Consider the following 288,358-nt stretch of genomic DNA (forward strand, 5'->3'; position numbering starts at 1 on the left):
ACTGTACCCCTCACCCACTGAACCCCTTACCCACTGTACCCCTCACCCATTGTACCCCTTACCCACTGTAACCTCACCCACTGCACCCCTTGCCCTCTGTACCCGTACCCACTTACTCCCTGTACCTCTCAGCCACTGTACCCCTCACCCACTGAACCCCTGACGCACTGTACCCCTCACCCATTGTACCCTTTACCCACTTGCCCCTCACCCACTGAACCCCATACCCACTGTACCTCTCACCCATTGTACCCCTTACCCACTGTACCCCTCACCCACTGTACCCCTTACCCTCTGTACCCTCACCCTCTTACGCCCTGTACCCCTCACCCACTGTACCCCTTACCCACTTATGTCCTGTACCCCTCACCCACTGTAGCCCTTACCCTCTTACCCCTCACCCACTGTACCTCTCACCCACAGAACCCCTCAGCCACAGAACCCCTTACCCACAGAGCCCCTTGCCTACAGAACCCTTTACTCACAGAACCCCTTACCCACAGAGCCCCTTACCCACAGAACGCCTTACCCACAGAGCCCCTTACCCAAAGAGCCCCTTACCCACTGAACCCCTTACCCCTTACCCACAGAACCCATTGCCCACAGAACTCTTTATCCACCTCGATGCAATATCTGGCAGGTACCTGCTGGCATGTGGTAATAGAAACATAGAAAATAGGTGCAGGAGTAGGCCATTCGGCCCTTCGAGCCTGCAGCACCATTCAATAAGATTATGGCTGATCATTCACCTCAGTACCCCTTTCCTGCTTTCCATACCCCTTGATCCATTCAGCCGTAAGGGCCATATCTAACTCCCTCTTGAATATATCCAATGAACTGGCATCAACAACTCTCTGCGGCAGGGAATTTCACAGGTTAACAACTCTCTGAAGAAGTTTCTCCTCATCTCAGTCCTAAATGCCTTACCCCTTATCCTTAGACTGTGTCCCCTGGTTCTGGACTTCCCCGACATCAGGAACATTCTTCCTATATCTAACCTGTCTAGTCCCGTCAGAATTTTATATGTTTCTATGAGATCCCCGCTCATCCTTCTAAACTCCAGTGAATACAGGCCCGGTCGATTCAGTCTCTCCTCATATGTCAGTCCTGCCATCCCGGGAATCCGTCTGGTAAACTTTCGCTGCACTCCCTCAATAACAAGAACGTCCTTCCTCCGATTAGGAGACCAAAATTGAACACAGTATTCCAGGTGACGCCTCACCAAGGCCCTGTACAACTGCAATAAAACCTCCCTGCTCCTATACTCAAATCCGCTAGCTATGAAGGCCAACATACCATTTGCCTTCTTCACCGCCTGCTGTACCTGCATGCCAACTTTCAATGACTGATGTACCATGACACCCAGGTCTCGTTGCACCTCCCCTTTTCCTAATCTGCCGCCATTCAGATAATATTCTGCCTTCCTGTTTTTGCCACCAAAGTGGATAACCTCACATTTATCCACATTATACTGCATCTGCCATGCATTTGCCCACTCACCTAACCTGTCCAAATCACCCTGCAGCCTGTTAGGGTCCTCCTCACAGCTCACACCACCACCCAGTTTAATGTCATCTGCAAACTTGGAGATCGTACACTAAATTCCTTCATCTAAATCATTGATGTGTATTGTAAATAGCTGGGGTCCCAGAACTGAGCCCTGCGGCACCCCACTAGTCACTGCCTGCTATTCTGAAAAGGACCCCTTTATCCCGACTCTCTGCTACCTGTCTGCCAACTAGTTCTCTATCCACGTCAATACAGTACCCCCAATACCATGTGCTTTAATTTTACACACCAATTTCTTGTGTGGGACCTTGTCAAAAGCCTTTTGAAAGTCCAAATACACCACATCCACTGGTTCTCTCTTGTCCACTCTACTAGTTACATCCTCAAAAAATTCTAGAAGATTTGTCAAGCATGATTTCCCTTTCATAAATCCATGCAGACTTGGACCGATCCTGTCACTGCTTTCCAAATGCGCAGCTATTTTATTTTTAATAATTGATTCCAACATTTTCCCCACTACTGATGTCAGGTTAACTGGTCCATAATTACCCGTTTTCTCTCCCTCCTTTTTTAAAAAGTGGTGTCACATTAGCTACCCTCCAGTCCATAGGAACTGATCCAGAGTCGATAGACTGTTGGAAAATGATCACCAATGCATCCACTATTTCTAGGGCCACTTCCTTAAGTACTCTGGGATGCAGACTATCAGGCCCTGGGGATTTATCACCCTTCAATCCCATCAATTTCCCTAACACAATTTTCCACCTAATAAGGATTTCCTTCAGTTCCTCCTTCTCACTAGACCCTCGGTCCCCTAATATTTCCGGAAGATTATTTGTATCTTCCTTCGTGAAGACAGAACCAAAGTATTTGTTCAACTGGTCTGCCATTTCGTTGTTACCCATTATAAATTCACCTGAATCTGACTGCAAGGGACCAATGTTTGTCTTCACTAATCTTTTTCTCTTCACATATCTATAGAAGCTTTTGCAGTCAGTTTTTATGTTCCCGGCAAGCTTCTTCTCGTACTCTATTTTCCCCCTCCTAATTAAAACCTTTGTCCTCCTCTGCTGAATTCTAAATTTCTCCCAGTCCTCATGTTTGCTGCTTTTTCTGGTCAATTTATATGCCTCTTCCTTGGATTTAACACGATCCTTAATTTCCCTTGTTAGCCACGGTTGAGCCACCTTCCCCGTTTTATTTTTACTCCAGACAGGGATATACAATTGTTGAAGTTCATCCATGTGATCTTTAAATGTTTGCCATTGCCTATCCACCAACAACCCTTTAAGTATCATTCGCCAATCTATTCTAGCCAATTCACATCTCATACCATCGAAGTTACCTTTCCTTAAGTTCAGGACCCTAGTCTCTGAATTAACTGTGTCACTCTCCATCTTAATAAAGAATTCTACCATATTATGGTCACTCTTCCCCAAGGGGCCCTGCACAACAAGATTGCTAATTAGTCCTTTCTTATTACACATCACCCAGTCTAGGATAGCCAACCCTCTAGTTGGTTCCTTGACATATTGGTCTAGAAAACCATCCCTAATACACTCCAGGAAATTCTCCTTCACCATATTGCTACCAATTTGGTTAGCCCAATCTGTATGTAGATTAAAGTCACCCATGATAACTGCTGTACCTTTATTGCACGCACCCCTAATTTCTTGTTGATGCTGTCCCAAACCTCACTACTACTGTTTGGTGGTCTGTACACAACTTGCACTAGCGTTTTCTGCCCTTTGGTATTCCGCAGCTCCACCCATACAGATTCCACATCATCCAAGCTAATGTCCTTCCTTTCTATTGCGTTAATTTCCTCTTTAACCAGTAATGTTATTCAATTTCTTTTCCTTTCTGTCTATCCTTGCTGAATGTTGAATATCCCTGGATGTTGAGTTCCCAGCCTTGGTCACCCTGGAGCCATGTCTCCGTGATGCCAATTATACCATATTCGTTAATTGCTGCCTGCGCAGTTAATTTGTCCACCTCATTACGAATTCTCCTCGCATTGAGGCACAGAGCCTTCAGGCTTGTCTTTTTAACACACTTAGCCCCTTTAGAATTTTGCTGTAATGTGGCCCTTTTTGAAATTTTGCCTTGGGTTTCTCTGCCCTCCACTTTTACTTTCCTTCTTTCTATCTTTTGCTTCTGCCCCCATTCTACTTCCCTCTGTCTCCCATCCCCCTGCCATATTAGTTTAACTCCTCCCCAACAGCCATAGCAAACACTCCCCCTAGGACATTGGTTCCGGTCCTGCCCAGGTGCAGACCGTTTGGTTTGTACTGGTCCCACCTCCCCCAGAACCGGTTCCAATGTCCCAGGAATTTGAATCCCTCCCTTCTGCATCACTCCTCAAGCCACGTATTCATCTTAGTTATCCTGCGATTCCTACTCTGACTCGCACGTGGCACTGGTAGCAATCCTGAGGGTACTACCTTTGAGGTCCTACTTTTAATTTAACTCCTAGCTCCCTAACTTCAGCTTGTAGGACCTCATCCCATTTTTTATCTATAAGATTGGTGCCTATATGCACCACGACAACTGGCTGTTCAACCTCCCCTTCCAAAATGTTCTGCAGCCGGTTCGACACATCCTTGACCCTTGCACTAGCAAGGCAACATACCATCCTGGAGTCTCGATTGCAGCCACAAAAACGTCTTATCTATTCCCCTTACAATAGAATCCCCTATCAAGATAGCTCTTCCACTCTTTTTCCTGCCCTCCTGTGCAGCAGAGCCACCCACTTGGCTGCTGCTGCCCTCCCATGATGAGTCAACCCCAACAAGACCCAAAATGGTGTATCTGTTTTGGAGGGGGACCGCAGGGGATCCCTGCACTACCTTCCTTCCACTGCTCTTCCTGCTGGTTACCCATTCCCTATCTGTCTGTTTAACCTTTACCTGCGGTGTGACCAACTCACTAAACGTGCTATTCACGACATCCTCAGCATCGCGGATGCTCCAGAGTGAATCCACCCGCAGCTCCAGTGTCGCAATGCGGTCTGTCAGGAGCTGCAGCAGGACACACTTCCCGCACATGTAATCGTCAGGGACACTGGAAGCATCCCTGAGTTCCCACATAGCACAGGAGGAGCACGACACGTGTCCGAGCTCTCCAGCCATGACTTAACCCCTAGATTAACTTAATTTGGCAACAACAATGATAAAGGTTACCTACTGATAAAGGAAAAGAAAAAAACTACTCACCAATCACCAGCCAATCACTTACCCCCTTGGCTGTGATGTCACCCTTCGATTTCTTTCTACTTCTTTTCTGCCTTCTCTCCCTGCTGCAGCTGCACCAGCTGGCCTCCCGACTGTCGCGCCACTTCCTCGATGTCCCGCTGGCTGCTCCCCGCCTGTTGGGCCTTTAATAGGCCTCCTGACTGCCGCGCCACTTCCTCGATGTCCCGCTGGCTGCTCCCCGCCTGTTGGGCCTTTAATAGGTCTCCTCGACGTCCCGCTGGCTGCTCCCCGCCTGTTGGGCCTTTAATAGGCCTCCTCGACTGTCGCGCCGCTTCCTCGATGTCCCGCTGGCTGCTCCCCGCCTGTTGGGCCTTTAATAGGCCTCCCGACTGCCGCGCCACTTCCTCGATGTCCCACTGACTGCTCCCCTCCTGTTGGGCCTTTAATAGGCCTCCTCGACTGTCGCGCCGCTTCCTCGATGTCCCGCTGGCTGCTCCCCGCCTGTTGGGCCTTTAATAGGTCTCCTCGACGTCCCGCTGGCTGCTCCCCGCCTGTTGGGCCTTTAATAGGTCTCCTCGACGTCCCGCTGGCTGCTCCCCGCCTGTTGGGCCTTTAATAGGTCCCCTCGACGTCCCGCTGGCTGCTCCCCTCCTGTTGGGACTTTAATAGGCCTCCCGACTGCCGCGCCACTTCCTCAACGTCCCGCTGGCTGCTCCCCGCCTTTTGGGACTTTAATAGGCCTCCTCGACTGCTGCACCGCTTCCTCAACGTCCCGCTGGCTGCTCCCCTCCTGTTCAGGAAACAGTTGGACCTTCCTTCATTTGCAAATTTAAGCTATCCATAATGCTAAAGCAACACTTTTGTAATCTGTAATGCAGTATGTGCTAAATAACACAATGCATTTAAATATATTCCTAACTTATCAAACTCTCAATGTTAATACACTTATAAATTCTAGAGTGGCAACTCATCATCCTGCCCATGTAAAGATCTGTGTTTTATTTTGGAACCGACAGTGATCTTACTGTCATTTGTAAGTAAAGCCATCGCCAGTGCAACATTCCCAGGGGCCATGGTTAACAGAATGCTTATCTCGACTTCTCTGCTGTCTTACTGATGTGTTTGTTCCCCCCCTCATCCCTGTTTGCAGCACTTTTTTCGCGACATTCCTGAATCTGCTGGTCAGCACCTTCCTGGTTTTCCTTATCTTCGTAGCAAGCACTCTTGTCACCGTTGGCTTCAACATGTGGTGTGACGCAATCACCGAAAATGGAAGTGTCCCAAACAGGTACGGGATTTTAGGAAATTCTCTTGTTTTATAACCAACTGTTGTGTGCTTTCTAGAATCAACCAGAAGAGACAAGTGCACATAATGAAGTTAAGTGGATACATGAGTTTAATATGAATGGTTATCACTGTTTAATCATAACATCTAATACATTAAATGTTCTTGCCTACAAGAAATAAAATAAATGAAAGACATTTACATCCAAAACAGACTTTCTAACATGTAAATGTTTGCATGACTTTGATTGAGCTTTCTATAATGAAAGGTTTTTGTGTCCGCAGTTGTGAAGAGTTGCAGGATACTGATTTGGAACTGCACTTGGATAATTCTTCTTTTTACGATCAGTTTGCAATTATCCAGGTAAACCTTTGGAAAGTTTAATTGTAGACCTTAGCATCAACGGTACACAGCGCAAAGTATAAATTGTCAAAATTTGATCCCGTAAAATTTAAACTTTGACATGAGTGATTCATTGTCGACATCAACCAATTTGTTGATTTAATTTCTTATTCAGACATTTTACAAGAAATTACGGCTAAGTAAATAGTTCAAAAAAGATTGAGGTGTAAGAGTACGGGTCATTCCAGAATACAAATAGTTTAAAGATGATCAAATTAGCATCCCTGATATTCCCACCCTTGACTACCATAACAATTGCTGGAACACATTCATTTACTCCATTTTTTAAAATCAGAGGCTGAGAACATTAACAACTTGTTCTGATGACAAGCTGTGCATTTCACTATTAGGATAGCATAGAGATACCAGAACATGGTTGGCTACTATCTCTATGCACCTTTCATTAGCTAGAGCCAACAGACTGGATCTGGTGCACTGTGGACCTAGGACTAGATATAATCCATTTATTTTAATGTAGCCTAATGAAGTCTGCACCTTGTTGGGGTGTTAGTCAGGGATATGAACTTTCTACTTGACATATGTCTAAATCTTACACTTGAAATTCTATTCATGTTCCAGTGAAAGGCTACTCAGATATGATCCAAATGATAGATGTGCTAACTTCTGCTTTGCTGAATTTTTTTCAAGTTAACAGGTGAGCTGGTTAATGCCAGATCAACATTTCTAGGTGGAGAGCAAACCAGCTGCATAAAGTTATTAGCAGCTGCAATGGAGAGGCCAGCTTCCCAACTAATCATAGTGCAATTGAAGTTGCGAGTTAGGAGAACAGTAGAGTTATGGGTTCATAATCAAATTATATAGATGGTATATGGCAGGTACATGAAAACAGATTTATCAGCAGATGGCAGATATTAAACTATTGCCAAAAGCACCTCACTCTCCGTGAAGGTTATTTCAGTCTTTGATTCTCCTACTTGATTCTATGTTTTGCTGAGGAAGATTGCCAATTCACGGTTAGATAGTAAGGCAGCCCGACCACCATCTGCCTTGTAGTTCGATTGAAAGGGATTACAGCCATTTATCCATCAGCCCTGTGCTTGCTGACCTACATTGACTCGCAGCCTGGCAGTGCTTCGATTTTAAAATTCTCATCCTTGTTTTCAAATCTCTCCATAGCCTCGCCCCTCCCTGTCCCTGTAACACCCGCCAGCCCTACAGATCTCTGCGCTCCTCCATTCTGGCCTCTCGAGCATTCCCGATTTTCATCGCTCCACCATTGGCTGCCTAAGCTCTGGAATTCCCTCCCAAAACATCTACGCCTCTCTCTCCTTTAATACACTCCTTAAAATCTACTTCTTTGACCAAGTTTTTGGTTACCTTTCCTAATATCTTTTAATGTGGCTCTGTGTCAAATTTTGTTTAGTAATGTTCCTGTGAAGCACCTTGGGACATCTTAGTATGCCAAAGGCGCTACATAAATGCAAGTTGCTGTTTTGATAGTATAGATACAATCTTTTTCAATATTTGGTCTATGAAGAATGATCTGTGGATAGTCAGCCAGTGAGAGATGAAAAGTTAATCTGATGGCCACTTATGTTGGTATCATGTTAATTTTTGAAACAAATACAGAAGCAGCTGGACCCTGTCTGCTGTAAGATCTGCTAACATGGAGGATAGATCATTGAAACCCCTCTTTTGATTTGCAGCAAAGTGCAAAGTTATAATCAGGTCTAGGGAAAGTATGTGGTTCGTGTCTAACGTCATCACATCCACTCTCAAACTAAATTTGCCCCGAGGTGAACAGATTGGTGCCTTTAAGGATGCATGATCTGAAAGGCGATGAGACAGTGATACTGGCTGAGTGATTCATCAAATTCATGTGTTATATGTACTATCCTTTGTCAGTTTACATTCCTAGTACTGTAATATTCTTCTTATTCCATCCCAGCAACCAAATGTATCTCCAGGATGACTCTAGATGCAAAGCAACTAGCTGTTTTTCAATGTATAGTTTCAGATATAATATTTCATAAACTGCATGCAAATAAACACTGGTGTAGTATTATCATAGCAGCACAGTAAATTGCTGTAAATTTAGCTATCATCTCAAATTATCATCTAATCTTGCAATAATTGTTACATGTGGGTAGTCATTTTTGATACACAACAAGCAGGAACTATCCCCTTGAAGGTATACTATGCAATGGTTAGTAACAAGCCAGATGCAATTCTTAGTAATATCACTCAATATGCAATAGGCTAAAAACTGTCAAATGAACCTTCTTACTGGCACTATAGTGCTCCTTCTGTATGTTGTTCAAGGGTGTAGCAACACCAGATGCCCTTTTTTGTGTTTTGTAGTTGGAAATGATATTAGTATAAACAACTTGCATTTATATAGTGCCTTTAACGTAGTAAAATGTCCTAAGGCACTTCACAGGAGCGATATCAGACAAAATTTGACAAGCTCATAAAATGACACAGAAGGCACTATTACACAGTTCTGCATCATTAACATATAATTTATATGCTCATAACATGCACAAAAGGGCCAGAGACTTGGTACCACTTAAAATTTGGTGAATCAAAGCATTTCTGGTCGTAAAAATACAAACTGCACACATTTGCACCACAAAAAATCTGCCCCGTGTTTAGAAAAAATATCCAGTCTACAGTTAGAGTTAGTGAAGACCAGACCTGAGAATAAGTTTGTTTTGTGACTTCCTCTGTGCCTGTGGTGCACTATCCATCCTTGTCCTCACAACCTCACTGCAGCCTTTGACATGGTCAGCCACATCATCCACCTCCAATGTCTCTTTGTTGTCCAATATAGTGGGACTGCCTTCACTTCCGCTCTTACCTATTCAATTCTAACAAAAGTATCTCCAGCAATGGCTTCCCTTCCTCCCTCCACACGGTTACCTCTGGAGTCCCCCAATAATCTATCCTGGGCCCCCTCCCGTTCCTTATCTACATGCTGCCCTTTGGTGATATCATCTGAAAGCACGGGGTCAGGTTCCACATTTATGCTGATGCCATCTAGCTCTACCTCTCTACCACCTCTCTCCACCCCCTCCACCACCTCTGTATTGTCAGACTTCTTCTTCGACATTCAGTCCTGGATGAGCCACAATTAAACATTGGAAACATCGACGCAGTTGACTTTGGCCCCCCGCCATAAAATCCAGACCTTTGCCACTGATTCCATTATCAACTTTAGCATTCTATTTGGCCCTCAAGCTGAGATTCCGACCCCATATGCTCTCCATCGCAAAGACTGCCTATATCCCCCTCCATAACATTGCCTACCTTTGCACCGTCTGCTGCGGAAACCCTCATCTGTGCCATATATCACATCCAGATTCGACTATTCCAAAGCTTTCCTTGTCGGCCACCCCCTTTCATATCCCCCATAAACTTCAACTCATCCAAAACTCTTCTGCCCACAGCCTAACCTGCACAAAGTCCCACTCATGCATCACATGTATTCACTGACCAATATTTGCTCTCAATGCCTCAAATTTAAAATTCTATTCTGTAACCTTTTTTAGCCCTATAACACTCTGAAACTCTGTGTATCTCTAACTCTGATATCTTGTGCATCCTCCACTCACTTCACCCCGCTATTGGCAGTCGTGCCTTCAGTTTTCTAGGCCCCATGCCTGGGAATTCCCTCCCCAAACCTCCGTCTCTCCACCTCCCACTCCTCCTTTAAAACCCTCCTTAAAACCCAACTCTTTGACTAAGCTTTTGATCACCCATCCTAATATCTCCTTCTTTGCCTCAATGTCCATTTTTATCTGATTATGATTCTGTGAAGTGCATTGGGAGGTATTTCTACATTAAAGGCGCTGTATAAATGCAAGTTGCTAATTTCAAAAAATCTTAACACTTTATGGGGTGGAGTTGCATTTCTTTATCAAAAGTATCAAATGGATTTTTATTATTTGTATGTGTAATGTGTGACTGTTTTGTTCCCATTGTGACTCATACAATTGAACTTTATTTGTAAAGAATGCCATCTGAAAATATGATAGAAGCTGTGAGCAAAATAAGTTCTCCAATCATCAGTTGGCTTCCTTTTCAGTGGAAGAATTCATGAGCATGGCAACCATTGCATAGTTAAATGTTATAAATTACAGTTTATAACAATCCTTACAGATGAATACTAAATCAATTTGGAATCTCAGAGCAGACAAGGGTATAAAATCGGTGACGTGATAGACAGCTGGCTGGACAGAAGGACTTGGGCTAGAAAATAGTGTACCAGCCACTGACTGTTTCTTAACTGATGGCTAATATAAAATAAGCCACTATTTAAATGAATAGCCAGGTGGTTGATAACAATATCAGCTTTTACTACTAAAGTACTGTCATTTAGATTTTATGCCCGGTGGGTAATGCAGTAAAATCAAACAGATGCTTAAGGTTCAACTTTTCTTTCACAAGGAAAGACATTATTGCTGATCTGAGTCAAGGTCATACGTTGCTTTATGTCTTCATAAATTTCAAATGCTCATATAAAGTTCAAATGCTGCTTTATGTACATAAAGAGGAAATCCCCCTCTTCCACATTACCAATGATGGAAAATAAATAATGAAGGAGGTGAGATTAAAACATACATTATGTAAGTTGTGAACTATTCTGCCAATTTTTCCCAGGAACTTAAAACCTCGAGTTTTACTGAGTATTTTGAAACTTTGTACAATTCTAGAATATTTTGCAACCAGTTACTGTCGACCTGCAAGTACCGTTAAAGGACTCTATGGTCGGGAAATTTCTCAGAGCTCCTCCCGCTCTGCCAGAGTTACTCGGACATATAAGCTGAGATTCCACCACACTTCCGGTGAAGTAACACCAGAGGAGCGGGACCAGCTCCGAGGACTTTCCTGTCAGACCAAATTATTAAAGCTAAATTTACACCGTGTGGGGGTCATTTTGACTTTGGGTGATAGAGTAAAAAGGGCGATATCGGATCAGTCGCTGGCTCTGCACTGCGCCCAACTTTCAGCTATTGCCTGTTTTATACCATCGCCCATAGTCAGAATTACCTTCCATATTTCTGAACAATTTTTCCCTATAAAAATTGAAAATTCTTCAAAGGTGCACTGTCATAAATTTCTGGTAAACAAACCAAACATTGTTGCATAAGGATAGCAGTCAGATTACCTGGTGACAGAAATATATGTCTCTTATCAGGTATGTTGTTAAAAAGGCATTTCAGCACAATTTCAACAGATGTGATTTTATATGAACAAAGCTTTTGATAATCTGCAGAAATACAGCAGATTTACTCAAAATGACTGTCTCAATTAAATTAGGATAGTGTCAGTCAAATTCTCCATTGCCACCATGTTAACTAAATCCTTATTGATTTGTAGAACTTATGTTGCATTGTACTAAAGAGACATCTTGCAGATTGTATTCAAAAGTAAAAAGGATAGCATGCCCTGAAGTTAGTAATTAGCAAACCTTGTCTAACGTCTGGGAATTTCATTTGCAGTTTGGCCTATGGGCCGGATGGGTTGCTTGGATGGCAATTACCATTCTTGCGTTCCTGAAAGTGTACGACAACTATAGGCAGGAGGATCTCCTCGACAGCCTGGTCCACGAGAAGGAGTTGCTTCTAGCAAGATCATCCAGGAGAGTTTCAGACCAAGTTGAGAAGAATGCCATGATTTAAATCCAACTACAGTGCATACTGTAGAAAGAGATGGTTCCAGCCGACACAACAGAAGAAAGCAATGCTGCATGTTCTTTGTCAACGAGAAGGTACTGAAAAGTTACTGTAAAACAGGATACACACTCTCTAGCCTTATCCTCCATCTTAATGGTAGGTAGCATAATAACAACTGTATCTTTCGATAGATGCTTTCATTTTTCAGTGCCTAATAAACATACGCCTGTAAATGTAATGATTTTCTAAAATGTTACAGCACAAAAGATATTAACTGCTATATTGCCAAGTCAAAATATAATCCTCTGTTGCTAATACTTGTACATCAACACCTTATACTTGTTGATCAGAACAATTTATCCTGTTTTACAATACCAAGCTAAATAGCATGGACCAAATTTCATGTGCCAGAAATTAACTTAGAAATGTATTAAACATTGTGTGTGTCGGTGGGGGGGGGGGGCGCGGGGAGGAATTCCAGTTAGTTATATTCTACACAATTCAACATTACATTACCAATGCTACAAACTATTGTATTGAAAGTAAATGAACAAATTGATAAATTACGTCAACTCTCATAGCAGCTGGCGATGAATTCTTTTCATGCTCAACATGTCAAAGATGCTTGGAGCCAAACCCTCAGTTATACCTGAATATTCTTTCTAGCAACAGAATACAATCCCATCATACTTGAAAACCTCATCTGCAATGCTTAGAAAATGGTAATGATTGTTTCTTCGGAGCAGCTGCTATCTCGCACTACTGAATGTCCAACCTTAAATCAACAGCTCTCTGCAGATAATAAAATGAACAACACCAATTTGAAGCTTAGTAGTATAAAGTGACAGACTTTATTATGCCATATGTTGCTCATAAAAAGCATCTTTGTTATTAATGTCAATTCTTTAACCTTGATTACTGTGTCCTATGCTCAAAACTGTAAAATTAAATTCATTCATATGCTTGTTTACATCTGTGCTGTTGTTTTTTCCCCTTGTGGGAACAAATGCACACTATTATTTCTGGCGCTACTTAATAAAAACTATTTCTCTAACAGTAGCAGTCAGGATATAGCTGGCCACACTCCCTTTATGTTTCCCTTGTGCCTACAAAGTATGAGAGAAATGACACATGCGCCATATGGGAACCACAAGGGTAAACTTGCGAACTATGATTGTCTGGCAGTTACGTGATATGTCAATATGTTATACCACCATACCATGTTATCAGTACTTTCAAGAAAAAGAAATCTACATAATTTCCTTTTAGAAATGTTGTCAGTTCATCGTAGTACTAAATCACAAACAGGTATTCTTCTTGGCCAAGTTGTATTGACCACGCTGGAAGCTGATCATTCAACATTGTTGTCAGTCAACTTTACAAGAAGTCCTGAGTCTGGGCTGTATAGTCTGATAAAGTCAATCAAAAAGCACTTTTTTCCCTTAATAAGAAGCAATCAGGAGTTTAATTTGCTCATTGCATTTGAGCTACTCTATGCACTATTTGTCTGCTTTATATTTGAAAAATTGGTATGTTAGCATTCATCATCATAGACAGTCCCTCAAAATTGAGGCAGACTTGCTTCCACTCTAAAATTGAGTTCTTAGGTGACTGAACAGTCCAATACAGGAACCACAGTCTCTGTCACAGGTGGGACAGACATTCATTGAAGGAAAGGGTGGGTGGGACAGGTTTGCTGCTCCTTCCGCTGCCTGCGGTTGATTTCTGCATGCTTTCGGCGACGAGACTCGAGGTGCTCAGCGCCCTCCCGGATGCTCTTCCTCCACTTAGGGCAGTCTTTGGCCAGGGATTCCCAGCTGTCGGTGGGGATGTTGCATTTTATCAAGGAGGTTTTGAGGGTGTCCTTGAAACGTTTCCTCTGCCCACCTTGGGTTCGCTTGCTGTGTAGGAGTTCTGAGTAGAGCGCTTGCTTTGGGAGTCTTGTGTCAGGCATGCGAACAATGTGGCCCACCCAACGAAGCTGGTCAAGTGTGGTCAGTGCTTCGATGCTGGGGATGTTAGCCTGATCGAGGACGCTAACGTTGGTGCGTCTATCCTCGCAGGGGATGTGCAGTTAACTAAACATTAACACACATTTACTGTCGTTCATAAACTTGCTCTTGGGAGTAACTATTTCTAGCACATATTAGCCATAGATGAGTATTTCTATGGCGTACTGGTGTTAATGCTACATACTTTGTAGGAGGAGGAGCATTAAACCAAGACGTGAGAGGTTCAAGATTATAGGATTTGATGCAGTGTGAGTACTGCTGTTTTGTCCGTTGCCTGGCCTTCGGTGAAGAACAGTAAGCAGGGACAGGAACAGTAACCAAAGCAGATCCCAGACCTGTTGTCAGCTCAGAGACTAGACCTGCAACTATGTAGCAACATCCAGATGGAACTCTTAATGGAAGTGAAATTGACCACCACATTCTCAACCTCTACATTATGAGACGCTTCCAGGCACCAACGGAAGACCTCACTTGGATCAGCCAGTATGCAGTTCTCTGCTATATCACTGAGGTACCACATGTCCCATCTGACATATATCACCTTACAATAAAGCAATAAGTGGTTTAAGTTTATCTTTGTATTCAACAGTATATGCAACACCTACTGGAAAGACAGATTTAATTTTTATCATATGCAAGGCACCATTGATTGCATTCGTTACCGTTCATACACCTGTCAGCAGTGCCCTCTGTTATTAGCAGGAGCGGTTAATGGGCTTAAAGTACTCAAATGGTATGCAACCACCAGCAAAACCTTACGCAAGTTAAAGCTTGTTTTCCAAGGAATACTCAATGCACATATCTTGAAAGAATCTGTCCTTCTCTTTCCCTATAGCCTTGTATCTTCCTCTGTTTCAAATATTTATTCAGTTTTACCTTAAAAGATGCAGTGCCCTCTGCCTAAATCACGTCCTGTGGCACAGCATTCCATGCTCCAGCAACCCTCTGTGTAAAGACATTTTTGCTAACCTCTCTCATTCTTTCGGTAATAATTTTAAATTGATGGACATAGTCTTTCACCATTCACTCCATCAAAACTCTTCATAATTTTAAAAACCTCAATGACATCTCCTTTTTGCCTTCTTTGCTCCAGTAGAGATAGTCCCAGTAGCTCAAGTATCTATCTCCTCTTAACTGTAGTTTCCCTTCCATAGCATCATCTTAGTTGTACACTTTATGGCTTTAATGTTCTTTCTTTAATGGACCACCCAAAATTGCCCGCAGTACTCTAACTGTGGCGTAGCCAGTGATTTATATAAATTCACCATTACTTCTGTACCCTTGTACTTTATGCTTTTATTTGTAAAACGCAAAATTCTATTGCCCTTTGCTATGGCTTTATCAGAAAGTAAGATTGTGCTCGACAAACCTGATCTCTATGAGAAGATGGGACAAATGCAGTGAATGTGATGAACATGGGCTTTCAGAAAGCCTTTGACAAGGTACCACATAGGATTCTATTGGAGAAGATTAAAGGTATATGTGTTATATATGTAAACCTGTAAATACCATGTTTAACCACCAGAGGGCTCATCCCCTGGAGTCCCAAGGGATCCCACAATCCCTTGGGAGCACCTGTACATAAGGAGGCCTCACAGGCTGGAGAGGCACTCTGAGACCTGTAATAAAGGACTACGGTCACACCTTACTTTGAGCTTGCAGTATCTGGTCTGACTCCTTATTCAAGACATAACAACTGGCGACGAGATACAGATGACGAACCCCACCGCAACAATGCAGAGAACCGTGGGCATTCTGAAGACATTTTTGGAAGGAGATGATTGGGAAACCTTCGTGGAGCGACTCGACCAATACTTCGTGGCCAACGAGCTGGAAGGAGAAGCGAACGCTGCCAAATGAAGGGCGATCCTCCTCACCGCTTGCGGGGCACCAACATATGGCCTCATGAAAAATCTGCTCACTCCAGCGAAACCCACAGAGAAGTCATACGATGATTTGTGCACACTGGACCGGGAGCATCTAAACCCGAAGGAAAGTGTTCTGATGACGAGGTATCGGTTCTACATGTACAAGAGGTCTGAAGGCAAGGAAGTGGCGAACTATGTCGCCGAGCTAAGGCGCCTTGCAGGACATTGCGAATTTGAAGGACACTTGGAGCACATGCACAGGGACTTCTTTGTACTTGGCATTGGCCATGAAGTAATACTTCACAAACTTTTGACTGTAGAGACCCCAACCTTGAGTAAAGCCATAGCGATAGCCCAGGCGTTTATCGCCACCAGTGACAATACCAAACAAATCTCTCAGCACACGAGTGCTGCTGCAAGTACTGTGAACAAAGTAATGTTGTTTTCGAATCGTAATGTACAGGGCAGGACTTACATGCCTGCAGCTGCACGCCCGCAGGTGACTCAGAGCCCACCATCAAGGATGGTGAATGCAAGGCCATTAACACCTTGTTGGCGCTGCGGGGATGATCATCGTTTCCATTCATGCCGCTTCAAAGGGACGTTTGCAAGGGTTGTGGAACAATGGGACACGTGCAACGTATGTGCAGGTGAGCTGCAAACCCTGCTAATCCTGCAAACCACCATGTTGCAGAGGAGGACAGATCCACGGTGGATCACGACGAGCCAGAGCCTCAGACTGAGGAGGCAGAGGTATATGGGGTGCTCACATTCACCACAAAGTGTCCCCCGATAATGCTGAAGGTTGAATTAAATGGACTCCCAGTGTCAATGGAGCTGGACACGGGTGTGAGCTAGTCCATAATGAGCAAAAAGACTTTAGATAAATTGTGGTGCAGCAAGGCCTCAAGGCCAGTCCTGACCCCCATTCGTACTAAACTGAAAACATACACAAAGGAACTGATTCCCGTAATTGGCAGTGCTACCGTAAAGGTCTCCTATGATGGAGTGATGCACAATTTACCACTCTGGGTGGTCCGGGCGATGGCCCCACGCTGTTCAGCAGGAGCTGGCTGGGGAAGATATGCTGGAACTGGGACGATGTCTGAGCACTCTCATCCGTCGACAACACTTCATGTGCCAAGGTCCTAAACAAGTTCCCCTCGCTGTTCAAACCAGGCATCGGGAAGTTCCAAGGAGCAAAAGTGCAGATGCACTTGATTCCGGGGGCATGACCCATCCATCACAAGGCGAGAGCGGGATCGTACATGATGAGAGAGAGGCTGGAGATCGAGCTAGACAGGCTGCAACGAGAGGGCATCATTACGTCGATCGAATTCAACAAATGGGCCAGTCCGATTGTTCCAGTCCTCAAAGGAGACGGCACTGTCAGAATTTGTGGTGATTACAAAGTAACTATCAATTGTTTCTCCCTGCAGGATCAATACCCGCTACCAAAGGCAGACTACCTATTTGCGACGCTGGCAGGACAATCGTTCACGAAGCTGGACTTGACCTTGGCCTACATGACGCAGGAGCTGGAGGAATCATCGAAGGGCCTCACCTGCATTAACACGCACAAAGGTCTCTTCATTTACAACAGATGCCCGTTTGGGATTCAATTGGCTGCGGCGATATTCCAGAGGAACATGGAAACCTTGCTGAAGTCGGTCCTGTGCACCGTGGTCTTCCAGGACGACATCTTGTTTATAGGTCAGGACACCGTCGAGCACCTGTAGAACCTGGAGGAGGTTCTTAGTCGGCTTAATCATGTGGGGCTCAGGTTAAAACTCTCGAAGTGTGTTTTCCTGGTGCTTGAAGTGGAGTTCCTGGGGAGAAGAATCGCGGCGGACGGCATCAGACCCACCGATTCGAAGACGGAGGCAATCAAGAACGCACCGAGACCACAGAACGTGACGGAGCTGCGGTCATTTCTAGAACTGATGAACTACTTTGCTAACTTCTTACCAGGTCTTAGCACATTGTTAGAACCACTGCACGCTTTACTGCATAAAGGAGATGAATGGGCATGGGGTAAAAGCCAAGAAAATGCCTTTGAGAAAGCTAAGAAACTGTTATGCTCAAACAAATTGCTTGTGTTGTACGATCCATGGTACTAGCATGTGATGCGTCATCACATGGTGTCGGGTGTGTATTGCAACAAGCTAATGAATTTGGGAAATTGTAACCGGTTGCTTGTGCATCCAGAAGTCTGCCTGAGGCTGAGAGGGCCTACAGCATGATCGAAAAAGAAGCGTTAGTGTGTGTTTATGGGGTAAAGAAAATGCATCAATATCTGTTTGGGCTCAAATTTGAATTGGAAACCGACTATAAGCCACTTATATCCCTCTTTTCTGAAAATAAGGGGATAAACACGAATGCATCGGCCCGCATCCAGAGATGGGCGCTCATGTTGTCCACATACAACTATGCCACCCGCCACAGGCCAGGCACAGAAAACTGTGCTGATGCTCTCAGTAGGCTGCCATTACCCACCACAGGGGTGAAGATGGCACAGCCCGCAGATTTAGTTATGGTAATGGAAGCATTCGAGAGTGAGCAATCACCTGTTACCGACCGACAGATTAGAACCTGAATGAGTCAGGACCCCTTACTGTCTTTAATAAAAAAACTGTGTACTCCACGGGAGTTGGTCTAGTGTCCCGTTAGAGATGCAGGAAGAAATAAAGCCGTACCAGCGGCGCAGAGATGAAATGTCTATACAGGCAGACTGCCTCCTATGGGGCAATCGGGTAGTGGTGCCAAAAAAGGGCAGGGACACTTTCATTAGTGAGCTCCACAGTACCCACCCAGGCATCGTAATGATAAAAGCGATAGCCAGATCCCACGTATGGTGGCCCGGTATCGATGCAGACTTAGAGTCCTGCGTGCACAAATGTAATACATGTTCACAGTTAAGCAATGCACCCAGGGAGGCGCCACTAAGTTTATGGTCTTGGCCCTCCAAACCGTGGTCTAGGGTTCATGTCGACTATGCAGGCCCATTCTTGGGAAAAATGTTCCTAGTGGTGGTAGATGCATACCCTAAATGGATTGAATGTATGATAATGTTGGCAAGCACGTCCGCTGCCACCATTGAAAGCCTGCGAGCCATGTTTGCCACGCACGGCCTGCTTGATGTCCTTGTAAGTGACAATGGGCCGTGCTTTACCAGTGCCGAGTTCAAAGAATTCATGACCCGCAATGGGATCAAACATGTCACATCTGCCCCGTTTAAACCAGCGCCCAACAGTCAGGCAGAGCGAGCAGTGCAAACAATCAAGCAGAGCTTGAAGAAGGTAACTGAAGGCTCACTGCAGACTCGCCAATCCCGAGTCCTACTTAGTTACCGCAAAAGACCCCAGTCACTCACTGGGGTCCCCCCCTGCTGAACTGCTCATGAAAAGGACACTTAAGACAAGGCTCTCGTTAGTCCACTCTGATCTACACAAACATGTAGCGAGCAGGCGGTTTCAACAGAATACATATCATGATAGCGCAAATGTGTCACGCGAAATCGAGATTAATGATCCTGTATTTGTGTTGAACTATGGACAAGGTCCCAAGTGGCTTCCCGGCACTGTCGTGGCCAAAGAGGGGAGTAGGGTGTTTCAGCTCAAACTTTCAAATGGACTCACCTGCGGGAACTTGGACCAAACCAAACTCAGATTTACGGGCTATCCAGAACAACCCACAATAGACTCTACCTTTTTCGACCCTCCAACACATACGCAAGTGGCAACCAACCTAGCGGTTGACCACGAAACAGAACCTATCACCTACAGCAGCCCAGCAGGACTCACCACCCCCAGCAGCCCAGCAAGGCCAGCTGCGCAGCAGCCCAGCGAGGGCCCAACAAACGACTCACCAAAACCAGCATTTGCACCAAGACGATCAACCAGGGAAAGGAAGGCACCAGATCGACTCACATTGTAAATAGTTAACACTATTGACCTTGGGGGGGGGGGGGGTAGTGTTGTTATATATGTAAACCTGTAAATACCATGTTTAACCACCAGGGGTCTCATCCCCTGGAGTCCCAAGGGATCCCACAATCTCTTGAGAGCATCTGTACATAAGGAGGCCTCACAGGCTGGAGAGGTACTCTGAGACTTGTAATAAAGGACTACGGTCACACCTTACTTTAAGCTTGCAGTATCTGGTCTGACTCTTTATTCAAGACATAACAGTATGAAATTAGGGGAGGCTAGCAAATGGGATTAAAAGATAGAAGGGAGGATTCAAAATAAGATTAAGGGCAGTTTCTCCGAGTGGTTGGAATTAGGTAATGGTGTTTCGCCGGCTTCTGTTCTGGGACCACTTCTATTCACTGTGTACATTCGTCGTCTGGATATAGGGTTAGAGGAAGATTGTTTAAATTTGTAGCTAATATTGACATTGGAGTCAGAGTATATAATTATGAGGACCAAAAGATGCTGCAAGGGGATTTGATAAGATGGTGAAATGGGCAAAAGATGGAAGTGGGGCGCACGGCTCAGTAGCGTGACGCACTGGGCCATGTAGCACTGCTGTAAGAGGGGCTCGTAATTAAAGGGAAGAGCCCAAGCTGCATACTCTGTGGGAAAAAATGGGTCCTACCTGGTTCACCCATGAGCGGGGGTGCCGCGCCAACAGTCCGGCACTCAAGCAGAGTGCCGGGCTGACCGATCACGACATGGACCCATGCCAACAGGGCCCACAATAAAATGGGCCATTTTTTTAATGCGCATCAGCACACCTCCCCTTTAACTTTCACCTCGCAGTGGCCGGCTGGCCGGTACGCGTCCCTTGAAGCTGTCGCTGTCATCGCCCGGCGCATCTTCAGGGGCTGAAACCCAATTTAGGGTCTGGAGTGCTAATGGGGCGACGCACACGGCGATGATGTCAGCATCACCGGCGCAGCAGAGCAGGGAGCTACGTGTTACCGCCACCGCTAAACTCCTGCTGAATTTAGCGGGAATCTTTAGCAGCGCTGCGCCCGGTCGCAAAGTCGTTTGCGCCCTGTTAGTGTCCCCGGGGTTGCTAATGGGAGGTGCAAATTACCTGAATTTCTCCCCGTATGTATTAAAAGGAAATGTACCAGCATGGATAGAAAGTTGACTGACAGACAAGGCCAAAAAGTTAGAGTAAATTGGGGATTTCTCAGACTGCGGAAGGGTTAGAAATGGTTTACCCTCGGGGTGAGAGGCTGTGTAATTCAATACCAGTTAGTGTTTGAAGCAGCGACCAAGGGGTTAAAATACTGCAGTGGTTCTCCCAATCATCTGCCATAATTGTGGTTGTGTGTCAGTCAGGGACAGGCTGTACTATTCCTGCAGTGGCGGCCTGCATACTTTGGGATTGTTCTCCTGTCACTTGCACAGAGACAGCTGCTGGCAAGAGATGAGAGTCACATGCTTGTTTCTTTGCTTCAGCATGCGTGCTGCTACTAGAGGCCGAGTCCCAACTGTGACTATTGTTCTCTGTATACAGAAAGTATTACACTGCAGCAAACTCTTGTATTCCCCCCACTCCCTGCCCTCAGCCCCAACAGTAAATAATAACCAATTTAATTAAAATATGTCCAAAAAATGTCGATCAAGGTCATGACACCTGCACAGCCTCAGGTACCATCTGATGCGTATCTTGTCTTTCATGGTATCCCTAATATGTTTCTAAGTGAGACTAAAACACCCTTCGCCCACCAAACGCAGACATGCCTTTAGCTGTTTAGGTCCTCTGCTCTGGAATTTCCTCCCTAAACTTCTCTTCATCTCCCTTTCTTCCTTTAAGACCCTCCTTAAAACCCACCTCTTTGACCAAGCTCTCAGTCACCCCATCTAAGATCTCCTTCTGTAGAGTTGATCCTTGTCTGATTACACTTGTGTGAAGTACCTTGGGATGTTTTTCTACATTAAATGCGCTATATAAATTCAAGTAGTTGTTGTTGTTGTAATAATATATTGGATTTTCTTTCTCAAGTTTAAAAGCTTATGTAAAAAAATTACGAACATATAATCTAAGGCAACCGATATATATACTGCATAAAACTATTTTATTGCAATCTCTTAAAAACCTTTCATACATGTAGTGCACATATATTAACCCAGCAGTTCTGCGCTTTATTGAAATATTCTGTTCATTAGGTGAAGTAAAATATATACAGCCATCATTACAGTGGCTATACATCAACATCTCTAAGTTTCTGTTTTCAATGGGAAAATCCTAATAAAACCACAAAGACGTTTAGGTTGAACAGTCAGTTGTGACTTTGGAATAATGGAGGTCTTTTTAGGATAAAAAATATATTATGTGCAGTTTTGTCAAATGTTACAAATGATACTGCATTAACTCCACAATTATGATGAACTGTCCCCACGGTCAGAAACTCACGACTGTCATTTAAGGTACACAGGACAAGTCCATCAGTCACAAACTAATCAAAAGCTATACAACTAAGAACAGACAAATAGGGCTTCCCATCATTTTCAGAGGATCGATCATTGTACTAAATTCAAAAAGAGAACAATTTATAATCTTTTAAGAAAATTGCACCACACGATAGGGAGGATATGAGACAAGGATCGGTGGCTGGCTCAAAATCGACCAGTGAGAGGTGTCAGGCTAAATAATAGCATTACCTGTGGGTTAGGAAATTTGAGTTGGCAAGAATTAATTTCCTAGTAACCCACAAAATTCAGGTTCAGTGTCCAGCTTACACTATGTGTTAGTAAAGATATATTTTCAACTTTTGGTTAGATTACTGCTCCAGATACCCAGTGGGTGACATGACTTCAGCTTAGTTTCATTTTGATAGCTGTTAAGGTCTAATCAAGGAACATAAATGAGGGACATAAGATATGAGGTGCTCTAGTTCACTGTTAAGGACAAATATATAGAAGCCCATTGACAGTAAATAAACTGGGAACTTTGTATACATCAACTAGTTTTAAGGCTAGATCAGTTTAGCTAGTTTATACTGAGGTCTTGTAAATAAAGCAGCAGAACCTGGGATTTATTTTTCACCAAAAGGTTATGTTCTTTGCAAGCTGCCATGCAGGAAATACGGGGTTTATAAGTAAATAAATAGCTTTTCATATTGATTCTTTAACAAGCTTTCTTTTGGCATATATATAAGAAAAAAGAGATTTAGTGTCAATGTTAATTTGTAATTTCTAAAACCCTCTCACTGACTGATAATTGGAACATTGCTGTGACCAGTGAAAATGTGTGCTATTGGGAGTGCCTAAAGCTTGATATGGTAGCAGTACAGGGACGAAGGGAATCGGTAAGCAGTCAGTTTAACTTTGGATAAAATAGACACACTGCTGCAGGAAATTATAAATCAAGATAAACTGTAAGTGGGAATTCCAAAGATGAAGCAAACAATAATACAAAGGATCATTAGCTGAGTAAAATGTGGTCGCTGCTTTAAAATGCAAGTGTCCACATGGTAAAATTTTATATAGAAGCAGGTCATTGGGTAGCACTGAATATATAGATCTTCTGAAGGAACAAGCTTTGGCAATACATTTTTCCCCAAAAGCCACATTATCTTTAAAGACACCAACATGTTTCAAAATATTGTCCCAGCACTGGTTTGGGATACACATTCTCTTTTCAGGAGACTATTACACTAGAAAAGCTCACATGATTATTGATATTTTATAATTTCATTCACGGACTAACATTTTGGATTGCATATATTATAATTGTCAGCTATCACTGCCAAGGCTGCAACTAACAATCAGAGCCACTGGTTCATTGCAACCAAATAAATCAATATCCGCCTTCATTACATGGGACTTCAGAGTCCCAACTCCTTTTTCTTTTCTCCATTCTTTTCTCCATGAAAACTGCAATTGTCAAAGAGTCACCAAAACAACTGGCAACAATAGAAATTAACCACATTCCTGTAGTTGTTGGCTATCAAAATATAAATGGGATCCTAACATTCAAATATTGAAAGTATGATGGGAAGCAGATGGAGCCTTAAATGATGAACGATGGAACAGAAATGAGGGCAACATCAAAAAGCCACAAAATACACAGTAGCAATTGGATTCCTCTTGTGGCATCTCTGGGTTTCAATCCGTGTTCATGAAACAAGTATCAATCAATACAGTGGTGGTGGGGGGGGAGGGGGGAGGTGAGGTGGATTGTAGGAGACCCTTTTGGCATCAGCTCAGCATCTTGTCACAAAGGCACAGACAAGGGTATGCAGCCATATCCCATATGTCACAGCTACATTTTAAAACAGGTCCTGCATCCAACCTTTCAAGGTGGCATTACTGTGTAGTGATCAGGCATGAGAACCCTGGCTTAACTGTAATGCCCCAACCTCAGTTAACTCAGCACAGACTGGGAATTAAATCTGGGACCTTCTTGGTACGAATGGTTCAGCTACTGACTGTCTTATCCACCTGAACCACTGGGTGGCGCCTGAAGGGCGTTAAACCTAAAAATGCACTCAATATTATTCTTTCATTGGGACAAAACCACTAAAGGTCTACTTAAAGTGGAAAGCACTTAAAATGTTAAGGGAGAGAACATCATATGCATGGGGAAATATGAAAGTGTCCTTAGCGTGTTATGGTAACAGAAAATAGAAACTGTTGCTTGCATCTCATTGGAGTGAGAACTGACCTATACTGCTCCACAGGAATATGTATACAGGAATATGGGTCTCTCTTTATCACTTTATACATTCCTAGTACCTCTCTGGCTGAACACCACAACAGTTCTAAATGAGAAAAATATCACCCTAAAACCAGGACACTCAAAGATCATCCCCTCCTTCAACAGCGCACTTGTAATGTAGAGAAAATTCATAGAACTACAACAGTGATAACACTTCAAAAGTACTTAATTGGTTAAAAAAGCACTTCCGCCATTGTGAAAGGCGCTATATAAATGCAAATTCATTCATTCTTCTTCCCTTCCTGAGAATAGCCTAACATAGAATTTTTCAGTGTAAGGGGTAGAAACATAGAAAATAGGTGCAGGAGTAGGCCATTCGGCCCTTCGAGCCTGCACCACCATTCAATAAGATCATGGCTGATCATTCACCTCAGTACTTCTTTCCTGCTTTCTCTCCATACCCCTTGATTCCTTTAGCCGTAAGGGCCATATCTAACTCCCTCTTGAATATATCCAATGAACTAGCATCAACAGCTCTCTGCGGTAGAGAATTCCACAGGCTAACAACTCTGAGTGAAGAAGTTTCTCCTCATCTCAGTCCTAAATGGCTTACCTCTTATCCTTAGACTGTGTCCCCTGGTTCTGGACTTCCCCAACATCGGGAACATTCTTCCTGCATCTAACCTGTCCAGTCCCATCAGAATTTTATATGTTTCTATGAGATCCCCTCTCATCCTTCTAAACTCCAGTGTCGCAGTTGTGTGAGGTGGACTGGTTGGGCTGGCTGCTCTGCCTTTCCGTCATTGTTCATTGGTTTATATGTGACCTTTAGGGCTGTTGACCAAGGGCTGTGCGGCTCTTTGTCAGCCGACATGGCTGAGATGGGCCGAAATGGCCTTCTTCTGCGCTGTAAATTTTTCTGTTTCTATAGGCTTTGTTACAGTCTTATCCTTCTGATGTGCTGCGTGTGAGTTATAGTGATGGAGGGAAGTGTCGGAACTGGAGCAGGGAATTTCAGATAGTGGAGGCAGCGGGTGGATTGGAGACTCACAATGGGCATGGTGAATCTCAGATACATGGAAAGAACAGGAATTTCAGAGATGTGAGGATGGGGTGAGAAATGTTCAATTGCCATCCACTCCATTGCAATTTAATTAAGTAAAATATTAATTAAAAATGGGTAATATTCTATAATAAACAGTATTTAATAGATGTAATTCTCTAATGGACAGATTGTGAGACAAAAGTGGTGGAGACTGCACCGAGTGAAACTGGAGGAGAGAACAGAGGTGACAAGGAAAATACAGTCTGGGTTGATACGGGGCAGCTGTTTTTATATATTTGACAGGATGTCAAGACCTAGTGTAAAATCCTAATGAGTTAAGTGAGAATAAATCTGCTTCAAAGCTCCTGCTTAAGATTACCAGTTTACAGCCACATGGATAAAATATAACATAAGATCAATAAAATCTATAAATCAAAAATTGAAATGACAAATAAGCAATTATTAAAGGATTAATTTATTCTAGTTGTTTCTGCAGGTGACAAATTTAAAGTTATCTAAAGCTGAGATCCTGGAAATCAAGAGTAACATGGCCTCTTGAGCAGTATAAATTCTCACACAATACTATCTATCTTTCCTCAGTCAGTGTTAAGTGATTTGAACATCTTAAACAGGGTAAAAACATCATCTCCACTCTGGCCAGGATCTGGGAGAACTCATTAAGCTTGTTGGATGCTCTATTCATCTGCAAAGTTTACATGGGCAACATGGAGTGAAAGCTCTGCCAAATTTTGCACTAAGGGGGGGAAATTGCGTAGCGCCGTTTGGGGGCGGTAACAGCCGCAAGATGGGATTTCCTGCGCCAGGCACGGAAGTCCTGCCCCACTCGCGATATTGGGGTTACTGTCCCTAAAAGCAAGAGAAACACAAAATAACGTGCTCCACTTGCTTTGTGGGACGCAAGTGGGGTAGAAGCAAACGGAGAGGGGTGCAGTGCTATGCACTGGGACGCATAGTGCTGCTGCATAGAAGGGGCCCTCTCCTTCATTAAAGGGGAGAGCCAAGCTGCTGACTCTGCGGATCCCTACCTGGACCACCAGGGAGCGGGGTGCTGTGGCATCATCCTGGCATTCAAGTGGAGTGCCGGGCTGCCAGGTCGTGGCACGGCCCCGCGTTCCATAATGCAACCGATTAGTCAGCCGATTTTCTTTTGGCGAGTGCCACCTCCCCTTTAACTTGCACCCCGCAAGTGGCCTACTGCCTGGTATGCGCCTCTCGCCCGGCGCAGCTTCAGGAAGTGCTCCTGAATTTTCACTCAAAGTACAAAGTATTAAGATTTACCCCTCGTTGTGGAGTTAATTTCCTGTCAGCATGATTCTGCATGCGCTTCAAAATAAACTCATGGGCAATGTTGAGCAAATAGCCCTATGTTTCCCTCATGACCAGTAGGTTTAGCACACAGTTGTGATGCATGATTGTACCCACGCATATATAGTTGTTCTGTACACTTGCTCTGTATTTTGAAACACTATTAGCAGTGGTAAATTATATTTATTTATTCATTCATGGGATGTGGGCATCACTGCCAAAGCCAGCATTTATTGCCCATCACTACTTGCCCTTGGCAAGGTAATGGTGAGCCACCTTCTTGACAAGTGTGTGGCTTGTTAGGCCGTTTCAGAGGAAAATTAAGAGTCAGTCACATCGCTGTGGGTTTGGAGTCACGTATAGACCAGACCGGGTAAGAACGTCAGGTTTCCTTCCCTAAAAGAATATTAGTGAACCAGTTGGATTTTTACAACAATTTCATAATGAAATTAAAGGAGGTGGCCCAGAATATAGTTGTCAGCAGCCATTGTTCAGACTGTAAATTCAGTTATGGATTATAGCATTTATAATGCTGGGAACTTCACATTTAGAGAATTCAAATAAATAATAGCTACATTGAAGCTCGATTTAGCTACCTAGAATCTTGATTTCGCTTATACAGAACAGATTAAACTTGTAATAATTATAGTTGCAAATGGGAGCATTTGATCTGTTGTGTTGTGATTTAGTGGCTGTTTGCAACTTGCTGCGACACCTATTTATGCAGAGAAACCACTGGCATTACTCACATTTCAGGTTTTAAGTACTCCTTTTATTGACTTGCTGAAAGTAAACAGGATATCTGATTCTTCAGTTAAAACCCATCAGACTGTAAATGGATTTTACAGCAGTCTAACATAACGTGTTTACATTCACAAAACCACATTTTTCACAATCTTGTCTCCCTCGAGTTTGCTTCATGAGTGAAGAGTTCGAACAGCCATGAACTGCCACCCAATCTACATCAGCTGAGTCATCATCATCATAGGCGATCCCTCAAAATGAGGATGACTTGTTTCCACGCCAAAAAAAGGACGAGTTCACAGGTGTTTCAGTGAAGGACCTGAACTACATCCTGAAGGGTGGAAGATGCCTGTGGTGCATTTTTTTAACATGTGGTGGCTGTTGTACACCAGCCACGGGCTTGACAGAGCTAGGTCTTGGTCTTGTGGCAAGGATTACACAAGACAACTGGAGACCAGCTCTGCTGCACGGACCTAGTGCGCACACATATCGCAGTGTGGGCTGGTCCGTGCTGCCCCTGGGCCCCTGGCCACGAACTCATGCCTCCCCTGGGCCCCGATCATGTCCCTCCAGTCTCTCGCCGCTCCTTCGCCCCGACCTTGTTGCTCCCGCTGTATCTGCCCATGCTCCAATCACCGACCTGGATCTTGATGACATCACTCTTCACAGCTGTCACCCTCCTGTACCAGCTCGCGCTGTACCTTGCAGTGGCACGCCTCCACGCTGCCCATGGCCGCCGCTCACTGCTCCTTTTATAGCCCTGACCTGCCGCTGATGTTCCCTCGCAGGTCGGGGCCTCCACGCTGCCCATGGCCGCCGCTCACTGCTCCTTTTATGGCTGAATAACTATAGAGTAACTATAGATCGTAACCCATAGTACACCACTGTTGAATTTATTCTGGGCATGACTAGATGCTGAGGACTGTCAACCTTTCACTTATCAGCAGCCCTTTCTGTTTTAATGTGTGTTTTAAATGCATACAAACAGATCAACCTTGAGACTTTGGGGTTTCTAACAATGCAACTGCTTTCACACAACCAAAACCCAATGTTTTGCGAGTTGCTCCCATCTCCAAAGTAGAATTTGTGAGCCAAGAGGAAGACAAATAGAAGAAAATTTAAAGTTTTTAAAGTTAACGACAGTTATCACAGATTAGGTAGGGGAAACAAGTTAATGTTCAAAAATGATGAGCAGGAGGTAGCTCTTTATTGCCCGGGCTTTAAGGATTACCTGGGCAAAGGCAGGAGGGATCATACTCCCATAATGCAACATGCCTGATCTTCCTTCAGTTATTTTAATTTAAAAGATCGGGTCAGCTCTGTTATGGGTGTGTGTGTGATCCTCCCTGCACTCCGTTCAGATAATACTTTATGCCCAAGTGGTATATTCAAAAATCTATCCCCATTGTGCTGATGAAAGATCCAGGTCATGAACTTATCTCTTCTCTTTGCAGATGCTGATTGGGCTACTGTATAATTTTAGGAGACAGAGGAAAAAAGGAAGTCAATGCTAGCAGAAATATTTATTTTAAAAATCTAAAACTGTGTTTTCAGTGTTTACTATGTTGGTGATATTTCAGTAGTAAAGCTACTGAACATTTACAATCAGCACACATTTAAATCCCATGCTTAACATTACCGACCCATTACTTCTTGATCTGGACGGTCTTCACAATTACGCGTTTGTACCTTGGGTAGTGTCCTGAACTATGAACCCAATCCCGTCGTACAAGTTTCTTTAAAAAAAATTGAATAGCTTTAGTATTGTGTTAGTATTTCTTTCAGCAATCTATGCTAGATTAGAAACGGACAATAAATGCCTAGTACAATAAGGTAATTGTTTTTGCTAAATCTCCAACATACCCTTGCTGACTGTCCTACTGTAGATAATATAAATTGGATTCATCCAAGGCGTTATAAAAACACAAACTGGAGTCTAACACAACTGGTAATGAACAGCTTTCATGGAGAGCTTTTAAATATAGACCCTATATATTTGCTACAGTTATGATAATTTTTTAGATATACTTATGTTTACTGACTTTAAGAATCAGATGCATCCAATCAAATACGGCTATTTATTCCAAATAGGTGGGAGCTAAGTTAAAATCAGCCCTCATTTTATTTCTGCAAATCATAACTTGACCATGTTGATGTCCAAGATAAGATCAAATCTTTTGTAATATCAACTTTTTGTCTGGTTGAAATTGAGCTAATCTTGCATTTAATCCATTATAACTGATACACACATAATGAGAGATATAAGAGCATACGAATTAGGAGCAGGAGTAGGCTATTCGGCCCCTCGAGCCTGCTCCGCCATTCAATAAGATCATGGCTGATCTACCTCAACTCCACTTTCTTGCACTACCCCACAATATAGAAATATTTTATACATAAGTTTTGTAAGACAAGAAGTAAGCTTGTTTTCAGTTATATTTTAAAGCTGTAACATCCTTCCCTCTGATGGACATGTCAGTTAAAATTAATACTAAACAACCAGCAACTATGGGCTTATACAGACTTCAAGGTGCAGTGTGCCATAATTATGCAAACAAACCACATCAAATGTCTTCTCTTCTCCTTATTTCAAATATTGGCATGCAGGTACAGCAGGTGGTGAAGGCAAATGGTATGTTGGCCTTCATAGCTAGGGGATTTGAGTATAGGAGCAGGGAGGTCCTACTGCAGTTGTACAGGGCCTTAGTGAGGCCTCACCTGGAATATTGTGTTCAGTTTTGGTCTCCTAATCTGAGGAAGGATTATTGAGGGAGTGCAGCGAAGGTGCACCAGACTGATTCCCGGGATGGCAGGACTGACATGAAGAGAGACTGGATCGACTGGGCCTGTATTCACTGGAGTTAAGAACATAAGAACATAAGAATTAGGAACAGGAGTAGGCTATCTAGCCCCTCGAGCCTGCTCCGCCATTCAACAGGAGCATGGCTGATCTACCCGCCCGCTCCCCGAGTTTAGAAGGATGAGAGGGGATCTCATAGAAACATATAAAATTCTGATGGGACTAGACAGGTTAGATGCAGGAAGAATGTTCCCAATGTTGGGGAAGTCCAGAACCAGGGGACACAGTCTAAGAATAAGGGGTAAGCCATTTAGGACTGAGATGAGGAGAAACTTCTTCACTCAGAGCATTGTTAACCTGTGGAATTCTCTACTGCAGAGAGTTATTGATGCCAGTTCGTTGGATATATTCAAGAGGGAGTTAGATACGGCCCTTACGGCTAAAGGGATCAAGGGGTATGGAGAGAAAGCAGGAAAGGGGTACCGAGGTGAATGATCAGCCATGATCTTATTGAATGGTGGTGCAGGCTCGAAGGGCCGAATGGCCTACTCCTGCACCTATTTTCTATGTTTCTATGTATAAATGTAGTTGAACTGCTAGCTTTCCTAACTAGGAAGGAGTAATCAGCTTTCAGTGATGCTTTTCAATTAATTGTCTTATACTTTAATTTCTCTCTCTGAATTAAAATAATGCTAATGTGACTTCAGCCCCACTGAGTGAAATTAAATATTATGACATGGGTCAGTGGCCATGATTCACCATATGTTGATTTTTTTTAAAATCTAGCCTGTGCTGTCAGGGAGATATTCTGAATGAAGTGCAGCTGCTTCCCCACAAAAAGGAGTCAAAATTAAAAGGAGAGTCACTCCAATCATTTTTACCTGACAACAGACTGAAGAACAGCCTTACCAGAGACATAGGAAGAGGTTACTTACTTGTCCTTTCAGTCAGGAAATAGTGCCAGTCATCAAAAGAAGGGTAAATAAAATATATCTTTAAAAACAGGACAAAAATTGAAACAGGAAGCAACATATCCAGGGTTCCCTGTTACAGTGGTTAAATTATTTCACAGGATATTTAAGAAAATAAGACAAAAACTGGCAATTTGTTTTAATAACCTGTCAGTCCCTGGCAGACATCTTTCAGTCTAATGCCATTCTTTTATTGAATTACTCTCTACTAACCAACTATAACCTTCATCTATCTGACTCTTTCCCCCAATGTTCCCAGCTGCTGGTTCAGTCCTGTTCCACTAGAGCTTACAGACACGAAGATTAACTTATTCCAACTCCAAAACAGGCAGGGTGAACTCCATCAGATTAAATGATTGTACCCAAATAATGAGGTTAAAGGTGGTTGAGCAAGTGTCACAAGTTTCAAGCTATCACCTTGAACCAAAGTAAAGCTTTATTTATCTCAGTAACTGTAGAAATAAAAGCAGATATTAGTTATAGCATCTCTTAATATTGGTTCATTTTAGAATCACTGGTACAATTTGTGGCATACTTTCCTCTTTAGAGACTGTGAGCAACCACATAACTGTGATAACTATAATATAATGTAACTCTTAAATGAAAAATAGTCAGGATGAAATAATCATAAAAATCTAAATGGAGGCAATTAAAAGCTTTTGCAGATTTCAAATGGAGCCAAGATAAAGAAAACAGAATTAAAAAATGCAATTTTTTGAAAAATGCATGCTCTAAATTCAACTTTATAGGTCTATTTTCATAAATCAGCTATACTAATATGAATTTTAAAGCACATTTTCCTTTTATTTATATTACATCCAAAATGTTATGCATTTTTAAAGGGCCCAACACCTACTGAAAAGCAATTTACAGTGAATTCTGCATGGTAAAATGAAGTTATTTCTAATCTCTTAATAGTTTTATGGGATGGGAATCATATGCACTCTGACTTTTAATAGCAAGATGTATGATTATAAAAGTCTGCAAAACACTTTAAATATTTATATAAAATGTACAATATAATATATTCTCTACAAAATATCAGAGACTGTATAAACAGTGGTAACAGCTTAAAATTTAAATAATTTTTCAGTAGATAGAATTTAGATCTATGTGAAAGTTACATTATATTGCTTAACAGTCCAGTAGAAAGAAAAGCCATTCTTTTTTTCATTTAGTATAAATGTTCAATGCTTTTAAAGCTTATTAGTAATAGTGATTTTCTAGGATTAATAATTGTTTTGGTTTTTCCTGCATTCAATCTGATATTTGATATTTAACTATTGTAGTAACTGTTTCCCCTGAAGTCATGAATTTCACCAAGAAAAATCTTTTAAAGTAGTCATCTGACGTCAATAGCAAGAAACCAAGGCAATGTCTAAAAGAACTCTTACTTGTTCCATTACAACCTCCTTTTAACTTGCACCATCATCCCTTTTGTCATTTAAGCACTCCTGTCTTCGACCCATTCACAGACCATCTCTTGTTCTTTCCTCCCCTCTCCCTGGTCCCGTACTTGCTTACAACCTCTTACATCTCTAACTTTTTCCTGGTCTGACGAAAGGACATTGACCTGAAACATTAACTCGGTTTTTCTCTCTCTCACAGATGCTGCCTGACCTGCTGAGCATTTTCAGCATTTTCTCTCTTTATTTCAGATTCCCAGCATCTACAGTATTTTGCTTTTTTTTGTAGCTAATTTCTGTGACTGGTATCATTCAGATTGCACTACATTCTATGTTAATCTAATTTTGAATCTGAAGAAAATTTGCTGATCTGAACACTTAAGGCACCTTGCAGGTATAATGGTCATTGCAAGGAAGAGCAGGTCCTTTGTATTTAATAAAAGCAAAAATAAGTATATTTTGCACTTGCAGCTGTAGTGTGAATTGGTTGGAGTGGGAAAAAGAACTTCTATTTTTAGAAGGAAATCTTAAACTAATATTGAAACAAAGCAATTATAATACCATTTTATACCAATCCAATTCATACAGTGGCATGTCTCATACCAATAAAATGCATGAGACAATCATTTACTGCTGATGATTACTTATGAACAGGCAAGTCATATAGGAGTCATCCATCTATCTGTGCATAGCAATGATAGGTCTTTGCTTCAAGTCACTGCTTTTAGTGACTATTGGTTAGTAGATTAATCAATTTATAATGCTGAAAATGGGGAGCAGGTATTGGGTTGATTCGATCATGGAATCTCCATTAAGTCTCAATTCAACATTGTACAATAAGTTTTTTGACATTTGAATGAGTTACAAGATTTGGATAACAAAAGCAATACTTTTAAAGTTCATTATTTTTCTTTCAAGATGGGTATTATGTTCATTGTTATTTCCTTTTAGTTGGACGTTTCTAGCCACTGCCAATGGTCGTTAAAAAGTTGCTTATTGCAGGCATTTTTGTATTTACTGTTGAAGATTATTCTGCCAAATGGATTCTTCCAAACGAGGTTGCTCTGATGCAAGTGAAGTTTGTGGATATCTTAATTTCTCCTACTCCATGTCAACCAGCTGAAAGTCGTATGCTTCATTTCCAGGTAATAGCTGTTGAGTTTTGACTGAAGTTGTTCATAGATGTTTGATGCACTCTCGTTACAATACAGCAACATGATCACCAGACTCAGCAAAATGATGATCAATAACTTCCAAAACATTGCTGGCAAATGGGAATTACATCTGTTCGCTGGTAAAAAATACAAATAGATCTTAAAAATGCAACGTATATCCTTTTGTACAATTATAATATTTGTCAAAATATAGAAAAATTGCATCTACACAAATGTATCAATGTTCAGAATATGCATTATTATGGCAGTTTTACATGAAGAACAAGACAACTGTTTGATAGTGGGAAATGCAGAGCAAGAGTCTGATTAGTGCATCAGACTAACCGAATTCAACCATTGATCTTACACCAGGGCATATGAGTTCAGAGCAGCCAATTTAATGGGACTAATTATTTTTTCTTCCGGTTTTAAATTTAACTGGGAACCTGACAGACACACTTATTTCACCTCAGGTACCTTCCTCCCTCTCCTTCAATTGTGCCATGGCAAAATTATTGTTGCTGTAAAATGCTACACTGATAACATTTATCAATTGCACTCAATTTCAAAATTGTTATTTAATGTATACACGTTCCCATTAAAAATAACAACACTGCTGAGCTGTGAAGAACAGCACAGCAATATAATGAATAGTACCACCTTTTACAGATACTCATAGAATTAAAACTTGGATCCCCTCTGAAGAAATATAACTCTTTCATAACACCTGTGCAATGCAGCAGTCTTAATTATTTGTCATATTATGCAAAAAATGTTGCAGTATCTTTATTTAACGATTAAAAAATAGTTAATTCAATGTCAATTATGTCCTAACCAGAACTACGATTTCATGTGTCTCCAATCTAGTTATTCAAAATCTGTCATTAGCTACTCCTATAATTTTGTGAAGAAAGCTGTATTTTCTTTCAATAAATCGGGGGTCTTTGGTCTAGATTAGACAAGAATGCCTCGTATGAAAAACGTTTGTTTCCTTCCTTTGAATAGATACTTGTCTCTGACCAGATGAATGACCAGTTAATATGATTTTGGTGTTGTCATTCAGAAGCCTGGGATGACTCCTTCTTCGAATTGCACTATGGGATCGTTTACATCCATCAGAACAGCAGACGAGACATTTTAATGTCTCATCTGAGAGATGGCACCTCTAACACAAAGGTGAGAGTGTTACAAACTGAGCCGAGCTGACACCAAAAGTGGCTGAGCCATTGGCACTAAGATGATCTCAGGCTCGATCGCTGATCTGTGCTGAGTTAGTTGATCTCACCTGGTCCAGTGAGAGAGATGCTACAGTTGATTGCAAAGCTCTGGACATAGTTTGGGGTAAATTGGCTAGGTTTCCAGCACCTAGAAGCAATTGCTGCTTGGAAGTGCATGTGCATAAATGCTAGAGAGCGGCACATTAGAATGCAAGGAGTAGGAGTAGGCCACCTTCCTGCACAATCCCCATGTCCCTCGATTCCCTTAGTATGCAAAAATCTATCGCTCTCTGTCTTGAATATACTCAACGACTTAGCATCCATAGCTCTCTGGGGTCGAGAATTCTAAAGATTCACAATGTTTTGAGTAAAGAAGTTTCTCCACATTCCCTTATTCTGAGACTGTAACCCCCTAGTTCTAAACACCCCAGCCAGGGAAAACATCTTCCCAGCATCTATCCCGTCAAGCCTGTTTATAAGAAAATCCAATAAAAGGGAATGTAGACAAACCTTTTATCCCCCTCCCTCCAACACCACATCAAGCAGAGCATGTCTCAGGAAATTGATGGTCTATCTCAGGAATTCCACCCATTACAACCTCTGTAGGCCTCAGCGGAACTCTCATCAGGTTACAGCTGGCAAGAGACTCATGGAGGTCCCAAAAGTCTCCTAAAGAGAGCTGATCCCAGCAACTGATTCCTTTAGGAGCTGATATTCCACTCTGACAATGTTGCTTAACTATAGCATTCAAAGCATTGAGTATGAAAATAAAATACCTCATAAAATAATACTGTCTGTCTAAAATATATGAATACATAAATATAAACCAACGGGAACCAAGGAAGAATACGCTTTACAGAAAATTCAGGCGACTACAAAATTATAGCAGCTAATATGACTTACAGGAGAAAAGTGCCAGTTTCACACAGCGAGAAAATACATTTTATGCTCAGCAGTTTACTTTGCATGTATAATGACATTGAATTTAGTGCAGACACTGTCTGATTATGGCTTGGATATTAGCTCTAGGCCATCTGGACTGGCTCCCATAATAAAAGCAAGTTGCCTTTTTTTTTAATGGTATGTAGAGCCATGAGCACAGTTACAGACAAAAATTAATTGCAGAAAGGTGTTGTGTTGACCAGGCACTAGAAAGACAAATTCACACATCTGGAGTGCCAGCACCAGAGGGCCTTTAAAAGAGAAAGAAAGCAAAAACCAGAACCAGGAAATAAAATGACAAAGAAAGAGTAATGTTACCCCTGAGAGCACAAAATAGATTGGTTTGGAGGAAAACACCCCTGTGGAGTAGTGAATGCCAAATGAAAATCAATAGTCAGCAGAATATTATATCTCTTTAAAAGTTATTTAAATTGCATGCTGGAAGGTTACTTTGTATTTAAACATAATTCTAATGAGCTCCTCTTCGTGTCACTCCTTTCAAAAGTGCTTCCATCGCTTGCTAGTCTTGTAAAGTTAATGCACGATTACAATTTTATTTTGATTAAAATTTTATCAATATTTCATCCTCATTATTTTCTGTCCCCATATTGCCAAGAAGAAGTTAGAATTCCATCATCTCAATAGCACAGAAGTAATTTAAGGAGAGACAACTGTACAGATCCACTTCCACTTACCCAGCTTCACATTTATACCAGGGAGCGTCTGAAACATTAGATTGAGAAAGGGCCTGTAATATGCATCAGCACAGCTGGGGTGCTCAAAATAAGTATTAGTATTCCAGCAGCACCAACAATTGGCAAGTGTTTAATTGAAAAATCAAAACTGAATCATAGAATGTTTACAGCACAGAAGGCGGCCATTCGGCCCATTGAACCCATGCCAACTCTCAGCTAGTCCCACTCCCCTGTCCTTTCCCCGTAGCCCTGCGAATTCTTTTCCTTCAGATACTCCCTTTTGAAAGGTAAGATTGTGTCTGCCTCCATCACCCTTTCAGGCAGTGCATTCCAGAACCCAACCACTCACTGCATAAAAAAGTTTTTTCTTGCATTGTCTTTGGTTCTTTTGCCAATCACCTTAAATTTGTGCCCTCTGGTTCTCGACCCTTTTGCCAATGGGAACAGTTTCTCTCTATCTACTCTGTCTAGACCCCTCATTATTTTGAACACCTCTATCAAATCTCCTCTCCATCTTCTCTGCTCCAAGGAGAACAACCCCAGCTTCTCCAGTCTATCAACATAACTGAAGTCCCTCATTTCTGGAATCATTCTTGTAAATCTTTTCTGCACCTTCTCTAAGGCCTTCACATCCTTCCTAAAGTGTGGTGCCCAGAATTGGATATAATACTCCAGTTGGGACCGAACCAGTGTTTTATACAGGCACATCATAATTTCCACACTTTTGTACTCTATACCTCTATTTATGAAGCCCAGGATTCCGTCAGCCTTTTTAATTGCTTTCTCCACCTGCCCTGCCACCTTCAACGATTTGTGCACATATACTCCTAGGTCTCTCTGTTCATGCACCTACTTTAGGATTGTACCCTTTAATTTATATGTCCTCTCTTCATTCTTTCTACCAAAGTGTATCAGTTCACACTTTTCTGCGTTAAATTTCATCTGCCACATGTCTGCCCATTTCATCAACCTGTCTATGTCTTCCTGAAGTCTATCACTATCTTCAAGTTTTGTGTCATCTGCAAAATTTGAAATTGTGCCCTATCCACCCATGCCCAAGTCATTAATATATATCAAGAAAAACAATGGTCCTAGAACCGACCCCTGGGGAACATCACTTTATACCTTCCTCCAGTCTGAAAAAGAACCGTTCACCACTATTCTCAGTTTCCTGTCACTTAGCCAATTTCGTATCCCTTTTATTCCATGGGCTTCAACTATGCTGGCAAGCCTATGATGTGGCACTTTGTCGAACAGCTTTTGGCAATCCATGTACACTACATCAACCACATTACCCTCATCAACCCTCTCTGTAGCCTCATCTAAAAACTCGATCAAGTTAGTTAAACACGATTTGCCTTTAACAAATCCATGCTGGCTTTCCTTAATTAATCCACATCTATCCAAGTGACTGTTAATTTTGTCCCTGATCACTGTTTCTAAAAGCTTCCACACTACCGAGGTTAAACTGACTGGCCTGTAGTTGCTGGGTATATCTTTACACTCTTTTTTGAACAATGGTGTAACATTTGCACTTCTTCAGTCCTCTGGCAGAACCCCCGTATCTATGGAGGATTGGAATATTATGGCCAGTACCTCCGCGATTTCCACCCTCAATTCCGTCAGCATCCTCGGATGCATTGTATCTGCTCCTGGTGATTTATCTACTTTAAGTATAGCCAGCCTTTCTAATACCTCTTCTCTATCACTTTTTATCCTATCAAGTGACTCCACTACCTCCTCCTCCATTATGTCGATGGCAGCATCCTCTTCCTTGGTGAAGACAGATGCAAAGTACAGGTGTAGCGTCGAGAATCCGGAGTCCGGAATGTTTCGAAATCCGGGACGATCGATGGCAGGGCGTCCGGAATCCGTCAAATGTTCCGCAATCCGGACCAGACGACCCTGCCGAGCTTGGGGCCCCACCGCTGCCCGAACTGGGGCCTCGCCTTGCTGGCACTCCCCTTACTTCGGGGCTCCTCGCCAGCCCGCCCGAACATCTCCTCGGCGGCCTCCGCCTGACGACATCCTCGGTGATCCGGCCTGCCCGACAACATCCTCGATGGGGCCCGCCCAACAACCTCCTCGGCGGGGCCCGCCTGACGAAGACCTCCTCAGCGGGGCTGGTCCGCCAACATCCTCAGCAGGGCCAGATGGCCCGAACAGCTCCTCGGCAGGAACCCCCCCATCCCCACCCCTTTCTGACATTCCAAAATCCGGAAATACCCGAACTTGGGCTCAGATGTTTCTGGATTTGTTGTCAGAAACAAATTGAACTCTGGAAAAGCCTAGAATCTGGAACAGCTTCGGTCCCGAGGGTTCCGGATTTTAGGTGCTGCACCTGTACTCCTTTAGTACCTCAGCCATACCTTCTGCCTCCATATATAGGTCTCCTTTTTGGTCCCACCCCTCCTTTTACTACCTTTTTTCTATTTATATGCCTATAGAAGACATTTGGATTACCTTTCATGTTGGCTGCCATTCTATTCTCATACCCGTTCTTTGCCCCTCTTATTTTCTTTTTCACTTCTCCTCTCACCTTTCTATATATAGCCTGATTCTCAGATGTATTAGCAACCTGACATCTGCCATACGTGCTCTTTTTCTGCTTCATCATATTCTCTATCTGTTTCATCATGCACGGAGCCCTGACTTTAGTTGCCCTGCCTTTCCCCCGAGTGGGAATGTACCTTGTCTGTACCTGAACTATTTAATCTTTAAAGGCAACCTATTGTTCCATTAGTTTTGCCTGCCAATCTTTGATTTCAGTTTACCTGGGCCAGATCTATTCACATTCTACTGAAATTGGCCTTCCCCCTGGTAAACATTTTTACTCTAGATTGCTCCATCTTTTTCTATAGCTAATCTCAACTTTATGATACTATGATAACTGTTCCCTAAATGTTCACTCACCTACTGACAACTTGCTACACTTGACCTACCCCATTCTCCAGAACCAGATCCAGCAATGTCTCCTCCCTCGTCAGGCCGGAAACATATTGCTCAAGAAAGTTCTCCTGAACACACTTTCAGAAATTCTTCCCCTTCTCATCCCCAACACTATTACGATCACAGTCTATGGGCTCAATTTTCCCCAGTTATCTGTGCCGTTTTTTTTGTGCACGCTGCTTTTTTTGGTCTAAATTAAAATATCCAAGTTTCCCCAAAGATTGTGAACCAGCATAACTCAGTTAGTTATGATTTTTTTTAGGTTTGTTTTTTTTGCGTCATAGGGAGCATAACCTGATGCCTGCGCCAGTTTTTCACATTTATGCAAGTTTGGCCAATTTACATTTTTCTTAGGACGGCGTACGTGACCACTCCCAAAAAACCTTCTGAGCACTTAAGAAAAAGCAGCGCACATTAAAAAATCGGTGCAGAAAGACGCCATTGTTTTAAAATAAATTTTGGAGGGAGTCAAGAACACATTAAATATGCATCATGAAACTTAATTTTTTTCAAACTTAAAATGCTGAAAATGAGAGTTTAATGCAATTCTTTAATTTTGGATTTTTTTTCAAAGTGCCACACCACCACTGAATATCTCCAAACCGGGCTCGAGGGTCGGACTGTCGGCCAGCAGAATCGGTCCCTTGCCCGGGCTCGGGACTCGGCTTCAAAAGATCCCTGGGGGGGCGTGGAAGCCAAACTGAAGGGATGAGAACCCTTACACTATGCAGCAGCATCAAAAGAACCCCAAGGGGTGGTGTTTGCCGATCTACGGAGGAGACAATTGATTCGACGTCATCACATGAGGAACCCCAGAGCACGTAGGATGATGAGACCTATAAAGGCCCAGCGGGAGTCCGACGATCGGCGACAGCGTCGAGGAGGCAGAGCGGATGTTCGTGAGACCTATAAAGGTCCAGCGGGAGTCCGGCGATCGGCAGCAACGTCGAGGAGGTGGAGCGGGAGTTTGTGAGGCCTATAAAGGCCCAGCGGGAGTCCGGGGATCGGCGGCAGGGTCGAGGAGGCGGGGCGGGAGTTCGTGAGGCCTATAAAGGCCCAGTGAGAGTCCGAGGATCGGCAGCAGCGTCGAGGAGGCGGAGCGGGAGTTTGTGAGGCCTATAAAGGCCCAGCGGGAGTCCGGGGATCGGCGGCAGCGTCGCGGAGGCGGAGCGGGAGTTCGTGAGGCCTATAAAGGCCCAGCGGGAGTCCGGGGATCGGCGGCAGCATCGAGGAGGCGGAGCGGGAGTTCGTAAGGCCTATAAAGGCCCAGCGGGAGTCCGGGGATCGGGGGCAGGGTCAAGGAGGCGGAGCGGGAGTTTGTGAGACCTATAAAGGCCAGCTGGTGCAGGGACAGAAGGTAAACAAAGAAGTAGAAAGAAATCGAAAGGTGACGTCACAGCCAAGGGGATAAGCGATTGGCTGGTGATTGGTGAGTAGTTTTTCTTTTTCTTTTCGCTATCAGTAGGTAACCTTTATCGATGTTGTTGCCAAATTAAGTTAATCTTGTGGTTAAGTCATGGCAGGAGAGCTCGGACACTTGTTATGCTCCTCCTGTGCAATGTGGGAACTCAGGGATGCTTCCAGCGTCCATGACGACTACATGTGCGGGAAGTGTATCCACCTGCAGCACCTGACAGACCGCATTGCGGCACTGGAGCTGCAATTGGATTTACTCTGGAGCTTCCGCGATGCTGAGGATGTCATGAATATCACATTTAGTGATTTGGCCACACCACAGGTAAAGAGTACACAGCCAGATAGGGGATGGGTGACCAACAGGAAGAGCAGTGGAAGGAAGGTAGTGCAGGGGTCCCCTGCGGTCATTCCCCTGCAAAACATATACAACGCTTTGGGTACTATTGAGGTGAATGACTCATCAGAGGAGAGCAGCAGCAGCCAAGTTCACGGCACCATGGGTGGCTTTGCTGCACAGGAGGGTAGGAAAAAGAGTGGGCGAGCTATAGTGGTGGGGGATTCTATTGTAAGGGGAATAGATAGACGTTTCTGCGGCCGCAATCGAGACTCCAGGATGGTACACTCCAGGATGGTATGTTGTCTCCCTGGTGCAAGGGTCAAGGATGTCTTGGAGCGGCTGCAGGACATTTTGAAAGGGGAGGGTGAACAGCCAGTTGTCGTGGTGCATTTAGGTACCAACGATATAGGTAAGAAACGGGATGAGGTCCTACAAGCTGAATTTAGGGAGCTAGGAGTCAAATCAAAAAGTAGGATCTCAACGGTAGTAATTTCAGGATAGCTACCAGTGCCAAGTGCTAGTCAGAGTAGGAATCGCAGGATAGCTCAGATGAATACGTGGCTTGAGTGGTGCAGAAGGGAGGGATTCAAATTCCTGGGACATTGGATCCAGTTCTGGGGGAGGTGTGACCATACAAACCGGACAGTCTGCACCTGGGCAGGACTGGAACCAATGTCCTAGTGGGAGCGTTTGCCAGTGCTGTTGGGGAGGAGTTAAACTAATATGGCAGGGGGATGGGAACCTATGCAGGGAGATAGAGGGAAGTAAAATGGGGGCAGAAGCAAAATATAGAAAGAAGCAAAGTACAAGTGGAGGGCAGAGAAACCCAAGGCAAAAATCAAAAAGGGCCACATTGCAGCAAAATTCTAAAAGGGCAAAGTGTGTTAAAAAGACAAGCCTTAAGGTTCTGTGCCTCAATGCGAGGAGTATTCATAATAAGGTGGATGAATTAACTGCACAGGCAGCAATTAATGAATATGATATAATTAGCATCACAGAGATATGGCTCCAGGGTGACCAAGGCTGGGAACTCAACATCCAGGGGTATTCAACATTCAGGAAGGATAGACAGAAAGGAAAAGGAGGTGGGGTAGCGTTGCTGGTTAAAGAGGAAATTAACGCAATAGTAAGAAAGGATATTAGCTTGGATGATGTGGAATCTGTATGGGTGGAGCTGCGGAATACCAAAGGGCAGAAAATGCTAGTGGGAGTTGTGTACAGACCACCAAACAGTAGTTGTGAGATTGGGGAAAGCATCAAACACGAAATTAGGGATGCATGCAATAAAGGTACAGCAGTTATCATGGGCGACTTTAATCTACATATAGATTGGGCTAATCAAAGTGGCAGCAATACGATGGAGGAGGATTTCCTGGAGTGCATTAAGGATGGTTTTCTGGACCAATATGTCGAGGAACCAACTACAGGGCTGGCTATCCTAGACTGGGTGATGTGTAATGAGAAAGGACTAATTAGCAATTTTGTTGTGCGAGGCCCCTTGGGGAACAGTGACCATAATATGGTAGAATTCTTTATTAAGATGGAGAGTGACACAGTTAATTCAGAGACTAGGGTCCTGAACTTAAGGAAAGGTAACTTCGATGGTATGAAACGTGAATTGGCTAGAATAGACTGACAAATGATACTTAGAGGGTTGACGGTGGATAGGCAATGGCAAACATTTAAAGATCACATGGATGAACTTCAGCAATTGTACATCCCTGTCTGGAGTAAAAATAAAATGGGGTAGGTGGCTCAATCGTGGCTAACAAGGGAAATTAAGGATAGTGTTAAATCCAAGAAAGAGGCATATAAATTGGCCAGAAAAAGCAACAAACCTGAGGACTGGGAGAAATTTAGAAATCAGCAGAGGAGGACAAAGAGTTTAATTTGGAGGGGGAAAAAGAGTATGAGAGGAAGCTTGCCGGAAACATAAAAACTGATTGGAAAAGCTTCTATAGATATGTGAAGAGAAAAAGATTAGTGAAGACAAACGTAGGTCCTTTGCAATCAGATTCAGGTGAATTTACAATGTGGAACAAAGAAATGGCAGACCAGCTGAACAAATACTTTGGTTCTCTCTTCCGGAGGTACTAGGGGACTGAGGGTCTAGTGAGAAGGAGGAACTGAAGGATATCCTTATTAGGCGGGAAATTGTGTTAGGGAAATTGATGGGATTGAAGGCCGATAAATCTCCAAGGCCTGATAATCTACATCCTAGAGTACTTAAGGAAGTGGCCCTAGAAATAGTGGATGCATTGGTGATCATTTTCCAACAGTCTATCGACTCTGTTCCTATGGACTGGGGGAAGCTAATGTAACACCACTTTTTAAAAAAGGAGGGAGAGAGAAAACGGGTAATTATAGATCGGTTAGCCTGACATCAGTAGTGGGGAAAATGTTGGAATCAATTATTAAAGATGAAATAATAGCGCATTTGGAAAGCAGTGACAGGATCGGTCCAAGTCAACATGGATTTATGAAAGGGAAATCATGCTTGACAAATCTTCTGGAATTTTTTGAGGATGTCACTAGTAGAGTGGACAAGGGAGAACCAGTGGATGTGGTGTATTTGGACTTTCAAAAGGCTTTTGACAATGTCCCACACAAGAGATTGGTGTGCTAAATTAAAGCAGATGGTATTGGGGTAATGTACTGATGTTAATAGAGAAATGGTTGGCAGACAGGAAGCAGAGAGTCGGGATAAACGGATCCTTTTCAGAATGGCAGGCAGTGATGAGTGGGGTACCGCAGGGCTCAGTGCTGGGACCCCAGCTATTTACAATATTCATCAATGATTTAGATGAAGGAATTGAGTGTAATATCTCCAAGCTTGCAGATGACACTAAGCTGCCTGGTGGTGTGCGCTGTGAGGAGGATGCTAAGAGGCTGCAGGGTGACTTGGACAGGTTAGGTGAGTGGGCATATGCATGGCAGATGCAGTATAATGTGGATAAATGTGAGGTTATCCACTTTGGTGGCAAAAACAGGAAGGCAGAATATTATCTGAACGGCGGCAGATTCGGAAAAGGGGAGGTGTCATGGTACATGGTACATCAGTCATTGAAAGTTGTCATGCAGGTACAGCAGGCGGTGAAGAAGGCAAATGGTCTTCATAGCGAGGGGATTTGAGTATAGGAGCAGGGAGGTCTTAATGAATGCAGTTGTACAGGGCCTTGGTGAGGCCTCACCTGGAATATTGTGTTCAGTTTTGATCTCCTAATCTGAGGAAGGACGTTCTTGCTATTGAGGGAGTGCAGCAAAGGTTCACCAGACTGATTCCCGGGATGGCAGGACTGATATATGAGGAGAGACTGGAAACTGGATCGACTGGGCCTGTATTCATTGGAGTTCAGAAGAATGAGAAGTGATCTCATAGAAACATATAAAATTCTGAAGGGACTGGACAGGTTAGATGTAAGAAGAATGTTCCCGATGTTGGGGAAATCCACAACCAGGGGACACAGTCTAAGGATAAGGGGTAAGCCATTTAGGACTGAGATGAGGAGAAACTTCTTCACTCAGAGAGTTGTTAACCTGTGGAATTCCCTACCGCAGAGAGTTGTTGATGCCAGTTAATTGGATATATTCAAGAGGGTGTGAGATGTGGCCCTTATGACTAAAGGGATCAAGGAGTATGGAGAGAAAGCAGGAAAGGGGTACTGAGTTGAATGATCAGCCATGATCTTATTGAATAGTGGTGCAGGCTCAAAGGGCCAAATGGCCTACTCCTGCACCTATTTTCTATGTTTCTATGGGCAGGAGGCCTTACCCACATCGGGTATATCGAGTCAGGTGTTCATACCTGCCTCTGAGTGATGCAGACTGTGTGAGAAGGCTGCATTTCCGCAAAAAAGTTGTAACCGAGATCTGTGAGTTAATAAAAGCAGACTTGCAACCTAGAAGCATCAGCAATACTGCTTTGCCAGATGAAGTGAAAGTTACAGCTGCATTTTCATTTAGCACATACATAAGAACATAAGAACATAAGAATTTGGAACAGGAGTAGGCCATCTAGCCCCTCGAGCCTGCTCCACCATTCAACAAGATCATGGCTGATCTGGCCGTTGACTCAGCTCCACTTACCCGCCCGCTCCCCATAACCCTTAATTCCCTTATTGGTTAAAAATCTATCTGTGATTTGAATACATTCAATGGGCTAGCCTCAACTGCTTCCCTGGGCAGAGAATTCCACAGATTCACAACCCTCTGGAAGAAGAAATTCCTTCTCAACTCGGTTTTAAATTGGCTCCCCCATATTTTGAGGCTGTGCCCCCTAGTTCTAGTCTCCCCGACCAGTGGAAACAACCTCTCTGCCTCTATCTTGTCTATCCCTTTCATTATTTTAAATGTTTCTATAAGATCACCCCTCATCCTTCTGAACTCCAACGAGTAAAGACCCAGTCTACTCAATCTATCATCATAAGGTAACCCCCTCATCTCCGGAATCAGCCTAGTGAATCGTCTCTGTACCCCCTCCAAAGCTAGTATATCCTTCCTTAAGTAAGGTGACCAAAACTGCATGCAATACTCCAGGTGCGGCCTCACCAATACCCTGTATAGTTGCAGCAGGACCTCGCTGCTTTTGTACTCCATCCCTCTCGCAATGAAGGCCAACATTCCATTCACCTTCCTGACCACCTGCTGCACCTGCAAACTAACTTTTTGGGATTCATGTTCCCTCTGCACCGCAGCATGTTGTAATTTCTCCCCATTCAAATAATATTTCCTTTTACTGTTTTTTTTTCCAAGGTGGATGACCTCACACTTTCCGACATTGTATTCCATCTGCCAAACCTTAGCCCATTCACTTAACCTATTTAAATCTCTTTGCAGCCTCTCTGTGTCCTTTACACAACCCGCTTTCCTACTAATCTTTGTGTCATCTGCAAATTTTTTTACACTACACTCTGTCCCCTCTTCCAGGTCATCTATGTATATTGTAAACAGTTGTGGTCCCAGCACCGATCCCTGTGGCACACCGCTAACCACCGATTTCCAACCCGAAAAGGACCCATTTATCCCGACTCTCTGCTTTCTGTAAGCCAGCCAATTCTCGATCCATGCTAATACATTTCCTCTGACTCCGCGTACCTTTATCTTCTACAGTAACCTTTTGTGTGGCACCTTATCGAATGCCTTTTGGAAATCTAAATACACCACATCCATCGGTACACCTCTATCCACCATGCTCGTTATATCCTCAAATAATTCCAGTAAATTAGTAAAACATGATTTCCTCTTCATGAATCCATGTTGCGTCTGCTTGATTGCACTATTCCAATCTAGATGTCCCGCTATTTCTTCCTTAATGATAGCTTCAAGCATTTTCCCCACTACAGATGTTAAACTAACCGACCTATAGTTACCTGCCTTTTGTCTATCCCCTTTTTTAAACAGAGGCGTTACATTAGCTGCTTTGCAATCCGCTGGTACCTCCCCAGAGTCCAGAGAATTTTGGTAGATTATCACGAATGCATCTGCTATAATTTCTGCCATCTCTTTTAATACCCTGGGATGCATTTCATCAGGACCAGGGGACTTGTCTACCTTGAGTCCCATTAGCCTGTCCAGCACTACCCCCCTAGTGATAGTGATTGTCTCAAGGTCCTCCCTTCCCACATTCCCATGACCAGCAATTTTTGGCATGGTTTTTGTGTCTTCCACTGTGAAGACTGAAGCAAAATAATTGTTTAAGGTCTCAGCCATTTCCACATTTCCCATTATTAAATCCCCCTTCTCATCTTCTAAGGGACCAACATTTACTTTAGTTACTCTCTTCCGTTTTATATATCGGTAAAAGCTTTTACTATCTGTTTTTATGTTTTGCGCAAGTTTACTTTCGTAATCGATCTTTTCTTTCTTTATTGCTTTCTTAGTCATTCTTTGCTGTCATTTAAAATTTTCCCAATCTTCTAGTTTCCCACTAACCTTGGCCACCTTATACGCATTGGTTTTTAATTTGATACTCTCCTTTATTTCCTTGTTTATCCACGGCTGGTTATCCCTTCTCTTACCGCCCTTCTTTTTCACTGGAATATATTTTTGTTGAGCACTATGAAAGAGCTCCTTAAAAGTCCTCCACTGTTCCTCAATTGTGCCACTGTTTAGTCTTTGTTCCCAGTCTACTTTAGCCAACTCTGCCCTCATCCCACTGTAGTCCCCTTTGTTTAAGCATCGTATGCTCGTTTGAGACACTACTTCCTCACCCTCAATCTGTATTACAAATTCAACCATACTGTGATCTCTCATTCCGAGCGGATCTTTTACTAGGAGATCGTTTATTATTCCTGACTCATTACACAGGACCAGATCTAAGATAGTTTGCTCCCTTGTAGGTTCTGTAACATACTGTTCTAAGAAACAATCCCGTATGCATTCTACGAATTCCTCCTCCAGGCTACCCCGTGCGATTTGATTTGACCAATCGATCTGTAGGTTAAAATCCCCCATGATTACTGCCGTTCCTTTTTCACATGCCTCCATTATTCCTTTGATCATTGTCCGCCCCACCGTGAAGTTATTATTTGGGGGCCTATAAACTACGCCCACCAATGACTTTTTCCCCTTACTATCTCTAATCTCCACCCACAATGATTCAACATTTTGTTCATTCGAGCCAATATCATCTCTCACAACTGCCCTGATATCATCCTTTATTAACAGAGCTACCCCACCTCCTTTCCCTTCTTGTCTATCCTTCCGAATTGTCAGATGCCCCTGTATGTTTAATTCCCAGTCTTGGCCACCCTGCATCTAGATCATTCCAGGCCACAACTTGGGATGTGTGTGCCATTTCTCAACATGCAACACATATCTGCATTCGCCAGGTGACTACTGCACTTTCTGCCCAGAGGAATGACTACATAAAGTTCTCCATGACCGCCCAATAAATGTGTGAAAGGGCTGTGGGCTTCTCCAGGATTGCTGGCTTCCCAAAGGTACAGGGCTGCATTGATTGTCTCCACATCGCCTTGCGAGCACCCTTGGAGGATTCCAAGATATACAGGAACAGAAAAGGCTTCCACTCCATTAATATGCAGCTTGTGTGTGACGACATGCATCGCATCATCTCAGTTGATGCGAGATACACTGGAAGCACCCATGATGCACGCATCCCACGCAAGAGCGCTATATCTGCCATGAGCTGGCTGCTGGGAGACAACGGTCTCGCCACCTGGATCATGATGCCCCTACGCATAACTTAGACGGAAGCTGACCGGGAATACAACATGTCGCACATTACGCAGCATAAGAGAGAGGACCATTGGCATCTTGAAACAACGTTTCTGGTGCCTGGACCATTCCGGAGGCCACTTGCAATACTCCCCTGAGATTGTCGGTCAGTTCACTGTTGTGTACTGCATGCTGCATAACTTAGCCATCATGAGGCTGCAGCAGCTGGTAGTAGAAGACCCACCTGAGGTGAGAGTGGCTGATGATGAGGAAGAAGATGCAGATGATGAGGAGGAGGAGGAGGACGACGAGAAAGCCATGCAACTACCTGACCCCGGAGCACGACGGCGGAGGAGGGCGGACTGTCATGCCCCTTTAACAATTGCTCGTGTAAGGTCAATGCTCTCCGCACTCATTGCCATCATCGAAACCACATCTGTTAGATCCTGCACCACAGGAGAGCACTGTTGAGCTCTCCGTCCCCTCCTCACCCTGGGTGTGGCTCGCTGCATCCCACTGGGACCCGCAGCTTCGGACGGTGGGGCCCTGGGTGTGCCTCGCTGCATCCCATTGGGACCCGCAGTCTCGGACTGAGAAACCACGGGATGTCCCAACACTCGTACCACTCAGGAAAGGGCCTGGCACCTCAATGGGTGGCACCTGCACCTCTTCTAGAGTGAGTACAATAGTGGAGGCTTCATCCTCATCTCCTCCTCCCCCTCCCCCCCATGCTCTTGGTCTGGAATGTGGGATTGGAAGATGTTCTCCTCTTCAGGCTTGTCTGCATCTGAATCTTCTTCTGTATCAGCTTCAGCCTCGTCAGGGTTGGCCTCAAATTCTGCAAAATATAACGGAGAGGAGGGGACAGGATGGGTGGCATGTGTAGGCTCACACCGCAGGCAACAGACTCATTTGAAGGATCATGATGAATGGTAGCATGTTGCATCAACCGAAGCATAACTGACAGCGACACCCACATAAACCGAAGCATGGCTAGCCCGCGCAGTACTTAACATTTAGGAAAGCCAGACTGTGGAATTTGCAGGACTTACCCTCTCCCTCAAGCGTGGGCCCAGCTTGTGCAGTGATGGTTGCTTTTCTCCAGGCAGGACCCATCAAAGCAGCGACCTTTTCTTCCAAGGGTGTCAGTGGGTGCAGATTTGCCGGACCTCCTCCTGTTCAAGTTCTTTCCCTTTTATTATGTGCCACCTTCCTCTGCAAAGATGAAAATATAACTTTTTAGAGAGGGTGTCTTTCTGCTGGGTTGGATATATACAGATGGTCACATTTACAATTGCAATTCCATTGAATAAATGAAAATATTACTTACACTAACTACTTGACCAAGTTCCTGCCACTTCTTTTTACACTGGCCTGCAGACGTCGGGGTGGTCACCATTGCACAGTAATCTTCTGCAAGTTGGTTCCAGCGTTTCTTCATTTCTTTTGCTGAAACTTTTATGTGACCTCTGCTGGTGTCCAGCTCGTGCCATCTGGCCTCAATTACAGTAACCAGTGCCTCCACTTCATCCTATGAGAAATTCTTGGTCCTTGAGCCGCGTTGCATCTTGTATTGCAGCTCCGATTTTTCCAATTATAATTAAAGTTCTCACACACAATTGCCTCTTTAAAAATGGCCGAATGCGGATCGAGAGCTGTACTGGGCATGCACGCCTATAGCAATCACATCAAAAATTTCATTTTTTTTTGCGCATGCGCAGAAGGCAGGGCGGGGGGGATGGGGGGCGGTCATCATTTTTTTCAGCGCAGACATTAGGCTTCACCCACCCCCCCGAAGCTAAAGGACAGGCTACACGGCGCCAATTTCAAAAAATAAAATGGGAAAACTTGCTAGTCATTTTTTTTGGAGCAGTCGGGTAACTCTTGCAGTACGCCAAAAAACGGCATTGGGAAAAATTGAGCCCTATATTAGGATAGTTGAAATCTCCTATTATTACTACTCTGTACTTCTTGCACCTCTGTAATTTCTCTGCAAATTTGCTCCTCCATATCTTTCCTGCCAGTTGATGGTCGATAGAATATCCCTAGTAGTGTAATGGCACCTCTATTATTTCTTAACTCTAGCCATATAGATTCTGTCCTTCACCCCTCTAGGACATCCTTCATCTCCTGCACTGTAACATTCTCCTTAACCAATACTGCCACAAGACCTCCTATCTTTCCTTCCCTATCTTTCCTGAACGCCTTCTAACCAGGAATATTTCATACCAATCCTGCCCTTTTTTGAGCCAGGTCTCAGTTATTGCCACAACATCATATTCCCATGTGGCTATATGTGCCTGCAGTTCACTTACCTTGTTGACTATGCTTCGTGCGTTCACATACATACACTGTAATCACATCTTAGGCCATCCTGTATACTCTCTTAGTTTGACCCCAGCTAACACCTTACTATTTCTTACTTTAGTGCTCTCTGCCTCTCCCAATCCTTTGAGCACTTTCTTTCTCCTATCTAATGTTACATCCTGAAGCCCCTTCCCAAATTAGTTTAAACCCTTCCCAATGGCACTCGCAAACCTCCCTGTGAGGATATTGGTTCCGGCCCTGTTGTGATGCAACCCATCTGGCCTGTACAGGTCCCATCTCCCCCAGAACCAGTGCCAATGCTCCAGGATACTGAAGCCCTCCCTCCTGCACCATCTCTCCAGCCACGCATTCACCTGCTCTATCTTCCTATTTCTATACTCACTCGTGCGTGGCCCCGGGAGTAATCCGGAGATTACTACCTTTGAGGTCCTGCTCTTTAATCCCTTTCCTCTCTCTAGCTCCCTAAAATCTGCCAGCAGGACCTCATCCCTCTTTCTACTCATGTCATTGATAGCGATATGGACCACGGCCTTTGGCTGTTCACCCACCCCACTCAGAATGTTATGCAGCCGCTCAGAGACATCCTTAACCCTGGCACCAGGGAGACAACATACCATCCTGGAGTCATGTCGACATCTGCTCCCTTAACTATTGAATCCCTGCCACTATTGCTCTCCCACTCTTCTTCTTTACCCCCCTATACAACTGAGGCACCCATGGTGCCGTGGACTTGGCTCTGGCTGTACTTCCCAGAGGAACTATCGCCCTCACTAGTACTCGGAACAGATTTTAACAAATGTTTAAAAATCCTTCTTCTGTATCCACTTTTCAAAACGATACCATTTTCATATTTTTCTCAGTAATATTCTTGTAATTATTTATTTTCCTCTGCCAAGTGGTACTCACGGGGTAAGTAGATTATATACCTGTGGACATTTATTTCATTACAAGTATATGTTCATAAGCTTCATGAAATTATCATAAATGAAAGAATTGGCAATAATAATGTCCTCCATTTTGGATACCCATAACTATAAGTGTGCTATGCACAAATAATGTACAATAAGTCTTAATCAAAGATCATTTTACGACTGGGACATGTTTTTGAGTCCAGTTCAACTTCTATCGCAATGAATAGAATTGTACGGTCAATTAATTTGTGACAGTTTTAGTCCAGTTTCTAGTAATCAAGTGCCAGGAGAGAACTACCCATAATTCAGCTCTAATTGACATTACATTGGCTTGTCTCTCCTTCAGAGAAGCTATAAGCTTAGCTAATGTAGAAAATGCCAATAGTGCAATAGGAAATACACTTTCACACTGGTGTTCAGACTTCACTGGGACTGGGTACCCTCTGTCGTGTATGAATAAAGAGTCTGACCAGATACTGTGACTCTCCAGCCTGTGAGGCATCCTTAAGTACAGGTGCTCCCAAGGGATTGTGGGATCCTTTGGGACTCCAAGGAATGAGCCCTTTGGTGGTTAAACAAGGTATTTACAGGTTTACATATATAACACTCACCCCGCCCCCCACCACCCCCCACCCCGCCAAAGTCAATAGTGTAACTATTTACAAGGTGAGCTGATCTGGGGCCTTTCTTTCCCTGGTTGATCGTCTTGGTGCAAATGCTGGTTTTGGTGAGTCGTTTGTTGGGCCCTCGCTGGGCTGGCTGGTGTGGTGAGTCCTGCTGGGCTGCTGTGGGTGATGGGTTCTGCTTTGTGGTCAACCGCTGTGTCGGTTGCCACTGGAGTGTGTGTTGGGGGGTCAAAAAAGGTAGGGTCTAATGTGGGTTGCTCTGGACAGTCCATGAATCCGAGTTTGGTTTGGTCCAAGTGTTTCTGTAGATGAGTCCATCAAAGTTTGACCCGAAACACCCTACTCCCCTCTTTGGCCACGACAGTGCCGGGAAGCCACTTGCGACCTTGTCCATAGTTCAACACCAATATAGAATCATTAATCTCAATTTCGCGTGACACATTTGCGCTATCATGATATGTACTTTGTTGAAGCCGCCTGCTCTCTACCTGTTCGTGTAGATCAGGGTGGACTAACGAGAGCCTTGTCTTAAGTGCCCTTTTCATGAGCAGTTCAGCAGGTGGAATCCCAGTGAGCGAGTGGGATCTCGTGCGGTAACTAAGCAGGACTCGGGATAGGCGAGACTGCAGTGAGCCTTCAGTTACCCTCTTCAAGCTCTGCTTGATTGTTTGCACTGCTCTCTCTGCCTGACCATTGGATGCTGGTTTGAACGGGGCAGATGTGACATGTTTGATCCCATTGCGGGTCATGAACTCTGAACTCGGCACTGGTGAAACACGGCCCGTTGTCACTCATAAGGACATCAGGCATGCCGTGCGTGGCAAACATGGCCCACAGGCTTTCAGTGGTGGCAGCGGACGTGCTTGCCGACATTATCTCACATTCAATCCATTTGCAGTATGCATCTACAACCAGTAGGAACATTTTTCCCAAGAACGGGCGTGCAAATTCGACATGGACCCTAGACCACGGTTTGGAGGGCCAAGACCATAAACTTAGTGGCACCTCCATGGGTGCATTGCTTAACTGTGAACGTGTTACATTTGTACACGCAGGACTCTTAAGTCCGCATCGATACCGGGCCACCACACGTGGGATCTGGCTATCGCTTTCATCATTACAATGCCTGGGTGGGTACTGTGGAGATTACTAATGAAAGTGTCCCTGCCCTTTTTTGGTACCACTACCTGATTACCCCACAGAAGGCAGTATGCCTGTAAAGACATTTCATCTTTGCACCGCTGGTACGGCTTGATTTCTTCCTGCATTTCTAATGGGACACTGGACCATCTCCCGTGAAGCACACAGTTTTTTACGAAGGACAGTGAGGGGTCCTGGCTCGTCCAATTCTAATCTGTCGGGCGGTAACAGGTGATTGCTCACTCTCGAATGCTTCCATTACCATAACTAAATCTGTGGGCTGTGCCATTTCTACCCCCGTGGTGTGCAACAGCAGCCTACTGAGAACATCAGCACAGTTTTCTGTGCCTGGCCTGTGGCGGATGGCGTAGTTGTATGCGGACAATGTGAGCGCCCATCTCTGGATGCAGGCCGATGCATTCGTATTTATCCCTTTGCTTTCCGAAAAGAGGAGTATCAGTGGCTTATGGTCAGTTTCCAATTCAAATTTGAGCCCAAACATATGTTGATGCATTTTCTTTACCCCATAAACACACACAACGCTTCTTTTTCAATCATGCTGTAGGCTTGCTCAGCCTTAGACAGACTTCTGGATGCATAAGCAACCGGTTGCAATTTCCCAGATTCATTAACTTGTTGCAATACACACCCAACACCATATGACGACGCATCACATGCTAGTACCAAACGCTTACGTGGATCATACAACACAGTAATTTGTTTGAGCATAACAGTTTTCTAGCTTTCACAAAGGCATTTTCTTGGCTTTTACCCCATACCCATTCGTCTCCTTTATGCAGTAAAGCGTGCAGTGGTTCTAACAGTGTGCTGAGACCCGGTAAGAAGTTACCAAAGTAGTTCAGGAGTCCTAAAAATGACCGCAGCTCCGTCACGTTCTGTGGCCTCGGTGCGTTCTCGATTGCCTCTGTCTTCGAATCAGTGGGCCTGATGCCATCCGCCGCGATTCTTCTCCCCAGGAACTCCACTTCAGGATGCAGAAAAACGCACTTCGAGCATTTTAATCTGAGCCCCGTGCGATTGAGCCGACTAAGAACCTCCTCCAGGTTCTGCAGATTCTCGACGGTGTCCTGACCTGCAACCAAGATGTCGTCCTGGAAGACCACAGTGTGCGGGACCGACTTCAGTAAGCTTTCCACGTTTCTCTGGAATATCGTCGTGGCTGATCGAATCCCAAATGGGCATCTGTTGTAAATGAAGAGACCTTTGTGCGTGTTGATGCAGGTGAGGCCCTTCGATGATTCCTCCAGCTCCTGCGTCATGTAGGCCGAGGTCAAGTCCAACTTCGTGAACGTCTTTCCTCCCGCCAGCGTCGCAAATAGGTCGTCTGCCTTTGGTAGTGGGTATTGATCCTGCAGGGAGAAACGATTGATAGTTACTTTGTAATCACCACAGATTCTGACGGTGCTATCTCCCTTGAAGACTGGAACAATCGGACTGGCCCACTCGTTGAAATCGATCGGCGAAATTATGCCCTCTCATTGCAGCCAGTCCAGCTCGATCTTCACCCTCTCATCATGTAAGGTACTGCTCTCGCCTTGTGATGGATGGGTCGCGTCCCCGGAATTAGGTGGATCTGCACTTTTGCTCCTTGGAACTTCCTGATGCCTGGTTCGAACAGCGAAGGGAACTTGTTTAGGACCTGGGCATATGAAGTGTCGTCAATGGGTGAGAGCGCTAGTACGTCGTCCCAGTTCCAGCGTATCTTTCCCAGCCAGCTCCGACCGAGCAGCGCGGGGCCATCGCCCGGTACCACTCAGAGTGGTAACTTGTGCACCGCTCCATCATAGGTGACCTTTACAGTAGCACTGCTGATTACGGGAATCAGTTCCTTTGTATAAGTTCTCAGTTTGGGAGTCAGGACTGGCCTAGAGACCTTGCTGCACCACAATTTATCGAAAGTCTTTTTGCTCATAATGGACTGGCTCGCGCCCATGTCCAGCTCCATTGACACCGGGAGTCCATTTAATTCAACCTTCAGCATTATCAGGGGACACTTTGTGGTAAATGTGTGTACCCCATATACCTCTGCCTCCTCGGTCTGAGGTTCTGGTTCGTCGTGATTCAATGTGGATCTGTCCTCCTCTGCAACATGGTGGTTTGCAGGATTAGCAGGGTTTGTAGCTCGCCTGCACATACGTTGGAGATGTCCCATTGTTCCACAACCCTTGCAGATGCAACCTTTGAAGCAGCATGAATGGAAACGATGATCACCCCCGCAGCGTCAACAAGGTGTTAATGGCCTAGCATTCATCACCCTTGACGGTGGACTCTAAGACATTTGCGGACGTGCAGCTGCAGGCATGTGAGGCCTGCCCTGTACGTAACAATTTGAAAACAACATTACTTTGTTCACAGTACTTGTAGCAGCACTCATGTGCTGAGAGATTTGCTTGGTATTGTCACTGATGGCAATGAATGCCTGGGCTATCGCTATGGGTTTACTCAAGGTTGGGATCTCTACAGTCAACAGTTTGTGAAGTATTACTTCATGGCCAATGCCAAGTACAAAGAGGCTCCAAATGTCTTTCAAATTCACAATGTCCTGTAAGGCATCTTAGCTCGGCGACATAGCTCGCCACTTCCTGGCATTCAGACCTCTTGCACATGTAGAACCGGTACGTCGCCATCAGAATGCTTTCGTTCGGGTTAAGATGCCCCCGGACCAGTGTGCACAAATCATCATTCTATTTCTCTGTGGATTTTGCTGGAGCAAGCAGATTTTTCATGAGGCAATATGTTGGTGCCCCGCAAACGGTGAGGAGAATCGCCCTTCATTTGGCAGCGTTCGCTTCTCCTTCCAGCTCGTTGGCTACGAAATATTGGTCGAGTCGCTCCACGAAGATTTCCCAATCATCTCCCTCTGAAAATTTCTCCAGGATGGCCACTGTTCTCTGCATCGTTGTGGTGGAGTTCGTCAACTGTATCTTGTCGCCAGTTGTAGTGTATGAATAAAGAGTCTGACCAGATACTGTGAGCTCAAAGTAAAGTGTGACCTTAGTCTTTTAGTGCAGGTCTCCAGAGCGCCTCTCCAGCCTGTGAGTCCTCCTTAAGTACAGGTGCTCCCAAGAGATTATGGGATCCCTTGGGACTCCAGGGGATGAGCCCTCTGGTGGTTAAACAAAGTATTTACATGTTTACATATATAACACCCTGTATCTAATAACTAATTTATAGTAGCAAATGGGAACCAAACTAATGGAACAAAACTATTTCCTACCAACTGCAACACTAGCATCACACACTGCTCAATGCACGACCTCCAATCACTCACCTACCAACAATCTGCACCAATAACAAGGCACATCTCCCATTCCTAACCTCACCTCATCTCCTTGGAGGAGACGGTGCAGGCCATTCTTGGTAGTGGCATGGCTGAGCCCTGGGCCATCGATGGGCCTGAAAGGATATAAGATGCTGGTATCCTCCCTTATCCTCCTTCTGGCATGCACCTCATGCTTTTCCGCCCTCCCCTCAGCAGAATTCTACCCTTGTGCCTTCCCCATTTCACACACCCAAGAAATACAGCCTGCCCAGCCTGTGGGTGACCAAGAAGAGAGTGGAGACTGAAGAACAAGAACTGAAGAAGACTGATTTGACACTCCCAGCCACCAGCTCTCAAGGGCAACCAGCAAGGACATTTGCAGTGTCCCCCCACTGAAAGTCAGCAGCCTTCCACTAGCCCTGCTGCAGCCACTGGGGTAGCACTGCGCGACATCAGAAGGATAGGTAAAGGCACACAAAAAACATTCACATGCATATAGGTGTTGAGTTGATTTCTTGATGTCACATTGGATGGATAGACGCATATAGGTGGATTGGAAAGTCTGCTTTGTGGAGGTTTTTATTTCAGCATTGTAGCCGAGAGGACATTGTGATTGTCAGTAACAGAGGGAAGGTAAAGTGTGGGACTAATATTGAAAGGGGAATTGGGGTTGTGGTCACTGGGACCGGAGGTGGATGATTCCATCCTGGATATCCCAGCCACAAAGGGGATGTCTGGGTTGCATCCTTCCATCTGATTCCTCCTCTTCGGCCTCCTCCTCTTCTGTACTTATAAGCTTGAGTATTGTTACAAGAACAGTTACAACTCTTCTGTACTAAAAGCTTGATTAGTGTTACAAGAATAGTTACAACAGGGTGTTTTTATTACAAGCAACCAGTTTTCCTGCAATATTTTGCTTAACATTTCTCTGATATCATATGATAGTTAAAAAAACATCCACACATGATTAAGATCTTGTGCTATATTAATCTCTAGCTTGGAATGACGATACTAAGATTTTGTTATAAATTGAAATTCAGATCCTGAATAGCCATCCAAATGAGAAAGTGTTGCCATGGTTCATAGTTTTTGAACACATCTAGTCATTATGGAACGTCTTCCCAATTCTTCTGAATTATATTTATTCAATGGGGTGTAGCTGTGCTTTACTGCATTATTTACAAATTGAGGCCAGACCAGGAGCCAGGGTAGGTCAGCGAGCACAGGGATGATGGGTGAACAGAACTTGATGTAAGTTAGGATTTGGGCAGCAGAGTTTTTGATGAGCTCAAGTTTACGAAGGGTGCAAGATGGGAGGCCGGCCAGGAGAGCCTTGGAATAGTCGAATCTAGAGTAACAAAAGCTTGGATGAGGGTTTCAACAGCAGATGAGCTGAGGAAGGGGCATTGTTACGAAGGTGGAAGTAGGCGGTCTTGGTGAAGGATATGGGGTTGGAAGTTCATCTCAGGGTCAAATAGGATGCCAAGGTTGCGAACGGTCTAGTTCAGTCTCAGCCAGGGAGAGGGATGGAGTCAGTGACATGGGAAACAAGTTTGCGGTGGCACCAAATACTATGGCTTTGGCCTTCCCAACATTTAGTTTAGCAACTTTCTGTTCATCCAATACTGGATGTCAGACAAGCAGCATGACAAATCAGAGGCAGTGGATGAGTTGAGAGACGTGGTGCTGAGGTAGAGCTGGGTGTTGTCAGCGTACATGTGGAACCTGATCATGTGTTTTCGAATGATGCCGCCAAGGGGCAGCTTGTAGATGAGAAATTGGAAGGGGCCAGGGATAGATCCTTAACGGTAATTGTGCAGGAGTGGGAAGAGAAACAATTGCAGGCAATTCTCTGACTATGACTGGATAGATAGGAATGGAACCAGGCGAGGGCAGTCCCAACTAGCTGGACGACGGAAGAGAGACATTTCAGGAGGATGGTGTGGTCAAGCATGTCAAAGGCTACAGATGGTCGAGAAGGATGAGGAGAGATAATTTACCGCAGTCACACTCACATAGGATTACAACTATTACAGAACAGCTCATTTTAACCAGCAAAAAGTTCAAAATAATACCTTGTATCTTAGTATCAGTATTATTTTTAGAAATATCAGTTACAAAGATCTTCCAACTTCCTTTTGAATTTATTCTACTCATTTATTTAAATGTTAAATCATTTTGTTTATTCTGTACAGGTAGAAAAGTTTCTTGGCAACAAAGATCAAAGCACTAGAACCAGCAATTTGTGGCACAGTCAAAACTCCACACACTACATCAAATGCTGCTCCGCCCAGAACTCTGTCCATTACAGGCAACAACTAAACTGGAAAACATAGAAACATAGAAAATTGGTGCAGGAGTAGGCCATTCGGCCCTTCGAGCCTGCACCACCATTCAATAAGATCATGGCTGATCATTCACCTCAGTACCCCTTTCCTGCTTTCTCTCCATACTCCTTGATCCCTTTAAGGGCCATATCTAACTCCATCTTGAATATATCCAATGAACTGGCATCAACAACTCTCTGCGGTAGAGAATTCCAGAGGTTAACAACTCTCTGAATGAAGAAGTTTCTCCTCATCTCAGTCCTAAATGGCTTACCGCTTATCCTTAGACGATGTCCCCTGGTTCTGGACTTCCCCAACATCGGGAAAATTCGTCCTGCATCTAACCTGTCCAGTCCCGTCAGAATTTCATATGTTTCTATGAGATTCCCTCTCATCCTTCTAAACTCCAGTGAATACAGGCCCAGTCGATCCAGTCTCTCCTCATATGTCAATCCTGCCATCCCGGGAATCAGTCTGGTGAACCTTCGCTGCACTCCCACAATAGCAAGAGCGTCCTTCCTCAGATTAGGAGACCAAAACTGAACACAATATTCCAGGTGAGGCCTCACTAAGGCCCTCTACAACTGCAGTAAGACCTCCATGCTCCTATACTCAAATCCCCTAGCTATGAAGGCCAACATACCATTTATCTTCTTCACCGCCTGCTGAACCTGCATGCCAACTTATAATGACTGATGTACCATGACACCCAGGTCTCGCTGCACCTCCCCTTTTCCTAATCTGCCGCCATTCAGATAATATTCTGCCTACGTGTTTTTGCCACCAAAGTGGATAACCTCACATTTAGCCACATTATACTGCTTCTGCCACACGTTTGCCCACTCACCTAACCTGTCCAAGTCACCCTGCAGCCTTTTAGCATCCTCCTCACAGCTCACACACTGCCACCCAGCTTAGTGTCATCTGCAAACTTGGAGATATTACACTCAATTCCATCATCTAAATCATTAATGTATATTGTAAATAGCTGGGGTCTCAGCACTGAGCCCTGCGGTACCCCACTAGTCACTGCCTGCCATTATGAAAAGGACCCATTTATCCCGACTACCTGCTTCCTGTCTGCCAACCAGTTCTCTATCCACGTCAGTACATTACCCCCAATGCCATGTGCTTCAATTTTGCACACCAATCTCTTGTGTGGGATCTTCTCAAAAGCCTTTTGAAAGTCCAAATACACTACATCCACTGGTTCTCCCTTATCCACTCTACTAGTTACATCCTCAAACTTCCGTTTCATAAATCCATGCTGACTTGGGCCGATCCCATCACTGCTTTCCAAATGTGCTGCTATTTCATCTTTAATAATTGATTCCAACATTTTCCCCACTCCTGATGTCAGGCTAACCAGTCTATAATTACCCGTATTCTCTCTCCCTCCTTTCTTAAAAAGTGGTGTTACATTTGCTACCCTCCAGTCCATAGGAACCGATCCAGAGTCGATAGACATTGGAAAATGATCACCAATGCATCCACTATTTCTAGGGCTACTTCCTTAAGTACTCTGGGATGCAGACTATCAGGCCCCGGGGATTTATCGGCCTTCAATCCCATCAATTTCCCTAACACCATTTCCCACCTAATAAGGATTTCCTTCAGTTCCTCCTTCTCACTCGACCCTCGGTCCCCTAGGTTATTTTTGTCTTCCTTCGTGCTTGTTTAACTGGTCCGCCATTTCTTTGTTCCCCATTATAAATTCACCTGAATCTGACTGCAATGGACCTACGTTTGGTTTCACTAATCTTTTTTTTTCACATATCTATAGAAGCTTTTGCAATCAGTTTTTATGTTCTCAGCAAGCTTCCTCTCATACTCTATTTTACCTCTCCTAATTAAACCCTTTGTCCTCCTCTGCTGTATTACAAAATTCTCCCAGTCCTCAGGTTTGCTGCTTTTTCTGGCCAATTTATATGCCTCTTCCTTGGATTTAACACTATCCTTAATTTCCCTTGTTAGCCACGGTTGAGCCACCTTCCCCGTTTTATTTTTACTCCAGACAGGGATGTACAGTTGTTGAAGTTCATCCATGTGATCTTTAAATGTTTGCCATTGCCTATCCACCGTCAACCCTGTAAGTATCACTCGCCAGTCTATTCTAGCCAATTCACGTCTCAAACCATCGAAGTTACCTTTCCTTAAGTTCAGGACTTTAGTCTCTGAATTAACTGTGTCACTCTCCATCTTAATAAAGAATTCTACCATATTATGGTCACTCTTCCCCAAGGGGCCTCGCACAACAAGATTGCTAATTAGTCCTTTCTCATGACACATCATACAGTCTAGGATGGCCAGCCCTCTAATTGGTTCCTTGACATATTGGTCTAGGAAACCATCCCTAATACACTCGAGGAAATCCTCCTCCACTGCATTGCTACCAGTTTGATTAGCCCCATCAATATGTAGATTAAAGTCGCTCATGATAACTGCTGTACCTTTATTGCACGCATCCCTAATTTCTTGTTTGATGCTGTCCCCAACCTCACTACTACTGTTTAGTGGTCTGTACACAACTCCCACTAGCGTTTTCTGCTCTTTGGTGTTCCGTAGCTCCACCCATACCGATTCCACATCATCTAAGCTGATGTCCTTCCTTACTATTACATTAATTTCCTCTTTAACCAGAAACGCCACTCCACCTCCTTTTCCTTTCTGTCTAGCCTTCCTAAATGTTGAATACCCCTGGATGTTGAGTTCCCAGCCTTGGTCACTCTGGAGCCATGTCTCCGTGATGCCAATTATATCATATCCGTTAACTGCTATCTGGGCAGTTAATTCGACCACCTTATTCCGAATACTCCTCGCATTGAGGCATAGGGCCTTCAGGCTTGTCTTTTTAACACACTTTGCCCCCCTGGAATTTTGCTGTAATTTGGCCCTTTTTGCCTTGGATTTCTCTGCCCTCCACTTGTACTTTTCTTCTTTCTATCTTTTGCTTCTGTCCCCATTCTACTTCTCTCTGTCTCCCTGCATAGGTTCCCATCCCCCTGCCATATTAGTTTAACCCCTCCCCAATAGCACTAGCAAACACTCCCCCTAGGACATTGGTTCCGGTCCTGCCCAGGTGCAGACCATCTGGGTTGTACTGGTCCCACCTCCCCCAGAACCGGTTCCACTGTCCCAGGAATTTGAATTCCTCCCTTCTGCACCACTCCTCAAGCCACGTATTCATCTGAGCTATCCTGCGATTCCTACTCTGACTAGCACGTGGCACTGGTAGCAATCCTGAGATTACTACTTTTGAGGTCCTACTTTTAAAATTTAGCTCCTAGTTCCCTAAATTCGTCTTGTAGGACCTCATCCCGTTTTTTACCTATATCGTTGGTACCTATATGCACCACGACAACATGCTGTTCACCCTCCCTCTGCAAAATGGCCTGCACCCCCTCCAAGACATCCTTGACCCTTGCACCAGGGAGGCAACATACCATCCTGGAGTCTCGGTTGCGGCCGCAGAAACGTCTATCTATTCCCCTTACAATAGAATCCCCTACCACTATAGCTCTCCCACTCTTTTCCGTGCCCTCCTGTGCAGTAGAGCCACCCACGGTGCCATGAACTTGGCTGCTGCTGCTCTCCCCTGATGAGTCATCCCCCTCAACAGTGCCCAAGGCGGTGTGTCTGTTTTGCAGAGGGATGACCTGCACTACCTTCCTTCCACTGCTCTTCCTGTTGGTCACCCATCCCCTATCTGGCCGTGTACCCTTTACCTGCGGTGTGGCCAACTCACTAAATGTGCTATTCACGTCATTCTCGGCATCGCAGATGCTCCAGAGTAAATCCACCATAGCTCCAGTGCTGCAACGCAGTCTGTCAGGTGCTGCAGGTGGATGCACTTCCTGCACACGTAGTCGTCAGGGACACCACGCTGCCGCTCCGCCTTCCGACTCCCCGCTGGTCGCTCCGATGCTCCTGTTGGGCCCCATGTAGGCCTTACCACGCTGCCGCTCCGCCTCCCGACTCCCCACTACTCTGTATTAGGATTGCTGGAGCATGGCTGCGAGAAATCTCTGTTATTGGGTGTCCTAGTACACTTTTCTCCAAGTCTTGTTGTGTTCCCAATAGCCACAGTGGTCAGGCTTGTGGAAAAATTATTCCTTGGCATCCAATGTAGAAAGAGTGCTCTAATTAACATGACAGTGATGCTAACCACAAAATACTTTCCTCACCAATGGAGCTACCAGACCAAAATATTCTCTTTTTCACAATGACAGAATGGCAGATAGAGGAGGAAAGGAACTGCTTAATGGTCACCCAGTGTTGCTTCTATGGGGGAGGTCAACCACTAACATGAGATCAGGTTTGCTGAAGATTAGGAGAGATTTGAAAAGAATATAAAGATTCTGCTGACAGAAATTTATGCAGAACTAAAACCATTTGGGAAAACCCAACCAGAAGGATAATGAAATTCATATAGCACATCTTAAAGTTGACTCCTGGCTAGTCTGAACCTGGAATCTTATTTTCCTTGTTAGACATTTAATAAATTCACTCTCTATCTCGTGCCAATAATATGTTTTTAATATGTTTGTTCTTCAAATGTAGTAAATTAACTCTTCAATCATATTTTAGGTTTATTATAAACAAATTGATGTCAGTATATATGTTGAAATAGCAAAACTGAGAATGCTGGAAATTTGAAATAAAAACAAATGTTCTGGAAAAGCAAAGACTGACCAGCATTTGAAAGAGATAGATAGGTTAATGTTTTGGATGTAGCTCTTTGCCGGACCTGCTGTAACTATTCCAAGCCTTCTGTTCTTATTTCAGTATATGTAATTTGCAATGCAGACATATGCGCATGGCAACAAGAAAGAGAAAGGAACAAATTTTAGCAAAGAAATGAAGAACGATAAATCTTAAACAAATCTTCTTTTAAATTGAAAACTTAGAAAATGCCTATAATACAAGTTGCATTGGGAGTAGTATCCTTGAGGAATAATCAATTTTGTGAGTCACGCTAATATAGTAACTCCTATGTAATTGTGAGTTATTAGGCCTGAAACAGCATTGCATAAGAAAAGTTAGTGATAATTAGCTCATCAACAAAACAACTTGTATTTATATCATCATCATTGGCAGTCCCTCGGAATCGAGGAAGACTTGCTTCCACTCTAAAAATGAGCTCAGTCCAATGCGGGAATTATAGTCTCTGTCACAGGTGGGGCAGACAGTGGTTGAAGGAAAGGTTGGGTAGGGAACCTGGTTTACCACACGCTCCTTCCACTGTCTGCGCTTGATTACTACATGCTCTCGGCGACGAGACTCGAGGTGCTCAGCGCCCTCCTCGGATGCTCTTCCTCCACTTTGGGTGGTCTTGGGTCAGGGATTCCCAGGTGCCGGTGGGGATGTTACACTTTATCAAGGAGGCTTTGAGGGTGTCCTTGAAGCGTTTCCTCTGCCCACCTGGGGCGCGCTTGCCATGTAGGAGTCCGAGTAGAGCACTTGCTTAGGGAGTCTCGTGTCGGGCATGCGGACGATGTGGCCCGCCCAATGGAGCTGGTTGATTGTGGTCAGTGCTTCGATACCGGGGATGTTGGCCTGTGCGAGAACACGGACGTTGGTGCTTCTATCCTCCCAGTGGATTTGCAGGATCTTGCAGAGGCAGCGCTCGTGGTACTTCTCCAGCACTTTGAGGTGTCTGCTGTATATAGTCCATGTCTCTGAGCCATAGAGGAGGGCAGGTATCACTACTGCCCTGTTGACCATAAGCTTGGTGCCAGATTTGAGGTCCTGGCCTCATTCTACTCTACGTAAACTTGAGGTCATCCAAAAATCGGCAGCCCTAACTCCCATCAAGTCCTGCTCACCCATCACCCCTGTGCTCGCCAACTTACATTGGCTTCCGGTTAAGCAACGCCTCGATTTAACCCGCCTTTAATGTAGTAAAATGTCCCAAGGTGCTTCACAGAAGTGTTTTAAGACAAACAAATAAATTTGACATCGAGCCACATAAGAAGAAATTATGGCAGATGACCAAAAGGGGGCACAGAGGTAGGTTTTAAGAAGCATCTTAAAGAAGGAAAGAGAGGTAGAGAGACGGAACAGTTTAGGGAGGGAGTTCCAGAGCTTGGGGCCTCGGCAGCTGAAGGCACGGCCACCAATGGCTGGGCAGTTATAATCAGGGATGCTCAAGAGGGCAGAATTTGAGGAGCGCAGATATCTCGGAGGGTTTGTGAGGCTGAAGGAGATTACAGAGATAGGGAGGGGTGAGGCCATGGAGGGATTCGTAAACAAAGATGAGAATTTTGAAATCGAGGTGTTGCTTACCCGGGAGCCAATGTAGGTCGGCGAGCAGAAGGGTGATGGGTGAGCAGGACTTGGTGCGAGTTAGAGCTAACAATTTTTGGATGACCTCTAGTTTACGTGGGGTAGAATGTGGGAGGCCAGCCAGGAGTGCGTTGGAATAGTCAAGTCGAGAGGTAACAAAAGCATGGATAAGGGTTTCAGCAGCAGATGAGCTGAGGCAGGGGTGGAGGCGCGCAATGTTAAGGAGGTGGAAATAGGCAGTTTTAGTTATGTCACGGATATGTGGTCGGAAGCTCATTTCAGGGCCAAATATGATACTTAGGTTACAAATATAGGTTCAGCCTCACAGATGCTAGGGAGACAGATGGAGTTGGTGGCTAGGGAACGCAGTTTGTGGCGAAGACCAAAGACAATAGCTTTGGTCTTCCCAATATTTAATTGGAGAAACTTAAGGCTCAATTAAGGAATCAAGGCATTAAAATTAAGGCATTAAAGCTCATCCCTTTATTGCAGCTCCATGTAAAGCACAATTCAATATTGTGCACTGTATATTTCAGCTATCCATTAGCTTCCCTTTTTATACAATATGAAGTGATCAAAATGTAGTCAAACATACTGTGAAAAATTATCTCATCCGATTCTCGAAACCGAACTCTTCTTTCAGATCTCGTTCTGTGAGAAACATCATCATCTTCATATCCTCTCATATTGGATCTCTTCCTCAGTATAGACGTTGGACATTTAAGTGAAATCACCTGCTGGTTTAAAAATATTTGACAAGCTATCTCTATATATACCATCATACTTAAAATCTATATTTCTCTATTTGTGGTTGATATGATTTAATTTAAAAATAAATTGCTTTCTAGCATATGATTTTAGAACATGGAACGTCAATTGAAACACACTTTGACTGGATCCCCAGCGTTTCTCTCAAAATCCATAAAAACATACACCACGCTATTAAATTTTCACTTGTCAAACAAGTAGAGATTGAAGATACATGATAAATACCCATGGAATATGATCTAGTGTTTGCCTGTGGTTCAAGAGGAATAAACCTTTGGGCCAGTCATTAGACATGAGGGCTAATTCCCCATCCCATCCTTCCTGCGAGGAAACTACACTCAAAGGGAGCGCAAGTCGAAATTATGGCTACAACATTGTCCTCCGCTTCATCAACCCATGTGCCATACAAGCACGGCTCCCCCATGGAGTGTGGGATTGCAAAGTTAGCCCAATATATCACATTCATGGCTCTTCGTCATGTATTCTGCTTATACAACTAAAATGTTAAGGATTAGATTAAATGTGCCATTTTATATTATATTGCTGTGCAATTTGTGCAGCGATTCTTTTTTCTCATAGATCTGATTGTTTTTAATATTACCAGAAAATATAAAAAAATTTCATGAAAATGATATATTTGGCTTAATAAGTGTGATGTGGAATTTTATATGCATATTTATGTTTGACAGACTTTGTACAGGCCAAAACAAATGACACTGCTATAATTCCTAAATTTACACCCAATTAAAAATCTTTTAATGCATTTGCACAGCATGTAGGTAAGTAGAATGAATCAGAAATAAGCAAAGACAAATCTAGAGAAGAAATGGCCAAAAGAGTGTTAATGAAAAAGAAAAAGGATAATCTGCAAAGAAAAAAAATGGATCAATAGTGACCCTTGACTGAACCCTTGACTTGCTGCCAGATTTGAAAACACCTGATCAAGAAGTGAGGCATTATTTGGTCTGATCTGATTTTTATTTAATGGGGCATAAATATAAATGACAACTAACCGATTCTGTAGCACTAGTTATTTTTTCTTAATGTAACTTCAAGAGCAGGTACAAAATTCTCACAGAAATACACATTGACACGTTAAGACATTGTACCTCCTGTGTGTGACGCCCTTTTGCAGATAACACGTTTGGTTCATGCATTCTGGCATTTGGAGTGCTTTCAAGTCTCTGTGGTAAAACCTCATTTGAAAGATCCAGTAGTTGATCAGCTGCAGAATCCTGAGAGATAGCGGAATTGTATGGTCTTGATGAATCTGCAGAAAGTTGGTAGATATAATGCATACAATTATCAATGTCGTTTCAAATAGAATACATTTCATCAGCAAACAAAAACTAGGCTTTTATCTTTAAAAAATCATAAAAATTTACTTTAAAAAAAATGGAAATTTAAACACCAGGAAAAAAAATCAAATGCAGAAACACAACAGAAGCCGCAACACACAAACCAAGAAAATAGGATACTCACAATCACATAGGAATGTCTTTTCTAGCTTGGTCCCAACAGGGCTATTTTCCATTATTTACTATTAATTTTAATTTATTTAAATTTTTCTCGAAAGTAGCTAACAAAATTAAAGAAATACCACCAACACTTCCAGAGTGCTTCTCACCAGGACAGGAAAAGGTGAACACTGGACTTAATAGGATATGTGGGTGAGCCCCAGATGACTAGAGTTTAATTAGGGTGGAGCTCAGTAGGTCAGTAAGAAAATGCTGCAGTCATGAGGTGACATAGGTTTCGAGGTCTGTGAGAGTGAGGTAGAGATACAGTCAGGTAACGTTACAGAGATGGCAATGGTGGTGAGAGTGGATGGTGCATTTGAAGCTCAGTTTAGGATTAAAAAGCAAGCTGAGGGTATACATGGGTTCATTATGAACAAGCAGTTAGGATGGGGGATGGACTTGATGTCTAACAGACAATCAGATAGCAGTGTTAAGAGTCAAGGGTAGTGGCAGAGCGATACGCTTAGATGCTGTTGGCATACATATAGAAGACAAGCCCAAGTTTATGGATGATGCTGCTGAAGGATAACATGCAGATGAGAGAAGTCTGAATATGGAATGTAAATTATTGTACTCTCATCACAGCCAGAAAATTAAGCAAATATTACTGAAGTGGGGCATAATTTCACTTTACTGATTATAAATTCACATAAATTATGTAACAAAGTACAGAAAATGTTAACTGTATACATTTCATTAAACTAGAATTAAGCAAAATGTGGGTTCAGGTCTTCAGTCTTTCATTACAGTCTAAAAATACCTCAGAAGATATTAGCCTCTTGTTCAATCACATTACTCCAATAGCTTTTTAATGCCACTAATAAAGAAAACAGAATTACCTGCTTCATTGATCACTTTACATTCAGAGGTCAAGCGTTCAAAACTTCTGGTACTGACTGGATTTTCACTGACAAACATTTTCTAATGCAGCAAAAAAAAATCAGAGTTGAGAAAGGACATTTAGCCTAGGCCATTCCTTCCATAGATCACAAGATCCACTTAATGGATTCTGCCCAACCAATTAAACTTCCTGAAGTGAGGTTCTGAAAAGTTTCTCTTGTTCTCGTCTCCTCACTAAGGCAAGAAAAGCAAGACTTTGCTATATGTGTCCATATATTACATTCTATGTTATTTACCCTTGCCAGATTTTCTTTCTTGGTAAGACATATCCACAGAAACTAACAACTTGCATTTATGTATACTTTTTAAACAGTAAATATTCTAGAATGATTCATGATGGCAAAAACCGAACCCAAGCTATGGTGGAAGAAGCAGAAGGGAAGAGGTAAGTTTTGGAGGAGGTTTTTGACAGAGTACAGAGAAGTAGCAAGGCAGAATGCTTGCAGAAGAGTATTCCAGGTAACAGTTTCCATGGCAGTGTGCATGAGGCAAAGGTAAAGGTGGGTGATATTGTGGACGTGACACAGGCTGTCTTGATGATGAAAAAGTCTGAAGCTCAGCTCAGGGTCAAAATTGGTACCAAGGCTGTGGACCATCGGGTCTAGCCTAAGAAAGGAGCTGGGGAAGGGAACAAAGTCAGGATGGTAGAGAGTTTTTGACAGAAGCGGAACAGGATAGTTTGGAGCCAAAATTCAGCCTCCCGAAAATGCCTCTTACTGCCGGAAAATGGCGGCCGCGCAGTGGTGTCGAATGGCCGCCAATTTGGAGTCGGATGGCCGCCGCTCGCGAAATTCTCCTAGGTGCTTTTCCGCCGGTCCCCACTTCCGGCCCGCTTCTGCCGACCCCTCCTAAGTGAGTCATCAAAGCGCGCACCACCAATCTCCCGCAACTCAACCTAAATTAAGGGGAAAAAATTTGTCGTGCACTGTGTTCACTGTGTGTGCGACATGGCTGTGCGGTGGCAGAGACTCTGTCCTGCCTCCACTTCTGCCCCTCTAGTGTACTCACCGCCACACTACCGCCCCGATTAGGACCGACTTCTGGTCCGCTCGAAAGAAAATGACAGAGCTGAATTTCGCATAAGAGGCCACCTCATCCACAGCGGTGATGAAAACACATCAAAAGCGGTAGGTACGACCCATTTCGGGCGGCAGTGAATTTCTACCCCCTTTAGTCTTGCCAATGTTAAGTTGGAGAAAGTTCTTACGCATCCATGACTTGATGTCAGTCTAGCAGTTTGACAGGATTATGGTGGACATTGGTTGTAGAGTGGCAACATAAAGACAGAGCTGGGTTGTTAGCATATATATGGAATTGGACTTCATGGCTATGGATGATGCTGCTAAGTAGCAGCATTTTGATTAGGAAAAGGAAGGGTCAAGTATGAAACTTGTTCCATTGAGGGGCAGTTTTTTCCCCCCAGGACAGATGGTGATAGCAGACGGTCTAGGGGCAGCCAGGAACATGTGGATGTTTTAGAAAATATGACAGAAATCTCAGAGGTGTAAAGCCTTGCAAAATGTAAAGTCGTGGTCATGGGAGTCAGAATTGATGTGCATTTGCTCAGAGGTTAACACACATATTTGTCTGCCATATCTAATACTCTATGGAGAAACAAAAAGTATTGCTTAAGGCTTTGCTGATTTTATACTCATGCCCTCACTCTGCACTTACAGTCCAAATTAAATAACTTGGTTGCATCTACATGACCCATTCCTTTCAGACCTAAATCATGCCTCTTCAACAATCTTCTTTTCCCCAACAAAAACAAGTTAATCTCTGAGACTTCATTGCTTAAAGTCTAAAGCCTGGCCACTCACTTCTGAACATGCTCCAATCTTCCAATGTTCTTTTAAAGGTAGGGGGGCCGAAATTGGCCCTGTTTTTTTAAAGAACCGTCAGCGCCTCAAAGAGGCGGTGACGTGCGAAAAGCACTCACCGCTCAGTCGGCACGGATTCGCCGACAATCGCGACATTGCCCTCATTTCTTTTTGGGGCGGTGGACACTCCCGCCAGTGTTCCCACCTCAGCAACCCCTTTTCTGCCCAGTGTTGGAAATTGCCCCATGGTGTCCCTGACAGCTTTCCCCTGCGGGAAGCTGCCTATGGCTGGTCCATCCTTAAAGGGGAAGGCACAATGCCGTGGCCGGCATTTTATTTTAATTGTCGGCCGACTCCGAGATTGGCCCGACAACAGTGGCCACGGGTTCGGCCGGGCCGCAACAGGCAGCCCGGCATCCCCTCTAGGGTGCTGGACCGCTGGCCCAACCGAAACCCTCCTTGGTGGCCCAGCAGGTGCCACAAAAGTGGCTGCAGAGTTTACAGCAGCCCTCCCCTTTAATTGACGGGGAGGGACATTGCTACACGTCAGCGCGCCGCTGATGACACCGACCGACGTCCGCCCCAATGTACACCGTCTTCCGCCCCGAACATCGCCCGGAAGAAAAAAAAAATGTAAAGAGCTCATTTTTGCTCCACTCTCAGTGGAGAAAAATCTTTAAAAATGCACTTATAGTTGAGGGGGCAATTTCGGCCCCCAGGTGTTCAAAAGTGCACACAAATTCCAAATGAAATATCACTAACAATCTTTACAAAGTTAGAATAACTTGTTTTGACTTGTAAAGGTAAATATTGTGAGGCTCCACTACAAAATTTATCCACAGTCAAATAGTGTTGGTATGTATCCCAGCACTTCATTACCCTTGTTGATACAGTTCACATTGACTTATTACCTTCAGGGAACAGTAACAAAGAAAACCCGTAGCTGCTTTTGCTGGACGCAGACCAATCGTAACTCTTATGTTTAGTTTATTTGGCAGAGGCTGCCAAATGTTTTAAAATGATGGAAAACATACCTCTCCACTGCATTCCAAAGCAAGATGTGACCTAGAAAACAAATGCAATTTAAAAAGGAAAAAAGACCAGTTGATGGGCTGCAAGTTTGTACACAAATATTCACAAAGGACTGCAAGAACAAAAATATTGGATAAAACTGAACTGATAACGTGATTGTTATTTAACAGTACGCCCACTGGGATGAGTATCTGTTCAAGAATACACATTAATTAATTGGGATGAGTATCTGTTCAAGAATACACATTAATTAATTGGGAACAATGCCTACTGTTTAATTCCAAGAAGTAGACTTGCCTACAATAGCTAATGCTACAGAAAATTAATACCTTAGGAAATTGTAACCCTTAGAGATTTCTGGATTCCAGAAATCTTAGAGTAACCAGCTCTAGGGATTTCTGGATTCCTTGTGACATTTCAGCTCATGCATTGAGATGCTGAAAAATCCTCTTTATATGACAGTAATAATGCTGCTGAGATGTCAAAGTAGCTTTATTGCTATTAATGTTATATTTATCCACGCACGCATGCATACATACACCTTAAAACTATTCTAAATCAATATACGCAACTATTTGCTATTTATAGCAAAATCAAACACATGTATAATCTTTTCATAAAGAGAGAACAACAGAAATTGTTTCTTTTATACTTGTATTTGCTTTCCTTTCCTACTCTCACTTTCTTCTACACTTAGTACTTTCACTTTTATTTTACATTCCTCTAATTTATTTTGGCCCTGAAATTTCACAGGGGTTCTCCTAGTCCCATATGAAATTTGAAGGCCTTTATGCATAATCACTTAGTGGGTGTATCCAGGAAGGTTCCAGTTTCATTGTGCTGAGTTTGCTGATCTTAATCATGTTGGTGGTAAGCTGCAGTTGGTCTTGGCAACCCTTGGGCTAGGGAGGGGCAGGTCAGCTAAATTTGCCAATCGCTATCCAGGTGGAAATATACGTGACGGGATCAATCTCCACTGTGATGCTGCTTGATTGACCACCATCCCTCACCATCAATGCTCATACGTGTAAAGGCCACACCAGCAACACATTGGAGGTAGCAGGCACCCCTGGATTCATAGCCAAGCATTCAATACCTTTGGCGGTGGTGGGGCGGGCGGACAGGAGGGGAGAAAACTGGCAAATTAAAATAAATAATTGAACTTACACAATTTTCCACACCTCCACTTGGTTACGTAATTGAAGTGATCTTTTTGGACTCGGTGAGCTAATTGGCAGGCCAGGAAAGCGGGCTCACCAAACAAGTTCTTTTGCCAGTGGCCCTGGAGCAAATCACTGCTGCAATTTGTGTACTCCCATATACTAAGGGAGACAATCATCCTTCTTCAATGTGAGAGTTGAATGCTGCTAGGGTTGTGAACTGAACCATTCTATGGGCTCAAAATTGGCCCCTGCAGATTTTTGCCGCACTCACCGGAGTTGCGCCGCTTTTGTAGGATGAAAAGGGCGCTGAAAAAATGGCCCCGGATTCTGGCCGCTGCGTTGCCTCTCCCAGCGCTTGGCGCAGCGTGGCCAATGGATTGGGGCGGAACTACTGTCCCAGCACTGGCGCCTTAAGAGTGTGCATGCATGCGCAGTAGCTCTTCGCCCCCAGCGCATCCTTCAGCTAGTGTGGGAGGGACCCCCTCACCTGCCGGGCCCACTGTAGAAAAGTGAAGAATTGTAAGTAAATGCTGTCCAGAGGGCATTGTCATTTATTTAGAATTTTGTACATCAATAATTCAACACCAGGAATCGGTGAGTGTAGATGAACAGAGTCTTGTGTTTTGAGATGAAGGTAGGACTTACTTCTATTTTTAACTTGTTATTGAATGTTTATTACTTTTTGTGCTTTGTTTAGTGCTTTGTAAGTCTTGGTGCTTTAGGTGCAGGTCATCTCCACTTCCTTCTATTTTTTATTTGTTATTGAATGCTTATTTTTGTGCTTTGTTTAGAGTTTTGATATGAAGGTAAGACTTAGTTTCATTTTTTATTTCTTCTTGAATGTTATGTCTTCTTGAATGCTTACAACTTGTTGTGCTTTGTTTAGTGCTTTGCAAGGTCCTCTCCGCTTCCCTTCCCGTCCCTATCTCTGGCAGAATGGTCTCCGATGTGCCTACCTGCGCTGATTTCTTAACTCTCGGCAAGGGTTTACTGTGTGGCCAAGTGGCCACACACGCTGGCCTAAGTTAGTTTGGAGTGACTATTAGCTGTTCAAAGTTGGCCTAAATGGCTAAAACGGGCGTAGGTGGCTGGTAACGCCCCCTTTTGAAAAAAAAACGAAACTAAAAAAATCCTAACAAACTCACTTACGCTGGTGCAAAATGGGGATTTTTAAGATACTCCAGAAAAATCAAGTTGCTCTCAAAAAAAATGGAGCAATTCCTGGCCAATTTTGAGCCCTATGACCTGTTGTCAAAGTTGCTTCATGACCAGCTCATACAAGCTGTATTTGCAAAGCCAAGCCAGCATACTAATTTCTCTCCAACACAACAGAAGTTTTAATATAAACATTTTATATAGTACCTTTTTTCTGCCTGGGTGCTGCACACCCCCTCCCCCACTCTACTCCTCTCGGTCTGACTCTCCATCGCTATGTCTCCATCTTTGTATTAACTACATCGCCTCCCTGGTTCCCTTTACATTTATTCTCTTCTAATCCCCTCCACCAATTTCATTCAAATAAAAATCAAAGCAGTTAATAAAATGTTTGGAACTAGCTTTCAATTTTTGCCCAGACCTCTTACGAAATCTAACATGGCACGCTAAACCTCTTCCTTTCCTATTGGCCCACTTCCATAGTTAAGCCATTCATATCGTAGCATAAATTTCACCGACAACTAATCCATAAACCACTTATTCATACTTACTTAAGAATACATTTTTCCATCACTGTTTTACTTTCTGTTTTACTCTATCTTATCTTTCAACAATGGTGCAACATATACACCGGATATTATGCTAACTGCTTCTGGAAGCTTCCATAGTGCTAACAATATGCATCTCTGATAGGGATCTCGAAGGGCAGTAAAAATATATTGCTTCTAACATTTGAAAAAGGATAACATTAAAAATGTAACACTTTTTCCAAGTGTGCAAACTCTTTATAATTCATATTAAAGGCATTTATACAATTTATTACTTTTGTTGTTGCTGGTAGATATCCCTGGAAGCTGTGTTTTTTTAGTACCCCGTTATGTGTACTAAAGAGCAGTGACTTCCTGTTCGACCTTTCACCTTTTCAATAATAGTTCCATATTTTTAAGCCTGCCACTGATGTTTGAACACGTTTCCTCCTTGCCAATTTTGTCCGTTCTACTACCGAAGGTCTTGACTCCTTACTGGGATAGGATTCCATGGACATCTGCTACAGTCGATATCTTGCCCAAGTGGCCATTACACAGGTGCCAGCTTTGACACTGAGCATCAGTAAGCAATGAATCGTTGAGGAGCATCCCAGCCAATCTATCTTCAATCAATGTCTACTCATCCACTTCTAGCAGGGGTTCCTGGACACCATCAGGACTCAGGAGTAAGAACTTCAGTTCATTTTCAGGTAGGAGTGCTGAGATCAACGGTACCGCTCCTATCAGGCTGGCCGAGATCAGCAAATCCAGAACAGGCAGGGTCAAACCTGGCGTCTTCCTGGTCTATAACTGGCCTTCGATATGTCGGCTACTCACTGACAAAACTTACTGAGATTTTTCTCCGTTGGATGTAAATTAAAGTACTGATTCAAAATTCACAATTACTACTACAATGGCCCACAGGCACTAACAACGTATCAATCACCATTCATTTAAAAAATATTTTAAGTGTAGCTTAAGAAAACAATTGTGCTGAAATCTTATGTTGCTTCCATTTACTACATATTTAAAATTAATTCTCAAATGAATTCTGTAAAATCAGGTTCTGAAACTTTGTAATCATTAAGCTTGTTTTTGTGAAGTTACTGTACAGTTTTGTCACGGGGTATGTAAAGGAGAATGCAAAACTAATTCCATGTACCCATGTGCTAGCGAGTAGCCGTGCTAAAAGGAAGGGCAGGCCAGAGTATTGTAGCCCAATCTCTGAGCCAGGATGACTTCCTCGCTGGGAGTGCAGAGTTTACACTTACATTGGCATGTTTAGGAATGTCAGTAATGGTTGTACACATGCTGGCAATTGCATACTGTTTGGAGTCGAGAATAATTTGATGACAGTTTGTATAAGTGGCACAACAAGCCTGCCTACAGCTTAACCTCCCACTTTATGGGCTCAATTTAGGACAGGAGTTGCTCCGTTTTTTTTGGAGTAACCTGTTTTTTCTGGCGCAACTTAAAAATCCCCAGTTTCCCCAATCAATCTGCACCAGCGTAAATCACTAAGTTACTATTTTTTAGGTTAGTTTTTTTTCTTAAAAGGGGGCGTTACCAGCCACCTACGCCAGTTCTGGCCATTTAGGCAACTTTGGCCAGCTAATAGTTACTCCATTTCTACTTAGGACAGCGTATGTGGCCACTTGAGAAAACCCTTGCCGAGAGTTAAAGAAATCGGGTGCAGGTAAGCACATCAGAGGCCATTCGGCCGGGGCTAGGGGTGGGAAGTGGAGAGGACCTGGACCTAAACCAACCAAGCCTTACCTTTAGCAATGTTTGCAAACAAAAACTACTAACAATTCTACAAGAAATAAAAAATTGAAGTGGTACCTTCATCTTCAAACTCAGCCCGGGAAGGCAGCGGGCCGGTGCGGGAGGCCACTCGGCCAGGGCTAGGGGTGGGACAACACACCGGGAAGCCACTCGGCCAGGGCTAGGGGTGGGACAACACACTGGGAGGCCACTTGGCCTGGGCTAGGGGTGGGACAACACACCGGGAAGCCACTCGGTCTGGGCTAGGGGCGGAACAACACACCGGGAGGCCACTCGGCTTGGGCTAGGGGCGGGACAACACATCAGGTGGCCACTCGGCCTGGGCTAGGGGTGGGACAACACACCGGGAGGCCACTCGGCCTGGGCTAGGGGCGGGACAACACACCGGGAGGCCACTCGGCCTGGGCTAGGGGCGGGACAACACACCGGGAGGCCACTTGGCCTGGGCTAGGGGTGGGACAACACACCGGGAGGCCACTCGGCCTGGGCTAGGGGTGGGACAACACACCGGGAGGCCACTCGGCCTGGGCTGGGGGTGGGAGCGAGTGGCGAGTGAACTGGTCAGCATTGGGATTCAACAGAGAGGCTGCAGCAAGCAAATCAACGAGAGGCTGGGGACGAGGAGCGATTGAACTGGCCGGCATTGGGATTCAATGGAGGCTGCAAGCAAATCAACAGAGAGGCTGGGGGGGGGGGGGGGGGGAAGCAGGGGAGGGAGGGAGGGAGCTGGTAAGCATCGGGGGCCAGAGAGAGGGAGAGGCTGCAATTCAATGGAGAGGCTGGGGAGGGGCTAGGAGGGAGAGAGGAGAGAGAGGTCACATGATTCAAAGGGGGGAGGGAGAGAGGAGAGGACAAAAGACCTCTGGGTGTGGTCCATCCATACAGACCTTGGGGGGGAAGGAGAGAGAGAGAACTGCAAACCTGTTCTGCCTGCTTTCCTGCCATTTTGATCTTTTTGAAAGTTTAACTTTAAGTATAGGGGCAATACTGACAATGCCATACCTTTTGCAAGCGTTCTGCATCATGGTGCTACGTAGGAGACAATTGATTAGAGCTCATCACATCAGGAACATCAGAGCCCGTAGGCTGCTAGGCAGGAAGCCTTACCCACCTTGGCAATTTCGAGTCAGGCGTTCGTACCTGCAGCTGAGTGATGCAGAATGTGTCAGAAGGCTGCGTTTCGGCAGAGAAGTTGTCCGTGAGATCTGTGAGTTGCTGAGACCAGACCTACAACTGAGAAGCGGCAGGTGGACTGCTTTGTCAGTTGAAGTGAAGGTTACAGCTGCACTTTCATTCTTTGCCTCCGGATCGTTTCAAGCTACAACTGGAGATGTGTGCGCTATCTCTCAACGTGCAATACATGTCTCTATTCGCCAGGTCATGGCTGCACTATATGCGCGGAGGGATGACTTCATCAAGTCCCCAATGACAGCCTAAGCAATCCATGACAGGGCTGTGGGGTTCTCCAGGATTGCTGGCTTCCCAAAGGTACAGGGCTGCATTGATTGTACCCACATTGCTTTGCGAGCATCTTTGAAGGATGCCGAGCTGGTCGGGAATAGAAAAGGCTTCCACTCCATTATTGTGCAGCTCGTGTGTGACAACATGCATCGCATCATGTCAGTCGATGCAAGATACCTTGGCAGCACCCATGATGTGTTCATCCTACACGACAGTGTTATATCTGCCATGTTTGAGCAGCAGCCAGAATGGCAGAGCTGGCTACTGGGAGACAAAGGGTATGGCCTCCCCACCTGGCTCATGATGCCCCTACGCGTAACCCAGACGGAAGCTGACCGTCAATACAACATGTCGTACATTAGAACCATTGGCATCTTGAAACAGCGTTTCCGATGCCTGGACCATTCTGGAGGCTACTTGCAATAACCCCCTGAGATTGTCGGTCAGTTCACTGTTGTGTGCTCAATGCTGCATAACTTAGCCATCATGAGGCAGCAGCAGCTGGTAGTGGAAGAAGACCCACCTGCGGTGAGAGTGGCTGATGATAATGATTTGGAAGATGCAGGTGACGAGCAGGAGGAGGTGGAGGAGGATGATGACGAGGATGAGGAAACCATGCAAGTGCCTGAGGCCGGAGCACGACGGCGGAGGAGGGCGGGCCATCGTGCTCCTTTAACAATTGCTCGAGCCTTGCACCAGCAGCTCATCCGTGAACACTTTACTGATGCCTGAGGGCTCAGCGACAACTATTCCGCATGGACATGTTTATTTTTTGCAGCTGTTCCGTAATATTGTGTTGTGTTAATGGAACATGATTCAGTTTTATTGTAAAATATATTTTATTCAAAAGTTTACAATGTACTTAACTTTACTGTAATAAAATTATTCTTGTATCAAACTTTACTTTAACATGACTCTTTAAGGTCACTTAAAAACTCTAAGATCACTTATAAAGTTGTAAATTTACATAACTTACAAAAAACTTTCAATTTGAAAACAGTTACAACAACAGCAACAATAACTGCAGCAGCAAAGAAAGGCTGCACCCATCTCTCATGGTCTCTTAGTCTAACACCGCCTGCCGCACTTGGTCTTGGATTCCCCACCATTTTGGGCGTGGTACCAAGCTTATTCCTTCCAACATTTCTAGTAATGCGCACTTCTTGATGGTGGGATGGGAGGGTGGGGGCGGGGTCAGCTGGTAATGTGGAGGGCCTGGCTTTGGGCTCTTCAGAGGCTGGTGTGGGGATTGTAGTGTGAGTGGCAGTTGATTCTGTCAATGGACACATGGTTTGGGCGTGTTCCCTTACTGCAGCAGTTAACTCACACATGCCCTCCCTCATGGCCTGTGTCAGTGCCAGTGTCGTCGATTCCACTATCTCTGACATTCCCTTCCTCACGGACACTATTCCCTCACTGATGTTCTCGGACATCATTCCCATTTCCCGTGCCATTGCTGTTACTTCTTCCGACAGTCCCGCTATCTCATCACTCACCCCATTGAAGGTGTCCAAGAGTGATTGGGTAAGGTCAATGCTCTCCACACTCAATGCCATGATCTGAACCACATTTGTTGCATCCTGCATCTCAGGAGAGTGTGGTCGATTTCTCCTTCCCCTCACTCTGGGTCTGCCTCGCGACATCCCACTGGGACCCGCAACCTCGGACGGTGGGGCCCTGGGTATTACTTGCTGCATCCCACTACTGGGATCCGCATCGTCAGATTGTGAGAAAACATGGAATGTCCCACCAGAACTCAAACCACTAGTCATGGAATGAGGGAAACTAAGGAATGTCCCACCACAACTCAAATCACTAGTCATGGAAGGGGCTGGCAACTCCGATAACTGCACATGCTCCAAATTCAGAATATAAGTGGTAGCTTCATCCAGCTGGCCCAACTCCTCCTCACCCCCATGTTGGTCTGAAGGCTTGGCTTGGAAGATGTTCTCGTCTTCAGGCTCATCCGCATCTACGTCTGAATCTTCTTCTGCATCTTCAGGATTGGCATCAGGTTCTGCAAAATATAACAGAACAGTCAAATGGTTAGCAGCAGAGGAGGGGGCAGGATAGGTGGCATGAGGATCACACATAGCAGGCTAGGCAGCCGGTTGATTTGAAGGGCCACGATGAATTTTCAGGACATACCCTCTCCCTTGAGTGTGGGCCCAGCTTATGCAGTACTGATTGTTTTTCTCCAGACAGGACCCATCAAAGCAGCGACCCTGTCTTCCAAGGGTGTCATTGTGTGCAGATTTGGCGGGCCTCCTCCTGTTTGAGTTCTTACTCTTTTGTTAACATAAGAACATAAGAAATAGGAAAAGGAGGTAGGCCATACGGCCGCTTGAGCCTGCTCCACCATTCAATAAGATCATGGCTGATCTGATCATGGACTCAGCTCCACTTCCCCGCCCACTCCCCATAACCCATTATCCCCTTATCGTTTAATAAACTGTCTATTTCTGTCTGAAATTTATTCAATGTCCCAGCTTCCACAGCTCTCTGAGGCAGCAAATTCCACAGATTTACAACCCTCTGAGGAGAAGAAATTCCTCCTCATCTCGGTTTTAAATGGGCGGCCCCTTATTCTAAGATCATGCCCTCTAGTTCTAGTCTCCCCCATCAGTGGAAACATCCTCTCTGCATCCACTTTGTCAAGCCCCCTCATAATCTTATACGTTTCGATAAGATCACCTCTCATTCTTCTGAACTGCAATGAGTAGAGGCCCAACCTACACAACCTTTCCTCATAAGTTAACCCCCTCATCCCCGGAATTAACCTAGTGAACCTTCTCTGAACTGCCTCCAAAGCAAGTATATCCTTTCGTAAATATGGAAACCAAAATTGCACGCAGTATTCCAGGTGTGGCCTCACCTATACCTTGTATAGCTGTAGCAAGACTTCCCTGCTTTTATACTCCATCCCCTTTGCAATAAAGGCCAAGATACCATTGGCCTTCCTGATCACTTGCTGTACCTGCATACTATCCTTTTGTGTTTCATGCACAAGTACCCCCAGGTCCCGCTGTACTGCAGCACTTTACAATCTTTCTCCATTTAAATAATAATTTGCTCTTTGATTTTTTCTGCCAAATGCATGACCTCACACTTTCCAACATTATACTCCATCTGCCAAATTTTTGCCCACTTAGCCTGTCTATGTCCTTTTGCAGATTTTTTGTGTCCTCCTTGCTTTTCCTCCCATCTTTGTATCGTCAGCAAACTTGGCTACGTTACACTCAGTCCCTTCTTCCAAGTCGTTAATGTAGATTGTAAATAGTTGGGGTCCCAGCACTAATCCCTGCGGCACCCCACGAGTTACTGGTTGCCAATCAGAGAATGAACCATTTATCCCAGCTCTCTGTTTTCTGTTAGTTAGCCAATCCTCTATCCATTTGTTGTGGGACAATTTCTTCTGCAAAGATAAAAATGCAACTTTTTAAGAGAGGGTGTCTTTCTGCTGGGTGGGACATATAGAGCTGGTCACATTTACAATTGCAATTGCATTGAATAAATGAAAATATTACTTACACTAACTACTTGACCATGGTCCTGCCATTTCTTTTTACACTGGCTTCCAGATCTCTTGGTGTTCACCAATGCGCAGAAATCTTCTGCAACTTGGTTCCAGCGTTTCTTCATTTCTTTAGGTGACACTTTAGTGTGACCTCTGCTGGTATCCAGCTCCTGCCATCTGGTCTCAATGACATTAACTAGTATCGCCACTTCTTCATGCAAGAAATTCTTTGTTCTTGGTCCACGTTGCTGTATTGCTGCAGCTGCTCTGAGATACTCACTGCACTTTTCCAATGCTCTTAGACACACAGTGATTTTTCTAAACACGCTGTACTTATTTTGCATGCTGGAGTGATTTTTCCAAATACAGCACTCCTTCTGGCACTTCTGGTGACATGCAGCACTGATTTTACCAAATACAGCACTGCTTCTTGAATTCAGCAGTGATTTTCCTACCATAGCACTCCTTCTGGCACGGAAACACAAGCCGCTAGCTAGCTCTTGAAAAATGGCGAATTGTCAATTCACAGCACTCCTGCTCATGCGCGTACATCACCATACTCCACTGCGCATGTGCAGACGTCCCGGCATATTTTCCAGCGCAGAACGCAGGCTCCACCCTCCCACTCGACTGGCCACGCTGTGCGACTGCAGTGAAGAGGCCAGACAGCGGCCAAAGTTGCAACATTTTTTTTCACCGCATCTCGGAACGTACATAAGCGGTGCGCCGAAAAACGGGCTCGGCCAAAATTGAGCCCTATATGCTGGCTACAACCGTCTCGGTTTTGCTGGAACTGTTCTCATCACATTTTAAATAAACAAAGTAATTTTCCTCAAACATTAATGTGAAGCTGCAGACAAATACTATCACTGGAAAGATTGGCTGTATTTCATTTGAAAAAGTTTCACACCAAATTGGTACGGGCCAACTAACAAAAACATGATAAATAAATAAATACCAAGCCTAATGTTTCCGGTTCGACACAGAGGATGGAAATCTGATCTCTCTATGATGATGAGTGGTTTACCTTTACAATATAGTTGATTAATTATTTAGACATAAAAGCAGTGTATTCAGCACTGGTAATCTTATTTATTTTGTCTCTGTGGCATTTGTGATTATTGTGACATGAAAATGTTTAAAAATAAAGCAGTCTGCTACTGACAAGCAATCTAAAAAGTGGTCAAGGAAAGCGAATATATTTACTATTGGAAAGCAATCTGTACATGTGTGTAATTCATTCTCCTTAGTGAAGCAATTTAACAACATTTAAAGCGTGAGCTTGATCATCTGCCTCTTTGAGAATGAGTTATATTTAAAGGTGCAACACTCTAATTCAGGCATTGGTTGGCTTTTTAAGATAAAATATTGTTCTTTTCTGTTATTCATTGCAATTACAGCCTTATTTAAAAAAAAATTAAATGTAGGCTGCAGCACGTGTAGTCCAAAATGTCAGAGCCTGCCATTTCACATCTCGGGTACATTTACAGACAGCTGCTCTTCCTGTACGAATGTTTAACATGCTTGAACTACGTCCTTTACTGAGTTTTGTAATGTAGGTATTTGAAATAAAGAAGTTAATGTCTGCAGTAAAAAGGAGCTCAGAAAGCTTTAGAGGGACAAGCACATTAAACATTCGTATGGGAACAACATCAGTCAGAAATTACACAGCAGGAACCAAACAAACATGAATTATGAAGTAAAATTATGTTCAGACACTATTCTGATAAAGATCAAGATCTACAAGGATAACATGCAGCAACTTAAAATACTTTAGTACTTGAAGAGGAATCAAGTAAATTGGCTTCCAGAAACACATAAACATAGAAACATAGAAAATAGGTGCAGGAGTAGGCCATTCGGCCCTTCGAGCCTGCACCACCATTCAATATGATCATGGCTGATCATGCAACTCCAGTACCCCATTCCTGCTTTCTCTCCATACCCCTTGATCCCTTTAGCCGTAAGGGCCACATCTAACTCCCTTTTGAATAGATCTAACAAACTGGCCTCAACAACTTTCTGTGTTATAGAATTCCACAGGTTCACAATTCTCTGAGTGAAGAAGTTTCTCCTCATCTCTATCATAAATGGCTTACCCCTTATCCTTAGACTGTGACCCCTGGTTCTGGACTTCTCCAACATCAGGAACATTCTTCCTGCACCTAACCTGTCCAAGCCCGTCAGAATTTTATATGTTTCTATGAGATTCCCTCTCATTCTTGTAAATTCCAGTGAATATAAGCCTAGTCGATCCAGTCTTTCTTCATATGTCAGTCCTGCCATCCCGGGAATCAGTCTGGTGAACCTTCGCTGCACTCCCTCAATAGCAAGAATGTCCTTCCTCAGATTAGGAGACCAAAACTTTACACAATATTCAAGGCGTGGCCTCACCAAGGCGCTGTACAACTGCAATAAGACCTCCCTGCTCCTATACTCAAATCCTCTCGCTAAGAAGGCCTTCTTCACCGCCTGTTGTACCTGCATGCCAACTTTCAATGACTGATGTACCATGACACCCAGGTCTTGTTGCACCTCCCCTTTTCCCAATCTGCCACCATTCAGATAATATTCTGCCTTCCTGTTTTTGCCACCAAAGTGGATAACCTCACATGTATCCACATTATACTGCATCTGCCATGCATTTGTCCATTCACCTAACCTGTCCAAGTCACCCTGCAGCCTCTTAGCATCCTCCTCACAGCTCACACTGCCACCCAGCTTAGTGTCATCTGCAAACTTGGAAATATTACATTCAATTCCTTCGCCTAAATCATTAATGTATATTGTAAATAGCTGGAGTCCCAGCACTGAACCTTGCAGTACCCCAATAGTCACTGCCTGCCATTCTGAAAAGGACCCGTTTATTCGTACTCTTTGCTTCCTGTCTGCCAACCAGTTCTCTATCCACGTCAAGACATTACCCCAATACCATGTGCTTTAATTTTGCACACTAGTCTCTTGTGTGGGACCTTGTCAAAAGCCTTTTGAAAGTCCAAATACACCACATCCACTGATTCTCCCTTGGCCACTCTATTAGTTGCATCCTCAAAAAATTCGAGAAGATTTGTCAAGCGTATTTCCCTTTCATAAATCCATGCTGACTTGGACCGATCCTGTTACTGCTTTCCAAATGCGCTGCTATTACATCTTTAATAATTGATTCCAACATTTTCCCCACTACTGATGTCAGGCTAACCAGTCTATAGTTTCCTGTTTTCTCTCTCCCTTTTTTAAAAAGTGGGATTACATTAGCTACCCTCCAATCCATTGGAACTGATCAATGTCTATAGAATGTTGGAAAATGACCAGCAATGCACCCACTATTTCTAGGGCCACTTCCTTAGTATAAATATAATATGCTCCTTCTTAAGCTTAAAATGGGTTTTATTGTCATTTCTTCTGCTGATTTTTTATCTTCCTGGCTATAGAAAGCAAGATTCCAACAGGTAACTTCTGTTTACTGAACTAAAGACACAAACTATTTATTTTATTTGTTAGTTAAACTTGACAAAGTAGTTGATAACAATGAGGATAGTTATAGGCTTCAGGATGACATGGACAGGATGGTGAAATGGCAGATGGAGTTTAATGCGGAGAAGTGTGACATGATGCACTTTGGGAGGACTAATATGGAAAGACAATATACTATAAATGTCACAATTTTGAAAGTGTCGACAAGCAGAGACACCTTGGTGTCCATAAACAAAATCCTTAAAGATGGCAGGGCAAGTTGATAAGGTGGTTAAGAAAGCATATGGGTAACTTGGGTTTATAAATAAAGGCAGAGAATATAAAGCAAAGAGATCATGCTAGAACTTTATAAATCTCTGGTTAGGTCTTAGTTGAAGTATTATAGACAATTCTGGGCACCAAGCTCCAGGAAAGATGTAAAGGCCTCAGAAAGGGTATAGTGGAGGTTTACCAGGATGTTACCAGAGATGAGGGGCTTCAATTATTAGGAGAGGTTGAAAAAGTTAAGACTGTTCTCCATGGAACAGAGATGGTTAGGAGTTGACCTAATAAGAGGTTTTCAAGAGGATGAGAGGTTTTGGTAGAGTACATAGAGAAAAACTATTCCTTCTGGCAAGTGAGTCAATAACCAGAGGTTATAGATTTAAAATCATTGGCAAAAGGTCTAGAGGAGAGATGAAGAGAATTTTTTTCACCCAGAGTTGCCTGGATCTGGAACGCTCTACCTGAAAAGGTGGTGGAAGCCGATTCCATAAATAATTTTAAAAGGCAATTGAACAGGTATTGGGGATGAGGACTTTGCAGGGTTACGGACAAAAAGCGCAAGTATGGGACAAAGCATGATTGCTCTTTCAAAGTGCCAGCACAGACACGACTGGCCATAAGGCCTCCTTCTGGGTTGTAAGTTTCTACGATTCTAATACCTTGCCTTCCTCAGCAGGGTAGTGTGATCTTTAGTGTCAGTGCAGTGTATTCGTTAGTGCAACAATGCTGATTGTGCAGAACAGTCTGCTGATTTCACAGAACTTGACAGTTAGCATTTGCAGCAAAACACATCTGAAAAGGAGGCCTTTAACCACTGGTGCTGTGCAACATTCAGATTAAAGTTTTCTCAAAAAATTGATGTGGTCGATTGCACTGGCTTTTAATTTCTAATGACCAAAGAGCTGATTATTTTATGTTACATAGTTATGAATGTATAACTGGGACTATTTTTGCTGGAGCAGAGAAGGATGAGGGGGTTTATTGGAGGATTTTTTAAATTATGTAATTCTTTGGTAGAGTAAAAAAGAAAAGACTCAGGGCCCAATTTTGGCCATGCCATTTTTTTGGCGCACTGACCCATTGTGCGCCAACTTTGTGCGCTATAAGCTGCCGCAAAAAAAAATGGCCCCATCCTGGCCGCTCTGCAGAGCCACCAGTGCCTTGGCGTGGCGGAGATATATCAGTGGGGGGCGGAGCTACAGGCCTGCGCCAAAACGAGTGCCAGCAGCATCGCGCATGCGCAGTGGTGTCGGCCCCAATGTGCAGTGGCGCTGAAACTTGGCACTCGGCCATTTTTGAAGTGCATCGCTGTGTAGTCCCATTTCAGTTTAAAAATATTGGCTACTTGCTGCCAGGACCCTACCCGATTCGATTTTTGAGCAGTCCTAGAAATGGACAGCCAGTGCTCCTGCTTCAAATAGGTGCAGCCTTAATAAAATGTCTCCTCTCCCTCCCCCCTCCCACCCATCCCGATGCCGCCGAGCCCAGCCTTTCCTCTCACTCTCTCCCCCCCCCGCCGCCCCCACTGAGCCTCCGGATGCCGCGTCTGCTCTCAGGCAGCCCAGCCTTTCCTCTCCATCCCCCCCACCCCCCCACACCGAGCCTCCCAATTGGTCTTTGCTGGCCGCTCCTATCCCATGCGGAATGGCCTCCCGTACAGGCTGGCCCACTGCCTTCTCCGGCCTAAGATAAGATTTATTTCAAATATTTAATTATTAATCAATTGTTTACCTCAGTTCTTTATTTTTATTTAGTTAATTGAAGTTTTATTTGTAATGTTTGCTGCTTGGTGCTTGGTCCTTACTTACTTACCTGTGCCAATTTCTTAAATGCCCGCAACGTTTTTCAGAGCTGACCACAAATACTGACCTAAGTCAATTTGGTGTAAGCGTTAGCTGGCCAAAATGGCATAAATGGCCAAAACTGGCGTAAGTGCTTGGGAACGCCCCCTTTTGAAAAAAAAACTGAACTAAAAAAAAGCATACCTAAGTTACTCTGGAGCAAGTTTATTGGGGAAAATGGGGTTTTTTGACTTATGCCTGAAAAACCAACTTACTCCAAAAAAATTGGAGCAAGTCATGGCCAAAATTGGGCCCTATTTTCTTAAATATTTGAAGCAGAGGAAGGGGAGAGAGCAGGGTAGTGAGATTAGTTTTGTCCTCCTTCTGTGCTATAAATTCTTATATTTTTATGTTAATTATGTCTTGATCTAAAATACATTGCCTGAAAGAGTGGTCGAAGCAGTTTCAACAGTAACTTTCAAAGGGAACTGGGTCTCTCCTTAAAAATGAAAAATTTGCAGGGCTAAGGGGAAAGAGCAGGGGAGTTGGACTAATTGGTAGCCCTATCAGAGAGCTAGCACAGGCATGATGGGCTGAATGGCCACCGTCTGCTGTATGATTCTATGATTACCGTAACAATTGAAAGGTACATGTTTCGATTTATTTCTCGCAGATTTTCTCCTCCTCTGAAGGTGTTAACTCCTTGCTGGTGTATAGTTCCATAGGCTCCTGTCTATGCCTAAGTGGTCATTATTCATGCATGAACCTTATTGCACAGTGTCAAAAGACTATTCAACCACAGGGTTATCAGTCACTGTTGTTACACAGGCAAATGCGGTAGCCATTTTGTACACAAGATTCAAGAAACAGAAAATGAGTTGAAAAACTGGGTAACCTGCATTTTAGTGTTGTTTGAAGGACGACTGCTAGCTAAAACATCAGGAGAAGTCCCTGCTCTTCTTCAAATAGTGCCATGGTATCCTTTATGTTCACCTGAACAGGCAGACTGGGCCTCAGTTTAATGTCTCATCTAGAGACATAGACAGGCTAGTGAAATGGCTGGACACGTGTCAGATGAAATTTAATGCAGAAAAGTGCGAAGTGATACATTTTAGTAGAAGAACGAGGAGCGGCAATATAAAATAAAGGGTACAATGCTAAAGGGGGTGCGTGAGCAGAGAGACCTGGGGGTATATGTGTACAAACCGTTGGAAGTGACAGGGCAGGTTAAGAAAGTGGTTAAAAAAGCAAATGGGATCCTAGGCTTCATAAATAGAGGCAGAGAATACAAAAGCAAGGAAGTTATGATGAACCTTTGTAAAACACTGGTTCGGTCTCAACTGGAGTGTGTGTCCAATTCTGGACACTGCAATTTAGGAAGGATGTGAAGGCCTTAGAGAGGGTACAGAAAAGATTTACGAAAATTATTCCAGAGATGAGGGACTTCAGTTACATGGATAGACTGGAGAAGCTGAAGTTGTTCTCCTTGGAGCAGAGAAGGTCAAGAGGAGATTTGATAGAGGTGTTCAAAATCATGATGGGTCTAGATAGAATAGATAGAGGGAAACTGTTCCCATTGGCGGAAGGGTCAAGAACCACAGAATTAAGGTGACTGGCAAAAGAACCAAAGACGACATGAGGAAAAGCTTTTTTATATAGCGAGTGGTTCGGATCTGGAATGTACTGCCTGAAAGGGTGGTGGAGGCAGACGCAATCGTGGCTTTCATAAAGGAATTAGATAAGTACCTGAAGGATAAAAAATTGCTATGGGGAAAGGGTGGGGGAGTGGGATTAGCTGAAATGCTCTTGCAGAGAGCCGCACGGGCTCAACGGGCCAAATGGCCTCCTTCTGCGCTGTAACCATTCTATAATTCTATGATTGTAGAAAACAGTACTCCCTCAGTACTGCTGGAGTGTCAGTCTGGATTGTGTGTTCTAACATTGGAGTGAGGCTTGAATGGACAACTTTTTGATTTGGGGACAAGAACTGTTTTTAAAAAAAGCCGTCAAGTAACATATAATCCTGTCGATCAACAATGCCCATTTATTCAGTGTGTTACGTACATTGCATAAGAATACTTTATTTGCGTTTTCTTGTCAATATTTTGCGTACAATCCCTTTTAATGCTACAGCCCATGATTATTCTTTTTCCACTAGATCCGCACAGCATTGTGATTTTCTCCCCACATTTCCATACTTTAAAGCTAGTAGGATTTAATGTGATATCACTGTATAAATTATTTAGAAACTGAGAACATTCTTTCCTACAGTTGACATTTGGTAGCTTTATCGAGCCAACAGTGACTGCACTCTATAAAATATTGTGCACTTCTGAACAGTGTTAACATAATTTTAGTATAGTTGCTGCAATACTGAATGTACGCAATTAAGCAACAGAAATAAAAAGTAAATAAACTCAACTTGGAGTTTATACCGTCACCTTTTTTCATTTGTTGAGTAGCTTACTTTTTTCCCCCTTGCCTCCAATTTTCCCTCCATACTCCTCCTATCTTAAAAGTGGCAAAATATCATAGGGTACATTTCCACATGCAGCAGCAGCACATTTCGATTTTACATTCCTCGTGGACAGTGAGTATTATTATTAGTAGGTTAGTCAACATCACAGCCAATTCATACCTGTTCAAAACAGACAACACGTGCACACTTCCAACAGGGCTGAGTGGACAGTGATCAGGAAGGAGAACCATGCCCAAGTTTCCCTCTTCCTAGCCTGGGAGTACAGAGGGCAGTTATGGCACCCTGATTGAGACCGGCTAATTCAGCACAGACCAGAATTAAACTGGAAAACTTCCCACTCTCTTGCTGATTACTATATCACAAATTGCCCAAGGCATTGCTACGCTATTTTATAACTTTATTCCTCTGGCAGTACAGCTGTCTTGATTATCAATTTTGTTTAATGTTTATCCTCCGATCAATGCCCATAGAACTATAATCCAACAATAAGTTTTTTTATGGGGAGAGGGGTGGGGAAAAGAGGAAAGAGAACAGACACAGCATTTGAGAACAGTGTAGGACATTTAGTATTCAAAACACACATCGTTTAGCCATGAAGTATTCCTGTGTTTACTGATTTTTATGCATCCATGATCAGATATTTAGCAAGTTGTGGCCAACTTAAAAGTTCAGCCAGGCTGCATGAAATGTCAAAGAAAGTCAAATAATTTGAATCAATGAAGCTGCTTATTCTTAAAGTAGTCCCACTTTGGTCATTAACACTTCACTATTTAAATAAAACCAAAGCAGCATTGACTGGCATTAACCAACTTATCGTTGTTAACTAAGCTCCCCAGCAAGTGCAAAAACCAACAACTTACTAGAGCAGTGGAACAAGAAAGAATGTTGAGCAGAGAGGGAATTCCAGAGGACAGGACATAGTAGCTTAAGAGGCAAATGCCAATGGTGGGGTGTAAATAAGGAGTCATCTGGTATCAACGTAGTGGATAGGCATGTACAGCTGGGGAAATTGCTAAGATAGGGTGGTGTGAGGCCATAAAGGGATTTAAGGTCAAGCTGAAGATTTTAAAGGCAATTCTCAGACACGGGAACCAATGGAAGTTGATAACAATACGGGCATTGTATGAGTGAGGACACGAGTTGTGGTATTTTAGATGAGTTGGCATTTGTGGAGAGTAGAAGTGGAGAGGCCAGGAAAGGGAACATAGGAACAATCAGGTTCTTAAAATAAATAATGGTGCCATTATATTGTAGCTAGTGGTTTGACATTAGTGCTAGCTTGCAATTATATTTCTGGAACCACATTGCTCTATATGCGAATGTGATATATTTACAGAGCACAAGCACACACAGCTTACTAACATGGCAGGCAGCGCTCTCGGAAACCTCCGGAAATCTGCCTGGTTCTGTTTAATGATTAACTCTGCAACTGCAGTACACAATACGTCCACATCCACAGTGTGGAGCTACAAACATTACAAGCTTACAGACATTACACTTTTCCCTCCTTAATGAAGAAGTTATTATAACAAACATCATACATAACTGTCATGTTTATACATAACACAGGATATAAAGTTGTTTTTTTCCATATTTACAAATTTAACAACCACTTGTTTTCTGTTTCGAAGAGGATACCTTCGCTCTCGAACAGAACCTTCCAAACATGGTGTCGAATCTAAACTCATTCGAGGCTCATCCTGAGGAACGTTCTCCTCCACGGAATTTCCTTGATTTTCATTTGAACTCACTCTAACTTCAGGCTCTATGTTTTCCTGACTCGGATTCAGACTTTCATTCTGATTCTCTCCTGGATTTGTTTCCAGTACATTGGATTTAGGATTTGTTACTGGTATATCAAAACTATCTGATGAGTCAGAAATAATTGAATCATTCACACCTTCAACTCCTTCCATGTCTATAGGTAAAATATGATCAAAATGAACAAACCTAACCTGTCCATTATCAAACATCTTTACCAAATATGTGCGAGGACCACATATCTTCACCATTCTTCCTGGTAACCACTTTAACCATTTATGGTGATGGTTCTTCACTCTCACCTTCTAGTTTAATTTCACACTTCTCTCTTTTACTCTACCTCTATCAGGATTCTCTTTCTGTCTTAATTTTGTCTCTTCTACGGACTGTGCCAAATTTGGCTTTAACAACGAGAATCTGGTTTGTGGCTGTCATTTGAGAAACAACTCTGCTGGTGTTCTACCAGTTTTGTATGAGGAGTATTTCGATATGTAATCAAAAAATTAGCCAATTTGTGATCCAATGACAACTGTCGTTTCCTTGGATTTGGATCTAACATTTGTTTTATGAGGGCACATTTTACAATTTGTACAGTGCGCTCTGCTGCACCATTCGATGCAGGATGATATGGTGGAACCTTGGTATGTTTCACACCATTTTTGCTCGTGAATTGTGCAAATTCTTCTGAACGAAATTGTGGTCCATTATCTGAAACAATTTCTTCTGGGAGGCCAAATGAAGAAAATCATTTTCGTAAAATGTTCAATGTTTTACTTGTTATTTTCCACATTGGAAACACCTCAACCCACTTCGAATGGCAATCAATCACAATGAACAATTGTTGTCCTTCTAACTCAGCAAAATCAATATGTAGCCTTTGCCACACACTGGGAGGCCATTTCCATGGCTGTAATGGTACTGGTGGTGGTTGCTTGCTTACTGATTGACATGTCGTACACTGACTCACGATGTACTCTATAGCTTTATCAAGACCTGGCCACCATAAATAACTCTTGGTCAAGCACATTCCCAGGTGCTGGAGGTCTCCTAATAATTTGGACCTAAATTTATTTGGTATAACCACTCTTGCACCCCACATGATACAATCTTTGTCGACTGATAATTTATACCTACGAATGAAGAATGGATGTGTATCTTTGTCTGATACCTGGTTTGGCCATCCATTTGCAATATAATCATATACCTTTGACATCATTGGGTCACGTTTGGTTGCTCTACCAATCTCTTCAGCTGTGACTGGCAGTTCATCAATGTATGAAAAATGAAACACTTCTTCCCTATCGGGTGTAACTTGTGATGGGGAAGGCAAACTAGACATAGCATCAGCATTACTGTGATCAGCTGATCATCTGCATTCAATATCATATGTATATGCTGACAAAATCAAAGCCCATCTCTGCATTCGGGCTGCAGCTAATGTTGGAACTGGGAACTTTGGATGGAGGATTGCTGTTAGGGGCTTATGGTCCATAACGATGGTAAACTTATGACCATACAAGTATTTGTGAAACTTCTTGACCCCAAAAATTAATGCCAAAGCTTCCCTTTCAATTTGCGTATAATTACTCTCACTGGCACTGAGAGTGCGTGAAGCAAAAGCAATTGGTCTCTCCTCCCCACTACATAATACATGAGAGATTACTGCCCCAACTCCATACGGAGAGGCATCACATGCTAGCTTAATCTCCTTAGGTATGTCATAGTGAACTAACATGGTGCTCTCTACCAATTTGCTTTTACACTCCTTGAATGCTGTATCGCATTCTTTTGACCGCTTCCAATGGACCTGTTTTTTCAAAAGTTCATTCAGTGGACTTTTGAAAAATACTGTAGCCAAATTTGGTAGGAACTTCCCATAATAGTTCAAAAGACCCAAGAATGAACGAAGTTCAGTGACATTCCTGGGAGTGGGTGCATTTCTAATTGCATCCAATTTTTCCATGGTTGGATGTAAACCATCTTTGTCTACTCTGTACCCTAAGTACTCCACTGAGTTTTTAAATAACTCACACTTACGAGCAGACACTCGTACTCTGTGCTTCTCCAGCCGTTTGAGGACTTCATTCAATATGTTATTATGAATTTGCCTATTTGGTGCTGAAATTAGTATGTCATCCAAATAACATACTACCTCTTCAATACCTTGCAAAATCTGGTTCATCACCCCTTGGAATATGGCAGGGGCGGAAGACACTCCAAACGGTAGCCTATTAAATTGATATAGGCCTAGATGAGTATTTATAGTCAAACATGACTTGGACTCCTCATCTAGTTCAAGCTGTAAGTAGACATTCGTAAGATCCAGTTTTGAGAAGATCTGACCACCTGTCAGTGTTGTGAACAAATCTTCTATATTCGGCAATGTATTGGGGACATTACCCTCTAGAACCTGGTTTATGGTTACTTTATAATCACCACACAATCTTACCTTACCATCAGACTTAGGTACAACAACAATGGGTGTAGCCCAATTACATCGATTTATCTTACAAATAATGTTCTCAGTCTCTAGTCTTTTGAGTTCTTGCTCAAATTTCTCCTTGAGTGCATATGGTACGGAACGTGGCTTGTAGTAAACCGATCTAGCGTCCTTCTGTACCCTGACACTTGCCTTGAAGCCTTGGATCGGACTGCCCGTTTCGCAGAACACCTTCGGATACTTCTTGATAACCTCATCCGTTGATGAAAATCTCGCTTCCACACAGAAAATCTTACTCCAATCCAGCTCCAGTGAGCTCAACCAATTTCTTCCTAGTAAGGCAAGCTTGTCTCCTGTCACTACTATTAGAGGCAAGTTCTGAAATTGATCTTTATATTTCACCGGTACGGTGATACGACCTACCACAGGAATTTTCTCTCCCGAGTAGCCTCACAGCTCTATCTTGTATTTCTCCAGTTGAAAATCACGCAATTTGTCGCGATATAGTAACTTCAGTACTACACTCATGGATGCACCCGTATCAATTTCCATTGGTATCTTGAATCCCACAACATCTATGTGGATTTTGATGCTTTCCGAATCGCTGTCCGTTAACCTCGTGGTCCTGATGACGTGTAACTCTAACATCTCGTTCTGTTGTTGTTCTTCCATGCTATGTAATCGCTTAGGATTTCTACTCATAGCTTTGAACACTGGACTCATAGCTTTGAAAGCTGGTTTACCTTTCAGTCGGCATGCCTTCGCAAGATGCCCAGTCTTCCTGCAGAAGAAACACTCTGCCTTCACGTATGGTCAACTTTGAGCAATGTGTTGTCCCAGGCACCTATAGCACGACTTTGATGCTCTGGTAGAATTTCCAATTTCTGAGACCTTGGGCCCCCACTGTCTTTTACTTTGAACCTGCAGGTGATTTAGCTCGGTTGACTGACGACCGTAATTATTATTTAATTCTCGGGAATATTGTTCGGCCATGCCCATCGACCTCGCTGTCTGACAAGCAATCTCAAAAGTCAAATCATGCGTCGTCAATAACTTCCTTCTGATCGCATCATTTTTCACCCCACAAACAAAACGATCCCGTAATGCTCGGTTTTGAAAGTTTCCGAAATTACAGTGAATTGATAGTGTTTTTAATGCTACGATGTAATCACTGATAATTTCATCAGTCTTTTGATTCTGAATCCCAAAACGATAGCTTTCAGCAATTTCTAATGGTTTGGGGTTATAGTGCTGCTCCAGCTTCGTTAAAATCTCTTTAAGCATTGTACCCTTTGGCTCGTCAGGCACAAGCAGATTTACAAGGGTTTTGTATAATGCCGGACCCGCCTCCGATAAGAAGATTGCTTTCTTACGTTCCAACACAGCCCGGTTCTGAATTGCATTGTCTGGAACTTCGATTATGTTATTTGCAGTGAAATACATTTCTAGCCAATCCACATACACTTTAAAACGTTCCCGGTCGTGTCTATATTCCCCCAAATGTATGATTACACCTGCCATTTTAATCTCTAGCTGTTCACACCGTGTGCTGTATTTTACCTCGGATTTTTGTAGCTTTTTCCAAAGACAGAGACTTCCAAAGTCTCTCTGTCGGCTGGCTGAATCCTTCACCAACAAAATTTAAGCTTTAAATCATCCGAAAAATCCCACCTCAATCGCCAAATGTGATATATTCACAGAGCACAGCCCACACAGCTTCCTAACATGGCAGGCAACTCTCTCGGAAGCCTCCAGAAATCTACCTGGTTCTGTTTAATGATTAACTCTGCAATTGCAGTACACAATACGTCCACATCCATAGTGTGGAGCTACAAACATTACAAGCTTACAGACATTACAGCGAACAAAGCAGAGCTCTGAACATATATTTAAATACACATATAAAGCTCTGCTCATTGATGTTGGAATTCCAATGAAACGTTTAACATTAGTAAAAAAGCAATGTCCTATGGTCTTTTTATCAACATTACAACAACAACTTGTGTTTATATTTAACGTAGTGAAACGACCCAAGGCGCTTCACAGGAGTGTTGAAAGACAAAATATTTGACACCGAGCCACTTAAAGAGAAATTAGGGCAAGTGACCAAAAGCTTGGTCAAAAAGGAAGGTTTTAAGGAGGGTCTTAAAGGAGGAAACAGAGGTCGAGAGACGGAGAGGCTTCGGCAGGGAATTCTAGAGCTTAAGGCCTAGGCAACAGAAGGCCACCAATGGTTGAGCAATTATAATCAGGGATGCTCAAGAGTGCAGAATTAGAGGAGCACAGATATCTCGGGGGCAGGTTGTGGGGCTGGAGGAGATTACAGAGATAGGGAGGGGCGAGGCCATGGAGGGATCTGAAAACAAGGATGAGAATTTTGAAACCGAGGCGTTGTGCAACAGGGAGCCAATGTAGGTCGGCGAGCACAGGGGTGAGGGGTGAATGGGACTTGGTGCGAGTTAGGACACGGGCAACCGAGTTTTGGATGACCTGAAATTTACGTAGGGTAGAATGTGGGAGGCCAACCAGGAGTGCACTGGAATAGTCAAGGCTAGAGGTAACAAAGGATGAGGTTTCAGCAGAGGATGACGTGAGGCAAGGGCGATATTACAGAGGTGGAACTAGAAGGTCTTAGTTATGCCACTGATATGTGATAGGAAGCTCATTTCAGGGTCAATTATGATCCCAAGGTTGCGAACAGTATGGTTCAGCCTCAGACAGATGTTAGGGAGAGGGATGGAATCAGTGGCTAGGGAACAGAGTTTGTGGAGGGGACCGAAAACAATGGCTTCGGACTTCCCAATATTTATTTGGAGAAAATTTCTGCTCAACCAGAACCGGATGTCGGACAAGCAGTCTGACAATGTCGAGACTGTGGAGGGATCAAGCGAAGTGATGATGAGGTAGAGCTGGGTGTTGTCAGCGTACGTGAGGAAACTGACACTGTGTTTTCGGATGACCTCGCCAAGGGGCAACATGTAGATGAGAAATAAGAGAAGGTCAAGAATAGATCCTTGGGGGACACCAGAAGTACAATGCGGGAGCAGAAAGAGAAGCCGTTGCAGGTGATTCTCTGGCTACGATTAGATAGATAAGAATGGAACCAGGTGAGTGCAGTCCCACCCAGCTGGACGATGGTGGAGAGGCATTGGAGAAGGATGGAGTGGGCAGCCGTATCAAAGGCTGCAGACAAGTCAAGAATGACGAGGAGGGATAGCTTACCTTTGTCACAGTCACTAAGGATGTAATTTGTGACTTTAATCGGAGCCATTTCAGTACTGTGGCAGGGGCAGAAACCTGATTGAAGGGATTCAAACATGGAGTTGCGGGAAAGATGGGCACGGATTAAACTGGGATCCTAATATAACTGTTAACAATAAAGTTTTAAAAAATGGCTGCAAGTCCAAGCAGAGTGAGGCTCGCTCTCTGAGGTCCTCTTACGCTGGTTGTGAAAACACACATTCCACTTACGATTGACAACCTCAAACTAGAGTTACACTATGTTTTTTTACATCAACTCTCACACTGTCACATCAATGCAGAAACAGTAGTTTAACTAACCTACACAAGTTTGATTAGTTATTTATACTTGCAAGGTCAGCAATATAATAACTGGATCAGATTAGCAGATATTGGTCTGACTGAATCTTAATAAAAGATATCTCCTCATTGCTGATAACAACCACAAGTTTAAAACAGTAAGGCACATGTTGCTCTTTTAGCCCTACCTGTTGTCCCTGATGCAGAGCTTGGTCAGCTTCTTATAATCTATGGCAAGTTGGGCCTGCATTGAAGACTTTTCGCTGGAGTTCCAACTTCCTCTTTCTTCTGTAGCTATTACAAAACACCATCAAACCAAGATGTCATTAAGCCCTGTTCTCAGCAAGTCGGAAAAAAAGATGCCATAGATTGGCATATTGCCACTTTAGATAAACACTAAGGGCTCAGCTAAAACCGGCAGTAAACGGCACTGTACTTCACAAATAATAATGCAGTCTTTGCTGTTTGCAATTCAGTTTGATTGTACAATATTTTAAACAGTTGGAGGAAAAAACTGAAAAGTATTCCATAGCTTAACTGCTACACAAAAGGTTTGTATTGGTGGGCAGCATTAAACAAGTGCTAAACTTCATGATCGAACAGGACGAACCGTTAAGGAAATGCAGTCTTGTTTTGTTTATTTTCCAAACTGCGAGAGTATTGGGCTATAAGCAATCAAAGGAATTTAGTAAATGTATCATTACACGGAACTTTAAACCCTACAGCCTGGATTGTAACTCCCGATGAAAGTCGTGCAGGTGGGGACTGAGGAGGACAGCAAGTTGACCCACCCTCTGCAATACAAGGACAGAGTGATTTTAACTTCCGGGCCTCATCTGTCTTGGCTCCATCAGTCTCCTACCCGAACACGGCAGGAAGTGCTAGCTGGGCAGTGAGCAGGCAAAATTTTGGGCACCGCTGACGGGGATCTGAAGGCCCTGTCCCAGTCAGTCAGTTAATTGCTTACAAGGAGGACTGAGAGGGCATCGTAGTTGAGGGGAGGGGAAGGGAATCCCGGGGCAGGGAAGCCTCCAGCTCCTCCTGGCCCACAAGGAAACAGAAAAATATTTAAAATGACTTGCCATTGCGGGTCGCTTCTGACTCAGGATGGCCAGGTTGGCCTGGTGGGGAAGCTATTGTGGCTCATCCACACAGGCCTCGGGTTAAAATTGCAGTTCGGCCTCGATGAACGAATCGGAGGTGATTCTCCATATTTAAAGAAGGACCATCCCTGACTTCCGATGGGTGTCCTACTCACCTGCTCAGAAATAGGTTAGAATTGCAACTTACAGGCAGCAGGACTGGAGGGGTGGGTCGCTGTGGCTATTTTAACTGTTTCAGGTTATTTTAAGGGTTGAAATCGGCTCGTACATTTCAGCAAAGGACTACTTGAAAAGTTAGTTTCCTTTTATAGAGCACGTAGGAAGCATGAGAACACTATGGAAGCCGGGTCATTCCAGAAGTTCTACAACTGGTGAAATGCCTGTATTACAAGTATAAATCCTGCAGTTTTAATAGAACTCTTTTACTTGCACTATTGGGCATGGGGAAGACCTTTCCTCCAAACTGTTCTCTTGCTAATAATAAGGGAAGCAGAGAAACTATGCCACACATTGCAAAGTGGCCTGCAAAAGGAGAGGTGAGGAAGTAAAGTGGGGAGCATAAGAGAGTAATTTATAGTGCCTAAAATAAGGGTTTAAAGAATTTTTATTTTTAAATAAAAAAATAGTATATTTCACAATGACATAACATTTATCCTTGGATTGTCTTTGGTGTCTTTTAATGCCCTCATTAAAGTTTTCCTTGAAGACCTGTCTCTCTTAAAAGCTTGGGCTTGTACTTGAATTTGGATTGTGCAGCCTGACCATGCATAATGTACCTAAATTATCAAGATGTTTCAATACTGTTCAGTCAGTTCTACTGATTAGATCTTTAAAGCTCCTAGCACTTTCTACCCAGTAGCATTTGTCCAAACTTTTTGAAAAGCAAGGTGAGAAATGCAAAAGTTTTACGATGGGAAAATTGATATGCAGTGTTTCTTTCCAAAAAAAAGAGGCCGTGTGTGTCTGTGTGAGTGAGACAGAAAAAGTCAGCTCTCCTGACACCTGATCTAGCTTCTCTTTTGTGTTGACAGACCCAAACAGGGAAGAGGAAGAGCGAGAGACAAGAGACAAAAGACATTATAATTTTTAATCTGACATTATACCTGGTCAATGTATGCAACCGTCCCCTTCTCACTGCAACCTGTCCAGCCCACAGTGCATGGTTCCCTCCCTATACCCGCTTGCTTCCTCCCTATACCTTTTGTCTAATGCTTTTACGGGGCCATACTTTGATATAGTCTTCTGAGCTTGCTTCCATTCTCCCCTCCCTTTTTCACCCATCAACTGCACCTTCGTCCTTGCTTCCACCTACCACTCCTCACCCGTTCTGCTCTACCGCCTCCACCTCCATTCACAAGAACGCAAGATAAGAAATAGGAACAGGAGTAGGTCATTCGGCCCCCAAGCTTGCTCTGCCATTCAATAGAATCATGGCTGATCTTTGATCTCAACTTTACTTAATTTCCTTAGAGTCCAAAAATCTATCGATCTCAGCCTGGAATATAGGAATATAGGCACATGAGTAGGCCATTCAGCCCCTCGAGCCTGTACCACCATTCAATGAGATCATGGCTGATTTATGACTTAACTCCATATACCTCATTTGGTCCATATCCCATTATACCTCACCTCTGGTTAACAAAAAGCTATCAATCTCAGATTTAAAATTAACAATTGATCGAGCATCAATTGCAGTTTGCAGAAGAGAGTTCCAAACTCCTAATTTCACTCCTGCAAGGTCTGTCTCTAATTTTTAGATTATGCCCCCTAAGTCCTAGAATCTCCTAACAGTGGAAATGGTTTCTCTCTATCTACCTTATCTGTTCCCCTTAATATCTTGAAAACTTCGATCAGACCACCCCTTAACCTTCTAAATTCTAGGAAATACAACACTAATTTGTGTAATCTCTCCTTGTAGCTTAACCCTTGAAATCCAGGCATCATTTTGGTAAACCTACGCTGCACTCCCTCCAAGGCTAATACATTATTTCTAAGGTGTGGTTCCTAAACTGCTCACACTACTCCATATGTAGTCTAAACTGGGTTTTGTGTAGCTGCAGCATAACTTCCACCATTTTGTATTCTAGTCCTCTAGATACAAAGACCAGAATTCCATTTGCCTTTGTGATTATTTTCTGTACCTGGACCCCCAAGTCTTTTTGGGCATCCACTGTTTTTAGCTTTTCACCATTTAGAAGACACCCTGTTCTATCCTTTTTAGGTTCAAAGTGGATGACCTCACACTTGCTTACATTGAAATCCATTTGCCACAGTTATACCCATTCACTTAATCCATCAATATCCCTTTGTAATTTTATGCTTTCATCTACACGGTCTACAATGCACCTATCTTTGTGTCATCAGCAAATTTGGATATATGACTTTCTATACCATCATCTAAGTCATTAATAAAGACTGAGAATAGTTGAGGCCCCAACACAGATCCCTGCAGGACACCATTAGCCACATCCTGCCAATTTTAAGTACCTACCAATTATCCCTACTCTGTCTCCTGCCACTCAGCCAATTTCCTAGCCAGATCAATAATTTGCCCTCAATTCTACCTTATGTGGGATTTTATCGAATGCCTTCTGGAAGTTCATATAAATAACATCCATAGACATGCCCCTGTCCATTTCTTTAGTCACTTCTTCAAAAAAACTCAATCAGATTTATCAGGCATGACCTACCTTTCATAAATCCATTCTGGTTCTCTCTGATCAACTGAAAATTTGAGGTGTTCAGTCACCCTATCCTTAATTATAGACTCGAGCATTTTCCCAACAACAGATGTTAGGCTAACTGGTCTATAATTCCCGTGTTTCCCTCTCTCACCATTCTTAAATAACAGAGAGGCATGCACAATTTTCCAATCTAAAGGAACTGTTCCTGAATCTAGAGAACTTTGGAAGATTAGCTAGGACATCTGCAATGTGTTCACCTACTTCCTTTAAAACCCTGGGATGAAAACCATTTGGTCTTGGGGATTTGTCACTCTTCAGTGCCATTATTTTCTTCATTACTGTTATTTTCCTTACGATAAATTTTATTGAATCCCTGTCCCCAATTCAATATTAGTTTCCTTGGGATTTCCGGCACGCTATCCCCTTCCACTGTATATACTGACGCAAAGTAATTATTCAACATGTCTGCCATTTCTTTATCATTGACAATATCTATGCTTTCAGATTTTAAGTGACCAATATTGTTCCTGACTGCTCAATTTTCCTAATGTAATTGGAAAAATTCTTCATACTGATTTTGATATCCTTTGCAAGTTTCTTTTCATACCCCTCCCCCAGCCTCTTCATTGAATTGCTGCTGTTACAAATGCTATCGGTTTTCTGCAAGGGATATTTCCATTCTCCACTGTGTCCCACATCAATCAGAATCCATCCTTCTTTCTCAAGTTCGTTCGCTTGCTCCCCCCGCCCCCAGCCTCTCCGTTGAATTGCTGCCACTCTGCGGCCCCCGATGCTGGCCAGTTCTCTCTCTCCCGCCCCTAACCCAGGCCGAGTGGCCTCCCGGTGCATTCCCCCGCCCTAGCCCAGGCAGAGTGGCCTCCTCCCTCCCGGTCCCAGCACCTAACAGCACCCCTCTCTCCCCTCCCACACCCCTCCCCCCATTCTTTCTCCCCCTTCTCTCTCTCTCCTACCTCTCTCTCTCCCCCCTTCTCTCTCTCTCTGCCCCCCCCTTCTCTCCCTCTAACACCCCCCCCACTCTCTCTCTCTCTCTCTCATCTTTCCTGCTGCTGCTGTCCGGGCATCTGCTGCACTTACCTGCGCTGATTTCCTTACCTGCGCCGATTTCTTTAACTCTCCGCAAGGGTTTTCTCGAGTGGCCACATACGTTGGCCTAAGTAGAAATGGACCAGGCTCAATTTTGGCCAGGAATTGCTCCAGTTTTTTTGGAGTAACTTGGTTTTTCTGGCATAACTTAAAAATCCCCATTTTCCCCAATCAATTTGCACCAGTGTAACTGAGTTAGTTATGATTTTTTTAGGTTCGTTTTTTTTCTCAAAAGGGGTCTTTACCAGCCACTTACGCCAGTTCTGCCCATTTAGGCAACTTTGGCCAGCTAATAGTTACTCCATTTATACTTAGGCCAGCATATGTGGCCACTTCAGAAAACCCTTGCGGAGAGTTAAAGAAATCAGCGCAAGTAGGTACATCGGAGGCCATTCGGCCTGGGATAGGGGCGGGAAGTGGAGAGGACCTGCACCTAAACCACCAAGCCTGACAAACCACCAAACCTTGCAAACAAAAACTCCTAAGAATTCAATAAAGAATAACAAATTGAAGTAAGTCCTACCTTCATCTTCAAACTCGGCCCGGGAAGGCAGCGGGCTGGCTGGTGCGGGAGGCCATTCGGCCTGGGATTGGGGCGAGCAGGAGAACTGATAGAAATCACCTGCAGGAAGAAGCACTATCAGTTCTGCTCGCCCCTAACCCTGGCCGAGTGGCCTCCCGGTGCGATCGATCGCTTCGAAATCACCGGCAGGCAGGAGCACTATCAGTTTTCCTGCCCGCCCCTAGCCCTGGCCTGGTGTGATCGATCCCTTCGTGCTCCTGCCTGCCGATGATTTCTAAGAGATCGATCGCACCGCGAGGCCACTCGCCTGCCTGCCACCCAGATGTTTCACATCCACCAACCACTATACCTGGGAGTCCAATTCTAAATGTTGATCACGCACTGTATATCTCGCTAAGATCACCACCAAGTTGAAAAGCCTGTTTCTCAAGGGTTTCCTCACAACTCAGACCCCTGACACTAAAGATCAACCTCATAACTCTTCTCTGCCCGCCCCTAGCCCAACAAAGGAGGCAGAATAAATGCAGAGAACTTTACCTGAGGGAGCCCAGCAACATAGGGAGGAAGAACATCCCCACGCTCTGAAACTGAGAGACCTACTGTTGTTGCAGACTCGCAGCGCTACTGCTCATGCGCGGACATCACTAGCGGATTCCACCGCACATGTGCAGATGTCCTGGCACAGTTTTCGGCGCAGAACGCTGGCTCCACCCTCGACTCGGCTGGCCTCGCTGCGCAACTACAACGAAGAGGCCGGGCAGCGGCCAAAGTGGCAACAACATTTTTCGCCGCACCTCGGAATATAGATAAGTGGCGCAACTCCGGTAAGTGCGCCGAAAAACGGGCTCGGCCAAAATTGCGGCCGGAGTAACTATTAGCTGGCCAAAGTTGCCTAAATGGGCAGAATTGGCGTAGGTGGCTGGTAACACCCCCTTTTGAGCAAAAAAAAACTTACCCAAAAAAAATGTAACTAAATCAGTTACGCTGATGTAAATTGATTGGGGAAACTGGGGATTTTTAAGTTAGGTCAGAAAAAGCAGCCTACTCAAAAAAAAATGGAGCAAATACTGGGGAAAATTGAGCCCTATGTCCCTTGTTCTAGACTCTCCAAGCAGGAGAAACAGCCTGTCTGCATCTAACCTGTCAAGCCCTCTCAGAATCTTATATATTTCAATGAGATCACCTCTCATTCTTCTAAATTCCAGAAAGCATAGGCCCATTCTATTCAATCTCTCCTCATTGGACAACTCACTCATCCCAGGAATCAACCTCGTGAATCTTCGTTGCACCCACTTCAAAGCAAGCATATCCTTCCTTAGTTAGAGACCAAAACTGCACACAGTACTCCAGGTGTGGTCTTACCAAAATATTTTCCCAACCACTAATGTCAGGCTAACTGATCTGTATTTCCCTATTTTCTCTTTCCCTCCTTTCTTGAATCGTGATGTTACATTTGCTACCTTCCAATCCATCGTTCGAGAATCTAGGGAATTTTGAAGATCACAACCAATGCATCCACTGTCTCTGCAGTCACCTATTTTAGAATCCTAGGATATAGACCAACAGATCCAGGGGTCGGCTTTTAGTCCCATTAATTTCTCCAGTACTGTTTCTTTACTAATATTAATTACTTTAAGTTCCTCACTTATTCGACCCTTAGTTCCAGACTATTTGTTTTTTTTATGTTTTCTACTGTGAAGACAGATACAAAATATTTGTTTAACGTCGTTGCCATTTCTTTATTCCCTATTATAACTTCTTCAGTCTCAGCCTCTAAATCATAGAATGGTTACAGCACGGAAGGAGGCCATTCGGTCCATCGAGCCCATGCCAGCTCTCTGCTAGAGCACTTGAGCTAGTCCCACACACCCTACTCTTTTCCTGTAGCTCTGAAAATCTTTTTTTTCAGGTATCTATCTAACTCCCTTTTGAAAGCAGTGATCAAGTATGCCTCCACCACCCTTTCAGGCAGTGCATTCCAGATCCTAACCACTCGCTGCGTAAAAAAGTATTTTCTTTTGTCGCCTTTGGTTCTTTTGCCAATCCCCTTAAATCTGGTTCTCGGCCCTGAACAGTTTCTCTCTATCTACTCTGTCCAGACCCCTCATGATTTTGAACACCTCCATCAAATCTCCTCTCAATCTTCTCTGCTCTAAGGGGAACAACCCCAGCTTCTCCAGTCTCTCCATGTAAATCCCTCATCCCTGGAATCAATGTGTGTAACAAGAGGCAGTAGATTCATAACCCACACAGTTGTGTAACTAACAGTACCATCCATTCCCTGCAGACTGGCGATTTACAGTTAGGAGTGGGGCTGATGACTGATGCCTGGCTACTCATTGGCACCTAACAATTACAAGTGCAGTACCATTTGAATTCAATCCAAACAGAAACCCATTAACTATAAATAAATCCAACAGCTTTCACATAAAATATAGGAGCAGGAGGTAGCCCACGTAAAGGACCCACATTTACTTTTGCTATTCTATTCCTTTTTACATACTTGTTGAAGCTTTTGCAATCTGTTTTTATAGTTTTTGCTAGTTTACTCTCGTATTTTCTTTTCTCCCTCTTTATCAAATTTTTGGTCATCCTTTGTTGGTTTCTAAAACTCTCCCAATCCTTAGGCTTACTACTCTTCTTGGTAACATTATAAGCCTCTTCTTTTAATCTAATACTATACTTAACCTGTCTAGTTAGCCACAAATGTATCACTTTTTCCATGGAGTTCTTATCTCTCAATGGAATGTACATTCATTGAGAAATATGAAATATTTCTTTGTTTGCCATTGCTTATCTACTGACATACCTTTTAATCGAATTTCCCAATCTACCTTAGCTAACTCACACATCACATCTAATTGGCTTTAAGTTTAATACTCTAGTTTCAGACTGAAGAATATCACTCTCGAACTCAATGTGAAATTCTATCATATTATGATCACTCTTTCAGAGAGGATCCCTTACTATGCGATTACTAATTAACCCTATCTCATTAATAGCCTCTTTCCTGGTTGATTCCACAATGTATTGTTCCAGGAAACCGTCTCGAATGCATTCCATGAACTTGTCCTTCAAACTACTTTTGCCAATTTGATTTTTCCAGTCTTTATGAAGATTAAAGTCCCAGTCGATTATTGCATTACCTTTGTTACATGCTCCTGTTATTTCTTGATTCGTACTCTGTTCAACAGTATAGTTACCATTAGGGGGCCTAGAAACTAATCTCACAAGCGTTTTCTGCCTTTGTTATTTCTTATCTCTACCCATACTAATTCTACTTTCTGATCTTCCAAGCCAAGATCCTGCCTCACTTCTAACCTTATGTCATCCTTTATTATCAGGGCTACCGCCCGTTTCCATTTTGTCTGTCTTTTCATAACGTCTAGTACCATGGAATATTTAGTTACCAACCTTGGTCACCATGCAACCATGTTTCTGTAATGGCCATTTATATCCATTTGTGCCATTAATTTGACTATCTTGTTACAAATGCTTCATGCATTCAGATGCAGTGCCTTTAATTTGAACTTTTCCATGAGTTGACCTTATTCACTATTATGATTAAACTCCGTCCTTTCCTGTCACACTCTGCTTACTACTTACAGTGCTCTACCTTCCCTTTCAGCTCATTGCAATCTTTAACTCCATTTTATTATCTCCTCCTGACCTTTAATCTATCCGATCTTTCCACCCACATTTCTAATCCCACTCTACCTATCCCCGCCATTCAATCCACCTTCTTACTCTCTACCCCATTTTTCCCTCCATGTTATTTAGCTTCACCCAATTCATGTCCGGACCGGGGTCAAGCAGGGCTGCGTCATTGCCCCAACCCTCTTCTCAATCTTCCTCGCTGCCATGCTCCACCTCACAGTTGATAAGCTCCCCGCTGGAGTGGAATTAAACTACAGAACCAGTGGGAAGCTGTTCAACCTTCGCCGTCTCCAGGCCAGGTCCAAGACCACTCCAACCTCTGTCATTGAGCTACAGTACGTGGACGATGCCTGCGTCTGTGCACACACAGAGGTTGAACTCCAGGACATAGTTGATGTATTTACCGAGGCGGATGAAAGCATGGGCCTTACGCTAAACATTAGCAAGATAAAGGTCCTCCACCAGCCTGTCCTCGCCGCACAGCACTGCCCCCCAGACATCAAGATCCATGGCATGACCCTGGATAACGTGAACCACTTCCCCTATCTCGGGAGCCTCCTATCAACAAGAGCAGGCATTGACGAGATCCAACACCGTCTCCAATGCGCCAGTGTAGCCTTCGGCCGCCTGAGGAAAAGAATGTTTGAAGACCAGTCCCTCAAAACTGTCACCAAGCTCATGGTCTACAAGGCCGTAGTAATACCCACCCTCCTGTATGGCTTAGAAATGTGGACCATGTACAACAGACACCTCAAGTCGCTGGAGAAATACCACCAGCGATGTCTCCGCAAGATCCTGCATATCCCCTGGGAGAACAGACGCACAAATATTAGTGTCCTCGCCCAGGCCAACATCCCCAGCACTGAAGCACTGACCACACTTGATCAGCTCTGCTGGGCAGGCCACATCGTTCGCATTCCAGACACGAGACTCCCAAAGCAAGCGCTCTACTCGGAACTCGTCCACGGCAAACAAGCCAAAGGTGGGCAGGGGAAACATTATAAGGACACCCTCAAAGCCTCCCTGATAAAGTGCGACATCCCCACTGACACCTGGGAGTCCCTGGTCATAGACCGCCCTAAGTGGAGGAAGTGCATTTGGGAGGGTGCTGAGCTTCTTGAGTATTGTCGCCAAGAGCATGCAGAAATCCCTGCCCACCCTTTCCTTCAACGACTATCTGTTCCACCTGTGACAGAGACTGTGGTTCTCGTATTGGACTGTACAGCCACCTAAGAACTCATGCTAAGAGTGGAAGCAAGTCTTCCTCGATTCCAAGGGACTGCCTATGATGATGATGATGATAATAGCTTCTTCAACCCCTAGTTTACTCAGCCCTGGTCCAATTTATCTCGAACCCCGCTTGACCTGTGGAGTCCAATGTCTCAATTCCCTTGTGCAATGCCATGGGAGATGAACTAGTGAATGCAGTATCCACTGCATGCATATATTAACCTTTTTTCTTCTGTCAGACTTTTATAATGAAAAATCTGTATGCCATCATTTCACAATGGAAAGCTCTATTTTGAAAGCAGTTAATCTATGCAAAGTTTCTGAGGTTACCAGGAGAGAATCAGAGACACAGAAAAACTAACCATAAATGGTTAGCTAATTTTCAATTAATCACAATTAACTTTTGCATCACAAGTAATAAATGTTCACTTCAAGCCATAATTGGAAATCTAAGTGGAATGATCATAAAAAGGGTGATAAAATATAAAACTACACCAGTTACAAATTCCGATACACTCAAATAGTAAAAATATCACAACTGAGTAACATTAGAATTTTTTTTTAAAACTAAAGATTAAAATACATTTATGTAACCAAAATGCATTTCTTCCAGAATATAAGTTATAAATTCAGAATGTCCTACACAAGATAAGGGCAAAATAAAAGACTTACTTGATTCCTCCTTCATTGCAGTGTGATTGATCAAAGCTGCTTCATAGTACTTTTTTTCAGCCTGAACAAACTGCAGAGCTCGGTTATCTGTTTATTTAAGGGTGAAGTTATTTAACCCTGATGTTACTTGTCACAAACGTACAAAAAATAATCTCATGCCAACAAGTTCTACTTAATAACTTAGTAATAATAGATTAATGATAATTTTCAGTGCACACATGCATAGGTACTTTACAGATTCAAGTCATGTATAATTTTGGTCTCTTAAATATATTAACTTTGCAAAACTACATGTGTTTCCAAGAAAACAATTTTCCAGGGCTCCACTTTCCTTCCTCCAGTTATCTTTAGCTTTTTCAAAAATTGGTTCATGGGATGTGGGCATCGCTGGCAAGGTCAGCATTTATTGCCCATCCCTAATTGCCCTTGAGAAAGTGGTGGTGAGCCACCTTCTTGAACCGCTGCAGTCCGTGATACTGCTTTGTAACGGTTTGGTACCAGAGTGGCTTGCTAGGCCATTTCAGAGAGTAGCTATGAGTCAACCACATTTCTGTGGGTCTGGAGTCACATAGAGGCCCGACCAGGTAAGGGCGGCAGATTTCTCTCCCTAATGGACATTAGTGAACCAGATGGGTTTTTAACAATAATCATGGTCACATGGTCACCATTATTAACTTTTTATTGCAGATTTATTTAATTAACAGAATTTAAATTTCCTAGCTGTCGTGGTGGGATTTGAACTCATGTCTCCAGATCATTAGTCCAGGCCTCTGGATTACTAGTCCAGTAAAATAACCACTATGCTACCGTACCCTTCATGAAGCGAGGTGAGGGGGTGGGGGGGCAGTGGGAGGGGGAAGAGAAAGAGGGGGGGGGGGGGGCGGAAGAGAGTGAAAAAGAGAGTCTGAGAGAGAGAACACACATAATCAAGGGTGATAGGAGTGCAAGCATGAATAAAAAGAGAAAACTATGTTTATGTAGCACCCGACCACATTCTCACGATATCGCAAATATCCAAAGAATTAATTTTGAAGTGCAATAAAATGCAAGTTTCCACAAAGGTAATTAATGAAATAACCAGTCAATCTGTTTGGTGGTGCTGGCGAGAGAGGACTATTTGTCAGGCCAGAGGGAGAACTCCCCTGCCCTTATTCAAATAATGCCATGGGATCTTTCATATAGACTTGAACAGGTAGATTTGAGTTAACATTTCCTTTAAAAGACGCCATCTCTGGCACTGCAGCACCACCTCAGTACTGCAGTGAAGTGTCAGCCTAGATTTTGTACTCAGATGCTAACCACAGGAAAGAGATAACAAAGTATCAACTACTTTCAAAATTGTATCCCATATACTAAACGCTTTTATCTAGCTTTTTCGCGATTCAAATTCTTTAATAGTATAGTAGTAGTATTAGGCAGTCCCTCCTATCGAGGATGACCTGCTTCCAGATGAAAAAGGGAAAAAGGAAAAAGGGTGTTTCAATGAGAGACCTGATATTCCAGGTCCCAAACTACATATTGAAGGGTAGAAGATGCCTGCGCATGGATTATTTTAACGTGGGGTGGCCGTTGCACACCAGTCACCATACGGGCTTGACAGAATTAGGTCTTGGTGCAGTGGCAAAGGTTAACCAAGACGACTGGAAACCAAGCTCTGCTGCACGGATCTGGCACGCACACATACTCCTACTGTCCATAGATCTCAGTGTGGGCTGGCCCGTGCTGCCCCTGGGCCTTCATCTCTTCCAGGCCTCGAACTCTCGCTTCTCCTGGACCCCAATCACGTTGTTCCTGGGACCTGATCTCTCGATGCTCCTCCGCCCCGTATATCTGAGTTATATTTGCAGACACAATGTTGAGTTGGCCCTATTAGTCATTTTTATATGCTTGTAAAATTCACAGGCTGCCAATATGGCCTCAATCCTCTCTCTCTAAATGATGCAAGTTCCTTGGGATATTTTTGAAAATGTTTTCTTTACATTAAAGGCACTATAGAAACATAGATAATAGGTGCAGGAGCAGGCCATTCGGCCCTTCGAGCCTGCACCGCCATTCAATAAAATCATGGCTGATCATTCAACCTCAGTACCCCTTTCCTGCTTTCTCTCCATACCCCTTGATCCCTTTGGTCATAAGGGCCATATATGATCCCTTTTGAATATATCTAACGAACTGACCTCAACAACCTTCTGCGGTAGAGAATTCCACAGGTTAGCCACTCTCTGAGTAAAGAAGTTTCTCCTCATCTCAGTCCTAAATGGATTACCCCTTATTCTTAGACTGTGACCCCTGGTTCTGGAACACCCCAGCAACGGGAACATTCTTCCTGCCTCTAACCTGTCCAATCCCGTCAGAATTTTATATGTTTCTATGAGATCCCCTCTCATTCTTCTAAACTCCAATGGATGCAAGCCCAGTTGATCCAGTCTTTCCTCATATGTCAGTCCTGCCATCCCGGGAATCAATCAGGTCAACCTTTGCTGTACTCCCTCAATAGCAAGAATGTCCTTCCTCAGATTAGAAGATCAAAACTGAACACAATATTCCAGGTTTGTCCTCACCAAGGCTCTGTACAACTGCAGAAAGACCTCCCTGCTCCGATACTCAAATCCTCTAGCTATGAAGGCCAACATGCCATTTGCCTTCTTCACCGCCTGCTGCACCTGCGTGCCAAACTTCAATGACTGATGTACCATGACACTCAGGTCTCGTTGCACCTCCCCTTTTCCTAATTTGTCACCATTCAGATAATATTCTGTCTTCCTGTTTCTGCCACCAAAGTGAATAACCTCACATTTACCCACATTATACTGCATCTGCCATGCACTTGCCCACTCATCTAACCTGTCCCAGTCACCCTGCAGCCTCTTAGCAGACTCCTCACAGCTCACACCGCCACCCAGCTTAGTGTCATCTGCAAACTTGGAGATATTACACTAAATTCCTTCATCTAAATCATTGATGTATATTGTAAATAGCTGGGGTCCCAGCACTGAACCCTGCGGCATTCTACTGGTCACTGTCTGTCATTCTGAAAAGGACCAGTTTATTCCGACTCTCTGCTTCCTGTCTGCCAACCAGTTTTCTATCCACATCAATACATTACCCCCAATAGCAATGCTACCCCACCTCCTTTTCCTTTTATTCTATCTTTCCTGAATGTTGAATACCCTTGGATGTTGAGTTCCCAGCCCTGATCATCCTGGAGCCACGTCTCTGTAATCCCAATCACATCATATCTGTTAACATCTATTTGCAGTTAATTCATCCACCTTCTTACGGATACTCCCTACATTAAGACACAAAGCCTTCAGGCTTGTTTTTTTAACACCCTTTGTCCTTTTAGAATTATGATGTAGTGTGGCCCTTTTTGTTCTTGTCTTTGTTTACTCGGCCTTCCACTATTGCTTTTTACCTTTCTACCATCTGTTTCTGACTCCATATTACTTCGCCCTGTCTTGCTGCATAGGTTCCCATCCCCCTGCCATATTAAACACTCCCGAACTGCATTAGCAAATGTTGCCCCCAGGACATCAGTTCCAATCCTGCCCAAGTGCAGACCGTCCCTTTTGTACAGGTCCCACTTCCTCCAGAACTGGTTCCAATGTCCCAGGAATTTGAATCCCTCCCTCTTGCACCACTGCTCAAGCCACGAATTTATTCTAACTATCCTGCTCCCTCTACTCTGATTAGCACTGGTAGCAATCCAGAGATTACTACCTTTGAGGTCCTACTTTTTAATTTAACTCCTAGCTCCCTAAATTCAGCTTGTAGGACCTCTTCCCGCTTCTTACCGATATCTTTGGTACCTACATGTACCACGACAACTGGCTGTTCACCTTCCCTCTCCAGAATGCTCTGCAGCTGCTCCGAGACATCCTTGACCCTTGCACCACGGAGGCAACATACCATCCTGGAGTCTCAGTTGCGGCCGCAGAAACTCCTATCTATTCCCCTTACAATAGAGTCCCCTATCACTATAGCTCTCCCACTCTTTTTCCCGCCCTTCTGTGCAGCAGAGCCACCCATGGTGCCATGAACCTGGCTGCTGGTGCCTTCCCCTGGTAAGTCATCTCCCCCAACAGAATCCAAAACGGTATATCTGTTTTTGAGGGAGATCACTGCAGGGGACTCCTGCACTACCTTCCTGCTCTTGCCTTGTCTCTTGGTCACCCATTCACTATCTGTCCTAACCCTTATCTGCGGTGTGACCAACTCACTAAATGTGCTATCCACAACATTCTCAGCATCGCGCATACTCCAGAGTGAGTCCATCCGCAGCTCCAGTGCCGTCATGCGGTCTGTCAAGAGCTGCAGCTGGACACACTTCCCGCACACATAGTAGTCAGGGACACTACCACGTCAGTACATTACCCCCAATACCATGCGCTTTGATTTTGCACACCAATCTCTTGTGTGGGACCTTGTCAAAAGCCTTTGAAAGTCCAAATACACCACATCCACTGGTTCTCCCTTGTCCACTATGCTAGTTACATCCTCAAAAAATTCTCGAAGATTTGTCAAGCATTTCTCTTTCAAAAATCCATGCTGACTTGGACTGATCCTGTCACTGCTTTCCAAATGCGCTGCTATTTCATCTTTAATAATTGATTCCAACATTTTCCCCACCACCGATGTCAGGCTTACCGGTCTATAATTCCCTGTTTTCTCTCTCCCTCCTTTTTTAAAAAGTGGTGTTACATTTGCTACCCTCCAGTCCATAGGAACTGATCCAGAGTCAATAGAATGTTGGAAAATGATCACCAATGCATCCACTATTTCTGGGGCCACTTTCTTAAGTACTCTGGGATGCAGCCTATCAGGCCCTGGAGATTTATCGGCCTTCAATCCCATCAATTTCCCTAACACAATTTCCTGACTAATAAGGATTTCCTTCAGTTCCTCCTTTTCGTTAGACCCTCGAACCCCTAGTGTTTCCAGGTTATTTGTGTCTTCCTTAGTGAAGACATATCCCAAGTATTTGATCAATTGGTCTGCCATTTCTTTGATCCCCATTATAAATTCATCTAATTTTGACTGCAAAGGACCTACGTTGGTCTTCACATATCTATAGAAGCTTTTGCAGTCAATTTTTATGTTCCTTGCAAGCTTCCTCTCATACTTTATTTTCCCCCTCCGAATTAGACCCTTTGTCCTCCTCTGCTGAATTCTATATAAACTGGTCACTATAAAAGACACTATACTGGTCATAAAAGTAAAAGCCCATGGAATCCAGGGCAAAGTGGCAAGTTGGATCTAAAATTGGCTCGGAGGCAGGAAGCAAAGGGTAATGGTTGATAGGTGTTTTTGCGACTGGAACTATGTTTCCAGTGGGGTTCCGCAGGGCTCAGTACTTGGTCCTTTGCTTTTTGTGATATACATCAATGATCTAGACTTGAATATAGTGGGTATGATTAAGAAGTTTGCAGATGATACTAAAGCTTTTTGATTGATAATGAACATGGCGATGGCAGAAACTCTGAACAAATATTTTGATCAGTCTTTACGGTAGAGGACACTAACAATATCCCAACATGGATAGTCAAGGGGCTATAGAAGGGGAGGTACTTAACACAATCACAATCACTAAGGAGGTGGTACTCAGTAAGATAATGGGACTAAAGGCAGATAAATCCCCTGATGCTGATGGCTTGCATCCTAGGGTCTTAAGAGAAGTAACGGTAGGGATTGTGGATGCATTGGTTGTAATTTACCAAGATTTCCTGGATTCTGGGGAGGTCCCGGCAGATTGGAAAACTGCAAATGTCATGCCCCTATTTAAAAAAGGAGGCAGACAAAAAGCAGGAAACGATAAACCAGTTAGCCTAACATCTGTGGTTGGAAAAATGTTGGGAGTCCATTATTAAAGAAGCAGTAGCAGGACATTTGGAAAAGCAAATTTCGGTCAGGCAGAGTCAGCATGGATTTATGAAGGGGAAGTCATGTTTGACAAATTTGCTGGAATTCTTTGAGGATGTAACGAACAGGGTGGATAAAGGGGAACCAGTGGATGTGGTGTATTTGGACTTCCAGAAGGCATTTGACGAGGTGCCACATAAAAAGTTACTGCACAAGATAAAAGTTCACGGGCTTGGGGGTAAAATATTAGCATGGATAGAGGATTGGCTAACTAACAGAAAACAGAGAGTTGGGATAAAGGGTTGATTTTCTGGTTGGCAACCAGTAACTAGTGGGGTGCCGCAGGGATCAGTGCTGGGACCCCAACTATTTATAGAAACATCGAAACATAGAAAATAGGTGCAGGAGTAGGCCATTCGGCCCTTCGAGCCTGCGCCGCCATTCAATGAGTTCATGGCAGAACAATCTATATTAACGACTTAGAAGAAGGGACTGAGTGTAACATAGCCAAGTTTGCTGACGATACAAAGATGGGAGGAAAAGCAATGTGTGAGGAGGACACAAAAAATCTGCAAAAGGACATAGACAGGCTAAGTGAGTGGGCAAAAATTTGGCAGATGGAGTACAATGTTGGAAAGTGTGAGGTCATGCACTTTGGCAGAAATAAAATCAAAGAGCAAGTTATTATTTAAATGGAGAAAGATTGCAAAGTGCTGCAGTACAGCGGGACCTGGGGGTACTTGTGCATGAAACACAAAAAGATAGTATGCAGGTACAGCAAGTGATCGGGAAGGCCAATGGAATCTTGGCCTTTATTGCAAAGGGGATGGAGTATAAAAGCAGGGAAGTCTTGCTACAGCTATACAGGGTATTGGTGAGGCCACACCTGGAATACTGCGTACAGTCTTGGTTTCCATATTTACGAAAGGATATATTTGCTTTGGAGGCAGTTCAGAGAAGGTTCACTGGGTTGATTCCAGAGGTGAGGGGATTGACTTATGAGGAAAGGTTGAGTAGGTTGGGCCTCTGCTCATTGGAATTCAGAAGAATGAGAGGTGATCTTATCGAAACGTATAAGATTATGAGGGGGCTTGACAAGGTGGATGCAGAGATGATGTTTCCACTGATGGGGGAGACTAGAACTAGAGGGCATGATCTTAGAATAAGGGGCCGCCATTTAAAACTGAGATGAGGAGAAATTTCTTCTCTCAGAGGGTTGTAAATGTGTGGAATTCGCTGCCTCAGAGAGCTTTGGAAGCTGGGACATTGAATAAATGTAAGACAGAAATAGACAGTTTCTTAATCAATAAGGGGATAAGGAATTATGGGGAGCAGGCAGGGAAGTGGAGCCGAGTCCATGATCAGATCAGCCATGATCTTATTGAATGGCGGTGCAGGCTCGAGGGGCCATATGGCCTACTCCTATTCCTATTTCTTATGATCTTATGAAGAAGAAAGCTGCGGACTGCAGGAAGATATCAATCAACTAGTCAGGTGGACAGAACAGTGGCAAATGGAATTTAATCCAGAGAAGTGTGAGGTAATGCATTTTGGGAGGAGTAACGAGGAAAGAGAATATACATTAAATGGTAGGATACTGAGAAGTGTAGAGGAACAAAAGCACCTTGGAGTGCATGTCCACAGATCCCTGAAAGTAGCCGGCCAAGTAGATAAGATGGTTAAGATGGCATACGGAATGCTTGCCTTTATTAGCCTGATGCATAGAATACAAGAGCAGGGGGGCAGGGGGGGGTTATGCTTGAACTATATAAAACACTGGTTAGACCACAGCTGGAGCACTGCATGCGGATCTGGTCACCGCATTACAGGAAGGACGTGATTGCACTGGAGAGGGTACAGAGGAGATTTATGAGGATGTTGCCGAGAGTGGAGAATCTAAGTTATGAGGACAGATTAGATAGGCTGGATTTATTTTCATTGGAACAGAGGAGGCTGAGGGGAGACTTCATTGAGGTGTATAAAATTATGAGGGGCCTAGATATAGTGGATAGAAAGGGCCTATTTCCCTTAGCAGAGTGGTCAACAACCAGGGGGCATAAATTTAAAGTAATTGGTCGAAGGTTTAGAGCGAATTTGAGGGGAAATTTCTTCAGGCAGACGGTTGTGGAAGTCTGGAACTCACTGCCTGAAAGGGTTGGAGAGGCAGAAACCCTCACCACATTTAAAAAGTACTTGGATGTGCACCTGAAGTGCCATAACCTACAGGGTTACGGACCTGGAGCTGGAAAGTGGGATTAAGTTGGATAGCCTCTTGGTGGCCAGCACGGACACAATGGGCCGAAATGGCCTCCTTCCGTGCTGTAAACTTCTATGATTCTATGATAAAGGCAAGTTGTTGATACCTAAAAAGGGAGGATATCTTTGCCTTAATTACTCAGTCTGTGCATTCAACAATTCTTCAAGATCTTACCCACCTATCGTTTCCCTCTCTTGATCTCTTTCACAAATGATGAAATTGCAACACTAACATCATGAAGATAACTAAAAATTAAAATAGAAAAATGGTAGGAGCATCATTACTAACTCCAGGCACATTGATGTAAAAAGGATGAAGTATGTGTGTATCTTTCCTTCTTAGCTGCAGAATCATCTTTCCATTCAACTCTGTTTCTTTATTTCTCCCATCTTCTCTTCCTCTATCTTAGCCCTCCATATTTTTTGGTTCATTTTCTTTCTGTTTATTTCCATTTTGTATTGCTTTACACTCTCTCTTATATTTCCTGTATTAGCTCATTGTCTTTTACGCACACATATATTAGTCCTATACTCTTATGTGCACACATACCTACTCTCTTACACAGCCTATATAAAGCCCCCATTTTGGTCACACAGCCTACAGACCTGCTCTCTTGTACAGAACGAAGATTATTCCCATCTTCACTCTCTCACATAGCTTCAATCTCTCTCTCTCTCTCTCGGTCACACAGCTCTAAGTGAAATTCTTTAATATACAGGCTCCGTAAACCATATTGTAATTTAAAAATGCTTTGTTGCTGGGGATGTTGGCCTGAGCGAGAATTTGCAGGATTTTGCAGAGGCAGCGCTGCTGGTACTTCTCCAGCGTTTTGAGGTGTCTGCTGTATACAGTCCACGTCTCTAAGCCATATAGGAGGGCGGGTATCACTACTGCCCTATAGACCATGAGCTTGGTGCCGGGTTTGAGGTCCTGGTCTTCAAACACTCTCTTCCTCAGGTGACTGAAGGCTGCGCTGGTGCACTGAAGGTGGTGTTGGACCTCGTCGTCAATGTCTGCTCTTGCTGATAGTAGGCTCCCGAGATATGGAAAATTGTCCATGTTGTGCAAGGCCTTGTCGTGGATTTTGATAATCAGGGCCACATAGTTTGGGCGGGCCACATCGTCCGCATGCCCAACACGAGACTCCCAAAGCAAGCGTTCTACGCGGAGCTTCGACACGGCAAGCAAGCCCCAGGTGGGCAGAGGAAACGCTTCAAGGACACCCTCAAAGCCTCCTTGATAAAGTGCAACATCCCCACTGACTCCTGGGAATCCCTGGCCCACGACCACCCAAAGTGGAGGAAGAGCATCTAGGAGGGCGCTGAGCACCTCGATCCCATCGCCGAGAACAAGCAGAAAGCAAGAGTAGACAGCAGAAGGAACGTGCGTCAACCCAGGCTCCCCGACCCCTCTTTCCTTCAACCACTGTCTGCCCCACTTGCGACAGACTGTAGGTCCTGCATTGGACTTCTCAGTCACCTGAGAACTCACTTTTAGAGTGGAAGCAAGTCATCCTCGACTGCTATGGTGATGATAAATTTTAAAATAGTTAAATATTAAAAAAAAGAATCGGACATCAGAGAAGGATGGTGGATTGTGCAAATTGGCAAAAACAGAACACTAAAGACATGAAAAGAGCATATTAAAATAAGTGCTGCTTATTGCACCCACTGATTATGGACAGGTGCCTTTTTAAAAATGTGTTCATGGCATGTGGGAGTTGCTGGCAAGGCTGGCATTTATTGCCCATCCCCAATTGCCCTCGAGAAGGTGAGCCACCTTCTTGAACAGTAGAGGGCAGTTAAGAGTCAAGCACATTGCTGTTGGTCTGGAGTCACATATAGGCCAGACCAGATAAAGACAGCAGATTTCCTTCCCTAAAGAACATTAGTGAACCAAATGGGTTTTTACGACAATCATGGTCACTTACTGATACTAGCTTTTTATTCCAGATTTATTTAATTAACTGAATTTAAATTCCTCAGCTGCCATGCTGGGATTTGAACTGGTGTCTCTGGATCATTAGTCCAGGCCTCTGGATTACTAGTCTAGTAACATAACCACTATGCTACCGTACCCCTGGACTGAACTGTATGCAACATGAGTTTCTGAAAAAAATCAGATTTGTTATTTGACAAATACAGGCAACACCCTCAGTTTATTTACTGCTCTAACCGGCATTGTAAACTGGCAGCCCCATGGACGGTGTTTGGCTGCAGATAGCATTTAGCACCATAATAAAAGAATACAGTCATCTTCTTGGAGATAAATTTCTGCTATCTGAAAAAAGAAAAAGAATATTAAAGTGGATTTTGATTTACTATAAAATAACATTGTAATAAACTGGCAACATAACATTTAGCCAAAATGTTCTCCTTTCTTGGAACAAATTCTAGCATTGAGTCTAAAGTGAAAAAATGAATTTTGGGAGATTCACTGCTGGATTAGAGATAAGCCCAACATTTATATGTACTTATTTCCACTATTGTTGGTGAGATAAAAATGGAAATACTGCAATACTGGTTTCTTCTGCTGCTGTCCCAACCTGATGCAGACCTACTTATATACTCTGCTGACCTCTGACAATAGCCTTAGCTCTTTCACTATAGCAAGGAATATTGAATTAGCATCTGGTGCAAGTATTACTTTCATTGATACAAATAGGGCTATATTCCTTCACCAGTTAGGAACTTTAAGTTGTACTAATTTTCGTAGTAATTATATGGTTACAATGGATGGTAGAAATAGCCAGAGGCAGAAAGCACAATGTTTTCTCCATTTCGCTATTTTAAATACAATAATGAACTCCTGTTTCAGATCTATGTATTGAACAGTGGTATGATGAATAAATTTATTATTCATCATTAGTAAGCCCTGAAAGATGCTCTAATGTACTGATCAGTGTGTAAGTAAAGGAGATGGATAATGGCCAAAATATTTCATGATGACATTGTATTATGAGGTAAATATAATTGAAAAACCAAAGGCAAATTCAATCATGGTCCAAATGAACAGAACAAAATGACACTTTTCACCTGCAATGTTCCTCTTCTCCCCTCTAGGCTAATGTCTACCTGTGAGGGTTTCACTTCTATAGTTTAGTCCCATTGATCTGGATTGCTGTTTTGTCATACAAGTCCATCTATTCACATCATCCATTCATTATATCGTGGTTGGCCTCTTAAAATTAATTCAGGTCTTTAGCATCATTCTTAGAAGTCTAATCTGAGACATACATGCCCCTACCAATGTAATTTCCAGAGATATATTATGGTCACTGCACTATCTTCATTGCCTTATCACTTAACAGATGACATGCACTTAACAGCTTCTACTTGCTCTGCGTTTTGATCATCCAGTCATGTTTCTTTGCAGGTTTTAGCAACAGCTCACATGTAGACAAAAAGAAAAAGAGCAAAGGTAAGAATATGAAAAATGTGTATTATAACCTCTCAAACTCCTTTTCAACCTCAAATGACTATGTGTCCAATATTATTTTAATGGAAAGAAAATGAAATATGACTCAATTACATTATTAATCAAAAGGCAACTAATTTTAAATAAGCTATTTCATGATTGCAAAATAGTCAACAATGTGAGTTACTGCCTTCAGGAGAAAAGGAGCAAAGGTTTTTTTTAAAAAAAAAGCTTCACTTGGAGTTCTCCCATTTATAGCCAATGGGGAATATTTAATTCTGAATGTATTGTTTATGTTATATGTAGTCATTTAGCACCATTTCAGATAAATATAATATTCTGCAGATACAATATAAACTAGCAATTGTATAACCAGCAGAGTGAAAATCAATTTATCTCTTTTGCCTTTGATTAATGTCCTGATTGCTCATGTTTCGCAACTGTGCCGCACTGATTGGTGTCATTTGTACGTCTGAGCTGCGAGTACAGCTCCAATGCCTCGAATCCTTTGACTTGACGTGCTTAATCAGTCTTAAATGCTCAAGAATAATGAGACATAATAATCATCCTTCATGAACTGTTTCAATTACTATACAAATTTAAAATCATCCTCAATGTAGATTAGATAGTATGACCACAAAAGGATTTGTCAATTAAAATTAATCGTATTCTGATGCACCAACTAGCACACTTAAAACGGTTATTAAAGAACTTTGTTATTAGTCATAATAGATTGTAAAGCTGAAATACATGCACTTATCACTTGTAGAAAATATAAATTAGATTTAACAAAACCTTAGGACAAATGTCTCGAAGATTATAAATGGTGCTTTCATTCTATAAAATGCTATATATATAACTCATTATTGGGTTAGATTTTCCTTCCATCAACTGTGAACGGACGAAAAATCTAAATTTACATGTAAATGTGCAATTTAAGTGCCTACCTATGATGAGCTCTTACTCTGTGGTCTACTGATTAATGTACAGTTATTCTCAACTATAACATTAATGTATGGTAGTCTAATGACAATATATCAGGGCATCGTCATAAATTACTTTTTGCATTTCTCTTATAGATACTAGTATATCTTTCCCAGCATGATTCATAGATAATCTGGACACAGGTGCAAGAGTGGAGTAGTGGAGTGGCGAATGCAGCAGTCAGAAGGGGGAACAGACAATGGAGTTGGGGAGCAAAGCAGCTGTGTAGGCCAGTGCACAGAACAGTTGGGTGAGTTGGCAGCTGGAGTGAGGATACAGTGGGATGCAAGGCTTAAGTTGAAGTAGTGGTGGAATACAGGCAACTTGATGTCAACTTGGAACTGAGAGCTACAATGTGACACATGTGAGTCAGTCGAAGGCTTTGGTTGGGCTAGGGACAGGAGATAAAGGTGTTTCGAGGGATGAGATAGGGACCGGCAGTGTAAGCTGAGACAATATTGATCAGTCGTGTGTGCAATGCGAGTGGTGAACATTTAACCAATTAACACCCACAAAGGTGAATCTACAAATACATTGGACACAAAATATTATACAGATAGATAATCCCCACCTATATTTATACTTCATTATATTCTGAGATTTTTTAAATACCTACTACATCCTATTAAATATGCAACTATGCCATTAACCATTTAGATATATTATTCCAAAATGGAACTTCATTCTGCATTTTACACTTCAATAGCTGCCTTTATTAAAGGAAGTGGGCCAATCTCCTCATATTCCATAGGCACCTAATGGAAGTAGACCATGTGATTTGCCCTCTTTCCACACAGATCTGAAGAAGTCTTTGTTCCAGACCTATTCAGATCTATTCCCTGACTTTTTCTAGTAGATTGATGACTGTGTTGGTGCCGCTTCCTGCTCTTGTACCGATCTGGAAAATGTCATCAACTTTGCTTCTAACTCACACTCCTCCCTTACAATCACATAGTCCATCTCCAATTCTACCTTTCCGTTCCTCGACTTCTCTATCTCCATTTCTGCGGATAGGCTGTCCATCAATGTCCCTTACAACCCAATGACTCCCACAGCTACCTTGATTATACTTCCTCCCACCCTGCTTCATGTAAGTTTCTCCATCTGTCGCATCTGTTCCTATGATGCCACCTTCCAGACCAGTACTTCCGAAATGTCTTCCATTTATTTTCAGCCGAGGATTCTCTGCACCGTGGTTAACCCGACCCTCAACTGTGTCCACCCCCATCGCCCGCACTTTGGCCCTCACCTCTTCCCCTCCTTCCCAAAACCATGATAATTCCCCCTTTTCCACGCCTTCCACACCATTAAGTCTCCACTTTCAATAGATCATCCTCTGCCATTTCCAGTATGATGCCACCACCAAAAACATCTTTCCCTTTCAGCATTTCGAAGGGACCGTTCCCTCCGTGAAACCCTGGTCTATTCCATTACCCCCAAAATCTATTTCCCTTCCCCAGCAAGTGTAGGAGATGCAACATCTACCCTTTTACATTAGCCCTTCCCAACATCCAGGGCCCATATGGGGTGATCGCTTTGCTGAACACCTCCGTTCAGTCCGCAAGCTTGACTCTGAGCTTCCAGTCGCTTGCCACTTTAACTCTCCATCCCACTTCATCCTTGGCCTTCTATGCTGTTTCAATGAATAACTACTTTTATTTATATAGTGGCTTTAACATACTAAAACATCCCAAGGCTCTTCACATGAACGTTAAAAAACAAAATTTGCCACCGAGCCACATAAGTAGATGCTTGGTCAAAGAAGTAGGTTTTAAGGAGCGTCTCAAAGGAGGAAAGGTAGGTGTAGAGTTTTAGGGAGGGAATTCCAGAGATTAAGGCCTTGGCAGCTGAAGGCACAGCCACCAATCATGGAGTGATTAAAATCAGGGATGCTCAAGAAGCCAGAATTAGAGGAGCACAGATAACCAGATGGGTTGTGGAGCTGGAGGAGATTACAGAGATAGGGAGGGGCGAAGCCATGGAGGGATTTGAAAGCAAGGCTGATCATTTTAAAATCAAGGTGTTGCTAAACCGGGTGTCAACGTAGGTCATGGGTGAACAGGACTTGGTGCAATTTAGGACATGGGCAGCAGCGTTTTGGATGACATCAAGTTTACGAGGATAGAACCTGGGAGGCCAGCCTGGAGTGCACAGAAATAGTCAAGTCCAGAGGTAACAAAGGCATGGATGAGGGTTTCAGCAGCAGATGAGCTGAGGCAGGTATGGAGTCGGGCGATGTTCCAGAGGTGGAAATAGGCAGTCTTATTGATAGCGCAGATGTGTGATCATATATGGGTCAAGTATGTCCCCAAGGTTGAGAAATGTCTGGTTCAGCCTCAGACAGTTGCCAGGGAGGGGGATGGTGTCGGTGGTTCGAGAACAGAGTTTGTGGTGCGGACTTCCCAATATTTAGTTGGAGGAAATTTCTGTTCATTCAGTACTGGATGTTGGACAAGCAGTCTGACAATTTAGATAGTGGAGGGGTCGAGAGAAGTGGTGGTGAGGTAAAGCTGGGTGTCGTCAGCATACACATTGAAACTGACTGTGTTTTCAGATGATGTCGCTGAGGAGCAGCATGTAGATGAGAAACAGGAAGGGGACAAGGATAGATCCTTGGGGGTGCGAGAGCAGGAAGAGAAGCTATTGCAGGTGATTCTCTGGCTACGATTAGATAGCTAAGAATGGAACCAGGCGAGTGCAGTCCCACCCAGCTGGACGACGGTGGAGGAAAATTGTGTCATCAACCGTGTCAAAGGCTGCAGATTGAGAAGGACAAGAAGGGATAATTTACCTTTGTCACTGTCACATCAGATGTGATTTGTGACTTTGATAAGAGCCGTTTCTGTGGCAGAGGTGGAAACCGGATTGGAAGGATTCAAGCATGGAGTTCGGGAAAGTTGGACATGGATTTGGGAAGCGACAACACGTTCAAGGACAATGAAGGTCAATGCAGGTGAGAGGAACAGCACCTCATCTTTCTATTAGACATTTTACAGGCTTCAGACTTAATATTGAATTTAACAACGTTAGATCTTAATCACCCATTTCCTCTTGTGCTTCTGTAACTATTTGCAGCTCAGGACCCTTCCATTTTCATGTTTAGCCCATTATCATCCCTTTCGCCATTTAATTACCCCCACCCTCCACCTCATCACAGGTTCTTTCCCTGGCTCCGCCATTGCTTAAAAGCTATCCATCACCATCATCTTCCAATTCTGATGAAAGATCATCAACCTGAAACATTGGCCCCAAGTTTCGACGGTGTAGAACGGAGTATCTTAGAAATCGGAATTCTCGTCATTTAGTTTGCTCCAGTTCTAGTCAGTTAGAACAGTTTCACTTTGGAACAGAATTTTTTTTTCAAAAGTGGGCGTGTCCGGCCACTTACGCCTGTTTTCAAAGTTTCGTCAGTAAAAACTTACTCCAAACTAATTTAGAATGGAGTAAGTGAAGATTTTTGTATGCTCGAAAAAACCTTGTCTACACTTTAGAAAATCAGGCGTAGGTTACAAATCAGGCGTAGGGAATGGCCGGGGGGGGGGTTAAAGGGAAGTTTACAAACATTAAACACTTCAGTTTTACAAATAAAGAGCCATCATCAATAATAAATTATAAATACATCAATAAATCAACCAATAAATCAATTAAAAAAAATTTATAAGAAATATATATTTTTTTAAATCAATAAATAAAACATTTTCTACTTACCGACTGCAGGACCGGGAACCCTCCAACAGCGTGCTGGGATGCCCCCCCCCCCAGTGTGTCTCTGTCAGTGTCTCTATCTCTCTGTCTGTCTGTCAGTGTGTGTCTCTTATTCTCTGTCTGTCAGTGTCTGTGTTTCTGACAGCGAGGGGAGGGGGAGGAGGGGGTAGAGGGAGAGAGGGGGGGAGCAGAGGGAGGGAAGAGGGAGGGATTGTGGAGAAGGGGGAGGGGGGGGAGAAGGGGGAGGGGTGGAGAGGGGGGGAGAAGGGGGAGGGGAGGAGAAGGGGAGGGAGGAGAAGGGGGAGGGGGGAGAAAGGGGGGAGAGGAGAGGGGGAGAAGGTGAAGGGGGAGAGGGGGGAAGGGGGGAGAGGGGGAAGGGGGGAGAGGGGAAGGAGATGGGGGGGGTGGAAAGGAGATGAGGGGGGGGAAGGAGATTGGGGGGGGGGAAGGAGAAGGGGGAGGGAGGTTGAACGGGCCGGGCCCGAGACTTCGGGCAGGGCCCGTCCCCAGTACCAGATTTACAGTTAGGTGGCATTGGGTCGGGTCGGGGGGAGCGCGGGTCGGGGGGTGTGGTCGGGGGGAGGGAGGGAGAGGGAGGTCGGGGAGGGAGATCGGGTCGGGGAGAGGGAGGTCAGGTCGGATCCAGTCCGGGGGGAGGCGGGGGGGAAGCGGGAGTCGGGTCGGTGTCGGGTCTGGTCCGGAGGCGGGGGGAAGCGGGAGTCGGGTCGGATCCGGTCCGGGGGCCGGGGGGGGAGCGGAAGTCGGGTCGGTGTCGGGTCCAGTCCGGAGGCGGGAAGCGGGAGTCGAGTCGGGTCGGGAGGAAGCAGGAGCTGGCCGTGGGAGGAGCCTTATTCACGCAGCCCCACTGACGCCATTCGGCCAGGGCTAGGGGCTGCGTGCTTTGGCCCCTCCCACACAGTTTTGGGCACCTGGAGCTACTGCACATGCGCGCCCGGAGCTACTGCACATGCGTGCCCATTGTAGTGCGCATGTGCAGAGGTCCCGGCACTGTTTTCAGCGCAGTGACCTGGCTCCGCCCCCTACTGCTCTTGCTGCGCCGCGCCGAGCTGCAAACGACCTGCGGGGAGCTGGAGAATCTGGAAGGTTTTTTTAGGCGCACTTTGTGGCGTGAAAAACGCCGTCCAGGTCGGGACTGCACCGTTCTAGGCTCGAAACTTGGGCCCATTAACTCTGTTTATATCTCCACAGATGCTACCTGACCTGCTGCATGTTTTCAGCATTTTCTGTCTTTATTTCAGATTTCCAGCATTCAAAGTATTTTGCTTTTGTCATAAGCTGAAGAATTGTTGGTTGGGTGGAATGTTTTACCTGTTCTCTCATACCTAAAATGTCAGCCATGGCTCAGTTGGTAGCAGTTTTGCCTCTAAGACAGAAGGTTGTGGGTTCAAATCCCACTCCAGAGACTTGAACATAAAAATGTAGGCTGACACTACAGTTCAGTTCTGAGGGAGTGCTGTCTTTTGGATTAGACGTTAACCCGAGGCCCCCTCTACTTTCTAAGGTGGACATAAAAGATCCCATGGCACTATTTTGAAGAGGAGCATGGGGGTTATCCCCATGTCCTGGCCAATATTTATCCCTCAATCAACATCACTGAAACAAATTATCTGGTTATCACATTGCTGTTTGTGGGAGCTTGCTGTGTGCAAATTGGCTGCCGTGTTTCCTACATTACAACAGTGACTACACTTCAAAAGTACTTAATTGTCTGTAAAGTGCTTTGGGATGATCCGAGGTCATGAAAGGTGCTATATAAATGCAAATCTTTCTTTATGTTAAGCCAGTTCTTTGTTATCCAGTGACATGAGCATGAAGGTGCACATATTTTATCAGTTTTTTTTAGTGTCCGTGAAACGAAGCTGCTGTTAGATTATAATGAAAATACACCTAATATTATATGATAGACAACAGAGGAACTTAATGGGAATGATTTTGTCACTATTAATGTCACAGTTTCTTAGTGATCCTCTTTCAATTGGTGTGCCATCGTACTATTATTTATGAAAAGTATCGGACATTTTTGGCTCACTGACAGGTCCTATTCTAGTATGGTTTTGGAAGGATCCATCACAAATTAAGGGGGATCTTGGTTGTTCCTCCTGGTATGTCCAAAGTAGATATATCTGAAAAAATATTTTTTGTTTTTCAGATTTCTCCCATTAGAGAAATTAGAAAGCCTTTTAAATTCCTTTGTTGTATGTTTCCAAATGTATTATTGTGTTGTTGGACAGATAAACTTTTTGATAAGTAATTCTATTGCATTTAACTAAAACAGATTGCTGTGCAGAAAGGTACTCATCTAAATATGGCAGTACTAGTTATCTCACCTGATGTAGACACTGTGGTAAGGAAACAAAACTGTCTGTCTCAGTCAGACTTTGAAGACAGTTTTTAAAAGATTTCAGCGCAGCCTCTGACTTCCCCTGCTGAAGATATTGCATGCCTTTTGTATAAAGTTGCTCTCTTCTGTTACTCAACACTGATTTGTCTGGAAATGTGTAGTCTCCTGATCTACCGATTTCCTCTTCTGGAAACAACTTTTCAGTCAATTCTGTATTCAAAAATAAATCAAGTAAAACACAGTAACACCAGCAACTGCAAGATTATCTAGTTCTCAACTTGCAAGGCATAAAAATCTAACATACAAAAATGCAAAAAATAGCACAGATCCTGGCAAATGGAACGATACAAAGAACAGCAAAGGCTCACAAAACAGATAGTAAGAGCTACAAAAAGGGAGTATGAAAAGAAACTTGCAAGGGATATCAAAATTAACACAAAGAATGTTTACAATTATATTCGGAAAATGAGATTGATAGCTTTTTGTTAACCAAAGGTATTAAGGGATATGAGTCAAAAGCAGGTATATTGAATTAGGTCGCAGATCAGCCATGATTTCACTGAATGGCAGAATAGGCTCAAGGTGCTGAATGGCCTACTCCTGTTCTTATATTTCTAATCTAGTTGTGATCAGCAGTTTCATTCATGAAACTCAAGATGAATGTATGCGTGAAGACCTCATCCTGGAGAAGTTTATTGAGATTATACACCTGACGAAAGCTGGCTGACCAGCAGTGATCCTTTGCCCATCACTGAGGTTGATCCATCTGCCTATACATTGTCCATTAGAAATCGTGCGTTGGCACACATGATACCCATGTTCAAGCCCCATTTCCATCTAACCCTTTATTCATCTAGCATTTTGTTTGATGACCTTACCCTCTGCTGCCACACATGCCTCTCTTTCAAGATCATTATTTGTTACTGTCGTCCCAAGTCCTTCAGTGATTTCCTTGCTGAAATCACTTCCCTATTTTTCTCGCTTGGCCCTTGCATGCACAACTCCTTATCCTTGGTGATGTCAAGCTACATCTGTATTCTTCATGCCCCATCTGCTCTGCTCTCCTGTCTTCACTCAACCTCACCCTGCAGACCAAACCCCAACCCACACCAATCTCTACCAATTGAACATAAGACCTGATTACTCCAAAGTCCCAAGCACTGACAAGACAATGTCTGATCATTTCCTTATCTCGCTCATCCACCGCATGTCTTTGTTTCCCTCTAATCCCACTAACCTCACCCTCTGCCCTTGATGAAACAATTCCCCCAGATTCCTCACCAGCACTCTCTCGATCTCACTATCCTCTGGCCCTCTAACCACAACAACATTACCACCTCCCTCAACCCAGCTCCTTTGTTTCTGCTCAAGATGTCCTAATCCCCACAAAATGCAATGGCCTTGAAATCCTGGCCTCCCCGGGTCCGTACAGACTGTGTACAGACCAGGAAGGCATCGCAAAAGCCGGTTTTCGGCATGCAATGCACATGCACTGAAAACCAGCTTTTCCAATCTTTTCTGGCTTGACAGACCCTCCATATCCCCACAGCCAGGACATTCGCATGGGCAAGAGTGCGGTATTTGCCCATCTCTTGCCCAGCGAATGTCCTGAAATCTCTCGCGCCCGGTAAAAGCAGACGCATAGCCTACGTAAGAGTTTTAAAACATGCAAAAACATATAAAAATAAAATTAAAACACATTTTAATGTTAAAAACCCTGCCCACCAAGGTAAATTTATTTTAAACCATAATTAAAAAACTTTTTTCTTTAAATCGGAAAAATATATATATTTTTCTAAGACATTTATTAACTTTAATTTAAATTAATGTTAAATATGTGATGTATTTTTTTTATTTGTATTTGGGTGTTGGGGAGGGGGGGGTGTTTCTCAATCATAATAATGAGAACTCCTACTTACGGGGTTCCCATTATGATGAATGAGAAAACACTTTTATCTGGATTGGCTGCCCAGTGCCACATGGCTCCAGTCCAGCTCTACGTCTGTCCAGGCGTGCCCACGCTCCGATGTGCAGGAAGAGGAAGCCTCAGGACCGGGATCTCTGGTGGGCGCAGCAGGAAAAGGTAAATATGGATCTTTTTAGCCATTTTCTGACGAGCGCCCGTGGGAAGCAGAAGACTGGGATTTCAGGGCCACTGTGTTTTGAACCTTCACTGTTCCTACTGGTGTTACTCTCAATTCCACATATTCAAGTCTGAAGGCCACAACCTTCAGTACATATGGCACATAACTGGCCTAGTTGTCTATTATCAGATTGACTACCTCAAGAATTATGTCTCTTCACTACCAAATCCTAGTACTCCAGAATCAATTTAAAATTCCCCTTCTCCATAACAAACAGCTTCCTTTGATATTGCAAGGGGATGGAGTATAAAAGCAGGGAAGTCCTGCTGCAATTGAGACCACACCTAGAGTACTGCGTACAGTTCTGGTCTTATTTAAGGAGGGATATACTTGCATTGGAGGCAGTTCAAAGGAGGTTCACTAGGTTGATTCCTGAGATGAAGGGGTTGACTTATGAAGAAAGGTTGAGCCTATACTCAATGAAGTTTAGAAGAATGAGAGGTGATCTTATTGAAACATATAAGATACTGAGGGGTCAAGGTAAATGCAGAGAGGATGTTTCCACTCATGGGGGAATCTAGAACTAGGGAGAATAGTTTAAGAATAAGGAGTCGCCCATTTAGAACGGAGATGGAGGAGGAATTTCTTCTCTCAGAAGGTCATAAATCTGTGGAATTCTCTGCCCCAGAGGGCTGTGGAGGCTCTGAGTATATTCAAAACAGAGGTCAATAGATTTCTGGATATTAAGGGAATCGAGGGATATGGGGTTAGTGCAGGAAAGTGGAGTTGAGGTAGAAGATCTTATTGATTGGCAGAGCAGACTCGAGGGGCCGAATGGCCTACTCCTGCTCCTAATTCTTATGTTTTTATGACCTTTGATATGACCAACCATCCCACTCCACTGCATCTCCTTCATGGTGCATGCCCTTTGTCCCAAAGTAGATTATGCATCTTCTGTTATGGCTTCTTCTGGTACCCCAAACATGGTCATCTCCAGTGTATCCAAAGGTTCCATCATTTGTCCCCTCCAATTTCTCATCATAATGCTACCCCTCAGTGATATTACCTGTAACCATGAAGGCAACTTCCACATGCACGCTGATGACATCCAACTTTACCTCTCTGCCAGCACTCACTATGCTGTCCGACTGTTTGTCTAACATCAAGTGCCAGTTTGGTGGTAGCACTTTCATCTTGGAGTGAGAAGGTTGTGGGTTTAAGCCCAAATCCAGGATTTGAGCACATAATCTAAACTTAAATGCAATACGAAAGGAGTACTACATTGTTAGTGGCTCAGTGTTTTTAATGAGATGTGAAACCAATGTTCTGTCTATTTCACTGGTTCAGGTGGACGGACATAAAAGATCCCATGGCACTATTTCAAGAAGAGCGCATAGTTCTCCCAGACCCTGGCCACCATTCCTATCTCAACTAAAATCATTCATCCCATTTGCTGTTTGAGGAACCTTGTTAGTCACAAAATGGTTCCCCTGTTTGTCTATGTAACAGTAGAAATTCCACTTCAAACATAATTCAATAGATAAACAATTTGGGACTTCCTGAGGATGTGATGAGGAACTATATAAATGCAAGTTCTTACTTTCTTTCTGTCAAGTTGTAAATGAGGCAGAATTTCCATCAGCTTAACACTGGGAAGATCAACGTCATCCTGTTCAGCTCGTACCAAAAAAAACACTGAACCCTACCAGCCCCAACCCAATACCAGACTTGACATTCCATCTATTACGAAGATTAAGGACTCAATTTTCCCCATTGCCAGAGTTACGCCCTTTTTTGTGGCACCGACTACTCCAAAAAAAAAAACTAGCAAGTTTCCCCGTTCTAGTTTTTGAAATTGGCGCACGCAGCCTGTCCTTTAGCTTCAGGGGGTGGAGCCTAATGTCTGCGCCGAAAAAACAATGCCCCCCCCTTCTGCGCATGCGTGAAAAAAAAGGACGTTTTTGACATGATTGCTATGGATGTGCAAGCCCAGTACAGCTCCTGGTCTGCATTTGGCCATTTTTAATGAGCCAGTTGTGTGTGAGAACTTTAATTCCCATTGGAAAAATTGGAGCTGCAATACAAGATGCAACGCGGCTCAAGGACCAAGAATTTCTCACAGGTTGAAGTGGTGGCACTAGTTACTGTAATTGAGGCCAGATGGCACGAGCTGGACATCAGCAGAGGTCACATAAAAGTTTCACCAAAAGAAATGAAGAAACGCTGGAACCAACTTGCAAAAGATTACTGTGCAATGGTGACCACTCCGAGGTCTGCAGGCCAGTGCAAAAATAAGTGGCAGGAACTTGGTCAAGTAGTTAGTGTAAGTAATATTTTCATTCATTCAATGGAATTGCAATTGTAAATGTGACCATCTGTCTATGTCCCACCCTCTCTAAAAAGTTATATTTTCAGCTTTGCAGAGGAAGGTGGCACATAACAAAAGGGAAAGAACTCAAACAGGAGGAGGTCCAACAAATCTGCAGCCACTGTCACTCTTGGAAGAGAGGGTCTCTACTTTGATGGATCCTGCCTGGAGTAAAGCAACCACCAGTGCATAAGCTGGGCCCACACTCGAGGGAGAGGGCAAGTCCTGCAAATTCCACAGTCTGGCCTTCCTATTTGTACTTATTCTGCACGCAGTTCGGGAGTCAAGTCTATGCACACGGGTCCCTTCTTAATTCCGATTTCATAGGCAATCAGATCAGAAGAGGGGACAGAGTGTAGTGTAACAAAATTTGCAGATGACGCAAAGATTAGTGGGAAAGCAGGTTGTGTAGAGGACACAGAGAGGCTGCAAAGAGATTTAGATAGGTTAAGCGAATGGGCTAAGGTTTGGCAGATGGAATACAATGTCAGAAAATGTGAGGTCATCCACCTTGGGAAAAAAAACAGTAAAAGGGAATATTATTTGAATGGGGTGAAATTACAACATGCTGCAGTGCAGAGGAACCTGGAGGTCCTTGTGCATGAATCCCAAAAAGTGAGTTTGCAGGTGCAGCAGGTAATCAGGAAGGCAAATGGAATGTTGGCCTTCGTTGCAAGAGGGATGGAGTACAGAAGCAGGGAGGTCCTGCTGCAACTGTATCGGGTATTAGTGAGGCCCCACCTGGAGTACTGCGTGCAGTTTTGGTCACTTTACTTAAGGAAGGATATACTAGCTTTGGAGGGGGTACAGAGACCATTCACTAGGCTGATTCCGGAGATGAGAGTTACCTTATGATGATAGATTGAGTAGACTGGGTCTTTACTCGTTGGAGTTCAGAAGGATGAGGGGTGATCTTATAGAAACATTTAAAATAATGAAAGGGATAGACAAGATAGAGGCAGAGAGGTTGTTTCCACTGGTCGGGGAGACTAGAACTAGGGGCCACAGCCTCAAAATACAGGGGAGCCATTTTAAAACCGAGTTGAGAAGGAATTTCTTCTCCCAGAGGGTTGTGAATCTGTGGAATTCTCTGCCCAAGGAAGCAGTTGAGGCTAGCTCATTGAATGTATTCAAATCACAGATAGATTTTTAACCAATAAGGGAATTAAGGGTTAAGGGTTATGGGGAATTAAGCCCAAATGTGCTTTGAAGGTTACGGGAAGCAGGCGGGTAAGTGGAGCTGAGTCCACTGCCAGATCAGCCATGATCTTGTTGAATGGCTGAGCAGGCTCGAGGGGCTAGATGGCCTACTCCTGTTCCTAATTCTTATGTTCTTATGTTCTTATGTCAGCATTGGAAAATGTGGAGGGAGATCAGAAGAGGGCAAAGCCTTTCTCCGACGAGGCGAATGAGGTCCAGGAGGTGCACTCCAGGTGGGCCGAATTAACCCGAGGTGGCAGTGGGAAACCTCCTCCCCAGGCCTACTGGAAAATTTGGAGCCAGATCGGGGGTGTCGTCTTCTCAGCGTCTCACGAGGCGAGGGGGCCTGACCAGTGCCGCAAATGCTGGAACAGCCTGGTGGCGTCAGCAAGAGTAAGTACAGATTTTATACTGTATTGATTTAATTAATTGTTGTAAATATTGCAAATTATTTACACACATACATACATAAATGCATACATACATGCATGCACATATATATATATTCCCTGCTAGTGTCTGGACAGGGCTATGAACCTGTGCCCTTTTTAAGTCTCTCTGGCTGCTGCAGTATAGAGAGATGTATGTGTCAAGCTGTAGCTCCTAAACATGCTGAGCTTTGTTATATCCGTGCATCAATTGTTGATCCTATTTGCATGTAACGTTTGAAACTGTTGTGTTTCCATGATACTACCTAGTTAATTAGCTTATGCCATGCTCTTTTGTCGTTTGCAGAAGAAGATACCGAACAACCGCAGCAAGCAGAGGCGCACTGCTCAGCTGCAACCACTGACTGACCTCGAGAAGCGTGCAGTCGCGCTCGTGGGCCACGAAAGCCGTTCGGCCACCACCAGTGGTCTTGCGGAACCCCGCTATGCGTCTCGTGAGTAATGTGTCAAACAGTTTTAAAAAGGAATGTAACATCCTGTAATTATAATGCAATATACGAATGATGTCATAAGAAGCAATAAGAGCATGGGATGCAGCCGCTACAGCTTTCTGGGGCAGTGAAATCCACATGATGGATATTAATATGTAACGTCTCTCGGTAATGTGTACCCTTATGTTCTAATAAGCTCAGTAATAAGCTCAAATGTGCTTTGAAGGTCAACCAGAGACGATAGTGAAGTTACCACCTGAGGAAGAACAACAGGAGGAGGAGGAAGAAGTCTCTACCGCCACGGAACCAGAGGAGGAAGAGGAACAATTTTTGGAACCCACAGAGGGGGATGAACCTGTGGCCACCTTGTACGTCTCTATTGAGACAGAAGAGGCACCGAGACCAAACAGTGTGCAGCCGGCAACGCCAAGGCACATTATAGTGCACACGTCGACCCCACAGAGGTCGGGTCAGCGACATCTGCGACGATTAGTTGGAGGGTTTGATCTCCCTGTGCGAGGAGACAGTCACGATAAGTCGCGAGCACGACTTCACGCGGGGCTTTGCACAGATGTTTACTGAGCATTCGGAGGTAGCGAGGCAGACACTTGCACAGTTACGTGATCATACCGCCGCCACCAATGCCTTGTGGCATGTGCTGTTGGCTGCGCACGGCGCTGCACCCCAAAGTGTCGTGCTCGGTCAGAGGCGTACCAGCCCAAGCACTCAAGTGAGTCAGGAGGAAGAACTTCCTTCTTACTCGGAAGATGATCCCCCCGCTTCGTCTTCCCCTCCAATACCCCCCCAATAGCCGATCGTGCCACCAACACCCCCACCAGGGCAGGAAGTCTTTCCGTTGCCCGCTGAATGCCAGACCTCGTCTCGGTCTCCGGGGACAAAAATGGGCGGTTAAAATACGGGGGGGGGTAAAAGGGTCTGGAGGGAAACGTGGCCGCAGGTGGGGGGGGCGATGGTGTTTTTGTTGATATTTTTATTGTTATTGCTTTTATTGTTACTGTTGTGATCTTTTTATCTACTGTTACTGTTAGTTTATAGTTGGGGGGGGGTTGTTAAAAATTAAAATTCTTGTTAAATTCAATAAAAATGTTATTAATGTAACAACTGTTGTGCATTGTCTTATAATAACGTAAGTTAAGTTAAGCTAAACATTAATGCAACTGTTGTACAATGGCCAGGCCAGGGCAGAGCGGGCAAGGCTAAAACGTAATTCAACACAAATGCAACTGTTGTCTATCCGTACCTGTAACTGTGACTGTCCCCAATGTAAATTCATGCAAAGCATTCATTATAAGCTGGTGGCATAACAGCTTTGCAGCCACATAACTCCCACGGGGTTTCTCCAGTCTTCTGGGGTGGGTGGGGGTGGGGACCATGGATTCATCGCCAGGCTGATTGGGCTCAACAGCTTCCTTCTCCTCCACCTCGTCATCTGCCTCTTCCACCTCCACTCCTTCTGGAGGTGGACCAGCAGCCCCATCTGGCATTTGTTGTCCTCTCCTTATAGCTAGATTATGCAACATACCACAATAAACTCAGTAACCTGGTCAGGGTGGTACTGTAGGCTGCCACCAGAGTGGCCCAGGCATCTGAAGCGCTGCTTGAGCACTCCAATTGTCTTTTCGACGATGTTGCGTGTAGCTGTATGGCTTTCGTTGTAACGCTTCTCGGCTTCCGTCAGGGGATTACGCAGGGGGGGAGTCATGAGCCAACTGGCAAGGCCATATCCTTTATCCCCTAGCATCCAACCGTGACCTTCTGGCTGATTGATAAACAGGTCAGGGATAGCACTCTCACGCAGGATGTGCGCATCATGGCTGCTCCATGGAAATATAGCATTTACTGCCATGATTGTGCAGCTCGTTGTCGACCACAACCAAACACTTCAGGGTTCTGTAAAGGGGCTTTCAGGATGATGTGCATGCAGTCTATTGCTCCCTGCACCTTGGGGAAGTTTGCTATTCTCGAGAAACCTAAAGCCCTCGTGGTTTGTGCCTCCCTGGTCATAGGGACGCTTATAGGGCTAGAAACTCCACTTTTTTTGCATGCTTAACGCCCACTTTACCGCTGAAATGACGTATAACGTCCATATATCGGCCATTTTGGCACAAAATGGAAAGTGGCGGGCATTTTTCGGAAACTTATCGCCGAGCATTATTTTCTCCATGTGCTTAAAGCCGAGAAAAAATATTACAGACCACCCACTTTTTTGGGGCGGAATCAGCAGAATGGGTGAATTCAACGCCCATAATATCGCCCAGCATTACTTTCCGCACGGAATTAATGCCGAGATTCAATATTAACGCCAGTCCACTGTTTTTTGTCGTAAAGAGCATATTTACCCAAACTAGCGGCCATGGAGATCGCCCATCTTCAATTTCACGACCTCGTACACATATCGCCCACAATATCGCTCGCCCAAAAAAACGCCCACAAAAAGTGGAGCTAACCAGAACGAATCACAGCATTATGGACGCCATGTTCTAGATCACGTCGCCTCCTTTAAAAGACTGCTGTGTTTCAACCTTGGCGGAGTTCGGATGTACTCTGCAGGTCATTGGAGTTGATGTGAACATCTGTAAAAACATCTTGGCCATACTGTGACCAATTGGAATTGAAGAGGTGTCTTCATCGGGACATTCCTTGTTTGTGAGCAATCGGTGGAAAACAGAGAGCTACTACAATGGGACCTGTCATTTCTCACCCACTCTTGGTGACCAAATACATGCAGCAGACTCGACATCGCCAAAGGAACACTCCACTGCATTATGTGTCCAATGTAAGAAGTGATAGACAGATGAGGAGGACCAGACATTACAACCCCCGCAAGTACAAGGAGAAGCATTCTTACCTTGACTTGCCCGACACCACCTGCCTTCGGAGACTGCGCTTCCACAAAGTGGTTATCACCAAGGTATGCCAGCTGATAAGGGCAGATCTGCAGCCTGCCAGCACCATCAATACTGCACTGTCCATCGAGGTCAAAGTCACCGTGGCACTGTCGTTCTATGCCTCGGGTTCTTTTCAGGCCACAGCTGGCGACATTTGCAGACTTTCTCAGCATGCCACACATTGCTGCATTAGACAGGTCACTGAAGCCCTGTACGCACGCAGGAGGGACTTGATCAGCTTCCCTATGACCAGGGAGGGACAGAGTGAGAGGGCTCTAAGATTCTCCAGAATTGCAAACTTCCCCAAGGTGCAGGGAGCAATAGACTATACGCACATCGCGATGTGGGCACCTTTTCAGGATGCTGAGGTTTTCAGAAACCGCAAGGGATTCCACTCCCTGAATGTCCAGCTGGTTGTTGACCACCAGCAAATTATACTGGCAGGGAATGCTCAATTTCCGGGCAGCATCCATGATGCTCACATCTTGCATGAAAGCATTGTATCTGACATGTTTAACAATCAGCCACAAGGTCAATGTTGGGTGCTTGATGACAAAGGATATAGCCTCGCCACCTGACTGATGACCCCTTGCGTGACATCCACACCAAGGCCGAGAGGTGATACAATGAGAGCCACAGAGCAACTCGCAATATCGTGGAGAAAACCATTGGAGTGCTGAAGCAGCGCTTTAGATGCCTGGACCACTCAGGAGGCGAGCTCCAATACCAACCTGAGCAGGTAGCTCAATTCGTGGTGTTGTGCTCCATGCTACACAACTTGGCTATCAGGAGGGGACAAGAAATGCCTGATGAGTCTGACAAACCACCTCACCAGATAGAGGAAGAGGAGGACAAGGAGGCGGACGCTGTCATCGACCCAGACAATCAGGCTGACACTGAAGCCATGCCCCCGCTCCCCTGTAGACCGCATGAAAGGGCCCATGGTGGCATGATAGCTGCAAGAGCCTTACGTCAGGAGCTCATCAATGATTGCTTTGCCTGAAAGAATTATTTACAAGGCTGACACACTGCTGTGTGTGCAGGTCATACATCAATGGTGGGCATCACCTTGGTGACAGTTAAAGTTGATTGAAGTTAAGTGTGATTATACCCTTTGATGTTAAGGATTCACCAGCGTGTAATGGTGCAGCCAACTAAGCCAATGTGCTACGAGGTTTTGTTAAATAAAAAACATTTAAACTGAACATTAGACTGAAATCATCAGTATTTCTGTACAAACCAACCCTCCCCCCCCCCGCTTCTCCTCCCCACCTCTACCCCTTTCTCTCCTGGCTGAGGAGGTCCTCAGGCGATGCCTCATTGGGGGGGGGGGCGGGAGGGTGACGGCCGAAGCGCTGCTTGGGCGGATATGGGAGAGGACAGTTCCGAGGTGGGAATGTGCTCCGAGCCAGAAGCACCTTGGGGTGCAGTGCCGCGCTCCGGGACCACTGGGAGCCCTCTGCCACCAGTGTTCCTGGTTACCAGCTCCAGGGCCTCCTCCATCCCTTCCATGTTATATATTATTCGTTGGACAAAAACTCGGTGCCAACTATGTTCTTGGTGCTTGGTAGGCTTTTTGCTACTGGTGAATCTCCATCGTGCCTCCCACAACAGCCAGAGAAGCACACACCATAGCCACACACGCTTTCAGTGCCTCTGAGCTCCCTCTCTCTCTGTCTCCTCTTCTACGCATATCATGATGACCCTTGACCTCGTGAATCGCGGGAATCGAGCATTGCCATGCCATTGCTAAAGACGGCCACACTTTACGGCAGAAGGTCAAATAAATTTACTGCTACCGCCCATTTGATATTGTTCACGGTAACGACCATTTTCAAAATTAGAAACTCGGTGTTTTGGGAATGGGTGAGAAGCCGACGATCAGAAAACCCTTTTTTAATGCCCATACCAGAAATAACGCCCATTTTTGGTCAATAAGCACAAAAGTGGAGGTTCTAGCTCATGAAGTCCATCCTGCGAGTGTAAAGGGCTTCAGTCACCTGTCGAATGGAACAATGTGTGGTGTACTAAGAGATACCACAGATGTCGCCAGCTGAAGCCTGAAAGGATCCAGATGCATAGAAGGATAGTGCCGCAGTAATCTTTAACTCAACAGGCAGTGTGGTCCTGATAGTGCTGGTAGGCTGCAGATCCCCCTTGATGAGCTGGCATATCTCATCGATGACCTCCTTCCGGAAGCGCAGCCTCTTAAGACACGTGTTGTCAGACAAGTTGAGGCGAGATTGCTTTTCCCTGTACCTTTGTTGGCTGTACGTTCGCCTCCTCTGCCTCCGCATTACTCTGCCACCTCTTCGATTGATCCTTTCAGGTGCCAGCGTGTGAGCAGTTACAAGTAATAGCAGAGAAGCCGTAGGCCCCATCACTATCACTAATATTATTAGCACTTGCTATGAATGCACTTTAGTAAAAAAATGCCTAATCTATTGAAATAAAAGCTAATATTAGTATAATTATTAAATATAAGTATAAATGTGAGTGGATCTATCTGTAAAAGACCCTTAAATAACTCACAATTTATAAGCTCGAGTTTTTTTAGCTTATTCCTTTCTTTTTGACATTCAAAATGTCATCCATAGTGCCCAGCTCTGTGAGGAAGGCCCGGGAAAAGCAACTATTCTCCAGCGATATTCTCAGTGAGCGGTCAGCCCGGCGATGTGCCAGCAATGTGCTGAAAGTTAGGCTGGGCCATGTGCGGGCGATCACCTCGGTAATGTGAGCCGAAAGTTGGGGGTAGAATTTTCCGACGATGTTCCAGTCTAACTTTCCACTTTTCAGTCAAAATGGGCGATAGCAGGCCGTTTTGGGCGCTATGTGGGCATTAGGCCAGCAATGTGGTGGAAAGTTTAGCCCTTTGTCTCCCAGTAGCCAGCTCTGCCCTTCTGGCTGCTGCTGAAACATGGCAGATATAGCGCTCTCGCATAGAATGAACGTATCATGGGTGCTCCCAGGGTATCTTGCATCAACTGACATGATGCGATGCATGTCGGCACACATTAGTGGAGTCGAAGCCTTTTCTGTTCCTCTACATCTTGAAAATCTCCAAAGGTGCTCACAAGGTGATGTGGGTACACTCAATACAGCCCTGTACCTTTGGGAAGCCAGCAATCCTGGAGAAGCCCACAACGCTGTCACGCATTGCCTGGGTGGTCATGGAGAACTTTATGTGGTCATTTCTCCGGGCATATAATGCAGCAGTTACCTGCCGAATGCAGATATGTGTTTCATGTTGAAAAATGGTGCACACATCCCCAGTTGTATGCCTGGAACAATCCAGATGCATAGCATGAAAGTGCAGCTGTAACCTTCACTTCAACTGGCAAAGCAGTCCTCCTGACGCTTCTAGGTTGCAGGTTTGCTTTTACTAACTCACAGATCTTGGTTACAACTTCTTTGCGGAAACGCAGCCTTCTCACACAGTCTCCCTCACTCAGGTGCAGGTATGAACGCCTGTCTCGATATACCCGACGTGGGTAAGGCCTTCTGCATGCTCTGAGGTTCTTCATGCGATGACATCGAATCAATTGTTTCCTCCACAGCACCGTCATGCAGAAGGCTTGCACGAGGTATGGCATTGTCAATATTGTCCCCATAATTAAATTGAACCTTTGCAAGAAGCTCAAAACAGCAGGCAGGACAAGCTTCTTTGTTATCTCTCTCCCCAAGGTCGACACCCTAATATGGACCACACCCAGGTCTGAGCACACGCAATAGGCATGCTTGGATCGGGAAACAGCCCCCGCCTCCCCCTCCGGTCTTCATTTCATGTTGCTGGCTGCATAGTTCTCAAGCCTTCGGTTCGGCTTCCGCCCTCCGCTGCCCCCACCCCACCGGGGCTTCTTTTGAACTCGAGGCAGAACCAGTGTCCGGGCGAGGGACTCATTCTTTTGGCCAATGCTTCGATCTCGAGCTCGGTTTGGAGATGTTTGGTGGTAGCATGGCACTTTGAAAAAAAGCAAAATTAAAGAATTGCATGAAACTTACATTTTTTGTGTTTTCAGTTGGGAAAAATTAAGCTTCATGGTGCATATATGTGTGTTCTTGATTCCCTCCAAAACTTCGCCGAAAAACAATGGCGTCTTTCTGCGTGATTTTTTAATGTGCGCTGGTTTTTCTTAAGTGCCCAGAAGGTTTTTTGGGAGTGGTCACATATGCCGTCCTAGGAGAAATATAAGTTGGCCAAACGTGCATAAATGTGAAAAACTGGCACTGACACAAAAATCACAAACCTAAAAAAATCATAACTAACTGATTACGCTAGCGCGCACTCTTTGGGGAAACTTGGATTTTTAAAATTTAGGCCAAAAAAAGCAGCGCGCCAAAAAACGTCACAAATCACTGGGGAAATTGAGCCCTGACTTTTAGCTCAATTACAATGCACTGCCTGTAACATAGCTCACCCGTCTGCCACTGAAACTCTGTTGCTTCCAGGCTTGACTTCAACATTCCCCGGCCACATCTTGAGCTCAAGCCTACACAACTCTAACTCATTCAAACTTTACAATTATTATCCATTCCTACACTAAGTCCGGCTCACCTATCATCCCAACCTCAACTGGCTTCCTATCTCAAATGCATTAAATTTATATTTGAGTCATTATTTACCAATCTCCCCAAGCTTTTGCCCCACCAAACTTCTGCAACCTCTTTCAGTCCTACTTTTCAGCTCATAACCTCCACTCTTCTGACTCTGGGCTCTTGTACACCCTTCTTTCCACACTCCACCATTGGTGGCACATCCTTCAATCATCACACTCCGACAGATTGTTTGTGTATTTGCAGGCTAGAATTATCAATATTAAAAATGTTATGACTGTGTGCAATTCCTGGAGGACTAAGGGTTTAATTAGGAGGGGGAATATAGAGTATGAGAGTAAGCTTGCAGGGAACATAAAAACTGACTGCAAAAGCTTCTATTGATATGTGAAGAGAAAAAGATGAGTGAAGACTAATGTAGGTCCCTTGCAGTCAGAATCAGGTGAATTCATAATGGGGAACAAGGAAATGGCAGACCAATTCAACAAATACTTTGGTTCTGTCGTCACTAAGGAAGACACAAATAACCTCCCGAAAATACAAGGGGACCGAGGGTCTCGCGAGAAGGAGGAACTGAGGGAACTGAGGGAAATCCTATTCGTCAGGAAATTGTGTTAGGGAAACTGATGGGATTGAAGGCCGATAAATCCCCAGGGCCTGATAGTCTTCATCCCAGAGTAGTTAATGAAGTAGCCCTAGAAATAGTAGATGCATTGGTGGTCATTTTCCAACATTCCATGGACTCTGGATCAGTTCTTACGGATTGGAGCGTAGCTAATGTAACCCCACTTTTTAAAAAAGGAGGGAGAGAGAAAACAAGGAATTATAGACCAGTTAGCCTGACATCGGTAGTGGGGAAAATGCTGCAATCAATTTTTAAAGATGTAATAGCAACACATTTGGAAAGAAGTGACAGGATCAGTCCAAGTCAGCATGAATTTATGAAAGGGAAATCATGCTTGACATAGAAACATAAAAATTGATGCAGGAGTAGGCCATTCGGCCCTTCGAGCCTGCACCGCCATTCAATAAGATCATGGCTGATCATTCCCTCAGTACCCCTTTCCTGCTTTCTCTCCATACCCCTTGATTCCCTTAGCTGGACGGGCCATATCTAACTCCCTCTTGAATATATCCAATGAACTGGCATCAACAACTCTCTGCGGCAGGAAATTCCATAGGTTAACAACTCTCTAAGTGAAGAAGTTTCTCCTCATCTCAGTCCTAAATGGCCTACCCCTTATCCTAAGACTATGTCCCCTGGTTCTGGACTTCCCCAACATCGGGAGCATTCTTCCCGCATCGAACCTGTCCAGTCCCATCAGAATCTTATACGTTTCTATGAGATCCCCTCTCATCCTTCCAAACTCCAGTGAATAAAGGCCCAGTTGATCCAGTCTCTCCTCATATGACAGTCCAGCCATCTTTGGAATCAGTCTGGTGAACCTTCGCTGCACTCCCTCAAGAGCAAGAACGTCCTACCTCATATTAGGAGACGAAAACTGTACACAATATTCCAGGTGAGGCCTCACTAAGGCCCTGTACAACTGCAGTAAGACCTTCCTGCTCCTATACTCAAATCCCCTAGCTATGAAGGCCAACATACCATTTGCCTTCTTCACCGCCTGCTGTACCTGCATGCCCACTTTCAGTGACTGATGAACCATGACACCCAGGTCTCGTTGCACCTCCTCTTTTCCTAATCTGCCGTCATCCAGATAATATTCTGCCTTCGTGTTTTTGCCCCCAAAATGGATAACCTCACATTTATCCACATTATACTGCATCTGCCATGCATTTGCCCACTCACCTAACCTGTCCCAAGTCACCCTGCAGCCTCTTAGCATCCTCCTCACAGCTCACACCGCCATCCAGTTTAGTGTCATCCGCAAACTTGGAGATATTACACTCAATTCCTTCATCTAAATTGTTAATGTATATTATAAAGAGCTGGGGTCCCAGCACTGAGCCCTGCGGCACTCCACTAGTCACTGCCTGCCATTCTGAAAAGGACCCGTTTATCCCGACTCTCCGCTTCCTGTCTGCCAACCAGTTCTGGAAACATAGAAACATAGAAACATAGAAAATAGGTGCAGGAGTAGGCCATTCGGTCCGTCGAGCCTGCACTGTCATTCAATGAGTTCATGGCTGAACATGCAACTTTAGTACCCCATTCCTGCTTTCTCGCCATACCCCTTGATCCCCCTGGTAGTAAGGACTACATCTAACTCCTTTTTGAATATATTTGTGAATTGGCCTCAACAACTTTCTGTGGTAGAGAATTCCACAGGTTCACCACTCTCTGGGTGAAGAAGTTTCTCCTCATCTCGGTTCTAAATGGCTTATCCCTTATCCTTAGACTGTAACCCCTGGTTCTGGACTTCCCCAACATTGGGAACATTCTTCCTGCATCTAATCTGGCTAAACCCGTCAGAATTTTAAATGTTTCTGTGAGATCCCCTCTCATTCTTCTGAACTCCAGTGAATACAAGCCCAGTTGATCCAGTCTTTCTTGATATGTTAGTCCCGCCATCCCGATCAGTCTGGTGAACCTTCGCTGCACTCCCTCAATAGCAAGAATGTCCTTCCTCAAGTTAGGAGACCAAAACTGTACACAATACTGCAGGTGTGGCCTCACCAAGGCCCTGTACAACTGTAGTAACACCTCCCTGCCCCTGTACTCAAATTCCATCGCTATGAAGGTCAACATGCCATTTGCTTTCTTAACCGCCTGCTGTACCTGCATGCCAACCTTCAATGACTGATGCACCATGGCACCCAGGTCTCGTTGCACCTCCCCTTTTCCTAATCTGTCACCGTTCAGATAATAGTCTGTCTCTCTGTTTTTACCACCAAAGTGGATAACCTCACATTTATCCACATTATACTTCATCTGCCATGCATTTGCCCACTCACCTAATCTATCCAAGTCACTCTGCAGCCTCATAGCATCCTCCTCGCAGCCCTCCAACTGAGTGTCATCCGCAAATTTGGAGATATTACATTTAATCCCCTCGTCCAAATCATTAATGTACAATGTAAACAGCTGGGGCCCCAGCACAGAACCTTGCGGTACCCCACTAGTCACTGCCTGCCATTCTGAAAAGTACCCATTTACTCCCGACTCTTTGCTTCCTGTCTGCCAACCAGTTCTCAATCCATGTCAGCACACTACCCCCAATCCCATGTCCTTTAACTTTGCACATTAATCACTTGTGTGGAACCTTGTCGAAAGACTTCTGAAAGTCCAAATACACCACATCAACTGGTTCTCCCTTGTCCACTCTACTGGAAACATCCTCAAAAAATTCCAGAAGATTTGTCAAGCATGATTTCCCTTTCACCAATCCATGCTGACATGGACCTATCATGTCACCTCTTTCCAAATGCGCTGTTATGACATCCTTAATAATTGATTGCATCATTTTACCCATTACCGATGTCAGGCTGACCGGTCTCTAATTCCCTGTTTTCTCTCTCCCTCCTTTTTTAAAAAGTGGGGTTACATTGGCTACCCTCCACTCCATAGGAACTGATCCAGAGTCTATGAAATGTTGGAAAATGACTTTCAATGCATCCGCTGTTTCCAAGGCCACCTCCTTAAGTACTCTGGGATGCAGACCATCAGGCCCTGGGGATTTATCGGCATTCAGTCCCATCAATTTCCCCAACACAATTTCCTGACTAATAAGGATTTTTCTCAGTTCCTCCTTCTTACTCGACCCTCTGACCCCTTTTATATCCGGAAGGTTGTTTGTGTCCTCCTTAGTGAATACCGAACCAAAGTACTTGTTCAATTGGTCTGCTATTTCTTTGTTCCCCGTTATGACTTCCCCTGATTCTGACTGCAGGGGACCTACATTTGTCATTACTAACCTTTTTCTCTTTACATATCTACAGAAGCTTTTGCAGTCCATCTTAATGTTCCCTGCAAGCTTTCTCTCGTACTCTATTTTCCCTGCCCTAATCAAACCCTTTGTCCTCCTCTGCTGAGTTCTAAATTTCTCCCAGTCCCCGGGTTCGCTGCTATTTCTGGCCAATTTGTATGCCACTTCCTTGGCTTTAATACTATCCCTGATTGCCCTTGATAGCCACGGTTGAGCCACCTTCCCTTTTTTATTTTTACGCCAGACAGGGATGTACAATTGTTGTAGTTCATCCATGCAGTCTCCAAATGTCTGCCATTGCCCATCCACTGTCAACCCCTGGTATCATTCGCCAATCTATCCTCGCCAATTCATGCCTCATACCTTCAAAGTTACCCTTCTTTAAGTTCTGGACCATGGTCTCTCAATTAATCGTTTCATTCTCCATCCTAATGTAGAATTCCACCATATTATGGTCACTCTTCCCCAAGGGGCCTCGCACAACGAGATTGCTAATTAATCCTCTCTCATTACACAACACCCAGTCTAAGATGGCCTCCTCCCTAGTTGGTTCCTCGACATATTGGTCTAGAAAACCATCCCTTATGCACTCCAGGAAATCCTCCTCCACCGTATTGCTTCCAGTTTGGTTAGCCCAATCTATATGCATATTAAGGTCACCCATGATAACTGCTGCACCTTTAGTGCATGCACCCCTAATTTCCTGTTTGATGCCCTCCCCAACATCACTACTACTGTTTGAAGGTCTGTACACAACTGCCACTAGCGTTTTTTGCCCTTTGGTGTTCTGCAGTTCTACCCATATAGATTCCACATCATCCAAGCCAATGTCCTTCCTAACTATTGCATTAATCTCCTCTTTAACCAACAATGCTACCCCACCTCCTTTTCCTTTTATTCTATCCTTCCTGAATGTTGAATACCCTTGGATGTTAAGTTCCCAGCCCTGATCATCCTGGAGCCATGTCTCTGTAATCCCAATCACATCATATCTGTTAACATCTATTTGCACAGTTAATTCATCCACTTTATTACGGATACTCCTTGCATTAAGACACAAAGCCTTCAGGCTTGTTTTTTTAACACCCTTTGTCCTTTTAGAATTATGATGTAGTGTGGCCCTTTTTGTTTCTTGTCTTTGTTTACTCGGTCTTGCACTATTGCTTTTTACCTTTCTACCATCTGTTTCTGACTCCATATTACTTCGCCCTGTCTCATTGCATAGGTTCCCATCCCCCTGCCATATTAGTTTAAACACTCCCGAACTGCATTAGCAAATGTTGCCCCCAGGACATCAGTTCCAATCCTGCCCAAGTGCAGACCGTCCCTTTTGTACAGGTCCCACTTCCTCCAGAACTGGTTCCAATGTCCCAGGAATTTGAATCCCTCCCTCTTGCACCACTGCTCAAGCCACATATTTATTCTAACTATCCTGCTCCCTCTACTCTGATTAGCACTGGTAGCAATCCAGAGATTACTACCTTTGAGGTCCTACTTTTTAATTAAACTCCTAGCTCCCTAAATTCAGCTTGTAGGACCTCTTCCCACTTCTTACCTATATCGTTGGTACCTACATGTACCACGACAACTGGCTGTTCACCTTCCCTCTCCAGAATGCTCTGCAGCCGCTCCGAGACATCCTTGACCCTTGCACCAGGGAGGCAACATACCATCCTGGAGTCTCGGTTGCGGCCGCAGAAACTCCTATCTATTCCCCTTGCAATAGAGTCCCCTATCACTATAGCTCTCCCACTCTTTTTCCCACCCTTTTGTGCAGCAGAGCCACCCATGGTGCCATGAACCTGGCTGCTGGTGCCTTCCCCTGATAAGTCATCTCCCCCAACAGTATCCAAAACGGTATATCTGTTTTGGAGGGAGATCACCGCAGGGGACTCCTGCACTACCTTCTTGCTCTTGCCTTGTCTCTTGGTCACCCATTCACTATCTGTCCTAACTCTTACCTGCGGTGTGACCAACTCACTAAATGTGCTATCCACAACATTCTCAGCATCGCGCATGCTCCAGAGTAAATCCATCCGCAGCTCCAGTGCCATCATGTGGTCTGTCAGGAGCTGCAGCTGGACACACTTCCCGCACACATAGTAGTCAGGGACACTACCACGTCAGTACATTACCCCCAATACCATGCGCTTTGATTTTGCACACCAATCTCTTGTGCGGGACCTTGTCAAAAGCCTTTTGAAAGTCCAAATACACCACATCCACTGGTTCTCCCTTGTCCACTCTGCTAGTTACATCCTCAAAAAATTACAGAAGATTCGTCAAGCATGATTTCCCTTTCATAAATCCATGCTGACTTGGTCCGATCCTGTCACTGCTTTCCAAATACGCTGCTATTTCATCCTTAATGATTGATTCCAACATTTTCCCCACTACTGATGTCAGGCTAACCGGTCTATAATTACCCGTTTTCTCTCTCCCTCCTTTTTTAAAAAGTGGTGTTACGTTAGTTACCCTCCAGTCCATAGGAACTGATCCAGAGTCGATAGACTGTTGGAAAATGATCACCAATGCATCCACTATTTCTCAGGCCACTTCCTTAAGTACTCTGGGATGCAGACAATCAGGCCCCGGGAATTTATCAGCCTTCAATCCCATTAATTTCCCAAACACAATTTCCCGCCTAATAAGGACATCCTTCAGTTCCTCCTTCTCACTAGTCCTACTGTCCCCACTACAATAGGAAGGTTATTTGTGTCTTCCTTCGTGAAGACAGAACCAAAGTATTTGTTCAATTGGTCTGCCATTTCTTTGTTCCCATTATAAATTCACCTGAATCCGACTGCAAGGGACCGAAGTTTGTCTTCACTAATCTTTTTCTCTTCACATATTTATAGAAGCTTTTGCAGTCAATTTTTATGTTCCCTGCAAGCTTCCTCTCGTACTCTATTTTCCCTCTCTTAATTAAACCCTTAGTCTTCTTCTGTTGAATTCTAAATTTCTCCCAGTCCTTTGTTGCTTTTTCTAGCCAAATTATATGCCTCTTCCTTGGCTTTAACACTATCCTTAATTTCCCTTGTTAGCCATGGTTGAGCCACCTTCCCCGTTTTATTTTTTACTCCAGACAGGGATGTACAATTGCTGAAGTACATCCACGTGATCTTTAAATGTTTGCCATTGCTTATCCACCGTCAACCCTTTAAGTATGCTTTGCAGGTCTATTCTAGCCAATTCATGTTTCATACCGTCGAAGTTACCTTTCCTTAAGTTCAGGACCCTACTTTCCGAATTAATTGTGTCACTCTCCATCTTAATAAAGAATTCTAACATATTATGGTCACTCTTTCCCAAGGGCCTCGCACAACAAGATTGCTAATTAGTCCCTTCTCATTATACATCACCCAGTCTAGGATGGCCAGATCTCTAGTTGGTTCCTTGACATATTGGTCGAGAAAACCATCGCTAATGCACTCCAGGAAATCCTCCTGCACTGCATTGCTACCAGTTTGGTTAGCCCAATCAATATGTAGATTAAAGTCGCCCATGATAACTGCTGTACCTTTATTGCATGCATCCCTAATTTCTTGTTTGATGCTTTCCCCAACCTCACTACTACTGTTTGGTGGTCTGTACACAACTCCCATTTTCTGCCCTTTGGAATTCCACAGCTCCACCCATACCGATTCCACGTTATCCAGGCTAATATCCCTCCTTACTATTGAGTTAATTTCCTCTTTAACCAGCAACGCCACCCCACCTCCTTTTCCTTTCTGTCTATCCTTCCTAAATGCTGAATACCCCTGGATGTTGAGTTCCCAGCCTTGGTCACCCCAGAGCCATGTCTCCGTGATGCCAATTACATCATACCCATTAACTGCTATCTGCGCAGTTAATTCATCCACCTTATTCAGAATACTCCTCGCATTGAGGCACAGAGCCTTCAGGCTTGTCTTTTTAACACACTTTGCCCCTTTAGAATGTTTCTGCAATGTGGCCCTTTTTTGTTTTTTGCCTTAGGTTTCTCTGCCCTCCACTTTTACTTTTCTTCTTTCTATCTTTTGCTTCTGCCCCCATGCTACTTCCCTCTGTCTCCTTGCATAGGTTCCCATCCCCCTGCCATATTAGTTTAACTCCTCCCCAACAGCATTAGCAAACACTCCCCCCAGGACATTGGTTCCGGTCCTGCCCAGGTGCAGACCGTTCGGTTTGTACTGGTCCCACCTCCCCCAGAACTGGTTCCAATGGCCCAGGAATTTGAATCCCTCTCTTCTGCACCACTGCTCAAGCGACGTATTCATCTGAGCTATCCTGCGATTCCTGCTCTGACTAGTACGTGGCACTGGTAGCAATCCTGACATTACTACTTTTGAGGTCCTACTTTTTAATTTAACTCCTAGCTCCCTAAATTCGTCTCGTAGGACCACATCCCGTTTTTTACCTATATCGTTGGTACCTATATGCACCACGACAACTGGCTGTTCACCCTCCCTTTTCAGAATGTCCTGCACCCGCTCCGAGACATCCTCGAACCTTGCACCAGGGAGGCAACATACCATCCTGGAGTCTCGGCTGCGGCCACAGAAATGCCCATCTATTCCCCTTACAATTGAATACCCTATCACTATCGCTCTCCCACTCTTTTTCCTGCCCTCCTGTGCAGCAGAGCCAGCCACGGTGCCATGAACTTGGCTGCTGCTGCTCTCCCCTGATGAGTCATCCCCCTCAACAGTACTCAAAGCGGTGTATCTGTTTTGCAGGGGATGACCGCAGGGGATCCCTGCACTACCTTCCTTGCACTGCTCAATCCTGTTGGTCTTCCATTCCCTATCTGGCTGTGGACCCTTTACCTGCGGTAAGACCAACTCACTAAATGTGCTATTCACATAATTCTCAGCATCATGCATGCTCCAGAGTGAATCCATCCGCAGCACCAATTCCACAATCCGTCAGGAGCTGGAGGCGGATACACTTCCCGCACATGTAGTCGTCAGGGACACCGGAAATGTCCCTGACTTCCCACATGGTACAGGAGGAGCATAACACGTGTCCGAGCTGTCCTGCCATGACTTAACCCTTAGATAAACTTAAATTGGCAAGAACAATGTTAAATGTTACTTACTGATATAGAAAAGAAAAAAGAAGCTACTTACCACTCACCAGCCAATCACTTACCCCCTTTGGCTGTGACGTCACCTTTCGATTTCTTTCTACTTCTTTTTTGTCACCCTGCTGCAGCTGCACCGGTAGGCCTCTCTGAACGCTGGGCCTTTACAGGCCTCCCCACGCTCGCCTCACCGACGCTGCTCCGACTGCCGCCTCTCCGAACGCTGGGCCTTTATAGGCTTCCTAACGCTTGCCTCACCGACGCTGCTCTGACAAATCTTCAAAAATTTTTTGAGGATGTACTAGTAGAGTGGATAAGGAAGAAGGGAGAACCAGTGGATGTGGTGTATTTGGACTTTCAAAAGGCTTTTGACAAGGTTCCACACAAGAGATTAGCAGAGAGTCAGGATAAACGGGTCCTTTTCAGAATGGCAGGCAGTGGCTGGTGAGGTGCCGCAGGGCTCTGTGCCGGGATCCCAGCTATTTACAATATACATCAATGATTTAGATGAAGGAATTGAGAGTAATATCTTCAAGTTTGCAGATGACACTAAGCTGGGTGGCGGTGTGAGCTGTGAGGAGGATGCTAAGAGGCTGCAGGGTGACTTGGACAGGTTAGATGAGTGAGCAAATAATGGCAGATGCAATATAATGTGGGTAAGTGTGAGGTTATCCACTTTGGGAGCAAAAACATGAAGGCAGAATATTATCTGAATGAAGGCAGATTAGGAAAAGGGGAGGTGCAACGAGACCTGGGTGTCATGGTACATCAGTCATTAAAGGCTGGCATGCAGGTACAGCAGGCGGTGAAGAAGGCAAATGGCATGTTGGCCTTCATAGCTAGGGGATTTGCGTATAGGAGCAGGAAGGTCTTGCTGCAGCTGTACAGGGCCTTGGTGAGGCCTCACCTGGAATATTGTGTTCAGTTTTGGTTTCCTAATCTGAGGAAGGATGTTCTTGCTATTGAGGGAGTGCAGCGAAGGTTCACCAGACTGATGCCCGGGATGACAGGACTGATATATGAGGAGAAACTGGATCGACTGGGCCTGTATTCACTGGAGTTTAGAAGAATGAGAGGGGATCTCATAGAAACATATAAAATTCTGACGGGACTGGACAGGTTAGATGCAGGAAGAATGTTCCCGATGTTGGGGGAGTCCAGAACCAGGGGTCACAGTCTAAGGATAGGGGGTAAGCCATTTAGGACTGAGATGAGGAGAAACTTCTTCACCCAGAGAGTGGTGAACCTGTGGAATTCTCTACCACAGAAAGTTGTTGAGGCCAATTCATTAAATATATTCAAAAAGGAGTTAGATGAAGTCCTTACTACTAGGGGGATCAAGGGGTATGGCGAGAAAGCAAGAATGGGGTACTGAGGTGAATGATCAGCCATGATCTTATTGAATGGTGCTGCGTGCTCGAAGGCCGAATGGCCTATTCCTGCACCTATGTTCTATGTTTCTATGTGTGCAAAATTAAGGCATATGGGATTGGGGAAATGTATTGACGTGGAGAGAGAACTGGTTGGCAGACAGGAAGCAAAGAGTGGGAATAAACGGGTCCTTTTCAGAATGGCAGGCAGTGACTAGTGGGGTATCGCAAGGTTCAGTGCTGAGACCCCAGCTATTTATTATACATTAATGATTCAGACGAAGGAATTGAATCTAATATCTCCAAGTTTGCAGATGACACTAAGCTGGGTGGCAGTGTGAGCTGTGAGGAGGTTGCTAAGAGGCTGCAGAGTGACTTGGACAGGTTAGGAGAGTGGGCAAATGCATGGCAGGTGCAGTATAATGTGGATAAGTGTGAGGTTATCCACTTTGGTGGTAAAAACAGGAAGGCAGATTATTATCTGAATGGTGATAGATTAGTAAAAGGGGAGGTGCAACGAGACCCGCGTGTCATGGTACATCAGTCATTGAAGGTTAGCATGCAGGTGCAGCAGACAATTAAGAAAGCAAATGGCATGTTGGTCTTCATAGCAAGAGCAGGGAAGTCTTGCCGCAATTGTACAGGGCCTTGGTAAGACCACACCTTGAGTATTTTGTGCGGTTTTAATCTCCTAATCTGAGGAAGGACATTCTTGCTATTGAGGGAGTGCAGCGAAGATTCACAGACTGATTCCCGAGATGGCAGGACTGACATATGAGGAAAGACTGGATCGACTAGGCTTATATTCACTGGAATTTAGAAGAATGAGAGGAGATCTCATAGAAACGTATAAAATTCTGACGGGATTGGACAGGTTTGATGCAGGAAGAATGTTCACGATGTTGGGAAAGTCCAGAACCAGAGGTCACAGTCTAAGGATAAAGGATAAACCATATAGGACTGAGATGAGGAGAAACTTTTTCACCCAGAGAATTGTGAACCTATGGATTTCTCTACCACAGAAAGTTGTTGAGTCCAGTTTGTTGGATATATTCAAAAGGGAGTTAGATGTGGCCCTTAGGGCTAAAGGGATCAAGGAGGTATGGGGTGAAGGCAGGAGTGGGGTAGTGAATTTGCACGATCAGCCATGATCATACTGAATGGTGGTGCAGGCTCGAAGGACCGAATGGCCTGCTCCCGCACCTATTTTCTATGTTTCTATAAAGAAAATTTTACTTCTTTTCACACTTTTGTATCAACTTTATCTCATTATAAATTCCCAAATATACATTTACAATGGAATTGCCTATGTAAACTTGCCATTGTATAATCACAGCCTCCAACAACTGTGGGACTGTAGCGTCAGTTTTGTTTCTCCCAATTCTTCAGTCTGTACTGGTGAAACTGGTATGCACCAAACAACTCCAGTCCTCTGCTTCCCAAATTGCCATAAATTTTGCTATTTGATTATCAATATTAATATAAAATTCAAGTAGTGCCTAAAAATAAGGACAGAATATATGACTTATAACTGCACAATCTGGTCCAATTATTCCACAATTACTAACTCTGCTTCACCCGAAGATTACACCTGGTCTTGACTCCCCGGGGCCGAAATTCAGGTCCGCAAGAAAGCTCGCGCACCTCTCGACCTTTTGGAGCCATCACCGCCGAAATGTTTGCGGCGGGCCCCCGATTGAAATTCAGGAGAAAAAAAATTACATCCTGCGCTAAGGAATGCTGGAAACTCGAGTTTGCAGCGGTGTGGGTGTCTTGATTGAAGCAGGATCACCACGGAGAAATTCAGCATGTTGCTAGTGTGGAGTGAACAAGCTACCTGCTCCCTGGTCTTCTTAAAGGTCAGGGTTTGCAGCTAGGCCCCGAGGAGGGAAGGAGTTGAGTTGCAGGATGGTTAGTGCTAGAGGCCCACGGAGGGCAGGCCGCTTTACTGACGCAGAGCTAGAGACCCTCATGCAGGAGGGGACTGATTTATCCCGAGGTGGGGAGACCCAAGTCGTGAGGTGTTACGCAATGTATGGAGGGAGATTGCAGGGGAGGTTTCAGGCACTTCCATTCATGACAGGACTCCCACGCAGTGCAGAAAATGCTTCAATTGTATCATGTCTTATGAAAGTGAGTACCTGTTCCACCAACTGCTGACCTTGCATCTGCAAGCCTCCTCTTCAACATTCTCTGATTTCCTATCCTTACTGTTTAGTTACTGAAGCAGCATTTGTATGTATGTATGTGTGGGTAAGTGAAGGCCCTCCTTTAATGCGCTCTCAACTGAATGCTTCAGCGCCTACTGTTCCTTTCCTTCTCGAAGCCTGCTAGTTGCAGGCTCCATGCGTTAATCCCCCATCTCCCCCTCATGGCAGCCCTTCTCCCATTTACGCTTGCAGATGACAGACTGAGGGTAGCATAGTGTGGAGTGAGTGAGGAGAGATCTCACAGACCAGCTAGAGGCCTGCATGAAACCCTTCTCCACATCACAGCAGACATCTCAAGTCGCAGCAGTGAGGACATTGAGGGATCGAGCCCAGCTGCTAGTATCAAGAGCACTCCATCGTTTGGGTACGCGACTGAAGAGGAAGAGGAGGACACTGATGCCACCAACACGTCACTGCTTCCACCCACATCTTCCAGCTCAGATACTGGGAGTGCGTGGTCTGATATAGTTGATGTAGGACAGGGATCTGCACTGGGTGTTGCACCGGGGCCTAGCGAGCTGCAGCATGGTGACGGGACAAGGCAACCTCAGGTGCCATCTCTCCAGGGGGCGAGTCTGCACTGGAGTTCTGCCGAGGACGACTCAGATGATGCCATCGATGTTGCAGGTAATGAAAGAAGGGTGGAAGCCATGCATTCGTAGATATTGGGGGCACTGACAAGGGTGCCAAAGAGCTGTCAGAAATGGTGAGGAGTGTGGAGAAGTCCGCTTCCCACATAGTGGACAGCTCTGCGCACATCAGGGAGCCTATCATTGCCAATGTGCAGGTGATGGTGGACTCCCAGAGTGACTGTGCGAATGTGGCAGCTGCCATTTCCGCACAGGTGTGAGGGAACAAGCGTATCAGTTCTGGATTGGAGAGGATGGCCAAGGCCCTGGAAGCTCAGAATGTCTTATGCACTCTGGCCAACAGGCCACGGAGCGTCTTACTACTGTCATGGAGCATCAAACTGCTGCCATGTCTGCTGGCTTTGAGACTCTGGCTGCTCTCATGCAGTCTCAGCTCGATGCCATCTGACACCTCAGTGTGTCGTTCGCGGCTGGGTCCAACACGGGTCATGGCGGAATTTCCGATGTCGCGTAGTATTAGGATAAGCATGCACAAGAGGTGTTATAAGGAGATGCGCAAGGGGAAGAAATTATATTTGTGTTAGTTTCTGGTACTGTTTTTTGTTCTGTTGTCTTTTGCACTGACTTGCATCAGGTCATAAATCTTTATTTTTTGCACATACATTTGAGAGTGGGCAATTATGTGTGAAGGCACTCATTGGGATGGCCAAGGAAAATAGCTGAAGGGTCATGTGTAGATAAGATTATGTGAATTGAGCAACAATTAGACATGTCTGCACCTCCCTTGCAAGGTCGCAATGGCGATGAAGCCTCTTGGTTGGGTGGCAACGGGGATCCTCCTCCTCTTCCTCATCAGGTGGTACTGCTGGCTCGATCTCCATCGGCTGGCCCCTCATGAGGGCCAGGTTGTGCAGCATGCAGCAAACCACCATGAATATGGTGACCCATTCAGAAGAGTACTGCAAGGCACCATCAGACCGGTCCAGGCAACAGAACCTCTGCTTGAGGATCCCCATGCAGTGCTCGATAATGCATCCAGTGCCAGAATGAGCGAGGTTGTAGGCATGCTCAGCCGCTGACCTGGGGTTCCGAAGTGGAGTCGGCCGCCAAGTGGACAGGGGATATCCCTTGTCGCCAAGCAGCCATCCACAATCCTGATTTGGGCCGGTGAAGAGGGCAGGAACACTGGTCTGCGCGGGATGAAGGAATTGTGGCTGCTGCCTGGATACCTTGCATCAACTGCCAGGATCCTACGCTGGTGATCACACACCAGCTGCACATTAAGGGAGTGGAATCCCTTCCAGTTGGTAAAGATCTCGGGATGGTGTTGTGGCACCCTCAGGCCAACGTCGATGGCACCCTGTACCCTCGGGAACCTTGCAATACGAACAAATCCGGCCTGCTGCTCCACCTGCTTCTCCCTGGTCTTTGGGAAGGAGATATAGTCCACTCTTCTCTTATTTAGAACATCGGTGACCTGCCGGATGGAGCGATGGGCAGAGAATTGTGAGATGTTGGATATGTCTGCAATCACAAACTGGAAAGACCCCGTAACATAAAAGTTCAGAGTTATGGTGACCTTGGTCTCAATGGTCAGAGTGGTCCTGAGCTTTGTGTGAGGCTCCAGATCTTGGCGCCGGTCAATGCAGAGCTCTCTCAGTACGTCCTTTCTAAATCTGAGCCTTCGCAAAACATTGCTCACCACCGCTCTAGGAAAGAGAACTAACGTCGGTAGACTCTTTAACAGTAGGGCCTCCTTCCCCCAGGTCTGTGCTGGCCACCTTCTATGGCAGCTGGCTGATCGCCTTCTCCCTGTTCTTCCTCATATTCAGGAGCCTCTGCAGGCTGTCGCTGGAAAGGCTCCTGGCCCAGAATGTTGTGCGGGGGGGGGGCTGAGCAAACCTGACCCTCCTCTTCACGCCATCCCCCTCCTGGTCACCCTCTCTACGTGGAGATCTGCGCCCATCTGCAGGCCCTTCTGGATGTTGGGCAGCCACAGTTGCTGCTTCCCTTGCCCGCTGCCTCTCAATACGTTGCTGACGACGCCGCCTTCTCCTGCATGCCGCCCTGCGTCTGACAAGGTGGACAAGGCGTTACCCTGCCAAGACGAGCCCATTCTGTGAAGGCTGGACCCTGATGAGCAGGCCTCTGTGGAGCACAGAATAAGGCCTACAGGACTCCACTAATCAGCGAGAGCTACAAGTCCTCAAAACTCTCCCAAAAGTGATAAACATGACTCAGCAGATTAACCAAATGCACAAAAAGAACAGAAAAAGTTTTCACCAAAAAGACCCCCTGATCGCAGGAATCCTCCGTTCTCCACCTCCAGCAGTGTTAAGTAGCACGGCAAAGTGTACCGACCCAAAAAGCTGGCGGGGTACTGACCAACAAAAAGCTCACTTTTTAAAGTTGAATATGGGTGGCGTGGCCGCGTAGCAGTGGCGCGCACCCTGATGACGTCACTACAGCCGCAAGCCCCATACCGTGGCGGAATTCGGCGGCTTGCAGCAGAAGTCCACACCGCTGAAATAAATGCGTTGTGGGGGCCAATCCACCAGAATGTGGCGGCCATTCGATTGTGCCAAATGGCTACCGAAAACCCGCGGTAATGGTCCTTCCCGGGACCCTGAATTTCGTCCCCCTTGTATGTAAGATGACAGGAGATTAATCAGTAATATATTAAAATCAGTCTGTGGGTTGTACACTCCATTTTAGAGACTCACAGCCAAGTGGTCAAAACATCTTCCATGGGGTTTGGCCATGTAGAACTGTCAGAAGTTGCCTGTCACTATTCCCCATTAAACCTGGAGGTGGGCCCTCAGTGGTATTTCCCTTTATAAAGTAAGCAGTAATTAGCTGTCTTGGTCCCAGTCATTACAGTAAGTCCAGTTCCACCACTAGATGGAGCTTCAGAGCCTACATATCCCAAACTGCAACCAGCATTACAGCTAATTCCACTACACACTACAAAATGTAATCTTTAATAATTATTTTTCCATATTTTACAGAGTTAAATGTGACATATGATCTCCAGCCATGCTTCCTGCCTCGTGTCTCTGGGCTTTCTCCTACTTCCTACTAGCTGCTCCTATTTTTTTAATGTTCTAAGTCCTTGACAAATGATATTCCCCTTCTTTTTTTACAGCATCTTCAAACTTATATCATAGGCAGTCCCTCGAAACGAAGATGACTTGCTTCCACACCAAAAAAGGATGAGTTCACAGGTGTTTCAATGAAGGACCTAATATTCCAGGTCCTGATAAATCTTATAAATCAAACTTATAAATCTGTCATTAGGTCTCTAGGCCCAGTACTAATCCCCACCAATCCCACTTCCCATCTTCAACTTATCAACAATATCTTGCCTCCAGACATGTCTGCATAAGTCTCTCCTCCCTCTCTAATTTTTACATCCTCAATAATTACTTATTTCCTGTTTTTTTCAGTTTCTTTGAAGTTTTAACTGCTCACTGAAAGTAGATTCAATAGTAACTTTCAAAAGGGAATTGGATATATACTTGAAAAGGAAACATTTGAAGGACTATGGGGAAAGAGGAGAGTGGGACTAATTGGTAGCTCTTTCAGAGAGCCGGCACAGGTACGTTGGACCGATTGGCCTCTTGCTGTGCTGCATGATTCTATTTTTATACTGATGAGAAGGAAGGTTGCATGTTAAAGGTTACAGTGAGGGGAATCTTCAGGGTCTGGAGGAACAGAGGGTTTGGGCATATGATCCATGGTGGTGTACTGAAGGGTACATGGAAATATTGAGGGCCCCAGTTCAATGTTTTCACTGCATGGGTCAGTAGATGAGGGACTAGCAGTCAGTGTACTATGCAGTGGGCTTGGAGCAGCAGGTGGATTCAGTCTTGCAACAGGGGAGTGGCATTGGGGACTGGCAACATAACAACAGAGATAATGGTGACCAATGTGACAACAGAGACAGGTAAATCGTGGACAAGCTTGTGATTCACTGTAAGCAATATAATGGGAGATCAACTAACCCAATAAAAATGTGTTACACCTTCCATTATTTACATAATTAAACTATGTTTGTCCTTTCTCCGATGTCTGTCACTCGTAATCTACCCGTAGCCATTTATATTATTTCAGATAGAAAATATATAAATTGTGTGTGTGCATTTCCTGTGATCTTGCACACAGTTAGTCCAAAAGAAATCAGCAGACGTTCTTGCAATATTGGTTTTAGAACTTACACGCCATCTTTGGAAGCACAACCATTACAACACTATGCACTAATTTCAATATTCTGGTGGCATATATAAATTAAAATGTAGTTACACTTTAATTACACTTACAAAAAGTAAAGCCAGTCACTTAATCTTCTGATCTGCAGCACGTTCCAATTTGTAAAGTTCTCTGATCTGTGTCTGTGTTTACTTAATAATTAGACTTTGTGGCTTTAAAAAGCTATAGATCCACAACAGCAGCAGTAGAATTAATTGCGCATTGCATGGAAACGCTCTTGCTTTATAATATAGTGCATTATCCAATTTACTATGAGCAACGCTAATGGAGATTTAATAGTGTTGCAAAAAGAGTTTTGACGTACTCTGAATTCCAATTGGCTACAGCGGATATTAAGAGCATGGATGTGCCTTATGTGCAATACAAGTGTAAAAAAAACACTTACAAAGCATGCTTGCTTATAGTACATATTTGGGTTTTGGATCCCTTTTCCCAGTGCAAAAGTATGTGTATTATATATGGAAAAAATTATGGGAACTTAAAAAACTTTGTTATGTTATACAGAATTTTGCTGCATTAAAGTATGAAGTAAAATATCAATGAAATTTGTGGCCAAATACATATCTTTTTTCTTCTCCCAGTTAATCTCTCGCTTCCTACTACTCTGTCATCGTCTTTGATCAATTAATTAATGCAGAAGTTCTCTCAGTTTCTCTTGTGTACAAATGGAAATGTTCAGGATAGTATAATTTATTCATAACTGTTTAAATCTAAAATAAAAATAAGGGGCTCAATTTTCCCACATCAGTTGCGCCGTTTTTTCTGGCATATTTATTTTTTTCAAAGTTTCCCCCTGTGATCTACGCCAGCGTTACTGAGTTAGTTACGATTTTTCGAGGTGAGTTTTATTTGATGTTCCCTCATGTTTGCGCCGGTTTTCATAATTTTTCACAGTTTGGCCAAAAAATTTTCCTCCTAGGTCAGTGTATCGGGCCACTCCCGAAAAACCTTCTGGTGGGTTCGCAGAAAGCAGCGCACATTGACAAATCGGCACTGAAAGACGCCATTGTTTTTAAATCGAAGATTTTGGAGGGAGTCAAGAACACTCGAAAGATCAATAATAAAGTTCAACTTTTTTTAAACCAGTCAACATAGCAAATGGAAGTTTTTGGATTTCAGAAGTTTTCATTTTTTTTCTTGCTCCCACGCCACCAGCGAACGTGTTCAAGTAGGGCTGGAGGGTCGTAGCTTTGGCTGGCAGAATCGGCCCCGTGCCCAGACATCGGGGCTTGGGGCTCGGCTGGAAAATAAGCCCGGGGAGAGAGAGGGAGGTACCGATTGGAAGCCTTCTGCACTGAGCCCGGGGAGCGAGGTGCCGATCGGAAGGCTTCTGAAGACTGCAATGGGAGGGAAAAGAGAGAAGGGGAGAAATCACAAGACTGGAATTAGTTGTGGAGGGTGGTTGGGGGGTGGGTGGTTTGAAAGAGAGCAGTTTTAATAAACAAATCATGGAAATGATTCAGTTTTAATGTAAAATATATTTTATTCAAAAATGTTACAGTTTGTACTTAAGTTAACTTTAATAAAATTATTCTTGTATCAAACGTTAAAGTTTTCAGTTACGGTCACTTACAAACTTTAAGATCACATACTAAATAAATGTGTAAATTTACATAACTTACAAAAAACTTTTAATTTGAGAACAGTTACAACAGTAATAACAACAACAGCAAAACAAGGCTGCACCCATCTCTCCTCCACCTTATTCTAAGACCGCCCGCCGCGCTTGTTCTTGGCGACTCCACCACCCCTGCCCGCAGGCAGTGGCGCAGTGTTTCTGGGATTGATACCAAGCTTATTCTTTCTAACAGTTCTGGTAGTGCGCACCTATTGTGTGTTGGGGGAGGGGGGGGGGGGGGGGGGAGTGCAGGTGGCAATGTGGAGAACCTAGGCGTCAATGTGGAGGGCCCGGCTTAGGGCTCTTCAGAGGCTGGTGTGGGGATGGAGTGGGTGTGGCAGTTGATTCTGTCAATGGGCGCGGGGTCTGGGCGTGTTCCCTTATTGCAGCAGCTAACTCCAACATGTCGTCCCTCATGCGCCCTTACAGTGTCTCAATGACCTGCAACATTCCCTCCCTCATGTTGAGCAAAACTATCTCAACTACCCGTGACATTCCCTCCCTCATGTTCAGTAATGTTGCAAACACTATCTCTGACATTCCTCCATGATGGTCATTGACAGCGCATCACCTACCTGTGACATTCCCTCCCTCATGGTCACTGACATCGTTCCCATTTCTTGTGAGATTGCTGTTACTTCTCCCGACAATCCCACTATCTCATCACCTATCCCACTAATGGTGTCCAGGAGTGATCGCATAAGGTCAATGCTCTCCCCACTCATTGCCATCATCTGAAACAGATCTGTTAGACCCTGCAACTCAGGAGAGCATGGCCGAGCTCTCCTTCCCCATCTCCCACAGGTGTGGCCCACACCCCACCACTGGGACCCGCAGCTTGGGACAGTGGGGCCCTAGGTGTGCTTCGCTGCACCAAACCACCGGGACCCGCAGCCTTGGACATTCGGAAATCATGAAATGCCCCACCAGTAATGGAGGCTGTCAAGGGGCTGCCATTACAATGAGCGGCACCTCCTCCAAAGTCAGCAAAACAGTGGAGGTGTCATCCAGCTCCATCCTTCCCCCTCACCCCCATGTTCTTGGTCTGGAGGTTTGAATCGAAGATGTTATCCTGTTTAGGCTGCTCCTTTGTCTGAATTTTCTTCTACATCATCAGGATCAGCCTCAAGTTCTGCAAAATATAACAGAACACAGACAAATGGTTAGCAGCAGAGGAGGGGGGCAGGGTGCGTGGCATGAGTAGGCTCACAGCACAGGCAGCAGACAGATTAAAAGGATCACGATGAATGATAGCACATTGCATCAACTGAAGCATAGCTGACGGAGACATCCTCATGATCTGAAGCATGTCTAGCCTGCGCACTTCTTAATATTTAGCAAAGCCAAAATGTGGAATTTGCAGAACTTACCCTCGCCAGAGTGTGGGCCCAGCTTGTGGCAGTGGTGATCGCTTTTCTCCAGGCAGGACCCATCAAAGCAGTGACCCATTCTTCCAAGAGTGTCAGCGGCTGCAGATTTGCCAGGCCTCCTCCTGTTCGGGTTCTTTCTCATTTGCTGTGTGCCACTTTCCTCTGCAAAGATGAAAATATAACTTTTTAGAGAGGGTGTCTTTTTGCTGGGTGGGACTTATACAGCTGGTCACATTTGCAATTGCATTGATTAAATGAAAATAGTACTTACACTAACTACTTGACCAAGGTCCTGCCACTTCTTTTTACACTGGCCTCCAGATCTCGTGGTGGCCACCATTGTGCAGTAATCTTCTGCAACTTGGTTCCAGCGTTTCTTCATTTCTTTTGGTGGAACTTTTGTGTGACCTCTGCTGGTATCCAGCTCCTGCCACCTGTTCTCAATCAGTAACTAGTGCCCCCATTTCATCCTGCAAGAAATTTTTGGTCCTTGCACTGCGTTGAATCTCGTAATGCCGCAGCTACGATTTTTACAATGCTCTCACACACCATCACAACTGACTCTTTAAAAATGGCCGATTGCCAACTCTGAGCTGTACTGAGCATGCGCGTCCATTGTAATGACATCAAAAATGTAACTCTTTTTGACGCGCATGCGCAGAAGATATGGCATCGTTTTTTTGGCGCAGACAGCAAGCTCCATCTCGAGGCAACTGGACACGCCACGCGGTGCCAAATTTGAATAATAGATCAGGGAAACTTTGGCAAAATATTTCTGGCCTAGTAAAATGGGCGTAACTCTGGCAATACGCCAGAAAATGGGCTTAGGCAAAATTGAGCCCAAGGTATGGTCTCCTTTAAAATCTTTGCTGTTAGATAACAGATTGCCTGTCTTGGACAATATTTATCCCACAACCAACATCACTAAAACAGATTGTCTGGTCATTATTACATTAAACATAGAAAATAGGTGCAGGAGTAGGCCATTCGGCCCTTTGAGCCTGCACAGCCATTCAATGAGTTCATGGCTGAACATGCAACTTCAGTACCCCATTCCTGCTTTCTCGCCATATCCCTTGATCCCCCGAGTAGTAAGGACTACATCTAACTCCTTTGTGAATATATTTAGTGAATTGGCCTCAACAACTTTCTGTGGTCGAGAATTCCACAGGTTCACCATTCTCTGGGTGAAGAAGTTTCTCCTCATCTCGGTCCTAAATGGCTTACCCCTTATCCTTAGACTGTGACCCCCTGGCTCTGGACTTCCCCAACATTGGGAACATTCTTCCTGCATCTAACCTGTCTAAACCCATCAGAATTTTAAATGTTTCTATGAGATCCCCTCTCATTCTTCTGAACTCCAGTGAATACAAGCCCAGTTGATCCAGTCTTTCTTGATAGGTCAGTCCCGCCATCCCGGGAATCAGTCTGGTGAACCTTCGCTGCACTCCCTCAATAGCAAGAATGTCCTTCCTCACGTTAGGAGACCAAAACTGTACACAATACTCCAGGTGTGGCCTCACCAAGGCCCTGTACAACTGTAGTAACACCTCCCTGCCACTGTACTCAAATCCCCTAGCTATGAAGGCCAACATGCCATTTGCTTTCTTAACCGCCTGCTGTACCTGCATGCCAACCTTCAATGACTGATGTACCATGACACCCAGGTCTCGTTGCACCTCCCCTTTTTTTGTTGTTTGTGGGATCTTGCTGTGCACAAATTAGCTGCCACGTTTCCCTACATTACAACATTGACTACACTTCAAAAGTACTTCATGTAAGGTGTTTTGGGATATTCTGAAAGGTGCTTCATATAAATGCAAGTCTTTCTTTTTTTCCCAGAAAATGTAAAATGGTTCTTGTTGCATGAAAGTTATTCTGGTTTCCTGACACATATTGCAGAGTGAAAGTGAAAATGCAAAAAGCAGGCACAAAAGGATCTATCATCTTTCTTTGCTGAAACAGAAAATAAATCATGATACAGTTGAAAAGAATATACTTAATCTGTTGACTGCCGCTTTATCAGGGCTTAAATTTTAGATTAATATATATCAGAAAGAGAATAAATAGCTGAATCACAGTTGGCATATCAGACTCAGCTGGAACAGTTTATACAGATGGCAGTGTTGACACAGTAGGCAGTGTTGTGAACGTGGCAAATTGAGCACATCTGACAAAATTGGCACACCTTATTTAACTGACAATCAGCAGTCGTCACAGCAGGGACTACTGGCAGCTAACCTTTATTCCATGAACATAGGCAAAAACACAGAAAAATTACTTTCCTAAAAGCTACAGGGCCACTTTCCGATCATTAAACCGATCAAAATGTATTACAGACAAATTGGCATTGCCAACAAACATTTGAATTGGTTTCATTGTCCTAATTTTTAATGTTAGATTTACATTTTCATAATCATTGTACGAGGAATTCCCATCTAATTCAGATGCATCAAAAGCTGATCATTCCGGAATTGATTGTGAAAAATGATTGTTAAAAAATAAATGGTTGGGTGAAACATGATATAATATACATAATATATATATACACATACACTGAGCATGTTACACTATAGAGAAAAGGAGATGACGTTCTTAATCACAAAAGGAGACTTTTTAATTTCAACCCTAAGGTAGATTAAATATTTGAAATGAACTCCAGCCTGTGCTATTCTATCCGATACATATAGATGGTGCTTTGGAGAGGGATGGCTTGATTATATTTGAATGCTGTTTTATTGCTGACGACAGGTGACAGCGACATCTGGTAGTCTATGTTCAGACTACACAATTTTAACTGAAGCTATATTAGACTCTTTCTCTTTCTCCCCCCCCCCCCACCCCGCCGCACACCCCCACGCCCCTAAGCCATGGATTTCCCACCACCACCTGTCCTGCAGCTGACCTGATCGTGGGACTCTTCCAACAGCTATGAGGAGCAATAGATGTCTGGTAACAACTCGTATTGAATGTCCTTTTCTCTTCTCACAGCAGCACAGCTAAGATCAGGAACTCGGCCCCAAAGGGAAATTCAAGTCAATATCAGCTGTACTATGGAGTCACACGTTGGTGCTCCAACATGCTGTGTTGCCATACTGCTTACTGATATTGGGTTTAATTGCACTGCATGTTACAGAATAATGACCCACTCAAGCACACTTCTGTGCACCGAGTGCCCAGTAGGTGGAAATTGTTTGTTGCAGCATTCTGGAAAGATATGCTATAAAAATAATTTTAATTTCTTGCACCCATTTAGTACATGTGCTTGCGCAAGAGAAAGGGCTTGGGGGGGAATAAAACAAATTAACTAGTTATACATCTTACTGCTGTCTGTGGAACATTGCTGCCACATGATGGCTACTCCCATTTACCTTTTAACAAACAGTAATTCTAGTTAAAGCACTTTTAGACATTTTGATGCAATATGGTGCAACATAAATGCAAGTACTTTTTATGCCATTTTGTTACTAATTTACTAACAAGTGTTGCGTATCCTTCATCACATTGTCAGCATCTCTTTTAAACACCTGAAATACATATAGTTATACTATAATATTCTGAAGGTGATAGATGTTCATAATCTGCTGAAACTTTCTGCAAGATTACTGCATTATTGATCCAATAATCATTAAAGAAGGCATCTATCTTAATGTAATAAGTCACTTATCACAAACATGCTATAAAATTATCTTTCCTTTTCATCTTATTAGAAATCAGGGGTTCAAAATGTATAAAACTGACATGAAGGATACTGTGTTTAAATCGTTGTTTTGAACTAAAGACGAAGTGTCATCTCAGACTGGTATTATATGCTTAGAAATGCTAATGTTTCGGTACCCTGCTGAGATGTTATAGCATTCTGCACTATGACAACCATTATCTGTTGTTTTCAAGTTAAGACTTCAATTTTACGTCTCTTTAAGACAATGTGTTATAGAAAGACTTAGATGGAAGTTGAGAGAGTTAACATAAACAAGTTGCTACATCGTAAAGGAGGTAACACTTTGAAGCGAGCAGTTTTCTGGTTTGGCCTCATGGCATCAAAGGCAGGATATGGACGAAAGAGATGATACAAATTTCGAAGGAAAGCATCTTCATAAAAGTATAAACAGAGAAAGACATGTGGCCAAAATCGTAAGACATCTTTAGGGCGGGTTCTTCAAACAAGAACCAAGGCAAAGAACACAATACGTATTGGGTATTAAGGTTTTAGGGAAATCTCTATAGGTCAAAAGATCTGATCAATATCCCATGTCAGGCCCACCCCTAAAAAGAGAATAAAAGTAGCCTGTTCAAGGTTGTTCTCACAAAACGGTGTGAGGGGAAAGTGAAACAGAGGTTGGGCTGGTCGAATACTCTTCAAGAGTGGTCCCATTCTTTACCAAAGGAAACTCGAGACAAAGAGAAAGAGGCTGCAAGACAGAACTGCTCACGTGCGCCAGCCATTTGTCCGATCGGATCGATATCAATTACATGTTACGGTCGTATGTTTTTGCTGTATAACTAACGTGTTATATTCCTTCTTAAACTCTGATTAAAGACAATATACCCACCAGATTGGTTTACAGTCGATCCTGATTATTAAAGTGACCAGACAATCTATAAGGGCAGGCTATGTAATGGTGCAGTTTTCAGTTGTGGAACAAAGTTCACTCCCAAAAGTACTGGGAAACCACAGAGAACAGTACTTTGAAGACCCGAATTGCAACTGTATTTATATGGTGCTTTGCATCAGAACACAGCTACAGATTCCTGCATGCAAAAAAACCTTTTTAGAATTATAGGTTGCTTCATATTTGCGCTTGAAGCTGAGCTTCTCAAAAACAGCATTGCAGTGTGCATCGGGAAGAGAAGGGAAAACAGTCTCAATGTAAATTAATTCCCAGCTCCCCTCTGTACCTTTGGGGAGGGGAACTATTGAGTTATTCCATTTGCAATGAGGAATTTATTTCTCCTTCACTCTCTGATGTGGCCTGGGGTCGTAGAGGCTGAAGAAAGGTGCTCAGGGAAGTGGACCTGAGTCTATGATCGGATCAGCCATGATCGTATTAAATGGCGGAGCAGGCTCGAGGGGCCTTATGGCCTTCTCCTGCTCCTATTTCTTATGTTCCTATGTTCTTAAGTGACGTCAATCTTTTTCAAAGAAATGTAGGGAGGTTTCACCATGCTCTGGTCAACATTTGTCCCTTGGTCAATACCAGATTCACTGCTCAGTTATGTCATTGTTGTTTGTGAGACCTTATTGTGTGTAAATCAGCTGCTGCCTGTGCCTACAAAACACCATAGTGACTGTAATTCATTAGCTGTGAAGTGCTTTAGGACATTCTGAGCACATCAAAGGAATTAAATGATGCAAGATTGCAAAGCTGATTTCAGTTTGATATAATTATAATTACCAATATTATTAGTGTTGCAAAATGGCAGACCTTCCGCAACCGGTGAGCACCGAAGGGACTGGAGTGCATCAACACAAATGGGAACAAAATTATAATTTGATTTATTAAGGTTCTTTTAAAGTTGTTGACTTAATTGCCTGCATTTAAAACAGTTGCAAAATGGCAGATCCATACAGGTGGGCTGTAGTAATACCCGCCCTCCTGTATGGATCTGAGACATGGACGATGTATAGAAGTCACCTCAAGTCGCTGGAGATATATCACCAACGATGTCTCCGCAAGATCCTGCAAATCCCCTGGGAGGACAAGCGCATCAACATCAGTGTCCTCGACCAGGCTAACATCCCCAGTATTGAAGCACTGACCACACTCGATTAGCTTCGCTGGGCAGGCCACATAGTTCGCATGCCAGATACGAGACACCCTAAGCAAATGCTTTATGCAGAGCTCCTTCGTGGCAAATGAGCCAAAGGAGGACAGCGGAAACGTTATAAGTACACCCTCAAAACCTCCCTGGTAAAGTGCGACATCACCACTGACACCTGGGTGACCCTGGCCGAAGACCACCCGAGGTGGAGGAAGTGCATCCGGGAGGGCGTTGAGCTCTTCGAGCCTCAACGCAAAGAGCGTGAAGAGACCAAGCGGCAAACCAGCCCCACCGATCCCTTCCCTCGACGAATATCTGTCCCACCTGTAACAGGGTCTGTGGCTCTTGTATCGGACTGTTCAGCTATCAAAGAACTCACTTTGGGAGTGGAAGCAAGTCTTCCTCGATTCCAAGGGACTGCCTATGATGATGAAAATGGTAGACCATGAGATTGTACCCACAATTCACCAGTGAGGCCCCTCTGTGTCAGTTAGCCTATCCAAGGACAGGTTTTACTGGAAGGATATATTTCCTGGGTGAAAAATCAGTGTACATTAACCTGGGTTATTTTCACACACCTACAAGGGAGTGAAGTGTTATGGGGAATGGGCAGGAAAGCGGAGCTGAGCCCAGGATCAGATCAGCCATGATTTTATTAAATTGCGGAGCAAGCTCAAGGGGCCAATGACCTACTTCTGCTTCTTATGTCCATCTGTACAACAGCTGGTTGCCCCTTGGTATTGGTAGAGATTTGAGAGCAGTTTCTTCATCTAGGATGAATGTACGGTGTCAAGGGACACAAAGTGGGAAAAAGCAAACACACCAAATGAGGACGGAAAGAAAATAAATCTCAATAACTTAGTTGAAATGATATGGTGTGAGCAAAGAAAGAGGATGCATTTTAAGCCATAACTGTTCATGTCTCAAAGCTTTGAGAGTATTCCAGTTCCCCAGGAATCCAGGAGGGGGAGAAATTACTTTTCAATTTGAACACAATTATCATTTTACTGACTTTTTCATCTGCTTTAACATTGTCCTCTCCCTTTACTAACAGAACAAATTACTGTACTTTTTGCAAACCCATTCCATTAACTCAACGTTAGCAATTTTAAATGTAAAAGTGATTTGATAAATGGTAATTTCTGATTGACTAGACCTATTTAAAGAAACCTAAAACAAAATGAAAGCTTTATGCTAAAAGAGCTAACACAGTGAGGGAAAATTTTGATTAGAACATATAAATTTTGCATCTGTAGTGAATCTCGCAATTATCAATTCTTTGAGTTAATTGGTCCAATATCTTTCATTGACAGGAACTATCAACCAACACGGTGCAAGATGTGATGAAGCCCTGGTATCAAACAGGTAAGACTTTTCACAAACCCCAAGGAATAGAATCAGGTAGGATGGTTAGGCAGCTATTATTTTTGCAGCTAGAGGCTACTGTTCTGTATAATTTTCAGCTGATGTTTTGTGTGTTTAGGTAAGTGCCATTTGCTCGCCCGTTTCTCCCCCAAATGCTTCCCTTCCCAGGCTCTGCCTGAGCTCATTTCCAAGGACTTCAAAGGACAGTTTCTGTCAGGGCTTCTAACACAATGGGCCCAAGTTTCAGATGCAAAAACGCCTAAAACTTACCTCGCGATGCTCCGAGTCCAGCAGGCCTGTTTCACAGTCAACACAGCGCAACACAAGCAGCTGGGGGCGGAGCTACAGCCCTGCGCCAAAAAGAGCGCCGACAGCTGTGCACGTGCACGGTAGCTCCTGGCCCTCCCAACGCATCTTGTCTCCGGGTGACCATACCCCTGGCCGAAGGGAAGTCGCCCCTATCCCGGGCAGAGTAGCCTGCCCAACCAGCACCTCGGCGGCGACGGGGCGCTCCCGGTGCTGCAGTAGGTGAGTAGAAACTTTGAATTTTTTATTTATTGATTGATTTTTTATTATTTTTTTTATTTTTATTTATTTTTTGATTGATTGATTTATTTATCATTTATTATTGATAATGGCTCTTTATTGGTAAAAGTGAAGTGTTTAGTGCTTTGTAAAATCCCCTAACTTTCCTCCCCACCCCCCAATCTCTCACTACCTGCGCCTAATTTATAAAGAATCGGCAAGGTTTTTCTGAGCGTACAAAAATCAACACTTACTCCGTTCTGTTAGTTTGGAGTAACTTTTCGCTGCCTAAACTTGCAAAACAGGCGTAAGTGGCTGGTAACGACCCCTTTTGAAAAAAACTGTACTATAACGTAACTATTCTAACTAACTAGAACTGGAGCAAACTAAATGCCGAGAATTGCGATTTCTAAGATACTCCATACTAAACTAGTTGCTCCAAAAAAATAGGAGCAACTCGAGCCAAAACTTGGGCCCAATGTATCCTCCAATTCACCTGAGCAATGAGTGAAGATGCACAATTTTGACAATGTTTATGCAATCAAACTCTGTTGTAACAAATTTCAGTTATATTTTCTTATAACAAATGATTTATCTGATTTCAGCTAAAGCGGTCTTAAGATTAGAAGAGCTGAAAACTTAACAAAACAAAAATATTCTGCTGATGCTGAGATTGATCATTCAAAAGCATAAATTAGGCTATAATGACAGCAGGGAAGTCTTGCTACAGTTGTACAGGGTATTGGTGAGGCCACACCTGGAATACTGCGTGCAGTTTTGGTTTCCATATTTATAAAAGGATATACTAGCTTTGGAGGCAGTTCAGAGAAGGTTCTTAAGGTTGATTCCGGAGATGAATGGGTTGACTTATGGAGGAAAGGTTGAGTAGGTTGGGCCTCTACTCATTGGAATGCAGAAGAATGAGAGGTGATTTTATCGAAACGTGTAAGATTATGAGAGGGCTTGACAAGGTGGATGCAGAGAGGACTTTTTCACTGATGGGGGAGACTAGAACTAGAGGGCATAATCTTAGAATAAGGGGCAGCCCATTTAAAACTGAGATGAGGAGAAATTTCTTCTCTGAGGGTTGTGGATCTGTGGAATTCGCTGCCTCAGAGAGCTGTGGAAGCCGGGACATTGAATAAATTTAAGACAGAAATAGGCAGTTTCTTAAACAATAAGGGAATAAGGGATTATGGAGAGCGGGCAGGGAAGTGGACCTGAGTCCATGATCGGATCAGCCATGATTGTATTAAATGGCGGAGCAAGCTCGAGGGGCCGTATGGCCGACTCCTGCTCCTATTTGTTATTATAAATCCAAAGTTTTACCTGATGCTTTGATTAATAATTATTTTGGGATTAAGCTAATTTTGTAAATCATTTTGGTCAGTAAAATCATTAAGATTTTTATTTTAAAATTGGCAGCTTTTTACACTCAATGATAGACAGAGTCTTTGCCCACCACCAGTGTGCATCAGTAAATCATAAGCAGTACGCCCATAATTTTCCCACAGGCACTCACACCAACAAGGAACTTTACCCTGAGCGCAGACTCTCTTTAGTGTGAAGTTGGTGAAAATAGATGTTTGTCAATAATGAGGGGGGATGGTCACAAACTAGAGACTTTTTTAAACCATTGGCAAAGTTTGTTTTAGTATTTTTGCACCAGGGATATAGATTCTGAGACTGCAGAATTATAACTTTTGATTCTGAGGCCGAGTATTCCTTACAGTCCAATGTATTCACTCGCCAAGTTTCATAAGATTGCTCAAATACTTAAGCACCCAACTTACAATCCAATTATTTTGGTAATTGTAAATAAAGAAGGTGCTGTGGGATGTATTGGAACTAAGTCAGAATGTATAATGCTACTTTCAAACTTCAGAATATGAAGAATGCCTTTCAAAGCACGAGTAGTAATGGTGTAAATTACCATCTTGGTATTCCTTAAACACTCCACAAATTGCATATTTGAGTACAAAAAGCAGCACTGAGTGACGTTCCATTGGATACACTGAGCAGTGGGGTGCAGGAATGATTAAGGTAGGCAATAAGACATTCTCGCTCAATGCTCCCTAAACATAGAAAATGGCAGTTGTGATGAAGAGCAAAATTATTTTTAGATGTTTAGTATAAAAAAACAATATAAAATATTGTAAAGGGATATTTTTTCAAAATAAGGAATACTCCAGGATAAGGACATGACATGCCTTTTTGTTGGAGCAGCCCATTCACTTTTTGTGCTATATTTAAATTGATCATTTACATATTACAAGAACAAACTTCCATTTATATATTTCCAGGTGGATGTAAAAGATCCCTTGGCACTTTTCAAAGAAGAGCAGGGGAGTTCTCCCCGACGTCTTGGCCAATGTCCTCCAACCAATATCACAAACACAGATTATCGGGTCATTATCTCATTGCTGTTTGTTGCAGCTCACTGTGCGAAATTGGACACTGCATTTCTCTACATTAGAACAGAGAGTATACTTTGTACGTGCTTCATTGACTTTGGGATATCCTAAGGTCAAAGGCACTATATAAATGCAAGTTCTCTCTTTTACATATTATACTGTTGTTCTAGGCCAGAGAAGTGTTGGCAATTACATTGTTTTTTTTTTAAACACTGCAAGCATGGTGTTGTTAGCTAATAGAAATTAAAACACATGTACGTGCAAGGAATTCTAATTCTGTTGTCAGTTCTAAAATATACCATCCGTCTCTATTATTTATGATTGAGGATTTCAATCATAAATTCTTTCATTTCAATGCTTATTTCTCCATACCAGTGGCATAATGCACATGAAATGATTTTGGCTCAAAGAACTTATTCTAAATGTGATGATTTTAACACACACACGGATATGGATCGCAAAAATATCCATGACAATGCCTACCACTTGTACCAGCTCCTTCTTGGAGATGACTGGGTAAGGTTCTTAACGCATCGCCACACTCCTCGCCATCTTTAGCATCAACATTTTCAGACAGTAAATCTTCAGATCCCTTTCCCAAGTCCTTTTGAACTTTTCTTTTATTTTTACAAAAATGGTCCTCAGAGTCTGCTTCAGAATTATTTACCAAAAAATTCTGAGTTTCCATAGAAGCAAAGGCAATTGGATCGTCTGTACAGTCTGCATTATGCTGAGCACTCATTTCCCTTTCCTGGACCGTGTGACTGAGACGGGACATGGTTCTGTCTAAATCCTCTTGTTGACCCAACAAACTTCCTTTTTCATCCTTTTTCATCCAAATTGCCATGAGCTGTCAAAATTAAAGACATTGAGTCATCAGTCTATAGAATAAACTACCAAATTTATCAGCACAAACACATTGTGAACGTCCACTATTTCAGTGTGAATGTTTCCCCTGCGGTCTGGCACGAGACCTGGACCCGTTCAGATGAACACCTGATGCCACTGTGTGCCACTCTGCCCTTAAACATCATCAAGGTCACTGCTCAATTCCGTAAACTCCTCCTCAGTCAGCCAAATATCTGCTGTCACAATCCAAATTAAACTATTTGAATCTTTAGAACAGGGATCATGATGACGACGACTGTTTATGAAAGTTTTCCCCTGGCTGCGCTAACTGTTCCTGTCTGGATCACTGGGAGGCTGGGCCTGGAAAGGTCCAGGTCTCCTGCTGGGGCCAGCTCAAGGTTCCAGACACTGAATGGTCTGAACTGGCAGCTCGCTGGTTGTCATTCACCCACTACCACGCTCAGAGTCACACCTTGGGTCATTTTTCAGCCATATTTCCCACATCGTCCCTTCCATACCCGTTTCTGCAAACCCTGACCCCAGTGACTGTGTATCCCCTTTGTCTGAGGTATAATGCTTTCCCTCACTTTCTGCCAGCCAGGGCAGCTTTCCCAAGCTAGTGCAGTTTTAATTAAACCAACAGCTAGCAGCACCATCTCAGTTAGGGCAAAAGAGGTAGTTAAATCGACAATTAGCAGAGAAAGTGAGGCGGGGGGTGGGGGGGAGGAAGGCGAGTGGGGGGTGAAGAGGGGAAGGTGAGGGGGGGACAGAAGGCGAGAGGTGGGGGAGAGAGAAGGTGGGGGCGAGTGGCAGGGGGGAAAGGGGAGGGCGGGGGGGCGGGGGGACGGCCGGTGTGTTGAAGTTTTGTTTATCAATACAGATGGTGATTGCCGAAGAGCCGCGCTGATCGCCGGGCCGCCACTCTCCGGAAAGGTTCGCGGAGCCGCTCTCTTACCCCGATCCAGCGCTCCAGCCCGCTGCACAAGCGTCACTTCCGGCACGGGGTTACCACAGCAACGGCCGTTTCGGGAGCTGATAAAGAGACGCTGGGCTGGTCCAGGCAAACTGGTTTGTTGCTGCAACTACTTATTCCGTTTTAGCCTGTCCAAGTTGTTAGAAATTGGAGATTATAAGCTTCCATGTCATTTTAAATTATCTTTAAGCTGTTAGATTTTTTTTAATGTTTGGGAAAATACCATAGAATTCATTAAAAATCTACAATTAATTTTCACTTTCCAGATACAGTAGTGAATGTTTTAGAAACATAGAACATAGGTGCAGCAGCAGGCCATTCGGCCCTTCGAGCCTGCACCACCATTCAATATGATCATGGCTGATCATTCAACCTCAGTAGCCCATTCCTGCTTTCTCTCCATACCCCCTGATCCCTTTAGCCATTAGGGCCACATCTAACTCCCTTTTGAATATGTCCAACGAACTGCACTCAACAACTTTCTGTGGCAGAGAATTCCACAGATTCACAACTCTGGGTGAAAAAGTTTCTCCTCATCTTGGTCCTATATGTCTTACCCCTTATCCTTAGACTGTGACCCCTGGTTCTGGACTTCCCCAACATCGGGAACATTCTTCTTGCATCTAACCTATCCAACCTCATCAGAATGTTATATGTTTCTATGAGATCCCCTCTCATTCTTCTAAATTCTAGTGAGTATAAGCCTAGTCGATCCAGTCTTTCCATATATGGTCAGTCCTGCCATCCCGGGAATCAGTCTGGTGAACCTTCGCTGCACTCGCTCAATAGCAAGCACGTCCTTCCTCAGATTAGACCAAAACTGTACACAATACTCAAGGTGTGGTCTCACCAAGGCCCTGTACAACTGCAGTAAGACCTCCCTGCTCCTATACTCAAATCCCCTCGCTATGAAGGACAGCATGCCATTTGCTTTTTTTGCTGCCTGCTGTACCTGCATGCCGACCTTCAATGACTGATGTACTATGACACCCAGGTCTCTTTGCACCTCCCCTTTTACTAATCTGTCACCATTCAGATAATAATCTGCCTTCCTGTTTTTGCCACCAAAATGGATAACCTCACATTTATCCACATTATACTGCATCTGCCATGCATTTGCCCATTTACCTAACTTGTCCAAGTCCCCCTGCAGCCTCTTAGCATCCTCCTCGCAGCTCACACTGCCACCCACTTAGTGTCATCTGCAAACTTGGAGATATTACCTTCAATTCTTTCATCTAAATCATTAATGTATATTGTAAATAGCTGAGGTCCCAGCACTGAACCCTGCAGCACCCCACTAATCATTGCCTGCCATTCTGAAAAGGACCCGTTTATACCCACTCTTTGCTTCCTGTCTGCTAACCAGTTCTCTATCCACATCAATACATTACCCCCAATACCATGTGCCTTAATTTAGCACACTAATCTCTTGTGTGGGACCTTGTCAAAAGCCTTTTGAAAGTCCAAATACACCACATCCACTGGTTCTCCCTTTTCCACTCAACTAGTTACACCCTCAAAAAACTCTAGAAGATTTGTCACGCATGATTTCCCTTTCATAATTCCATGCTGACTTGGACCGATCCTATCACTGCTTTGCAGATGCACTGCTATTACATCTTTAATAATTGATTCCAGCATTTTCCCCACCACCGATGTCAGGCTAACCGGTCTATAATTCCCTGTTTTCACTCTCCTTTTTTAAAAAGTGGGGTTACATTAGCTACCCTCCAATCCATAGGAACTGATTCAGAGTCCATGGAATGTTGGAAAATGACCACCAATGCATCTACTATTTCTAGGGCCACTTCCTTAAGTACTCTGGGATGTAGATTATCAGGCCCTGGAGATGTATCGTCCTTCAGTTCCTTCAATTTCCCTAACACCATTTCCTGACTGATAAGGATTTCCCTCAGTTGCCCTTCTCGCTAGACCCTCGGTCCCCTAGTATTTTCGGGAGGTTATTCGTGACTTCCTTAGTGAAGACAGAACCAAAGTATTTGTTCAGTTTGTCTGCCATTTCCTTGTTCCCCATTATGAATTCACCTGATGTTGACTGCAAGGGATCTTCATTAGTCTTCACTAATCTTTTTCTTTTCACATATCTATGGAAGCTTTTGCAGTCAGTTTTTATGTCCCCTGCAAGCTTCCTCTCATACTCTATTTTCCCCCTCCTAATTAAACCCTTTGTCCTCCTCTGCTGAATTCTAAATTTCTCCCAGTCCTCAGGTTTGCTGCATTTTCTGGCCAATTTATATGCCTCTTCCTTGGATTTAACACTTTCCCTAATTTTCCTTGTTCGCCACGGTTGAGCCACCTTCCCTTTTTTATTCTTGCGCCACACAGGGATATACAATTGTTATAGTTCATCCATGTGATCTTTAAATGTCTGCCATTGCCTATCCACCGTCAACCCTTTAAGTATTATTCTCCAGTCTATCCTAGCCAATTCACGTCTCATACCGTTGAAGTTTCCTTTCTTTAAGTTCAGGATGCTAATTTCTGAATTAATTGTGTCACTCTCCATCTTAATGGAGAATTCTACCATATTATGGTCACTCTTCCCCAAGGGGCCCTGCACGACCAAATTGCTAATTAATCCTCTCTCGTTATCTAGGATGGCCTGCTCTCTAGTTGGTTCCTCGACATATTGGTCAAGAAAACCATCCCTTATACACTCCAGGAAATCCTCCTCCACAGTATTGCTACCAGTTTGGTTAGCCCAATCAATATGTAGATTAAAGTCACCTATGATAACTGCTGTACCCTTATTGTACGTGTCCCTAATTTCCTGTTTGATGCCATCCCCAACCTCCCTACTACTGTTTGGTGGTCTGTACACAACTCCCACTAACGTTTTCTGCCCTTTGGTGCTTCGCAGCTCTACCTATATAGATTCCACATCATCCAGGCTAATGTCCTTCCTTGCTATTGTATTAATCTCGTCTTTAACCAGTAATGCTATCACACTTCCTTTTCCTTCCTGTCTGTCCTTCCTGAATATTGAGTACCCCTGGATATTGAGTTCCCAGCCTTGGTTACTCCGTAATCCCAATTACATCATACCCGTTAACAGCTATCTGCGCAGTCAATTCATCCACCTTGTTACGAATGCTCCTCACATTGAGACTGAGAGCCTTCAGGCTTGTTTTTTTAACACTCTTTGTCCTTTTTGAATTATGCTGTAATGTGGCCCTTTTTGATTTTTGCCCTTGATTTCTCTGCCCTCCACTCTTGCTTTTCTCCTTCCTACCTTTTGCTTCTGCCCCCTTTTTACTTCCCTCTGTCTCCCTGCATAGATTCCCATCCCCCTGCCATTTTAGTTTAAACCCTCCCCAACAGCACTAGTAAACACTCCGCCTAGGACATCAGTTCCGGTCCTGCCCAGGTGCAGACCGTCCGGTTTGTACTGGTCTCACCTCCCCCAGAACCGGTTCCAGTGTCCCAGGAATTTGAATCCCTCACCCTTCCACCATTCCTCAAGCCACATATTCATCTGAGCTATCCTGCAATTCCTACTCTGACAAGCACGTGACACTGGTAGCAATCCTGAATTAGTACCTTTGAGGTCCTACTTTTTAATTTAACTCCTAGCTCCCTAAATTCAGCTTGTAGGACCTCATCCCTTTTCTTACCTATATCATTGGTACCTACATGTACCACGACAGCTGGCTGTTCACCTCACCCCCCCCCCCCTCCAGAATGCGCTGCAGCCGCTCCGAGACATCCTTGACCCTTGCACCAGGGAGGCAACATACCATCCTGGAGTCTCTATTCCCCTTACAATCGAATCCCCTATCACTATAGCTCTCCCACTCTTTTTCCTCACCTCCTGTGTAGCAGAGCCACCCCTGGTGCCATGGACTTGGCTGCTGCTGCCTTCCCCTGATGAGTCATCTCCTCTAACAGTACCCAAGGTGGTGTATCTGTTTTGGAGGGAGATGACCGCAGAGGACCCCTGCACTACCTTCCTTCCACTGCTCTGCCTGATGGTCACCCATTCCCCATCTGGCTGTGTAACCTTTACCTGCGATGTGACCAACTCACTAAACGTGCTATTCACGACATCCTCAGCATTGCGGATGCTCCAGAGTGAATCCATCCGCAGCTCCAGTGCCGCAATGGGGTCTGTCAGGAGCTGTAGCTGGATACACTTCTTGCACATGTAGTCGTCAGGGAGACAGGTAGTGTCTCTGATTTCCCACATAGCACAGGAGGAGCATGACACAGGTCTGGGCTCTCCTGCCATGACTTAACCCTTAGATTCACTTAATTGGTAACAAAGCCAAAGGTTTCTTACTGATAAGAAAAAGGAAAAGGATAAGGAAAAAGAAAAACTGCTTGATATGAAGCAAAGCCATTCAAACAACTGAGTTGTACTGATAACCTTGCAGCGAACTAGTAATTTAAACGTAACAACTTGTTTAATTTGCAATAAAGCCAATAACATTTTAAGACTTCCTTACCTTTATAGGAGTGATTTTTTTTGACAAGTGGTGCAACAGACCAACTACAACTTACTGAACACAGAATCAAAAAAAGAGAAACTTGCCTTTTATATAGCGCCTTTCATGACCTCAGAACGTCCCAAAGCCCTTCACAGCAAATTAAATACTTTTTGAAGTGTAGTGTTGTAATGTAGGAAACAAGGTAGCCAATTTGTACACAGCAAGATCCCACAAAAAGCAATGTGATAATGAGCAATTAATCTGTTTTAATGATGTTGGTTGAGGAATAAATATTGGCCTGGCCACCAGGGATAACTCCCCTGCTCTTCTTTGGCATAGTGTTGTGGGACCCTTTGCATCCAGCTGAGAGGATGGACAGGACCTTAGTTTAAGATCTCATCTGAAAGATGGCACCTTCAGCATTGCAGTACTCCCTCAATGTTACATTGTAGTATTAGCCTCGGAATTGCACTTAAGTCTCTGGTATGGGACGTGACCCCACAAGCTTCTGACTCAGAGTGTTATCACTGAGCCACAGCCAACACCCTAGAGCGGACAGGAGAACAGTGAATTCAGAGGATGGAAGGCAATGGCAGTTGAGATGAAGATTACGTTACATAGGATTACATAGGATATACAGCACAGAAACAAGCCATTCGGCCCAACCAGCCCATGCCGGTGTTTATGCTCCACTTGAACCTCCTCCGATCTTTCCTCTTCTAAATCTATCAGCATAGCCCTCTATTCCCTTCTCCCTCATATGCTTGTCTAGCCTCCCCTTAAATGCATCTATACTATTCACTTCAACTACTTCCTGTGGAAACGAATTCCATATTCTCACCACTCTTTGGGTAAAGAAGTTTCTTCTGAATTCCTTATTGGATTGCTTGGTGACTATCTTATATTGATGGCCTCTAATTATGCTCTTCTCCACAAGTGGAAATATTCTCTCTGTATCTACTCTATCAAAACCTTTCATAATTTTAAAGACCTCTATTAGGTCACCCCGCAGCCTTTTTTCAAGAGTAAAGAGATTCAGCCTGTTCATCCTTTCCTGATATGTATACCCTCGCATTTCTGGTATGATGCTTGTAAATCTTCTCTGCACCCTCTCCGGTGCCTCTATATCCTTTTTTCAATATGGTGACCAGAACTGTACAGAGTACTCTTAAGTGTGGTCTAACCAAGTTTCAATACAAGTTTAGCATAACATCCCTACTTTTCAATTATATACCTCTAGAAACAAACCTTAATGCTTGGTTTGCTTGTTTTATGGCCTTGCTAACCTGTGTTGCAACTTTTACTGATTTATGTATTTGTTCTCTGAGATCCCTTTGTTCCTCTACCCCACCTAGACTTGCACCCTCCAATTAATAAGTGACCTCTCTATTCTTCCTACCAAAATGTAATACCTCACATTTATGTGTGTTGAACTTCATTTTGCTAGTTTATTAATGTCCTCATGTAATTTGTTGCAGTCCTCCTCAATATTGACTATTTCCCCCCCACCCCACCCCCAATTTGGTGTCATCTGCAAATTTAGAAATTGTGTTTTTGATTCCAAAGTCTAAATCGTTAATATAAATTGTGAACAACAGTGATCCCAGCACTGATCCTTGTGGAACACCACTACCCACCTTCTGCCACTGTGAATAGCGACCCTTTACTCCTACTCTCTACTTTCTGTCTTGAAGCCAGCTAGCAATCCATTCTGCTACTTGTTCCCTGACTCTGCATTCTCTGACCATGTTCATCAGCCTATTATGGGGTACCTTATCAAAGGCCTTTTGAAAATCTAGATAAATTACATTACTGCATTAACATTATCTACTCTCTCTGTTACCTCTTCAAAAAGTTCAATGAGGTTGGTCAAGCAAGACTTTCCCTTTTGAAATCCATGTTGATTATTCATTATTGTTTTTTTTTCGTTTCTAGATGTTCTTCTATTTTCTCCTTTAATTTTCCTACCACCAATGTTAAGCTGACTGGTCTGCAATTCCCTGGACATGTTCTATCTCATCCTCTTAAATATAGGTATTACATTAGTTATCTGCCAGTCCTCTGGCACTACACCTTTTTGTAATGAATTATTAAATATGTGTAGCAATGCCTCTGCTATCTCTTCCCTAGATTCTTTTAAAATGCATGGATGCAATCCATCCGGACCAGGGGTTTTATCCTCTTTGAGTTTGATTAGTTTATTTAATATATCCCTTTTTTATTTTAAATGCACTCATTACTAATCTCATCATCTAATGTCATGTTCTATCTCCCTGGTACATACTGAAGCAAAATAATTATTAAATATTTCTGCTATCTCTCTATCGTTACCTGTGGCATTATCCTTTCTATCCCTAAATGGCCCTATTCCCATTCCAACCTTCCTTTTTTTATTGATGTGCCTGTAAAATATTGTAATATTTTGGTTTATGTTCCTTGATAATTTATTTTCATAGTTCCTCTTTGTCTTCCCAATTATTATTTTTTACTTCTCTCCTAATTTCTTCGTATTCTTCCTTATCATGCACTCCCTGCTGTCTATGTAGTTAATCTATGCCTCTTTCCGTACCATCAATTGTTCCCTTAGTATCCACTCACAGGCATCTTCCACCCTTCAATATTTAGTTCGGGTCCTATAATGTCAGGTCCCTCATTGAAATACCTGTGAACTCATCCCTTTTTGGTATGGAAGCAGGTCGTCCTCGATAGGAGGGACTGCCTAATACTAATAATATGGCTTTATTCATCCATGGAGACTCATTAGTGTTTCATTTGTTCTTTCCTTTTAGCAGAATATATTTTTTCTGCCCTCTGCTGAACACCATTTTAAATGTTTTCCATTGCTGTTCTACATCGTGGTTTGCCAATATTATTGCCCATTTTATTTTCTCAAGTTCTATTCTCAACCCCTCAGAATCAGTTTTTCTCCAATCTCTTAACCTGGTTTTTGTCATATTTATGTCTTTCTCAATTATCATCTTAAATCATCATCATCATCATAGGCAGTCCCTCGAAATCAGGCATGTTATATTATGGTCACTGTTGCCTAGATGTTCCCGTACTTTTACATCTCTTATCTGCTCTGGTTCATTCCTCATTACTAGATCCAACAGCGAATCTTCTCTTGTTAGGCTTTTTACTTATTGGGTTAGAAAGGAGTCCAGTACACATTCCATTATTCCTTTTACCTACCTCTTCTGTCCAATTAATATCGGGTTAATTGAAATCCCCCATGATTATTATTCTATGTTTTTTTACAAATGTCCCCAATTTGTTTGCATATTTCTTCCTCCACCTCCCTTCCATTATTAGGTAGTCTGCAGACTACGCCTATTAGTGTGATTGATCCTTTATTATCTTTTATCTCTATCCATGTGGATTCTATTTTTGTCTTGAAGATAGTCGTGTCATATTTTTTTACTGCCATTATGTTATCCCTAATAAGTACAGCTACTCCACCTCCCCTTTTTCGCTCTCTATCTTTTCTAAATATGTAATACCCTGAAATGTTTAATTTCCATTCCTGATTTTTCTATAGCCATGTCTCAGTAATCCCTGCAATGTCTGGTTCCTCACAACGCATGATTGCCTGCAACTCCCTTGTTTTATTACGGACACTATGTGCATTGCTGTACAGACAGCTTAACTAATTTTTAATAGGATTTCCTCTCACTTTATGTTTAACCATCTTTTTAGACTCCTGGGGGTCAAAATTGCCCACTTTTTGCACCCCGTTGCACCACCGGTTGGCGCAAATGGGATGCAATTGCCTTTCTACCTGGGGGCGGGCGGTGGTAGCACCTGGGGCGAAATTTCCCCTGAGAATTTAGGGGTGATTTGGAGTTTGCGCCGTGCCCCACGATTTGTGCCCTGGGCCAGCACACACCCAGCAATGATGTCATCAGCATACATGCCAACTTTTCACCGCCCCCTGCCGACCCCTTTGTGCCATGCGGGGGACATTGCCACGCAGGACGTGAGGCTGGCGCAAGCTGATGTCAGCGCATGCTTCACAGGGCACTAACATCCGCCCGGGGTGCCCCTTAAAAGGGAGGCCGTATGCGCCCTGGGCCACCAGTTTATTTTGTCAATCAACTTTTCCGTCAGCCCTACAATGGTGGCCCTCATCTTGACCGGGCCACCATCATGCTGTCTGGCACGCCTCTTTACATGCCGGCAGCTGGACCGGCTGAGATTGTCCCTGGTAGCCCAGTGGTGGCTACCAAAGGGCCATGCAGAGTCTGCAGTGGCCCTCCCCTTTAAATAAAGGGGAGGGGCAGTGTGGCACATCAGCGCAACATGGAGCAGCTGGGTAACGCTGACCTGTTCAGTGCAGTGCTGACCTCAGCGCTTTGCTGATGCCTCAGGAGCGCCCCTCCAATGAGTTGGAGTGCCTAAGACAGCGCTCCGCCTCGTTTGAGGGACGCTAAGGGCAATTCCACGCCAGGAGCAGGACTTCTGCCATGGGCGTTAACGGACATGGGCCTGGAAGGTTACCATCCCCGCCTCCTGCCCCCCCCCCCACCCCCCGGATGAGCCACGGGGTAATTTCAGTCCCTTGTTCTATAACTCTATTTATTCCCTTGCCATCAATGTCCTCCCTTTATTCTTTCCTAATCTCTCTATTCCTGTTTTGTTTATATTTAGGCTGGTTCCGTTTCTTGTAGAACCCTCCCCCCATTGCCACCTCCTTAATAACCCTTTCTGCAAGGACAGGGGTTCCATCCCGGTTCCAGTGGAGCCGGTCCCATCCGTACAGCTCCTTCCTGTCCAAGAACTGGTGCCAGTGTCTCATGAAAAGGAACCCCCTTTCCCACACCAGCCCTTTAGCCATGTGTTAATTTTCCTGATCTGTCTGCTACTATACCAATTTACACGTAGCTTGGGCAATAATCCAGAGATTATTATCCTTGAAGTCCCACTTTTTAATTTAGGGCCTAACTCCTGATACTCCCTCAGCAGAACCTCTTCCCTGTTCCTATCTATGTCAGTTGTTCCAACATGCACCACAACAAATGGTTTTACCCCCTCCCTTTCCAAGTTCCTCTCCAGCCACCATGAGATATCCCTTACCCTCGCAACACACTCTTCGGGATTCTCATTCTTGGCTGCAGAGGGCGCTATCTATCCCCCTAATTATAGAGTCCCCTATCACTACCACATCTCTATTCTGCTCTTCCCCCTCTTGGATAGCCTTCTGAGCCACAGTGCCTTGGTCTGCATTGTGGCTTTCCTCCCTGAGTCATTGAGCTGGAGTGTCTCCAGCTCACACTCCAGCTCAATGACTCTGAGCCGGAGCGATTCAAGATGGCGACATCTCCTGCAGACGTGTTTGCTCGGGACAGTCTCGCTGTCCACAAATTCCCACATACTGCAGTCCAGACACACAACCTGCCCTGCCATATCTCAGTCTAGCCTTTTTTTATTTATTTGATTAGTTAAAGTCTTTTTCAACAATTATTTATAGTTATATTAGTTAGTCTAATAAGTTAAGCTATATATTATGTTATAGTTTCCCGGTCCTAGTTTAAACCACTGTCCTAGTTTAGAGAGAAATAAACCCGTAATACTCACCAACCAATCATCTACCTGCTATCCTGCGATATCACTCCTTGTTTTTTGGAAATTGTCGAAGGTTTTACCGCCGCTGCTCTCCCTGCTTACACTGCCTTTCTCTTTCCAGTACCTCTGGACTCACCATTTTATCAGGTCTGCTCCTCTCGTCACTGAGATTAAAGCCACTGAGAATGAGGTATTCAGTGCAGAGGCTGAGGAAGGAGAGAGGTTATCTCGGTGAGAAACTCAGGATGGGGCTTGGGGCATGATAGACAATGAGAAGGTGAGGGGTGGGACAAGGTGAGGTGCTCAAAGGAGTAGACTTAGTGATAAGGGCCACACCACCACCGTGGTGGTTTGGTCAGGGCAGGTAGCAAGGGTAGCCAGGTAGGTGGGGATGCTTTGGTAAGGCGCAAGATGTCATCATATGTGAGCCAAATTTCAGTCAAAGCCAGGATGTCAATGCAATCATACACAAAAAGCCAATGGATGGCCAGTGTCATTTTCATGAGTGAATGGACATTCTGGATGAATCCAAGAAGACAATGGCGAGTGGGGTGAGCGGGATGGGAAGGAGGTTGGAAAGATTAGCCCCCAGTGGACAGACACCCTGGACAGGAAGGTTGGCGATAAACAAGGATGGAATGGTGGCAGGAGAGTAGTGATGGGCTGGGGTAGGGATTGGAGAGGAGAAATGAAAGGTGGCATAACTGAACAACAGCAAGGAGAAGAGACACGAGAGAATGGCCCAAGAAAGATCAAGAGAAAAAGAAAACAGATTGAAGTTATGAACTTGTATTTGGAGTGGCAGCCAAAAGGCAAACGCAAACTGCGCAGAGGGAACTCGGATTACATGGGCATGACAGGAATCAGTAGAAACATGTCTTGGCCATAAAAAGAGGATCTTACCACTTACTCCAGATATTTTGTATCAGATGGATCAAAAGTTATCAGTACACTCAGTTTCTTAATATTACAATAAAATATCATCATATCTAATTCCTCAATTGTCAGCCCATAGGCACAAACATTGAATCAACAACCATATCAAACTTGTGGCCACTTGTGGGGTAGTCCAAAACTAGGGGCCATAAATATTTGATAGCCACTAATAAATCCAATAAAGAATCCAAGAGAAACTTCTTTACCCAGAGAGTGCTAGAATGTGGAACTTGCTACCACATGGAGCAGTTGAGCCAAATAGCATAGATGCCTTTGGGGAAACTAAATAAGTACATGAGGAGAAAGGAATAGAAGGATGTTCGCTGACATTGTTAATAGTTCTCTCTCCTCAGGTAGTGTCCCCCTCTCCTTCAAATCTGCCGTAATCACCCCTCTCCTCAAAAAAACAACCCTTGACCCCACTGTGCTTGCACCGCCCCATCTACAACTACCCTATCCTCTCCAAAGTCCTTGAACGTGTTGTCGCCTCCAATATCCGTGCCCAACTTTCCCAGAACTCCATGTTTGAATCCTTTCAATCCGTTTCCGCCCTGCTACAGTACCGAAACGGCTCTCATCAAAGTCACAAATGATATCCTTTCTGACTGTGACAAAGGTAAACTATCTCTGCTCGTCCTTCTCGACCTGTCTGCAGCCTTTGACACGGTTGACCACTCCACCCTCCTCCAATGTCTCTCCACCACTGTCCAGCTGGGTGGGACTGCACTCACCTAGTTCCATTCTTATCTATCTAAGCGTAGCCAGAAAATCACCTGCAACGGCTTCTCTTCGCACCCCACATCATTACCTCTGGGTATTTATTCTTGGCTCCCTCCCATTTCTCATCTATATGCTGCCCCTTGGCGACACCATCTGAAAACATGGTGTCAGTTTCCACATGTACACTGACGACACCCAGCGCTACCTTACCATCACTTCTCTCAACCCCTCCATGGTCTCTAAATTGTCAGACTGCTTGTCCGACATCCAGTACTGGATGAGCAGAAATGTTCTCCAATTAAATATTGGGAAGACCGAAGCCATCGTCTTTGGTCCCTGTCACAAACTCAGTTCCCTAGTCAGCGACTAGCATCTGTCTTAGGCTGAGCCAGACTGTCTGCAACCTAGGTGTCATATTTGACCCTGAAATGAGGGTCAAATATGACACATATCCACGGCATAAATAAAACCGCCTATTTCCACCTCCATAACCTTTCCCATCTCCGCCCCTGCCTCAGCTCATCTAATGCTGAAACCCTCATCCATGCCTTTGTTACCTCTAGACTTGACTACTCCAATGCACTCCTAGCTGGCCTCCCACATTCTACCTTACATAAACTTGAGTTCATCCAAAACTCGGCAGCTCGTGTCCTAACTCGCACCAAGTCCCGCTCACCCATCATCCCTGTGCTCGCTGACCTACATTGGCTCCCAGTTAAGCAACGCCTCAATTTCAGAATTCTCATCCTTGTTTACAAATCCCTCCATGGCCTCGCCCCTCCCTATCTCTGTAATCTTCTCCATCCTCCCCGCACCCCCCACCCCCCACCCACCCCCCGAGATGTCTGCGCTCCTCAAATTCTGCCCTCTTGTGCATTCCTGATTATAATCGCTCAACCATTGGTGGCCGTGCCTTTAATGCCTAGGCCCTAAGCTCTGGAACTCCCTCCCTAACCTCTGCCTCTGTACCTCTCCTTCCTCCTTTAAGATGCTCCTTTAAACCTACCACTCATCTGCCATAATTTCTTCTTATGTGGTTCAGTGTGAAATATATTTGTTTTGTCTTATAACACTCCTGTGAAGCGCCTTGGGACGCTTTATTACATTAAAGGCGCTATATAAATACAAGTTGTTGTTGTTACGCAGATAGAGTTAGATGAAGTAGGATGGGAGGAGGCTTGTGTGGAGCATAAGCACCTGCATAGACCAGTTAGGCCAAATGGCCTGTTTCTGTGCTGTAAATTGTATGTAATTCCATGCAAAAATACGAAAGTACTCCACAAATACTCCACAAAGCAAACCTCGCAAATTCAACATAAGTTGGCCTTTTTTTAAAGTGAGTAGCCCTCTGTGGGCTCAGTGGGTCAAGGCACCAATCCTTGATCTGTCATGATTCCCTGATGGTTTACTAGGTAACGGCATTAATCTCTAGTTTGTGCTGAGTCCCTGAGGGTAGCAAGTGAAAGAGTGATACTATTGTATGAACAACAGATTTTCATTAACACAGGGTGGCATCTTCATAAAATAATTCATTGAAGCCTTGGATGGGAAGAGGTCTACTGATTAGCTGAATGTGAAGACAGATCTGATCATGAAGATAATTATAATGATAGAGATGAGCTATTGAAACTGAAAATAACTAGTCTACCTTATTACGTATACCAGGTGTTGTTTGAATATGTAAGGATAGGTTTGACCCTTATACATATCGAGATACAGAAAGACCATTGTCTTTTTGTTTCAGCTTTTAACTGATTGAATAAGAAAACTTTAAAAGTAGCTTAAAGTCTATGTTGATTACATACATAGGTGCGTAGGATTCTATAACAAGTATCTTAAGTGCTTTCGATCAGATGAAGTATCTTAGGAGACTACTTCCATCCTTATTTAAATGAAAGATTGAAGATAATATGCAAATAGAATTCCAAACCCTTATGGCAACAGTTTGAGTTTGAAAGCCAGCAATATCCTATTGCGAAGTGTTTTGTATATTGCTAAATTCACACTAGAAACTAATGTAAAACATATTGGGATAGAATTTGGCTTATGACTATTTTTGGGTGCAGAATGGGGCACCATGCTCAGAGACCACCTGTTTAATTTAAATAAAATCATCATCATGATAGACAGCCCCTCGGAGTCGAGGATGACTTGCTTCCACACTAAAAATGAGTTCTCAGGTGACTGAAGAGTCCAGTGTGGGACCTACAGTCTCTGTCACAGGTGGGGCAGACGGTGGTTGAAGGAACACGTGGGTGGGGAGCCTGGGTTGTCGTGCGCTCCTTCCGCTGTCTACGCTTGGCTTCAGCTTGCTCTCGGCGAAGAGACTCAAGGTGTTCAGCACCTTCCCAGATGCTTTTCCTCCACTTTTGATAGTCTTGGGCCAAGGATTCCCAGGTGTCGGTGGGGATGTTATATTTTTTCAAGGAGGCTTTGAGGGTGTCCTTGAAGCGTTTCCTCTGCCCACCTGGGGCTCGCTTACCATGTTGGAGCAATGAGTAGAGCGCTTGTTTTGGGAGTCTCGTGTCACCCAAGCTATCGTCAACACCTTCACTGAAGCATACAAGAGCATGGGCCTTACACTAAACATCCGTAAGGCAAAGGTCCTCTCCCAACCAGCTCCCGCCATACAGCACTGCCCCCCAGTTATCAAAATGCACGACGAGGCCTTGGACAACGTGGACCCATTTCCCATACCTTGGGAGCCTATTGTCAACAAGGGAAGACATCGATGACGATGTCTAACACCACCTTTAGTATGCCAGTGCAGCCTTCGGTCACCTGAGGAAGAGAATGTTTGAAGACCAGGACCTCAAATCCGGCACCAAGCTCATGGTCTTAAATAAAATAGGCGGCTGCCAACAGTATTTGCCACTCGCATTGTTTAATTAAAGCTTGTCTATTTGGGGGCATTAATATCGTTCATTGCTGATGCCATTTTAAAGACAGCTTGCACCTCTTACAGGAAAGGTGCACTTTGAGTGCAGGCAACTGTGACTGAAGATTGTCAATAATGGCAGGCAGAAGAGAAGCTACAAGAGCCCCCGTTTTTCTGACCCTGCGTTGCAATTATTGGTGGAGGAGTTTGGCAACAGGAGGGACATCTTATATCCACCAGTTAGTAGGAAGATGTCAAAGGAAGCTGCCTTTGCAGAAGTGGCAGATCAGGTGAGTGCCAGTAGCATTGCCGCAAAAAAATGTTAACGACCTCGCAAGGCTAACTAAGGTAAGCCTCCTAACTCACATCTCTCATTACTCCCTGCTTAACCTTGCACTTCCTATTGCTCTAGCACTTACAAACAATTTACTTTATTCTTTACTCTGAGATTAGGGCTAGACATTCCACTATGATCGCTATCGCTCAAAAATGGGCGATATTTCCGGCCTTAGTGTTTTTTTATTTTTCAGGATCGCTGGAATATCACCCATTTTACAGACCGCTAGTGTCGGCTTTTTATTTTGGGCAATAGCCTTAGCCATGTGAAATGGGCCTTAGCGATGTATTCAGTCATGCAAGGCTGGCATCCATAGCAATGGCCGTTCTGTGCTTTTACGTTTTTTTCAAGCAAATAAGTTTTCCCGTGATTCGGCAGTTCAGGGGTCATCTGCGCATGCTCAGAAGAGTCAAAGAGAAGTAGAAGGAGAGAGAAACAAGAGCAGCCATCGGAATTGATAGTTGTAATTTGAGTATTGTCTGTTTATTCTTAAATCTTGGAGCTGTTTATATAAAAATATGTCCAGCGATATAAGTGTCCATGAGAAGGAGGGCGAAAGTCTTTTCGGACGAAGCGAATGAGGCCCTCATAAATGAGGTTGAAAGGACAATTAACCTGGGGTGGGCATGGGAAACATCCCCCCCTCACCTATCAAAAAACATGGAGCGATATCGCCGCCATTGTATCTTCAGTGGCCCATGATAGACGTGACGCAGACCAGTGCCGCAAGAGATGGAACAGCCTGGTTGCTTCGGCAAGCGTAAGTATTAAATTCTTACATTTTAAATTGTAATGATCCACTGAATTAATTAGAATGCAAGTCTGCCGGATTGTAATTAAGCTGGGTAATCTTGGATAACTTCCCTGCTAAGATTTGGACTGGGGTCGGTACCTGCACCCTTTAAGTCTAATTTTGCTCAGATGCCTTACATTTAATTAACAGTATTAATTATTATTTAAAGGAATGACTGGGATCAGACAGACTGCAAACAGTCGGCATTTGTACCACGTTAATTTAGAAGTAGAATTTTTGTGTGCTGCGAGCAAGTCTTTAGTTTGGGCACCGTCACCTTGGTTAGTTTGGTGGATGGGGCACGACTGAGCACTGAGGGGTCCGGTCAGCTTTGCCCAGACTGTGTGAGTGTCACTCACACAGTGACCCAGCCTGGACTGGGGGCGAACTGCCCCAGCTCACTGCCTGCCCTGAGACACTTTAGGACATTAGCTCCGGCCACACGGAGGTCTCCGAGCACAGCCATGGACATGGTGCCCCCTCCCATTACACTTCTGTCACTGCCGAGCTCACCAGCGGTCCTGATTCCCCCTCCAGGGGACCTCCATCGATTCAAATAAACAGCGTACCTCCCCTCAGGTGCCGAATGGCATGGCCCGTGGATGGGGCCTTTCCTGGAGATTGTATGCAAGATGTTTGGTGTGAAGCATTAGTTCCTATACTCAATCTTATAAAATATTTTCTCTGAGCATAGATGTTATAACCATGCATCCATTGTGGATACAAACAGTATTAGCATATAACGTTAAAGTTATGGATGAATAGCATGTGGGGTGACAAATTGTGGATTACAATATCTGTTGTGTTTCTGGAATAGTACCTAGTCAATTAGCTTATGCCATGCTCTTGTCACGTTTGCAAAGGAAGATATCTAACAATTGGGTGGAGAATAGGCGCACCGGAGGAGGCCCTGCTGAGTTGCACCCGCTCACCGATTTGGAGGAACGTGCCGCAGCACTAGTGGGCATCCACTACCGTTCTACCACCCGTGGTGGTGCAGACACTGTTGTTGCACCACATGAGTAATGTGTAAAGCAGTGGTAAACCAGTGGTTATTTAAAGTAATTTAATGGCATTTCATTATAATATATGAATGATGTAATGTTATGCATGCAGCTTCTGTACTCTAAGGTTAATCATATGTAACGTCTCTCGTTCACATTTATTGCAGTAATGCTCCTCGTACATATGCCAGCGCAGCGCAAGCATTCTCATATCTACCCTTCTCTTCTAATAACCTCAATTATGTTTTATAGCTACCCAGACTCCCGAGGTGCAAAGGGAGGCCCCTGCAACAACCCCTTTGCCATTGCGGAAGAAGAAACCGAGGAGGAGGAGGATGACCAGCTTTCATCTGTAGTACCTGCGACCACGTCTTCATCTACAGATGAAATAGTGGGGCCAAGCGGCTTGCAGCAAGCCACTCCAAGGCGTCCAGTGTCCACTCCGACCCCACGGAGATTGAGTCGATGAGGTAGGCATGTGCTGCGACGGGCAGATCCAAATGAGGACATGGTCTCACTGTCAAAGGCAAGCGGCGACATAGATCGAGAACTCCTCCAGGCGCTTGGTGGGTTGACCGGCAACATTGCCACACTGTCTGCACGAATAACGGAGGGCATGGAACGGATCGTTGTGGCAATGGGGCGAACGACCGACTCTGTCGATGCTTTGTGGCTTGCGATAGTTTCGGCAGACGGCACTGCACCCCAAATTGCCGTCCCACCAAGCACCACGACAGATGTGAGACAGGAGGAAGAACTTCCTTCTGACTCGGAAGATGTTTCCTCGGAAACATTTTTATTTAACTTTGCAATTGTCCTGAAGTGTCTTCTAATAACGTAAGGTAAAACATCAATACAATGGTTGGAAACAATGGCCATGGCCAGGCCAGGCAAGGATAAAATGTAACGCAACTGTAACTGTCACCAATGTAAGTTCACACAAAGTGTTCATTTATCAGCTGTTGACACAAGAGTTTTGCAGCTGCGTAACTACCATGGGGCTTTTCCAGTGTGGGTTCATTGCCAGGTTGATTATCCTTCCCGAACCACGTCCTCCTCCTCCTCGTCCTCCTCTTCCGTCTCCCCTCTCTCCTGAGGTGGACCTGCGGTCCCATCTGGCAATTGTTGTCCTCTCCTCATAACTAGGTTATGCAACATGCAGCACAACACAATGAATTCAGCGACCTGCTCAGGGTGGTATTGTAGGTTGCCTCTTCAGTGGTCCAGGCATCTGACGTACTGCTTAAGCACTCCAATTGTCTTTTCGGTGATATTGCATGCAGCGATATGGCTTTCATTGTAGCGCTTCTCGGCCTCCGTCTGGGGCTTACGGCGGGGGATCATGAGCCAGCTGGCAAGGCCATATCCTTTATCTTCCAGCAGCCAACCGTGACCTTCTGGCTCACTCTTAAACAGGTCAGACACAGTGCTCTCACACAAGATGTGCCCATCATGGATGCTCCATAGAAAATTTGCATTTACTGCCATGATTATTTGCTTGTGGTCGACAGCAAGCTGCACATTCAGGGAGTGGAATCCCTTTCAGTTCCGAAACACCTCTGCATCCTGTAAAGGTGCTCGCAGGGCAATGTGAGTACAATCTATTGCTCCCTGCACCTTGGGGAAGTTTGCTATTCGTGAGAAACCCAAAGCCCTCTCAGTCTGTGCCTCCCTGGTCATAGGGAAGTTTATAAAGTCCATCCTGTGTGCGTAAAGGGCTTCAGTCACCTGTCAAATGCAGCAATGTGTGGCGTGCTGAGAGATACCGCAAATGTCGCCAGCTGAGGTCTGAAAGGCGCCTGATGCATAGAAGGAAAGTGCCGCAGTAACCTTAACCTCAACGGGCAGTGCGGTCCTGATAGTGCTGGTAGGCTGCAGATCTCCCTTAATTAGTTGGCATATCTCACTGTTGACCTCCTTTCGGAAGCCCAGCCTCCTAACGCACGTGTTATCGGACAAGTCGAGGTATGATCGCTTATCTCTGTAAATGCGTCGGGTGTAACGTCTACTCCTCGGCAGCAGTCTGCTATCTCTTTGATTGGGCACATAATGCTGTTCAATATGCCTTCTCCCATCTCTATTCTGCAGCAGGTGATTAGTGATCAAAGTTGAGAAATTACAGGCCTCATCACTATAAATCGCTATAAATGCCCTTAATTTGTCCTCAACAAATACAAATGTGATTAGATGATTGGTCAGAGTCAAAAAAGCCCTTAAAATCACTCACAAATTGATTCTCCTCACAAGCACTTGAAGCAGCCTTTTACTCCGAGTTAAAAAATGGCGTCCGTAGTGCCGAGTAGTGCCGAGTTAAGGTCGGTTGATTGTAACTTTTCTTCAGCGTCTTTTTCGGTCAGCGATCATTTGGGCGAATTGTGGGCGAAATGCCGAAAATAGCGATCGATGATAATCTGGATGATAATCGGGCGGAAGTTCCCATTATAAGTACTATTCTCGGCCTTGCACGAGAATGACGTAATTTTTTTAAAAACATAGGCCGGGCAATGCAGCTCAGTCATGTATGCCGAAAGTTGGGCCGGCGATTAATGGGCTATAATCGGGCACTAGTTTCCACTTTTCATCAAATATGAGCGATAACCAGCATCTCAGTGCTTATATGGGCACTAAATGGGCGATGATGTGCCGAAAGTCTAGCCCATATATTTTCAATATTAATATATGAAAAGCATAATCATCGATTAATCAGTATTTCTTCGACCACCACTGGGGCAATTTATGGGGATGGTAGCACAAAACAGGCCATAGTCAATCGGCAGCCTTTTTTCCACCCCATCTAATTATCTTTTCCATTGACATCAGATTTTGAATTCAGTCAAAGACTTCCTCTAAGAAAAAGGATAATGTGTCCAAAGTTCCACATTGACTTTTTTTTGGCTCTATTTAAGATTAACGGTCGATTTTTTAAGCCGAGGTAGTGGCAAAAAAATAATCCGAAGTTTCATCATTTTTCTTTTTGAATTTGGCGCTGTGCAGAAAGACCTTAGCTTCTGTGGGTGGAGCTAATTGATAGCGCCGAAAAACTGAGGCCTGTTCTCTGCACATGTGGGGATAAAAAACCTCCCATTTTCCAACCCCCCCACATGATGAGTCTGCCATTTTTAAAGCGCTCTAGCAGATCTATGAGTACATGTGAAATCGGGAAGGTGTAAAACTAAAAAGGAAATCCAGAGAGCTCATCATATCCTAACAATGGAGAATGAATCTGAAAGGAAAAGGGCTAAGAAATTTACTGAGGACAACAGTGAGGCCCTGGTAGATGCTATTGAAAGGAGATGGCAACAGATTGGCAACAAGGGTGCCAGCAAGCTGAAACCCTCAGCAATGACTAAAGCTTGGGACAAGTGGCAGACGAGTTTTTGGCAGTGGCATTCATCCAGAGGGACGGTAAGCAGTGCCACAAGAAGTGGCAGGACCTTGGCCAAGTAGTTAGTGTAAGTAATATTTTTATGTATGCACTGCAATTACTAGAATTGTAAATGTGACTATCTGTGTGTGCCACGACAGCAGAAGGCCCCTCTCTTAAAAAGTTGTGTTTTCATCTTTGCAGAAGAAGTTGTCACACAACAATCATGAGCGGACAAAAACCGGCAGAGGTGTGCCAAATATGCACCCTCTTACACCATTAGAAATGAGGGTCGCTGGTATGATTGGTGCTGGCTCCAGAAGATCGACCACCCTTGCACAAGCTGTGCCCAGCTACCCGAGAGAGTGTAAGTCCTGCAAATTCCACAGTCTGATTTGGCTAAATGTTAAGTACTGTGTGGGCTACGCTTCAGTTTAAATAGGATGTACTCTCCGCCGGCTACGAATGTGCTATCATTCATCGTGGTCCTTCAAATCAGCCTGTGCTATGTGAGCTTACTCATGTCACCCTGCCCCCTCCCCTGCTGTTAACCATTCGTCTGTTCTGTTATGTTTTGCAGATGTTGCACACGCATCGATGAATGAAGGACAATCTCTCACCGTGGCACCAGAACCAGTGGATGATGAGCAAGATCTTTCACAGCACGATGAGGACGAGGATGAGGATGAGGACGAGGAGGAGGAGGCGAATCGAGGGGAGCAGGAAGATGCTGTTATTAATGAATCGGTGACATTGAATTTGGAGGAGGTGCCGGAGGACAGGCATGTACCAAGCCCTTTCGTGGACGCTACGCTGGAAGCGACATTTTGTGGTTATCCAGCCTCCGATGTCGCTGCGAGTCCCATGATTCCCACACCGAGGGTACGGGTGACGAGGGGAAGGAGACCTCAACACTGCTGTCCTGAAATGCATGACACACCGGAGGTGGTAGAGCCCATGGGAATGAGTGGGGAGAGAATTGAACTAACCAGATCGCTCATTGAGACCATGGGTGAGATGAGGGGAGAAATAGCGGGACTGTCGGCAGAAGTAGCAGGACTGCCAGGAGGAATAGAAGCAACTGTCGGGGGAGATTAGGAAGGGAATATCCGAGATAGCTGCTGTAATACGGGACCACACCCAGGCTGTCACTGCCCAGCGGCAATTGACGGCATCAATTGATGCCACTCCCACTCCAATCCCAGACTAACCTTGGTTGATCCACAGGCCGAAGAGGCCCAAGCCGGGCGTTCCAGATTGCCATCTCCTGTGTCTGTTAACCAAGAAGTGCAGCGCCATACCCTGGGGTCACCGGCAATAGGGCTAAGGCTGCACCAACGGCCAAAGGTAGTGGCAAATGCAAGAGGGGCAATGACAAGAAGGGCAAGTGGCACGGCGGTGTTTGAATAAGGGGGAGGAGAGATGGCTGCAGCTAAAGTTTGTTTGCTGCTGCTGCTGTTGTTGTTTTGCTGTTCTTTTGTTCTTTTATTGTTATTTCTGTTATTTTAATTGAAAAGTTTAAAGTTTGATACAAATGTTTTATTAAAGTGCAGTACAAATGCTGAATAAACTTAATTATTTTTTCTAGTAAACCAACATTATGTATATTATTATTTCAAGTAAACCAAAATCATGTATATTATTTCTTCAAGTAAACCAACACAATATTAAGTACATAATTTTTTAAGATTAACAGGTGCAAATAGTCAACATGGTGGGACACAATGAACAAACATACCATTCAGCCATCATGCTGCAAAACGTTCAAGGATTAGCTGCTGACGCAATGCTCTTGCAATGGCGTAAGGTGCACGAGGCCTCCTCCTCCGCCGTCATCGTCATCCTACAGGATGAAGTGCTGGCATGGATTCCTCGTCCTCCTGCTGCTGCTGCTCCTCCTTGTCCTCCTCCTCCTCATCAAACTCCACCACCTCTTGCCTGAGGTGTCTCTTCAATGTCCAGTGCCTGTTCCCTCATGATGGCTAAGTTGTGCAGCATGCAGCAGATGACAGTGAAGCAACCAGCCTGGTCAGGGGAGTATTGTAGGTAGCCTCCAGAGTGGTCCAGGCATCGAAAACGCTGCTTCAGCTCTCCAATTATCTTCTCAACGATGTGTGGCTATATGGCAGATATTGTAGCGACGCTTGCCTTCTATCCGCATTTTTCGGAGGAGGATCATGAGCCAGGTGGCGAGCCCATAACCTTTGTCCCCCAGCATCCAGCTCTGCCCTTCTGGCTGCTGCTGAAACATAAAAGATATAGCGCTCTCAAGTAAGATGAAAGCAGCATGGATGCTCTCTGGATATTTGGCATCCACTGCCATGATATACTACATATGGTCGCACACAATCTGCACGTTTAGGGAGTAAAACCCTTTTCGATTCTGGTAAACCTCCGAATTGTCTAAAGGTGCTCGCAGGGCAATATACGTACAGTCAATGGTAGCCTGTACCTTGGGGAAGCCAACAATTCTTGAGAAGCCTATAGCCCTTTCACGCTGTGCCTCCCTGGTCATTGGGAATTTGATGAAGTCGTCCCTCCGTGCATACAGTGCAGTAGCCACCTGGCGAATGCAGCTATGTGTAACATGCTGTGAGATGCAGCATACATCCCCGGTTCACACCTGAAAGGAACCAAAGGCATAGAAGGCAAGTGCTGCAGTCACCTTCACCTTTACGGGCAATGCAGTCCTCCTTGTCCTCCTTGACCTTTATAAGTTGCCTTTTTTCTCTGCGACCACTTCCTTTCGAAAGCGCAACCTTCTGACACACTCTGTGTCACTCAGGTGCAGTATAACGCCTCTCTCTGTACACACGATCTGGGTAAGGCCTCCTCCCCATCAGTCTTTGAGCTCTTTGATGCCTCAGATATTGCTGCGTAATTAGCCTTCTCCTTCGAAAAGCAAGCATATAATATGCATGCAGCAGATTTGGCCCTGTTAAAATTGCCCCCATTGCTTAAATTTCCTTCACAACGAATTACTCATGGAAAGCAAGCACATACAGCCTTCCCTGCAAAAGGTTGATGCCCTAGTCGATCGGACCCGCTCTGCAGTCACCTTCACCTCTACGGGCAGTGCAGTCCTCGCAGACGATTCGAAGCTTGGTTTCCAGGGTAACGCGACACACAATTGCGAGTCGGCAGAGATTTCGGCCTGAAATACAACATAGAGAATCAACACTGTGGAGGGCAGGGTGGCAAAATGTACAAATTTGCCCCGAACTGTTGACGTCCCATCTCTTCCGCTACTCCGGGCGGGCTCGAGACACACAGGGTCAGCACGCCGGCCGGCAGGATCGCTTCCTCGGCCGGACACAGAAGCTTGGCGCTTGGCGCTTGGCTTCCACCTGCCCCCCCGACCCGGGCTTCTTTGGAAGCCGAGCGCTGAGCTCCTGTGTCCGGCCGAGGGAGCTGCCGACCCTGCATGCCTCGAGCCCAGCCGGTGAGCAGCAGAGACAGGACGTCAAAATTTGGGTGGTGGTGGTGGAACTTAAGCACCCCTCACGCAATTTTGCTTTTCAACTGGCATAAAGTTTGTCGTTTCCCTCCGCACATTTTAAGTAGTTTATATACAATATAAGTATTGTTCCCTCCCTCCAAAAGCTATAACTCAGCTCCGTTTAGAAAGATAGCGTCGGTAACACTGATTTCGATGGGACTCTGATTTGGTAAGGTAAGGTTTTTTAAGGCGGTCTCCAGCAGTCCCCAGCGCCATTTAAAAAAAATCCTTATTGGCAAAACTCGCAAAAATGACACTATAGGTGGATTTGACCCCAAGTGACGTCATAAAAACAGTACTTAACAAAAACGGCCATTACCTGTTAAGGACGGCGTTATACCCTTGGCGAAACTTGCAAAATTAGGTTAGCTCCAAAAAATACTGATACCTCCAAAAATTTGGCACTAAATTGTGGCGAATTTTGAGCCCTATAGTCTTACAAATATGACATTGGGTAATCTTCATGATTATAGCATAAGAAAAAACGTTAGATAAAGAAGATTTTCCATCAAAACTATTTGTTGCCACGCTATTTAATACCTTTTAGTATCATAATGAATATTATCACACCTTCTAAAGTAATTGCCACAACTAATAAAATTGTAGCTATGGGTATATAGCATTATTACTTCCATTAAATTTCATGCTTAACTGTTCCTGGCAGCTAGCTGATAGCATTCTAATCATTGTAATGGTGTGATTAGTAGGTGCTGAGATGGGGATGGGAAGTGAAAGAATTTGATTGTCACAATTTCTATCATTTTTGTCTTTAAGTTCTGTAATCATTAGAATGATTTAAAAGTTTTTTATTTATTGGCAATCATTCCACATTTGCTTGCAACTTATTTCAATACAAAGCATCTACTAACCATCTTATTAACGACTCCACATACAACCTGCAGTGTGCATTTGGGGGAAAAACATCCATCTGCAGTATTGCATTATTAATAATAATTATTGCATTCTAATAATTTTTATCATAATTGAACTGCTTTTGATTTTTGTATCACAGAATTTCCAGGTGAGGATTTCAAACCTTTGAAGCATTTCCAATGGTGGTTGTAAAAGCAAAAGCAAAATACTGCGGGTGCTGGAATTCGAAATAAAAACAGAAAATGCTGGAAATCTCAGCGGGTCAGGCAGCATCTGTGGAGAGAAACAGAGTTAACAGTTCAGGTCGATGACCCTTCGTCTTGGCGAGATACACTACTGGAGAAATATGCTAATATGTTTGAGGACTCATACGAGGGCATCAAGGGATACAATGCACATATTTGGATTAGGTCGGGTGTCAAACCTATTTTTTGAAGACCAAGACATTAAAATCGTAGGTTGAGCAAAAGGTTGGAGAAAGCTTGAGTTTTAGTGAAGACTGATAGGAGTGACTGGGCCACCCCGTTAATTGTCGTTCCGAAGGCAGACAACATGGTATGGCTGTTGTGGGGATTATAAAATTATCCTGAATCGAGCAGTTGATGATGAACAGTACCCTTTATCGACATCATAGGACCTGTATGCAGAACTGCCGGGAGCCAAAGTCTTCACAAAACTGGGTCTCTCCCATGCCTATGCTCAACTCAAAGTTGACAAGGATAGTCAGCAGTATCTGATGGTCAACACACACAAAGATTTATATTTATACACTAAGTTGCCCAATGGTATCAAGTCCTCACCAAAGATATTTCAGGCTACCATGGATCAGATATTACAGGGAATGAATCACTTTTTGTGCAATCAAGATGTTGATAGCCACCAGCACAGAGAGGGAAAACCTGGAAATCTTAGAAGAAGTATTCAGATGGTTCAATGACCATAATCTGAAGCTGAAGAGGAGTAAATGTATATTCATTCAGTGCGAGGTGGTTTATCTAGGATTGTGGGTTGATGAAAATGGTCTCCAACCAGTTAAGGAGAAAGTGCAAGCCATCATGATGGCTTTGGAACCGAATAACGTTACTGAATTATGATCCTTTTTAGGCATGGTCCAATATTAGGCTTGTTTTCTTCCTGGACTAGCAATGGTGCTCGCACCACTCCATTATTTACTAAAGAAAGGGGTGCATTGGATATGGGACAAAGAGCAGCAGAATGCATACAACACATGCAAGCGATGCTTGAGCAGTTGTGCTCTTCTCGTCCATTATAATCTGACTCGTGAACGAAAACTAGCATGTGATGCCTCTGGGTATGGTGTGGGAGCAATGATCAGCCATGTTATGAATGATGGGCAGGAAAAAACGGTTGCCTTTGTAACCGTACACTCAACAAAAGCGAACAAAATTATGCCCAGATGAGAAAGAGGCTTTGGCAATTTTCTTTGGTATTAAAAAGTGTTGCATATGCAATAACTCAATAGGCTTAGTACCGTGAACTCAATCAGGTGCGACCTGACTCTACTTTATTAGCTCTCAAAGTGAGGATTAAACATGGAAGCTTTCTTTATATACAAGGGCTGCACGTGTGTGTCTGTGGCCAAATGACCTCCGATGGTCGCTCCTCCTGGTGGCAGGTAAACCCAGGCATACATACATTACATCATTCCTCCAAGGTCTTGGTATCAGTCCTATTTACAAATTGAGACGGTCCGGTGCTTTCCGCTCCCTAGTTGATCGTCTCAGTTCAATTCTAGATCTGGGTGAGCTCTCCGAGTCATTCATGACTTGAAGCTGGGTAGCTGATCTAATGGGAGTGGCAATGTCCATGTTGGGGCTTGAAGGTCCAGATTCATTGACAACAGCAGGATCTTCTGATGGCTGAATATGAATTAGTTGGTCATTGATGGTGTCTTCTTCAAGCTGTTCCAGTTCGTCTCTGTGCCGCAATTTCGTCTGATCAATATGCCTCCTGCATGTTTGCCCATTAGTGAGCCTGACAATAAGCACCCTGTTACCCTCCTTGGCCGTAACAGTGCCAGTGACCCACTTGGGGCCTTGACCATAATTTAGCACATATACAGGATCATTACAAACTGGATGGTCTGCACCTGGGCAGGAGCGGAGCCGATGTCCTAGGTGAAGTATTTGCTCATGCTGTTGGGGAGGGTTTAAACTAAAATGGCAAGGGGATGGGAATCTATGCAAGGAGGCAGAGGGAAGCAAAAAGGGGACAGAAGCAAAAGGTAGGAAGGAGAAAAGCAAGAGTGGAGGGCAGAGAAATCAAGGGCAAAAATCAAAAAATGCCACATTACAACATAATTCTAAAAGGACAAAGAGTGTTAAAAATCAAGCCTGAAAGCTCTGAGTCTCAATGCGAGGAACATTCGCAATAAGATGGATGAATTGACTGCGCAGATAGCTGTTAATGGGTATGATGTAATTGGGATTACGGAGACATGGCTCCAGGGTAACCAAGGCTGGAAACTCAACATCCAGGGGTATTCAATGTTCAGGAAAGACAGACAGGAAGGAAAAGGAGGTGAGGTAGCGTTACTGGTTAAAGAGGAGATTAACACAATAGTAAGGAAGGACATTAGCGTGGATGATGTGGAATCTATATAGGTAGAGCTGCGAAACAGCAAAGGGCAGAAAATGTTAGTGGGAGTTGTGTACAGACCACCAAACAGTATTAGGGAGGTTGGGGGTGGCATCAAACAGGAAATTAGAGACGTGTACAATAAGGGTACAGCAGTTATCATGGGTGATTTTAATCTACATATTGATTGGGTTAACCAAACTGTTGGAATACTGTGGAGGAGGATTTCCTGGAGTGTATAAGGGATGGTTTTCTAAACCAATATGTCGAGGAACCAACTAGAGAGCAGGTCATCCTAGACTGGGTCTTGTGTAACGAGAGAGGATTAAAAAGCAATCTGGTCGTGTGGGGCCCCTTGGGGAAGAGTGACCACAATATGGTAGAATTCTTCATTAAGATGGAGAGTGACACAGTTAATTCAGAGACAAGGACCTGAACTTAAAGAAAGGAAACTTCGACGGTATGAGACGTGAATTGGCTAGGATAGACTGAAGAATGATACTTAAAGGGTTGACGGTGGATAGACAATGGCAGACATTTAAATATCACATGGATGAACTACAACAATTCCCTGTGTGACGTAAGAATAAAAAAGGGAAGGTGGCTCAATCGTGGCTAACAAGGGAAATTAGGGAAAGAGTTAAATCCAAGGAAGAGACATATAAATTGGACAGAAAATGCAGCAAACCTGAGGACTGGGAGAAATTTAGAATTTAACAGAGGAGGACTAAGGGTATTATTAGAAGGAGAAAAATAGAGTATGAGAGTAAGCTTGCAGGGACATAAAAACTGACTGCAAAAGCTTTGATAGATATGTGAAGAGAAAAAGATCAGTGAAGACTAATGTAGGTTCCTTGCAGTCAGAATCAGGTGAATTCATAATGGGGAACAAGGAAATGGCAGAACAATTGAACAAATACTTTGGTTCTGTCTTCACTAAGGAAGATACAAATAACCTCCTGACAATACTAGGGGACCAAGGGTCTAGTGAGAAGGGGGAACTGAGGGAAATCCTTATTAATCAGGAAATGATGTTAGGGAAATTGAAGGGACTGAAGGCCGATAAATCCCCAGGGCCTGATAGTCTGCATCCCAGAGTATTTAAGGAAGTGGCCCCAGAAATAGTAGATGCATTGGTGGTCATTTTCCAACATTCCATGGACTCTGGTTCAGTTCCTATGAATTGGAAGGTAGCTAATGTAACACCACTTTTTAAAAAAGGAGCGAGAGAGAAAACAGGGAATTATAGACCAGTTAGCCTGACATCGGTGGTGGGGAAAATGCTGGAATCTATTATTAAAGATGTAATAGCAGCGCATTTGGAAAGCAGTGACAGGATCGGTCCAAGTCAGCATGGATTTATGAAAGGGAAATCATGCTTGACAAATCTTCCAGAGTTTTTTGAGCATGTCACTAGTAGAGTGGACAAGGGAGACCAATGGATGTGGTGTATTTGGACTTTCAAAAGGCTTTTGACAAGTTCCCACACAAGGGATTAGTGTGCAAAATTAAGGCACATGGTATTGTGGGTAATGTACTGAAGTGGATAGTGAATTGGTTGGCAGACAGGAAGCAAAGAGTCCGGATAAATGGGTCCTTTTCAGAATGGCAGGCAGTGACTAGTGGGGCGCCGCAGGGTTCAATGCTGGGATGCCAGCTATTTACAATATACATTAATGATTTAGACGAAAGAATTGAATGTAATATCTCCAAGTTTGCAGATGACACTAAGCTGGGTGGCAGTGCGAGCTGTGAGGAGGATGCTAAGAGGCTGCAGGGGGACTTGGACAGGTTACGTGAATGGGCAAATGCATGGCAGATGCAGTATAATGTGGATAAATGTGAGGTTATCCACTTTGGTGGCAAAAACAGGAAGGCAGATTATTATCTGAATGTTTCTATGTTTCTATGTGACAGATTAGTAAAAGGGAAGGTGCAACGAGACCTGGGTGTCATGGTACATCAGTCATTGAAGGTAGGCATGCAGGTACAGCAGGCGGTAAAGAAAGCAAATGGCATGCTGGCCTTCATTGCGAGGGGATTTGAATATAGGAGCAGGGAGGTCTTACTGCAGTTGTACAGGTCCTTGGTGAGACCACACCTTGAGTATCGTCTGACATCAGCGGTGGGGAAAAATTTAGCCTGACATCGGTGGTGGGAAAAATGTTGGAATCAATTACTAAGGATGAAATAGCAGCGCATTTGGAAAGCAGTGACAGGATCGGTCCAAGTCTGCATGGATTTATGAAAGGGAAATCATGCTTGACAAATCTTCTGGAATTTTTTGAGGATGTAACGAGCAGAGTGGACAAGGGAGAACCAGTGGATGTGATGTATTTGGACTTTCAAAAGGCTTTTGACAAGGTCCCACACAAGAGATTGGTGTGCACAATCAAAGCACATGGTATTGGGGGTAATATACTGACGTGGATGGAGAACTGGTTGGCAGACAGGAAGCAGAGAGTAGGGATAAACGGGTCCTTTTCAGAATGGCAAACAGTGATTAGTGGAGTGCCGCAGGGCTCAGTGCTGGGACCCCAGCTATTTACAATATACATCAATGATTTGGATGAAGGAATTGAGTGTAATATTTCCAAGTTTGCAGATGACACTAAACTGGGTGGTGGTGTGAGCTGTGAGGGGGACACTAAGAGGCTGCAGGGTGACTTAGACAGGATAGGTGAATGGGCAAATGCATGGCTGATGCAATATAAATGTGAGGTTATCCACTTTGGGGGCAAAAACGTGAAGACAGAATATTATCTGAATGGTGGCAGATTAGGAAAAGGGGAGGTGCAACGAGACCTGGCTGTCATGGTTCATCAGTTATTGAAAGTTGGCATACAGGTACAGCAGGCAGTGAAGAAGGCAAATGGTATGTTGGCCTTCATAGCGAGGGGATTTGAGTATAGGAGCAGGGAGATCTTACTGCAGTTGTACAGGGCCTTGGTGAGGCCTCATCAGCAATATTGTGTTCAGTTTTGGTCTCCTAATCTGAGGAAGGATGTTCTTGCTGTTGTGTATCTGTAAAGCATGCACTCCCATGTTCCACCACCAGGGAGCTCATCCCCTGAAGTCCCAAGGGATCGCAGTATCCCTTGGGAGCACTGTATATAAGCCGGCTCCTAAGGCCTGTTGCTCACACTGGAGTGTCTTATTAAAGACTGAGGTCACTGTTACTTTAACCTCCCTGTGTGCAGCCTCATCTGTTTTTGGAACACAATAACTGACGACGAGAATACGAATCCAACGCAAAGATGCAGCAAACTGTGGGCATCCTGGAGAAGTTCTTGGAGGGTGAGGACTGGGAAGCCTATGTAGAACGGCTAGACCAGTACTTTGTAGCCAACGAGCTGGATGGAGAAGGAGGCGCTGCAAAAAGGAGAGCGGTCCTCCTCGCGGTCTGCGGGGCACCGACCTACAGCCTCATGAAGAATCTTCTGGCTCCAGTGAAACCCACAGATAAGTCATATGAGGAGCTGTGTACACTGGTTTGGGAGCATTTTAACCGAGGGAGAGCGTGCTGATGGCGAGGTATCGGTTCTACACATGCCAGCGATCTGAAGGTCAGGAAGTGGCGAGCTATGTCGCCGAGCTAAGGCGACTTGCAGAACAATGTGAGTTTGATGGCTACCTGGAGCAAATGCTCAGAGACTTTTTTGAACTGGGCATTGGCCATGAGACCATCCTACGCAAACTTTTGACTGTAGAGACACCGACCCTCAGTAAGGCCATTGCGATAGCACAGGCATTTATGTCCACCAGTGATAACACCAAACAAATCTCTCAGCACACAAGTGCTAGTAATGTTCATAAATTAACTGGAACTGTGTTTGCGAGCAGAAATGTACAGGGCAGAACCCACAAGTCTGCCACTGCCAGCAGGCCTCAGGTGACCCAGATGACTCAGAGTCCTCAACAAAGGATGAATGCAAGGCAATTCATACCTTGTTGGCGTTGTGGAGGCTTCCAGTCAGCCTATTCATGCCGCTTCAACGGGTATGTTTGCAAGAGCTGTGGAACAATGGGGCACCTCCAACGAGCTTGAAAATGAGCTGCAAGCTCTGCAAAACCTGCTAACCACCACGTGGCAGAGGAAGATCGGTCCATGGTGGATCAAAGAAATTTCGAGCCTCAGTGAGAGGAGGCAGATGCTGAAGTACACGGGGTGCATATATTTTCGATGAACTGTCCACCTATAATGCTAAACATAAAATTGAATGGCTTACCCGTAGTCATGGAACTGGACACTGGCACTAACCAATCCATCATGAGTAAAAAGATGTTTGAGAGACTGTGGTGCAACAAGGCATTCAGACCAGCCTGAGCCCCATCCACACGAAACTGAGAATGTACACCAAAGAGCTTTTCATTGTCCTGGGCAGCGTCTTGGTCAAGGTCACCTATGAGGATACGGTGTATGAACTGCCACTCTGGATTGTCCTGGGCGATGGCCCCACACTGCTTGGAAGGAGCTGACTGGGCAAAATCCGCTGGAACTGGGATGACATCTGAGCACTGTCACATGTCGATGAGGCCTCATGTACCCATGTTCTTAACAAATTTCCTTCCCTTTTTGAGCCAGGCATTGGAAACTTTTCCAGGGCAAAGGTGCGGATCCACTTGGTCCCAAGAGGCACGACCCATTCACCACAAGGCGCGAGCAGTACCTCACATGATGAGGGGGAGAGTGGAAATCGAGCTGGACAGGCTGCAACGCGAGGGCATCATCTCCCTAGTGGAATTCAGCAAGTGGGCCAGCCCGATTGTTCCAGTACTCAAAAGTGATGGCACGGTCAGGATTTGTGGCGATTAAAGAGTAACTATTAATTGTTTCTTGTTACAGGACCAATACCCGCTACCGAAGGCAGACGACCTATTTGCGATGCTGGCAGGAGAGAAGACGTTCACCAAGCTCGGCCTGACTTCGGCTTACATGACACAGGAGCTGGAGGAGTCTTCGAAGGGCCTCACCTGCATCAACACGCACAAGGGACTGTTCATCTACAACAGATGCCCGTTTGGAATTCAGTCAGCTGCAGCGATCTTCCAGAGAAACATGGAGAGCCTACTCAAGTCGGTACCACACACGGTGGTCTTTCAGGATGACATATTGGTCACGGGTCGGGACACCGCTGACCACCTACAAACCTGGAAGAGGTCCTCCAGCTACTGGATCGCGTAGGACTGCGGCTGAAGAGGTCGAAATGTGTATTCGTGGCAACAGAAATGGGGTTTTTGGGGAGAAAGATCGCGGCGGACGGCATTCGGCCCACAGATGCCAAGACAGAGGCTATCAGGAACGCTCCCAGGCCACAGAACGTCACGGAGCTGCGGTTGTTCCTGGGACTCGACTATTTTGGTAACTTCCTACCGGGGTTAAGCACCCTTTTAGAGCCCCTACATGTGTTATTGTGCAAAGGTGAGAACTGGGTATGGGGGAAAAAAACCAAGTAATTGCTTTTGAGAAAGCCAGAAACATTTTATGCTCCAACAAGCTGCTTGTATTGTATAACCCGTGTAAAAGACGTGCTAGCATGTGACACGTCATCGTACGGAGCCGGGTGTGTATTACAACAAGCTAACGTTGCGGGGAAGTTGCAACCTGTCGCCTATGCTTCCAGAAGCTTGTCTAAGGCCGAGAGGACCTACAGCATGATTGAGAAAGAGGCATTAGCGTGTGTGTTCGGGGTAAAGAAAATGCATCAGTGCCTGTTTGGCCTCAAATTTGAGCTGGAAACCAATCACAATCCCCTCACATCCCTGTTCGCTGAAAACAAGGGGATAAATACTAATGCCTCAGCCCGCATACAAAGGTGGGCACTCGTGCTATCAGCGTATAACTATGCCATCCGCCACAGGCCAGGCACCGAGAAGTGTGCGGATGCTCTCAGTCGGTTACCATTGCCCACCACAGGGGTGGAAATGGCGCAGCCTGCAAACTTGTTGATGGTGGCGCAGCCCGCAGCCTTGTTGATGGTCATGGAAGCGTTTGAAAATGATAAATCACCTGTCACCGTCAGATTAGGACTTGGACCAGCCAAGATCCTCTGCTGTCCCGAGTAAAAAACTGTGTACTGCATGGGAGCTGGGCCAGCCTCCCCGCTGAAATGCAAGACCCAATCAAGCCGTTCCAGTGGCGAAAGGATGAGCTGTCCATTCAGGCAGACTGCCTGTTGTGGGGTAACCGCCTAGTGCTACCTAAAAAGGGCAGGGAGACGTTCATCTTGGATCTCCACAGCACACACCCGGGTATAGTAATGATGAAAGCGATAGTCAGATCCCACGTGTGGTGGCCCGGTATCGACTCTGACTTAGAGTCCTGTGTACAGTAATGTAGCGTATGTGCTCAGTTGAGCAACGCGCCCAGAGAGGCACCACTAAGTTTGTGGTCCTGGCCCTCCAGACCACGGTCGAGGATCCATGTCGACTATGCGGGCACGTTTCTCGGTAAAATGTTCCTGGTGGTGGTGGATGCTTATTCAAAATGGATTGAATGTGAAATATTGTCGGGAAGCACCGCCACCGCCACCATTGAAAGCCTGAGGGCCATGTTTTCCACCCACGGCCTGCCTGACATACTGGTCAGTGACAATGGGCCATGTTTCACCAGTGCCGAATTTAAAGAATTCATAACCCGCAATGGGATCAAACATGTCACCTCGGCCCCGTTTAAACCAGCTTCAAATGGGCAGGCAGAGTGGGCAGTACAAACCATCAAACAGAGCCTTAAACGAGTCACAGAAGGCTCACTCCAAACCCACCTGTCCCGAGTACTGCTCAGCTACCGCACGAGATCCCACTCGCTCACAGGGGTGCCCCCGGTTGAGCTACTCATGAAAAGGACACTTAAAACCAGACTCTCGCTGGTTCACCCCAACCTGCATGATCAGGTAGAGAGCAGGTGGCAGCAACAAAATGTAAACGATGGTCGCGCCACTGTGTCACAGGAAATTGATCTGAATGACCCTGTGTATGTGCTAAACTATGGACATGGTCCCAAGTGGATCGCGGGCACGGTGATTGCTAAAGAAGGGAATAGGGTGTTTGTAGTCAAACTAGACAATGGACAAATTTGCAGAAAGCACCTGGACCAAACGGGGCTGTGGTTCACAGACTGCCCTGAACAAGCCACAGCAGGCACCTCCTTTTTCGAGCCCACAACACACACCCAAAGGATCAACGACATCACGCCGGACCAGGAAATCGAACCCATCACGCCCAACAGCCCAGCAAGGCCAGGCTCACCTAGCAGCCCTGTAGGGCCAACAACACGCCAGCCCAGTGATGGCACAGCCAACACACCAGAACAGACATTTTTACGAAGGCAGTCCACCAGGGAAAGAAAGGCTCCCAACTGCCTCACCTTGTAAATAGTTTTCATTTTGACTTTGCGGGGGAGGCAGTGATATTGTGTATCTGTAAAGCATGCACTCCCATGTTCCGCCACCAGGGAGCTCATCCCCTGAAGTCCCAAGTGATCCCAGCATCTCTTGGGAGCACTGTATATAAGCCGGCCTCTAAGGCCTGTTCCTCACTCTGGAGTGTCTTATTAAAGGCTGAGGTCACTGTTACTTTAACCTCCCTGTGTTCAGCCTCATCTGTGTTTGAAACACAATACTTGCTATTGAGGGAGTGCAGCGAAGGTTCACCAGACTGATTCCCGGGATGGCTGGAATGACATATGAGGAGAGACTGGATCAAATGTGACTTTATACATTGGAGTTTTGAAGGATGAGAGGGGATCTCATAGAAACATATAAGATTCTGACGGGACGGGACAGGTTAGATGCGGGTAAATTGTTCCCGATGTTGGGGAAGTCCAGAACCAGGGGACACAGTCTTAGGATAAGGAGTAGACCATTTAGGACTGAGATGAGGAGAAACTTCTTCACTCAGAGAGTTGTTAACCTGTGGAATTCCCTGCCGCAGATTTTTGTTGATGCCAGTTCATTGGATATATTCAAGAGGGAGTTAGATATGGCCCTTACGGCTAAGGGGATCAAGGGGTTTGGAGAGAAAGCAGGAAAGGGGTACTGAGGGAATGATTAGACATGATCTTATCGAATGGTGGTGCAGGCTCGAAGGGCTAAATCGCCTACTCCTGCACTTATTTTCTATGTTTTCTATGTCTGCAGTTTTGGTCTCCTAATCTGAGGATGTACGTGCTTGCTATTGAGTGAGTGCAGCGAAGGTTCACCAGACTGATTCCTGGGCTGGCAGGACTGACATATGAGGAAAGACTGGTTCAGCCAGGCTTATACTCAATGGAGTTCAGAAGAAATTTGCAGAAACTTGTAAAATTCTGACAGGACTGGACAGGTTAGATGCAGGAAGAATGTTCCCGATGTTGGGGAAGTCCAGAACCAGGGTTTACAGTTTAAAGATAAGGGGTAAACCACATAGGACCGAAATGAGGAAAAACTTTTTCACCCAGAGAGTTGTGAACCTGTGGAATTCTCTGCCACAGAAAGTTGTTGAGTCCAGTTCGTTGGACATATTCAAAAGGGAGTTAGATATGGCCCTTACAGCTAAAGAGATCAGCGGGTAGGGAAAGAAGGCAGGGGTGGGGTACTGAGGTTGCATGATCAGCCATGATCATATTGAATGGCGGTGCAGGGTTGAAGGGCCAAATGGCCTGCTCCTTCACCTATTTTTTATGTTTCTATGTTTCTGTTACTAGCGATGCGATCATGATACCACTGCTGATGTTGACGCCTGTTTTCAATGTGATCGTTAAGAACAGGATGGACAAGCGAGAGCCTGGTCTTGAGACCTCTCTTCATTAACAGTTCCAGGGGGGACCCTGGTCAGCATGTGGGGTCTTGTCCTGTAACTAAGCAGCATGCGTGACAAGCGAGTCTGCAAAGCACCATGAGTTACGCGTTTCAGGCTCTGCTTGATGGTTTGGACGGCCCGCTCCGCTTGACCATTGGACGCGGGTTTGAATGGTGCTGACCTTACGTGCTTGATACCATTGAGTCTCATAAACTCTTGAAATTCCAAACTCGTGAAGCACGATCCATTGTCGCTCACAATGATGTCGGGCAGACCATGAGTGGCGAACATAGTACGAAGGCTCTCAATGTTGGCTGTGGATGTGCTGGATGATATGATTACACATTCTATCCATTTGGACTACGCATCCACCACCACCAAAAACATTTTGCCCAGGAAAGGACCCGCATAGTCGATGTGGATCCTCGACCATGGTTTGGATAGCCACGACCACAGACTTAGCGGAGATTCCACTGGTGCATTGCTTAACTGCATGCAAGTGTTGCACTGATGCACACATGACTCCAAATCAGAGTCAATGCCAGGCCACCAACTGTGAGACCTGGCAGTGGCCTTCATCATCACAATACCAAGATGGGTACTCTGTAAATCCCGTACAAATCGCTCCCTGCCTTTCTTGTGCGTAACAACACGATTACCCCATAGCAAACAATCAGATTGAATGGATAGTTCGTCTTTGCAACGGTTGTAAGGTTTGGTCTCATCACACACTTCCCTGGGAATGGCCGACCAATTACCACTGAGGACACAACTTTTTACAACCAATAAGATCGGATCCTGGCTGTGACAGGCAACCCTTTACTCTCAAAGGCATCCATGACCAACAGTAGGTCTTCGGGTTGTGGAGTTTCCACCTCCGGCATGGGCAATGGGAAATGGCTCAATGCATCGGCACAATTCTCGGTGCCAGCTCTATGGCGAATGACATAATCATAATGTCATCGGCAGATAATGTCAACGCCCATCTCTGGATGCGGGACAATGCGTTGGTATTGATATATCTACGCTCTGAAAACAAAGGTATGAGCGGCTTGAGATCGGTTTCAAGCTCAAAACGAAGCCTAAACAGATACTGGTGCATCTTTACAACCTTATATACGCAGGCTAAAGCTTCTTTCTCTACATGCCATAGGCTCTTTCTGCTTTAGACATGATTCTTGACGCATACGCAACGGGTTGTAGTTTGCCCGACTCATTGGATTGTTGGAGCACGCAACCAACCCTATGTGATGAAGCGTCACAGGCCAATACTAAACGCTTGCATGGGTCATAATGTACCAGCAATTTGTTGGAACAATGCAGATTTCTAGCCTTCTCGAAGGCCCTGTCTTGAGATACACCCCAAACCTAGTTGTCGTCTTTTCTGAGCAGCATGTGCAGTGACTCTAATAATATGCTCAATTTAGGTAAGAAATTACCGAAGTAGTTCAGAAGACCAAAGAACAAACGCAGCTCCGTCACATTCTGGGATCTGGGTGCATTTTTGATGGCCTCTGTTTTCGAGTCCTTAGGCCTGATGCTGTCTGCAGCAATCTTCCTTCCCAGGAATTCGACTTCCAGTGCCATAAAGACACACTTTGAACGTTTCAGCCCGAGCCCCACTTTGTCCAGACGACGTAGAACCTCTTCCAGGTTGTGCAGGTGTTCGGCAGTGTCACGACCTGTGACCAGAATGCCGTCTTGGAACACCACGGTTCAAGGGACGGACGGACTTCAGTAAACTCTGTTTCTCTGAAACATGGCTGCAGCCGAGCGAATTCCGAAAGGACACCTGTTGTGAATGAACAGCCCTTTATGTGTATTGATGCACGTAAGTTTCTTCGACGATTCGACAAGCTCCTGTGTCATATAGGCCGATGTCAGTTCCAATTTGGTGAACGACTTTCCCCCGGCTAGCGTTGCAAACAGGTCATCAGCCTTTGGTAATGGGTACTGATCCTGTTTTGAAACTTGGTTGATCGTAACCTTGTAGTCTCCACAACTCCTGACAGTGCCATCATTCTTCAGCACAGGAACAATGGGACTAGCCCATTCATTAAATTTGACCTGTAAAATGACCCTTTCACGTTGGAGCCTGTCCAGTTCGATTTCAACCTTCCTCATCATGTACAGGACCGCCCGGGCTTTGTGATGGATAGGTCTTGCATCCGAGTCCAGGTGGATCTGCACCTTGGCTCCTGTGAAGTTGCCGATGCTTGGTTCAAACAGTGAGGGAAATTTGCTCAGCACTTGAGCACACGAAGCGTCATCCACTGATGACAAAGCTTTAATATTGTTCCAGTTTTACTTTATTTTTTTGAGCCAACTCCTGCCGAACAGCATTGGACCATTGCCTGAAACGATCCACAGCGATAGATCATGAACCGCCCCATCGTACGACACTGCCAATCACTGGTATGAGCTCTTTGGTGTAGGTACGCAATTTTGCATTTACTGGACTCAGCTGGGGTTTCACGGTCTTGGTGTCCCACAGCTTTTTGAAAGTCCTATGGCTCATAATTGACTGACTCGCACCCGTGTCTAATTCCATAGATGCCGGCACACCGTTCAATTTTACTTCAATTATTATCGGATGGCTCTTTGTCAGGATCGAATGTATACTATACACTTCCTCCTCGGGTATCTCGGGTTGCATTGCCAGATCCGCTCCGGATCGGTCATCATCATCCAAGTGGTGTGTCGCAGCACGCTTGCTTAGCTGCGGACACATCCGCTGAAGGTGCCCCATTTTCGCACAGCCTCTACACATATACTGCCTGAAACAGCACTGATCAGGCCAATGATTGCCCCACAATACCAACAGGGTGAAATCGGATTCGTGCCCAATGGTGGACTTCGAGCAGCTACAGGTTTCGCAAACACAGTCGGGTAGGCCCTTCCAGGTGCAGCTCTGTCAACCGACGACACAATCTGGTGCACAGAACTTGCCGTGGAGTTCCGACTCTGTGAGGATATCTGCTTTGTACTATCGACCGTGGTCAGGCAAGCCTGGGCGATTGTGATGGCCCTGCTCAGATTCAGCATCTCCGCAGCCAGCAGCTTCCGCAGGAACACCTCATGGTTTATGCCTATTACAAAGATGTCGCGCAGCCTGTCTTCCAACGCAGTTCCAAACTTACACAGCCCAGCGAGACATCTCAGGTCGGCTAGAAATTCTGCCACGTCCTGGCCCTCAGAACGAACATGCTTGTAAAAGCAATGTCTCAAGATAATGATGCCTTCTTTAGGTTTGAGATGGTCCCAAATCAGAGCACACAATTCCTCATAGGACGTGCAGGTGAGAGCAGATTCTTTATGAGGCCTTAGACTTTTGGACCACAAACTGTGAGGAAAACCGCCCTGCACCTAACTGCGTCAGCATCTTCATCCATCTTGTTGGCTACGACGTACTGGTCGAGGCGATCTGTAAAATCCTCCCAGTCTTCTCCCCCCATGAATCGCTCCAGGATTCCAATGGTGCTCATTTTTTTTGTTTGTGAAAGTTCGTATTGTGCCAAATGTTGCGTATGCAATAACTCAATAGACTTAGTACTGTGAACTCAATCAGGTGCAACCTGACTATTTTATTAGCTCGTAAAGCGAGGATTAAACATGGAGGCTTTCTTTATATACAAGGGCTGCACGTGTGTGTCTGTGACCCAATGACCTCTGATGGTCGCTCCCCCTGGTGGCAGGTAAACCCAGGCATACATATATTACAAAAAGTTTCACCAGTTTCTTTTGGGATGCCAATTCACGGTAGTAACCGATCACAAATCGTTACTAGCTATCCTAGGCCCAAAGATGCCAATTCCATCTATGGTGGCTTCCAGGATGCAAAGATGGGCTATTTTATTGTCTCAATTACAAAATCAAATATCGCACGTCGAAGCAGAATGCAGTGGTGGATGCTCTTTCAAGGTTGCCTCATGAAGATTCTGAAATTGGCTGCGAACATTTAATCTTCACTCTAGATGTTGTTGATGAAGATGTTCCAGCCACCAGCTCTGTTATTGTAGAGCACACACAGAAAGATGCCATGTTACAGCGGGCCCATGAGCACACCTGCGAGGGTGGCCTGAGGATCAAACACATTTAGATGAGGGGATAAAACCCTTTTTATCATCGTCGGCATGAATTATCATGTGGGCAGGGATGTCTAAAATGGGGCCTGAGAGTAGTCATTGCCAGTGCACTATAGGCCAAAGTCTTGACGGAACTTCATACTGACATCGTAGGCATGAAAGCAATGGCCCCCTTTTGTTTATTGGCCTGGGTTGGACCAAGACTTAGAAGTATTAGTAAGTGTACTATCTGTCAAGACTGCAGGATCATGCCAGCTAAAACGCCACTGCCAACATGGACTTAGCCAACGAGACCATCCAAAGAATACGTATTGATTTTTGCGAGAGGGGCAGTGATAATTTTCTGGTTCTAATCAATAGCCATTTGAAATGTCTGGAGGTACGCCATATGGAGGCATTTATGACTACAGAGCGTACATTGGATGAATTATGGGACATTTTTGCATACCATGGCCTGCCTGAAGAAATGGTGTCAGATAATGGGCCTCAATTTCAGTCCATGCAATTTGCAAATTTTGCCACACACAACGGTATTTAACACACGTCGGTAGCACCATATCATCCTGCTTCGAATGGTACAGCTGAAAGTTCAGTCAGGCTTGTCAAGGAGGCTGTGCGGAAATAAATTTTACAGACTGGATCATCGGTGAGCATGCAGCACAGGTTAGCGAATTTTCTTTTCAAATACGGAGCTATACCTCATTCTACAACAGGGTACACACCTGCTGAATTATTGATGAAGCTTAGACTGAGGACGTATCTCAGTTTAGTGCAACCGAAATTGTCTGATAAGGTGGAGAAGGCAAATCGGTGCAGAAACGTCATTATCATTCCGGTACTAAAGAGCGGTGCTTTCAGAAGGGTGATTAGGTCAAAGTTCTCAGTCCGTCGAAAAGGGTAGGTCCATGCAAATGGGACATTGGTACAATTATTCGGGTATGTGGCACCAAGTAGTACTTGGTCAAAATTGGTGAATATATCAGGAAGGTCCACGTGGACCAAATGTTGCTAGTGAGTGATGCACCTTTGGTACCACGAGTAGATAATTATGAACTTGACTAGGGCGATGACCTGAGTCAGTTGGCAGGTCCAAGTATTTCAATGGACACAACGTCACAATGTCCATATCCCCACCAACTCAGATGCAGCCGACTGAAGGCAGTCCTACGGGTATGAGACAATCTCGCAGAGACTCTGTATCTTCCGGGGGATGAGGTGGAGTTGGGATTCAGTTGAGAAGATCAACGAGGAAATGCAAACCAACTAGACAGGATATTGATAACTGGGAATATCAAGATCTTAGGAAGAAAGCGAACACTAGGACGAATATAAGGGCTCCAAGGAAACTCAAGAGGACACAGGAAGATAGAGGTCAGAAATCCTGGGCTACATGCCCTGAAAACAGAAATTCTCCAAGGTGGTCTCCAGAGTCAAATAAGAATATAGAAACTGGGCATAGCCAGCTAACTGCAAAGAAATGGAGGTCGGAGCAAGAGAAAGCTAAAAGCTTACAACAAGATACTCGGGCTCAGCAGTCGATTTTGTAAAATTGTAATCATGATAAGTAAACTTTTGAAATATTGTATAAAGATGTTGCTTCTAAAAAAAAAGAAGGAAGCAGTGTAATGTATGCACCTGCAAGTATACCCACAGGAAGGGGGCACCTGAAAATGTTTTGGAGTGTGCCCCCCCCCCTTTAATCAGGGAGCACTTGATTATTTGTTTTCTACAAAAATAGTTGTAGAGCTGTTGAGTTGGAAGTGGCTTAGCAAGTCACATGATGTTCACAAGACTCAATAAAACCCCAGCCAGTTGGGTTTAGGGGATCCACGATGAGGCAGGTGGTTGTGAGCCTAGTGGATGAACTGATAATGTGTAGTGTGATTGTTAAACCTTTGTTAATAAACCAACTCATTCTTAAGAGCAATGTGTTGCTATGAATTCCTAAGCAAAGAACCCTTGAAGCAAATACATTACAGAAAGGAAAATCAGTCAGAATTTCTACTCCTGTTTGCTATCTGGAGATCTAGCTGGAAGTGTGAATATGTGAATAGGATCAGACGTGACTGTACTATCTCCATGGTTGAACAGTTTGCCGACAATCGCTATTAAAGCTCACACCTGCGCCAAGAAGGAGAGAGCTTTACTCTAACCCATGAGGTAATTTCTTTATGTTATGCCAGTGTTCAGATTAAATGCCAATTCACTACATATAGAAGCAAGTGATTGCAACCAAATAAAGAACTTTTCTTAAACAAAAGCAAAATAATATGGATGCTGAAAATCTGAAATAAGAACAGAAAATGCTGGAAACACTTAACATTTCAGGTCAATGACCTATCATCAGATCTGCTAACTCTGTTTCTCTCTACACAGATGCTGCCAGACCTGCTGAGTGTTTCCAACATTTTCTGTTTTTAAAGAACTTTTCATCTTTAACAGCGTTAGGCTCAAGCAGCCTTGGGTCTTAGATAAGAGTGAGGACCCAGACAGTTATATAGCTGAGGGCATTATACACTGAGCCTTCTGAACTCTATTATCAGCAAAGCACACTATCTTGCTTAACTTCCTTAAGGAAGCCACAACATAAATATACACATTCCTGAAGCCACACCAGGTACTATTTCCACCACAGGAACAGTTCCTAGGGTACCGTCTGCCTTGAACATTTACTTCATAGATTCCTTTCAAGCAACAGCAGGAGATGTTTGACAAATTTCCCAACCTTCACTGCACAGTTGCATCATGCATGTTACAGGTGCCTTATTTGCATAGGCTGTTAGAAAACAGGGATGCCTAAAAATGTATAAAACTGTTACGAATGTATAACACCGATACCTATGCTGTGTTTAAATCGTTGTTTTGAACTGCAGACGGAATATCTATTCGAATCAGAGAAATGCTTAGAAATGGAGGGTATAGTTCTTCATACTATATACAATCTCCCTGTTGCTAAGCGATTATCTGTTGTTTTTAAGTTAAGACTTGAACCTTGTTTATGTATTTTATGTATAATGTGAAGGGTAGGGTTTGAAGTTACCTTAACAAAACTGTTGGCGAAGATAATGAATGGAAGTTGTAGGTGTTATCGTAAACATGTTGCTATGTCATAAAAGAGATAATGGCTCTGAGGAAAGCAGTTTTCTGGTTTGGCTTCATGGGATCAAAGGAGACGAGAGAGATATGAAACATTTTCCACAGGAAAAAACCCTGGGTTACTATAAACAGAGAGATATCAAAGGAATTCTACAGAAAAGCAACTTCGATAAGGTATAAACAATGACATGTGGCCAGAATCGTAAGACATGTTTAAGGTGGGCTTTGTTCGAGCTTCGAGACAAAGAACTAGAGGTCTTATTGGATATTAAAGTTTTAGGGGAACCTCTGTCGGTCAAAAGGTCTTGTCACTATTCAGGGTCAGGTCCAACCTAAAAAGAGGTTAAAAGTGACCTCCTGGAAGCTTATGTGAGGGGAGAGCAGATCAGAAGTCAAGCTGATCGAGCTGATCGAGCACTCTTCAAGAGTGATTCCATGCTTTACCAAAGGAAGTTCTTGACAGAGAAAAAGACTGCAAGCTAAAGAGAACTGTTTACGTGCGCCAGCCATTTGTCCGATCGGAATCGGTATCAACTACCTGTTACGGTTGTATGTTTTTGCTATATAGCTAATGTGTTATATTCCATCTTAAACTCTGATTAAACACAATATATCCACCAGATTGGTTTTACAGTTGATCCTGATTATTAAAGTGACCAGAGATAGCCTTAAACTTGGCATATTTCTCACAGGCTGCTTAATTCATTTACTTCCACCTGGGAAACATGCAGTAACACAACTTTTCACTGCAAGGAGCTCCCCATGTTGTAGGTAGGAAAGACAACAGGCACTAACTGAGTACATAGACAATGACAAACAAACGGCAGATGAGAGAATCTGTACAAACAATCAGTCACTCAGGAAGAGTCTAAAGACAGGTTCTAACAGAGGACCCCATGACTTTGGCAGCGCAAGGCCTAGGCGAATGTAACTCCTGGGTTTCATCTGCATGTCACTGGTCAGTTGCACAGCCGAAATTGGCAGAAAGTGACAGCTGGCCAGTGGGTAGGACTGGAATTTTGGGCGGTAAGAGGCTGTTTGGTGTGGCTGATGGTATGGTCCCCTGCCTTTGAGTAAGTTGCAGAGAAGGGGTTTATGGGGGGTCTTGTGATTGGGAATGGTGGGAACCAGGGGCAGAGGAGGCCTAGAATCTCCTTGTGGGTCCTGAAATTCACACTGGTGGAGAAATGGATTACTTTTCTAAGCTTAGGGTGGGGAGAGGGGGCACTGTGGGGCAGGGTAGCTGTCTTTGCTATACTCTTCTCCAAATATTGATGCAAAGATTGGTTCCTTAGAGGATGAGACTGGGGAATTAATAATGGGAAACAGAGAAATGGCAGAGACTTTGAACAAATATTTTGTATCGGCCTTCACAAAAGAAGACACAAAGCGCCCCAATAATAAAAGATAATCAAGGTGTTATAGGGAGTGAGGAACTTAAAATAATCATGATCACTAGAGATAAACTACTAGGCAAACTAATGGGACTAAAGGTGGACAAGTCCCCTGGACCTGATGGCCTGCATCCTAGGGTCTTAAGTGGCTGTGGAGATGCATTGGTTGTAATTTACCAAAATTCCCTGGATTCTGGAGAGGTCCCAGCGGATTGGAAAACTGCAAATGTAACGTCCCTATTCAAGAAGGGAGGGAGGCAGAAAGCAGTAAACTATAGACCAGTTAGCCTAACATCTGTCATTGGGAAAATGCTGGAGTTCATTATTAAGGAAGTAATAGCAGGACATTTAGAAAATCATAATACAATCAAGCAGAGTCAACATGGTTTTATGAAAGGGAAATCATATTTGACAAATTTGCTGGAGTTCTCTGAGGATTTAACGAGGGGGATGGATAAAGGGGAATCAGTAGATGTGGTGTATTTGGATTTCCAGAAGGCATTCGATAAGGTGCCACATAAAAGGTTGCTGCGCAATATAAGAGCTCATGGGATTGGGAGGAATATTAAGGGAATCAAGGGATATGGGGATAGTACAAGAAAGTGGAATTGAGGTAGATGATCAGCCATGATCTCATTGAATGGCGGAGAAGGCTCAAGGGGCCGAATGGCCTATTCGCGCTTCTAATTCTTATGTTCTTATTAGCATGGATAGAGGATTGGCTAACTAATAGAAAACAGAGAGTTGGAATAAATGGGTCATTTTCAGGTTGGCATACTTTGAATAGTGGGGTGTCACAGGGATCACTGCCGTGGCCTCAACTATTTACAATCTATATTAATGACTTGGACAAAGGGACTGAGTGCAATGTAGCCAAATTTGCTGATGATATAAAGATAGGTGGGAAAGCAAGTTGTGAGAAGAACACAAATAATCTGCAAAGGGATATAGATAGGTTAACTGAGTGGGCAAAAATTTGGCAGATAGAGTATAATGTGGGAAACTATGAGGTTATCCACTTTGGTAGAATAAAAGAGCAAATTATTATTTAAATGGAGACTAAAAAATGCTGCGGTACAGAGGGATCTGGGGTCCTTGTACATGAAACACAAAACATTAGTATGCAGGTACAGCAAGTAATTAGGAAGGCAAATGGAATGTTGGTCTTTATTGCAAGGGGGATGGAGTATAAAATTAGGGAAGTCTTGCTACAATTGTATTGCATACAGTTTTGGTCTCCTTATTTAAGGAGGGATATACTTGTATTGGAGGCAGTTCAGAGAAGGTTCACTAGGTTGATTCCTGAGATGAAGGGGTTGTCTTATGAAGAAAAGTTGAGCATGTTGGGCCAATACTCATTGGAGTTTAGAAGAATGAGAGGTGATCTTATTGAAACGTATTAAGATTCTGAGGGGGCTTGAAAGGGTAGATACAGAGAGGATGTTTCCCCTCGTGGGGGAATCTAGAACTAGGGGGCATAGTTTCAGAATAAGGGGCTGCCCATTTAAAACGGAGATGAGAAGGAATTTCTTCTCTCAGAGGGTCATAAATCTTTGGAATTCTTTACCCCAGGGAGCTGTGGAGGCTGGGTCATTGAGTATATTTAAGGCGGAGATAGGCAGATTTTTGAATGATAAAGGAGTCAAGGGTTATGGGGAGCAGGCGGGGAAGTGGAGTTGAGGCCAAGATCAGATCAGCCATGATCTTATTGAATGGCGGAGCAGGCCCGAGGGGCCAAGTGGCCTACTCCTGCTCCTATTTCTTATGTTATGTAGTGAAAGCAGTAGAATACTCACATCCGTCATTTTGATGAGTGCAACGAATAAAGGAAAAAGATTAAACTAATATTTAAAAAGAATTATTAATTTGCAGTTTCCAATTATGATGATCCAGATAGATTGAGTTATCCAATCTTTTATTGCATAATTTCAAAAATGTGCAGAATGGATAGCATGTGCCAATTTGTTTCATTATATTGTGGCATTTTTTTAAAAGACCAATTTGGCATTCCAGAACTGAATTTGCTCAGAGTAGATAGTTATTTCTTTAATTTCAATACAGGGCATGTTTTTAAGATCAAAATCAATACCAACTATTATCCTCTACAGCATGTGAAGGTAAGCAACTCCAAAAATAAATCCACTCCATGCCAAATAACTGTTCCTCTCATGAGTATTAATCAGAGAATAAATGCAAATCTAAGCAAATGATGTTGGAAAATGTGCTCACTATCATTTCAGTAGTTATTTTGATTGTGGTAGGTAGGTAGATATACATCAAAATCGATAAAAGCAGTACAGGTTGAACCTCCCTTACTTGGGACTTGGCCTGTTCTGGATAAGAGATTTTTCCGGACGAGGAATGGTCACGTTAAATTGGATGGTACAGGTACTGAGCATGGGGATATCGGGGCTGGCTGGCTTGGGGCTGCGAGTGTGGCAAAGAAATCATGGGGGGGTGGGGGTGGCGGGGGCCGGTGGAACGCGGAGTTAGGCCAGCGATTGCGGGAGTCGGCAGCGAGGAAGGACTTCAATTTGTTCATGTCGGAGTTCTGCGCATGCGCCACCCGGTGGCCAGGAATGGTTCTGGATGAGGGTTGGTCCCGGATAAGGGAGTTCTGGATAAGGGAGGTTCAACCTGTACAAGTATGTCAGGCAGTAGACAGTAGGAAGAATGACAGATTGTACCAGAAGGAAACATGGGTGAGGTAACATAGCTTTACTATCTTTAATGGAAAAGTCACAATATGAAGATATTGTAAGGTATAAAAATTCTTAATTAGGTAGATTAACTTTTAAAAAATTCATTCACAGGATGTGGGCATTGCTGGCAAGGCCTACATTTATTGCCCATACACAATTGTCCTTGAGAAGGTGGTGGTGAGCTGCCTTCTTGAACCGTCCATGTGGTGAAGGTACTCCCACACTGCTGTTAGGGAGTGAGTTCCAGGATTTTGACCCAGCGATGTATTTCCAAATAAGTATGGTGTGTTACTTGGAGGGGAGCTTGGAGGTGATGGTGTTCCCTTGCGCCTGCTGCCCTTGTCCTTCTAGGTGATAGAGGTCGCGGGTTTGGGAGATGCTGTCGAAGAAGCCTTGGTGAGTCGCTGCAGCTTAGAGGGAACTAATATTGGATGGGATGCCAATCAAGCAGGCTGCTTTATCCTGCATGGTTTCAAGCTTCTTGAGTGTTTTTGGAGCTGCACTCATCCAGGCAAGTGGAGAGTATTTCAACCCATCTTGGCGATGGTGGAAAGGCTTTGAGGAGTCAGGAGGCGTGTCACTTGCCACAGAAAACCTAGCTTCTGACCTGCTCTTGTAGCCACAGTATTTATGTGGCTGGTCCAGTTAAGTTTCTGGTCAATGGTGACCCCCAGGATGTTGATGGCGATGGTAATGCCATTGAATGTCAAGGGGAGATGGTTAGACGCTCTCTTGTTAGAGATAGTCTATTGTCTGGCACTTGTGTGGCACGAACAGCACTTGCCACTTATCAGCCCAAGCCTGAATATTTTCCAGGTCTTGCAGCATGTGGGCCCTGATTGCTTCATTAACTGAGGAGTTGCGATCTGAACACTGAGCAATCATTAGCGAACAACCCCACTTCTGATCTTATGATGGAGGGAAGGTCATTGATGAAGCAGTTGAAGATGGTTAGGCCTGGGATACTGCCCTGAGGAACTCCTGCAGTGATGTTCTGGGGCTGTGATGATTGGCCTCCAACAACCATAACCATCTTCCTTTGTGCTAGGTATGACTCCAGCTAGTGGAGAGTTTTTCCACTGCTTCCCATTGACTTCAATTTTACTAGTGTTCCTTGAGTTGTCATATGAAGAAAGGTTGAGCAGGTTGGGCCTATACTCATTGAAGATTAGACGACTTAGAGGTGATCTTATTGAAACGTATAAGATTCTGAGGGGGCTTGACAGGCAAGATCCAGAGAGGATGTTTCCCCTTGTGGAGGAATCTAGAACTAGGGAGGTTTCAGGGGGAATTTCTTCTCTCAGAGGGTTGTGAATCTTTGGAATTCTCTACATCAGAGAGCTGTGGAGGCTGGGTCATTGAATATATTTAAGGTGGAGATAGACAGATTTTTGAAAGATAAGGGAGTCAAGTAATATGGGGAGCGGGCAGTGAAGTGGAGTTGAGGCCAAGATCAGATCAGCCATGATCTTATTGAATGGCGGAGTAGGCTCGAGGGACCAAATGGCCTACTCCTGCTCCTATTTCTTATGTTCTTATGATGCCACACTCTGTCAAATGCTGCCTTGATGTCAAGGGCAGTCACTCTCACCTCTCCTCTGAAATTCAGCTCTTTTGTCCATTTCTCAATTATCTGGTAAAAAAAGTACCAACATTTAACAGCGATAAGAAGGAAAGTATTGGGCTGTGTTTCTAATGAGTATAATGGGGCTATTGCCACAACTTATGCTTTAAGTACACTGACAGAACCCTTCCAGTTGACTACGTGATATCTGTGTGCTTGTATCTTATGCAGAAATAGTATAAACATGTAATTTGTACACCAAGCATATCTGTGTAAATTGTATTCTTCAATATGTCCTGCACAATTATTCTTTTCACTGAAGCTAATTTTGTTTTTACAAAATGCAATTAAATACAAATTAGTCAATTTGTCATCTTCGTCGCAGTTTCATGCAAATTTAAAGTGCGCTTTTATACCAGGCATAATATTAAAACATGCATATAATCAAATTAAAATTCTATTAAGCTTCTCTTTCTTTAAGGTTCCTGATTTTTATTCCAAGACGATTTGTAATACGTGAGCTAAATAAATTGAAACTTTCTAAGCCTCAAGTTATAATACCTGAGAAAATAATTGCTTGTGTAAGATTTGTTTAAGCAAAATTAGAGTTTGAAAAATCTGTAAGTGGAAAAGAAAAATTAATTTGGTGCATTTTCTTTTAATTGGACCACTTTGCACATTTAAATGGGCAGTAAATTGCCTCCTCCAGTTGAATTAATCAGTCCGGCAGCATTACATAATGGATCTCTGAATGCCCATCTGATTGTTGGGTAATTGTCAGTCCATCATGTATTTTTCAATTAAGTTGCTACTTCATATTGTGCTTAATTTTGTTTTACTTCTTCACCGAGCTTGTTTACACTAAGCAACAATTATAGATAAATGTACCATTGACCTGGTTAAATCTGAGAACTGGCCTGAGAAACACACCACAGGTGTCCTTTTGCAGCCGTTCAGAGAAAACATAATTAAGCAGTTAAATAAACCATTCAGCTAGCATAAATCCATAAAGGAAGTTATGTAGCCATTCTCACTGGTCCTTTGGGCATGAACAAGGGGACAGCACAAACCATGTAGCGTATGTTCCAATAATATCTGATAGATTCAGGTCAGTTGGCCAGTAGCTTGCTCTGTTGTGGCTTTTGTTCTTTAGTCTTTTAAAAACTGGCACGATATTAGCAAAAATTGGCAAATTAGATTGTGCTGCATGGGATAACGCTGACACATTTAGTTGCCACATAAGAGAGCAAATCACCAAAATTCAAATCATATATAGTAAAGTGGAACTGGCATGGTACGTCCATAATGAACGCATTACCATACGCAAAGCAAATCAAATCAGTATTTAAAGTTATGTAATGTAAGGCTGTTTCTCTGTATGGATTGGATTTTCACTATCAGCAGGAGGAATTGGATAGAAAAGAACCAGAACATGATCCTATTGACTGCCACTTACTCCATTTCCTTCACATAATACTGAATTGGCTTCAATAATTGATGTCAAGTCCTTTGTATCCAGACTACTTTCTCATGTTTGTTCTAAACCAGTAGCACCGAATCTCCATTTAACCGAGTCCTAGACTGTCATGTTTAATAGTGGCCTAACAATGATGCGATTCAGAGTAAAGTGCTAGCAAGTCCTCGTCTCCCAGGCTTAAATCATGAGTTGCAAAATTAACAACTTGCACCTGCAGCCTGATTTTGTAATATGATAATCTTAAAAAAAATAATTCATTTTCTCCCTAATGGTATTTGCGTCACTTGCAGCTGTGTTTTCTTTGAAGTGAACAGTTGGTGATTTTCGAGTTAGTCAGGCGAAGTGGAAAAATAATGATCGATTCAGGAGTCCTTTGTCATTTTGTGTTGCAGCTTATCTTGTCTGTGGGACTGCTGGCAATACCATGTCTTTCAGCTGTGAAAACATATAAATAGAGCAGTTTCTATAGTGCGGTTGACATCTCAAGCACTGCTATCTATGTCTTACAGATAAATAAGCGCACAAATCTCTCACTGTGTCGCTGTCCCTCTTGAGAGACCAAAGTACAATATTGCCAAGAAAAAGATTGCTGCATGGTTAAACTGACCATTGACAGTTAATGTCTATATTAAAGTCATTGTAAAAAGAGTTTCAATTATCCCATTAAACTTTTGTCTGTAAACGTTTGCAAGAATCTTTTTAGTGCTTGTGGTTATGTAACAGCTAAACCTGTGCAGCAAACAAGGACAACAATATTATTACTAAAATTTAAAAAAACTAAACTTCAACTCAATACTCAAAACAGCTTAATTTGAACTGAGACTTAATTTTAAAAGTATAAAACTTGGCGGGTGCCCTGAATAAAGTTCATGGGCCAAGATTTTCCTGCAATGGGGAGATAGGCGATGTTCACTGTAAATCTCTTCATCCAGTGTGCCATTCTCGTTGTGGTTAACTTGCTTGAAATTTTGCTGCATTTCTAATTAGAATTCTCTGTAGCGAGCATCGACAATCAGCGCCGAGCTAAGAACTGAAGTGACGGCACATTCACCACCTGGGGTTGCAGGAGTTTCAGTTAATGGAGGTGTGACTTAAATACATTTTAATCTACAATCGAACTTTGTATTAATCACTGATGTCTTGCTAAAATAGTCATATGCCGATGACAGAAAGATTAAGAAAATTATTTGACATGGCTAAATAAACAATTAATTGGGCCAAATCTTGCAATTCATGGCGTGCACCCTTAGTTAGACTTTTATCTGCACCCTTCATAGAAACATAGAAACATAGAAAATAGGGACAGGAGTAGGCCATTCGGCCCTTCAAGCCTGCATTGCCATTCAATGAGTTCATGGCTGAACATGCAACTTCAGTACCCCATTCCTGCTTTCTCATCATACCCCTTGATCCCCCTAGTAGTAAGGACTACATCTAACTCCTTTTTGAATATATTTAGTGAATTGGCCTCAACAACTTTCTGTGGTCGAGAATTCCACAGGTTCACCACTCTCTGGGTGAAGAAGTTTCTCCTCATCTCGGTCCTAAATGGCTTACCCCTTATCCTTAGACTGTGACCCCTGGTTCTGGACTTCCCCAACATTGGGAACATTCTTCCTGCATCTAACCTGTCTAAACCCGTCAGAATTTTAAATGTTTCTGTGAGATCCCCTCTCATTCTTCTGAACTCCAGTGAATACAAGCCCAGTTGATCCAGTCTTTCTTGATAGGTCAGTCCCGCCATCCCGGGAATCAGTCTGGTGAACCTTCGCTGCACTCCCTCAATAGCAAGAAGCGGTGCAGGATAGAAGGGCTGAATGGCCTGCTCCTGCACCTATTTTCTATGTTTCTATGTTTCTATGTCCTTCCTCAAGTTAGGAGACCAAAACTGTACACAATACTCCAGGTGTGGCCTCACCAAGGCCCTGTACAACTGTAGCAACACCTCCCTGCCCCTGTACTCAAATCCCCTCACTATGAAGGCCAACATGCCATTTGCTTTCTTAACCGCCTGTTGTACCTGCATGCCAACCTTCAATGACTGATGTACCATGACACCCAGGTCTTGTTGCACCTCCCCTTTTCCTAATCTGTCACCATTCAGATAATAGTCTGTCTCTCTGTTTTTACCACCAAAGTGGATAACCTCACATTTATCCACATTATACTTCATCTGCGATGCATTTGCCCACTCACCTAACCTATCCAAGTCACTCTGCAGCCTCATAGCATCCTCCTCACAGCTCACTCCGCCACCCAAATTCGTGTCATCCGCAAATTTGGAGATACTACATTTAATCCCCTCGTCCAAATCATTAATGTACAATGTAAACAGCTGGGGCACCAGCACAGAACCTTGCGGTACCCCACTAGTCACTGCCTGCCATTCTGAAAAGTATCCATTTACTCCTACTCTTTGCTTCCTGTCTGACTACCAGTTCTCAATCCATGTCAGCACACTACCCCCAATCCCATGTGCTTTAACTTTGCACATTAATCTCTTATGTGGGACCTTGTCGAAAGCCTTCTGAAAGTCCAAATATACCACATCAACTGGTTCTCCCTTGTCCACTCTACTGGAAACATCCTCAAAAAATTCCAGAAGATTTTTCAAGCATGATTTCCTTTTCACAAATCCATGCTGACTTGGACCTATCATGTCACCTCTTTCCAAATGCGCTGCTATGACATCCTTAATAATTGATTCCATAATTTTACCCTCTACTGATGTCAGGCTGACCGGTCTCTAATTCCCTGTTTTCTCTCTCCCTCCTTTTTTAAAAAGTGGGGTTACATTGGCTACCCTCCACTCCATAGGAACTGATCCAGAGTCTATGGAATGTTGGAAAATGACTGCCAATGCATCCGCTATTTCCAAGGCCACCTCCTTAAGTACTCTGGGATGCAGTCCATCAGGCCCTGGGGATTTATCGGCCTTCAATCCCATCAATTTCCCCAACACAATTTCCCGACTAATAAGGATTTCCCTCAGTTCCTCCTTCTTACTAGACCCTCTGACCCCTTTTATATCCGGAAGGTTGTTTGTGTCCTCCTTAGTGAATACCGAACCAAAATACTTGTTCAATTGGTCTGCCATTTCTTTGTTCCCCATTATGACTTCCCCTGATTCTGACTGCAGGGGACCTACGTTTGTCTTTACTAACCTTTTTCTCTTTACATACCTATCGAAACGTTTGCAGTCCGTCTTAATGATCCCTGCAAGCTTCCTCTCGTACACTATTTTCCCTGCCCTAATCAAACCCTTTGTCCTCCTCTGCTGAGTTCTAAATTTCTCCCAGTCCCCAGGTTCACTGCTATTTCTGGCCAATTTGTATGCCACTTCCTTGGCTTTAATACTATCCCTGATTTCCCTTGATTGCCACGGTTGAGCCACCTTCCCTTTTTTATTTTTACGCCAGACAGGGATGTACAATTGTTGTAGTTCATCCATGCGGTCTCTAAATGTCTGCTATTATCATCCACAGTCAACCCCTTAAGTATCACTCGCCAATCTATCCTAGCCAATTCACACCTCATACCTTCAAAGTTACCCTTCTTTAAGTTCTGGACCATGGTCTCTGAATTAACTGTTTCATTCTCCATCCTAATGTAGAATTCCACCATATTATGGTCACTCTTCCCCAAGGGGCCTCGCACAACGAGATTGCTAATTAATCCTCTATCATTACACAACACCCAGTCTAAGATGGCCTTCCCCCCTAGTTGGTTCCTCGACATATTGGTCTAGAAAACCATCCCTTATGCACTCCAGGAAATCCTCCTCCACCGTATTACTTCCAGTTTGGTTAGCCCAATCTATATACATTTTAAAGTCACCCATGATAACTGCTGCACCTTTATTGCATGCACCCCTAATTTCCTGTTTGATGCCCTCCCCAACATCACTACTACTGTTTGGAGGTCTGTACACAACTCCCACTAATGTTTTTTGCCCTTTGGCGTTCTGCAGCTCTACCCATATAGATTCCACATCATCCAAGCTAATGTCCTTCCTAACTATTACATTAATCTCCTCTTTAACCAGCAATGCTACCCCACCTCCTTTTCCTTTTATTCTATCCTTTCTGAATGTTGAATACCCATGGATGTTGAGTTCCCAGCCCTGATCATCCTGGAGCCACGTCTCCGTAATCCCAATCACATCATATCCGTTACCATGTATTTGCACAGTTAATTCATCCACCTTATTACGGATATTCCTTGCATTAAGACACAAAGCCTTCGGCTTGTTTTTTTAACACCCTTTGTCCTTTTAGAATTATGATGTAGTGTGGCCCTTTTTGTTTCTTGCCTTTGTTTACTCGGCCTTCCACTATTGCTTTTTACCTTTCTACCATCTGTTTCTGACTCCATATTACTTCGCCCTGTCTCGCTGCATAGGTTCCCATCCCCCTGCCATATTAGTTTAAATTAACACTCCCGAACTGCATTAGCAAATGTTACCCCGAGGACATCAGTTCCAGTCCTGCCCAAGTGCAGACACAGCATGGATCTGAGCAGGAGCAGGGGCAGCGGAGGCGGTGGCATAAAGGGAACACCAGAGAAGGCACAGGGCACAGTGCAGACTTGAGTGGGAGCGGCGGCAACAGCATAAAGGGAGCACCGGAGAAAGCCCAGGGCACAGTGCAGACCTGAGTGGGAGCAGCGGCAGTGGAGGCGATGGCTTAAAGGGAGCTGAGCGCGTGAAAACAAGGAATGACGTCACAGGACAACAGATAGAGGTGATTCATTGGTGAGTATTACAGCTCTTTTGCTCGCTAGGTTATGTAAATGTATTCAAATTCAGAACTGGGAGAGTATTAATTGCTCTAACTTTATTGAATTAATAACTTTAACTAAATTAACTAATTAAAAATAAAAATTAAAACTAAAAATAATCATTTGATAAATACTAAAACTAATTATATAAATAAATTAAGGTTAGATAGAGATGGCATTGCAGGTTGTGTGTCGTAACTGCAGCATGTGTCAGTTGCTGGAGACCAACGAGATCCCGAAGGTGGGAATGTAAGTTGGCAAAGAGGCTTCACGGGGATATAGACAGGCTAACTGAGTGGGCAAGAACATGGCAAATGGAATTTAATGTGGAGAAATGTGAAGTTATCCAATTTGGTCGGAAAAATAGAAAAGCAGAGTATTTTTTAAATGGTGAGAGATTGGGAAATGCTGGTGTTCAGAGGGACCTGGGTGTCCTTGTACACGAATCACTGAAAGTTAACATGCAGGTGTAGCAAGCAATTAGAGAAGCAAATTGTACGCTGATCTTTATTACAAGAGGATTTGAGTATAATAGGAAAGGCGTTCATACTGCAATTATATAGGGTTCTGGTGAGACCTCACCTAGAGTATTGTGTACAGTTTTGGTCTCATTACCTAAAGAAGGATATACTTGCCATTGAGGGAGTGCAATGAAGGTTCATCTGTGATGGGGGCATTGTCTTCTGAGAAGAGATTGAGTACACTAGACCTATATTTCCTAGCATTTAGAAGAATGAAAGATGATCTCATTGAAACATACAAAATTCTTACAGGGCTTGACAGGATAGGTGCAGGGAGGATGTTTCCCCTGGCTGGGGTGTCTAGAACCAGGGGTCACAGTCTCAGAATAAGGGGTTGGCCATTTAGGACTGTGGTGAGGAGAAATTTCCTCACTCAGAGGATGGTGAATCTTTGAAATTCTCTACCCGGAGGGCTGTGGAGACTCAGTCGTTGAGTATATTTAAGACAGAGATCGATAGATTTTTGGATATTAATTGAATCAAGGGATAGTGCAGGAAAGTAGAGTTGAGGTAGAAAATCAGCCATCATCTTATTGAATGGCAAAGCAAGCTCAAGGGGCTGAATGGCCTACTCCTGCTCCTAATTCTTATGTTCTTATGTTCTTCAGCTTGAATATAATTTGTGCCGTAAATTGTTGGAAGTGTGAGCTGATAGTGAGAGCAACAGGGCATCTGGAACCTTAGTGAATGACAGGACCAACAGTGTATCTTCTTAACAAATTTAATTTAAGAATTGCAAAATAAACAGAGGAATGATAGAGAAGAAAGGGGAATTAGAGTCAAATCAGGTACAGAAAGATAAATAAAGGCTGCAATCTCGCCAACCGTGGCGAGACCGGGATGGCCGGGGTAAACAGCAGCCTCAAAACCCGCTCCCCTCTTCATCCCGCCTCCTCCAAGTGATTTTGCTCTGATTGAGCTTGTTAAGCCAGCCCTGCGAGGCTCCTGGCCAATTAAAAGGAAGCGGTCTGATGATGTCATTTGATGATGCATCATCACCCTGTTTCCTTAAAGGGACCATGTCCATATTCATTTTGACATTATGCTTATGGAGGGAGTTACAGCACGTAAGGAGGTTCTCTTCCCTTCCAATGACTGGAAGAAATCACCCAGGAAATCAGCACAGCCTGGTTGCACACGGCACAGGGGGGCACAAGCTGGGATGTCGTCAGGAGGACCTGGCTGCAGTGGCGCAAACCTTTCAATGATCTCAGTAGATCACGAAACATTACTGCAAAGCCACACTCACCCTCATCTTCCTGTGCCACTCATCACATCCCCATCACTCTGTCTTCCCTACCTACTCCTGCACATCCATACTCACACCAACTTACCTTACACCTCCACCATCCCTCTCTATCAACGTTATCACTTCCACATCTTACTAGCCACCCCTCACATTCACCCTCATCCTTGTCCAATCATTCAAACTAACAGCACATAAGGGCAAACACTTGGGTGCTTTAGCGAATGTTCATGTAAAGTTTCTGTTAATGTGTTGTCAAGCATTAAAATCTTTATTTTCACCACTTTGACAGATTTGTGTGCACCTTTGAAAGTGTCTTAGTGATTTCCAGTAAATGGTAAGACATAACGCCCCATTCCCCCTCCCCCCAATGGTGATAAGTGTGAAAGGAATTGCTTGGACATTTTAGGGATACTTTATGGTGCTGGTATTGGGTGGTGCCAACCTTGCATATCAAATGGCAGCCAGGGTGTACAGCGTTAAGTGAACAAAATCTGGACATGGTGAGGCCATCGCTGGTGTCCCAGGCAGCAATGTGCAGAGGTGATGATGCACTGCATCCAGTGCAGAATCAATTGATTGTGGAGATGGTTGGTGTGAATGTTGGTGTTGCTGGTGTACCCGGTGATACTGGTGTTGGGACTGATCGTGTTGGGATTCTGAGGACCAAGGTGAGATTTTTTCAGGGGCATCGGTGCTGATGGAATAGATGGCAGGTGAAGTTTAGATGACAGAAGCGATCTGCCAGTGGTGAGAGCAGTTGTTTCAATGAGGTGATACTGGATAGAGAGTTTGCTCCAAACACTTGTTTGCTGCATAAAGATTAATCTGTCTTCTAAATGCAATAAGCAACTGGAAAGTGAAGACCTATGAAATGGGAGCTTTCATAGACCATTTGCAGCTGTTAGTGAATTATTCGTTGCTGACACAACACCCGACCTACTTATTTGACGTGATAACTGCGCATTAAAAATCTGGTAAAATGGTAAGTACATGGTAAAATCCTGCTTAACTACCTTTTAACAAGCTTTTAACTATCTAAATTGGCTGACCTGTTGCTTGATGTCGGGTCTGTTCAAGAATGACAGACCTGACACTTGGGAAACTGATAAGGAGGTGGGTTTACAGCGGGATACCGACCTGCTGTCAATCTTTTTGATTTTGACAGTGGACCCGCCTCCAAACCCGCACTCACAGAGCTGGTAAGATTCTGGCCAAAGTGGGGGAAAGAACGATTGGATTAAGAGAGAGAGAGGAAAGAAAGAGAAAAGAAAGGAGGCAAATGGTGCGATGCCATTTGAGCGAAACAAATGGAAAAGCGGCATAAATCAACCTGGAGACTGGCAACTCATGGCATCTCTCTTAATCTCCTAAACATGCTGGCCAACTTGCGCATTAATGATAGCAACAGACTTCCAAGTAAAGGGTAAATAACACCACGAATGTAACTTGATTTTGGCCCTTCGTTTTTCATACGGATCATGGAGCATTACACCACGCCACTGCCAGGCCACTGGCACCATGACTTTTAAGTCTATGTGGCAGCGGCGTGACAACTGGTCTAAATTTAGTAAAACAGTGATCGCAGTGATTTGAATGGGATGGAGGAGCTATGATAAGTATTTTCTGCTTATGATGAGGGAAACTTACTCCATAAATTCCTCTGTCTTTTGAGCCATTCGAGGGTCCCTTCGAGGTAGAGGCACCATTACAATGGTACAAGTCCCCAGGAAAATCTAGGCCAATGTGTTTTTAAATCATAATGGCATGCAAAATAATGAGGAATAATTAGATTCTTTCTCTCATTTTCTATTCCAACTTCAGCTGAACACACAACAACATAATGCCAATATGGCATCTTAAAAGGATTTTAGACGTTTCCAAACCGCCTGAATTTTCCAATAGGTTTCCCTTTACTCCAATAAATAACTTCACCTGTCTTGCTCTGAATAGTCATACCAGCAGTCAAATTACATACATACTTTATAACTACAGCTACCTACTGATATTTAGTGACTTTTGAAGGCTGCGTGTCAGATAGATGATTGGGAAATTAGACAACAACTCCCAGGAAAAGAATGCTGTGAAAAAACTCACACATTCAAAATATTTACTGCAGCAATACTATTACTCAGCATCAACGGGTTATGTTTTTATTTGATCCATAATGTTTCTGGTTATGTATTCTTTTTATTCTATGGCAATATAAAAGCATTAAGACAATTTTAGCATATGAGCCATGGAAATAGGATGCACATTAAAGCTGAGCATAACACCAAATATTTAGACACCACATTGGGACATTTAACCATCATTTCATTCCGCATACTGTGAAAACCAATATGGAACACACAATTAGGAAGATCATTATCATCACAAAAGTCAATTCATAAATATTCTATGAAACAAGACAGTGGTTCAAAAAAGTAACCACCAATGTTTGGGTGGATTTATCAGTGAACCATAACGCATTTATATTTTTCAGATGACAAGGTGGATGATGATTATATTGTGCTTTTAAGATAAACCTTATTGTAAAATAGCCTGGTAGGTGATAGCGGCATATGACAGGAAGATGAATTGAAGTCTCAGAGTATCAGAAATGTATGACAGACCTTGGGAATTGAATACTAACCCCTATGGTAAGCTTCAGAGAGCAGCTGGACAGATTTGTGCAACGAAAGCCATAGAGATAATTGCAATGCATGAACAATATTGTCAAGGATTAGCTTTTGCTGTCATTCTCCATACACACAGTGCACTGGGATAAATGTTCAGTGTTCGAAATAAATGTTATCATCACATGAGGATTTCAGAAGGAATTAACCCAACCCTTTTAAAATGTAATAATCTCCCTTTCAGCACTATTTTTTGTTTAAATCATAGCTTACACATTTTGTTTCATCAAATGCTACAATTGCACCCTGACAGTGATACCTAATGCTGAGTCTAATTTCTAACAAAACCTCTGGTTGCAGAGGGAATTTGCCCTTTTATTGCCACCTGTGATTTGTCAGTCACGTTTTTAAAATATTCATTTGATACATTTGCCATTTGCATTTTTCTTGACTTTACTTGTTTCCATCCAGTAACTTCAATCTGATTCTCAGATGATGTTGGCATGTGCAGTACGATAGGAATTTCAGACTTCAGCAATAACAAAAAAACGTTTTCGCACACATGCAGAGCAGCTGCAGCTAACGGACATGAATGCTTATGTCTTGCAATAAGCTTCGGACCCCCAGTGAGGTTCCTCTGCTATGTATTATTATGAACCTACATATGAAGGACTTTGCGCTCTCGCTGCAGGAATACCATTACAGCCGATATCATCATGCTATTAAAGTTTAAATGTGTTTATGCATCAGAATGACTTTGAAATTCAGTTTTATATTGGACTCACAGCTGCGGCATTTGAATGCCTGTGTCAAATAAATGCTCAGGATTATGCCAAACTATTATGGGGTGTCTTCAATGTACCGTGGGATATCAAATAGTATTCCTGGCATTGACAAATACATATATTTCATATTGAAAGCCAAAAAAGATTCCTAGCACTGTGGGCACAACATCTGTTTTCAAGAGATATTAAACTTAACTGCAAAAATATGCAACTCTAGATATAAAGTTGATCATTTTGATGAAATTAAAGAAACAGAATTTAGAAAACAAGAACACAGGAATGTACAGGACTGGATAAATTATTATGGCCCATCAGCCCAGTCAGCAAGATCCCCAAAATACTATACTATACTCTACCTCTTGTCTACCTTAATTGCTGATTTCACCAAAAAGCTATCCAGCTTCCTCTTGCATTTGCTAACATTATCTGTTTCCACATCTGCCCATGCAATCTGTTTCACACACTCACCACCCGCTTTGCGATACAGGTAAATTGTCTGCTCACCTTCCCTTTCTGAGCTTAATTCCAGTTTGAGTCATCATGTCAAGCAATTTATTAGGGTTCAGTTTAATTATGTCCCTTAGAATCCTGAAAATCTTATTAATTCTGAATAGCATAATATTTGTTGCATAAACTTGATTCAGAGCTTGAAAATAATCTATTAAAAGAACAAAAGAATTTCACCACCACCGGACATCTCAAAGCAAATTACAGCCAATGAAGTACTTTTGGAATATAGTCACTGCTGTAATGTGGGAAACGTGGCAGCCAATTTGTGCACAGCAAGCTCCCACAAACAGCAATGTGATAATAACCAGATAATCTGTTCTAGTTCTGTTGATTGAGTGATAAATATTGGCCAGGACACCAGGAATAACTCCCCTGCTCTTCTTTGAGATAGTGCCATGGGATCTTTTACATTCACCTGAGAGAGCAGACATCTCATCCAAAAGACAGCACCTCCAACAGCACAGCACTGGAGTGTCAGCATAGATTTCTATGCTCAAGTTCCTGGAGTGGGAACTGAGTCCACAACCTTCTGACTCAGAAGGCAAGTGTGCTACCCACTGAGCCACAGCTGACACTATTAACCAGCAGAGAGCTTTGTGTTTATTTAATGTTATTAATAACCAATTACTAGTTCAAAATAACTTGGACACATACCACAGTTTAGAAAAATATTACATAAATCCCCTAGTTATACTGGGAAATGGAATGCATGTGAAATGGGCAGGAATTGAGCAACCAACTTGGAGAAAGAACCAGAGTTTGTTTCTAAACTGGTCGAGGCTGAACCAAGTGAATTCACTACAATGTACTGCTTTGTGCTTGGCTTGCCGAATACACACTACAAGTACAAACTGCTCGAATGCATTGTTTAACAACCTGCAATGCATTTAATGCTATTGCATAATGCATTCTGGGATGATTCATACATGTTCTGTGAATTAGTGCTAACTTTTGAAATGAATTTTGTTTCACATACAAAGTGCCACCAGCATTATAACCAGAGCCAAACATCAGAGCAGAGAAGGAAACTGTTAAACGATATACTTGCATTAGAAAATGGATTAATATGGATTGAAAAATTAATTAAAAATCAGTTTTAACCCTTGGAACTCAAGTTGAAAACAGCAGAGTCTTTGCCTAACCAGTCTGTGTAGTTGCATTATCTGATTAATAAGGTGGAAGCAATTAAGCTTTATAAAAACTGAACCTCAGAGTTTGCATTTACACACTCCAGATATTACCTTAAGAGTTCCACAGGAGAATTTCATTCCATGGAAAACTTTAAATGAATAAAAATCTAATCAAGCTTAAAAAACATAACAGTGTCAATGAACTGGCAAAAAAATTATGTATGATTGTAGTAATATTAGTGTTTAATTGAGGGAAGATATTCAACTTAATTTGTTTAACAAATAAAGCCTTATTTGTATTTATATAGCACTGTGTCAAGTAAATTTTAATCATTACAGCTAAAAGGCTTTCTCTGAGGCAATTGTATTTCAATGATCTAAGGTGAAAAGGAAACTGCAGTATTCAATATACTGCCACTAGATGGCAATGTTGTCAATTAATATGGAGCCCATTGATGATAGCTGGTATTCAGTTACAATGAAGTTTATGCTATAGTTAGTATTCTTCTATGTTTACATGTTATTTAAAGAGTAACATTATTCTTTAGGCCTGTAACACTAAGGTCTTTGATGAAACGTCCATCACTGTACTGCATAAAAATAAATTGTGAGTCTCTAATCTGAGCGATTGAAACCAGCAAACGATACACATATTGAATTTGTTTCAAGCACAAATTCATTTTGCAAATGCCACGGCATTTTATTATGAGTGTAGCATAACAGTATTAACCACTATGATGAAAGACATGCAAATGACCATGAAGATCCAGTTAACAGAATATTCCCGTCTGCTCTGCGTGGCTCGTGTGGTTAAAGCATCTGTAGCTTGCAAAAGGCATGCATACCTCAGGGCCAGGAGTTCAAAGTCCCAAATAAAGCTGAAAGTGCTAGAAAGACACAGCATGCCAATCTATATCTGAAAGAGAAAAATAGGCTTATCAGTTTTGGTTGTGACCCTAAATCAGAAGCAGTGAATTCTGATGAAATGTGAACCGACCTTTCTCTTTCAGATGTTAATCAATCTGCTCTGCCTTTTCATTATTTTCTGTTTTCATTTCAAACTTACTTACATTGTTAGATTATCTATATTATTTTCAGCAGTAGTCCTAATCTATTTTCCTTTAGATTTTTTTGGACTGTCTGGATGAGATGTAGAAAAAGGCAGGCAGGTTAGACCATGATTTTCATATCAGAATTGAACGTGATCCCATAACTATAATGTGACCACACTGTGAACTGATTAAGTTGATTAGATTCATAGCTGCCTTAAAATCATGTTGGTTTGCTATTAGCATTTGAGCCCATTGGAGAAATTGTCTAGAAGGAAGCAAAGCAAACTCAATTTTCATGATTTGGAAACTAATTAAGTAGGCAATTGTGGATCATACCAAAGGGAAGATCAGCAACATGAGCACTGGTAACAAAAGTCTGCATAAAATAAGTTTATCATAAAAGCTTTGATTTCTGCCATAACTTTCCCTGTCAGTGATGGGCTGTATTTCATCATTCGCCAAAAAGCACCATTAATTTTTATGGCACGAGAAAATATGATTGGAAGTCTATACTCTTGAAATCTTCTCACTTTACATAGAAACATTAGTAGTATTGAGGGGCTACATTCATGCTGGCTGCTCTGGACCATGACCTACCTATATTTCCTTATACAGATTCTCTCCTGAAAACCATGTAACAACGAAAGTTGTAGAGGAAATCAGAGTGCGAAACCTAAAATAAATTGGATTCATCAGCAAATGGCTGAAATCATTTCCAATTTCTATTCCACCATAACTTGTTCCAGATTCATAGCAAGGAGCAGGACAAGTGCCTGCAGGATAAAAGTGCCTACAGTCTGTGGCTTCAGTCTATGCCTGCAGTCTGTGCCTGTAGTCTGTGGCTGCAGTCTATGCCTGCAGTCTGTGGCTGCAGTCTATGCCTGCAGTCTGTGGCTTCAGTCTATGCCTGCAGTCTATGTGGCTGCAGTCTATGCCTGCAGTCTGTGGCTTCAGTCTGTGGCTGCAGTCTATGCCTGCAGTCTGTGGCTGCAGTCTGTGCCTGCAGTCTGTGGCTGCAGTCTATGCCTGCAGTCTGTGGCTGCAGTCTGTGGCTTCAGTCTGTGACTACAGTCTGTGTGGCTGCTACAGTCTGTGTGCCTGCAGTCTGTGCCTTCAGTCTGTGTGCCTGCAGTCTGTGACTACAGTCTGTGTGGCTGCTACAGTCTGTGTGCCTGCAGTCTGTGCCTTCAGTCTGTGTGCCTGCAGTCTGTGACTCCAGTCTGTGTGCCTGCAGTCTGTGTGCCTGCAGTCTGTGCCTTCAATCTGTGTGCCTGCAGTCTGTGTGGCTGCAGTTTGTGACTACAGTCTGTGTGCCTGCTGTCTGTGACTATAGTCTGTGTGCCTGCAGTCTGTGTGCCTGCAGTCTGTGCCTTCAATCTGTGTGCCTGCAGTCTGTGTGGCTGCAGTCTGTGACTACAGTCTGTGTGCCTGCAGTCTGTGCCTTCAGTCTGTGTGCCTACAGTCTGTGACTATAGTCTGTGTGCCTGCAGTCTGTGTGGCTGCAGTCTACGCCTGCAGTCTGTGCCTGCAGTCTATGCCCTGCAGTCTGTGACGACAGTCTGTGCCTGCAGTCTGTATGGCTGCAGTCTGTGACTACAGTCTGTGTGGCTGCAGTCTGTGACTAGTCTGTGTGGCTGCAGTCTGTGACTACAGTCTGTGCCTGCAGTCTGTGACTACAGTCTGTGTGGCTGCAGTCTATGCCTGCAGTCTGTGTGGTTGCAGTCTGTGGCTACAGTCTGTGGCTGCAAGCAAAAGAAAGGAACAAAGGTGCTGTTAAAAATGATTGCTCAAAATTCTATACAATTGTTGTTATTACTTGTCCAGTTGCAGGCATTGAGCATCGATTTGCATCATTTCTAGGAGCAGAGTAATGCACCCAATTCCGTGGCAGTATGTTGGTGGTTTACAACAACAACAACTTGTATTTATATAGCGCCTTTAATGTAGTAAAACCTCCCAAGGTGCTTCACAGGAAAGTTATGAGACAAAATAAATTTGACACTGAGCCTCTTAAAGGAGGAAAGAGAGGTAGAGAGGCGGAGAGGTTTAGGGGGAGGAGTTCTGGAGCTTAGGGCCGAGGCAGCTGAAGGCACGGCCACCAATGGTTGAGCAGTTATAATCAGGGCTGCTCAAGAGGGCAGAATTTGAGGAGCGCAGACATCTCGGGGGGGTTGTGAGGCTGAAGGAGATTACAGAGATAGGGAGGGGTGAGGCCTTGGAAGGATTTGTAAACAAGGATGAGAATTTTGAAATCAAGCAATTAATAGCACAGTATGTAACCATTTGTAAAACCCAATCCCTATCACCCTAACAATGATATATGTTTTCGCTATCACTAATAATCTTGATAGGGTGATCAATCTATGGAGGAACAGAGAGGAGCAAGGGGAGAAGGTCGTGTTGTCTGCGCCTCCCGTTCGCGGTGCAAACGGGGCGCAAGCGACTTCTCACCCGGGGCCGCTACTGCCTCCTGCGAAAGTCCACGAGAGTTAGTGGAGGCGCAAACTGGTAGAGCCCAGGGCCGTCGCGTCAGTGATGACAATGTCATCGCTGTGCACAGCGACCCGTTTTTGCCCCGGAGTGAAACTTCGATAGAGCCCCATGAGGCCACCGCAGGCGATGCCCGCACCAGCTTCACAGGTTGTGCTCCGGGCCGCACTCAACTTGCGGGGTGAAAATTAAAGAGGAGTTACAGCGTGCATTTTTTTTTACAATGACTGACTTATCGGTCGCGGCCTAGACTTGTCGAATTCGTGGGGTCCGTGCCACAATGTTGCAGCCTGGCACTCTGCTTCTGTGCTGGGCTGCTGCCCAGTGGTGAAGTGGTGGCCCCTTCTCCCCAATGCAGATTCTGCAGCATGCCCTCCCCTTTAACGGAAGCGGAGGGCCTATGCTCCCGCCTGCGCTATGCGGCTCTTCGCGTAGCACTGGAAAATTCCCACAGTTCCCAGTCCTTCCCCCAAGAGGAAGTGGAGCATGTGATATTGCACTCCACTTCCTTTTGGGAGTGCTAACCCCAATTTCGCTGCCAGGGTGGGACCTCTGTGCCTGGCTCAGGGAGTCCCGCCTCGCCTCGGTTACCAAGTTTCAGCTCCGCAGCATCTACACCTGAAACCTGGTGATTAGAGGTGAGTACATATCAATTTCCTTAGTCGAATTGATAGTTGGAAATACAGGTACATCTAATTCTTCAGGCAATTGAGTGAGATTTGTTTGCCTGCTATTGGGATTGAGGTTGTATTTTCAACCCTGGCTTTGAAAATACCTAATTGTGGGCATATGAGCTGAATCCTGAAGAAAATTAGGTATATTCCAAACTCATCACTGCATATGTTCAGGAATTAATATCGTCTGTAAATCCCTCTGAAACATAGAAACATAGAAACATAGAAATTAGGTGTAGGAGCAGGCCATTCGGCCTTTCGAGCCTGCACCACCATTCAATAAGATCATGGCTGATCATTCAACCTCAGTACCCCTTTCCTGCTTTCTCTCCATACCCCTTGATCCCTTTGGCTGTAAGGGCCATATCTAACTCCCTTTTGAATATGTCTAACGAACTGGCCTCAACAACTTTCTGCGGTAGAGAATTCCACAGATTAACCACTCTCTGAGTGAAGAAGTTTCTCCTCATCTCGGTCCCAAATGGCTTACCCCTTATTCTTAGACTGTGACCCCTGGTTCTGGAACTCCCCAGCAACAGGAACATTCTTCCTGCCTCTAACCTGTCCAATCCCGTCAGAATTTTATATGTTTCTATGAGATCCCCTCTCATTCTTCTAAACTCCAGTGGATACAAGCCCAGTTGATCCAGTCCCTCCTCATATGTCAATCCTGCCATCCCGGGAATCAGTCTGGTGAACCTTCGCTGTACTCCCTCAATAGCAAGAACGTCCTTCCTCAGATTAGGAGACCAAAACTGAACACAATATTCTAGGTGTGGCCTCACCAAGGCTCTGTACAACTGCAGTAGGACCTCCCTGCTCCTATACTCAAATCCTCTAGCTATGAAGGCCAACATGCCATTTGCCTTCTTCACCGCCTGCTGTACCTGCATGCCAACTTTCAATGACTGATGTATCATGACACCCAGGACTTGTTGCACCTCCCCTTTCCTAATCTGTCACCATTCAGATAATATTCTATCTTCCTGTTTTTGCCAAAGTGGATAACCTCACATTTATCCACATTATACTGCATCTGCGATGCATTTGCCCACTCACCTAACCTGTCCAAGTCACCCTGCAGCCTCTTAGCATCCTCCTCACAGCTCACACCGCCAACCAGCTTAGTGTCATCCGCAAACTTGGAGATATTACACTCAATTCCTTCATCTAAATCGTTAATGTATATTGTAAATAGCTGGGGTCCCAGCACTGAACCTTGCAGTACCCCACTAGTCACTGCCTGCCATTCTGAAAAGGACCCACTTATTCCGACTCTCTACTTCCTGTCTGCCAACCAGTTTTCTATCCACGCCAATACATTACCCCCAATACCATGTGCTTTGATTTTGCACACTAATCTCTTGTGTGGGACCTTGTCAAAAGCCTTTTGAAAGTCCAAATACACCACATCCACTGGTTCTCCCTTGTCCACTCTACTAGTTACATCCTCAAAAAATTCTAGAAGATTTGTTAAGCATGGTTTCCCTTTCATAAATCCATGCTGACTTGGACCGATCCTGTCACTGCTTTCTAAATGCACTGCTATTTCATCTTTAATAATTGATTCCAGCATTTTCCCCACCACCGATGTCAGGCTAACCGGTCTATAATTCCTTGTTTTCTTTCTCCCTCCTTTTTTAAAAAGTGGTGTTACATGAGCTACCCTCCAGTCCATAGCAACTGATCCAGAGTCAATAGAATGTTGGAAAATGACCACCAATGCATCCACTATTTCTGGGTTTTCAATTAAATGGGACGGTCTCATAGATGTATCATCAGTTGGTAGCATTCTTGACTCTGAGTCAGAAGGTTGAGGATTCAAATTCCATTCCAGAGACTTGAGCACAAAAATCTAGGCGGACAATCCAGTGCAGTGCTAAGGGAGTGCTGCACTGTCAGAGTTGCCATCTTTCAGATGAGACATTTAACTGGTGCCCTGTCTGCTCTGGACGTAAAAGATCCTATGGCATTATATCGAAGAAGCGCAGGGGAATTATCCCCGGTGCCCTAACCAATATTATCACATTGCTGTTTGTGGAAGCTTGCTCATCAATCAATCATAGGTGATCCCTCGTATCGAGGATGACTTGCTTCCACACCAAAAAGGGATGAGTTCACAGGTGTTTCGATGAAGGATCTAATATTCCAGGTCCCGAACTACATGTTGAAGAGTGGAAGATGCCTGTGCATGGATTTTTTTTTAACTTGTGTTGGCCATTGCACATCAGTCACCACACGGGCTTGACAGAGCTAGGTCTTGGTCCAGTGGTAACGATTAACCAAGACGACTGGAGACCAGCTCTGCTGCACGGACCTAGTGCACACGCATATATTGCACTGTGGGCTGGCCCGTGCTGCCCCTGGGCCCTCGTCTCTTCTGGGCCCCGAACTCACGCCTCTCCTGGGTGCCCGATCACGTCGCTCCACGATCACTCACCGCTCCTGAACCCCGACCTCGCAGCTCCTGCTGTACCTGCCTGATTGGAAGCTTGCTATGTGCAAATTGTCTGCAGTGTTTCCTATCTTACAACTGTGACTACATTTCAAAAGTACTTCATTGGCTGTAAAGTGCTTTGGGACGTCCTGAGGTCATGAAAGGCGCTATATAAATGCAAGTTTTTCGTTTCCTTCTTTGATTAGGACTTGACTTCATGATCAATGCTGACAGTGCTGGGGCATAGTTCATCATTGGGGCTATTTTCTTCAAATGTTAATTTGAGGTCCTGTCTGCCTGCTCGGGTGGAGGTTAAAGATCCCATGGCACGATTTGAAGAAAAGGAGGCCGTTTTTCCTGCTCTAAAAACACCACTAAAAATAGACTTGTTGGTTATTCACTTTGCTGTTTGTTGGATATTGCAAAATGGCTGCCATATTTGCCTACATAACAAACACTGCATTTCAAAGTAATTCATTGTCTATGAAGCTGTGATAAAATATAGAAGCACAAGTGTTACAGGAATAGTATCTATGTTTTTTAAAATTTAAATCAGTAAATATAATCAGGCTAATTACAAGAAGACATTAGATGCCAATGTAAATGTTAAGGATTGCCCACTCTCCTCCACCCCCCCTCCCCCCTTAAATACATATACCCGAGTTTCTCAAACATGTCTGCATTGATAGATTCTCCACCATAAAGTGTTTGTCTGGGAAATGACATTTTCCCTTGTTTATATATGCTGGATATGCTGATTTAAACATGTTCCCTGTGGTGCTGTTGTATCTTGTTAAGTGTGTTTAAGAATTCACTGCTGACAAAGATAAAATAGCACCCCCTTCAGGATATTCTGGCAGATGTTGACCTTTCCTTTCTGTATCCCTTCTGCATGTATCATTAATCGAGTTTCATTTAAAGTCTTACTGAATTATCCAGACTGTATCCCAGGTTTGTTGTACACTGGTATTTTTAATACTGTAGCTCACATCTTTTTTTTAATTAATTGCTAGCAAACATTTACTAAACCACAGCAAATATACAATGTTTTTTTTCGTAAAGACTAATCCACTGATTTGGAGTAAAAGGTGATATCTTTGGTTCATATAGATAGTGTTCTAAAGAATAGTCCTCTAAATACAACATCATTGCCTATAACTCAACAAAGTGTCAATGTATATGTGTGAGATGGGAAGCTGATGGAAAAAGTAGAAAGGAAACATTTTAAAAATAAAAACAGGGATGTGATGAAGCTGTAATTATTTGCCATGAACAGTACTTACCCAATGAGTTAGCATCCCCTTTAAAGACTAAAGTGTATTCTAGCAAAAGTAAAAATGTGTCACATTGACTTTTCAAAACCACTGGTGGTGAAATTTAAACTAAGCAGTTGGATGGCAGAGTTAGACAGATGCTTATTTAAATACAGCAGCTCTTGATTAAAGCACTATCTGATTATGTACAATGAACCTAGTATGTGCACTGATTAGGGCGTCTTCACCAATAAGATAACCAGGGCTGAGTGTAGCACCTTTTTCTGGCATTACCATTACCTTTGGTGCAAGAACAGTGTAAATTTATATTTCCTCCTCCCTCACTGTTAGTTAAAGTTCTTGTTGATATAATAGAGGGGAAGAGCTTTTTCTTTGTTCTCGCAACCATGTTGGAATCAACACTAATGGGAAATCCGATGCTGGTCATAGAGCAACTGTATGCCCCAGAACCCTTGCTTATACATTTAAAAAAGTGCGGTGGGGTAAGGAGGCGGCCATCCTGCCACTGACATGAGGCTGTGCTTTATTTTCAAAAGATATTTTGCCAGGCATCAGCTAGCACTTGTGCTGCATTGCAATAACACAAGGCATCAGCTAATACTTATGTAACCCTCCTTACGATCCTGTTTTATTTTAATGATTATTGTGGAGCACAATATTTAAGAAACCTGATCTGCCTCTCCCTTGAGTGACCTTCCTGCTCTCCTCCTCTGCCTCATAATATAAATTTCAGAATTATTTACATATCGGCCGAAAAATGACCATTGCTGATATTAGCCAATGAGCACTTAATGTGTTCACAAGGCGTCCTCGGTCTGCTGTTTTAATGGAGGTTTTAACCCATTTATTTTTATCAGCAGCGGTAATTTCTAGGCTATAGCCTCTAATATTCTAATAAGAACTCAGAATGTAATCAACAAATTCTAAAAACATGCATTATTAAGACTGATAGTTTTCAGGACTACAGAAAGGCCCAGCAGGCTGAGACAGCAACCCTGCTGCTCTACTAAACCGCACGCTACTTCTGCTCATTGTTCAATATATTTTGCTTAAAAGTGTGTACTAATGACATCATCAAGGAAAGTGACTCGGAGGAATTATTAAGCCTGACAGTATGAAGGGAGATGAATTCACACACACAGTTCAAATGACGCAGCCTCTGAAGACCCTGGGTTAATGACCTTAACTACAGCCGTTAATTCAGCTCTCTCACACTGTCAAATCTTTCAGCAGTATTTGCTGCTTGCTTGTTTATCTGTGTTTTATCTCCAATTTTTTTCCATCAATTTTTCCTCCACTTTCGTCCTCTTCAAAGGCATCGATTCCGTGTTGGGGTTTGGTCCCAGGAATTCTGGTCTCTTCACCCAACTGACCATTATTTAGGTGTGAGCCTTGACAATGAGTGTCAGTTGGTTTATCAACTGCAGCAAGCATCAAAGCTCAGTCAATCCTGTACACACTTACGGCAGGAGTTATTGGACGGTAATCACAGGCGGGAACCCAGGCAGATTTCCCCTTCCCTAACCCAGGGGTACTGAGCACAAATGTCGTGGTCTTTCTATTGCTCAGCCCACATCACAGAGATCAATTAACTCAGCACAGACCAAGGATTGAAGCTGGGACCTTTCTGTATGCCTGGTTTGCCCACTCACTAAATCTGCTGAGCTATCTGGAAGGCAAAGAGCATCAAAGGTTTGAAGAAAAAAAAACAACAGAAAACAACAATTTAAAAAAAAAAGAACAGATGGCAAGACTTGTTCTTTAAGGGATTTCCTTTTACATTTGTTTTGTGTGCTGAATACGAGCTCCGTCTTACTGACAATGATTGATATGAAGTCTGAAGTTCTAATTATCTGCTGTGAACTATCAGTCTTAATAACAATATTTTATAGATTTTTAAAGTGCAAACCCGCTGATATTCTGAATTTCTGATGACTTTTGAGGCCAGACATAATTCTGAAGGTGTATTCCGCAGGCCATGGATTGTTACTTAAGGAATTGATAATTATTTTTTCCCTGGTACAAAGCAATCGTAAACATATGGTTATTTATTTGACTGCTGGGCTCTTCATTTTATTCACATGATATTCATGACTATCCCAAAGACAGGTGATAAATTTGTACCAATTAGTTTGTAGCGAATTAGCGTGCGCATTTTCATTTTTTAAGATTACGTGACAAGGTCCAATGTAGGCTGGGACCTAAATCATTATGTCATGGATGTCCTAATTCTTTGATTAATGTAGCTGAGCATTAAAAACCTCGGGTGGCCTGACTGAAGACGATTGCTGTAGCTGCTGGGAACAACTCAATTGTGAAGTGGCATTTTCTTGGCACACTTTATGGTACATATACAGTCTATTTCTCAATGTCATTATAATGTACACTGTAATGTGGGCAATAGTATTTCCCATTTAAACATTTTACGTGGCTACTTTTCTAAGCATTGCCTATTTCCACTTTATTTTTCACTTTTTTTGTACTCATTAGCCCTATAGAACTTGCTTCAGTTGGTCAGCAGTGGAACATGCACTGTTTCATGACCTCCCATTGCACTCTGTGTTTAGTCAATGGAAGTTACAATTGCTGTGGTTAGTGTCAGTTTTTCATCCCATTGCAAGAAGCTCCACTACTAAAAGTTACCTTTCACATTATGGAAGAGCTGACAATTACACATTAATCAAACACATACTCATTCACTGCTGCACGATTGAAAATTAATCGCTGACACACAGCACTGCAGGTGGAGTGTAGAGACATTAATCCAAAGTCATCTAACAGAAAAATGAGCACCCCCGCCCATTGAATGAAATCTTTATTCCTGACCTTTTTTGTTAGTGATGAATGAGCCCTTTTTTTGCATAGTTTCTTGAAAACTAATGTAACAGTGACTTTTTCCCATAGTTAATGCGGAGATGGTAGCGATTGTATCCCAATAGATATCTAGGGGCAGATTTTCAGCCCGATGGGACTCTGGGTGGTTGGCTAGGGGACCAGCTGGTAGTCCTGGTGAGAGGCCCGGTCCATTTTGAAGGCCGAGCCTCATTAGTATTCTGCTGGCGGACTTCAGGCAGAAAACGAGCGCCCGAGGGTATCCCGCTGGCTCTGGGCCACTGCAATATTGGGAGGATTGACCAGCCTCCTGACCGGAAGAATGTAGGCCCATGGGGGGCTGGCAATCTCGGGAAGGTGTTCCCAGAGCAACAGTGGCCCAGGCTGGTTTTGTTGGGCTGGAGGAGGCTCCTTCAGGCCTTATAAATATAAGCAGAAACCTACCAGTCAACTCCACTTTGGCTGGACCGCCAGCTTATACTGGATGGATCATGCACAGTGCATACTCTGCCAGTACCGTCCTAAACCTTAGAAAGGATGGGAGGTCCTTGGAGAGGGTGCAGAGGAGATTTACTAAAATGGTACCTCAGATGAAGGATTGGAGAGACTAGGGAAAATGGAGCTGTTTTCCTTAGAACAGAGAAAGTTAAGGGGAGATTTAATTGAGGTGTTCCAAATCATGAAAGGTTTTGATAGAGTAAATAAGGAAAAACTGTTTGCACTGGGAGGAGGGTTGGTAACCTGATGACATGGATTTAAGGTAATTGGCCAAAGAGGAGATGAGGAGAAATCTATTCATGCATCGAGTTATTTTGATCTGGAATGCACTGCCTGAAAGGTGGTGGAAGCAGATTAAATAATGAATTTCAAAAGGGAATTGGATAAATACTTGAAGGGGAAAAATTTACACAGCTATGGGAAAGGGCAAGGGAGTGGGCCGAATTGGATAGCTATTTCAAAGAGCCAGTACAGACACTTTTGGCTGAATAGCCTCCTTCTGTGCTGTAAGGTTCTAAGATTCTGTGAAAATGGCAAATGGGATCCTATGTATGTCACAAGACACCAATTTTCATTTTAAATGAGCCTAGTGCCTGACTCGGGCTGGGGGTGGGGAGGGGGTGGGGTGGTGATGGTCTTTGGCCAACAAAGAGTAGGCCGGGGGTGGGGGGAGGGGGTTGTGGGGAAAGATTGCGGTGGCCATATCGACAGTGGGAATGGGGCAGTTAGTCTTTGCCTATCATTTTTCTGGCACTACCCACGTCACACCTCATCCCCCCATTTCCATCAGGCCTCAAAATCTACCCCCTAGTGCGCTGTGGTGTTAGTTGATCATTCTGTGTAGATATCATGCATCAGCTCCGGAAACTAGAGCGTGCCAGCTCTGCTGAGTGAGTCAGTACTTTTCACCCTAATGATCAAATTTTGTTCAAAATGCTTGAATGTTCGACACAATGGGCCGAAATGGCCTCCTTTTGTGCTGTAAATTTCTATGAAAAGACTAATTTGAGAAGTCTACATGAGCAGCTCCGTCCTAAAACAAAATGGGATCGTAGTGAATGAATACATTGTCTATGATTCTTTATATCTTTGTAATTTTAATTTGCAGAACAGATGTGCAAAGTTTGAAAAGATATTTGTGCATTCAGAAGGCCAATGTGGGGCTAGAATTAAAATCACGGAGAACAAATGATCTTTCCTTAACCATCAATCAGATATAATTCCAAAAGGTACTGTGATTTATCTTAGGACTATGGACAGCATTGTTTGCTGGTAATCAGGTTCCCTTTTACTTTGTTTCTTCCTCATAATTATTACATTAATGTCACATCGTCATGATCTCAGGGAAAACATCACTGAATTTCAGCAATTGAAGATAAAATGGGTCCATTAGTACATTTCTACGCAGTACTGAATGGAAATTTATTTTTAAAAATTGATTGCATAAAATCTCTACATTGTTTTACATTAGCATACCCGGTGGTAGGTTGGTAGGTTGATTGCATGCATTCGAGATAACTTGCAGCAATAATTAATCTCATAAAAATAGTACGCAATGATATACTATAGTTTTAATATTCAGCCAAGACTTTTCATCTCAACGCACAAGAAAAAAACCTTCTTTAAAGATAATTTTTCAAAGTCAAATGAGAATGGCTGGTTAAGTAAGGTGCTGCTTTATATCCTGCAGCTAATATCATCGCTTGCAGCAGATCAAGGCTGCCTACCAGCTGGTATCCATTCTCCTTGTTAACTAAATGTGGGCACACTAATTACTCAGCTATATGATGTAAGCTGGTTGAATCATTGCCCAGTTATAACCTCTAGCTTTCGGTATGCTGCCACTGCAATATGTTCAGTATGCTTGTAGAGCAAGGCTTGGACTGGCTCAAGATGATAGCAGTAATCAAAAGCAATCCCTCTGGTTGACGGATGAAGTGCCATTGATATACGTGGGTGACATCCTAAGCATCATTCCTATAATGAAGAAAAGTTGTTATACCTGCCTCACTGGCCCATGCAATATTCCATCATGCAGCAGCTTTATATTCTTAACAGTACAGTGGTAGCCGACTGGAGTTTATATTGTGCTGAAACATAAAGTAGAAAAAACAAATCGACCATCTCCAAATCTAGTTATAAGGTCCTAAGAACCATGATCCATAAATAGTCTTGCTATCTTTCCACCATTAATAATTTTCAACATTCTCAGTATCAAAGAAACTGGTCTATCTTTATTAAAGGAATGTTCTGCTATAGTTTGCAATTTTTGGCTTTCCATGTGGCAATGTGTAATGAAGTCGTTGCTTGAAATCTACAGGATATGTGGAAAAGTATTTATGTGCTGCAAGTTCTTCAAAATATTAATTTTTATTAACAATTTCCCTCTTACACATGAATGGGAGAATACAACAATATTAGAAACCCATATAAGGCAAATGTTGTATTATTTATTTAATTAACAGGAGCACCTGAGTTTGATTTTGACTTTTCCATTTTGTATGCCTAGATTTAAATGCAGCTTTTCGGATATTTGGCTTAATTCACAATACTTGAGACTTTCACCTATTTTATTTCCTGCCACCCTTTAGTTGTTTTTTTATCCTCTTCCTATGAAATTATTTTCCCATGCAGCATATTTGGGGCGCACAACAAAAACGGAGTGGAAACAAAGTTCAAATTGCAACAGTCGAATTATCGCCTCATTCGTGCTCGTTTCCTATCCCTCATTATATTACCTCCGGTGATCTTGTGGATGGTCGAGGTGCCTGCCTGAATCCATGTAAGTGAGATTCCTATGATGTACGTAGGACCCTAATGCAGTTTTAATGGCCAATTGGACAGAGTGCGTGCCATAGACGCTCTACCCAGTAAAACCTGATGGGCAAGAGAAAGAAATCCAAAACGGTAAATTTTAACACTATTTTTGTGGGGCCAAGAGGACCAGGAGTGTTCCTCCGGGCTCCACAAAAGTACTGTGGGCTGCTGCAAACCCTGGCCTCATCGCTCCACCACCCCACCACCCTTCCCACTACTCCCGCAACCACATCCCATCCAGATCTACCTTTCTACTGGTGGCCTGGGTGTATGCACCGCTCCATATTGAACCGGCGAGTTGCAGCGAGACACGATTTGGGCCATGCAAGTCTCCCGCTATAAATATAAAGTGGCCGGCCCACACATTCTGCTGGCCGAATGCCCGGATTAAAATACCCCGATTGATTCTCTTTCTTGGTTGGAAGAGAGGACTATGATATGAGAGCAGGTTATCTTCTTCTACGCCTCTGTTAGTAATTGCCAGTTTGGAGGTGTAAAATAGTGCTCTCGGATGAGTCACTCTGATTTTCAGCCTTGCACCGTCACTTGCCATTGTCCTGATTGAGGGGAACAACAACAACATGTATTTATATAGCGCCTTTAATGTAGTAAAACTTGGATGATGTGGAATCTGTATGGGTGGAGCTGTGGAATACCAAAGGGCAGAAAACACTAGTGGGAGTTGTGTACAGACCACCAAACAGTTGTAATGAGGTTGGGGACACCATCAAACAAGAAATTAGGGATGCGTGCAATAAAGGTACAGCAGTTATCATGGGCGACTTTAATCTACATATCGATTGGGCTAACCAAACTGGTAGCAATACGGTGGAGGAGGATTTCCTGGAGTGTATTAGCGATGGTTTTCTAGACCAATATGTCGAGCAACCAACTAGAGGGCTGGCCATCCTAGACTGGGTGATGTGTAATGAGAAAGGATTAATTAGCAATCTTGTTGTGCAAGGTCCCTTGGGGAAGAGTGACCATAATATGGTAGAATTCTTTATTGAGATGGAGAGTGACACAGTTAATTCAGAGACTAGGGTCCTGAACTTAAGGAAAGGTAACTTCGATGGTATGAGACGTGAATTGGCTAGTATAGACTGGCAAATGATACTTAAAGGGTTGACGGTGGATAGGCAATGGCAAACATTTAAAGATCACATGGATGAACTTCAACAATTGTATATCCCTATCTGGAGTAAAAATAAAACGGGGAAGGTGGCTCAACCATGGCTAACAAGGGAAATTAGGGATAGTGTTAAATCCAAGGAAGAGGCATATAAATTGGCCAGAAAAGCAACAAACCTGAGGACTGGGAGAAATTTAGAATTCAGCAGAGGAGGACAAAGGGTTTAATTAGGAGGGGGAAAATAGAGTATGAGAGCAAGCTTGCTGGGAACATAAAAACTGACTGCAAAAGCTTCTATAGATAAGTGAAGAGAAAAGATTAGTGAAGACAAACGTAGGTCGCTTGCAGTCAGACTCAGTTGAAATTATAATGGGGAACAAAGAAATAGCAGACCAGTTGAACAAATACTTTGGTTCTGTCTTCATTAAGGAAGACACAAATAACCTTCCGAAAATACTAGGAAACCGAGGGTCTAGTGAGAAGGAGGAATTGGAGGAAATCCTTATTAGGTGGGAAATTGTGTTAGGGAAATTGATGGGATTGAAGGCTGATAAATCCCCGGAGCCTGATAGTCTGCATCCCAGAGTACTTAAGGAATGGCCCTAGAAATATTGGATGCATTGGTGATCATTTTCCAACAGTCTATCAACTCTGGATCAGTTCCTATGGACTGGAGGGTAGCTAATGTAACACCACTTTTTAAAAAAGGAGGGAGAGGGAAAATGAGTAATTATAGACCGGTTAGCCTGACATCAGTAGTGGGGAAAATTATTAAAGATGAAATACCAGCGCATTTGGAAAGCAGTGACAGGATCGGTGCAAGTCAGTATGGATTTATGAAAGGGAAATCATGCTTGACAAATCTTCTAGAAATTTTTGAGGGTGTAACTAGTAGAGTGGAAGGTGCAACTAGACCTGGGTGTCATGGTACATCAGTCATTGAAAGCTGGCATTCAGGTAGAGCAGGTGGTGAAGAAGGCAAATGGTATGTTGGCTTCATAGCTAGAGGATTTGAGTATAAGAGCAGGGAGGTTTTACTGCAGTTGTACAGGGCCTTGGTGAGGCCTCACCTGGAATAGTGTGTTCAGTTTTGGTCTCCTAATCTGAGGAAGGACTTTCTTGCTATTGAGGGAGTGCAGCGAAGGTTCACCAGACTGATTCCCGGGATGGCAGGACTGACATATGAGGAGAGACTGGATCGACTGGGCCTGTATTCACTAGAGTTTAGAAAGATGAGAGGGGATCTCATAGAAACATATAAAATTCTGACGGGACTGGACAGGTTGGGGAAGTCCAGAACCAGAAGACACAGTCTAAGGATAAGGGGTAAGCCATTTAGGACTGAGATAAGGAGAAACTTCTTCACTCAGAGAGTTGTTAACTTTGGATTTCCCTACCGCAGAGAGTTGTTGATGCCAGTTGTTGGATATATTCAAGAGGGAGTTAGATATGGCCCTTACGGCTAAAGAGATCAAGGGGTATGGAGAGAAAGCAGGAAAGGGGTACTGAGGTGAATGATCAGCCATGATCTTATTGAATGGTGGTGCAGGCTCGAAGGGCCAAAGGGCCTACTCCTGCACCTATTTTCTATGTTTCTATGCAAAACGTCCCAAGGCGCTCCTAACTTTGGTGCAAGTATTTCTAAATTTAGCATATATTTAGTTTTAGTTTCAAACAAAGTATATTCTAATTTCTTCACATCTCCAGAAGTATTTGCTCACATTTCTGTCCCATCTTCCTTTTTTGGGGGGGAGCATCACAAATGATAGACTTGAAGCAAAATGATGGCCATATACTGAAACTATCTTGGGAGGAGACAGTGGCAATAAGGGACTAGCAAATCTGCATATACCCATCCAGTGAACGATAGTGAACATATTGGGATCGACATCAACTCCCAGGTGGAGCCCACCCAAGCGAGCGGCCAGCCCATTCTGATGGAGGTAGCAGTGAGGCTTGGCCAATTAATATGCCATTTCCAAATTTCCCACCAAAAGGGCCAGCTGGAAGCGGCTACCCGGCTGCTAAAATTGTGTGGCCCGAAGACTCTCGGAAACCATCCCCTACACAAGGTAAGTGGGCGTGGAGGGAATCCCAGTAGGGGGAAGGAAACACGGGGCAGGGAGGAGCACAAGTAAACTAAAAGATAATTTTTAAAAATGTAGCAAGGTAAAAAAAACTCCCCTGGCCCCTGTTCCCAGCGGATTTGGCCTGGCGAGGTAGCCACCACTGCTCCCTTGCTCAGGCCTCAGGTTAAAATAGCAGATCAGGCCCTCGTAACATCATTGGAGCCCGATCTGCATAAAATGAAAGAGGACCCCACAGCTTGAGGCAGGTGCCCCTGATGCCTGCAATTGAAAATTGAATTTTAACTGCCCCAGCGCCAGTTTCTGCCGGGCAAATGGAGTTAATATTCTCCCTGTTATATTCTAATCAACATTCACATAATGAGAAAAGGCATAAATTATATTAACTAACTAAGAGAGAAATGTGCATAAACCATATAGGAAGATTAGTTAGTAGAATTTATTATACTGAGACTTGTGAAGGTTGAAGAGCAATACTCCAGCTCTGCCTGTGATCACTGACAATTAATATAAATATTTTTCATATTTTGCCAAATCATAACACTCATGTCCTTAGCATAACTGAATTATTTGCGAATTTTGTAATTGCTATTCAGAAAATGGCAAAAAAAAGCTATCTTTTAGTTACTTGTATAGTCTAGTGCCTAGCGATTCAGTTTGTGAGCTTGCTGGGTTGGGAACAAAGCTTTAAATCTTGCTAACGCTTAATTTGCTAAGTAGAGTGACTGCAGAATAGAAGTTCAAGTGGATTGGACAAATGTTCTTTTTATGTTGTATGAATCAATTTCATATTTATGAATATATTAGAATTATTCAAACATACACTATTACCACACAATTTAAAGTATTAATCTTCCCGCTGTGATCCATTCTGCACCTGACAACATGTATATAATCACTGGTTGACTGCAGAGCACAGTTTTGATTCAAAGATTTTAAAACATTTGCACAATTATAATGTGAGCAATCAATGCTTGAGGGAAAGTTATTGCAGAAATAATTGAGATGGAAAATAAAACAAGAATACAGATAATAAATTAACAACTTAGTTTTGTCATTTTTAACATTTGAGGCCAAATGTTTTGTGTGTTGTTCATTGTATTGTCCTTGTCCAACTGTGTGGGGTTGTTAGTGATCATAACCAAGAAAAAGCTTGTGCGATATTAGCCATTAAAGGACTTGTATCAAATTAATTTCTTTGCTATTATAAACAGATTCAATCCTTTGATAAAATGATGGCTGTAAAAATAATTTCTGAAATAATTTCTTAAAGCATTTGTATGATAATATTATACAATGTAATTTTTAAGCTTATAACTTCCACAAATATGCTTTCCTTTCTCATGCTTGAAGAGACCTTTCTGTTCAGTGGCCAGGAATAACAACAGAAAAAAAGAGAACCTCAAACCTGAATTTATTCAACACATTGTGCAAATGATGCAGCAGAACAACTTCACATATGTTGCCCATCTTTTGGGATTGAAAATCTCGGTAGATATTACTTGTGTTTATTCTTCTTGCTTGATATGAATAAACTTCCTCCTCTATCAGTCACAAGCTTACAGCTAGCTTTCTTCTTTGGTGGTTGAAAACAAACTCCTCCCTTCAGATATCATTCCAGATCAGTTGGTAAACCCACCAATTCATGACTTTACCGAAGAAAATGGGGGAGAATTTAAATTGGCGGCCTTCTGTTTCTCAACTGGAAAAACAGTCAACTGGCAGAGGAAAATCTAGTGGGGACCTTGCACACCCATTTGATTTAATTATCACCAGTCACACTTTTCTGGTTCCTGTGATACAAGTAGACCCAGTAAACAGCACCATATGCAAAATGTCAATGGTTGGTCAATGGTGTTTAGATCACGCTTGCATCATTGCTACCCTCTCAAATTTTTGATGTTTCGCCATTTGTAACTTTTCTTTGCCTTACTCTCCCTTCAAAAAAAACCTGAACTGGTTAAATGTGAAATAGTTTCAAGTACTGTTGCAAACTGCGATATTCTGTTTGCTGGCTGTATTAAGTAAACTAGAGGGTGGTGGCTAACAACTTTCTTTCATCAGGTACAGAAGGGAAGTCCAATTTAAATTCTTGCACTCTATATGGTAAAGTAGAAGATTAAAAAAGCTCTTATGCCTCAGGGCAGTACCAGACGTGTAGATAAATATCTGAGATTTTAGAACATTTGGTTTCCTTTATTCAACGTTTTTGAGCTAACCCAGGGGTGGTTCATTAAAGGTCTCTCCTCTTTAACTAAGACGGTTGTCAGACTTTCTTTAGAATACTTGCTCCTACCCTCGTGACTCAGACATGTTGACTGATTCCCTCCCTTTTTACTTTATTATTTAGAAAACAGGAAGGCTAAATCATTGCTTGTGGCTTTTTTTTACAATGTTTCCATATAGCAGTTATATTCTATTTGAACTTTTATTTCACCTCTGGTTGGTAGAAGTGTTTATTCTCTCTTGGCTGAATATTGTTTAATGTCTGTCTGTTTATTATATAATAAAACTAGCAGAGATCCGCAAAACATTTGCGGTCAAATTAGGTCAAATTAGTATCTTTATTGCAACAATACTTGTTTCAACTGTTATCATCTCCTTTGTCTGTAGAATCAACGCTGATGTCCTCCCTCCATTTCTCTCCCTCCCTCGCTCCCTCTCTCCCTCCCATCCTTCCTCTCCTTCCTCCCTCTTCCACCACTCCCTCTCCTTCCCACCCATCCATCCCTCCCCTTCCCCCTCCTTGTCCTTCCACTCTCTCTCTCCACCCTCTGTCCCTCCCACTCTCTTTCTCTCCCTCCTACCCTCTTTCTCTCACTCTCTCATCCCTCTCTCTCTCACTCCCTCTCTCTTTCCCGCCCATCCTCTCTTTCTCCCTCTTTCTCCCTCTCTCTCGCTCGCCGCTCCCACCATGCGCTCTTCTCGGCTCATTAGAGCAGACCCAGCATCAATCAAACTTAAAAAATTCGCACCATTGCTCTCCGCCCTGATCAGCCCCACTGCGCCCCAGGACAGATAAAAACTGACTATTATTATAGATACTTACAACTTAAATATCTGGCAGTTTTCTTTTGTATGTGGTGTGTTTACAAAGTCTCTTCCCCGGAGTACTTAATGTTATGGTGCCTCTAGGAAGCCAGAGAGTTTGGAAGGTCCGAAAGTTCAGGAGGAGAGAGTTCGGGAGGCCAGAGAGTTCGGGAGGTCCGAGAGTTCGGGCCAGAGAGTTCGGGAGGCTCCAAGAGTTTGGGAGGCCAGAGAGATCGGGAGGTCAGAGAGTTCGGGAGGCCAGAGAGATCGGGAGCCAGAGAGTTCGGGAGGCTCCGAGAGTTCGGGAGGCCAGAGAGTTCGGGTGGCTCCGAGAGTTCGGGAGGCCAGAGAGTTCGGGAGCCAGAGTTCGGAAGGCTCCGAGAGTTCGGGAGAGTCCAAGTTCGGAAGAGTGCAAGAGCGGAAGTCTGTCAGTTCGGGAGGCCAGGAGTCCGAGGAGCAGGAGGGCCGGAGGTAGGCGAGGAATTCACTTCTGATGAGGATCGGAGAGTCGGAGGAGCGGGCAGCTTAAAAATAGCTTAAGAAGAGCGGAGCTGGTCGGGACAGCGAGGCCCATAAAAGGGGCCCAGCAGTCGGAGGTAGTGGCAGGGGCAGAAGGTAAAAAGAAATCGAAGTGTGATGTCACAGCCAAGAGGGTAATTGATTGGCTGGTGCATTGGTGAGTATTTAATTTTTTTTTTCTTTTTCTTTTCTGATCAGTAAGAAACCTTTGGCGTTGTTATCAATTATGTTAATTTAAGGTTTAAGCCATGGCAGGAGAGCTCAGACCGTGTCATGCTCCTCCTGTGCTATGTGGGAACTCATGGACGCATCCAGTGTCCCTGACAACGACATGTGCAGGAAGTGTATCCAGCTGCAGCTCCTGACAGACTGCATGGACTCACTCTAGAGCATCTGCAATGCTGAGGATGTCATGAATAGCATGTTAAGTGAGTTGGTCACACCGCAGGTAAAGGTTACACAGCCAGAGAGGGAATGGGTGACCATCAGACAGAGCAGTGGAAGGAAGGTAGTGCAGGGGTCCTCTGCAGTCATCTCCCTCCAAAACAGATACACCACCTTGGGTATTGTTGGGGGAGATGACTCATCAGGGGAAGGCAGCAGCTGCCAAGTCCATGACACCATGGGTGGCTCTGCTGCACAGGAGGGCAGGAAAAGGAGTGGGAAAGCTATAGTGATAGGGGATTCTAATGTAAGGGGAATAGATGGGCGTTTCTGCGGCCGCAAATGAGACTCCAGGATGGTATGTTGCCTCCCTGGTGCAAGGGTCAAGGATGTCTCGGGGCGGTTGCAGCGCATTCTGGAGGGGGAGGGGGAACAGCTAGCTGTCGTGGGACATATAGGTACCAACAATATAGGTAAAAAATGGGATGAGGTCCTACAAGCTGAATTTCGGGAGCTAGGAATTAAATTAAAAAGCAGGACCTCAAAGTAGTAATCTCAGGATTGCTACCAGTGCCACGTGCTAGTCAGAATAGGAATTGCAGGATAGCTCAGATGAATACGTGGCTTGAGGAATGGTGCAAGAGAGAGGGATTCAAATTCCTGGGACATTGGAACCAGTTCTGGGGAGGTGGGACCAGTGTAAACCGGACGGTCTGTACCTGGGCAAGACCGGAACCGATGTCCCAGGCGGAGTGTTTGCTAGTGCTATTGGGGAGGGTTTAAACTAAAAAGGCAGGGGGATGGGAATCTATGCAGGGAGGCAGAGGGAAGTAAAAAGGCAGCAGAAGAAAAAGGTAGGAAGGAGAAAAGCAAGAATGGAGGGCAAAGAAATCAAGGGCAAAAATCAAAAAGGGCCACATTACAATATAATTCTAAAAGGATAAAGAGTGTTAAAAAAACAAGCCTGAAGACTCTGAGTCTCAATACGAGGAGCATTCGAAATAGGGTGGCTGAATTGACTGCGCAGATAGCTGTTAACGGATATAATGTAATTGGGATTACGGAGTCATGGCTCTAGGGTAATCAAGGCTGGGAACTCAACATCCAGGGGTATTCAATATTCAGGAAGGACAGACAAGAAGGAAAACGAGGTGAGGTAGCGTTACTGGTTAAAGAGTACTAGTGGCAATAGTAAGGAAGGACATTAGCGTGGATGATGTGGAATCTATATGGGTAGAGCTGCGAAACACCAAAGGGCAGAAAACGTTAGTGGGAGTTGTGTACAGACCAGCAAACAGTAGTAGGGAAGTTGGAGATGGCATCAAACAGGAAATTAGGGATGCGTGCAATAAGGGTACAGCAGTTATCATGGGTGACTTTAATCTGCATATTGATTGGGCTAACCAAACTGGTAGCAACACTGTGGATTTCCTGGATATATAAGGGATGGTTTTCTAGACCAATATGTCGAGGAACCAACTAGAAAGCAGGCCATCCAAGACTGGGTCTTGTGTAACGAGAGAGGATTCATTAGCAATCTGGTGGTGCGGAGCCCCCTGGGGAAGAGTGACCATAATATGGTAGAATTTTCATTAAGATGGAGAGTGACACAGTTAATTCAGAGACTCGGGTCCTGAATTTAAAGAAAGGAAATTTTGACGGTATGAGACGTGAATTGGCTAGGATAGACTGGAGAATGATACTTAAAGGGTTAACGGTGGATAGGCAATGGCAGACATTTAAAGATCACATGGATGAACTACAACAATTGTACATCCCTGTGTAGCATAAGAATAAAAAAGAGAAGGTGGCTCAACCGTGGCTAACAAGGGAAATTAGGGACAGAGTTAAATCCAAGGAAGAGGCATATAAATTGGCCAGCAAAAGCAGCAAACCTGAGGACTGGGAGAAATTTAGAATTCAGCAGAGGAGGACAAAGGCTATAAAGGCCCAGCGGGTGTTCCTGAGGCAGCGGCAGTCAGCGAGTGGCGGGAGCAGCGTGAGTGAGGCCTATAAAGGCCCAGCGGGTATTCCTGAGGCGGCGGCAGTCGCCGAGAGGCGGGAGCAACGTGAGTGAGGCCGATAAAGGGCAGCTTGTGCAGCTGCAGCGCGGACAGAAGGCAAAAAGAAGTAGAAGGAAATCGAAAGGTGGTGTCACAGCCAAGGGGATAAGTGATTGGCTGGTGATTGGTAAGTAGCTTTTCTTTTTCTTTTCTATTTCAGTAAGTAACCTTTAGCATTGTTATTGCCAAATTCAGTTAATCTAGGGGTTAAGTCATGGCAGGAGAGCTTGGACAAGTGTTCTGCTCCTCCTGTACCATGTGGGAAATCAGTGACACCTCCGGTATCCTTGACGACTGTGTGTGCAGGAAGTGTATCCTCCTCCAGCTCCTGATGAACCGCATTACGGAACTGGAGCTGCAGGTGGATTCACTCTGGAGCATGCACAATGCTGAGAATGATGTGAATAGCGCATTTAGTGAGTTGGTCTTACCGCAGGTAAAGGGTCCACAGCCAGCTAGGGAATGGAAGACCAGCAGGAAGAGCAGTACAAGGAAGGTAGTGCAGGGGTCCCCTGCGGTCATCCCCCTGCAAAACAGAAACACCGCTTTGGGTACTGTTGAGGGGGATGACTCATCAGGGGGGAGCAGCAACAGCCAGATTCATGGCACCATGGGTGGCTCTGCTGTACAGGAGGGCAGAAAAAAGAGTGGGAGAGCAATAGTGATAGGGGATTCGATTGTAAGGGAATAGATAGGCGTTTCTGCAGCCGCAACCGAGACTCCAGGATGGTATGTTGCCTCCCTGGTGCAAGGGTCAAGGATGTCTCGGAGCAGGTGCAGGACATTCTGAAAAGGGAGGATGAACAGCCAGTTGCCGTGGTGCATATAGGTACCAACAATATCGGTAAAAAATGGGATGAGGTCCTACGAGACGAATTTGGAGAGCTAGGAGTTAAATTAAAAAGTAGGACCTCAAAAGTAGTAATCTCAAGATTGCTACCAGTGCCACATGCTAGTCAGAGTAGGAATCGCAGGATAGCTCAGATGAATACGTGGCTTGAGCAGTGGTGCAGAAGGGAGGGATTCAAATTCCTGGGTCATTGCAACCAGTTCTGGGGGAGGTGGGACCAGTACAAACCGGACGGTCTGCACCTGGGCAGGGCCGGAACCAATGTCCTTGGGGGAGTGTTTGCTAGTGCTGTTTGGGAGGGATTAAACTAATATGGCAGGGAGTGGGAACCTATGCAGGGAGCCAGAGGGGAATAAAATGGAGACAGAAGCAAAAGATAGAAAGAAGAATAGTAAAAGTGGAGGGCAGAGAAACTGAAGGCAAAAAACAATAAGGGCCACTTTACAGCAGAATTTTAAAGGGTCAAAGTGTGTTAAAAAGACAAGCCTGAAGGCTCAGTGCCTCAATGCGAGGAGTATTCGGAATAAAGTGGACGAAGTAACTGCGCAGATAGCAGTTAACGGTTACGATGTGATTGGCATCACGGAGACATGGCTCCAGGGTGACCAAGGCTGGGAACTCAACATCCAGGGGTATTCAGCATTTAGGAAGGATAGACAGAAAGGAAAAGGAGGCGGGGTGGCGTTGCTGGTTAAAGAGGAAATTAATGCAATTGTAAGGAAGGACATTAGCTTGGATAATGTGGAATCGGTATGGGTGGAGCTACAGAATACCAAAGGGCAGAAAACGCTAGTGGGAGTTGTGTACAGGCCACCAAATAGTAGTAGTGAGGTTGGGGACAGCATCAAACAAGAAATAAGGGATGTGTGCAATAAAGGTACAGCAGTTATCATGGGCGACTTTAATCCACATATAGATTGGGCTAACCTAACTGGTAGCAATGCGGTGGAGGAGGATTTCCTGGAGTGTATTAGGGATGCTTTTCTAGACCAATATGTCGAGGAACCAACCAGAGAGCTGGCCATCCTAGACTGGGTGACGTGTAATGAGAAGGGACTAATTAGCAATCTTGTTGTGCGAGGCCCCTTGGGGAAGAGTGACCATAATATGGTAGAATTCTTTATTAAGATGGAGAGTGACAAAGTTAATTCAGAAACTAGGGTCCTGAACTTAAGGAAAGGTAACTTTGATGGTATGAGGTGCGAATTGGCTAGATTAGACTGGCAAATGATACTTAAAGGGTTGACAGTGGATAGGCAATGGCAAACCTTTAAAGATCATATGGACGAACTTGAACAATTGTACATCCCTGTCTGGAGTAAAAATAAAACGGGGAAGGTGGCTCAACCGTGGCTAACAAGGGAAATTAAAGATAGTGTTAAATCGAAGGAAGAGGCATACAAATTAGCCAGAAAAAGTAGCAAGCCGGAGGACTGGGAGAAATTTAGAATACAGCAGAGGAGGACAAAGGGTTTAATTAAAAGGGGGAAAATAGAATACGAGAAGAAGCTTGCCGAAAACATAAAAAATGACTGCTAAAGCTTCTATAGATATGTGAAGAGAAAAATAAATTAGTGAAGACAAACGTTGGTCCCTTGCAGTTGGATTCGGGTGAATTTGTAATGGGGAACAAAGAAATGGCAGACCAATTGAACAAGTACTTTGGTTCTGACTTCACAAAGGAAGACACAAATAACCTTCCGGATGTACTCGGGATCTGAAGGTCTAGTGAGAAGGAGGAACTGAAGGATATCCTTATTAGGCAGGAAACTGTGTTAGGGAAATTGACAGGATTGAAGGCCGATAAATCCCCAGGGCCTGATAGTCTACATCCCAGAGTACTTAAGGAAGTGGCCCGAGAAATAGTGGATGCATTGGTGATAATTTTCCAACAATCTATCGAATCTGAATCAGTTCCTATGGACTGGAGGGTTGCTAATGTAACACCACTTTTTAAAAAAGGAGGGAGAGAGAAAACGGGTAATTATAGACCAGTTAGCCTGACATCAGTAGTGGGGAAAATGCTGGAATCAATCATTAAGGATGAAATAGCAGCACATTTGGAAAGCAGTGATAGGATTGGTCCAAGTCAGCATGGATTTATGAAGGGGAAATCATGCCTGACAAACCTTCTGGAATTTTTTGAGGATGTAACTAGTAGAGTGGACAAGGGAGAACCAGTGGATGTGGTGTATTTGGACTTTCAAAAGGCTTTTGCCAAAGTCCCACAGAAGAGATTGGTGTGCAAAATCAAAGCACATGGTATTGGGGGTAATGTACTGACATGGATAGAGAACTGGTTGGCAGACAGGAAGCAGAGAGTCTGGATTAACGGGTCCTTTTCAGAATGGCAGGCAGTGACTAGTGGAGTGCCGCAGGGCTCAGTGCTGGGACCCCAGCTCTTTGCAATATATATTAATGATTTGGATGATGGAATTGAGTGTAATATCTCCAAGTTTGCAGATGACACTAAACTGGATGGCGGTGTGAGCTGTGAGGAGGACGCTAAGAGGCTGCAGGGTGATTTGGACAGGTTAGGCGAGTGGGAAAATACATGGCAGATGCAGTATAATGTGAATAAATGTGAGGTTATCCACTTTGGGGGCAAAAACACGAAGGCAGAATATTACCTGAATGGTGGAAGATTAGGAAACAGGGAGGTGCAGCGAGACCTGGGTGTCATGGTTCATCAGTCATTGAAGGCTGGCATGCAGGTACAGCAGGCGGTGAAGAAGGCAAATGGTATGTTGGCCTTCATAGCAAGGGGATTTGAGTATAGGAGCAGGGAAGTCTTACTGCAGTGGTACAGGGCCTTAGTGAGGCCCCACCTGGAATATTGTGTTCAGTTTTGGTCTCCTAATCTGAGGAAGGACGTTCTTGCTATTGAGGGAGTGCAGCAGAGGTTCACCAGACTGATTCCTGGGATGGCAGGATTGATATATGAAGAGCGACTGGATCGACTGGGCCTGTATTCACTGGATTTTAGAAGGATGAGAGGAGATCTCATAGAAACATATAAAATTCTGACGGGACTGGACAGGTTAGATGCAGGAAGAATGTTACCGATGTTGGGGAAGTCCAGAACCAGGGGACATAGTCTTAGGATAAGGGGTAAGCCATTTAGGACTGTGATGAGGTGAAACCTCTTCACTCAGAGAGTGGTTAACATAGAAAACACAGAAACATAGAAAATAGGTGCAGGAGTAGGCCATTCGGCCCTTCTAGCCTGCACCGCCATTCAATGAGTTCATGGCTGAACATGCAACTTCAGTACCCCCTTCCTGCTTTCTCGCCATACCCCTTGATCCCCAACGTATGGAATATCCTACCGCAGAGAGTTGTTGTTGCCAGTTTATTGAATATATTCAAGAGGGAGTTAAATATGGTCCTTGCGGCTAAAGGGATCAAGAGGTATGGAGAGAAAGCAGGAACGGGGTACTGAAGTTGCATGATCAGCCATGATCATATTGAATGGTGGTGCAGGCTCGAAGGGCCAAATGGCCTACTCCTGCACCGACTTTCTATGTTTCTATTCCAGAAAGAATTTTCCTGTGATTATTTTAAAACAGTCACAGGTCATTACCAATATGGCCGATGTGATGTATTTCCTTTTCATGTTAATTTTCTGATTGGTTAATCAGCATTTTGTGAATGTTCCAATTTTTGTCACAAGTAATTTGCTAATTCTGGTTTTGTGAAGGAAAATTGGCATTTATTATATCCTGAGTGGTGATCTATCAGAATTTTGGCAAATTTGTGAACATTTGGAATTGGGGCCTTTTTCGGAGCAGTGTATGTTTTGTGGTTCAGGCTCATAGATAGTGAAGTGTATAATTCTGTGACATTAGCCAAAATTGTTGAAAGTACCAATCAAAATGGATAGATTTGATTTGGGTTATGTAAATGTTGTAGTGCTGCAGAAGGTGTTTGCATTGGATTGCTGCTCACTGATGTCTCGGGTTTAGTTCTGTGTGGTGCTCAAACCTTGCTCTGTGCACCAAACATTACCCTGTTACCCAACACTGCCCCCGCCCCACACAACTATGTCATTACAACTTTTTAGTGTAAAAGAATGTGTGTATGTTTGGTATACTATTTAATATGCAAAATCTGACTGTGTTTGTGATTTGTGCCTACTTATTAATTCTATAATGATAGGCAATTCAAAGTCCGAAGGCATCATCTGATATCTGCCATTGTAAGTTCTAATTGCAGTAACTTTTTTTTTTAAATAACCAAACCTAGCAGGTCGTGAAAATGGGATGTGTAAAATTCAGTAGTTCTAGACAATCATTTATGGTGACATCAAACAGTTGGACAGTCTCATCATAGTCTGTAAATAACTCAGGTCATGTCCTTGATGGGTGAAATATTACAATGTCCCTTCTCCAGAGACTATAAAGTATACAGGAAAAATAATAATCTGTTTACTGGTTATTTGGTAATAAAACCCTGTTCTACAAGATGTTTAACACATAGGTTATGTCCTCTAGAAAAACTAGGCAAAAGGTTTCATATTGCTTTGCATTAAAACATTGAACGAGATAAATCAATGAAATCTTTAGATTTACAAATGTGATCCAAAACTAATTCAGCAGATGTTTACCATATGAGTACTGCAAAAAAGCCATGAATGGGGCTGTGTCACTGTAACCTCACAGGCTCAGTTACTGGAACCATAAGCATCTTGCTCTCAATATTTAATAATCCATATGTTGACTGCTGGGGTTTGTTTGCACTACAATAAACACAGCAAACTTTTGTAATGTGTTTTTTTATTATCATTCTACTTAAAGCACCCGATATGATCATCAATGTCCTTGCATTACTGATCAGTTTATTGTTCCTTTCCTTGTATACAGACATGTGTTCCACAAGATATTTTACTTTGGAACAATGCCCCCTTAAGTAGCATCTGTTGAATATCAGTCGCTGGGGTTAATTCTGAAATCTGACAGTGAAAGATCACCACAGGTGCCACATGACTGCTGGGCACTGGTTGCAGACCATACCAGTGCGGACACTTTTATCTCGCTGTGGATCCTGCCACAAATATACTGAGACACACTCAGTTTCTCTCTGCTCTGATCATTCAACCAGCTCCCATTTAGTTGTCACTCCAGCATGATCACTGTTGAACTGATGGCATTTCTGGAACAGGTATCAGATCCTGACTGACAGCAATAGGTGATGCCAATGCAGCTTAAAAATAACCGGAATGAGCCCAATATTATAAAACTATCAATGTACATAAACAAATAATGTTGGGCAGATATGGAAAACCTTCCACTTACAACATGGTTCTCGCTAATCATTCATGATTCTGGTACTCATGGGTTATGAACTTAAGGTCACGAGTGGAATGTTTTGTATCCCACGGACTAACTCAATATTCGCTTTACTTGCGAAGTTGCAAAGCAATTGGAATGTACAACTGCCTATGTTTAATTTTAGAGTATATGCAGCTTCATATATAGATTTCCTGAAATGTGTCAAAGCATTTATAGAATAGGCAATCAGTTTATTAGTACTTTCTTACACCTTAACAAATGTACCTAATGATTAGTTAAACAAATAAAAGAAAAAAGCTGATTCTGATATTAAATCATAGAATTAGCCACAGTTTTCTCTCCAGTGATGTAGCTCATCAATTGTGCATTCCCTCTAGCCAAGTAAGCCTGATATTCTGAGCTGTGAATCTATTGACATTCACCATCAGAGTTGCTCCCTGATGGTGAGGAACAGGCAATTCAAGCAGCATCTGCTCAGCTACAACTCTCCTCATTGAGAAGTATTTCTTACATAGCGGGGCAGAAATTCCGGCCTCTTGGGTCCATGCTGAGTGTGTATGGAACCGGGGAGGCATCTCAAAAGCCAATTTTCAGCGCACAACGCGCATGCGCTGAAAACCGACTTTTCAGATCTGTCAAGCTGAAGCTTGACAAATCCTCCACATCTCAGCAGTAAGGACATCTCAGAGCCTACTTTTACAGGCATAAGAGTTTTAAAACACATAAAACATAAAAAATTAAATTAAAAAAACACATTTTATTTTTAAAAACCCTGCCCACTATGTTAAATTTATTTTAAAGCATAAGTAAAAACCTTTTTTAAAAATTGGAATTATTTTTTAATAGTACATAAATATCTTTAATTTAAATTAATGTTAAATATGTAGTGTATTTTTTCTATTTTTTATGAATGTTTTGTGTGTTTGGGTGGGGTTCTCATTCATAATAATGGGAACTCCAATTTGCGGAGTTCCCATTATTATGAATGAGAACATACTTTACCTGATTGGCTGCCCAGAGCCATATGACTGCAGCTCCAGCCCTGCGCACGTCCTGACGTGCACGCGCCGCGACGCGTAGTCAGAGGAGGCCTCAGGACTGGGAACTTGCGTGGGTGCACCAGCTTTAAGGTAAGTGCAGTTCTTTTTTAAGTTTTTTACCCGACCGCCCACGGGAAGCAGCCGACCGAGATTTCTGGACCAGTATTTACAGCACAGAAGCATGCCATTCAGCCCAATCATCATCATCATCATAGGCAGTCCCTCGGAATCGAGGAAGACTTGCTTTCACTCCCAAAGTGAGTTCTTTGATGGCTGAACAGTCCGATACGAGAGCCACAGACCCTGTTACAGGTGGGACAGACATTCGTCGAGGGAAGGGATCGATGGGGCTGGTTTGCCGTGCGCTCCTTCCGCTGCCTGCGCTTGGCCTCTTCATGCTCTTTGCGTTGAGACTCGAAGAGCTCAACGCCCTCCCGGATGTACTTTCTCCACCTCGGGTGGTCTTCAGCCAGGGTCTCCCAGGTGTCAGTGGTGATGTCGCACTTTACCAGGGAGGCTTTGAGGGTGTCCTTATAACGGTTCCGCTGTCCTTCTTTGACTCATTTACCATGAAGGAGCTCCGCATAAAGCATTTGCTTAGGGAGTCTCATATCTGGCATGTGAACTATGTGACCTGCCCAGCGAAGCTGATCGCGTATGGTCAGTGCTTCAATACTGGGGATGTTAGCCTGGTCGAAGACACTGATGTTGATGCGCTTGTCCTCCCAGGGGATTTGCAGGATCTTGCGGAGACATCGTTAGTGATATTTCTCCAGCGACTTGAGTTGCCTTGTATACATCGTCCATGCCTCAGATCCATACAGGAAGGCGGGTATGACTACAGCCCTGTAGACCATGAGCTTGGTGGTAGATTTGAGGGCCTGGTCTTCGAACACTCTTTTCCTCAGGTCCAGCTGGTGGTTATGCTCCACACGAGCTTCCTCCCATCCTTCTTCATCTAACCCCATCAACATATACTTCTATTACTTTCTCCCTCATGTGTTTATCGAGCTTCCTCTTCTCCATTTCTTAGTCTGCTTTGTTCGCAACCTTGGTGTCATATTTGACCCTGAAATGAGCTTTCGACCATATATCCACAGCATAACTAAGACCACCTATTTCCATCTCTGTAACATTGCCCGACTCCACCCTTGCCTCAGCTCATCCGTACTGAAGCCCTCATTCATGCCTTTTCTAACTCTCGACTTGACTACTCCAACGATCTCCTGGCTGGCCACCCACATTCTACTCTATGTAAACCAGAGGTGATCCAAAACTCGGTTGCCCTTGTCCTAACTCACACCAAGTCCCGCTCACCCATCACCCCTGTGCTTTCTGACCTACATTGGCTTCCAGTTAAGCAATGCCTCGATTTCAACATTCTCATCCTTATTTTCAAATCCTTCCATGACCTCACATCTCCCTATCTCTGTAATCTCATTCAGCACCACCACCCCCCACCCCCTCCACCCCCACCACGATGTCTGCACTCCTCTAATTCTGCCCTCTTGAACATCCCTGATTATAATCACTCAACCATTGGTGACCGTCCCTTCTGTTGCTTAGGCCCTAAGCTCTGGAACTCCCTGCCTAAACCTCGCTGCCTCTCTACCTCTCTTTCCTCCTTTAAGACGCTCCTTAAAATCTACTTCTTTGACCAAGCTTTTGGTCACCTGCCCTAATTTCTACTTATGTGGCTTGGTGTCAAATTTTTAATCTCATAATACTCCTGTTAAGCGCCTTGGGACATTTCACTATGTTAAAGGCCCTATATAAACACAAGTTGTTGTTGTTGATGTGATAAGGAAATTCACTCAGCATTGCCACCTAAACACGGAACTTGTGGGGTTTCTTTGGGTGCGTGTGCACATCATACGCACCCGGAGAGGCCACAATTTCAGGGCCATTGTAATAAGCCATAGACTATAATTAGTTTTTTTGTGATTTGTGTTAGATTTAACTTCACTATGTGACACCCTGACTTCAGTTTCCATGTAATCTGCATTTGCATGTCCTAGAAATTCCTGATATTGATCAGCGCAGCTTCCTCCTCACTCCACCCCTTCATTCATCACTTTTCCAAATGCATGTACAAAACTGTCCCAATCTGATGTCTCCAACTCTTTGTCACTGTTTTCCTAATGTAGATTTATTGTAAATTTACAGTCATGTTTTCCTGACAAGGTATATTTTATAACACTTGACTCTCACTCTCTGATATTGCTTTTGTACAACAAAGGCATCACTAGATCTATAGAACTTTATTCTTGTGCCCTGCCAAGCTCTTTATACAGCAATATGTTTTTATTAAACTGTAATTAGACTGTAAAAAGCATAATTACTGTAATTTAGCACTAATGAGCCATAACCAACAAGTTACTGCCATTAGTATGTGCCTGTTTAAAATCACATAACAAACGACTATTTCCCCTATTTTCCTCTTCCTAGTCCTTCACCCTCATTCTTTAACTGGCCAGATGGAATAGTTTGGCATGCATAGCTCTCTATTAAAACTGTTGGAAAGTGTGAGGTTATGCACTCTGGCAGAAAAAAAATCAAAGAGCAAGTTATTATTTAAATGGAGAAAAATTGCAAAGTGCCACAGTACAATGGGACCTGGGGGTCCTGGTGCATGAAAGGATAGTATGCAGGTATAGCAAGTGATCAGGAAGGCCAATGTAATCTTGGCCTTTATTGCAAAGGGGATGGAGTATGAAAGCAGGGAAGTCTTGCTACAGTTTTACAGTGTGTTGGTGAGGCCACACCTGGAATATTGTATACAGTTTTGGTTTCCATATTTAAGAAAGGATATACTTGCTTTGGAGGCAGTTCGGAGAAGGTTCACAAGGTTGATTTTGGAGATGAGGGTGTTGACTTATGAGGAAAGGTTGAGTAGGTTGGGCCTCTACTCATTGGAATTCAGAAGAATGAGAGGTGATCTTATTGAAACGTATAAGATTATGAGGGGGCTTGACAAGGTGGATGCAGAGAGGATGTTTCCACTGATCGGGGAGACTAGAACTAGAGGGCATAATCTTAGAATATGGGGCCGCCCATTTAAAACTGCGATGAGGAGAAATTTCTTCTCTCAGAGGATTGTAAATCTGTGGAATTCGCTGCCTCAGAGAGCTGTGGAAGCTGGGTCATTGAATAAATTTAACACAGAGATAGACAGTTTCTTAACCGATAAGGGAATAAGGGGTTATGGGGAGCGGGCGGGGAAGTGGACCTGAGTCTATGATCGGATCGGCCATGATCGTATTAAATGGCGGAACAGGCTCGAGGGGCCGTATGGCCTACTCCTGTTCCTATTTCTTATGTAGCTTGGTCATCATGTTGGGGAGGGGCATTTGAGTGCTGCAGAATCTTTCACTTTGAATATTGCAATATTCACAAAATAACTGACTATCACTTACTCAGCTATATGCAGCCAATGATAATACTTCAGCAAACTATTTAGACTGCTAATTACTCTACAAATCAATTCAGTACGCTATTTAATATCTTGTTAGCTGACCAACATGATACACTAACTCAGTACTGGAAAGATGGTACTCAAAGCTAACAGCTGCTTCTGTATCCTTCTCAGATGGCTGGCATACTCTGGTTTACTTACTACATCCAGAGATACTGGGGAAGAAATTGCCCTCCGCCGGAAACGGGGCGCACCTACTATTTTTGTTGTGTTCTGGCCGCCGCAATGGATGTGGCAGCCTATCCAGCGAAATTCAGCTCTTCATCTTTTTTTTTCGATCGGGGCGAAAGCTGGTCATAATGGGGACAGAAGTGGGGGCGGGACAGAGTGACCTTCACTAGTGGGGCAAAAGTGGGGGTGTGACAGAGTGAACGTCACTAGCAGGGTGGAAGTGGGGGTGGGACAGAGTGACCGTCACTACCGGGGTGGAAGTGGGGGCGGGACAGAGTGACCGTCACTAGTGGGGCAGGTGGGGGTGGGACAGAGTGACCGTCACTAGTGGAGCAGAAGTGGGGGTGGGACAGAGTGACCGTCACTAGTGGGGCAGAAGTGGGGGTGGGACAGAGTGACCGTCACTCGTGGAGCAGAAGTGGGGGTGGGACAGAGTGACCGTGACTAGTGGGGCAGAAGTGGGGGTGGGACAGAGTGACCATTACTAGTGGTGTCAGCTATTGAACCAGCATTGTAACCCATGTATAATCTGACCTAAGTTGTACACTGTGAGAACAATGACCGCTAGGTGGTGAACTTGTGGGAGACACTCCTAACCTGGACCTTCAGATATAAAAGGGGAAGCTCCACCCACTTCCATCTCTTGAGTGCTATGGAATAAAGGATAGGTCACAGACTGACCTTCTCTCAAGCATGGCCGTCATGTGCATTTATACTGTATAGTAAGGACGTATCAATGGCGACGAGAAACTGGGATTTAAACCACGCGAGCATGGCCACGAGCAGAACAGATGAGAGGTACTGTGTTAAGGAATGGTTGGGACAGAGATTCAACATTGTTAAAGCAGCACACAGTTCTCCAGGCAGACAAGGGCAGTCGGACATGCCCCAACATGTAGTCGAACCCAGAGGGGGAGTTCGACAGAGACAATGGCAAGCTGAACGGCGATTCACGCCATTGCAAGGGGCAATGCGGCCAGTAATGGGGCCATCAACACCTGTTAATGGCGCACTCAAAGACAATAACAGGGGCAGTCAGGGACGATCGACTGGCAAGGGACCTTTTGTTTCAAACAGCAGCTCATGTTGGAGGTGTGGAGGCACACACGCAGCCAGAGTTTGCAGAGATGAGCAAAATACCTGCAGAAATTGCAGAAATGAACGCTGGGGGAAATCGCTGGAAGCTGAAGTTCAGCGAGTTCATGTGGAGCACGTATACAGTTCATACACCAGGACGCCACCGATAATGATGAAAGTGCTCCTCAATGGCATCCCAGTATCAATGGAGCTAGACACGGGGGCCAGCCAGTCCCTGATGGGTATCAAACAGTTCAAAAATTTGTGGGCGTCCAAGGCCAGGAGGCCAAAATTATCGCCGATTGATGCACAGCTACGGACATACACAAAGCAGATCATTCCGGTGCTAGGCAGCGCCACGGTAGTCGTGACCCACAAAGATTCTGAGAACAGGTTGCCACTCTGGGTGGTCCTGGGGGATGGTCCTACACTACTGGGGAGGAGTTGGCTTGCTGTCATGAACTGGAAATGGGGCGATGTCAATGCAATTTCCTCTGTGGAGCGAGTATCATGCTCACAGATCCTGGACAAATTTGACTCATTATTTCAACCCGGCATTGATACTTTCATGGGGGCCAAGGTAGTGATTCACATAAACCCGGACACCAGGCCAGTACACCACAAGGCCAGAGCGGTGCCGTACGTGATACGGGAAAAGATAGAAGGCGAATTGGACCGCCTGCTGAGGTAAGGCATCATCTCGCCAGTCGAATTCAGTGACTGGGCGAGCCCGATTGTGCCGGTGCTCAAGGCGGATGGGTTGGTCAGGATATGTGATGATTACAAGGCCACCATCAATCGGGTGTCACTCCAAGACCAGTATCCGCTACCGAGAGCGGAGGACCTCTTTGCGACGCTATCCGGTGGCAAACTTTTTTCAAAATTGGACATGACCTCAGCTTACATGACCCAGGAGCTGGCGAGTGAGTCGAAGAAGCTGACCACCATCACGACACACAAGGGGTTGTTTGAGTACAACAGATGTCCGTTCGGGATTCGCTCGGCCACCGCGATCTTCCAACGAAATATGGAAAGCCTCCTCAAGTTGATTCCAGGGACGGTGGTTTTTCAGGACGACATCCTCATCACGTGTTATGATACTGAAGAACACCTCCACAACCTGGAGGAGATGCTACGCAGACTGGACCGGGTAGGGCTGCGACTGAAAAAGGCGAAATGCGTCTTCCTAGCTCCAGAGGTAGAATTCCTGGGGATGAGGGTATCAGCAGACGGAAGCGATCCAGAGAGCACCCAGACCCCGTAACACGACGGAGTTGCATTCATTCCTGGGGCTCCTGAACTATTTTGGTAACTTTCTTCCCAAATTGAGCACGCTGCTAGAGCCACTACACATGCTCCTACGCAAAGGTCGTGAATGGGTCTGGGGGGACAGCCAGGAAAGGGCTTTTAATAGAGCACGCAATTTGTTATGTTCCAACAATCTGTTAACACTATATGACCCATGTAAGAAACTTGTGTTAACGTGCGATGCGTCGTCATATGGTGTCGGGTGTGTGTTGCAGCATGTCAGTGCCAAGGGTCAGTTACAGCCGGTAGCTTATGCCTCCAGGAGTCTGTCCCAGGCAGAAAGGGACTACGGGATGGTAGAAAAGGAGGCGCTCGCATGTGTATATGCGGTAAAGAAAATGCACCAGTACCTGTTTGGCAGGAAATTTGAGCTGGAGACAGATCACAAACCTCTAATGTCCCTTTTGGCTCACAACAAGGCCATAAATGCAAACGCATCGACCCGCATACAGAGGTGGGCACTCACGTTAGCCGCCTATGACTACACTATTCGGCACAGACCGGGCACTGAAAACTGCGCCAATGCACTCAGCAGGCTCCCACTAGCCACCACTGAGGGGGCTACCGAGCACGCTGCTGAGATGGTCATGGCTGTTGAAGCTTTCGGAAGCGAAGGCTCACCCGTGACAGCTCGTCAGATTAAAGTCTGGACAAATAGAGACCCGCTATTGTCTCTAGTCAAGAAATGTGTCCTGAATGGGGACTGGGCAGCCATGTACAGGGCATGCCCTGAGGAATTTACACCATTTCACAGGCGCAGGGATGAACTCTCGATTCAGGCTGATTGCCTACTGTGGGGAAACCACGTAGTCATGGGGAAAATGAGCAGTGCAGATAATCAAACAGGGGATGCTCAGAATCCAAGGGGGTTCCCTGCAATGCCGCTTATCACGCCTCCTGTTGGCCTATAGATCCCGACCACACTCGCTCACAGGGGTTCCACCCGCAGAGCTGCTAATGAAAAGGACGCTCAAAACCCGCTTATCCCTTATACACCCCACCATGAAAGAAATTGTCGAGAGCAGGCGCCAGTCACAATATGACTACCATGACAGGAATGTGAGGCGCGATGTATTGATGTAAATGACCCTGTTTTTGTCCTCAACTACGCTGCAGGGCCCAAATGGCTCGCAGGCACTGTGGTTGCCAAAGAGGGAAATAGGATTCTGGTAGTTAAACTTACCAATGGACAAATCTGCCGCAAACATGTGGATCAAACAAAAAGGAGGTTCAGCAACTCCATAGAAGAAGCAGAGGAAGAACACGATATAGAGTTCACTCCACCACAGGTGACCGAACACAGGAACCAAAGGGAGGAGAGCCCAGTCACTGTGGGCAGTCTGGACAGATCTGAGGCACCGCAAACAGCAGACACTCAGGCCAGCGCCCAACAACTGGAGCCCCAACTCAGGCGATCCACAAGAGAGCATAAACCACCAGAGAGACTCAACCTGTGATCCCAATAAGACTTTGGGGGGGGTGGGGAGGTGATGTCATGTATTCAACCAGCATTGTAACCCATGTATAATCTGACCTAAGTTGTACACCGTGAGAACAATGACCACAAGGTGGTGAACTTGTGGGAGGCACTCCTAGCCTGGACCTTCAGATATAAAAGGAGAAGCTCCACCCACTTCCATCACTTGAGTGCTATGGAATAAAGGATAGGTCACAGACTGACCTTCTCTCAAGCATGGGTCTCGTGTGCATTTATACTGTATAGTAAGGACGTATCAAGTGGGGCAGAAGTGGGCGGTGGATGGAGTGACTGTCACTAGTGGAGCAGAAGTTGGGGTGGGACAGAGTGACTGTTACTAGCGACTTAGAAGTGGGGGCTGGACGGAGTGACCGTCACTAGTGGAGCAGAAGTGGGGGCTGGATGGAGTGACCGTCACTAGTGGGGCAGAAGTGGGGGTGGGACAGAGTGACCGTTATTAGTGGAGCAGGAGTGGGGGTGGGACAGAGTGACCATCACTAGTGGGGCAGAAGTGGGGGTGGGACAGAGTGACTGTTACTAGCGGGGTGGAAGCGGGGGCTGGACGGAGTGACCGTCACTAGTGGGGCAGAAGTGGGGGCTGGACGGAGTGACCGTGACTAGTGGGGCAGAAGTGTGGGTGGGACAGAGTGACTGTTACTAGTGGAGCAGAAGTGGGGGTGGGACAGAGTGACTGTTACTAGTGGAGCAGAAGTGGGGGTGGGACAGAGTGACCGTCACTAGTGGAGCAGAAGTGGGGGCTGGACGGAATGACCGTCACTAGTGGGGCAGAAGTGGGGGCTGGACGGAGTGACCATGACTAGTGGGGCAGAAATGGGGGCTGGACGGAGTGACCGTGACTAGTGGAGCAGAAGTGGGGTCTGGACGGAGTGACCGTGACTAGTGGGGCAGAAGTGGGGATGGGACACAGTGACCGTGACTAGTGGGGCAGAAGTGGGGATGGGACACAGTGACCGTGACTAGTGGGGCAGAAGTGGGGATGGGACAGAGTGACCGTTACTAGCGGGGTGAAAGCGGGGGCTGGACGGAGTGACTATCACTAGTGGGGCAGAAGTGGGGGCTGGATGGAGTGACCGTGACTAGTGGGGCAGAAGTGGGAGTGGGACAGAGTGACCGTTACTAGTGGAGCAGAAGTGGGGATGGGACACAGTGACCGTGACTAGTGGAGCAGAAGTGGGGGTGGCACAGAGTGACCGTGACTAGTGGGGTGGAAGCGGGGGCTGGACGGAGTGACCGTCACTAGTGGGGCAGAAGTGGGGGTGGGACAGAGTGACCGTCACTAGTGGAGCAGAAGTGGGGGTGGCACAGAGTGACCGTGACTAGTGGGGCAGAAGTGGGGGCTGGACGGAGTGACCGTGACTAGTGGGGCAGAAGTGGGGGTGGGACAGAGTGACCGTCACTAGTGGAGCAGAAGTGGGGGTGGCACAGAGTGACCGTTACTAGCGGGGTGGAAGCGGGGGCTGGACGGAGTAGCCGCCGCAGTCAGTCACCGCGCTGGTGCGCCACCATGACTCTCCCCTTCAGTTAAAGGGGAGAGCTGCTGCGAACTCTGTGTTTATTTTAGTTAGATCCACTGGGCCACCAGCGAGGGTTTTGGCCGGGCCAGTGGCCTGGCACCCAAAAGGGGGTGATAGGCTGCCTGTTGGCACCTTCATTTTAAGGGCAGCTGTGCCGCCAACCAACAAGGAGTGCACCGACACAAAAAGCTGTTGAGGGCACCGATCGGCGGCGGAAGACTTTTGGAGGTGAATTGCGGTTCCGGGGCAACAGTGCGCGGAGCGGAAGTGGGGGAAGCGGGGTGGATATGGTCACCGCCGGCAAAACGATTGAGGGTAGTTATGCGAACGATGGACATTCCACGAAAAATCGTCGGCCATTCGCAATGAGTTCTGGCCGCCGCTTTCCGGCGGCCAGAGGCCTTAACAAAAACAGCAATTTCAGTCTCACTATCTATTGTTTGTGATGCTTTCTTATGACACAGTAGTAGGACTCTTGCCTCTGGATCAGAAGATTGTAGGCCCACTCCAGAACTTGTGTACATAATCCAGGCTGACACTTCAGTGTAGTGCTGAGGGAATACTGTATTATTGGAGGTGTTGTCTTTAGATGATATATTAAACTCGAGCCTTGTCTGCCTGTTCAGGTGGTCATAAAAGATCCCATGGCACTATGTGAAGAAGAGTAAGGAGCTTTCCCGGTGTTTTGTTCTATCAAAATTTATCCATGAACCAACAGCATTAATAACAGATTAACTGGTCATTTATCTCATTGTTATTTGTGAGAACTCGCTGTGCACAAATTGACTTCTGTGTTTCCCTACATAACATACATAGCAGAAAGAGCGTGCGGCAAACCAGTCCCACCCACCCTCTCCCTCAACGACTATCTGTCCCACCTGTGACAGAGACTGTGGTTCTCGAATTGGAATGTTCAGCCACCGAAGGACTCATTTTAAGAGTGGAAGCAAGTCTTCCTCGATTCCGAGGGACTGCCTATGATGATGATGATGACATAACAACATTGACTCGAGTTCTAAAGTACTTCATTGTCTGTGAAGCAATAAGGGACATCCTGAGGACATCAAAGGTGCCACATAAATGCAAGTTTGTTCATTATTTCTTGTCTTCAAACTTTTATAGGTTCCTTCAGCATCTGTACTGCTCTGACAACTAATCACTAAATTGAAAAGGAAAGCTTGCAGGACATTATACAGGGAAGATAATCACAAATGTGAGAAAATTGGGGTTTAACTAATGCCAATTGGCTCTTAAATAGTTAACTACAACAGGATTAAAAGACACTTAATTTGAACATATATCTTCAACACTGTTTATTCATGTAACTACTTCACCTCTATTTTATGCAAGTACATGCACGGAAATGCGAAGGTTACCAAGACTACAAGCGGCTCTTCATTTTCAATTTCTGTATGGTATTTGCACAGCGAAACTGGATAAATTCATTTGACCATGTGCTTGGTACATGCCCCTGGTCTATTTCTTGCAAATTATTTGAAAAATATTTTCTTCCTCTTTCTTTCACAGACGAATGCTGGGCTGACTACTTTCGCAAGGACACAGATCGTGATCATGTACGCTGACACTGAATTGATCCAGACAGTACTCTAGCAGGCCAAGTTGCTGCCGAGAACACAAATGAGTGTCCAGAATATGAATCAGTGACATAGATGCTCTGCATGGAACTGGAGGCATACCAGGCAAACCTGGCTCTCTTCTTGGCAATGCACATGACTCAAACGTGAGGATGGGAGAGTACGGAAGAGAGACTAGCATAGAAACATAGAAACATAGAAAATAGGTGCAGGAGTAGGCCATTCGGCCCTTCGAGCCTGCACCGCCATTCAATGAGTTCATGGCTGAACATGCAACTTCAGTACCCCATTCCTGCTTTCTCGCCATACCCCTTGATCCCCCTACTAGTAAGGACTACATCCAACTCCTTTTTGAATATATTTAGTGAATTGGCCTCAACAACTTTCTGTGGTAGAGAATTCCACAGGTTCACCACTCTCTGGGTGAAGAAGTTTCTCCTCATCTCGGTCCTAAATGGCTTACCCCTTATCCTTAGACTGTGACCCCTGGTTCTGGACTTCCCCAACATTGGGAACATTCTTCCTGCATCCAACCTGTCTAAACCCATCAGAATTTTAAACATTTCTATGAGGTCCCCTCTCATTCTTCTGAACTCCAGTGAATACAAGCCCAGTTGATCCAGTCTTTCTTGATAGGTCAGTCCCGCCACCCCGGGAATCAGTCTAGCATAAAAGGAGAGATTAGAGGGTAACAACAGGCTTTGGTAGGAGCAGTAACTAAGTCTGGTTGTTCAACTGTTTTAATTTGGACTTGCTGACATTAAACAATGTTGCTGAGAACAGTAGGAACAACAATAACTTGCATATATATAGCGCCTTTAATGGAGTGAAACATCCCAAAGCATTTCACAGGAGCATTATCAGACAAAATTTGACACCCAGTTACATTAGAAGGAAGTAGGGCAGATGACCAAAAGCTTGGTCAAACAAGTAGGTTTTAAGGAGCGTCTTAAAGAAGGAGACAGGCGGAGAGGTTTAGGGAGGGAATTCCAGGGCTTAAGGCTTTGGCAGCTGAAGGCACGGCCACCAATGGTGGAGTGATTAATATTGGGGATGCTCAAGAGGCCAGAATTAAAGGAGTGCAGATATCTCGGGGGGTTGTGGACTGAAGGAGATTACAGAGATAGGGAGGGGCGAAGCCCTCGAGGGATTTGAAAACAAGGATAAGAATTTTAAAATCAAGGTGTTGCAGATGAGGAACCAATGTAGCACAGGGGTGATGGGTGAATGGGATTTGGTGCGAGTTAAGATATGGGCAGCAATGCTTTGGATGAACTTGAATTTATGTAGAGTAGAAGATGGGAAGCCAGCCAGTAGAGCATTATAATAATCAAATCTAGAGATAACAAAAGCCTGGATACAGGTTTCAGCAGTAGATGACATAAGGCAGGGTGGAGTTGGGCAGGTTTACAGAGGTTGAAGTAGGAAGTCTTGGTGATGGAGCAGATATGTGGTCAGAAGCTCATCTCAAGGTCAAATACAACACCAAGGTTACGAACAGTCTGGTTCAGCCTCAGACAGTTGCCAAGGGGAGGGATGGAGTTGGTGGCTTGAGAATGGAGTTTATGGTGGGGGCCGAAGACAATGAATGAGATTTTCTTAACCTCGATGAGTCCGGGTTGGGCGATGTCAGTGGCGGGTCAAAACCCCGCTGTTGCCTCCATCTCGCTCTGGAAAATTATTTTACGTTGAGAGGACTTGTTAAACCCACCCAGCGCACATCTCGGCTAATTAGAGAACATAAGAACATAAAAAATAGGAGCCGTACGGCCTCTCTAACCTGCTCCGCCATTCAATCTGATCATGGACTCGGGTCCGCTTCCCTGCCCGCTCCCCATAACCCCTTATTCCTTTATCTGTCTTAAATATATTCAATGTCCCAACTTCCACAGCTCTCTGAGGCAGCGAATTCCACAGATTTACAACCCTCTGAGAGAAGAAATTCCTCCTCATCTCAGTTTTGAATGGGCGGCCCCTTATTCTAAGATTATGCCCCCTAGTTCTAGTCTCCTCTATCAGTGGAAACATCCTCTCTGCATCCACCTTGTCAAGCCCTCTCATAATCTTATACGTTTCAATAAGATCACCTCTCATTCTTTTGAACTGCAATGAGTAGAGGCCCAGCCTACTCAACCTTTCCTCATAAGTCAACCTCTCATCTCCAGAATCAACCTAGTGAACCTTCTCTGAATTGCCTCCAAGCAAGTATATCCTTTCTTAAATACGGAAACCAAAACTGTATGCAGTATTCAAGGTGTGGCCTCACCAATACCCTGTAAAACTGTAGCAAGACTTCCCTGCTTTTATACTCCATCCCCTTTGCAATAAAGGCTAAAATTCCATTGGCCTTCCTGATTACTTGCTGTACCTGCATACTAACCTTTTGTGTTTCATCCACCAGGACCCCCAGGTTCCGTTGTACTGCAGCAATTTTTCTCCATTTAAATAATAACTTGCTCCTTGATTATTTTTCTATCAAAGTGCATAACCTCACACTTTCCAACATTATACTCCATCTGCCAAATTTTTGCCCACTCACCTAGCCTGTCTATGTCATTTTGCAGGTTTGTTGTGTCCTCCTTACACATTGCTTTTCCTCCCATCAAACTTGGCTACGTTACACTCAGTCCCTTCATCCAAGTCATTAATATAGATTGTAAATAGTTGGGGTCCCAGCACTGATCCCTGCGGCACCCCACTAGTTACTGATTGCCAACCCGAGAATGAACCATTTATCTTGACTCTCTGTTTTCTGTTAGTTAGACAATCCTCTATCCATGCTAATATATTACCCCCAACCCTGTGAACTTTTATCTTGTACAGTAACCTTTTATGTGGCACCTTGTCAAATGCCTTTTGGAAGTCCAAATACACCACATCCACTGGTTCCCCTTTATCCACCCTGTTCATTACATCCTCAAAGAATTCCAGCAAATTTGTCAAACATGACTTCCCCTTCATAAATCCATGTTAACTCTGCCAGCCTGAATTATGCTTTTCCAAATGTCCTGCTACTGCTTCTTTAATAATGGACTTCAACATTTTCCCAACCACAGATGTTAGGCTAACTGGTCTACAGTTTCCTGCTTTTTGTCTGCCTCCTTTTTTAAATAGGGGCATGACATTTGCAGTTTTCCAATCTGCTGGGACCTCTCCAGAATCCAGGGAATTTTGATAAATTACAACCAATGCATCCACTATCCCTGCCCCAAGGAAGCGGGTCATGGATATCATTCCTGGCGCCACATCAGCTGGTTTCCTTCAAGAAACCATGGCCAACTTTCTTTTGACATTTGTGCTGTCAGTGTTCTACAGCATTGAAGTGCTGCAAACACTGACTGCACAGAGGTGCAGGGCTGCACCTAGGTTCTCCGATGACTCCCTCCATATGCTTATGCACGTAGGGAGGTCCTCTTCCCTTCCCATGGGCGGAAGACACCTCCCAGGAGACACAGCGTGGTTGCACATTGTAGAGCAGGTCACAAGTAGGGATGTCATCAGACTGACCTGGGTGCAGTGGCACAAACATTTCAATGATCTCAATGATTACTTTGCACCTCTACCCATCCCTCTCTCTCTCTCTCTCTATCTACATTATCACATCCCCATCTTATTAGCCACCCCTCACACTCACCTTCATCCTAGTGCAATCATGACAACTAACAACACACAGGGATAGCCACTTGGATGTTTTAGCCAATGTACATGTAAAATTTCTGTTAAAGTGCTGTCAAACATAGAAATCTTTATTTTCAACACATTGCATTCTTGCACAGATTTTCATGCACCTTTGGAGTTGCAGTGAATGGTTCGATACAACAGTAACCCACCCGCAATAGTGGTGAGTGTAAAAAGAATGGCTTGGACATTGTAAGGATTCTTTATGGTATTGGTGTGGGGTGGTGCCAGCCTGGCGCATCATGTGTCAGCTAGGTTGTACAAAGTCAAGTGAAGTAAATCTGGCCATGGTGAGGCCATCCCTGACCTCCCAGGCAGCAATGTGCTCAGGTGTTGATGCCCACTGTTCTGTGCAGCATCAGGTGATTGTTGAGAAGGTGGGTGTTGTTGTTGGTGCTGCTGGTGTGCCTGGTGCTGCTGGTGTTGGGGATGATCGTGGTTGGATTCTGAGGACCAAGATGAGACAGTATAAAGAGCACCCATGTTGATGGAATAGATGGCAGGTGATGTTGAGATGACAGAAGCATTCTGTCAATGGTGAGAGAGTTCTTCCAATGAGGTAAGAGTGGATGAAGAGTAGAAAGTGGAAAGCCTGCAGAATCTGTGCTGGAAATTGTAATGACTCAAGTGTCTGGTTACTGTAAACTCACTCATGTGCAAACTGATCCATCTTTATTCCAGCCCGAGAGTGCCAGTTTGACAAAAACACACAGCATATATACAGGTGACTAAGCACACATGCCACGTGCATATAGCCCGATGACCTCCGACCGTGGCGCCCTCTGGTGTCTGGTGGCCCGCAGGCATTAATACATAACATCTCCCTTTCAAAATCTTAACAACAGTCTTTTTACAAATTAAGATGGTCTGGGGCTTTCCTCTCACAAGTTGATCGTCTCAGTTCAACTTTGGCTCTGGGCAAGTGTTCTGAATCCGTTGAGACTGAGCGCTGAGTAGCCGATCTGATAGGAGTAGTCACAACCACATCAGAGACTGAAGGTTCAGAGTCAGTAACATCAGCAGAGTCCTCTGATGAGTAAACAATGGTTGGTTGGTAATTGACTGCATCTTCGTCACTCGGTTTCAGTTCATCCGTGTGCCGCAGTTTAACCTGGTCAAGGTGTTTCCTGCATGTTTGCCCATTCTTGAGCATGACAATAAACACTCTGTTACCCTCCTTGGCTGCAACAGTGCAGGCGATCCACTTTGGACCTTGACCATAGTTCAGTACATAAACCGGATCGTTGACCAAGATGTCACGTGACATGGCAACACGATCATGACATCATTGCTGACTTTGACGTCTGTTTTCAACATGATTATTCAAATCAGGATGAACAAGAGTAAGCCTGGTCTTGAGATTTCTCTTCATCAGTAGTTCAGCAGGAGGAACCCCAGTAACCCCAGTGAGGTCTTGACCTGTATGAGCAATATACATGCCAACCGTCTCTGCAGTCAACCCTGAATTACACGTTTCATACTTTGCTTGATCGTTTGAACGGCACGCTCTGCTTAACCATTAGAAGCAGGCTTGAATGGAACTGATCTCACATGTCTGATGCCATTGAGTTTCATGAACACCTAAACTCAAGACCCGTTGTCGCTCACAACAATGTCAGGCAAACCATGAGTAGCAAACATGATACGAAGGCTCTCAATGGTAGCTCTGGACATGCTGGATGACATAATAACACACTCTATCCACTTAGAATATGCATCCACTATGACAAAAAACATATTTCCTCGGAACGGGCCCACAAAATCAATGTGGATCCTCGACCATGGTTTGAATGGCCACGACCAAAGACTCAGTGGAGATTCCGCTGGTACTTTACTTAGCTGCATGCAAGTATTGCACTGATGCACACATGATTCTCAATCAGAGTCAATTCCAGGCCACCATACATGAGACCTAGCAATGGACTTCATCATGATAATATCAGGACGAGTGCTATGAAGTTCACGTACCAATTTTTTTGTACCTTTTTTAGGCATGATTACATGATTACTCCGCAGAAAACAGTCTGACTGAATGGACAGCTCATGCTTGCGACGGTTGTAAGGTTTGGTCTCCTCACGCATCTCCTTATGTATGGCAGACCAATCACCACTGAGTACACACCGTTTCACAACTGATAAAATAGTGTCATGGCTGGTCCAGATCCTAACTTGTTGAGCAGTGACAGGGGTTCCTTCACTCCCAAAAGATCAATCCATTACTAACAGTAGATCTGCAAGTTGAGGCGTCTCCATTTTAGTTGTGGGTAAGGGCAGACAACTCAGTGCATCGGCACAATTCTCAGTACCAGGTTTACAACGGATGACGTAATCATAGGCAGACAATGTCAGCGCCCACCTTTGAATACGGACGATGCATTGGTATTAATACCTTTGTCTTCCACAAACAATGAAATGAGTGGCTTGTGATCATTTCTACTTCAAAACGAAGACCAAACAGGTACTGGTGCATTTTTTTTTACCCCATACACACAGGCCAAAGCTCCTTTCTCTACCATACTGTAAGATTTTTCCGCTTTAGACAGACTTCTCGAAGCATACGCAACAGGTTGTAGCTTGCCTGATTCATTTGCTTGTTGGAGTACGCAGCCAACCCCATATGATGAAGCATCACAGGCCAATACAAGACGCTTACACGGATCATAATGAACAAGCAACTTGTTTGAACATAGCAGATTCGTGGCTTTCTCAAAGGCTCTATCTTGAGACACACTCCAGACCCAGTTGTCACCTTTTCTTAGTAACACATACAGTGGCTCTGGTAAAGTGCTCAATCTGGGTAAGAAATTACCAAAGTAGTTGAGTAGCCCAAGGAACGAACACAGCTCTGTCACATTCTGAGGCCTGGGTGCATTTTTGATGGCCTCGGTTTTTGAATCAGCGGGCCTGATGCCATCAGCAGCAATCTTCCTCCCGAGGAATTCGACTTCAGGTGCCATGAATACAAACTTTGAGCATTTCAGACTGAGTTCCACTTTGTCCAGATGCTGTAGGACTTCAAGATTGTTCAGATGTTCAGCAGTGTCATGACCTATGACCAGAATGTCATCTTGAAACACGACAGTTCTAGAAACGGACTTCAGTAAACTCTTCATATTCCTCTGAAATATGGCTGCAGCCGAACGAATCCCAAAAGGACACCTGTTGTAAATGAAGAGTCCTTTATGAATGTTGGTGCAGGTGAGTTTCTTCAAAGTGTCGACAAGCTCCTGTGTCATATAGGCTGACGTCAGATCCAGTTTCATGAATGACTTTCCACCAGCTAGCATGGCGAACAGGTCATCAGCTCTTGGTAACAGATACTGATCTTGTTTCGAAAATCAGTTAATCGTAACCTTTTAGTCTCCACAAATCCTGACAGTGCCATCATTCTTCAACACAGGAACAATGAGACTAGTCCACTCATTAAACTCGACCAATGATATGATCCCTTCACGCTGGAGTCTGTCAAGCTCAATTTCAACCTTCTCCCTCATCATGTATAGAACAGGCCTAGCTTTGTGATAGACAGGCCTTGCATTGGAGTGCAGGTGAATCTGCACCTTGGCTCACGTAAAATTGCCAACGCCCGGTTCAAACAAGGAAGGAAACTTTTTCAATACTTGAGCACACGAAGTATCATCCACCGAGGACAACATCTTGACATCATTCCAGTTCAGCTTGATTTTCTCGAGCCAATCCCTGCCGAACAGCATTGAACCATTACCTGGGATGATTCAGCTCGTGAACCACACTATCATTTGACACCTCGATTGCTGCACTGCTGAGCACTGGTATGAGTTCCTTAGTGTGAGTACGCAACCTGGCATTGACTGGACTCAGCTTCGGTTTCGCAGCCTTAGTGTCCCACAGCTTGTCGAATGTCCTTTGACTCATTAGCAACTGGCTCGCACCCGTGTCCAGCTCCATTGATACAGGCACGCCATTCAGCTTCACAAAAACGACAATCGGCTGGCTCTTGCTCAGGAACGAATACAGTCCATTCACTTCCTCCTTGGGTTGTATATCCGGGCCATCATTGAACTGGTCCTCATCAACCACGTGGTGAGCCGCATCATGCTTGCTCCGTTGTGGACACATCCTGTGAAGATGCTCCACTTTTAGAAATTAATTATAGCCAAGGAATGGGCGGTGTGTGTCAGTAGAAAATTGGAGAATTAATGCCAGGCGCTAATGCTTTAGATTGCATGCAAAATTCGTGCTCACTGCTCAAAAAAATGATTGGAGTCCTAATTCAAGTCTTAAATCCCAAGCTTATTGGTGTTGCCCTCAAAGGATGGACCCGTATCAGGTGCAGTCCAATTGCAAGTCACGATTGCCACAGACTAATTTCACTACTTAAAGTAAGGTTAATTTATGCAGCAGCAGAACAACGTGCCAGAGGACTGAACCAGGTGTACTCATGGCAGATCCATGCCCCAGGGAAAGAGCCCACAGATTTGGTGATGAAGCATTGGAGGCATTGGTGTTCACTATGATGGAGGGCGGTGATCGACTTGGCAGGAAGCCCTGGCAGGAAGACAGGAAGGACTGGAGAGCATCATCACGCCCGGCAACCAAATTTTAATTTAATTTTATGTTTTAAGGTTTAATTTGCTTTAATTGCCAGTGTTTTTAGTGTCCCCCTCCCCTTTTGTAGGGGACACTTGGAGAAAAAAATATATATATGATTTTAGTGCCCAAAAAAAACTTTAAAAAAAACAAAAACACACACAAAAAAATACACAAAAAAAGGGCCTTGTAAATGTTTGGTGTGCCCCCCAGATCGGGGGGACACGATTTAAGGATTAATGTTTCAGTTTCCTCCCAAAAGAGTTCTGTGGACCAATGGTGGAGCTTTGGACGTGTGGCCTATTCAGTTGGAGCCTGGAGCAGTGAGAGAAGGAGCTCCGTGCTGTTGCTCCTGTCTGGGAGGCCTTGAGTGAGCCCTGTGAAACAGCCCAGGAAGAGGAGGAAGGGGGCTTTCTACATTCCAATCCATCCAGAGGGAGAGGAGGAGAGTGGAAAATTCAACAACCTTTAATACTGCTGCAGAGAATTGGAGAGAGGGGGAAAAAAGAACAAATATCCAGTGTGGAAGGAGGGAGAAACTTCATCAAGCAAAGGTTCGTGTGTTTTGGTGCATTGTTTTATCGGTGGGGGGAGGAAAGAAGACTTGCTCGAGGGCCAGAACATCGCGGGGGGTGTTTGTGTGTGGAAGTGTGTGTGGGGGTCTTGCTTACAGCTAGGCTCCACACACCACTGAAGCACCCCTCCCCCATTGCCTAGCCTGGGATAGCTGGAGCTACCTGGCTGAAGAACTATTAATCACCTATTTAACATCATTGGGAGTGTGTGCCTGGGTGGCTCCAGCTGTCCCAGGTGAAGACATCTTCTCCCCCCACCCGAAGACCATCTACAAAGACTGTGTTTGTTTTTCCATCATCTGGGGAGTGCACCCCATGAAAAACACCCACCCATCGCTGTGAGGGGAGACCTGCCCTCACAGCTTGCCTCTTTCCCACCCCTCACTCTTTCTCTCTCTCTCTGTCTCTCCCCTCTCTCTCTGAGAGCCCCTTTCCTCCTAATTAAAAAACAATTAAGACAACTGAGCAGAGGGAGCAAGGCCCCTCCCCAATTGTCAACTAGGGGAGAGGTGTGCCTCTTTTAGAGCTCCCTCTGTTCAAACACCAACGAGGCCATTTAAGACTATTAAGGCCTGTGACTTTGGGGTGGGTGCAGCCCTTAAAGGGACCCCGTGATGGCGACCCCATCCACGCCGGTGGCAGGGCCAGCAAAGACATATGCGCAGGCGGCGTCAACATCCACGGCGCCTCCTGCGCCTCCTGCTGCCCTGCCACCTTTCAGACTTATAACACAAAAACACGGGGTCAAGAGCTACATTCACCCCACAATGAGCATCGAGGAGTGCGTGCGGGCGATGGCTGCGGTAGTCGGCCCCTCAGCCATTGTCGCAGCCTCCAAGATGTTTGGGAAGGCAGTGTTCTTCCTGGGGTCGGAGCGGGCGGTGTCCCTGGCCCTTGAAAAGGGGCTCATGGTGGGCGGGACGTTCCTGCCGGTGGACCCTCTCGAGGCCACCACGCAGAGGGTCATCCTTTCTAACGTCCCGCCCTTTGTTCCCGCTGAGCCCCTCCTCCCTCACCTACACCAAATGGGGGAGGTAAGGTCGGGGATCAACCCCATACCGCTCGGCCTCAGGGAGAGCAGCCTGCGCCACGTCTTCTCCTTCCGCCGCCAGCGCTTTGTCCGGCTGGCGCGGGAGGAGATGACGGAGGGATCGTTTAATGTGGTGCTGACTGTTCCTAATTAATCCTTGCCTTTCCAAATGTAGATTGATCCTGTCTTTCAGGAATTTTTCCCAATAATTTTCCCACCACTGAGGTAAGGCTGACAGGCCTGTAATTACTCAGCCTATCCCTTTCTCCCTTCTTAAACAAGGGTACTACATTAGCAGTCCTCCAGTCCTCCGGCACCATGCCCAAATCCAAAGAGGACTAGAAAATGATGGTCAAGGCCTCTGATATTTCCGCTTTTACTTCACGCAACAGCCTGGGATGCATTTCAACCGGACCTGGGAATTAGTTACTTTCAAAGCTGCTAAACCCCTTAATATTTCCTCTCTCACTATATTCATTTCATCCAGAATATCACACTCCTCCTCGATAGCAGTATCTGCATTGCCCCTTTCCTTTGTGAAAACGCACACAAAGTATTCATTCAGAACCCTACCAACATCTTCCAAGTCCACACAAAGATTACCCTCATGGTATCTAATGGGCCCTACACTTTAGTTATCCTCTGGCTCTTAATATATTGATAGAACATCTTTGGGTTTTCCTAAATTTTACTAGCCAAGAATTTTTCATGCTCTCTCTTAGCATTCCTAATATCCTTTTTATTTTTACCTCAACTTTCTATATTCCTCCAAAGATTCTACAGTATTTAGCTGTAAGCTTCCCTTTTTTTCTTTATCCTCCTCTGTAAGTCCCTAGACATCCAGGGGGCTCTAGAATTGTTATTCCCACCCTTTTTCTTTAAGTGCACATGTTTGGCCTGAGCCTTCCGGATCTCCTCCTTGAATGCCTCCCACATTTCCGACACTGATTTGCCCTTAAGTAGCTGTTTCCAGTCCACTGTGGCTAAATCACTCCACAACTTAGCAAAGTTAGCTTTTCGCCAATATGGGAATTTTATTCCAGGCCTATCCTTGTCCTTAGCCAAAACTAACTTGAATCTGACTGAATTATGATCACTGGCACCCAAGTGCTCTCCCACTAATACCCCTTCAACCTGCACAGCTTCATTCCCCAAAACTAAATCCACCCCTTCTCATGTTGGGCTTGTTACATACTGACTAAAAAAGTTCACTTGAATGCATTTTAAGAATTCCGCACCCTCTATACCCTTCACTCTATATTTGTCCCAATTAATATTAGGATAGTTAAAATCTACTACTATTACTACCCGATGGTTTTTGGACTTCACAGCAATTTGCGACATATTTGCTCCTCTATCTCCCTCCCACTGTTTGAGGGTCTATAATACACGCCCAGCAGTGTGATCGCCCCTTTTTTATTTTTCAATTCAACCCATATGGCCTCATTTGATGATCCCTGTGGCATATCATCCTTCCTCACCGTTGTAATAGTTTCTTTAATCAGTACCGTGCCCCCCTCCCCGCCCTTTTTACCCCCTCTCTTACTTGCCTAAATATCCTGTAACCAGGAATACTGATCTGCCAAACCTACCCCTCTTTCAGCCATGTTTCTGTAATGGCTATAATATCATACCCCCAAGTATCCACCTGTGCTCTTAGCTCATCCGCCTTATTCGCGATACTCCTTGCATTAAAGTATATCACATTTAACACAGGAATACCTCCTCGATTACTATTTACTAAGCCTTGTTTCCTCTGACTTACAGATTTGCTTTCTAAATTCTTGCTATCCAATTTCTGCTTTATTTCCTTCCCTATTGAATATTTGAATATGTTCTCAGATTCCCATCCCACTGCCAAGCTAGTTTAAACTCGCCCCGACAGCACTAGCTAAACTTCCCGCCAGGATATTGGTCCTGGCGTTGTTGAGGTGCAACCCATCTGGTTTATACAGGTTCCATCTCCCCCAGAAGGGGTCCCAATGCCTCAAGAATTTAAGGCCTCCCTCCTACACCAACTCTCAAACCACGTGTTTGTCATGTATCTTACATAATTATATATAACTGTATCTAACATGCTATACATGACTGTAATAAGATATGACCTGTAACCACCAGCATACCTTACCACCAGGGGTGCACTTGCAAGAGACAGGTATATAAAGGCAGGTCTCAGGCAAGTGCAGCATTCCAGAGCTGTGAAATAAAGGTGCAGGTCTAGAGTGACCTTGACTTCACTACATGCCTCATGTGAATCTGTACTGAGGGGACAGGACTTTACAGTGGCGACGAGTTACGGGATTACAGAATCCACAGAATGGCGAACAACAGATCAGATGAAAAGTACAATGCGGGAGACAATTGGGAGGACTTTATAGAAAGGCTCCAGCAAAGCTTTGTAACCAAAGACTGGTTAGGTGACGATAAGGCAGACAAGAGAAGAGCCCATCTCTTGACCAGCTGTGGCTCGAAAACATACGCTTCAATGAAGGATCTGTTGGCACCCGAGAAACCAGCAAGCAAGTCGTTTGAAGAATTGAGCACACTGGTAAGAGACCACCTGAAGCCAGCGAGCAGCCTACACATAGCCAGACACAGGTTCTACAACTACAGACACTGTGTGGGCCAGAGCATACCCGACTTCGTGGCGGAACTTCGGAGGTTGGCTAGTTTATGTGAGTTCTCCGATGAACTGAGGAGAGAAATGCTGAGAGACTTTTCCTTGAAGGAATAGGCCACGCAAGCATATTCCGAAAGCTTATAGAGACCAAGAACCTGACCTTAGAGGCAGCAGCACTGGTTGCACAGACATTCTTGGCTGGGGAAGAAGAAACGAGGTTGATTTATAATGCAGGGACGACAACTAACGAAATATTGAACAAGAA

General features: G+C 44.3%; 3 protein-coding genes across 8 annotated transcripts in view; 2 read left to right on the plus strand and 1 right to left on the minus strand.

Moving 5' to 3' along the window:
- LOC139262334 (transmembrane protein 179-like) overlaps positions 1-12,496 on the plus strand; it is a 13,012-nt gene extending 516 nt beyond the window's left edge. The window contains exons 2-4 of the mRNA XM_070877515.1: positions 5,854-5,991; positions 6,273-6,351; positions 11,856-12,496. Coding sequence (XP_070733616.1) covers positions 5,854-5,991; positions 6,273-6,351; positions 11,856-12,035 — 397 coding nt within the window. The 3' untranslated portion in view covers positions 12,036-12,496. The remainder of the gene's footprint in view (positions 1-5,853; positions 5,992-6,272; positions 6,352-11,855) is intronic.
- Positions 12,497-32,532: 20,036 nt separating this feature from the next.
- On the minus strand, positions 32,533-172,844 carry c4h14orf180 (chromosome 4 C14orf180 homolog). Of its 4 annotated transcripts, none has more exons than XM_070879268.1 (11): positions 172,796-172,844; positions 171,475-171,841; positions 126,537-126,760; positions 118,332-118,362; positions 107,967-108,053; positions 97,182-97,287; positions 71,649-71,679; positions 68,734-68,815; positions 67,484-67,644; positions 66,202-66,340; positions 32,533-34,111 (listed from the first exon to the last, which is right to left on the minus strand). In XM_070879268.1, exons 2-11 carry the CDS (start codon positions 171,836-171,838, stop codon positions 33,912-33,914), a joined length of 1,425 nt encoding a protein of 474 aa, XP_070735369.1. In that variant the 5' UTR covers positions 171,839-171,841; positions 172,796-172,844; the 3' UTR covers positions 32,533-33,911. The 4 variants fall into 4 exon arrangements, with proteins under 4 accessions (XP_070735369.1, XP_070735368.1, XP_070735372.1 ...); XM_070879267.1 differs by having other exon boundaries at positions 66,202-66,343; XM_070879269.1 differs by lacking the exon at positions 32,533-34,111 and having other exon boundaries at positions 66,094-66,343.
- LOC139263349 (uncharacterized) lies at positions 172,839-194,371 on the plus strand. Of its 3 annotated transcripts, none has more exons than XM_070879273.1 (5): positions 172,839-172,908; positions 187,448-188,457; positions 189,747-189,964; positions 193,063-193,225; positions 193,439-194,371. In XM_070879273.1, exons 4-5 carry the CDS (start codon positions 193,120-193,122, stop codon positions 193,954-193,956), a joined length of 624 nt encoding a protein of 207 aa, XP_070735374.1. In that variant the 5' UTR covers positions 172,839-172,908; positions 187,448-188,457; positions 189,747-189,964; positions 193,063-193,119; the 3' UTR covers positions 193,957-194,371. The 3 variants fall into 3 exon arrangements, with proteins under 3 accessions (XP_070735374.1, XP_070735375.1, XP_070735373.1); XM_070879274.1 differs by having other exon boundaries at positions 187,448-187,650; XM_070879272.1 differs by having other exon boundaries at positions 187,448-189,964.
- Positions 194,372-288,358: the final 93,987 nt, after the last annotated feature.

This window comes from Pristiophorus japonicus, chromosome 4 (genome assembly GCF_044704955.1).
Source record: "Pristiophorus japonicus isolate sPriJap1 chromosome 4, sPriJap1.hap1, whole genome shotgun sequence".
Classification (NCBI taxonomy): Eukaryota; Metazoa; Chordata; class Chondrichthyes; family Pristiophoridae; genus Pristiophorus; species Pristiophorus japonicus.

Coding starts and splice junctions, on each gene's coding strand:
- c4h14orf180 (XM_070879267.1), bottom strand. CDS start 171,838: ATGGCAATTTGGATGAAAAAGGATGAAAAAGGAAGTTTGTTGGGTCAA. Junction 71,680..97,181: donor CTCTGCATCAGGGACAACAG/GTAGGGCTAAAA, acceptor TTTGTTTTCTAG/GTCACATCTTGCTTTGGAAT. Junction 68,816..71,648: donor CTTTGGAATGCAGTGGAGAG/GTATGTTTTCCA, acceptor TTGCTGCATTAG/AAAATGTTTGTCAGTGAAAA.
- LOC139263349 (XM_070879272.1), top strand. CDS start 193,120: ATGCACCCTCTTACACCATTAGAAATGAGGGTCGCTGGTATGATTGGT. Junction 193,226..193,438: donor GCCCAGCTACCCGAGAGAGT/GTAAGTCCTGCA, acceptor TATGTTTTGCAG/ATGTTGCACACGCATCGATG.